The following is a 288,358-nucleotide window of genomic DNA, read 5'->3' as shown; positions in this document are numbered from 1 at the left end:
CATTTGTTTCATGCGCGCATTAAAAATAACAAATCGAATGTGCTCAATTAAGCAAACGAGCTCACCAGCGCTATATGACTGTTGTTCCACGTGTTATTATCGACGAGCGTCGTCCTGTTGGCCATCCCGGCAATTTGATAACCGTAGTCCCACCATGACATGACGCGAGCGTGCTCATCTGTATTCTGCCTCAGCCAGTAGTAGGCCTCCCTGAAGTCATCCAGGATGTTACGTGACCTGACAAGACAAAGACAACGAGAGAAGAAGAAGAAAAAAAAAAAAAAAAAAAAGGGTTACAGGAAAGGAGTCAAATAAATGCAGGGCCACTTCACCATATTTCCGCATACCGGGAGAAATTTAATTAGTCAAGTGCAGATGGGACAAGGCCTCCATCAAGGGGAAGGATATTGCAGAGGGCAGGAAGTAAAGTCTCGCCATAGTTTCCCTAAGAGGCAAGCGCAATTTCACCTGGCTCAGACATACCATAGAAAACAATTTATTATATATTAATAGCGCATTTAAAATATTTAAAGGGAAAGTCGACATAAAAAAAAAAATTCTAAAAAAACACGTTTAATGCATTTTGATTAATATTGTGTTTGCGGAATGTGAGTTAATATTTTTTAGTCATCTTAGGCGGCGGCCATTTTGTCACTACCGTCGACTGAAAAGTTGCTCGAGGATTAGGTAACAACCAATCGTGGCTCAACTGTTTTCTGAAGCCAAGTCATGATTAGATGTTATCTGAGCCCTGTGCAACTGTGATGTCATTTTCAGCAGACAGAAAGTGTCAAAAAATGGCAGCCGCCTGAGATGGCTAAAAAACAGGTGGATTTTATTGCTTAACTTATATTCCACAAACGCGATATTAATCACAATGTCATGTTTGGACGAGCGAATGCATATAGAACATTTTGTTGCAAAGAATTATTTGGGGTTGACCGCCCCTTTAAAACGATAAGTAACTGCTGCCAAGTTTGTCCAACCAATGCGTCAATTGTTCCAAGAACCTTTTTAAGTCAAACGCAGTACCTGTGCATCCCTCTACAAACAAAGAGCAACAATCTATCAACGAATCCATCCCATCTCCACACAGTACAAAGCAGCAGCTTTCCTCGCATCTCCAACAAACTCCGCCATGTCAGCCATCACGTCGGCCCCGCAGATGGTGCGCGTTTGCGTTAATGACATGGAGCGACACTTTGCGCGGATCAGATGTCATGGTGGGAATTGCAGCCACCTTGTGGCACCACCTGTCATTCTTTTGTCCTGTGGAGTGGGTGAGGGGTAGTGAGGGGGGGTCTATTTGAGATGCACTGCGTGACACTCTTGTATTCAAGAGAGCAACGCAGCTATTTGAGTCTGTACAGTGTGTCGTCTGAAGGAGAGCCGCATCAGTTTATCAGTAAGAGGACTGGGAAAATAAAAATAAATATATACACCTAAAAATAATACAAGGGCACGACAACTTCATTACATCTCGCCGTGTGCATTTTTTTCGAAACGTCGGTACGAGTGCGACGCTACCGTGAAGATAACAGCAGCATACGCTTAACACAAAACACATTTACGTGACCTAGAAACTCTAGAATAAGTCGCCATATCAAAGCTCGGGCTGCCATGCACACACACATCAATATTTCAACAAATGTTGGGATGAAATATGCATGTACTTCCTGTCTTGCTGCTCCATCCAACTACGAGTGATTTCAGCCGCCCCCTCTTCCTTGTGGTAATTTCACGGCCATGATCAAATTACAGCAGGAGGTGCAGGTGTGCGAGTGCGTGGAGCTCCTACCCGTCATGGTTGTATGAGGCGAGCACCACGCTGGGGCTGGAGTAGGCATTGCTGGTGACCCACGTGCAGTGGACGGCAAACATCATCAGGAGCATTAACATGAGCATGGTGACGATGGACTTGATGTTGGGGCCCAAGCCTTCTTCTGCTTTCTCCTGCTCGGACACGTGTTTTCGCACCTTGCCGGCCTGACGGGGGGTGGGAGAAACGGAGAGTTTGGATTGAATACATTCAATAAAGAGCACTTTAAATTGTGGCCTTTGAGGATAATGGGAGTAAAATATAGGACAGAAATATTTTTTTATAAATATATATTTTTTTAGGTGTTTTTAGTAAACTCGGAGGCGGGGAGCTGTCGAATGATGAAATGATATCTTACATGAGCCACTTTGATTCCATGCAGCCTGACAATAGCAACGTGGCGCTAACTATTATGCGGAGGCGTCCAATTTGTGAGAAAAAGGGTGTTCACACGTTCAGGCTTATGATTGTCTGAAAGGGATCAGAGTGAACGTGCTCGATTAAAATGCCAATGGGTCTGAATGTAAAAGGGAGGATATTCAAAAGAAAAAAAAATGTAGACGTGGCATTCAGCTTCATCACTGAATGTTTTGTCTGACAATGGTAAACAAAAAGGATGAATGGTATCGAACCGCTCATTCATCGAGCTCGGAAAGGATCACATAGCTGTGGATGAATCACAGGTTAGCGGAAACGGCTCCAAATATTGGCGGGGATGTGTGGCTGGATGAAAGCTCAACGTCTGCTCGTCTTCCTTTTTTGAGCCCAAAAGCACCACAAAGGGTGTCGAGCCAAGCGAGAACAACAGAAGCGATCATAGTCAATTCATGACTCAAGGGCTGTTCAGGTGACAATTTCGATTTTTGGCTATCAAAGTAGCACAATTCGAATATGCATAAATTATTATTTTTTTCCCTCATAATAGTACAAGCATGAAATTGTAATTGAGCACTGGGAGCTGCAATGTAAAACCAGCCCAAGGTGGTATCATGCATCTCAACATGTGAAGATAACTTCATCGTGCCAAAAAAAAAACAAAAAAAAATCCAAGGTTACAGCTCAACTTGACAATAATTGCACCCTACCTTATCATAGAGATTGCCGGAATTCCTCTTGTCGTCCTCATCACTGCTGTCCTCAGCGGGAGGTTTCTCTCGCTTGGTGTCATCTCCCATGTAATGTTCAAAGACACTGGAGAAAGCCACGGCTGACAGCATGCACACCACCGGAGTAAGCGTCAGCATGAGACGCACCATGACGCCGGCGAAGTACACCGCGCTGATGGCGTACAGGGCCACTGCAAGGCAGGGGAAAAAAAACAAAAAAAAAAACGTCTCATTGAATAAGCATACGATGGATGTCAAAAAATATATAAAAAAAGAAAATGGTGATAAGAGGAAAAGGTATACCGTGAATAAAGACTAGAAAAAGTCGCCTCAGGCTCAGTTAATCAGTCGTTTCTAGTTGTCGACATTACACACTCTGAATAGAAAGTGCCCTGGTAGCTGTTCGTCCTTGAAAAGCGGCGACCTGGCTCAACAAGTGAGTGCCTAATCAATAGCAATAATTGCCTGAGTAAGTTGGAGGAGAAACAGACCGCTGAAGGACTTTTCTATTGCTTAGATGTTCTCCGCCCTTGATATAGACAGGACCGTCCTATTCCTTTACCTTAACTCATTCACTGCCATTGACGGGTATAGAAGCCCAAAAGAACCGTTGCTGCCAGTGAATGAGTTTAACGCTTGGAATATTTTTCCAAGTTTAGTCGTGTGGTGTCCTTCAGGGTGGATTGGGAGGAAAAAAGAACCGCCATTTTTTTTTTTTTTAGGATCAAGTAAAACGATATCTGACTTGCACTCCTGTTAATCCTGAATGTTGCCTTTTCACAAATAATGTATTAGCTTTTCACAGAATTCAATCAACGAAAGAGACAGTTAACTACGCCATCAGGGAAAAAAATACAATAAAAATCACCATACAACACATTTCTGAACTGAAATTATGGTCGAAAAAATAATCGGTTACGTTATTTGCAGATTTACGTATGCATTACAGATCACGCACATTGCCTGCTCGCCATAATGGACAATTCTCACTGTATTATACATATTAGTCAATTATTCTCATGACGCATGGATTTGATCGGAGCAAAATATTTTAATTACTTTTTGGTTCAATTGGCTACAAATTAGTCAACAACAGAGCTGAAGGTGAATCCTCCATTCAGCAAATTGTCAAGTTCCCACTAGATTGTTCACAGCTATTTGCAAATATTTTCTTCCACCCACATTCTACATTCTTCTTTCCTCTAAAAGTCAGAGAATTGAGCGTTTTCTCATCTGAATGAAGGTGACCTGACAATTCATGACAACTGAATAATATGGAACTGCCAGCATTCACTCTCGACAGCAGCACAATCGGCTCCAAAAGTACTTTCGTGCTCCATTTAATTCAGCCTTCCGTACACATAATTCAACTTCACACGTCTTGTTAAAAAGTCTGCTCATGTCATTAAACTGACATGGACTACATTTTCTTGGAAACAAGATGGCAACTTACAGGGAGATAGGTCCACCAATTTAAACATGGCGTCCCTCAAGGCTTGGCGTTTGGTCCCCTTCTGTTCATAATCACGTTTCCCGCATTAAAAGCTACGATGAATCACATTCACAGCTAATGATGAATAACAAACAAAACGTTGTTGTCCTGCCTTTCGATTCAATGAAACCGGCCCAATGATATCACATGTTTAATGAATTGATATCACACGTTAATTTAAAGACTCCACTGGGTGGAAAAGCAGGCCAAAACGCTGACATTAGCATCGAGTTGCGGCATGACACTAGAACGCGCCTCCTGAAACATACCGGCATGACCTTGAATTGTACCCCCCCCAATTAACGTGACTTACCAAATACTCGTTCATCATTTATGTTCTTGATGCAGAACCAGAGACCTGCCGGGAACGTGCACACTAGAATGTGAAGGTCGAAGAAGAAGGAGACCCATGTTGTCGGCTGGTGCTCAGACACCGATGCGATGATGGGGATGTGGATCTTGGCATAGCTAAGGGGAAAAGTTGTAAGGACAGACATGAGCATTTTGACAAATTGTGTAATAAATTATCCGGAATAATAAGGTGGAAAGATCCATTACATTGACAGGATCTTTGCAATGAAACATTTGGATATATCACCATTCGCCACAGATGAGTTATGATCTTTCTTTGCTCTTTCTTTGTGTTTTATGCTTTGTTCATTTATTATAGCCTTTTATCATACAACTTGAAATATTTCCCTCTGAAGTTTTTCGTCATTACGATGGGGGGGGGGGGGGAAATAAAAATAACAGATAGAGCCACAAAAAGAATTTGTATCATCCTCCGAAGGAAAAAAGTCATACACAGAATTCAGTCACAAAGCAAATAGGGGGATGAAGTGATTGTCACACGCGTGCCGTTATGTGGGGTAAGAAAGATTTCTGTCGTAGAGTTTGACAGGGGTCTCAAAGACTAGAGATAAAATGTCTGGGCTGCATCAAGCATTGCACAAAAACACAGGATCCAAATATTTTGAAGAAATAAATATAATGTACCGGTACAACTAATCCAATTTTTGACATTTTTATTAACTCACAGTCGAAATAAAAGTAAATAAATTAAAAAAAAAAAAAAGGGGGATCTTTGACGTCTTTAGCCGTCAATGGTAGTGAATGAGTTAATGACAGATCAGAACATTTATTCTTCAGAACGTCCCGGTTAAATAATGACATATGTTGTCTTGAACTTGGCAACTTCATTCAGGACACAAACAATGCAACGGGCCGCAAATGCCCCCCAGGCAGACAGTTTGAGAACCCTGCTCTATTACATGGTATCGTGAAGTTTTCTCCTAAAGAACATGAGCATAATTAAGTTCCCCACAACTTCTTACCCAGTATCCCAGAGTGAGTAGAAACGCCCGCTCCACGGAGCAATGTATCCTAAAGATAGGAGAAAAAAAAAATTCAATTTAAAAACAAAAACTACACAAAAATCTTTTTGATCTTCAGGTGGTCAAATAAGTCAATCCAAGTACAACACAATTTTATTCATATAGTACATTTCACAACAGAGATGACTAATTAGGACTGCTTGATATAATGGCTAATTCAATATGGATATCGCAAATTTATGGATTTGTATGCTTTTATCTGAATTTTACCAGTCAGACGCAAACTTAAATATGCATCACCATCCAATAGTTGGTTACAAATCAACAATGCAAGTCTCCCTCTATGCCATAAAACATTTGGACTGTCATTCAATACTTCTCATCTTTTGTAAAGCGGAAATATTTAACGACCTCTACTGGATATCATTATAACGTACAAGTGGCCAAGTTGTTGCCGCTGGTCATGTTAGCACATCGCAGCTGACGCAAGGCGAGAGGCAGCATACACGCTGAGCAGATCAGTGACTCGCAGGGCTGACACCAGAGATTACGCTAGCCTTTTATTTGGAGTGCCAATTTGGCTGGCGGCTTCCTTGTCGTCCCTCTGGCCAAATATGACTTCTACCGGCTATAGTTTGTACTTTGGCTCAATCGTAACATTTACGCTGTGAGGCCAAAAGTCCGTCCGCTCTCCAGGAGCCGAAAACACAATGCCTACCATTTTTAGGTAGGATTATTGGTCTGCATGTAGGCATGATAAGATTTATGCGGGCAGACGAAAAATGCACTTTTTAATTATGTGTACCAAAATAAACACTCTGATTTGCCAGCCCAAACGTCAACAAAAACCAAATGTCCTGATTGCAAGAATGCGTCAATAGTAATATTCTGACAACTTCATTACTGGAATTCTCTTATTTATAAACGTAAAAGGAACCGTTTAAGCTGCAAATTAGACACAAGGCATTTCGTATGTGCATACATATTTGAAGCTTTGATCTGGAATACATTACTGCGCTGAATAGTTGCTTGGGGGGGCTCTCATAGTCGTCCGCGTGCACAGACAACACCCATACAAGACAACACAAACGAGCTCAGCCGCATATTTTAAAATGCAATGATTCCCATTTTTTTTTAACTGTGACTCATTTGCTTCCATCTAGAACTCTGGTGGTTGCGTTATCGCTTTGAAACAGATGGAAATGTTTTATACTACAACCATTTAAAACAACCCAAAGACTACACTTTTTTTTTTTTTTTAAATCACGTCAAAGATAGTTTGGAGTCCAAAAAATTCACAACATGCCTCGGAACACGCAGGAAAAAGTTTCAATGGAATAAAATGGTGTTGAAAAGCCACACACAATCTAGATAGAAAAAAATACACACCCTCCCTATAACTGGCCCTAGTACAACAATTGATTTTCAGCCCACTGACATAAACTCCCCTTTAATGATGATCTACAAAAGGATCCAATGTGTTTTATGGCTACTCTTTGAGTGGTTGTAAATCGATTGGGGACTGTGATTTGAGGTGAAGTGATCCGCAAAGAGAAATCAACTAATTCGTCCAAATGGAATGACATGTAATTTCACACTAAACAAAACAAAAAAAAAAAAAAAACACCATCAGCAGCCAAAATTACAGCTTTGAAATACTCATGAAAACCTAAATGAAATCAATAAACAGCAAAGGAAGCACGAAATGTTGGTGGATCAGCTCGCCATAAAACCACAGCAGAGCTGAATATCAATAATCATGACTATTAATAAAATATGAACCAGGAAGAGAATCTCACAACTACTGGTTGAAGACAAAAAATACAAAAGCACTGAACGCGGGCCGAGCTTCCATGTCTCGAGTTAAAAAGTAATCTCTTAGTTCACCTATAGTGCAGATTTTTTTTTGCTATTGCTTTTTTGCATGAATAGTATCACTCGATCAAGTCATTTCTAACATTTCATACTAAAAAAATAAAATTCAATCCGGACTTGATTCCAAGGTGTACTATCCAATATTTACATTTCATATTGTCTGAAGGGAGTGGCATCCTGTGCAAACCATCGTGCCATCATTCCAGCCTCGCACTGTAAATTGTGCTAAGCAAACAAAGCATGACCCATATTGAGAGCAATCAGCAAGACTTCTATATCCACAGACGTCAGCTTCGTGAATTGGAATTTTTTTTTTTTCCCCCTCCATCCTTTTGTCATGCCACCACAAAAGGATACCGCTGATACAAAGTGGAAAAATATGATGACAACAAAATAAAAAAAAAAAGCAAAAAAGGAATTTATTGTGACATACAGGTAGCTAAAAATATCTTAAAATATGTCAACAATAACAATGCCAGGACAGCATAGCCTAGAAAATGTGCTGAATACTACTTACGTGAAGCAACAACTTGAAAACGGTTCACTTTGGTCTACACACACGACAGCAAAGTCACTTGCCTGCTCGGTAAGTTAAGACTTTAGTATTGCAGTTAAAAATGTATCATATACACGACTGCATAAAGCACTTTAGTGTGGCATGAAGCACAAAACATATTAGAGGCAAAATCTATCTGATGAACGTATCCCAGATCACTTTATTGACCTATTTGGGAAGACGCTTATTAATCTAATCTGCCATGGTGCTCATCCACAAACGAGCCTTTGCATCTAAACAGAGGAAATTAAGGGACGTATCGTGAAAATCTAATTAACAGATTAATTTGATTAGAAATTAGACTAATTCATAAGGACTAATATTATAAGATTGGTCGCACAATTCTTTGTCTTTACAGTACAATTTAATACTGACAGATTAAATGTTTTGAGTGCATAGGGATCACGGAAGATAGCAAAAATTAAAATAGGGCTATTGAGTGCATAGTGATCACGGAAGATAGCAAAAATAAAAATAGGGCTATTGAGTGCATAGTGATCACGGAAGATAGCAAAAATAAAAATAGAGCTATTGAGTGCATAGGGATCACGGAAGATAGCAAAAATTAAAATAGGGCTATTGAGTGCATAGTGATCACGGAAGATAGCAAAAATAAAAATAGGGCTAATAGCCTGACAAGTAAAAGTGAGAGCACGACATATCAAGCGGTACACGTTCACCCCGTGAGAGGACATTACAAACATACCTGTGTATGTGAGATAAATCACAGTGAGGAAGACCACGCCAGCGGCGAGAGAAACACCGAGGAAGAAGAGTGTCTGGAATTCTTGTCTGGTCAGTCTGTCTCTCAAGTACTGCAGGAAGGCATACGCTTGGAGTAGTGCAAATACACCTGAAAGCAAAAAAATATATAAATAACTAAAGGCAACCAGACAGCTTTCAAATGTTTTTTGTTTGAAAATCTGTTTGCCATTCATGGTCCCTTCAGTTGCTGTGAATATCTTCCTCATAATCTTCTTTTAGTTATTCACTGTGCTGAGCACTTCAATCTGCCCATTTGTGACATCTGGTGAATTTGATGTGAAAGAAATTAAGCAGCTCTTTCCAGCATACTTGACAAACCGCATCACCCGTTCTTCTGTGTGCCTTGCACCACACGCTACAGGACCCCCCCCCCCCCCCCTTTTCCCCAGTGAAGCCTCTGAATGTTTCTTGGAGAGCAGCCATGATGCTAAAATTCTATCCCACCTTCCCGCATGCCTCGGGGGGCGCACCATCCCAACAAATCCATGGCTCTGTCACTCGGCTATCGTCTCCCATGGTGCTTCCTAAATGCTACCACCAGATGTTCTGAGCAGCTGTTACCCAGGCAATATAAAATATACTTGCTCTCTGAGAGCAAGCAGGAAGAGGAAGCCAAAAACACAGTAGCAGATATTTCTGGCATTTCATCTTTTTTTTTTTTTTTAAAACACCTTTTAGGACACCGTTTGTGTGCCAAGTAAGAAATCATTTTTTCCCCTTGAGCCTTAACATGCATTGATTTACACAACAAATGTCCCTTTTGTCAAAAGCTACATGATTCTTACTTTATTAACTTTTTTAAATGCGCAAAAAACAAAACAAAGAGAAAAGATAAAATCAAACTGATTCAGTAGCATTACGCCTCTTTCAAATCAACACCATCGTTAAATCTTCTAGGTAGGCCATTAAAGGAGAGGAGGTAGAAGATTAGATCAGGACCATTAATCGGATATTTATAATGCTATGGCGTACACAAATATGCTCCCAGTGTAAAAGTCGCTGAGAGGACTTAACACCGAGAAGACTATCATTTTTTTAGTTATATACATTTGACATGAGAGATGATTGACAATTTGAGAACCTTTCGCGACTTTAGTTATACATTTTAAAAAGAGCATTTTCGGCAAAGAGGGTATTTATCTTGAACTCATTTTATATCAAAAGACAAAATGTAATAGTAACTCTGCCCTGATGTTTTATTAAAATTCCGTAATATTCCTTTGCTGGAGAGATACAAAAAACTGCAACGTTTCTTAAAATATTGCTCGTCGCTTGCCAACATTTTATATGTCGACAAGTCCGCCATCTTACATGCTGTAGTTTATTTGATTTTTATTGTGATATGCGATCATCTCATTGGTCGGACTAATACCCCTAGTGAACCATTTTTTTTTTAAATACACATACAAACTAAAAGACAGAATTTTCTGCCAGCAAATGAGAGTGTCAAATCAGTCGCATCAGACTTACCAGCAGCAGCCATATGCTCACTGGTCCTGATTGGCTGGAAGCCGACAAACGGAATCTGCATTGATAGGACAAGCCCAACAATGTAGAATGTGCTGTAAGCTGTAGAGAGATAAGACGAGAAAAAAAATTGAGACCACAAGCTCGAACTCTCAAAGGGGACAACACCTGCATAATTATTTGCTTTTTTTTCCCAGCAATGGTTTAACTACAAGTTGAAGGATTGGGCTGAGTCAAGGGATCAGTTCCTCAAGTTGTATACCTCCAACGGTAAACCTGAAGGTTTCACGATCACAAAAAATATCCGTCAATAAAACAAATTGGAACAGGTGGTTGAATTTATATGAGCTGCATTAAATTTGAATCTTGAGCATCTGTTGGAAGGTTCTATAGGAGGAGCAGATTTCTTTTTGCATTCATTTCGATTCAGATTTCAATCTAATTGCAAACAAGTCAGTCCCCTCCAATCCTATTACGCCAAACGTGTGCACCATACCGATGTAGACTCTTCGGCTGTAACGTTGCATCAGCAGCAGCACGAACACATGGAGGGGAATCAGGTTGATTATAAACACGTAGCCTCCCCATGCCGATACCTGGAAGAGACAATTACTCATCCGTGAGATTTAAGAGGGCAATTTTTTATTTTTTACTCCTTTAAAAAGGCTCGATAGAAATAAGATTAATAATCTAGGGTATAATCGAGAAACTCACATCCACCTCTCAGTAAAGTAAGAAGGGACGACCGGTGAAACATTGGCGAGGTAGCATCAACAATGTCTGGCAATTCTAAGCCTGCTTTTTGGCCTCATTTCGAGTCGGCCCAAAACTTGTCAGGGCTTTGTTCGATATGCTGCGTACGGTCGGGAACAAAAAACATTTGGCATTTCCCCTGAGTCCCAGGCCCCTCCAAAAAAAAGAAAAAAAGAAAAAACCCTCCCTCATGCCACCAATTCCCTGCGACTGCTCTAAGAAGCATAAATATTTTTTTTTAACACGTCTACTATAAGCACCGACAAATAATTTCTTGTCAGCATTAGCATTCCGGTAAGCTATAACTACTTTATTTAATTTTTTCCCATTATTATTATTTTTTAAATATTGTTTATGTATTAATTTTTTTATTTTTTAGCTGTTGGCAACAGCCGGAAAGTCATATTGCATCTATAGAATAGAAATGACAAAAGCGTACAGTGCAAGTTGGAGCTAATTTTGCCAACATGATTATGGGGAGAGGTTCCAATATATGATAGCAATAAAATGCATAACTTAGTGTTTTGGTAATGCGTGCAGAATGTCACTTTTGATAGTCTGTGCCAATATAAACCAAAAAAGAAAGAGGGCATAAGCCATGTATTTGAGTATACGGAGTAAATAATTCACATTCATTAATTTGGGGTTAGTAAACACTACTTTCTGCAACGATCTTATATCAGTTTTCTAATCAAATCAGCCCTTTAAAATCGTTATTAAATCCAATTGTGAGTTATCTGGCGAGTCGCACCCGAGTGTCCACTCAAAACACTCTTCGCCCGAAAAAGATGGTTGTAAAAGCCAACAGTGTGGCCTAGAGCCAATTGTCAAAGGGCAACAGCACAGGGCAAGAATCAGAGCGCGGCTGCAACAAAGTCTTTTAGCTCAATTCGTGCTCGGAATATCACACTGTGCTCATCTGCTGACCGCAGGGCTATGCGGAAGACGATACAGCCAAGATGACATGTAGTGGAAAAAGTGGTTTGCAGTTTGTTATTTTTTGGTAGCCTTCAAATTTTTTTTCCCCAATGCATGCTTTTTCTTCATTGTACAATGTCTGCACGCTTATGTGTTCAGTCTGCGCGGACTTAAGAGTGGGTGATAATGGTTTTGGAATTTTCTCTATAGTTAATTTTTTAGTTAATTTGAATTCATTTTCAGTGCAATTTTCTAAGTTTATTAGGTTTAATTGAAAAAAAAAAATGCTTAGTTTTAGTATTAGTTTTTATTTTATTTTATGTATTTCTTGTGCGTTAAACTTGCATAAAGAATTTGTAAGGTAGATTTTCAGCTTGAATTCATGTTGACAAATATTAAACCCGATTGTACTCTGCTAGTTTTTATATAGTTATTTTTACATACGTGGAAAAAAAGAGAGTTGCAACCTAGTGTTGCGTTTTGGGCTGAGTTTAGAGACAAAAGCCATTTAGCCGCAAGCATGGCTGTTGCCTATGAATGACGTCATCTGGTGGTGCTTTTTTTTTTTTTTTTTTTTTTTTTTTTTTTAATCGGCTAATGCTAGATGACGTCATTTCTACATGAAGGACGGTCGAGGCTTCTTCCGGCTAAAATCCGTGCTGTAATACCAAATATATAATTTAAAATTAAGACCAAATAACCCATTAATTAAATTGCCAGTCTTATTTTGCATTAAATATTTGGTGTTTTATTTAGTTAAAAATATTTTTAGTTTATTACCTAAAATAACCTTGGTCGAGACATGAGTGTGAAATCGTCTATGCCCACGCGATTGTGAAATGACATCCTGATTGGAGGACGCCTTATGGTATTGAGACCTTTGCTCATTTTCGGCAAATGAAAGCCATTGAAATTAAGGGGCTATGTTGTCCGCAGAGAAACTTCATTTTACGAAGAATGATCAAAACGGCAAGAAAAGCAGAGAAGCTGATCATTTTGCAGTGGTCTCTAATTGTTTCCAGCGCTGGATAAATGAATGAGAACAACACAGCGGCTGATGCGAACAGTTGAAACACTCAATTGGGCAAAGTGCTATGTTGCTCCCCGATGATAGTGCGTAGTGACTGTTTAGACAGAGGGATAATGAAAATACATTGCTTGAGGAATGAGCAGTAGCGATTCATGCAGAATGCCTCTCCTCCTCCCTCGCACAACCGACTGGAAAAAGTACAATGTTGCACAGCAACTAGCGGGGCTCGCGTAGCTCCCGTCCATCAGGGATGCCTGCTGCTTTGATCTTTTTCCTCATCTTGCCCTTTTCATCGCCTTTTCTCAGATGAGGCTGAGGATCTCTTTCCATCTTTATGCATTTCTCTCTCACTTGTCACGTTCAATTACACAACATGTTAAACGCAAACCATTGGCCACGTGTCAAACATGGGTTGGCGGGATTGTTAAAAAAAAAAAAAAAAAAAAAAAAAAAAAAGACATTGCAATGTTTGATGCTGTGCTTTTGCCTCATGACCAAAAGCTGTTGTTGCCATGGCGACTGCATCAACAACAGTAGGAGGGCTGCAGATAAAGTACACAGACTTATTACCAAATCACAGACAGCATGATTGAGACACACAAATCATAAAAATTTCACACACGGTTGTCTTGCATTTATATTGTCTCATGAATACGCCGGCTATGTCCAAAGTTGAAGAACAGTTTCAATTGATTCTGTCACATTCATCTTTCAATCAGTCCATCTATCAAAACAGCCCCTCTTGGATGCTGTGATCCAATATGATTGATGAAGCTGTAATTTGTTTCGTCGAAGGCCTATCTTGCCGCGAGCCAGAAAAATGCTGCCAGAGACTCTTTCTACCGGGAAGTAGCAAAAATGCGCACAAGCCCCCTCTCTTAGAAATACGCATACAATTTGTAACGGCGGGAAAAGGGCATGGAATAATCCCTTTATCGCTTCCCTTGCCAGACCTTTGGCGAGTTAAGTAGCATTTGTTCATTAACGGAGGAAATTTCTCTTCTCCTCTCCACATTGAGCTTCTCAATACCTTATTCAATTCCGCAAACAAATTATTAAGTGGTATCTCAAGTCGTACAATTTATATAAAAAAAAATAAAAAGAAAATTGCATATTAAATTTGCAATAGTGAGGGAAAAATAAAACTGCAATTAGATTTTATTTATTTAATTTTTTTTTTACATCTTCCAGGCCAACTGTAAACCTCATGCTAGCATACACTTTTACAACAGAATACCGACATTACCTGCAAAGTTTTAGTGACAGTTTGACGAATAAACAAATTATTTCAATTTACGTAAAAATGCACAAAACCTTGAAATAACACTATGAGACAAACATAAAAAAAATGTCTTTAACCTTACAGGTTAAATTCTATGATTTTAAACGTTTTTATTAGAGTTGTCCTGATCCAATCGTGATAAAAAGACATTTATTTTTTTTTAATCAAAACACAATTAGGATGCCTTTTTTTTTCTCTACATAATTGCCAAGGTATCAAGACCAAGAGACTGTATCAGCAAAAATAAATGACAGACTTGATTGCAGAAAAATGTGAATGGGTTTTGATGGATGTCTTGAAAGTTTCCCTTGAATGTGTATTCATGAAAACGGAAAAAGAAAACCTGGACAACAGTTTGTTGATGAATGCCAAAGACACTGACACTGTGGCATCGTGCTGCACATTACAATCAAGAGAATCCTAAATCTTTGTTTGGGTGAAGAACTTAAAAAAAAGAAAAGAAATGATAGGGACAACCTGTCTGATCTACCTCAAATTCACTGAACTTAAAATCATCTTTTATTTAACCGTTCACTAGACTCTCTGCAAATACTAAACCCGACGCACAGTTTGTGACCGTGTTCGGTTGCACAAACCGCAGCAGTAGCCATCGGATAAAACAAATACCAGAAGTAGCCATGGGGTGAAACTTATCAAAATGTCAGCAGGGTAATATTTGTGTGGAGCAATACTTACCATATAAAAATAACAGAGACAACAGCCAATAGTCCAAAACACAGAGCCCGTCTTCACAGATTTCACCTGGGAAAGACGTTGAAATAGATTAGAAGTGAGTGTGCCACGTACGGCGCACTGAATGGATTTTAAATATGAAAAAAAAAAAAGGTACACTTCTATTGCCTGCCGATTCATATTCTACAGCTCATTCAGGTCGCGGATGAGCTAGAGCGTCATGGAACCAAATTCGGGCGACAGGTAGGGTACGACTGTGACGACAATTATGTTGTCAAGTACGGCGAAAAAAAGTTGGTCTCATCCAGAAAAATGAAACTTAATCACAATGAATTAGTGTCTCATGCTGTACGAGTGATGTTATCAAAGGTGAACCTATTTAATTGCCGTCAATTGCCGTCAAGAAATTTGACAAACGCGCTTCTGCTTTCATGGTGGCAAGAAAAAGAGGAACATCTTGCTGACTGATGAAGCTTTGCAGAGAAAACATAGTAAAAGCGATACATAACTGTTCACAATAGCCAACAGCAACAGAATTTGTAGGGGAATTGCAAAGACTTATTCTAATATTGGAAGAAAGGGGCATAATTGCATGAAAACGACACAGATACTACACTCATTCCTTTATCACACATAATACATAAAAATCCCAGAAACTCCTTGAGGCAAAAGCAGGCGTACGATTAGGAGAATCTGCTTCAGCAAAAGCTCGCCTTTGGTATTGTATGCTCTTCCAAAAGGTCATGTTATTGTCAGGCTCTGCATTACCTGGCGGCCACGTGGTCAGCGGAAGAAAGCCTCCATGCCTTTTAAGATATCTGATCTATAATTCATCATCTGAGGCCGAACAACATAAAACGGGGCCCCCTTTCGGGCTACGTTTTCAGAAACTCAACAAAAGGACTGCGAAAATCCTCTTCGGGGATTGCACGTTGCTATAAGGGCACATTATTAAGTCAAGACAAGACAATACGCACATGTGGCTGGGAGGCAATTGGGTAAGATTAACAGATGGATTGAATGCCTTTTTTTTTTTTTTGTAACTGGCCTAAAGTGGTTTATTTTCATTTAATTTTTTTCATATAATGGCGATAGAAACACACATTTGAAATGAACCAATTAGTCATACATACCCAGAGATAGTATGTGAACTGCAGGGCAAAGATGGCAATGCCCTCATTGTCGAAGGAGCCGGCGACCGAGCGGGAGATGTAGCCGGGGACGATGGCAATGAAGCAGGCCGCCAGCAGCCCGGCACCCTGGTTCCACAGCTCCCGCGTCAGCAAAAACGTGGAGATAGCCGTGAGCCCGCTGAACACCGGCGCCAGAAAGACGCACACGTCTCGAATGTGCACCGTGATGTGGAGCAAGTTGAGCACATAGTGGATGAGGCCTGCGGTCACCATTAATCCGGGATAGACCTGCGTAGATGGACACAAATGATAAAATAAACATTTCAACGATGGTAGATTACATGATGAAATTAAAAAAACTAAAACTAATTGCAACCACTCCAATAAAGCGAAAATAATGAGAGCAATGTGATGGGGATTTGGGTGACCTTGTGCAGGAAATAGAATACACACATATATATTGTTGGAGAACATAATAAGCATGTCCGGTTTCCATGTAAATAAAAGTCCGAATTTTCAGCCTTTGAAAATGTGAAGTGCTTTGACAGAGTCCCATTTTGCACCGCATGGTCGCGGCTCACCTTGACGCCAATTCACTCACCGTTGCCGCCTTTCACGGCTACTAAAAGGTATTATTAGTTCAACTACTTAGTCAGCCGCACCAATGCATCTTTTAAGGACACATGGCTGGAAAGGACAAAAAATAAAAATAAACATCTGCCAATGCTGATGTTCCCCGATAGTGTGTCAATTCTGGACACTGCAGAATTAGCCGTTTTGCTGCAGCCATTCGTTTTCTTGATGAACTTAGCCCAAGCGTGAATCGGAAGTATCCTTAGCCCAGCCAACAATCAGAAATTAAAGCCTTGTTCTCTCAGGTTCGTTACTTGCACTGTTCCGGATGACGCATTCAATGCAGCATGTATTTTTGCCTTTCTCATAGTATTTATTTTAAGTAGGATGCTTTTATATTGATTCTGTGGTTAAATAAAATAAACATAAAAAACGGGGATTTTATTCAGGGGGGGGGGACATCCAGTATATAGCAGCCGAGTTCATTTTAACTCAAGCATGAGTAGCTACAGTACTGTGCAATCAAGTAATTATATATAGCCTGTCTAACAAAATATCAGACAAAAGCTGTATTGAATTGAGACAGAAATTCACAAAGAGACGAGAAAGAAAGTAATTAGCGTCCATCTGTATGGAAAGGGTTACAAAACCATTCCTGAAGCTATTAGACTCTAGCAAACCACATTGAGACTGTGGCCTACTGAAATTCCCACAAGAGTTGACGACTCATAGGGCGGTCACAAAGCAACCATAGAGCTATATTTAAAAAAAGAAATAAAAAAAAAAACAAGAAATAAAAAAAAACCTGGTGAGCATAGATGGCCCAAATGTACGTATGATCTTACCCGTACGGGATATCAATAAGCAACGATAAATGTCTAAACAATGACAATTTATTTCTCCAAAACCTAAAAACAAATATTGGGCAACAAGAAAAACTGTTTGCGACCAATAAAACTCTCGGCGAACATCTTTGCAAACTCGAACAAACCCCCATTTGCTACATATGCCGTTCAGTGAGATACAAGCTTTACTTTTTTACTTTTACTTTTCATTATTCGCCAATGCTTTAATCACTAATTGAAGTGGTTCTGTATTGCAGGGAAATTCGCAACGCTTGTGCAAAGAATGCAAATACATTATTTATCAACATGTCTAAGTTAGCATTAAGCAGCTTTCTCATTTCAAAAACAAAATGGACCAAACAGAAGCTTTTACCGAAGATGTTCTTGTGTCACTGTCCTGAGGGTAACATGGTTTGGTTTAGAGCGTCTATTGTGCTCTTTTGGGACCGCCGCATTAAAAGGAACACTTCTTTCTTATCTGTAGTATGAGGAGAAAGCATATCTGGCAGGTCACCTGAGCGGAATGCATTCTGGGTGGCGGGGAAATGGAAATAAGCTGGACTGGTCTCGAAAGAAAGTCCAATTGTGGCGTTACCTGATAAAGGCCCATCTATTTGCTAAATGGCCGAACCACCTGAGTGCGTGGAGGCTTAATGTTATCATACAAAATTCATGAGAACAGGCTGACTCTAAATAATAAGTCAAATTAAATTTAAAAAAAAAAAGCTTGCAACAAGGCTGGGACTAGGTCAGGGATGGCAGCATTGTCAGGATGTGAAAGGAATGGGAAAATGCTGTGGCAACACTGCGGGAATGCCGATGAAAGATTAAAATGCTACCAGTTAGAAAGAGATGGACAAAAAAAATTATTATACATGAGAAAGTAATGGGTTGAAGGTGAAAATATCAGGGCTTAATGGTGCCTGAATGCACTTTCACGTTTAATATACAAAAGTGGTCTGATTAGTAGACAAAAAAAATTCTGCCATGTGATGGATTTTAAATGCTCCATTTAGCTTTTAACAAAGGTGTTTCTTCATTTATTGTTGCATACATGTCTTTGCAGATTTAAAAAAATAAATAAATAAAAAAAATCTCAATTATTTTAGTAATAATCACGATTAATCCAAATGATTTTTTTTTATACAAAACGAAAAAAAAAATGTACAAATGGAAACAATATTCAAACTAATTTATTTCCTCATCAAAAAAAAAATCTAAATTCAAGTACAGCTTCGTTGTACTCAAATAAAAAAAAAAAAAACTAAGAAAAAAACACCGGTGCATTGGAGTTCACTTGCAAATTGCAAATACACAATTTTAATAGACTTAATAGACACACTATAGTATTAGGCACAGTAAAATGTGAACAAGGTTATATAAAATTAAATATACTGTTTATAATCATTTTTTACTTTTCAGCCAATTTTGCAATCATTGAGTGTAATAATCATAATTGAATTTCCATTAATAGCATAGCCCTTGACCAAATCCTTTACAAAAATGATAACACTTGGTCAATAGAAATATTTTTAATCAGAGATGGCTTTGTGTGTCATTCAATATACTTTTGAAAAAATTTAAACTTATTTTCCTAGGGCATCAGCTTTTGAGATATTTTTATTTTTCAAATCGCTTTTCCGCTGCATAGTGCCAAGGCAGCTGCACTCACCTCAGCTTGGGGCATTGTTGGGAGTAAAATTGGCATTTGGAAACCAGCACTGTTTGCATACACGTCATGTCAAAAAGGTAATAATATAGCATGGAGAAAAAAAAAAAAAAAAAAAAAGAGTCCGTCCGTCTAACAGACGCAGTTTCATAGTGATGGAGCGACGCAGAAAGCGAGAACGCAAAAAATGAATCAAAGTGAGCGCACGCGTAACCAAATTGTTCCAGTAATTTCCAACCCTATGTCATTATATGATTCATGTTCATCCTGTGACTGAATCACAGATCACGCAATTGAATTGATATTATAATCTATGCACTGGAAGACAACCTGCACATGCACGATGACAAGCTCGGCTTGTCATCTATCACTTAACAGCCTCTGACGATAATTCCATGTGACAGATGAAGGCTGAACACAAGCTTTAGTATTCCTTGCCGCGCTTTGCGTTTTCCGGAACACAATATTCAAACATTACCCGTCACTTTTAAAGCATCTGCCCTTTACCATCAGCGCCAGTAGGCGTTTGCGACCATAATGGCAAATGCAAGCCATTCGCAGCAAATCAAAACGCTTTTCTGCCGCAACGGTGCAGGGGGATTTTGTAATGAGCTCAGAATTCACTGTTCACATGACAAAGAGACAGAAGGAAGATGAGCAAAATGAAAACCAGCTAGGCACGAGTGGGCCAAATTTAAAAGCCAAAGCATTGCTCGTGTTTTTTTTGTGCAGACTAATGGGGAGGTCGAAGGCGACGCCGGCAGGCAGGACAAGGCGTGTTGCACCTTGCACAGATCATCACCCACCAAATTAGGTTATTTGTGAAGCACTTCTACTATGAGATCGCGTTGAAATGATTCAGTATGTTCAGCAGGATGTAAATATGTCACGGCTAATGTCATTTTTGCGACACAAACTCTGGAGGACTATTGACAAAACTGGTCAGACAAAAACACAGGGGTGGAAACAACAAAGATTTCAATTTTGTGGCGACGCTCAAATATTACTTTGATGCCGTACGCGACTTTGACTGGCAGGCAAGGCTGGGCAATTAACGAGCCAAAAAAAAAACCAACAACAAAAAAAAAAAAACACAACGGTCCCTGCAATGCATGTTCAAAGGCCGCTGCTTCAAAGGGACCGATGCCACCAATTTACCAATGTTGAAAACAAAAGACGCGCATTAGATTAGAGAAACGTTGCCATGGTGCATGACTTGGGAAAAACTCAGAACTCCTTCCATTAGGAAACAAATCAGTATGGCAAAAAAGGAGCCTCATGGAAGACAAATGGAGTCAAATTCATCACTCAAGACATTTGTACAAACTCATTCATTGCCATTGACGGATATAGAAGTCATTCGTTATATATTTACAATTTTTACAACTTGCTGATTGATGCATTTCAATGCACGTGAAATAAACGTGTTCTTTACCAACACCCCGATTGTGCCAAGGAGGAACTTACTGTGCCACCAACAATCCGGCCCAGCGGGTACCACGCTCTTTCATCAAACCAGTTAAGAAACTCATAGAAACCATTGGTTGTGAGATGATGTGTTGATCTGTAGTTGAACCTAAAAGAGAAACACACACACACAAAAAAAGAGAAAGCTTGAGTGCGAGCCTATAATAAAACAACATTTTCTATCTTTGTCACAGCTGGCCAATTTGCTATAGTCAGGTGACAGAGCAAAAACACTTCTGGGGGGGGTCTCATGTCAAGGGAATAAAAAGAAGGTGATTACAATCGTTACAAATGTATACCAAGCAGGAGGACATAATATGCAGATTTTCAATCCAAATTCAACAGATTCCTTAAAGGGGACGTCAACCCAAAAATTTTCTTAACCAGATTTTGTTCTATGCAGGTCAACTTGTCGAGGCACGACATTCTGATTAATGTCGCGTTCGCGGATTATGAGTTAAGCAGCAAAATCCACGTTTTTAACTAGCTCGGGGAAGGTGGTCATTTTGTCACTTCTGTTGGCTTCAGGTCCAATAATGGCTCAGCATCAGAAAACAGGTGAGCCGTGATTGGTCGTTAGCTAAGCCTTAGGCAACAGTGATGACATTTTAAGCCGACAGAAGTGACCAAAATGGCCGCCTGAGATGTACAAAAAACGGCTGGATTTTGTTGATGAGCTCATATTTCACAAACACGATACTAATCAGAATGCCATGTTTACACTAGTGAAGGTGCATAAAACATTTTATTGCAAAGAATATTTTGGGGTCGACTTCCCCTTTAAAGTGGACATGCGAGTCACTGTGTGATTAAAATTCTAATTTTTAAGATTAAAAGTCACAAAATATTCCAAAATGTTTTTATTAATAATTTATTTATTTTTTACTTTTTTTTTTAAACAGCTTATAATTTCTAACTAGACCCAAGTATGTTCCATCATTCTTAGTAGTCTTCTGTGTTCTGGTGGTTTTATCGAAGATAAAGATTTTGCAGTTATCCTCGATGAAAACAGAAAAGCAAAGCGTAGCGATCAATCAAACGAGGGACTCCACGGAAACAAATGATCTTACTCAACCACCATTTCATTGATTACTTGTTTACTGTTGAGACAAAGCACAACTAAGATCAATTGTCCACTGATCAAATACTAGATAAATCCCTTTTCAGTAGACTTGGCTCAAAAAGCAAATACGATTTTTCGACCATTTATAATTTCCCATGATATTGTTGTCAAGGTTACAAAAGATGAGTATTGTGGCTGCGTCTTGCACTGTTATGTACCTGCTTTTGCTTTGTTTTTTGGAGCACATATGTGATGTGGTTGCCATGCAGTGGGAAGAAGCGAGGTTGAATAAATTAAAATAAGACCGTGTCCAACTTTTTAACAAAACACCACCATTATTTCTGCGTACATGTGCCTCAAAGCTTCTTAGATTGCTCATTGCCTCACCATCTGATGCAAAGGCATTCAAAAAGTAGCAAAACACATGACGGCTATCTATTTATGTCATCCGCCTACATTAGCAAGAAGCAGGATTCAAATAGTTTCTCTTTTGAGATGCAATCAGCGTTCCCACATTGCATAAGTCTCGAAACTAAATAGAATGTAAACCAAACGGCAGTTCCGGTTCACGCAGAAAGTGGCTCCCTTAATTCACGCAAAGCCTCACGGGGCCAGGGAATAAGATGGCTATGTATCTAAATGCAATAAAAGAATTAAAAAAAAAAAAAAACACTAAATGGGTGCAGCAGGAGGTTATAAATATCGGATAAATACAGCAGAGTAAAATCTTATCTCTAAGGAATTTTTTAAATTAAAAAAAATAAATGAAAAAATTATATATTTTTTTTTAAAATGAAAAAATAAAATTAAAATAAAAAATAATTTGGAAAATTGCTGGGAAATAAAGAAGCCCGATTTCTGAGCACTGTGAATGTGAAGTGAACCCTATTAAAATTCCGTACGCCGTCGACTATTTGAGGGGCACATCCTTAATCCTATTACACGACGCATAGGCATCCATAATCACACAGGACAACTCCAAAGAGGCCGTCGGCTAAAATCCGCCTTGTGAATATGCCTGATCGACAGAATTCATTTGCTACAGCCGTTTAAGCGACAGCCACTAAACTACACAAACAACAGATGGATTAAGAATATATACTAAATCGTGTCAATAACTGCTGGTTGGCACAAACCCGCAATTTGGGTCTACACAATATTCGCAGGAGATAAGGGCAGAGGCCTGCTGGTAATCGTTAAAATCGTCATTTGCAACCCCCACATGTTTTTGGACTACCTGTATTCATCAATCCATAAATATTCCACAAACTATCCCAAAACATTTTAATCTCAGTTCAAATCAATTATTATTACCCTAAGAAATATTTGATTTTAAAAGGGCATATTTTGCCCTAGAGAAATGCAAACACGACGATTAAATTCTAAATGTGTTTCAAGTCACATTGTGACTTTCTTTGAAGGGAAAATTTGTGGCCAACTCCCATCAAAAGTAGGGAATTAAATGCGAAGACCTAAATAGAACAAATGAGAATTTCAAACCGGTGGCGTATGAATCAAAGGAAATGGATTTTGGAGGAGTTGCTTTTATCCTCCCGAAAAAATAAACAATTGTTACCATCATGAAAAAAATAGAATAAAGGCACAAGGGGGGGAACCGAGCACAAGACAACGGCACTAAATCACACAGAATCTGACAAAACAATTTTGGTGGGTGGCGATTTTTTTTTTCATATTGCAAATACAAACACCAAGGGCAAACAGAAGCAGATAAACGCCTCGTCAAAACATTCGCACAATAACTTATCACCATGTGTCAGTCTTCATGACCGTGCTTGCAAAGAACCAAACATTTATTCACCTGCCGCAGGAAAGCAAAAAAAAAAACTTTTTTCCCCCCGACATAAATCGTAAATACAAAACATCTCCCAGAAATGATTAGGCTATTAAAGGAGGATGATAAAGAAAAATTCAGCAGTGGACACTAAAAGCTGTCGGACAGATAATTGATGTGTAAAAAAGTGGTTATTGTTCTTGCGTTGCTCATAACGGCTGACGCTGACATCGTCGCAACCACTCAGCGAACTCAATCATTAAGACGATATAGCTACATCGAGAGACTCGCCGTTTAGTATCGGTAATCTTCAGGGAGCGATAATTAACTGGACCACAGTGGCTACTTCCATTATCGTTATCGCCTTAAGATATGCTGCCCCTGGTGTTTCATCTACGCCAATATAATAAACTAATTCAATTGAGGGTCTGTCCGATTAATCGGTCTTCAAAACATAAGCCAAAAAATGTTTAACGATTGTTTTTACCTTTATGCACTATTTACAGCAATTACACTTTGCATTGAACGCGATACCATAGCCTTGTCTCCTTACCTTAAAAAAAAATAAAAAATATATTGAAATTGGTTGATCATTAAAAACATTTTGTTTATGAGCAATGCTTAAGTGAGCAATGTTATTTTATGCATTACATATTTTTTAAATTAATCAGACAATCGGTATTTTCTTTCTGCCAAAAATCATTAGCCTAATTTTTATTTATTTATTTTTTTAAATGACACAGTGGAAAGACCAGTTGCGTTAACACCAGTATATCGCAAAACACTTTAGTCCAAAAAAAAAGAGGCCAAGAATGTGATTGCTTCAATACAATAATTCAGTTAAAAGACCAGTTTTATTTCACTGTACTACCATGAATTGATATATGCATGCAAATTTATTCCAAAAAAAAAAAAAGTACACCATCACCCAATTTAGCTATGATTTAATGTAAGGAATTTCCAAGACCCCCCCCCCCTTCCAAAAAAAATTACATCATATTACGGTAAACGCAAAACATGCTCAGTCAGTTGTTTTTAATTTATTTTAATTTTTTTTGTAAAAGTTAGAAAGGAACAGAGACAAGAAATGCGGTCCCACTGCACGAAACCCCCAAGCAGAGCTCGTTTGATGTCGCAGCCATTATCCACGTAATTTAATGAGCAACCAAGCAGAATACAGATAATTCCAAAGGGGGGTTTCCTGTCTTTGTAAAACACAAAGTTACACTATTATAACTGTGACTCTGCATGCATAATTTAGTGGAGGGAAAAAGGACACTGAAGTGTCTAGTAGGTGGTAGGGGCCAAATTCCTGGGCTAAATCAAGCATTGGATTTTCTTCCAATTATATCATCCCGGTTATGGGGGGGGGGGTTCACACTTAAGGGCTGCGGTGGCAAGGATGAAGGAACGCTCGTGGCTAAACGGATGATACTAAATTGGATGCTCCGCTCCTCATCAGGCAGAGGAAACCCGAATTAATCTTAGCGCCCAGAGAATTTAGTGTTGCTGTGACAGAAAGCGTACAGTCTAGATTTTTTTTTAAAGCTCCTGAGTCACAGTGGTTCAATTTAATATAAATTCTCCACGCATCTTAAAAACTAGCAGAGTTATGGTGACTTGACCCAATTTGTAAACATAATGCAAAAAAACTAAACAAAAAAGACACTCCCCTCCAAAAATGTTGGAACAATTAGACAATACCTATACTTGCTTTACTGTACTTTTTGATTGGTGGGCCACAATGGGTTCTAAAATTTGACAGAGCAGGAGCTGACGGAGTCTTTTGGTAACCTCACCGCATCATAGGAAAAAAAAAAAAATCATTTAATTTGAAATGAAAATGAACAAAAGCATAACAAAATATCTGTCTTTGACACAGCACAATATTTAGAAAATAAAACACTAACCATGTTTATTCATTTAATTTTTTTCAAATTCGGCGGGCCGGATCATAACGTTTAGTGGGCCGCATGTGGCCCCCGGGCCGTTGTTTGCCCACACCTGCTTTAGATTTAATGTCAAAATAAAAACTAAACTATAGTACTTAAACCAAAGTTTTGAAACTTTGATTTAAGTTATGTATTTATTAGGGACCGATTATGGCCCTTCAAACATCTACACCATAACCTTAAATGTAATGAATTTTGTTCGGCAGGGCATTCGATGGATCTGTCATTAAAAAAAAAAAAAGGAATTCTTAATTTTTACACGCAATGTTTATGACAGCAGTACAAGTTGTGCATAGGAAAAATGTTTATGCCTCACAGTATTTTAATAAATCCTCCGATTAACTCATTTACTGCCATTGACTGCTAAAGACGTCAAAGATCCTTTTTTTTTTTTTTAACTTTGCTGTCAGTGAAGGAGTTAATCGTAATCTGTATTTGTTTTATTTGCCCCAAATCAACATATTTCATCTTGGGGTGAGGGCTCACTTCATTCGTTATAAGTGGAAAGGGCGCTTAGCGCTCCTCGAGCCGGCCGTCCGGGTTCGATCCCAAAATTGAGTAACATCGCACAGCCAATGCGACTTGTGAATGAAATCCCACTTCCGTTCGAAAATGAATGTTTATACGAAAAGCAGACTGGTTTAGCTTTTGTGTTTAATCAAAATACAGCATCAATTTCTACTCACAAGCTTAAGATAAAAATCCAAATAAATTCAAACTCAATCAGCTGTAAAACCAAAATTTCCGATGATGAAAAATGCAAATCATGCACTTCCAGATAATGATGGCGTGAAATGCACTGCGATAACATCTTCATAGAAATTGGGCTTAGGGCAAAATGAACACAAAAGGCAATGATGACCTCATACGGCTCACTCTCCACCATACTTGATGGATTAGAGAGTTTGAATGACTAACCCTCCGCTTGGCGCTTAAATCTACAAATCTCAGAGTGGGAAGCACATCCAACGGCTTATTGCAGGGAGTCAAGAGATGTGTGAGAGTGCTTCATTCGTAGCCAAATTCAGCTTTTGTCTCGCCGCCCCAATCTTGGCTTGCGTTTGCCGTTAGTGCATGACATTGAACTGAAAAGAAATACTGTCCATTTTTCGGGGGCTCGACCAATGCATGTCGTAGCTGATTTTTCAAAATCAATGACCAGAGTTTTGGTCAAAATTGTCAACAAAAAGAATTTGTCATGAAATCATGATACGTTACTATATTAACGTTACATTGCTAAGGTTGCTCTAAAATGAAGTTATGCTAACCTAGCATAGCGTTAGCAAATAGCTGACAAGCTCAATAATGGCAGGTCTCACAGTAGTGTACAAAATGTTTGAGTTCAAAGAACGACCTTTCATAACGCCGTCAGCTGCGTGTCAAGGCACCTTTAAAGAAGAGCGACATGAATCAGCAATACTAAAAACGGACAATACTGTCTTCAACCGTTGTGACGTCATTGCATTTTTTTTTTTTCTTGGTCAGAAAACAATATGGCATAACAGTGTCGCAACTGTGCGTACATCGTAAAGTATAAAATGCAACTGTCAAGAGTGACATTTTGACATTTGAACGTTTTAGAATGACTGGACCTGACAGGCGACTGTGGTTTTTAATTTTGGTAATAATGTGGAGGGACATTAGAGTAACAGTCCCTGTTATTTAATTATTTTCAACCTTAATAGTCAATATATGCCTTTTTTTTTTCTTTAAACACAGCTTTGGGCTGCTGAGCAGCTGGGCACTAGCCCAGCCAACTTGCGGTAAGAAACACACAACACCCTGGACTGATTGCCAGTCAATCACAAGGTGATTATGGTTGCAGCATCCACTGAGAATTGAGGCAGTGCCAGCTGCATGGAGCCCAGCTGAGTGAACCGCTACACTACCATCTTGTAAATGCCTTGTCAGTTTCATTTTCACTCTAGCGCACTTCGACTTCTGAACGCTTCTTCATCCTGCCCCGCTCATGCAGGTCAAAGTTTCGGAGGGCCGGGATGGGATGATTGCAAGGGAGAAAGCGACAGATGACTCCACACTTTGGGGCGTCTGATTGAACTGCAGCCCAGAGTGACAATCGTCGGGGGATCGCCCCGACGATTTCTCTCGCAAGTCACTGAAGCAAACACACACGGCGTGAATGAAGTTACAAGATGTTAAGGCGATACTTTTTAAAAAGAGAAATGCTTTGTGAAGTGAAATAAGGGATTTGTTTCTAAATACATTATGAATGTAAAGGGCTGCAAACAACGGTTTAAATAATCGATTAATCCGGGGCTTCTCAATTATTTCATGTTATGCCCCCGCTAGCAAGAAGAAAAAAATTCGCACACCCAACCCACCACCCACTCTCCGCCGAAACTTTAAATAGCATTTTCGTTGCAAAAGAAACCTACACCGTAGAGTTAATACTCGCTGCGCACAATAGGCAATGAGAGCGCCACTGCCAACTACTGGAGTGGATGTGCAATTACACTTGTCGTACGTCGGAAAATAGCATGTTCCCCAGGGTCACATGCACCCCTCAAGGGGGGGCCCGCCCCACTATTTGAGAAGCACTGGATTAATCTAGCAATTACTTTGTCAATTAATACATTAATCGGATTACTAAAGTTGTATTGTATTGTATCTGTAAAGAAATCGTGTTTCAATTTCCATGCCTTTTTAAAAAATAGGGCATTTTAAATTGACAAAGAAATTGCACAATTTTAGTTGAGTAACATAAATGTAGTTTTGTTATTAATTGCACTGGACTCTAGGCACTTACACTGACTAATTAATAATGGGTTCTTCAAGAGGAATATTCCCACCAAGTTAACGATCCATTAAAAGATTTGAGCTATCATGACGAGCCAGCCAAGTTTACACTAATAGCATTTGAAGAATCTGGCCCAATTTTTATATTGTGGTAGATGACCTCCGTGAATACTAATAACACATATTGTTGGTTTCACGCTGAGGTTTCAAGTAGTGATGAATCCACTCAGCTCAAGTACACAAGAGAGCAATTAAAACGGACGACGCCAACCGCTGAAATAATACCGCGTTTTAATGAGCTTCTGCATGTCAGTCACCATTGACACGCAGTTCATTTTAATAACACATACCATATAACAATATAGCTGTATTTTCCAATGAACATTTTGGGAAAAACCCACGAAGCACAGAAGCCGCAAAACGCAAAGTGGGAAGTGGCGGGGGAACGCCGTAGTGAATTGCGGCAATTTCCCAAAGCAGCAATTTGCCGTCTCGTACACGTAATACAAAAGTAATCATGGACACTCGATGAAAAACAAAATTCAACGGCAAAAGAAGATATAGAAACTAAAATGTGTTTGTAATTCTGTAAATTAATTTGTTCAAAGGCAGAAGCAGCATCCTTAACAAAAAGAATGAAAATCAATCCAGTCTTCAGTAGTTTCGATTTTACAAGCACTTTTGAAAGAAGTCTATCTGCCACAGACCTCTTTACACATTTAGGACCGAGGCAGATAAAAATGTGCCCAGCGTCATAACAAAGCAAAGACCTTACAAAAAAAATAAATAAAGAAATTCATGAAACAATGAAATCTCTATGGCTCCATCTACAGAAACTCCCTCAGATTGGATGCCTGACAGGTATTAAATCCTTCTCTCTCTTTTCACTTGCTATCATCCGTTCGCAATTTCTCCCCCTCCTTCTCTCTTTGCTCCAAACGTTGCCGTAGTCTCCCACGGAGCTGCATGCTGACACCTGTCAGTTTGCCCAAATCCAAGCCTTTTATTCTTCCGCACGTCCTCCCCCGAAGCCCTGCGCATAGCATGCCGGGGATTTATTTTAAGAATACATGACGCTGCGTTAAGAATGAGATATTTAAAAGTCTCTAAACAATAAGGGAACAAGTATATACAAAGTGAGAGACCAAGATGGCAATCATTGCAAATTTAAAAAAAAAAATGATCAAGAATGTCACAAAACATGAACATGGACAGCCAACTCTCAAAAAAAAAAAAGACACCAATTGCTACCTGCCGTTTCAGAGTTGTGCCAGATAATTTAATTGACAGACTACTTTTCCATCCTCACTCCACTTGTCAGACTATCCATCACTCCGAAAAAATGTAGCTAACAGTGGCGCCGAGAGATACAGGTCACCCATTTGATAAGTTTTAAGATACAAGATGTTCTTCGGCCAATTTAATGCCGACCTTCTTCAGCAGGTACCTCCGTGCCGAGAGGATTTCCAGCACCTTTGAAAGAGAGATACCCCGCCCGGCCTTTTCCTCGCCGGACGTCACTTCCGATTCCTCTTGGAGAGTCGTCTGTTTACCGTCTATGAGGACCACGAGCCGTTGATACTTTCTATGGCCAAGAACTCGGAAACATTGTCTTGTCTGCAGCAACGTCAACATCCAGCATGTGGCAGGCAAAGACAGCAACGTTGCCGCCAGCGTCTTCTAGTTTGCATCATGGGCCGTTCACTCGGGGCATGATTATGCTGCCACGTACTTCTCCAGTCCATTGAGCCCTCTGACCTGCCGTTAGCCAAGTAAGTCTTTGTCCACTACAACGGCCATCGGACCCAACTGGAGCACCCCTAAGAGGAGATCTAAGAGGAGGTCAAAGTTTAGGAGGCCGGGATGGGATGATTGCAAGAGAGAAAGCGACAGATGACTCCACACTTTGGGGCGTCTGATTGAACTGCAGCCCAGAGTGACAATCGTCGGTGGAATCGCCCCTCTGATTTCTCTTGCAAGTCACTAAAGCAGACAGACGGCGTGAATGAAGTTACAAGACGTTAAGGCGATACTTTAAAAAGGGAAATGCTTTGAGAAGTTAAATAAGAAATTTCTTTCAATATTCATTACGAATGATAAGGGCTGCAAACAATTTTATTCATCGATAAATCCATCAATTATTTTACCGATTAACTCACTCACTGCCATTGACGGATAAATACGTCAAAGATCCATTTTTTTCCCGCTCGGCTGATAGTGAATGAGTTAATAGATTAATCAGATTTTTTTTTTTTAAATCATGTTTTAATTTCCATCTTTTGTTCAAAAAAATAAGATTTCAAATTGACAATAAATAAAATGCACAATTATTGTTCAATTACTGGTTTGAGCCTTAACATGCCAAAAAAAAGGCAAAACTGTTGATGTATTTTTTTTAATTGCACTGGACTCTAGGGACTTATACTGACTTTAATTAATAATAGGTTCTTCAAGAGGATCACTACCACCATATTAACAGTCCATTAAAAGATTTGAGCTATCATGACGAGCCAGCCAAGTTTACACTAATAGCATTTGAAGAATCTGGCCCATTTTTATATTGTGGTAGATGACCGCCGTGAATACTAATAATTACACATATTGTTGGTTTCACACTGAGGTTTCAAGTAGTGATGAATCCACTCAGCTGAAGCACACTAAAGCGCAATTAAAGTGGACGACGACAACCGCTGTAATAATACCGTGTTTTAATGAGCTTTTGCATGTCAGTCACCATTGACACGCAGTTCATTTTAATAACGCACACCATGTAACAAATAGTAATTGGTAGCTGTGAGCGTCCCAATAAATAGAGCTGAAAGAAACTGTGTGAAAGTCTTAATAGTACCATTTCCCTTTGCAAATTAGCATCATACATCTGCACATCTTCCCGAAAGTTTATTCTGAATTGTACACAGACAGGACAGGCTCTTTTCTATTTTTGATAAAGACTGTAAAAACAAATTTGGACACAACAGAGTGACTTCCCTCTGAGTTTTCCAGACAAACCCCTGGACCCTGACACAAGCGCAACCATTTTGGTCACTTATGCTGCTCTCCACTGCCTGAGAAACACCCCCACAGCATCATGCTTCCACTAAAATGCTTGACAGGAGAGATGGTGATGGAGCTCAGTGGGGACTTGTTCAGTTCAATCTTTGTCTCGTCAGACCACAGAATTTTGGCTCCCATGAGTCTCATTTGGGTGCATTTGGGAAAATGTCATGCTTTTTTTAAATAGTACTGATCAGTGGACAGTCGCAGAGTAGATTGTAATTTTAGGTTACTCCTGTTTCCAAAGAGGAATTCTGGAGGCCTGGCAGAGTGACCATTGGGTTCTTGGTCACATCGCCAACTAAGGCCCTTCTCCTGCGATCTCCATTTCAACGGGCATCAAGCTCTAAGCAGAGTCCTGGTGGTTGGGCACTTTGTCCGTACACAGACAATGGAGGACAATGTCCTGATTGGGACATTCACAGCAGCAAATATTTTCTTGTTGTGACATTCAACATGAAGTCAATTTGACTTCATGCTTGGTTTGTGGTCCAACATGTGCTGTCGATAATAGATCTTATGAAGGTCGAACGCATGTCCAATCACTTATTTGTATGAAAAAAAAAATAATAATTGAAGAAAAAAAAGTTTGCATAGACTTTTAGGGGTAAATTAAAAATTGCTATATGGCTATAACAAATTGAACCAGATGCACCGTAAGTATAGAATTCAGCATGTGACATATTGTGCTACTACCATAAACCCTGTGAAACTCCCAAACGTGTCACACAAATCGTAAGAAAAGTGGGTCTGTGCTTCTCGAATGAACAGCAATTGGATTTTCAATCCACTTACTTAATTGACCTGACAAAAATCTGAAACCACCATTTTTCACCATTACATTTGCAATTTCTTTGTTCTAGCGTCCAGGGAACACACATTACTCCTAGTCCGTGTTGGCTGCTTAACAGCAAGTCTCAAAACAACATTTTTAAATGGGGATTTCTTTTTATTTAATGCTGCAATATTATCATCCTACAAGTTCACGTGGGATGTTTTTTAAATTCATATTACCATCCCTACCTGATATACAACTGTCATGTTTGCAGGACTTTCAAACACTCATACATAAAGTAAAGAGCTTATTATTGACAGATTTCTAACGGGGCAAAAAAGTCGCAGCAAAATACTTGTGTGGCCACTCAGGTGCTCCGTGGGTAGGCGCTAATGAGAGAAAGCAGCCCCTGGTCAGTATTTAACACTCAGAAACAATCTTAAGGTCATTGCTCAGGGCACATTCCAAGCTCCAAGTAAAACCGGTCAGACTCTTTTCAAGTTAACAACATTCTTTGTCTGTCCGCTGTTAAGCTTTCACAAGGGTACCATACCAGTGAGGTCCAACAGGAAGTTTGTGATGATGACCACAGAACCGGAACTAAAACTTGCTGAGGGGTAGTGGTACAACTCAGGAAGCTCAGAACAAAATGGTTCTGAGCTCAAGAAATTATCTCATAAGTATTAAGTACAAAGCAACATTACCTGTAATATGTTTTAAAATGAATAGACTCACAATTGAGGTACGACATGCAAATTTCTCTCTGGGATTTTTTTTTAATTAGTTTCGAAAGAATACACCATATACACGCTTAATTTTAAGTGTTACACACAATTCCAGGTTGCACAAGTAATATAAATGGTTAAAACATTGCCAATAGTTAAACATTTCCTAGTAGGATGTTTCAAAAGTTACAAATCAAGAGGTGGATTACAGTCCACTGCATTGACTTCTTGGGCACAAACAAAACAAACAAGTAGGTACATGCAAATGTCACACAGACTAAAGGGCCATGTTCGTGACGTCACGAACTAAGCGCCGCCCCGCAAGAGACAACGTAATGAGCTGCTTTTGACAGCTCATCCCAATGTACAGTTACTACATTTCATGAAGACAGATTTTTTTTTTTTTTACTGTTGTGTATTGTTTTATTGTTATGCAATAAAGTGGTTAGAGGAGCAACAATTATTCGGCAATAAATCAAATACCAAATTATACATAATTATGTTGAGAATCGAATCGTTTAGGGGGCTTAATTGATGCTTAAAAACATGCTTTTTTTCATTAGGCTGTGCTTTTAATGTTAGTCTTTAGTCTTAGGACAATTTGTGTACGCAGAGAGGAAGTCTGATCTGTGCAGGACCCACGTGACAAAAGTGGACTGAATACTGCTTTGTGATGACAGGTCACGGCGATCCCATCTGCTTCCGGGTTACGAACCGTCCGCAGTGGTGACGAGCACCAGCTGAAACGTCAACGAAAGCCTTCGCTTTCACGATTCTTTCATCGTTGCACGGTGTAATTACTAACCAATTATATGCTACGATAAGAGTGCACCCCGGTGTCACAACAGCTATTATCAATCACAGCGGTCAAGGCAGGAGCGATTTCGCTGCACTTTGTGCAACGTCATACTCCCTCCTTTGTAATCAAACTCTCGAACGGTGCAAAGCAAACACTCCTTCATTTCTCAAGGTTATTTATAACTCCCGTTTGAGTAAAGTGCAGTCCTCGTGGCGCTTAACGAGTGGAGAAGACGACTGCCGAATAGACACGAGACAAGAAGTCAAACTAGCTCGGCTAGTCACATAGCATCTTGTGTAAATGTCAACGTTACTTTGACAAACCAAACGTCCGGTGTTCATTAAACGCCCCACACCCTGCCGAATTATACATAAGGAAATGCTTCCTATGGACATTTATAACGACCAAACAGTCTCTGCCATTCAAACGGGACACGAATGCAACAACGAATAGCGTTTTAAAATTATTAAAATAATAGTCAATACAATGTGGTGACGAGCGTGACTTACCACGGGTCGAACTCGTGGATGATGCTCTCGAACCGAATCACGGCGAAAAGTCTGGAGCTGAATCCGGCCAGGCAGGCCAAAAAGAGAATGCTAAACGAAAGTAACGATTGCCACCCCGCCGGCTGTGTGAGTCCGCCCGACAGGCCTCCTTTGCCGGCCGCTGCACCCGCGGCGCCGGCTCGGCTGTTCCCGTGCACCGAACTGCCGGCATTAGCGGACGCTTTGTGCTTGCCGTCGCCGACTGCGTGGTGCTCCGCCATTTCTGCGCGCGGTGTCAGTAGGTTTGCTCGAGTCCCCCCTCCAGCCAAAACTACCGTATCTCCCTCCGCTCCGTGTTGGTGTAGGTTTCCTCGCTAACCGCTGCCTATTTAAGAATTTCGAGACGTTTTCGAATGAGATTTGGACGGCTAGCCGTTACATGGCGTGATGCACACGCCTGCGATGCATTGAAACCGCTACAGTCAATCCACACGACGCTCCACAGCACCGGTGGAAAGAGGAAGACAAGATGCGATGGGCGGGGTTACCGGAAGCTGTCGCGGCCTGTCACAAATCGACAGGTATTAGAAGGCGGGGCTCGGCGCCGTTCGACCAACTGGAGAAGAGTATTGAGTAGATTGACGGAATTAATACGCCAATTGGAATGGAGTCGAATTTAGCGTTGACAGCGAACTTTCAGGATTTTGAATGTGTGTCAATCTGGCGCTGTCTGCTGTGGAAGGGATTGCTATTCAATTAAGGACATTCATGGAAAGTAAGTTTTTTTTTTTTGCACGAGTTGTGCACTTGCAAGATTAAAAAAGGTAATAATAATAATAGCAGCAAAGCCTTAAATCAGCCATATGAAGATTAAAAGCTCTTGCCTACAATAAAAAAAATATGGTGCCATTGCTCGAAATCAAGAGTGTCAAACTCATTTTATCTCAGGGCCCACATTAAGGAAAAGAAAAATCATCATGTATCACAAAAAAAAAAAACAATTGCCGTCAATATTACGCAGATTCGCTATTTGCATTTGCTATTTTTTTCAGAAAATACACATTTTGTATAGAACAAATAATAACATCAACTCAATATGAATCAATAAATGAAGACATTTTCCCCAATCAAACCATGACTTAAGGTTATATGTTAAATAGTGACATACAGGCCAATTCTTCAATCAACTTTTAGTGCTTGTCTGAGCGCCACATTAAACCTGGTTTTGGGCCTGATCTGACCCGCGGGCCGTAAGTTTGACATCCCACATGTCATGTCAGCACATAAAATAACACATCCGCATTAATACATTCGCAACTTCACTAAAGGTTTTAAATGTATTTTTTTAATTGAACACTAAAATAAATGCTGACTTTGGGAATGGATAAGACGCCTTATGTGTTATTTTAAAGTGGAGTTGAAAGAAGAATGGTGCAATTGTCTGCTTCAGTGCGGTTTAATAGAAAGACCCACCTCTGTCACCTCTGCTTGACTCCAGACAAGTGTTATACTTTAATAAAAGATATGGGATTGTGAGGTTTGTGTCACTTCTTTCTTTTTTATGTTTTATGTGAAAAGGAAAATTGTCATGACTTTTTAGGGCCCCCTAGCGGCCAGCCAGCCCCATGCAGCCGCTTAGTTTGCTTATGCCTCCGGGCTGCTCTTTCTGCGCATGTAACGCTTTCTTTCCCCGCTGGTTGGTTTCAAAATTGCGCACAGTTACAGCAATGTGTAGTTTACATTCTTTGTTATGCGGCAAAAGCGGCATTAATCTTTCAAAAAGATCACCCGTCTTCCTTTGCAGCAATAATATTTACAGCCAACTCCCCCCCCCCAAAACGAAATGATTTAACATTAAAATAAAATATTCATGTTGAGAAAATTGCACTGAAGTTAGAGTCGTCTTAACGGAGCTGTGGATTGGGGCTATAGTCTGGAGAGAGAAAGTGGATGGAGATAAGACGATGATCACACAGTTTTTGCCGAGATGGGTAGATGAATGCGGATAAGGGTGATTATGAAAATTGATGGAGGTCATCTTGGAGAGTGGGTTGGCAGAAGTGGATACAAGTTTGGATTTCAAAAGGGGATCACTAGACACAATTTAGCCTATCCTCACATGGACACAGATAACATCCTGAACATACATAGTATAAATATAAAATGTGAAAAAAAAAAACACGACTTGTACAGATGAAGATTATAATATGCATGACAACTGATTCAAGCGCCTTTTGTCAAAATGCCAAACACAGATGAAAGTCTGCCAAAATTAATGGGTAAGGCGGCTGGGCTCTTTCGTCTTTCCTGGCCGTCTCGAAGGTAAAGACTTGAATATTTGCATTGGTTTTTGCCTTTTGTGCTTGGGCCCCAATAACATTACACACCAGCCAATTTTCAACTTGGCATTCTAAGGTGTTTATACTGCTCTACTCTGCTAAAGACCAGTCCATCAAAAAAAAAAAAAAAAAAAAAAGAAAACAACTCAAGATACTTGGCAAGAAATGCTCATTTGCACTGTAACTTTTTCTCATAGACACATCGGAGCCATAGTCGGTCAAAAGGATTTAAGCCATCATACCCGTCTTTAGCCTACACACTCTGATGTAATTCACCAAGGTTTTTCGGCAGTTTATTTGGAAACGTGTGATAATGTGTTGGAATGTAAACCTCTCAACCCAGTCAGGGCTTTTTAAATTTAATCGAATATCCTCAAGAAACCATTTTGGTGGAGTATGCGATTAGAAATATACAAATGGTTTGTGAATCATACAATAATAATCTGATCTACATTTTTTTTTTTTGGTAGCGACTGTACATTGAAGGCGTCTATGTCTGCCATTCAATTGTAGTGCTTACGCTGTACATTTCCATGACCTTCTATCAGTCAGGTGTCCTGTCACAAAATAATTGTGGTTCTAAATTTTAATAGGTCTCTGTGCCGTGAGTTGATTCAAAGGATTAAACACATGTAATGAGTAATGAGCGACTATTCGATGAGGTTGTTGTTCCCAGGGTTACCTGTGCGCTCCCATCAGTGACACTTCATTTCACTCGGAGCATGTCTCATTTCAACAGTCAATGGGCCTCGGGGAAGCGGTTTATTTCTGATGTGAACATGACACAGTCAGGCTGACGCTTTGTGTTATGTCAAAACAAGCTAGAATGAATTTGCTGGAAAGTAGACCAGCAAAGGGACGATTATGGCTTTCAATTTACATGCTAAGGCCGATCATCGTGTTGAGAACGGGAATGAACTGCGATATTTTTTTCATGTTGCCTGATTGAATTTAAAATAATGGGGTACATCACCATTGCGTTAAAATCTACCATGGTGTGATTTATTTTATTATTCATCTTTGCAAAGCACATGATGAATATAAACTACAACAAGGGTGTCTTTGAAAAGCCACAGTATTTAGAAAATAAAACATTAACAAGATTTATTATTTACATTTTTTTCAAGTCCGGCGGGCCGGATTAAAACGTCTAACGGGCTGGGCCGCGTGTGGCCCCCGGGCCGTAGTTTGCCCACACCTGAACTACAAGAACGCAGACAATGACTGTTTTCCCTTATTGAATCTGCCTTTTTGATTTCTTATTTTGGTACCAAATACATTAATCACCAGGAAGGGGGTGAATCCAATTATCATCTCTATTCTTGCCAGTCTGAATATTAACCGTAAATGTATCCCTGTTGTTAATAAAACCCAGACCAGTGATTTATTTTTAGCCATGTTTTTATCACAGGTATTAACATTAATTTAAAAAAAAGAAAAATATATTAAACGGCATTAAAGTATTAACCAACTCGTTTTTATTGCAAGTGGTGGATATATATATATATATATATATATATATATATTAGGTGTCAGTGTCGGTGATTGACTTCTATACCCGTCAATGGCAGCGAATGAGTTAAGATTTCGCTGGAGTAGCATTCGTGTTAAGGAATAATGCGAGCTGATGTTTAAGTGTGATGGAATATGGTGATGTAGGCTTCAGGTTCACCGACTGCTGTGAAAAAGATCAAATAAACAACAAAGATGCGGCTGGCCTCTTGCATCGCGCCGTGCATATGAAGGTTGCATCCACAACCATTTCGCTTATAAATACTGTCGCTGGAACCTCACCGAGAGCCGCAGGGATGCGTCACGTCTTATTGATGATGCTCTAGCGAAAAGCAAAGAGAAGTGAGGCACCGACTCGCACTGGAGATATTAAACCGTCTTTGAGCAAAATGCCACCCATCAAAATTTGATTCAAAGCCCCCCCCCCGTAGCCTGATCAACATGTCACTTGGTTCAAGAAAGGGAGGTGAAGTTCAAATTTAAGAACTGCAGAGGTGACAAAACCTACATTGAAAAATCGCCACCGGTGTTGCTTAAGGTTCACTTCGCACGTTTGCGCCTCCGCTTGACAAAATACACACCTTGTTACTTCCCTGAGAGGCTTATTCGGCCTTGCATCAATACCCACAACAACAGATGAATGTTCAATGGCGGCCCTGGGACTGCACGCTATTCCGCAGTGATCACAAAACAATCAGGCTGTGTGCAAAGAAAGGAGTGATGGGTCGATGGAAAGCTATGAAATGACTGATTGATGAAAATCAACGGAGGGAGAGGCCGACAGACGAGATAGACGGGTGGATGGGAAGACAGGCAGGTGAATAGAGAGCTCGATAGTCAGCCAGACAGACAGACAGCCAGATAAATACATCAATCGATTGAGTTCTATCTTTCAGAAAAGAGCATCTATTATTAACCAACAGCCCAACATGAGTGAAAGAAGCTTCCCTCATTTTCGCTTTCATTCTAAAATCAATGTTTATGTCAACCCTTTTCATACTGCCCCCCCCCCCGCCCCCCAAAAAAACAAAACAACTGGAGGCACTTCATTAAAGAGTGACCACTTAGTCACTGCGCTTGGCTCGCGTCTAATCGATCCGCCGCACGGTTGCCCTCAATCGCTCATGTGACAGAGCACCTTTCACGCCTCCTAAATAAAGTTACGCTGGCCTCCTGGTGAATATGGGATGACGTCGTCAGGGGGTGCAGAGAAAGAACACAAAGTGCACAGAATGCCAAAGGAAAAGCACGGCAGCATTTGCCGCAGTTGTCATGGAGAAATTACAAAAAAAAAAAAAAAGGCAGTAGTCCTTTTTATTTCTCTTTATATTGGACATGTTAAAAAATATTTACCAAAGGCATGGAAGACAGTTTTTTTTATATGGCACGTTTCATCCACAATGATTCCGAAAAGTCCAGTCAGTTTTTTCTGACATGGTAATTGAATTATTCCTGGGTGGTTTAGTTAGTTCTAAATCAATGTGTCACCGCTATGGGGTTGACTGATGGCAGCAATTATGTGGAGTGGCATCTTGTAGACTTGAATGGTCATATTGTTCTTGGTTAAAATGGTGCTCTGATAGGATCTTGTGATCAACAAGACAAACAATGAGAAATCCAAAAATATTTTCACTTGTGGCAAAAAAACCCGGTCAGAATCCACAAACTCGGGAAATAAATTGCAGAATATACCTCCTTAAAAAGAATATAGAACTAACAGGGCCATTGATGAAAATGGGTTGAGACTTTTAACGCACCTGGTGAGGAGGTCTTCATTGAAGCATGACATATTTTTTATTGCTTATGCCAGGCAATGCATACCGGCTTCTTTAATTGATGTACGCTGCATCCCCATGGCAACCTGCAACAGGAATGAACGATGACTGCCAATATAGCATTTCCCGCTGATTACTAGAAAACCACCTCGGGGTTGTGCGAGCATATGCTCACTATTGAAGCTTACATTAAATTCACTTTCATACTCTAATAATATACAATAAAAATATAAATATATACATATATAGAGGGTGTTGCATATGTCTGTCACTTACATAAACCAGTATATGGGGAAATGGCAAGGGGGGAGCAATGGAAAACTGGTTTTGCTTGAAAGTTGAAGTCAAGATTTCTGCTGCAGTGGTCTTGCCATGCTACTGAAGTGGTTTGGGCCAAATCCTCCACCTGCTGTTGGCTCACCCAACAGAATGAAATTTCACAGTTTAATAAGCCAAGGAAGCTGTTTCAATGCACTTTTTTTTTTTTGCTGAGTGGTGTGTGGCACAATGACAAAAAACACCTCCAAGTACCTTATGTTTGTCCAGTGACTGCACAACTTCCAACAGGCACATTGGATCCAACGCTTCAATGAATGGACACAAATATCTGCATCGGCTGCATCTAGTAGGCTAACATCGCCCCCATCTGGTGAGAAGACAAAACGCATGCAGCGTTAATGAGGCATTGTTAGAGGATTAAAATACAACTACTACTTGTAGTTAGTGAAGAGTCTAAAATATCCTAAATTTTACAAAATTAAGAAGTAAAAGTATTTTTTTGAAGTCAACGAAACACAAATATCCGCATACAAAATAATTTTATTATTGTACAAAGGACGCAGAACATTCAATAGTGGTTAGCACATCTGCCTCACAGTCTTGAGTTTCTGGTTTGAATCTCATTCCCAACCTCCCTGAGTGGAAGCTGAAACAGGCTCCTGCTCACCCATGACCGTCCATTAAGGGGAATAGAAAAATTGATGGATGAATAAATAAAAGCATGAACTGTACATAATTTGCATGAGATTTTTGCATTATTAACAATCAAGGCAACTGCTACCTGGCTGTGACACAACTGCGGAAATCCATTTATAATGGAAAGCTGGATTTAAATTATTTATTATTTATGTGCATTTTTTTCCCATGAGGAAGAGATTGGTTGACAATCGTCGACTTAAAATTGATGCCAGACAAAATTTGGAGTTGTGCCCGGTCAAAGATATATCCCCAAAATGCATTTTATTTATTTATTATTTACTTTATATTGATTAAAAAAATGCCTCAGCTGACAGGCTTTCAGCGTGGGCACAGTTGACATTCTCCCACGAGCTCGTTTGCTACTGTGGCTTGTGTTGAGCACGTTATTTTATTCATTAAAAAAATTAATTTTGAAAAAAAAAAAAAAAGGCATTTTAAAAGTCTGCCTTGGATTTGTTTCCATGTGGTTCGATCGGTTTTTGCCACCCGGAAGTATGTGTGACATCATGGTGCAAAGGTGTTTGACAGAAACTAGTGCCTGAAAGAAACAAAAGTTGTCAGCCCAAAAGTCTTAGAGACAGAGGCTGGCGTCATTTATTTTACCCTGGAGTGATCTTAGGAGGAGGGAAGATCTGTCAGGGAATCAAACACATGCAACAATGTTGTATAGGAACTATTCACTCAGAGCTTTGGAAGCTACAGTAATTTGATACTGAAATAACAGCACGCCTTGTAACGAAGAATACGTATCATTATTGTTGCCATGGTTTCTGCCCCCTGCCATGTTTGCTCAGAACATTTCATTTCTAAAATGTGACAAAAATACCACAGTGGGCTAAAAGTAAGCCACTGCAATAATTTAATTATATTCCCATTTAAGGGGTTGTGTGCTATTGCCATTATCGCAATTTCCTTTCCAAATTTACTTGATGTCATGAATAAGAGTACAATCCAAACGCAGAACATTCGTCTTCTTTAATTGGCAAAACAGAATGTAGCACGCAGAGGGTGGCGGGTTAGAGGCGGGCTTAGTCGACAATGGGAGTTCAGCATGCCGGAGAGTGTTGCATGAGACCCCCCCCAAAAAAAAAATAAATTAAAAAAAATAAATAAAAACTCAACCTGGCAAAGAGTGAGGGACCATCAGATGCTTAAATCATGGCTGATTGCTGATATGATGTACCTGTGCACACAGGTGAGCAGACTGGCTAAAGAAACCTTTACCCTGATAAATAAATCAAGAATCTTGTTCATAAAGAAAAATATTGAATTTGACTATTATGGCAGACAAAATCTTTAAAAAAAAGTGTACCCTAATAATACAATGAGGACATTTTATAATCCAAAGCATACCACATCATGTGTGAAACAGTGAAGGCAGTGTGACTTTACTGGTGTTTATTGATCATGTGACATAAGTAACGAATTGTGAGGTCTATACGGCTAAGATTTGCAAGGACAGTGCTTCAGAAGTAGCTTTTCAAGCAGCAGATTACCAGAAAGGACGCAACAGGTATGGATAGATTAAAAAGTTTAATCCGGAATATGATGACAATACAGAGATGAAAATGACCAACTGTGAAGCGAAAATCCTTGTCTTAGTTTGTGGCCCAGATCCTGCCAATGTCTAACGGGGGCAGAACGTCGAGACCTGCTGATGGTGGAGATAAACCAGCATTAAAGCTGCTGCATAAAAAGTTTGCAATTCAAAATGTAAACAGAAAGAACTCTTGGTAAAGTTGACAAGAGATGGAAAAAAATGAAAGAACGCAGGATGCGCATTTTCCAACTTTAAGCTTATAGGTTCAGAGTTAGTGTCCGTACTGATAGAAAATTATCTCATTTACTGCCATTGACGGCTAAAGACGTCAAATATCTTTTTTTTTTTTGCTTGTATAATATATAGAGAATATAGACAAGCTTTTCACTGGCTTGCTCAAACCAGCTGACAAACCCATGAAAACCTCAATAACAATTTTAATATCTCATATGGCAACACTAAAATATATCCTAACAATTTTTATACTATACAGAACAAATAACTTTGGCGTAAATTCATTTCTAATCATAGGATGTGTATCCCAAAACAAAACAAGAGGTCATATTTTACAGGAAGCAAATATTTAGGTTCGATTTTTTGTTTTTTAACAGACTGTACATACGTTATTCTCCTTTAATCTGGCAATGATTGAGCAGACTTCCTCATTCACTGTAGATCATACTGCTTAGCAACACGCGCACGCACTGACACTTTTGGCTGCCAGGATGGCCGAGTGGTCTAAGGCGCCGCGTTCAGGACCCAGTCTCCCCAGGAGGCCTGGGTTCGAATCTCGAATTTCCCCATTGTGGGACTAATAAAGGCAATATTAAAATATTATTTTTCTTTGAGGCCGATTTCTTTGGTTTCAAAGCAGCTTTTAACTAAATGATCGCCATGGATTCTTTACATGCGTCACTGCTATGTCTCAATAAGTTAAAGTTGCACCAGTAAACATACAAAGGGGCATTAGTGTCATTAGCAGATGTACTATATTGAAATGTCTCCAACTTAAACCTCTTATTTCAAATACACATTCCTTTTAAATTTGTATGCATGATTATTTTTTTTTCCTGACATAAAAGGCACTGAATATGCCATTTAGTGTGCATAGATAACGATAAAGTGCAAAAGTATTTGGTTAAAAGCTTTATATTTGTGACATCCCTGTTGCTTTGTGATCCAGTCTGTGAGGCGTGAACATGTATATGAGATGAGAAATATCCAAAATATCCATCTGTCTTTTGGAGTTAACCTCAGATTTTTCCAGTTTCTTTTTATGTCACCCAAGAGGGTGCGTGTTTTGAGCTCTACTTCTCGTCCACCACAATGATTTCTTCGGGGATCTTCTCCTCCGAGTCGGAACAGTCGGAGAGCTTATCCAAGTACTCCATGTCTTCGAAACGTTCGGCCACACACTGGGCTGTTAGGCGGGCTTCCGGGTCGTGGTCCCAGCAGTCGTCTATGGAGGAACAAACAAGCTGGATGCCCTGCAGGGGGAGGAATGGAGAACACATGCGGTCAGGCCCAATGGCTAATCGATTTGCGTGCAGTGGCACACAATCTTTTCCAGGACTTCTCCAGATGAAAAAATAAATTAAAAAAGAGAAAAGCAAATAGTGCGAGGCTGTAACCAAATCACGCAAAAATCAAAACTTTGCTAATGTACAGCCATTTTTTTTTTCGTATTGTAACAGTCATTCAAGTGGAAAAATAAGTTAACAAGAAAACCACTAAACAGTCTAATAACTGTAATGGTGAGAGTGCAATAAAAGAATAAATGCAATTATTTATTTTATTTTTTTTAAGTGACAGACTGTGGCTATTTGGGAGGCTGCTGGCAATAATAGCCACATTCATTGACCGCTCGGGAATCTGTTTCGGCGGCAAAAAGCTTCGGTTTTCAGCCACATATGAAATATAAATATAGTTAAGGATATCTTTAAACAACACAACATAGGTACTTATATACAGGATCCCCTTGTATTCGCGGGTACTGTGCCATTCTGTGTCTAGCACAGGGGTGGGCAAACTTTTTGATTGGCGGGCCACAATGGGTTCTAAAATTTGACAGAGGGGTGGATGGATGGAGTGTTTTGGTAACCTCACCTCATCGGAGAAAAAAATAAATAAAATAAAATAAAAAAGCATTACAATAACATATGTTTTTGAAAAACCACAGTATTTAGAAAATAAAACATTAACAAGGTATATTCATTTAAATTTTCTTCAAGTTCGGCGCGCCGGATTAAAACGTTTAACGGGCCGCATGTGGCCCCCGGGCCGTAGTTTGCCCATGCCTGGACAAGCTTGTATATAATGGCCTCTATTAATAGTTTAAAGTGTACTGCAACTATACCACAAACAATAATACCCGAAAAATGTCATATTTCAATCTCATCATACATTAACCTTAAAATAAATAGCTTCAATAGATAATTTCATTTTGGGCAACCACTCTCACAACTTATGCCTCCTCCGCTAAGTTCGCTGTCTTCAAACAAGATGCGTTTCACCTCAACCTAGTTCAGTGCCATCAAGATGCCGCAAGAAGACCTGTCCTACGGAAAAGTAGGACTACTTTGGTCAGTTCTAACACTGCATGTAACATTATAGCTCTGCAATGACCTCAAAAATTGCATTTGCGCTGTGGAAGATCATGTGATGTGAAATAGCATTTTGATTGACAGTTGTGAGTATGACAAAGGAGTCAATATGGCACCAGGTTTTGATTATTAGAAAGCAGATGAGCTAAATATATTTATACACAGCATCTTTTACAGACGATGAATTAGATTAGTGGCATCAAAAGCGACCCAAGAAAGGTTTAGTAGGTGGTTGTGATCCTGAAGGAAAGCTAAGAGAATGCATTTGAGGAGCGGTTGATAGTGTATTTTGGGAAGGCAGTGTCAGTATCAGCACAGTTGATTGCATCAGTAGCCTGTGACACATTAGCCATGGGAGGAATGTAAACAATCATAATAGGCAGGGAAACCACCGTGGACAAGTAATATGGGTACAGACTTAACTGCTAACAGTTTAATATCCGGCCAGAACACACAATCCTTCACTGAAATGTCCTGGGTTGCACCATCTGTTGCTCCCTCACATACCAACTTTCCCCTCCTTCCTCTTGTCTGGCGACTCTCAATGCAATTCCGATCCACCCGCACCAACTGGAAGGCGGCTAAACTTACAGTAGTAGCACTGTGGTATGCTGACATGCAGCCATGTCTGAATTAAGCGTCTGGAAAAGCCCCTTCGATTGAAATCCGGATTTGTCAGGGATACTTCTTGTCCGTGATAATATCAGATCTCAGACTGCGACTCAAGCACGGGAAAAGCAAATAATTGAGAATTTTCAGGAGCTTTTATTAGGACCAAACAGATCAAACATTACGTGTGATTACGGTTGCCAGTTGTATGTCCTAAAAATCCACTTTTGACGTAATGTCTTTCTCGCCTGGTTACTCATCCTGAGTGTTTGAAATCAAAAGGACACCACCCAAAAACTATATTTAATAACAGCGACAGCTGAGATTCACACGCAACCTCAAAAATCTTTTCCAGTTTAGCCTTATTGCAAGGCAACCATTTTGTCAAACTGTAGTGTACTCAAACTAAAAACGATGGGCAATGCACCTGTTTTTTTGGGGGACTTGGCCTCACCGTCGTATGAATGACTTGTCTATTCGATGAGGTGGTGGCCAAAAAGTCTGAAACCTGGAAATTCCCAAATCCATATAGTATGTGTGTGTGAGCGTGCGTGCGTGTGTGTCGTGGGTAAGTGTTGCCTCTTACCGTGTGGTTGATCCAGCTGTTGGGAATCTCAGGTCTTCCTCTGTCTCGGAGCACGCTGTCCTTCATGCTCTCCACACATGGGTGCTCCCTTAAATTTCCAAAAGGAGGCTCATACTCTTTCACCTCTGTTTTAAAAAAAAAAAAAATACATATATTATCATCATATTTATTATCATTGGACAATAATAAAGACAATGACAATGAGCCGACAAGGACTGAAAGGAAACATGGAACTGTTGAGACAACGAGGAACGCCTGGACAAGACACAAAAAGGATCGGAGGGTGCTGATTGGCTAACACAAGGAACTGGGATCACGGAAACAAGTAATACGTAATACATAGACTAACAAGACACAAAGGAGCACCTGAACTTAAATACTACACCAAAATCAACCAAATTAGATCATGACAGACTGAAAAAGCTGTAATAACTGGATAACTCTTTGTCATGACGCTAAATGCATTAGCATTTTACTTTTACAATTAAACAAGGATAATTTATCATTTCGGTAGCAGATGTGTTTTACGTTCATATAGACTATATCAGGGGTGGGCAAACTTTTTGATTGGTGGGTTCTAAAATTTCACAGAGGGGCCGGACTATGAGCAGATGGATGGAGTGAGAGACAAAATACATTTAATTTTAAAAAGCATTACAACAAAATCTGTGTTTGGCACACCAGAGTATTTAGAAAATAAAACATTTTATTTAGTTTATCCATTTAATTTCTTTCGAGTTTGGCGGGCCGGATTAAAACGTTTAACGGGCCGCATGTGGCCCCCGGGCCCTAGTTTGCCCAAGCCTGGTCTATATGATCCCTGCCATCTTTTTACATGGTTGTGATTATTGGCTGACCAGATGTAGAGAACAGCCTCATTTGCAGTGGCAAGCCAGAACAAAGACGTACAGTAATGTGAAATCTTTACCGCATTGTTCACATCTTGTTGATTTTCTATATAAGAAAAAGCGTTGAGTGGTGACTGATATGGTACAAGGCGGACCTCGTAATAGGATCACAATAACATTGCCTGTTTCCCCAAAGTCTGTGTGAGTCATCCACTAATCCACTCCCGTCCTCCTTTGCTGGCTTTTATTAAACTCTAGTGGCTGAGACACTTGTTTTGCATTCTTCACTGGTTGTAAAAGCCTTTTAAACACCGACACACGCTGCATATATGTAAATATATATATAATCTTTTTTGTCACGTGGAGCCTCGCTGTTACCTTCAACCCATACGTGCAGTAAACCTACGACACGAGATCCCGATCTGCACACATGATTCATCACCAGTCACATGTTGAAAGTTCAAACATGTGACCTCAAAAAAAGAAAAAAGAAAAGAAAAAAACGCCCCTCTCACACACATACACACCATGCAGCCCGGCCCTCTAGCCTTGACAGCGTTGACGATCTGACATCTGGAAAGCAGCTGCCCAAACCTCTCCTCCTCATCTCAAGTCTGGCCCAATCGCTCCCTGCTGGGACTCGAGGCATTTCGTCTCCTGTCTCATGCTCACCTCGCACTCCGCCATTATCCCCCCGCAGGCCCCACCCGTCGCAGGAACGCCTTCATAGGCTTTCCAAGCACTAAATCCGTAGCGGCTAAATTATATAGGAGACTTTTTGTAGGAAATAAAAAGGCCTCCACGCCAGCATTTCTGTCTCCCGTAGGAGTGTTCATCATGCTGGATCCCTCGAACGCTTCGTCTGCCTTTGTTCAAAGGCGGATATTTCATTTCACTGTTGGGAGGACCAATATATACAAAAATGTCTCACAAGATATGAGATAAGTTAACAGTGGCACATTATATTGTTTCAGCTGACTGGAGACAAAAAAAAAAAAAGCCACACCTTTGCTAGTAACAGGTAAAGTACCTAACCCGCACACCTGATAAGAAATCATAAATGGTCCCTCCATGTTTTATATTGAGAGAGTTGAATTATGCAATTCGTAAGTAGATTAAAAAAAAAAAAAGATGAAACGCTATCTCAACATAATCACATGCAATGAATGGTATGAACAGGAGATTTTTAAAAAGCTGTAATTTCCTGCTGTCATTTTCAAGCACAGTGTCAGTGAAACCTTCATTATGTAATTATTTTGGGAAGACTACGCCCATAAAACACACGCAAAAAAAATAAAATAAAATAAATAAAACAATCACTCATCTATGATATCACAAATGATGTCATGCAAGACCTCATATAGTGAGCGAGGCATTAATTCTGGGTGTGCGAGTTTTGCTGTTCGGTGACATTAAATAAAAAATAAAGGTCCAGGCTCAAAAAGGGCGGTCAAGACAAGAAGAATGGCAAAACTCTTTCAATTCGGTTGTTTATTTTCATATGTACGATTAATTGAATTATGCCTTTCAATAGTTTTAGTATTAATGGTTAACTTCTTTTTACACTTGATTGTTAAGAATGCTGAAAAACCTTTAATTTAAAAAAAAAAGTGCCTGTACACAGGTTTTTATTTATTATTTAATTCATGGGTTTTGTTATGTCTACTTGGTGCCTGTTTTAAAATAAAAAATAATAAATAAATAAATAAAAAAAAAAAAAAACTGACTGGTGGTGCTTACAGACGACTGCGTCCTTCGCGCCTGGCAGATCTCAGATCACACCAAAGGCGCACGAGCTGGGACAGAATGACCATGTGGCCGCCTGCCACCGAGACTCAGAGAGCTGATCCGACATCTGTCGCCCGCAAACGCACAACACGGGCAGGTGGCATCGGACACAGGCGGTGTGCGGAACTTCTGTCATTAAAATGAGGAGCTTGGACGCGTTGCTCAACTTATGCACAGAATGCGCACGCCTGCGCGCCGACACATGTTCATACTTTGACGAGTGGAGCAAATGCGAGTGCTCGCGGGTGACTCACTTATTTCTTCTATTTAATTTTGGATCTTTGGGAAATAAAGTCTGTAAAAATCCCCTCTTTTGAGACAGATTCTTAAACGAATACCAAACGCCTGACATTTTCCAACCGAGGCAAAGCCAAAATTGTTTTTAACTGAAATGTTTGGGACATGACAGTGAACAAAAACATGGCTGGACAAGTTTGATCGTGATCTCAACCCCCGTCAAACATCTTGCAATGAGTCAGCTCGAAACACACTGGCAGATTTTTTCTAACAGCAGGATGGAGCGTAACTTCAAATTTCTTTCCAAGGTGTTGACTCGTTCACTAACAGCCGAGATAAAATTGATGTACTTTTTGGCTTCTATATCCGTCAATGGCAGTGAATAAGTTTTAATGGCCAATTGTCCCAATACACGTGGATAAAGAAAGATGCATAAACAAGCAAGCTGCCTGAACCTGCCCTCAATTCTTATTCTGGTTCTGCTTTCCATCTCCATCTACTCCTCCTTGTCAGCCAATGTTGGCATGAGTAAAGCTCTCGAGAGTGTTTCCATGCAGTGGGGGAGTCATTAACTGCAGCATCACCTGCCTCGGGGCAGGAAGTATTTGAGGGACAGAGTGCAAAGATACACGAGGAAATATAGAGACGGTGTCAAGTTTAGCAGCACGGAATGATGGCGATATTCCAAGCAATGACGTGTGTACAGAAATAATGCCGCTTCCCTATAACTGCACGTTCGAAGCGATAGATAGGAAATCAGAAATAAAAAGATACAGACGGGAATAGGACGTGTCAAGTGAGTGATTGTCGAGTCAAACTCATGCTCTCGGGGCGATTTTTTTTGTTGTTGTTGTTTTTTAATATAGCCACGAGCATCTGGTCAGTCACGACAAGCAAGAATTCTGTCTGGACTTCTGCAGAGCGACATGGCATCCGCAAATAAAGACACGGTAGTTAAGTTGACACAAAAACAGTCAGTCTTGGGCCTGTGTTATGCAAAACAGGAAATGGCCCATTTTATTTTCAAAGTATACCCACAGAGCGTACGTATTCTTGTACTTTGGAAGGGAAAAACAAGTGGGATCGTGGGCTGCTTTGGCCAATGTGTGTGTGTGGGGGTGGGGCAAAACAGGAGACACGTTCATGCCGAAACCAGCTTTCAATAACGGCTTTGGCACAATGGAGACGAGAGCGGTCACAGCAAAAAACAGCCCCACAGAGACACTGAAGGGGAAGTGAAAACAAATGACTGAGGGCCGACGTGAAATAGTATGTCTCGCCGTCAAATAATCGGCCATTTCTATTATTTGCACGTATCCTGACCTTGTTTTTGCAACTCGATGACAAACGGATGGAACGGGCACATGAGCTGCATGAAGATTAATCCTCGAGACTCCCACAAGATTAATTGCGGCTTTCACACTCTGGTTTTGTTCTCACGTAATGCAGCACCAACGATACGGTCCCGTTATACCATATGACCATCAACTGGATGAAAGACGTAAAAAGAGGTCTCATCAGTGTCCGCTAATATCTTACCTCCGATAGCGCTGCACCTGGAAATGATCTCCCACAGGACAAGTGCCATGGAGTACACGTCAGCCTGTTTAAAGGACTCGATATTTTCCAGGTTGATCCTGGATTCCAAGACCTCCGGTGCCATGTACCTGGCTGTTCCCACCTTAGAATGAAAGACAATAATAAAAATATTAGACTCATATTAAACTAATAATAAAAGTGCTATTCTTGTGGAAATGCAGCAAGAGAGAAAATACTAATAAGACCAAGCTTTGTGAAAATCTATTATTTTTCTGCCACCCTTTGGTCCATTTATTTATTTATTTATGTGTGTTTATTTATCCATGTTAAAATAATCTTTAAAGACATGTAAAACGTATTTTGTAAGAGTGATCTCACCAAGCACAATAATATAACGTAAAACCATTCAGGTCAGATGAAAAACTTGGCCAACACCGCTTTGTTCTAATTAAACCAACATCTATTTAAAAATGTTTGCAGAGATGGAAGTTCCGAAGAGTTGCAACTGAAGTATGCAAATCAAGTATCAACAAGTATGTGGTGATTGACTGTGGTGAGAAAGATATACGACCGTAACTGACAAATAAACCAAATCCGGTTTAACATCAGCTAGTGTGCGAACACACGACATTGTGTTCCTCTAGCACATCTTCTGTCTTCCAAGTATGGGATTAGCAGAGCTGAGCAGGTGGGGGGCTGACAAATTTTCAGGGGTCCAACAATTTTTATGAATAAGGCCGGAGTGTCGAGGCCAGATCGCGGTCGGAGGGCGGGGGACTGACTGGCAAAAAAGGGTCAAGTGCCCAGCTCTGGTGATTAGCAGACGACAAATTTTCAGGTGTCCAACAATTTTTATGAATAAGGCCGGAGCGTCGAGGCCAGATCGCGGTCGGAGGGCGGGGGACTGACTGGCAAAAAAGGGTCAAGTGCCCAGCTCTGGTGATTAGCAGACGACAAATTTTCAGGGGTCCAACAATTTTTATGAATAAGGCCGGAGTGTCGAGGCCAGATCGCGGTCGGAGGGCGGGGGACTGACTGGCAAAAAAGGGTCAAGTGCCCAGCTCTGGTGATTAGCAGACGACAAATTTTCAGGTGTCCAACAATTTTTATGAATAAGGCCGGAGCGTCGAGGCCAGATCGCGGTCGGAGGGCGGGGGACTGACTGGCAAAAAAGGGTCAAGTGCCCAGCTCTGGTGATTAGCAGACGACAAATTTTCAGGTGTCCAACAATTTTTATGAATAAGGCCGGAGCGTCGAGGCCAGATCGCGGTCGGAGGGCGGGGGACTGACTGGCAAAAAAGGGTCAAGTGCCCAGCTCTGGTGATTAGCAGACGACAAATTTTCAGGTGTCCAACAATTTTTATGAATAAGGCCGGAGCGTCGAGGCCAGATCGCGGTCGGAGGGCGGGGGACTGACTGGCAAAAAAGGGTCAAGTGCCCAGCTCTGGTGATTAGCAGACGACAAATTTTCAGGTGTCCAACAATTTTTATGAATAAGGCCGGAGCGTCGAGGCCAGATCGCGGTCGGAGGGCGGGGGACTGACTGGCAAAAAAGGGTCAAGTGCCCAGCTCTGGTGATTAGCAGACAGCATGTCACCAGACAGCTAATTTCTTAGAGTTCTTCACAAAGTGTACTCAGCAGTTTGGTGGCGTACTTTACTGAAGCGTGATCAAAAAACACCTAAATTTGGCTTTATGTTGTGTGGTGTTATACTGACAACTCAATGTACGAAAACAGAACTAAACTAGATCAATAATGAAATTATAAATGAGCTAATTATACAAATGAGAGCTCTGATTGAAAAAGTAAAGGTTACCTGTCCGCTGTTTGCTAGCTCATCCACAGACAGCGAGTTGTCCAGACGGAGCGCAAGGCCAAAGTCACACAGGCAGCAGGTCAGGTCACTCTTCACGAGTATGTTGGAGCTCTTTATGTCCCTGTGTGCAATCGGCACCTTGTAGCGGCCGCAAGACGTGTGGTCACTGTGAAGATGAGCCAGTCCACTGGCGAGCGATCCTCCCAGTAACCACAAGTCGTGCCAGCTGATAATATGGTGGGTCAGGAAATCTTGGAGGTTGCCTCTTGGCTGGTACGCAGTGATCAGCCAATACTGTCTCTGTACTTTCCTCTCCTCCGCCGTCAGGAAGTGGAGCACGTTTTCATGCCTCAAGTCGGCATCCGAGAAAATGTCCTTCTCGTTCTTCCAGGACGCATACTCCTCGTACGAGAAAATCTTGACCGCCACGGTCTCGAATCCCTGCTCGTCACTGACGGAGGATCCCTGCTTAAGTTTGGCTTTGTAAACTTCAGCAAAGCGACCTTTGCCCACCTGGATATCCAGCTCGATGGGCAACAACTCAGTATTGTGATTGAGGTTGTTGGCGTGCGTTGAGCTGCTGTCGGAACCTTCGTCGTCCCCCATGATGGCGTGAGCGTCACTGAAGTCCAGAGGGGTACCTTTCTTTCGTTTTGCGTTAGCTCTGCGCTGGCGGTACACTCGATAGCAGTAGAAAGAGGTAATGACCACAATCGCCATGACCAGAAGAGGAACCAGGCTTACGAGGATGACAGCAACCTGGGAGTCCATGTCTGAGAAACAAAAATAAGACATGAGACGGAAGCTACAAATTACACTCAATTATACTTGCTTTAATTTTGCTACGCTTTCTTTTTTTGTGTTGAGGCGGAACGGGGTGAATAATAAATATATTAAAAAAAATAAATATATTAAAAAAAATAAATGAATAAGGCCGGAGGGTCGAGGTTGGAACGGTACAGAGATCGCGGGCGGAGGGCGGGGGGACTGACCAGCAAAAAAGGGTCAAGTGCCCAGCTCTGTTAATAAATCCTCCCCAATAGAATACTTCCATTAAATGTTTAAAAAATTATGTAAAACATTTCCTGTCCAATTTTGAGGCTCATCAGAGCAACACCTTTGTGAAGATTTTTTTTTTTAATTTCATTTCCATTGTTCCTTTTGAGTACTATTTTAAATTCACCAGTTTTGTAGACGTGAGTGTTTCTTTATTTTATTATTTATTTTCTCCGCTCCGTCGTAGCTTCTCCTGATAGACGGGATCCAAAGGAGCATTATTGTTGCCAATAACAAGAGGAGGAACGTAACCCTTCCCTGAGGAATGTCTGATGTCTCAGGAAGTTAAAGTTAGTGTTGACACCGCAGAGGCAAAGTGCCCCAAACCATGACCCAGTCAACCACATATTGTATCTCTTCATAGTTTATGTCTGAGGCTTAACATTTGGAAAGTCTTGTGTCTGGAAAAAAAAAAATGGAACCTTTATAATTGCGCCGTTTTTATAGTGCCGTTACTAAATAAGCAACTTTCAAATTTTTATCTCCAGACATACACACAGAAATGTTCTTTTCAACTTCCAATTTTGTTCAAACCCAAACCAGGGAGTCTGAGTTTAGAAGCAAGTGGTGCTGCGCGGCGGAGAAGCTGTGTAAATAAGAGAGGAGGAAGTATTGGGGAGGGCATCTTGTTGCTTGCCTAGGCAAGCTCCCTGCTTCGCTCTTTTTTTTTTTTTTCTAAACAGGAAACCACATGTCTGAAATCCTCAACGTGGCCCCCAGACGGTTTGTTTGCATTTTCACAGAGTGAGAAGACATTCCTCACAACAAACCTGTTACTGTACCTGACTATGCTTAGAACCAAGGTTTCATCACGTAAAAGACTTGAGAGGGGAAAAAAAAAAAAACAATTCAAAATATGAGCGCTGCAGCTATTGAATTATTTTCATATTCAGATGAAATTTCAAATCGGGTATTCGGACCATTTTTTCTCAATAATAAACGGCAACAGGTTTTCATTATTAGAAAATCAACACTTTATGCTTAAATTTAAATACATTATTTTCCTCTTCAGAAGCAATTAGTTGAAATTTCGATAAATCTCTTCCCATAAATGTGGTCTTTGAGACCAAGTGGCATCAGGAGACTTGACAAGAATTTTCAAAAATGAATGAATGAATGAATGCATGTGAATTCCTTGTAATGAAATGTTCTATGCGCCTTCACGAGTCTAAACATGGCATTCTGATTAAAATCATATATGTGGAATATGAGATAAGCCGCAACATTTTTAGCCTTCTTGGGCGGCCATTTTTTCACTTTTGTTGATCGAAAACAACATCAGAGGGCCACGGTAACGACCAATCACGGCTCATCTATTTTCTGAAGCTGAGCCATGATTGGTTGTTATCTGACCCCTGAGCAACTGTGATGTCATTTTCAGTCGACAGAAGTGACAAAATGGCCGCCCCCTTTGATGGCTAAAAACAGTAGATTTTACTAATTAATTGATATTTCACAAACGCAATATTAATCAGATTGCCATGTTTCCACGAGTGGCCCTGCATAGAACATATTCTCTTAAATATTTTTTGGGGGTTGACTTCCCCTTTAAGATTACTCCAGCTGAGTTACACATACTTAAAATGCTTTAAAAAAATACTAAAATATAAACAGTAGAATAGACAAGTCATGAAATTTAGCTATCCATGCTGAGACTGAAGAGCCCGCCTCTTGCAAGGCTGTTGAAAGTTACTGAGACGCATGAAGAAGAACAGACATTTCCCACAGCGCGCAAATTTACGTGATGTGGCTGCCGCTGACCAGGTGCTTTCAATTCGGCATCTTGCGGTAAGTCAAGTTCTGGAACTATACCGCTCGCTGCTATTATCGCCTTGGAGGCTGTAGTCAAAATAGAGTATATCTGATTCCGGCCCAAGAGTGACGTGACTGTACAAGCTAGTTGTTGGGAAAAAAAAAAAAGAAGAAATATGTTTGTAATCATGTAGTTGGATGCAAAACTGTGAGCACACATGACTGACAAGTAAAATAAAAAAATACTGGGTCAACAATGACTATGATGTAAGCAGACCAAGTTGTAAAAGATAAGAAAAAGCAAAGTCCTACTTCTTATGGGGGTTCTGCAGTGTTTTTTTTTTTACTGTGTACTATATGGACAACTGCATTGGAAAAGGTTTTCCATGACATGTGCAGGAACTGGAAAGGAAGAGAAGATATTCTCTCTGTTGCAGTAATAATGGTTCACTCTTCTGGTAAACGCTAACTTCAAATTTCTGGAGCGTGACTGGTTACTGTTCACCCAAAAATGCATTTTGGGGCCAGTCAAGTTCTTCCACCCAATTGTTTACGAGTTAAAATAACCCCCCAATGTTGCATTTCAGTCCCCCGACTTACAAGTGTTAAAGATGACACGTTCGTTGCACTCGTCCTCAGAGCAGGAGCACATGAAGAACGACGAGCCCATGCCCTTCCTCTCTTTCATCTCACACTTGCTGTTGTTGTAGTCCTCCAGGACCAGGCCGTACAGCTTGTGAGCTGGGTTGTGGCAGACGGTGTCAAATGTGACATTGTCGTCTTTCTTCCTCCTTTGCGTGCAGACAAACAATGACGTCAAAAATAGTCATCCGCCAAAATGCCTCACAAGAGTACGTACGTCACACATCTCAGATTTAGTCACAGTGACGGCTGACAGCTCGTTACTGTCGGTATATTCATATTCTTGGTTCAAAGGTCAACTGAATAAGGAAATGACTCCATCCTCAAACAAAATCACTTTGGCTGTCATGACATCAGCTCTATCAGGGAGTCTCGAAGGAAGAAGCATGGGTGGATCCTTACCAAATAGCGACACACACGTCGTCGTCATGGGTGCAGATGGAGGTGATGTCACACTCCACCTTGCAGCTTCCTCGACCCGTGCAGCTGGTTGGTTGAACGTCGCAGAACTTGCACAGTCTTCGTACCTTGATTATGTAGGAATCTGGGGAGAAGAAGAAAACGTTGGTACGAAGCGCTATGCGATGGCACCCCCCCCGTCCGTCTTTGCTCTTGTTCCGACTTGACTTTGCCAACAGACAGACACGATTGCGGGTGAGCGCCCGAGGGTTCGATCATTATCGTGGAGACAAATCCCAGACAGCCCCAGAACAAAGCAGACATGGATGTATCTCCTCACTCGTCGGGACGTTGCTCATTTGTCATGCATACCAGTCAGAAAGTAAAAGCAATCAGTCAGCCGAGTGAAAAATGTGTTAGGCCATAACAGACTATGAATATACCGGTTAAATCTGGCTTGGGCAAACTACGGCCCTTAAACGTTTTAATCCGGCCCGCCAAACTTGAAAAAAATTAAATGAATAAGCTTTGTTTTCTAAATACTCTGGTGTGTCAAACACACAGATATTTTGTTTTAATGATTTTGTTCATTTTCATTTAAAATTAAATGTTTTTTTTTTTTTCTCCGATGAGGTGAGGTTACCAAAACACCCTATCCATCTGCGCCTGTTCCGCCCCCCCTGTCAAATTTTAGAACCCATTGTGGCCCGCCAAACAAAATGGTTGCCCACCCTTGGGTTAAATGAAACTAAATATTTGAATGTCTCTTAAAGCATCGCCTGAACGGTGGAAGTTTGACTCTGCAAAAGATCAATTCCGGGAATGGGTTTTGTTATACTTCTGCCTGTATTTTGACGACATATTGACAACAAATGTGACTGCGGCGTGCAACTTGTCATGTACTCTTGTTGAAAGAAGCAAACATTCTTCTGTTCAACAAAAAAAGATTTATTAAAAGTTTTTTGACTTTTTTTTTTTTAAAACAAGCACAGCAAGTCACCATTGCGGAATTAAGTTGGACATGGTTCTAAAAGGAGGCTTTCAATAAGTTGCCGACATCAATTGAAAATGGAAGGTTGATGCATCCTCTGGGAAGGAATCCGAGCAAATGGCTTCACTTCAGATTTAACCTTGAAGTTAGGAATATGGAATAAAAGACTGCTCTAAAGTAACTCAATCTCTCAGGCAGAATATGAAGAAAAATGTGACAGTTATTGCTACAGCAAAATCACAAGGCACATAACCACAGGAAATTGAACCTGCTCAGTGCATTAGTCTGAAGCGTAACCAAATTATGAGATTGTGAACTCAGGTCTACTGACATTTCTTTTCATTTCTGAATAAAGAATGTGTGCACACTTCAACACCGGCAGGCAGACTTGCATCTCTTTCTCAACCAACTACAGCATTGAAGTAACATATCTTCCACAATATTCTTAATATGTCAGATGTGGTTTAATAACAATCATAAATCAGTATAAATTTTCCAACATAAAAGGACTCATGACCGAATATTAGTGAACCACCAAAATAACGCTAATATTTAAGAGATCATTTTGTATTTTACAACATACAGGCATGGATATATTTAGAATAGTGCGTCTGCATCATTAAGAGCAAGAAGAAGACAGAACGACCCCAACTAAATGTCTGTTACAGGAGCTGTTGCTTTATAATAATGACATCATTCCATTCTCTATTTTTATTTTTATTTTTTATTACGGCCTTATGTTAGTTGAGATGAAATGGTTTTGGTTGGTGTTAAAATTTTTGGACAAAAAACAGTGGCATTTTTTTCTTTGCCTCAAAGTGATGTTATGATTATATGATGAGTCTCATTTCTCGACAGAGTGAGAACAAGTTGTAAGGCGGGGAATCAAACATGATTTTTCTTTAAGCTTATCGATAGATGTACATCAAGCGCTTGTTGGTCTGAAAAGTAGCTCCACAATAAATGGGGGTAATGCACTAGAATAAAAAAAAAAAAACATGCACCTCATATTCATCCACAGAATGTCAGTGCACTATTATTGTTGGATCATCTTGAAACGTTATGCATCTCCAGCTAAGAAGGTAAAAGAAGCCTCCCTTGCTGTGAAGAAGCTCAACGTCTGTTTGGACATGCCTGACTTCACACTGACAGGAGGAATAGGTGGAAAGGTGGTGTGTGTGTGAAAGTGTGTGTGTTTACTGTATATGTGTGCGCTGTGCCACAAAAGCCCTCTTTGTCAGTATTCAGGGTGGAGCATAGCCTTGCGGTTTGCTGCTGCAGAAATACTGTGCAACCTGCAGCGAGAAAGGAACGGTGCATCCTCTTCTCGAATGCATGCACAAAAACAGCCGGTTTGAATCCTTTCACGATGACAACTTGACCCTCTTGAACAAACTTTTTGACAGCAATTCCGGTGAAGGATCGTGTGGTGTTTTCAAGTGAGGTTTAAGGGGGTGTCCATGCCCGAGTAGTCGCGTTCGATAATTATATAATTAGTGCAGGGGGGAAAAAAAGCGCGTGTCATTTAAACCCAGCAGGGTGGCTTTACAGAGGCCGAATGGTTTTAATTGTCACTCGGGGTTACGTTTAATTGCAGAGAGAGGAGGTTGAGAGTGAGACAGATGAATGCACAAGACTGTCGTCTTCCTCGGGGAGGGCTTGCAGGCAATGTGGCCAGCGCACCAAAGATGGACATATCAACGCATGAAACCGCCCCGTGGAACTTGTATGTATATAAATTAACTTGGTTATTTTAAAAGTCATAGGAAAAAAATCTAAAATAAACAAAAGAGTTCTTAAACACCACTTTGTAAAAACAACGAGAAGACAGCGCTTGCCCAACACCTGAAGGGAAAAAAAAGTCGGCGTTTGAATAAAAAAAAAAAATAAAATAAAAATCAACGGCGTTTAAGTAGCACCGAATTAACTTTGGCAGCTTTAAAAACTTTTTTTTTTGGACAGCAAAAGTTCAACTCACCCGCCTCCTCGAGCACAATACTACCACAGAGTATCGCTCCACACCAGAAAGCGGAAAAGCGAAGTAGCTCCATTAAGAAACGGACAAAGCGCCCCTCTCTTTCTCATTAATTAGCCGAAGCCTTGACGGGGATTTAATATCCAAACTTTAGCGAACTTTCTTCGGTCCGCTTGTTGCTCCCCTCAACTGCTGCGAGAGAGTAAACACAACAGGGCAGGACGTGTCCAATATGACTCACTGTACGAGTACTTTCATGAAACAGGAAATCTTCTGAGGGGTTGGACATTTTTTTTCTCTCTTCCTCCTCCTTTAGTCATGGCTCATGTGGCTCCCAAAAAGTCTTGAAGTATATCATTAGGAGGCGAAGACCCGGCAGGGCAAAAACTTGAAATGACATGTTCATAAATAGCTGACTGAACAGTATATGGAGCTTCTAAAGTTTTCGCACCTTTTCCAAAATTACTTACAAAACAATTTTATGTGAGATTCACATAAACTGTTTTTTTATAATCTCTTTCCTCAGTTTAAATGATGGAGGGGCTACAATTTTTCACAAGGGGCTAGATATGCATGCACTTCCTAACCAGGTGTATAACAAAAATGTCATTTTAAGTATGGACAAAACGTTTAAAATACATGCTCTGGCAATATTTAATTTTTCATAATAAATCTCTCACTGCATGATTAAAAGAGCATCGATTCAACTTGAAGCAAACAAGTAAACTGCTACACGATGCAGTGCAAAGGGTTCTCTAGCATAAAAACTAGCATTCAAGGATGGCACAAACCTGCTGAACAGAAGCGCAACATTAAGCGCTATTGTTATTTTTTTCCCATAAAATTGAACTCAATCAAAATGTAATATTATCGAGGTACTGTTTGTCTTGTAAATGCAATGTAAAATGTAATGTAAAATGTCACGCCAGATAAAAAGTCTTTTCCTTTTTTGTTTCCTACCTGAAAAAAATGAGTATATTTAATTAGGGTGCATACGTTTATGCATCTAACTTTAGCACTCTGGAGACCAGGGGGTCTGCAAACTTTTTGATTGGCAGGCCACAATGGGTTCTAAAATTTGACAGATGGGCCGGACCAGGAGGAGATGGATGGAGTGTTTTGGCAACCTCACCTCATTGGAGAAAAAAAAATCATTTAATTTTAAATGAAAGTGAACAAAAGCATAACAACAAAATATATATCTTTGACACACCACAGTATTTAGAAAATAAAACATTAACAAGGTTTATTCATTGAATTTTTTTCAAGTTCGGCGGGCCGGATTAAAACGGCTAACGGGCCGCATGTGGCCCCCGGCCATAGTTTGCCCACCCACATGCTGTAGACAGTTAAACTGTACCTTGTATGATCAAAATGTTTTAAAAATAATCTTTTTGGGGAATTTTTACAATACTTAGCACGTTTCTTTTCTAATCTTGCACTCAGGTAAAACACCAGTTTCATAAAAACAAAAACTAATACTAAAACTAAGTGCAAACTAATAAAAACTAACAAAGCTCCAGTAAAAACTAATTACAACAAAAACAAAACAAAATAAAAACCCTGTTCTCAATACAATTTTTTTTACTTTACACTGCCTAAGTAGCAGCCTTTTTTCAATTGGTAAATAAAAATCCTGCTTGACAAACCGGCAACCTTCAACTAGAGTCAAACTGTCCTTCATTATTTTTTGATTTGATGAGACAGAGGTTCAATTCCTATCCTGTTTTTTCGTTCACCCCCTTATGGGCAACAACATCTTATAAGTCACAAAAACAGCGTTGCTCATACTTGACCAACATCTTTTTATTCTGAATATGCCTCGAAAACGTTGGAATTTTAATCACTGCCTTACAGCACATGAGACGAGCACATCACGCCTGAACTCAGCATACCTTGCAAGCCCTCACTTCAGTGAGCGGCAAAGGATTAACACTCTTGCAAATAGTGTGGCTTGAATCACCTACGCGATACCTCCCCCAAAAAAAAGTCCTTACAGGGCGGGAAACTGCTGCCCGCAATAGATAGTAGATAAGCGTCTAAAATTAAAAGTTGGGAGTCATCCCTTTTGTTTTCCTTGTCTTGTTTTTTTGCCCTCTGTTGACTCACTGGTGGGGGCCGCACTGGTGTGACGCAAGCGTATTTACGTAGCTGAGGCAGATATCGCACACACCGCTGGGGAAATACGAGCTAGATTGGGATTTACTATTCCCGAGCCGAGTGTGGCAAACATGGCGGAAACGTTGTATAAATGACATTCATCTTGAGAGTTTCCAGACTTTATCAATTTGCGACAGTAAGTGGCGAATGTCTCGTCTTATCTCATAGATTTTTAATAAAGACACACAGAGGTTAAGTCTAGGATGACCCTCATATTTTTCCGTCATTATTGCGTTGATGTTTCAACGGGTTTCCTTTGTGCCGCATACTTGAGCAGTGATGTCACGTTACAGTCATGACCTTGCGACCCTCGAGCTTATAACTCTCCACACAGGACGTCCTCTTCCCTTTTTTTTTTTTTTTCACTCGGAGCTGGCTCACTCAGCTTTTTTTGAACGGCTCTTCTATTGATTTTGGTGAGCTTGTGCACATGAAAATGACCTTTTTCACCGTTTCCACATTACTTGCGAGGGAATCTGTGTGTGGGCCGGAGGGTGTGTGCGTGTCGCGCTCGCTCGAGCGTGTTTGCCAGGCGGGAGTTTGAGCACTGCAAGATGGGGTCCAAGCCACAAGGTGGAGATCCGGCTGCACTCTGAGCCCTAAACAACCATTCCTCATTGACCTTAGCACAATTAGAGCAGTGGTGGGCAAACTACGGCCCGGGGGCCACATGCGGCCCGTTAAACGTTTCAATCCGGCCTGCCGAACTTGAAAAAAATTAAATGAATAAACCTTGTTTATGTTTTATTTTCTAAATACTGTGTTTTTTTCCAATACATATATATTGTTGTAATGTTTTCATTTATTTTTTTTTTCTCCGAGTCTCACTAACTAGCACTAACACACAACACTTACCCGTTTTTAAAACGTCAATTTATGTGGCTTGCTCACAAATGCCTTTCGCTTTCCCTTGACGTTATGCATTTTTTTCACCTCAGTGCACAAACACAGATAAACAAAAGCAAGACAAACATCCTGAGTGGTGTCATGTTCAATAGCAGGTGCTTGGCATTCGCGGTAAGCTCCTTTGGTTGAGTGGAAAAACAAACAGAGAAACTTCATGACAAATCTCTGAAACGTGCTTTGAGATAATTCAGATGGCAAACAAGTCTTGTGGGCAATACACAAAAATAAAACAAGCTGAAACATCACAGTGGTGTCCTATCAGAGTTTTGTTGCCTAAACACGGAATATTTGTATTTATCATTTGGCTTTTGAATTCTCTCTCGGAATGACTAAAAGGGGAAGTCAACCCCAAAAATAAAATGTCATTCTGATTGATATTACATTTGTGGAACATGAGTTAAGCAGCACCCATTTTTAGTCATCTCAGTAGGCGGCCATTTTGTCACTTTTGACGGAAACTGACATCACAATTGCTGAGGGCTCAGGTAACGACCAAATATGGCTCAAATTTTTTTTTCCTGAAGCTGAAATATATTTTTAATATATTATATTTCATATTTTTTTTCTTGAAGTCAAATCTCTGCTCTGGCCTTGCTGCATGTTTCCACATTGTCACAGTGCTTGCGTGGTTTTCTTTAAGGATAATTGGCATCGTCCATGTCACTAAAAATGGTTGTTTGAGAATATAGAAAGTGCCCTGCAATTGTTTAGCGACCAGCCTGGAGTAGACGCGACCTCGTACCCAATGTCAGTTACTTGCCAATGGACAAACTAGGAAACTGGGAATCAAACCGTGGACCTTTTGTACATCATATGCTAATTGATGGGACCTCTTCTTGAATAATTATTATTAAAAATGATTGAAAAATTCAAACCAAGTTATCATACTGGCTTTTTAGCAACACTTGTAAAGTCTTGTTGATGCGGCGTATTTAAATAACAAGACAAGACGAGATGCTTTGAAAATAACTGAAAGTTAGTTGTCGCTGACCAGCTAGTTTGACATCTGACTTGCAAGTCCAACTTTTAGAATGCAGCAATTTGCCAAATTGTCTTTTTGACCCAAGGGCAACTTTGCACGCCTCTCATTTTTGGCAATGTAGAAGTGAAGCAAACAAAACTGAACAAATTCCTGTTTGAGAGGCACCTTAAGATCCTGGATGGACTCCAATATGTCCAGAAGTCAGTTACAAGGAGTTCTATTAAAGCCCCGGAAGGGCATCTCCTTAACACTCACTTGCTCCCTATTTGTTTCTGCAAAGTGTTAGTCAAGTTTTCAAATTTTCTCCACATCCATCCCCATCCCAAGTCATGATTGTGATTATTTCGTTTTGTTCATGTTTATTAGCTCATTAAAAAAAAATAATTTTATTCCTGATGAGGCACTAGCAGATAAAATTAGGTAATTAAAAGTCAAGGCGATTTTTTTTTCCAATTAAAATGCGCAGATGTCTCTTTCAGAGTGAGAAAGTCCTTCATTCAAGTGAATGTCAAGTCATTTAGCCACTTCTCCTACATCATCCACATCAGGCGTAGCCAAACTACGGCCCGGGGGCCACATGCGGCCCGTTTAAACGTTTTAATCCGGCCCGCCAAACTAGAAAAACAAATTAAATGAATAAACCTTGTTCATGTTTTATTTTCTAAATACGCTGGAGTGTCAACCTTTGATTTCTGTTAGAGTGGAGATAAGAAAAAAAAAACATTTAAAAACAGTGAAAGAAATATTTGCATTTTATCTGCAGAAACGCGCTTGGCTATCTGTTTAAGATAGAACTAAGAAACAAAGTGATGATTTGCCGCATGTAAATGTCTTTGTATCTATTAACAACAATCATGTATCTACAGCATGGCACAAACTATTTTGGATTTTCCGTGGCTGTCTGCACGCACTTTCACAACACACAGTACATTCTTCGAAGGGCAGATAGCGAGTCTTACACAATATCACCCACACGGTGAATGAGTTTTCTTGATGCACAATGGCTTATTCTGACAGCAACAACCTCTCTCTGTCTTCCTACACTTTCTCTCTACAATATGACGAGGCTTTTCACACAAAGGAAGGGAAAGTTAACATTAAAAGCTCCAAAGGTTACAACCTACAAGATCACAACAGTTTCGGAGCTATTGTTTGGTGACAACGGAACATGATTAATGTCCAAAACTTTGCCAAAATCTGTTCTGGAAACCAGTCCAATGGGAGAAAATATTCCCAGCACCATCTGAGCGTATTAGGAAAGCATCCTGTTGGTCACTCGAGTTCGTGTGAACATGCAGTTCATATTTCCTTCTCAAGATTGATTGTTTAAATTAAAATCAATCTCAAAACTATTCAGTGCTGTTTTTTTGGTCATCATTTTGGCTAAAGCAACTGTAAAGCTGAAATATTTGAAGTAGGTCAACCCAAACGTCACCTACCAAATTTTCCAGTTGTTTAAATGCAGCAGCATTAGCAATGAATTTCAATGCTGGCAATGCACCGATAGCACAAAAGGGAAACTCACACTGCAATGGCACCAAACACCGAACAGCCACAGGGACCAGCAAGAATGAGCGAGAGGCGGGGCGCACACACATCAAACTGTCACCAACCAATCACAAGGCACGTATAGTCAAAATCAGCCATGGGCAAACTACGGCCCGGGGGCCACATGCGGCCCCAATCCGGCCGGCCGAACTTGAAAAAAAATTAAATGAATAAACCTTGTTAATGTTTTATTTTCTAAATACTGTGGTGTGTCAGAGACAGATATTTTGTTTGAGAGATTTTGTTCATTTTTATTTAAAATTAAATGTATTTTTTTTTCTCCGTTGAGGTGAGGTTACCAAAACACTCCATCCATCTGCTCCTGGTCTGGCCCCAAATTTTAGAACGCATTGTGGCCCACCAATTAAAAAGTTTGCCCACCCCTGGTCAAAATGATTGTAAATACTCACATTCACATTCACAGCATTTTGAATTAAACGAAGCTAACATAACATTTTTTCAGTGGCATCTCACAATGCATGGGAAATTCTGGTCCGATTCTGAGTTGCACTGTACATATAGAATATTCTTATAATATCTTCCCAGATTAAGAGAAAACATTTTCTTACTGTGCACCATTTAGAAACATCAAATGTGGCATCTGTTCAACGGTCAAAACTAGCATGCACTAACAGGCATGTTCTGTCATTGGCCCCTAGTCTGTAACTTGTGCGGTAAGACGACGATCATACCATTCACAAAACCTCAATTACAGAGAGCAGAATATTTGAGCAGAAAGAAAATGTAATTATTTCTCGCCCTCAATAAAATGCTCCAATAGGAGTCAGCAATGAGGCCAAAGACAGCGTTGAACCGCATTCCCAGAGTGTTGAGTTCAACTAATTACAGGCCCAACTTTGCAGTCTATAATTGCCAGAAATAGTAAACAGTATTAATCTCAGAAATCGTGCTGTTCTGAAAATAAATAAATAAATAGAAAAATCTGAGTATTGTACCATCCAAAATGCCTTCCATAAACAAAACAAATGTTGCAAAACAATCCAACAAACACTAAACAGTCAAACGGTGATTTCTTTTCTCCAAATCATATAACATCAAAATATTTGCATTAAATATTTCACTAAACATCCAATATTAATTACACTTTGCTAATTATTGTCATTACCCTTGAATTTAATCGAAATAGGCTAGCTATGTTTGATAAAGACAAATGAATGATGTAATAAAAAAAAATCCCCTGAAAATCATTCATATGTTTCGGAGTATTTTTATTTAATAAAAAAATAAATAAAATTCAAAGCAACATTATATTCCAATCACTTGCTTTAAATGAGTATTTATACTTTAGGCAGTGGCACCTTAAATGTGTGACTGCAAATGTTGACTTCTTATTTCCACTTGACTCATTATGGGATGTACTAGCTGAACATGGTGAAGATGAGTGGATTGAAAAACAGGTCATTTTGCAAAAACACACACATGGCAGCCATGGTCCAAATACATTCGCTGAGCGAACCCAGTGATCATGGTTCCCCGAGGAAGCCACTTCTAATAAATACGCAGCATTGGAGTGTGTGATGGGTGAGCCGAACCCTTCCCTGGTGGCAACATCTGCTTGTATTCATCTGTACCACATCGGCACATTCTCTATGATGAGATCGACTGGTTCTCTGTTTAATACCTTGGGGCATGTTGGCCAAGATTGGGATGAATCATTCATTTTGAAAAATAAAAGCGTAAAGAGAATATACAATGTCACATCAGCCCCACCCAGTTTGCCTGGGGGGGTCACAAGGACTTCACTATAAGAGCACGAACTGAGGTGGGAAGACTGACACAATATAACATCGCCATCATTTTCACTAAGCGTAAAGAGTTAGGATGGCAAAATCAGAAATCTATCATTGATGTATGCTAAAGCTTGAGTGAAGTTATAATTACAGTAAATGGTTGTAACGACTTAGGACAAATGCCATGAATATAAAATAAATGCTTAACGTGCTTATACGATCAGTAAGAGCATAGCTGATAAAGTGGTCATCCCGGGAATCGTCAAATAACAGCGGATATTTGGCAGATATCATAATTGAAAAATGAAAAAATAACCCCATTAAACCTTTGGGAAAATGCTTAAACAATGAAGAAATTTTCCACTAAATATTAAATAAAGTTGCCTCCACCTATAAATAAATACATAAATAAATAAATAAATAAAATCTAGTTTAAGGTCATAGGGGAGATACCACATTTCCGAATTTTGTTTATGGAAACAAAACATAAAATGATATTCAGTACACTAAATTACAACCCGATCAAAAAAATGTTAATTCGAACGTCATATGCTAACACTAAAGCATATGGAGAATTTAGCTTTGAGTCTTAGCAACTGTATATATATATATATATATATATATATATATATATATATATATATTAAAATTATACAGAGAGAGAATACATGACCGTGTTTGACAGTACTGCCCACATTTCCTTTCAGCTAAGCACTAGCCCTCATCATGCAATATTTGACCTTATAGCAATTAAATAAAACTATATGAGATTTTCTAGGGCAAGCTGTCACCATCCACTCCCCCCCCCCCCCCCCGCTGCAGAGGCAAATTGATGCATCCAGTGGGTACATGTTGGGTGTGCCAGCAAAGGAAGTAGCTCTCATCCTGTGCCACCTTCTGCTCTTGTTAGAGACAGGAAATACCACCATGACCCAACACTGATAAGAACAAGAAATTGAAACCTATCCATGCAGTGTTCATGCATTGGAGCATGTCAACATTAGCATCATTAAAAAGTAACAACATTGGTTGATGCTATTTAGGTTTTGTAAGTTTTAACGAGTGCCCTTGTCACTCGACTGATCATGTCTGAAATATGATTAAGTACAATCGTGCCGAGTCAGCAAAACAGTAAGCAAGCAACACATTTTAGAATCTGGCCATTTATAATTTATACACCTAAACCAAGTGATTGGCCGCTTAATTGAAATTCAGTTGAAATAAATTCTGACCTAGTAATGACGGATTCATATTTCAATACATCTCTCAGAGCGAATGTGCATTTGAAGTGCTTCTGATATCTTTAATATTGACATCATGTTTAACCAAGTGAGAAACATGGAAGCCATTTTAAGGGATCCATATCTGTGGTCCGCAAGGACTTCATTTCTTGGCTCATGCCAAGCAATCCTTTACACGTATTGATCAAATCCAGTGAATCCCGCGTAAACTCGGCACTATCTCTCGCTGCCAGATCGGAGTGTGTTTGTCCAAACAAAGTCACTGCCAGATCTCTTGCAGAGAAAAGTCCTTAAGGAGAGCACTCTCATCAAAATCCTAATAACATATTTGAGGGGGAGAAAAAAAACACCTTTAGATTTTCCTCTTTCTTTTCATCACTGAGTCTCAGTTCATTAGAAATGTTGATACTGGAAAGAAATGGAAATACTGATCATATTTTGACGAGCCATTTGTTTACCAGCGGCAAAAAGAACTCAGCTGCTTCTAAAAGGCAATTTGTATATAAAATTAGCATGCCGATTATTAGAAAGAGGTTGATGAATTTCACACGTCTGAAAATCCGTCTTTGGATGAGCTGCTTTGAATTTCTTTTAATTAATTTAGCTAATTTAGATGATCATTGAGACATATTTGGGCTTACATTTGAGATCTTACAACACGGCACATGGCTAAGTCATAAATCTTACGTCCGAACAAAAACAAGACATTTGCTGCGTGCTGGATCGTTCCTAAAAATCTTCAGAGGAAATGAACCTTCCTTCGGTTCTATTTTTCTTCAAGCAGCCAGTGTGATCCAGCTTCATTAAAATGCAATGCCATCCTCGCTCAACTTACTGTACACCTCAAGTTGCTGTCTAAGCTCTTTTGTTTCAAGTGCAGCTGCGAAGCGAGGTGAAGTTTCCCTTCCCGCAAGCCTTGGCGTACTGAGACCTTGCCAGTGGCAGTGAGGTGAAAAGGCTCAACGTTTCCAATCTGATAAGAAAAAGAAGGTGCACGCCGTGAATATGTGCTGGTCTGGTCCAGCTGCCGTTATCGAGATGAGATTTCCCGATTGACCCCACTCTGTTTGCTTTATCAGACCGCTGGCCTTAGGGCAAGAACAATGATGGTGGCAGCTGGTTGTTGTTATATTGTATGCACAGGAAAACTGCTGCTGGCCACAGTTTGGTCACCTGAGATCAACCAGAAAATTACAGGCTAGGATTTTTTTAAGCGGGCCTATTGTGCTGGAGACAATTTATGGAGCACTGGAAGTGGAAAGCGGAATGCTCAACTATGTAAAGTATTTGCAAAAAAGACTTTAGACTATAAATGTCCATGCTGCCAGTTACACCCTGGAAAACAAAATAAAAGTGTTGCACTCACGTTCACTAAAGCTAACACGAAAACAAAAAACACTAAACAAAAAAATGAAGCCTTTTTGATTCATTAAAAATGAACATATTTGCAGTAAACATCTAATTAGAAGTAACAGAATTTAAAGGGGAAGTCAACCCAAAAATGGGGTTTATAAGAATTTATTCTATGCCCGCCTACGAGTCGAAACATTGCATTCTGATTAATAGTGAATAATTTGCGAAATATGAATTAAGCCGTAAAATCCACCAGTTTTTGTCCATCTCATGGAGCGGCCATTTTGACACTTGCTGTCAACTAAAAATGACATCACAGTTTCTCAGGGCTCAGACAACATCCATGCAGAAAATTCAGTTCAAAGTTCAGCTTCAGAAAACAGGTGAGCCGTGATTAGTCGTTATGAGCCCTGAGCAACTGTGATGTCATTTTTAATTGACAGAACTGACAAAATGGCCTCCCCGGAGACGGCTAAAAACGGGTGCATTTTGCTGCTTAACTTATTTTCCACAAATAAAACACTAATCAGAATGCCATGTTTAGACTAGTGAAGGCGCACAGAACATTTTTATTGAAAATATTTTTAGGGTGTTGACGTCCCCTTTAAAGAACAAACTAGTCAATGCTCTCAAGTTGACTAGTCTGAATGCCTAATACATCTTAACTTATTTTTAAATGAGAGTAATCCCAAATGATGAGGGAATTTTTTTTTCGAGTTTGGTACACTGAGATGAGAAATGTAAATATAAGTCCCACGGAACATAATCGGCATTTCTACAGGGTAAAAACCAAAAGATGTGGATTTGAGAAGACACATGACCTAGAATGGTAATTAAACTGCCATAAACGACATTTCACCCCAAATTTCAGTTGCTAAAAAATATTGAAATAAACTGCGCAGTAATAATATTATGCGCTATACGGTCATCAATTTATCCCGGACTGCCTTGGTTGCCAGATTGTCTTCTTATCACCACACTTCAGGGGAGTGATTGTATTTCTATAAACTTTACCGGACACTCAAGGTCTATCTCATTTTTTGCTACCTAATGAGGTCTCCAGATGTTTTGACCGGAGCAGCTGCCAACTGTGTCCAGACATACACTATATCACCACTACACTTTCCGTGCCTCTCCCTTCTCTGCCTTTCTTCTTGTTTATTTCAATCCCTCTTGAAGTTTTCTGTACTTTCCTGGAAACGAAACGAGGAATGTTCTGGAACGGTAACATCATACACTGTTCGCCAGCTCCAGCTTGCACATCTTAATCTTCCCCACTGTGTACCCCTGTTGTCCGGCAGATACCATGGTAACTGAACTGAGTTTGGTCTTTACTAAGACGACACACACACACACACATTCGCACTTTCCATGCCTTCAGGATATTATGCAGACATGACCCAAGCCAGCACACTAAAAACGAACCCTTTACCTAAGTGAAATCTTAACAAGTCTGTTTTCGTCAGGGAGACCGATATTTCTGTTCCCAACCGGAAAGTGCATACATCTGTACCGTGTAAACAGGTTTATAGCTCACAACTGAAACAGTTTGGCCTCAACCGGGAAAGTGACCTTGCCTGCCAGCTTGGGTTTTTTTCCTCTCTTCCTGTCGTCAGTTTACTTGTGATGAACAGAGGTGGGAGTAAGTCACATCTGTGCACGCTCGTCCCAACGTCCTGTTGCACAAATCAAGCAAGTCAGAGTCCAGAAAGTCAAGCCACTACTTGGTTTAAGTTAGTCAGACAATCACGACATAGCATATTTGCGCTCCTGCGTTTGTACTTCTATCAGTGGGAGTAACATTTCACTTTATGGCTCCAAACCAGCGTCTCTATTATCTTCCAGCCAACGCATAACTGACACAAAGCACGTAGTTAATATTTGGCTAGCTAGCTGTTAGCAGATTTTATAGTGAGGGAAGAAGTCTACTGTCGCTTATCTTTGAATTGAAACTATTGCATGCTGCCGTTCTCTGATTTCTGCTTCAATCGAATGTTTAATTCTTGAATCAAAATTGTACAATTGTACAGGCACTGCACTTTGCCTCATACTATAGCATGATGGTGAAAAATGTTTTATCCTGAAAAAGCCGAGGAGCGTCTTATGAAGTCAAGTGGTTCAAGAATCCACCTGTTGGATTCTTATGAATACCAAGACAAAGTCAAGTTGAGTGTTTCACAAGTTTCGAACAAGAAAGTGTCAAGTTTTAGAACAGGTGAATTAAATCCGACTCGGCCTCTTCTGGTATCGTTGTTTTTTTATTTAATTTATTCCATGGTTATTTCATTATGAACATCAATATAATTTTACATTTCCACTGATGCAAATCTAAGCGCCCGTAATTGTTTTTTTTTTTAACCATCTTCCTTGCACACCTGTGGGATGGTCAAATGTGATGAAACATCGACGTCAGTGGCAAAAATGACACAAAAGCGTCATCCATCTCAATGGTCATAAGGTAGCCTTGTAAATCCGCCCTGGGTGATGTCGGGAAACAAGTGCCGACAGCTGCAGGTAGCAAGTATAATCTGAGGCCAATCGTGTGAGCTGCATATAAAAAAAATGCATCTGATGCAAGTCCAACACGTCGGTGGGAGATCAAGTTGAACAATCGCCCGGTAAGTGCACTCATGGAGAGATTCTGGCATGCATCCATACGAGCATGCGGCGTTTATACATGACGTGGGAAAACTTAAGAAAGTTCAAGCCCCTTTTTTGATTCTGGCCTCACCTTTGTGACGTTTCTTTGCAGTTGAGCATGAGTTTGGTCTTCCGCAGACATAACACGTGTAATGCAGCATAACTCTGGAGCGATTCCAAAACATTCGGCCTGGAGAAGGAAACACAGCTTGAGAGGGTATCCATTTCAGCTGTGTGTATAGTATGAGACTATTTATGGATGTAATTATGTGTGTGCTGCGCATGTGCCACAGATCATTTATTCCCATTGCTTACAGTTGACACGGGTTTCAGAGAGTCTCAAATCCAGGACCGCCAGTCACCACCGACCGCTTCCAGACTCAGACACAGCACTTGTAATGTATTTATAGCAAGGTATTTCCCCCCCCGCTTGTTGGCCGTAACCAAGTCCACCATCCATTGTTATTCCTGCAAAGGAGGGCATGACATTGGCGTTATATGTGACATTCTTCTACTATGCTGTCAAAACATGAAAACTGATATGGAGAGCAGAATTTTTTTTTTTTTTATGTCAAAGATCAAAGACAGTCAGACAAATCATAGCTTGAAAGCAAATTTTTAAAATAGTTCAACTTTAATGTATATGCTATTAGCGAAACAGTAAAAACGTACATTCAATTGGCAGTTAATTGATTTAATTAATATTTATCTAATATGACAAAAATAAATAATTAAATAAAATAAACATACTCACCAGAGATGCGGATTATTAAATGTATTAATCCTTGCAGATCACGATGGCCAAGTTGTAACAAGTTTTGCTCTGACCAACCAATCAGAGGGCGGTCACTAGACTTGGAAAAGTTGCTAAGTTGGCAACACTTAGCAGTTGCTAGCGTTGTCGCATACACGAGCAGTATTGCTGCATGCATCAGAACTGCGACGAACCAGAGTATGACAAGTGAATTTTCGGTGTGCTGTAATTCTTTCGACTTTATATATTTTGATGGAATAAAGCCAGAGACCAATAATGAAAAAAAATGGGAATTGTTTTAAATAGATCTTATAATGTCAGAGAAGCAGGTTCACTTGGTGAAGTTGTCGCTGGCGGGACTGGGATTTTTTTTTCTTTGTGGGTGGAACATGGGCGGTGCCAGAGATTTATCAGGGGGTCCGCAAAACAATAACCAAAAAAATTACAAAAGTAAAACATTCTTCAGAAAACACTACTAAAGAATTTATTATATGTTCCTGACGGGAGATAAGGGGATGTGGGGAGGAAGGAAAAAAAAAACACAGAAAAAAAAAAAAGAAAATTGCAAAATACCCAAATATTGGCACCTGGAGGGGTTCGGGGGTCCAAGCATATTTGAGGGTGGCAGTGCCCCTTCGACCCATCTCTCGCGCCGCCAGTGGAAGTTGTGACAAAAGTGTAGCACCCAAAAGCAGGGAAGCAGGTTGGATGAATCTGAATTTTTTTTAAAAACAATACACATGGAAGACGCATAATCAAATCCCGCCACCTGACACAGACTGAAAGAAAGCTAAGCGGTAAATACAATCAAACTGGCGAGACAATTAGCCACACCTTTGACGATTTACGAGAGGCTGGAGAAAGCTGATTTGTAGACACAAGGTACACCGACAATCAGATTCATAAATCTAATCTAACCAAAGTCAACAAAACATACATCATGACATTTTTCAATATTAATCAGTTCGTTAGCTTTTCCTGACCCAAGATCTTGAACCAACTTTTGATGGGCAGTTAAGAAGTACAGATGTGTCCTGATTTTTCCTTCCCTCATTGTTTATCTGATCGCACATGAGGCTCACAATTGTAGGCTCTTAGATTCCTGGAGGCTAGAGCTTTTTTTATTTGATGGCGTTACAAATATATAGCAGTCTTCCCTTCACAGTCCCACAAATCTGCAGGACCGGTTGCGCTTGGTCAGCCCCTGGAGCATGTTGAGTCTCCCATGTGTTATTTGGGAAGTATTTACTGGCTGCTCATTGTTGCTCTTGCTCACATCACTTACCCTGGAGGTGGCAGTGAACAATTTGAAACTCACTCCTCACTCCTATCTGATGGACTACATCCAAGCTCTTGTTTGCTCATTATGCTCTCCATATATCCTCGCTTTAATCACCACAGTGATTTGAAGAAAATCTTTGAATATCTAAAGAAGCGCTACAATATATTCATCAATTCATTCATGGTAGTAGTGACAACTTTTTTCAACACCCGCCATTCTCACAATGACCATTTCCATTTCTTATTTTATAAGCAGCCATTCAGGCCTTGTCAAATGTAAATTGTAGTAAATGCTGGTTGCGAGTGAAAAATTGATGGTGGGCCGCAAAAGGCCCCGGAGCTGCAGGTTGGACACCATTGCCTTAGAGTGTCAGCTTATATAGGGGCTGTGTCCAAAATCTGGCGGTTTGAGAGCGTTTTGGGGTTCCCCAGAGATTGAAATTTTTTGACTGATTTATGCCACTCGAAACTCTGAGGCATTTTTGGAAGCGGGGGTCAAAGGTCAAATAATGTCATTTTTGAAAAATATCTTAATCATGCCAATATGCACATAAAAGTGAGCGTCTTGTCTAAAGGAATCCAAAAAATGTATAAACGTATCAAATGAGGAGACAATGACCCAAAATATGAAAAGGTCAACAACCTTTCAATCACATTAAATTCATATGAACAGCTGACATTGACCAAGGCAAAAATTCTAATCAAAATCAAAATATTCAAATCCGTGAATGCCGAACTGCAAATACAGAGGGCTTCTTAATTTATGATCGGGTCCACAGTGCTGCTTTGGCCTCTTCTCTATTTCACATTGAGAAACAATGTTAAAGCTATTATTATAATTTCCTGTTACGAATTCAGCTTCATGGGAAGAAGACGAAAGGTCAGCGCATGTGCAACTGCCATCTCATCATGTTTACACATGTTTCTATTGTTCTATTTAGTTCAACGAACACTCTGACAGCTTGGGCAAGAATATCTCCCATAACGATTTTCTCAGATTCAGAAGATATTTTGGACAATTGTGGAGTGCATACACAAGAATTTAGTTCCAGCATCAATTTAAAGATCCTCTATATAGATGCAATCAGGTGCCACAACTCTTGAATCGATAATTCATTGTATACACTATAATAATAAGACACTAAATTGGTTGCATGTCGCACCCTCTGCATGGTGACATTTCAAACAATACATTTTGACCAACTCCAATTGGTTACATAGAATTCAATGACAGAAAGTGGGACATTAATGAGTTGAAGCTTACCTCACGTCTTCCATAAACACGCTGGCCACTTGGCACGTTGGCACCTGGGGAAAAACAATGCCTCCCGTGCAGGTCTCCTGGGAAACGATTGTTCCATTAACGTCGTCATAATATTCAACACGCACTTGCCTGTGAGCTTGATTGCTACAGCGAAACGTTGATAATTCATCATAAGAAAATCGTGAATGGAGCCGAGATTTGACTGAGTGTATATAGCCACAGGCAATGCATTGTTAATGTGGGCCAAGAGGCGTGTTGATAATTTGTCGTTTGAAGTGTAGATAGAAAGACAGAAATACATACAGACAAGCAGAAAAAAATATGACAGATGATTAGTAATTTTGTCTTTGACTTACGGTAAACAACATCGTCGGATAACGTCGCTTGCCAAACGTTGCGATCGCTTGTACAGTAGATGGCGATATGCATCGATTAGACGACACTCACTTTTACTACTTGTCCATTTAATTGGAGAACGTAAGGTGTAATGTGGTTATTGGGATTGGGCCTAAATGTCTTTGAAATAAACCACAGGCATGGTAGCCATTATTTTAGCTAGCTTTTCATCTAAACAACATGCCAAAATTGTGCGTATCATCTCAGCCAATCAGAAGAGACTTCCGGGGCGCGGTCCATGACGAAGAAATATTAGGGGGCGCTCTCCGTGGTTCTGAAGTCGCAATCCTTTTTTTTTCAAAATAAGACAAAATTAAAAAGAATTTTAAAAAATCCAGTGACCAACTGCCATTTTTTTATGAACATCTTAATACATTAATCGAATCAACATGTATCTAATAACGTGACAAAAATAAAATTAAATCGACTATTTCTCTTAATTAATATTGGTGCTGCTTTTTAAATATGCTAAACCTATTCGTGTGTAGATGTCGAACCTGATTTGCTCTGTTCAACCAATCAGAGGAGGGAAGGAAAGCTATTTTCCAAGGCATATCACCATCCGAAAGATATCTGTAACAGTTTGTTTAAATCATACAGTGCCTTGGATGAATATCAATTGTGCATGCATCGTCCTTGTTATGGCGATGCTCTTTGAGGGTAATAAAGAAGATTCAACCCCTGCAACGTTTGCAAAGCAAATACCAACTATTGTTTCCTACTGAAACTCGACTTATTCACCACATTTGTCCTACTTGACGTCAAAGGGAAAACATTTTGTTTTTGGCTCGCTACAAAAAAGGACTGCATTCATTTGGCCAAGCATCTGACATGATTTGCAAAAACGAGAGTTGAAATGAATCTGCGCTGCACATCAGTGACTAAATGAGTAAGAGATTGTGAACTCATCAGCTATAAAAGTAATGAACTGGTTAGATAACCGGACCACATTTTCATGGCTAATTTCTGCAAAAGTCAAAGTAATTCCACAGGATTCACATACTTTCTTGTCCCTCTGTATACTTTCAAATGTAATGTGATGAAGTGGCTCATAAAATACGCCTGAAAACACACAAATCACCTTGTGTATTGCATTTAGACTGCAGCTCAGCAATGCAGACTCCCACTTTGGTTAATTATGACTCTTTGAGTGCTGTATAAGCTAATAAGGGAGCACCAGGTGGCCATTTGCTTCCTGACTATCACAAATTGTTGATTGAATCCCAAAAAGTGCTTGGAGTGCACCTGGGAGCGCGGGATCATTACAGATTGCTGCTAAGGTTGTCGCGCAACATCGGATCAAAATAGAGAATTATTGAATTTCTGTATTCTTTATTGCAATTCGTTTTCAATGTTGAGGGTTTAAAGCACGATTAATAATGCTGCATTCAAGGAAGGTCAGAAAAAAGGACATAAGAGCTTCACACGTGAGTATACAGTGTGTGTGTGTGTGTGTGCGTGTATGAATAATATATACACAAACTAACAAGCCCAAACAAGTCTAGGATGTATTTGTCTTCACACACCAGTAAAAGCTTCAGCCAAGATTTGCCATGAACTCAGTTTTCAACACAAGGGACTCCAGTATCGGTTTATTTATCCGACTCGCGTACACTTCCACTGACGTGTTTGTACAGCAAGTAGGGCACACGTACTTTAATACACGCTTGGGCTTTTCCTTCCCAATCTATGGATCCATTCAGCAGATGGCATGTGCTTGATGTCGAAGTGTTGTGTCGTTTCCCTGGTGGAGACGTTCTTGATCTGTATCCAGCTGTGGTGGTGGTGGTGATGTGAGTGTTGTGTCTAACTCGACACAAACACAGATAACATCAGTGTTGGTATGCTGCACCCTTGTGGTGCTCTGCTCTGCTACATCTCTATAACTTGATAAAACAGCTATTTGGCTCCAAAGTGGTGAGATAGAATTTGGGGCTTTTTCACAGATTATAAAACCATGTAGTTGAGCGGACGATGACAAGAGAGGGTTCTTTAAAGTGTTTTGCAAAAGCATGGAGTGCTGGCCCGAACATTTTTGCAGTCCTATACAGATTCTCCAATGTATTGCGTTTGATCTGTATTTAAAAAAATGACAACCAAAAAAAAAGACTTGCTTGGAGTCCTGAGTGGACACTATATGCAAATGTCTTGGGCTGTCTTTTTCGAGAGCCAGTTCTTAGGCTACCAAGTGGCACCTCAAATATTTGCAGTTGCTTCAATTAGCTTATAACCAAATTGTGTTTGAAATGAAATCATGTGTTTATCGTGTGGCTTAACTGATTCACATTAGGGGTGTGCACATCTGCAATAAAAGACGATTGGATAAGTATCTCAATATACGGGGTGCGATACGAGTCATGGACCGTTCATTTTAAAGTGGGACGATTCGGTGCGGCTCAGTTCGAGAGGGTTGTGATGCAATTACTTTTTTAAAATTATATATATATATATATATATACATATATATATATATTCCAAAACAAATATATCCCAATACTATGAAGTAAATTTTCTGACTCAATTTTACACCCCTTGTTGCTCCAAAAAAAAACAAAAAACAAAGGTGTACTATTCTTTGTGAACGGCTGAGTGTCAACAATTGCAGTCGGCACACACGCGCGTTCATTAGCAGCTGGTTCCCCTTGCTTCGCTTTTCTCCTCTAAAGTAATGAGTAAACAGTTCTCATCTGCCTAAAGTAGGTTGTTTCACTTCAAAGAGCTCTCAGAAACCGATCGTTCGTGACCAACACATCACTATTGGGCCGGCTCGAGGTATGCGTGTCTTCCATCAGTGCTGACACGTTTGAGAGCATACACACTTTCATCCGATCCATTCCAAAGAGTCAATTGTTCCCTATTAAGATGTCCTTCGTCTGAAAGCGGCCGCCTCATTACCTTGATCTTGCTGGGGGAGCTCTCAGGCACCCGGCGACTTGCATCCGTCCGTATCGACTGTACAGTCGTCTCCGGGTGGTGACAAGGACGGCGATTGATTGGGCTTAAATAAGAGTGAAGAGGAAGATTGATTGCCATCGATCCGGTCCCCCCGCCCACCCCACCTGGGTGCTCCTCCATCTTTGATTATGACCACTTTACGCCCAATCAAGTGCGCTTGAGCTGTGATGGGGAGGAAATCCCATCAAGGGGCCGGAGCTCCATTTGCGAAGGCTGTAATTACCAGCCGGATGTTGCGATACAAGGTCAACGCGTAGCAGGTGCCATCAAGCACGCCGTTAATAACAGCATCTCCCGACTGTGTGGTCCTCGGAGATGAGAAAGACTCGGGATGGAGATGTTGTTTGCATAATGAATACCTCCATAAATGCTTATATCATTTGTGATGCAAATTGAATGATAACAGCAGTCTTGGTGCCTTTTGACAGTTTTTTTTTTAATTGAAAGCTTCATCAGAGAGAGAGAGAGAGAGAGAGAGAGAGAGAGAAAGAAAAGACTCATTAAATCCAAGTTCACATCCACAGATGTACAGATAGCTTCTCAAAGATCACACACACTGTGCAGCATGTGCGAGGCGTGACCACGTCCTGCCTGGTGCTGAAGTGGGGTAAAAAAATAGATAGAACGCAACGTAAATGAAAGAAACCAAAAGCCGCTCTGCTGTCCCAAGTAACAGTTTCCTCTTTTGATCCCTACCGATCGCTCTTCATAACAATCTGGTCAGCCTTTTTTCCTAGTGATTGATGCACGGCGGATTTCTCAGGGAGCTGAGTTAACTCATGACTGCGCTCCCAGGCCTGTGTGGCCAATCAATAGCTTTCATCAAAAGTCAACCGAAGCATCAATTAAAAAGCGGGAGGTCCCCGTTCTTGTTGGGTTGTGTTTTTGTGTGAGTGTGTGTTTGTGTAAAAGAACTGGTGCTGGGGCACTCGGAGCAATTTTCCCACTGCGTTATGTGCCTACGGGTGTGTGTTCGCGTGGCATGTGATGAGTTATTGAACCGCCATCTCTCGCTTCCACCCGATGGTGAAAGTAAGCGAAGGAACAGGAGCAGCCTCGTGTGCATCGAGTGTGATGCGCTTAACGCACTTTAAGGATGGCTGAAGAGATTCTGAGAGAGGAGTGAAGATTGACAGACTGAAAAAGAAATAAAATGGCACATCGGCTTAAAAGTGAGGAAAGACGGGATGCAGATAGAAAAGCAATGTTTCCTCTCCTGGTAAAATACTAAACGGCTTGACGCGACTTTGAAGGAGAAACAAATGAGGGTCATTTACTGCAAGTTGCACATTGTCGAAAAATTGCCGAAATTCACAGTTACACATTATACCAAAAAAAATACAATATCACAACAGACAGTCAAATATTACATATTTAGTTTTGCTTTCCCCTGTGAGAAATTTTGAGAAAAAAAAATAAATGGAATCTCAAAATCAAATGCCCTTAGAAGCCTAATTTTTAATTAATTAATTTTTTCTTCATTTATTTACTTGCCGCCACGTTAAAGTACGAGCAATGGCAAAAAGGCAAAATGTGACGAACATTTCACTGAAAAAAAAAATAAAATACATTACTGTGATTCAGTCAAGGAGTACATGTTTTGTTGTCCTGGCTGCTCAGTAAAATATTGTTCAAGCATCATTAAGTCAACAATTTTGGTTTTACATATGGTATTTAAAACAAATAGCACTTGCTAATTTTTTCAGAATTCTTATTTTAGTGTAAGCCTAAACCATAAGACTAAAGGATTTAGTTTTAATGAATTGCATTTATCGCCTTTATTAATTAAAAAGCACATGGTAACCATGACAAAATAATCACCTATTAAATTGCAATTGCAATATTTGGCATAAAAAATATGAAATTGGACCGTCACTTTTGACAGCCTCTTTATGTCTAAAATTCCCCACAGAATTATTTTCCAACTATTCCAAAATGGACGCATACACACTTGATTGAATGCATAATTCAATATCAAATTCAAAGTTCCCACCTGCAGAGGGCAGTCACTGTACAGATTTAAAAGACAATACACAGATTCTTGTGTAAATTGCCTACATGTGAACAGGGTTCAAATTATGCGTGAATGATGATGATGACGCCTCGAGGAAGAGGACACAAACCCATGTAAACGAGACACTATTTGCAGCAAGCACACACACACACGCGTGCGGATGCCGCAGTCTTGCTAGCGTGCCATTAAGAAAACCCCACTTCTGTTTGTTTAGCGCGGTCATATTTCAGATCTATGGGGAACTATAATAAATGTGCACCAGGAGCGAACTCATGCCTCTTTCTCTGCATTGATTCTCCATTAGCAAAAAAAAAAAAAAAAAATGATGCATGTCTTCCTATTTGTGGTGTTTTTCTCCCCTCTCTCATAATTCCATTACTATTGAATCTTCTCAGGCCATTTCTGGGAATTGCAATACTCGCCAATGTGCACATTCTGTTTTATGAGTCCTATTTGGATAATTAATGTCTGGAGAACTTTACAGCTGCGCCATGGCCGTACCCACGTTGAGAAACAGAATTGCCCGGTAAAACAACTCGGCGCGCACGCAGGAGATGAAGAAATGACAGGGAAGGTATAAAAGCGGGACCGGGGAGTTGTAATGTGGCAGAATTTCATAGGATGTAAACCTCAAGTTTGGATGATGAGTGGCAGGTCAAACGAGAGTTAAAAAAAAAAATATATATATCGCAGGTTGATGTGATTGAACGCTACGAGGGTGACCATCATGAATGGGCACTGAGAGACCATTTATTTTTTACCTCTGGAACTCTTAAAAGTCAGCACAGGGGAAAACTTGACAGACTGTTTAATATATGGGGGCTGCATAAATTAAACAACGCTGAAGGCGCAATCCAGTGACGGCCTTAGCACCATCACCGAAGCTTTAATGTTATCTACTCATGCTTTTTAACAAATCCCCTTAATGTGCTTTACTTCTAGGCCACATAGAATGACACAAAAACTTTGTTAAAAGGTGAACAAGACCATCACAGTCCAAGTCCACCACACTTCCTGGATCAATTCATTGCCAATTACGTTCTCCTGGTGTTGTGCAACGGAGAGGCAAGTAGCACCCTTCCGCTTGTGGGTCAACCAGATGTGCTGGGGTCAGAAGGTTGGCAGGATAGAGCACCATGCAGCCTTTCTCAGAGAGCACCAGGTTGGCACAGGACAGCTGAATCTGGAATTTCTTTGTAGGTTTTGGAGGGATGGCATGCATATGCTAGGAAGCAATGCACCAACTGGTGTTAGGTTCCATGATGAGATCCTAAGACCATGCGCTGGTGGAGTGCCACATATGGATGGTCTGTCCACTAGATCTCAACCCAATCGAGTACCTCAAGGTCATCATCTTATTATCGCTCTGTGGACTGACCCGGAACTGACTGATGCTCACATCCAAATTTGACTGCAGTCCAAAATGTGTCATTTTGTACAAAATTAATTCTATGGAAATATCAATTCAGATTTCCAGAATATTCCAGAATTTGGAATCTGGAAAATTCGTCGTGCAACGAGGGCTTAATTACTATCATCACCAAACTCAAAAGCTCCCCCTTTTTTCTGGAAGAAATTATCTTGAGGGAGACCGGAGTGGATCCTATTGTCCCAGAGGGAGACAAATTGGACCCGTCAAGCCTCATTGAGAGGGTGACTGAAATTGGTTTGTGGTTCCGCTTCTGCACTACCAAATAAAGGGGGGAAAAAAACTCATAGAGGGCATGAGAGGGGGCACAAGGGAGGGAATGACAGTGAAGGGAAAATCAGAGCAAAAGAACCTGCCTGGGCCTTTGCACATTAGCGATGCCAGTGAAGCAGAGACAAGAAAGTCGTAGCACCATTGTGAATGTCTGGGTGGTAGGTTGCTTTAGTCATTGAAACCAAATGCAGCTTGTGGATAGAAACGTCCAATCAGATGAGCTACGGATTGTTTGTGCAACCCAAAAAGGAGTGTGACTGACAGTTGGGTCAACCTTTTGAGGCTGTACATTTGGTTGTTCCTCCTCTCACGTTAGCCTGATCGTACTGAGCAGCCAGACTACAATGCTTATTCTGTGTTTATAAAATATGCCAAAGGTGTGTTTCCAACCGACTATTTTTTTAAATATTCTCTCTGTGTTTGTCTGCACAGCATGACTGTTGTTGGAAGTGACCACTCCCACACCAGCACAGCCCTCCCTCCTGCGGATCCGCCAGCCGGCCTGCATTGTCATTTTTTTTATAAATGTGTTACCGCTAAAGAATGCAGTAAATAACCCTCGTTTGTTTTATTTGGGTCAAAAATTACTACATTATACAATTTCGTATACAAAGGGGGGTGAATTCGATTAAAAAAAAAAAGAAAACACGCACAAAAAAAAAAGAGAACGCACTCAAGTTGTTTGATCAACAATGTGACATTGAAATAAAAAAATAGAAAATAAGAAAACTGCCACTGGTGCCACATCATGCATCAAAATACGATTTGACATGTATGTGAGAAAGTGTGTGTGAGTGTGTGTTGGCGTGTTATGAAGGATCCTTTAGGACTGGTCCGGCCGTCGAGGTCAAATAAAAAACAACAACAAGAGCAACAACAACAACATCAACAACAACAGCAATATCAACATCAACATCATCATTAACATCAACAACAACCAACAGAAAATAAAAATGAGACGTAGTGAGAAAAAAAAAACAAAAAAAACAACAACCTCTGGTTCAGAGTGTATCTTCATCTTTGGTATAAAAATGGCCATCCATGGGCTGCATTTGATCCACAACTAGGAAAGACTACAGAAATTGTCAACAATTTCCTCTATTGCTTTTGCACTGATTGATCTCAACCATAAGCTCCTATACTCTACCTACCGTTTTTGTTTCACTGCCATTTTTCTTTTTGTATTTTTATACATTTTATACATTTTTTTTCTCCTGGTTTTCATTAAGATTTGCAGTGTGACAAGCAAAGCGGGCTAAAAACATCTTAAAGCTCATAAAAAAAAAAATGCAAAAATGTGGCAGATAAAAAGCTGTAATGTCATTGACAGCGACATTGCTTCGGAAATAATAACGATGACCATAAAAAAAAAAATAAAATCAAATAAGCGAGTTCGGCATTTCGCTGACAGACTGCATCCGTGACGCAGCACGTTTCCTTCTATTTTTTCTTTTTTTTTTTCCTCATTGTGAAAAATCTCTTCAGAGCTCAAGTCTTTCCGCAACAGGCATTTAGTTCTTTTAACACATTACATCGGACATAATCATTATCAAAGCATTCTTCTTGTGAAGAAAAGAAAGAAAAAAAAAGCTCTTCTCTATTAAATCTGTACAGCTAAATGTGATAGATTCTGCTTCCTCTTTAAATGACTCATCCAGTTTCTTGAACCTTCCAAGTGGTCCAAAATACTGATTCGCTTTTGTTTCTGTTGTGTCCCCCACCCGCCCCCACCCCTCTGCTTTCCTCCAACCCAGACGTCAGACTTGAACTTGCAAAAAGTCTCTGGCGCCCTTGAAATTAAGGCCATGAAGATTCAAGAAAGGAAAAAAAACAAAAACAAACGAAAAAAAAACAAACACTTTTTTCAAATATATCTAGAAAAGTAAAATTTAACACTAGAACATAAAAAATATTGAAAACAACTTTTAGCTTAGTATCTGAGGAAGACAATCTCTGTGTGTATCTCAAACATGACTCCCCCTTTCCTAATTACAAAATAAACTTCACCTTCACATTCAAACTTTTTTTTTTTTGTATTTTCTCCTGTCTTCTTTTTTTTTTTTTTTTTGCATTTTTTCTTTTGTTAAATTGGTTGAGAATTTTCTTTGAGAAAATTTTTCTAGCTTCAGCCCAGCCCTTGGGGCAGGTTTTCACACTTAACAATTTCACTTCTTTGCACTGTGCCCCACAATATCCCGAACGGCTTTCTCAGCATCCATTGCTTCCTTGTTTTTTTTTTTTGTTGTTTTTTTCCCCCCTAGTTGACCAGGTAGAAAATGAAAAAAAGTGTCTCTTTTTTGGTGCCTGGGCAATCTGGAAGCAATCTCCTCTTTTTTTTTTTCTTCCCCTACATTCCCCCCTCACATTCACAGTGCAGCCACCTTATGTCTCAAGGCAACGCTGTCACAGGAACATTCTCTCAGGCCGTTGCTATCTGATGGGAAAGGAGAACACATGGAGAGAAGAGATACAGTTGCAATCAAAATATTCCACACACACGCGCACACACAAATAAAGATGACATTCTAAGCTGAAGACTGAAACTAAAAGCGACACTCTGAACAGCATCAGTAAAAATCAAGCTGTTACTACCAGAGGTGGGAGTAAGTCACAGACGTGCAAGTCGCAAGTCAGTAAGGGGTGGGGTCGATAAAGCAAATCAAGTCGCCACCAAATTTTACGCCAAGTCAAGTCAAAACATTCCAATGCTGTCAAAGTCAAAGTGTTAACTCTGGAGATTAATCTAAATAATTTTAACACAGTCATTTTTTTTAACTCAGTTAACTCTATTTTATTTACGTCAACAATAATTTGCATATTCTGTAAAGCCAAATTCAAATACTGTACGATGTAAGTTTTGAGAATTGTTTCTTAGAAAACTGCCTGTAAAGATGACAAAAAATGATTTTTTTACAACGCCAAAAACTTTTAAAAAATGCTGATAAAAATTCATTTCATGTTCCCTATTAGAGATGGGTTGAGATTGGTCGCCCTGTGACTCCCCCCTAGTTCCGCCAGTGGTTATTTTGGTTGCGTAGCAGTCCAAATCAGTACACAAAAGATACGAGGAACATACATATCGATTGACATTCACGACTGTCCAACAGTGACTGCAAAGTCGAGGACCACTCATTGATCTTTAACTTGCTTTGTTGTTCGACTTACTTGGACTGGTACGAGTACGCAGAAACGTGGTCGGTGGCACCGTCGACTTGAATCTGTTGCTGCTGGCCAGTCACCTCCTGTGATGAGGGAGCCACCGTCTGGGGTGAGGCATCCGTCACCACTCCCTGAGAACACACAAAGTGAGGTTAAGCGTGAGCTTCCAATACATCAAAAATACTTAATCAATTTGCTGTCTGTCAAACTGTACTTGATTTTTCTTTTTTTCCTTTTTTTTTTACAAGGAACATCATTTGATTGGGTTGCCATCGGCAGATATTGCTATCTTGAATTTTAACTTTCACTTTCTGACGTCGATATCCGTCAATGGCAGTGAATGAGTTAATTTCAGCACTGCACATATCCATTTCCGAGCGTCCTTTATCTAATGAAGCTAATAGGGACATTTAGATGACAAACACGGCTAATTAAAAATATACAATGCAGATGCGCCATCACTTTACTGAGGACTGAGTGTGCATATATTTATTTAGAAGGCAAATCTCAATAACATAATTGACAATTCCCATGATACCAGGTAAGCTGTTGCCTTTGCCAGCTTACTTTTGAGGAGAGGTAGGGTACACCCTGGACACGTAGAGGACAAATATACTAAAAAGGCCAAATTTTGTCATTAGTCACAAAAGCCTGTTTTATATGAAGACTACAATTCCCCGCATGGTGTCAATCACCGTTAACAAGCTCTCAAGGATACCGCAACCCATCCATATATCAGCCCTCCAGACACTACATGATGCATTGCTAGCCACCCGGCCGCTAATGCCGGCACTGAGTGGACACTGGTGAGGAAGATGGAAACGGTAAACAGGGGCCCTGGGCGACACTACAACTACATCTCTCTGCCGCCATCGCGCTCCTGCATGCGCCTTTCAGAGAAGAGAAGAGAAACTAATGTGTCTGTCAAGGGGAAACTGTCATTGTCTGCGCTTGCGGGGCGAGCCAGAGCGATGCGGCTGATAGATGTGTGTGTTTCGACTACCTACAATCCCCAAGCCTGGGTGCGTGTGTATGTATGTGTGAGAGGAGGGAGGGAGACGGCGGCGGCTGCACTGCATCTCACTTGAGCTCCTGTCATCTGACACACGACTGATAGTCCATCTAAATATGACCACATTGTCACTTGCCAGACGGCTATCCCACTCTTCCGCCTTCATGATTTGTCATAAGCTCCAGACGCGACTTAAATGTAATACAAAAATACGATGAAGTAGGGGGACGGTATTTGGGTTTTCAAAACAAGGACACTGGCAAATGTCAAATTTCAGGCAAAAGAGGAGAGATTTTTTTTTTTTTTTACCTGAGTCAACATGCAATAACATCCTGGACAATTTTAACGTTATAGCAAAAGAAGGTTTCTTGTAAAACCACGGACTCAGCTTTTTTTTAGCTAATAATTATTTGTATTCATTGGTAGGGGGTAGCAGCACAATTGTTTGTAAAAGAAGAGAAATTAAAAGTATGCTTTAAAAACATGCCCATTAACTCATTCACGACATGATGAGTAAAAAAAAAAAAAAAATGGATATTTGACGTCTTAAGCCGTCAATGGGAGTGAATGAGTTAAGGTAAAAAAATATATATATTTTTATATTTTTTAGAGGGCTAAATTATACCTCAATGTCGATTTGGGTACTACACCGTACTCAAAGTTTTACATTTGACTGTTTTTTAACTCATTCACGACCAGCCAAGAAAAAAAAAACTTTGACGTCTTTAGCCGCCAATGGCAGTGAATGAGTTAAGGGTCTACAGGATTTCTGTTGAACAAGGAGGTTCCGAAATAGTTAATGTTATTGGCGTGTAAGTGATGGGGCTGTCAGGAGTAATGAAGTCTTCTTTTGGTAAATTGTCTGCTGATTATTGATTGTAAGCGCAAGGTGCCTGCAAGTCTTACTTCGACAGGGACGGCTGTTGGAGGCACAGGAGTGTACTGGGGAATGTAGGTCCCTTGCATAGGCGCTGCTGCGGCGGCGGCAGTCATGTACTGAAAGACACAGAAAGGACGTGCATTAACATCCCTGCAAAGAATCATCACTCAGGAGTCAAGAGTGCCTAATGAAGTAAAATCCCCAAAAGCAGATCCGAAAATGCGTCCCTCTAATAAAAGACAATTCAATTAGTACCTCGATACATGGGGTGTGATACGATACAAGGACAGTTCATGTCACATAGGAGCAATGATTTGGTTCGATTCAATAGGTTGGCGATACTGCAGAGGATCTGAAATTTTTTAAGTAGTCATCTGAACATCAAGTTGCTTGGAAATGCTCTAATAATGTTTACTTTTAAGTTCCTTGTCCGTAATTATCTTTCTCATTTCCTGAGATAAATCGCTTCTTCAGTTCTTGGCTCCGATGGTTCCTCATCAGCCCTTAAATGATCCAAAATCTCCAAAATTGTTAAAAAGATGATATAGAGATGTTTCTTGTTTCTGGCATTTAAAAAAATATATATTAACGTGAAAGGATATGATCGAGGAGTCCTGCGGTCTGAATAAAAAAAAATAAAAAATCAGCCTTCAGTCTCAGTTTGATCAATCAAGTATGAGCAATCAAGTTTGCGCCTGTTTTTCTTGAGCAAATCAGGCACAAGTGTGTTAAGCGTACCGCCTGTGGTACACAGGCTCCCTCTAGAGGTGCCTGATAGAATCACTGGCTAAGTACAGATGAGTTAAATTTCCATTTAATATTTCATAATTGTCTAAAAACTGAAAAAAAAAAACTTTGATGAGCAATTATATTTGAATGTAATCATTATTGAAATCAATTTTAGATTTTTTTTTTTTTTTAAACAATGTTACTGTTCATACTGTGCATGATAAGTAATATATATTTGTGCGGTAGTTGTCAAGTCTGATTCAAAAAGTCATTGTTAAAAAATGTTTTCTGTGCACCTAATGTCCTTTGGAGGGCGCCAAAAGAATATCAGTGCACTCTCACATGAGAGCCAAACAGAAGAGCATGTGAGGTAAACTAGCAACAAAAAAAAAAAAAAAGGAGGCGGAGGAAATGTCCCGCTGTATCATCAAGACTTCACAAGCAGGCAAATGTGCAAGGCCACAACTGAGAAGAAGATGGAAAATGGGGGTTGCCTCTAAAGGGAACGAAAGGAAAAGCGAAAAGAGAAGAAAGAGAAGGCCCCTTTGCCTTTGGCATTTATTCCTTTAGTCATGCTTCCCCATGCCCCTTTTAACTGGCTCTTAGCTCGCACCGTGATGGACGTTTTACAGATGGGACACAGGTTGGGTTACATGACAGCCACGAGGCTTTCTCATGCAATATGAATGAGGACTCAACCAATTTTTTCACTGCATTATATGACTGCGTGTGTGAGCCTCTTTTTAATTTGCACATGCTCACACATTATTTAAAATTACTTAACTGGAGTGTGGGCTTAAGGTACCATATTATAGTATTGGGATGGGACCCTCGCCCTCCAATATATTTATTGTTTTACTGCGGGCTGGACAGACTATTTTAAACGAAGAAACAGCGGAGTGAAATTGGTGACTAGTGGATTTCAATAGCAAATGGATGAAAGTCAAAATTGGACAAAAAAAATACAATACAACTATTTATATAGCGCATTTCTCAACAGACGGAGCTGTAAGAAAACAATTTGCATATGGTGTAATATGCCATATAATAAGTTATGATTTGATGAAAATAGTGACCCCCCCCAAAAAAAAATAATTCCACTTCATGACAGAGTGCCACTTGGTGTGTTCCCCCCCCAAAAAAATAATCAAATTTCATATCGTTAAGTCTGAAGCCTGAAATGTGTAGTTTCACAAGCCGCTGAGTATAACTATATAAAAAAAACTAAAACTAAACCTAAAAAAAATTTCAAGAAAATAAAAATTCAACAACCCCCTTTAAAAACTAAAACTAACTAAAAAGTCATAATGTAATAAAAGAATAAAATAGAATAAAACATTTACAACTAGTGACTAATATTCCCCATCACTTATCTAATATGTTCCACGTGGTAACTTGACACACTTGAACTCTAAAAGAGAAAAAAAAAATGTATTTTTTTTTTTTTTACTTGCGAACACTTTTAGATATGCAACCCTCCAAATAAGAATCACTGCTCTAGAATAGAAGTTGTTAGCTCTACACATTGACGTTACATTCGTGACATTGGAAACAAACGTTCGTCTTGATGACTGGACAAAATTCCCAACGGATAAAGGGAAGGAAGCCCTTATAGCTTCGCAGTGGAACCAATTCCGTATTTTCCATTTCCTGTCTGTTTAATAGGCATGTGTCCCATCACTTGACTAAAAAGTGCACACTTGAGTCAATATGTGTGTCCGACAGCCAAAAAATCTTGAATGATAATTCTGCAGTACAATACAAATTCCAGATTCCAGCCCCCCTAAAAAGGAAGAGTAATCCCCACCCCCAACTCCTACTGGTGTTAAAAATTTGTGACAGCAGTCCACTGTAGGATGTCGTAATAGCATTATTTGGCTGCAGGCCCGATGGTGCCGGTGAAGTGTCATTACGAGCAGTGTTGCTAATGGATCGGGTATGGCTCCACCGCTCGCTGCTAATGAGAGCAGCTAAAGGCCATGGACATGGGTGATTAACTCCCCCTACTCTTGCTGGTACACACGGCCAGGAGGATGCCCCGAGATGGGAAGTTGTTATGCGAGAGTGACTCCTGGTGACTTTAAGGTTATCTCACCTCGCCGACTGTCACGCTCACAAAAGGGCTGAGGTGAAATATCCAGACCCGGTGACACATTACCACGTCGCTCACCTTCCTGTCACTTGGCTTCCTCTCATCCTGCTATCTGTTGAAAGGGCCTATGAGATTGCTCAAGTGACCTTCTCCGTGGCAAATCAGAATCATGCATACCAATTTCTCTCTGATTTTTTTTTTTTGTCTTCTCCTTCCCTTTTACCCATTCAGCCAACCCACATGTGAGGGCTGCATGAAAGCAAATGACGGGAAAGAGATAATTAGCTAAATCAAAATGTACCTGTCAAATTTGAAATGTTCTTTTTGGCAGCAGGGAATTTAATTGCGCATTAACGAGAATCAGATTTTCTTCTTATCCATTAATTAACCATTTAAGCACCGTCCAGCCGTGATAGCCCAATTTTCACTAACAATCTGAGTATATATATTTTTTAATCAGGAAACTGAAAATTAGTCATCTTTTTTTTATCCATTTAATTTGGAGAAATTAGGAAATAAGTGACACCTGCTTTTAATGAGGAATGTGGCCACGCCCCCCTGTGTTCTCTTCATGTTTCACTCCGAGTCATTGAAGGGACCCATAACAAACTCTCCATTGGAAATAATTGTACTATCATTGCTTCTAACGTCCCAAAATGGTGATTATTTGGCACCAGAATTCAAGTGGACATCCCTACTCATGACGACTTTTGACATATCAAAATGTTATTAGCCGGGGGGGGGGGGTAAAGATCCTTGCCCACCTGCTGCCGTCTGCCTCCTTAGAATTGACACGACTATAGCGTAGCTAAATGTCCGAAATACAACCAGTCGGGGTTCGTGTGCGCATTCTTGCTCTTGTCCGCATCAGCCTGTGTAAGTGGAGAATCGATTGGCATGGTATTTTTGATTTTGTGGATTTGATGTCAATAAATCCAAACTATTGTGCAAAATACTTTCACAGGTTCAAGGTTCAGAGTAGTAATGTGCATTTTCATCGGTCGTTGAACGGATAAAGCAAGCAATATTACAGCGTTTGTCTCCCTGCTGTGACGGAGACAGTTGAGACCGGAGAAAATAACAGGCCGAGCTCCAAAATGCGGCGTGCCAATTTGCCGTAAATCTCATCACAAAAAAGGCTTAAATTCCCGCAGAGTCTATTAGGAGGGGAACATTTTAGTACTGATGTCATTTTTACAAGCAAACCTATTATAAAAGTGCCAATGTTAAGCTCATCCGAGTGTCCCTTAAAGTTAGGATAAAACATAAATACACATAAAGTCAGACTCGATTCATTCATCATTCCGGTTCGTCACGATTAACAAACGAGGATGACGAAACAAAGAAGTCAATTCTGCAAAAAGCTCTGAGTAAACAAACGTAGAATCTGATACCTTAGTCCTTCGCATCAATAAAGGAATGGATCATAGAGGAAGGTACTTCACACAAATCTGTCTACTCGGGACAGTGAAGCTGTCCATTACCGCCGTCACCATGACAACATAAACCTAGCTTGTATATACGATGACAGGGAAAAAAAAAAAAAAAAAAGGACAGACTGTGGAGGGAAGGTCACCTCTTGTCATGTCCAACACTGCCGCCTCCACTCAAACCCAAACAAAAGACAAAAAAAGCTAATAAGCGCATCCACTCTGTAATCGTAACGCATGACTGATGGACTCTTGGTAAGTGTTGAGACCTTTCCGGTGGTAAATAAATGAGCAACAAAACAGTATACACAATAAATCACCCTGGAGTGTGGATGACACGTTTATGTCATCCATAACTAGGCAACCTACGGTGCTTTTGTATTCCATAATCATTGTTGCAGTAGACGACAAATGAGCAAAAAAAAAAAAAAAAAGAAAAAAACAATCCAGTTGTTGTTTAAGGCTATAGAGTGAACTCGTTAATAACTAACCGACACCAAAGTGTTTTAAACACAACTCATGCGAGTTGTGTTTTGACAAGTATTTGATTCAGCGCTACCTGACACAGGGGAGCTGCGTTTTGCATCTATATGAGATTTAGTGAGCGGTGAAACAATAACAGACACTCGAGCAAGAATGTTCTTTTATTGTGTAGAAGCAATAAAGCCACAAGCGGACACATTGAAATGACATCGGGATATTTTTCCGGTGATACCAATAGAGTACTGGCATTAATAAAGACAATACATCGCAATTTGGATGTAATTGAAAAACAGGATTGTCTTTATTAAAACAATAATCTTGCAGAGCAAACATTAAGACTTCTGATCTTACATTTATAGTTTTGTTTTTTAAAACTGGTCTGGAATATGTAAGATTCACTAACAAAAATGTATTTCGCAATTCTCTCTCTCTCTCTCTCTACATCTCTCTCTCTCTCTCTCTCTCTACTTCTCTCTCTCTACATCTCTCTCTCTCTCTACCTCTCTCTCTCTCTCTCTCTACGTCTCTCTCTCTCTCTCTCTACCTCTCTCTCTACTTCTCTCTCTCTCTACCTCTCTCTCTCTCTCTCTCTCTCTCTCTACCTCTCTCTCTACTTCTCTCTCTCTCTCTACCTCTTTCTCTACTTCTCTCTCTCTCTCTCTCTCTCTACTTCTCTCTCTCTCTCTCTCTCTACATCTCTCTCTCTCTACCTCTCTCTCTACTTCTCTCTCTCTCTCTGTCTCTCTATCTCTCTCTCTACCTCTCTCTCTACTTCTCTCTCTCTCTACTTCTCTCTCTCTCTACCTCTCTCTCTCTACCTCTTTCTCTACTACTCTCTCTCTCTCTACTTCTCTCTCTCTCTCTACTTCTCTCTCTACCTCTCTCTACTTCTCTCTCTCTACCTCTCTCTCTCTCTACATCTCTCTCTCTCTCTCTCTCTACTTCTCTCTCTCTCTCTACCTCTCTCTCTACTTCTCTCTCTCTCTCTCTCTACTTCTCTCTCTCTCTCTCTCTACCTCTCTCTCTACTTCTCTCTCTCTCTCTCTACATCTCTCTCTCTCTCTACCTCTCTCTCTACTTCGCTCTCTCTCTCTCTCTACTTCTCTCTCTCTCTACCTCTCTCTCTCTACCTCTTTCTCTACTACTCTCTCTCTCTCTCTACTTCTCTCTCTCTCTCTACTTCTCTCTCTACCTCTCTCTACTTCTCTCTCTCTACCTCTCTCTCTCTCTACATCTCTCTCTCTCTCTCTACTTCTCTCTCTCTCTCTACCTCTCTCTCTTCTTCTCTCTCTCTCTCTCTCTACTTCTCTCTCTCTCTACCTCTCTCTCTACTTCTCTCTCTCTCTCTACCTCTCTCTCTACTTCGCTCTCTCTCTCTCTCTCTCTCTCACTCACTCACTCACTCCCCTCATATTTTATTTTTTGCATCATCACCTTGAAATCTTTTTTGCCACTAATAATAATAATAACGCTTCATTTTGATTCAAAATAGAATTTTAAGAATATATATAATATTTATACAATGTAGTTCTACACCTGTACAGCAGTCTCTACACCAGTGTACATCTTCACTCCTCTGCTCACCTCGCAAACCCACACTCTTTGTTCCCAACTATAGCCCATTTAATTTTTTTTCCCATATGCATTTTTATTTGGTTTAAATTTGCTTTGTTTTATTCTGCTGTGTATAGCCAGGTCAGTATTACAAATGAGAATAAGTTCTCAATAATGTTAAATATATATAGCATAATAAATATATGAATACAAAAAAATATTTGGAGTCAGATGCAAAACACGGTATACTCTATGTGTAATTATTAATATCGTATTATATGTAATTATGTAATCAAGTGCATAATAGTGATATTTGACACACACGTTTAAATGCTGCATCAGATGCAAAATTACGCAGAAAGCATGACAATTAAATGAGTAGAGTTATAAATTTCCTCCATCGTGACAAACCATCAGCAATCCATTTGATATATTCAATTTTCACAGCCTATTCAAACCATCTTGTGGTTGAAAAAAGCTACATTCCAAAGCAGTGACCAACAGACAAGCACTGAGTCACACTTCCTCAGTACAAGGTGAAGTTTTCCTTGCCTCTCCGTCACAACAAGACAAACGTCCAAGCTGATTGTCAACAGAACAGATTTCTCGGAAAGCAACGCTCACCAAACCGGGAACATTGGGTTCTTTTCTTGGTGGGAGGAGGAAAGCCGCAACCAGGCAGAGTGTGGGGCAGCCAAAAGGATTCTGAGGTGTGGCGCCTCTGTTAGAGTTCACTGGTCCTCACAGTAAAGCCACATTTTAACCGAGATTCAACGGCAAACCCTGATTTGCTTTCCACCACTTCAGGCAGTTCGTGCCTTATATGGGAACTTTTACAATCTAACCAAGATGCTCTTTGACCCCCACATCTGACTTCTAGCGTGAGCACCGGTGCCACATCTGCCTGAGGCCAAGTCATGTGACCAGGAGAAGGGTGTTCAAAACAACTCCGCCACATGTGCGTGCACTTGAGGAATCCGCTCTGAGGATCCGCCATGTCAAATCCACTTTACTTTAAGGAGTCGGTCTTTTAACAGGCTTTCTCAACCGGTCACTGTGAAAAGTCGTCCACATGTGGCATGTGCAGAAGTGACTATCAAATGTTGCGTGGAGCGTGTGCGCCGTCTTTACGCTACTTTCTTGTTCTACAAACAAAAATCATCTGACATCAAAAGCAATCATCATAGATTAGCCTACGGTATGTTTTAGCACATCTGGGGCAAATTATGCAGTGGTTGGTCATTCATGACAGGACCAACATGGCATCACGGTCACTGACAGCTCACCGGGAAACACATCGCTAACTATACAGCACTGTTTCAATCACACATACACCCACATTGTGATTAAACGTTAAGGCAGCGCAAAGCTGTGCCCCGGGCGTGAGGGTTAAAGCAGGAAGACTGGTGACAACTTTAAGCCGCCAAGATCCGGGAATGGAGGTGGATCTTGATTTAAAGGCAGCGATTGCGTGCATGCGGATGAGAAAACGGATGGAGTGAAATAATAACACAGTGATAAATTAAAAGCAACGAACGGGAAAGCCTTAATTGGTGTAGCAGATTCATTCAAAATGTAAATTTCAGTTTAAAAGGGCGGAATTGCGTCTTCCTTATACTGCTCGGCAACTTGTACAGACACATAGTGGACCTCCTGCATGCTATTAAAACTACACAACACATCAATGGACAAGCTTCTGTCTGGCAGATGTTACAGGAACATCAAAGGCAGAAAAATAAGACCAAAAAAAAAAACAGGTTCTACTCACACGCCATCAGACGACTGCGCGATATTTTTCTTTTGTGAGCCTGAATGCTTGAATGTTCACTCTGTGCAATATTTATAGCAAGTTTAATAGTGAAATGCCATCTTTGCACTTTATAAATATTTTTTGCACTAAATTAATAAAACCGCCAAATTCAAATATAATGTCCTTTAAAAACCAAAAATCATGAAATTCTTATATTGCAACTTATTTATATTACATAGCTCCTCTTTTTTTTCCTCTTCAATATTTATTGTCAATTCTTTAAAATTGCTGTAAAAACATTTTATATTCTGCAGTGCATAAAATAAATAAGCAACCCAAATCTAAAAAATGTTAACGCATCTAGAGCTCACTGTGATTCTAATAGCGCACATTAAAACAAGTATCACTCCTCTTTGTCAATTACATAATGCATCCCAGTTTATAATCCAAATACAGGCTGTCACAAAAGTTTTTCCAGATATTATTCAGACAGACATGATGCAATCCACAATTGACAAGTTTGCTCGCAGTTTTGTAAGCACATCAGCCCTTGACATTGAAACAGAGCAGCAAACTTGCCACCAGACAAGATTTTTTTTTTTTTTGTCCCAGTCTGCAGTTGAGTGCCAGTTTGAAAAGCTTTATGGCCTCCCACCACAGATGAAAATATTGAACTCTTGGTGCAAAAGGGGGAAGTTTATCTGGAAGGCCGCACTGGAACTCAGCACCAATAAAAGCTCCATTTAGCGGATGCTTCCGAGTGATAAAGTTTGTTCCCGTAGCGATTTCAGCTTGTTGAGTGCATAATATCCTGCTTTGGTTTGTACCATGTGCACTTCTAGACAGTTCATTTCTGCTAATGTCATGAAATCCAATATATAGGTTTTATCAATGCACTCAGTGCTGGGTTTGGAACGCATTTCAAATTATTAGGAACACCTTGGGTACTCACACTTCCTGTGGTGCCCAGGGACAGATGGTTCATCTGCTGGGTGAGGGGACCCATCATGCTGGCAGGCTGCATGGACATTGTGTGGTCCATGGCTGGCGTGATCACTGCACCCTGGATGAAGGCACAAAAAGAGCAAAATGTTCAGCCGAAATGCACGGACGCATTCAATTGGTTAACGAGGGCTCGGCGAAAACAAGAGATTACATTCCCGCAAATAGCGGTCAGCAGAGATGATTTACGCAACTATTGCTTTAATTGTAAAAAAAATAAAAAATAATAATTGTAAAAAATAAATATATATATATATATATATATATATATATATATATTCATAAATAATATCACATATATTACAATTACAATGACAAAAATTACAAAAAAATAATAAGAATTGTAAAAAAATTAGTAAAAAAATATATTATATTATATAATATTATATATATATATATATATATATATATATATATATATATATATATATATATATATTCAAAAATAATATCACAGATATATTACAATTACAATATATATTACAATATATTTCAGATGCAATACATTACAATAACTGAAACTTTGGAACCAAATATAAATAAATGACAAATGACAAATTTTGCAACTACAAATGGGTAATAACTAGCTACTAGCTCCAGAAACAAGAAACAAAGCCGAGATATTGAATCTTTAATGAGCGCCACTAGCAAGGTATTTTTTTTTTTTGCGCACTTTTACAGTTTTATAGTTGACTGTATTTTGTCCCAATCTCGTCTTCAATTTGTTCGTTTGTCTCTGATGATACCAACAATTTCAGTTAATTTGCAGCGAGCTAAGAGAGTAACGACGTACAAAATTATGTTGTTGTGAAATGTGAGAAACTGAATGGAAGTAAAAAGGTGAGGAACAGGCATAAAAAAGTTAGGGGACTTAAGCAGGATCCTTGGTCCATCAAAAGTGTCCCTATGTGCTGCCGGTACATAAATAATACAAGCTGGGTGCTGCTCATCGATTGCTAACAAGCTTTTTTTTTCTCTCTCTCCTCGGTTCTATTCCAATGGCGTAATGCTCGGCAGGTTTTCCCTAATGGGTGGATGAGAATGCTGCAAGCTTTCGCGGTACCGAGGAGCGCAAGGGAAACGTGTTGCTCTTTCTTTCCCTGTCACGAGAGTACCTCATCCCAAATGTTGATGCTCCGCGAGGACCATAAACCCTTTGAGCCATTTTCCACAGCTCAGCATGTGTTTCGCTCCCTTTGTATTAGCGTGCGACATACTCACATATGTAACATTAAAAAATAAATAAATAACAATGTTCCTGTTTACTTGTTCCGATTTGTACACCAATGATTGCGGGGTGGGTGGCTGGATGTCAGGAAGCGCAAGAAAGTAGAGAAAGGTAGAGAGAGGTGAGAGAAGGTGAGGGAGAGAAAGGAAGGCAGAGGCGAGAGGGAGGACGGAAGGAAGTAGCACCTGTAACCGATTCAGCTGCTGACAATGCTTTCATAATGGGAATGGGAGAGCAACGGAAGGGCTTAATTCGCAGACGTGTCAGGGAGAGTTAAGCCGATTTGTGATTTCGATTTTCCGTGTTTGTGAGAGGGAGTGTCTGAGCGAGAGAGTGAGCGAGAGGCGGGGGGGGGGTGTTAGTCTGTGTGTGTGAAATGTGCATGTATGGTTTTATGTCCCTCAACAGATAGACCATAAAAGAAAATTAAAGACTGACATGAATGCCAAGGCATATTTTGATGTCTCTCCTTTGCGCGGGAGCATATGTGACTTTGCGGGAGCGCTTGAGGTAAACCTGTCATGATTAAGACGATATAAATTACGATCCCGACAGTCACGGATGATACCAGGGTCTCGGCTTTTCCCTCTGATATCCACACACCCATCGGAGACATTGTACAGCAAATAAGAAACGTTACAACCTGCAGTGTTTTTTTTTTTTTTTAAATGGCCGCCAATTACAAGTGAAAAGCGTCTTTAAGGACTGATGGATCGCTGATCAGTATCAGATGGTTGGCACACTCAGTCACCACACGCTCAATAGAGCAGATAAATGTCACATACACAGCAGGTGTTTTGCCTGACTGATTTATTTACGAGCACACTATCTACACTTTGTGCTAGCCAGTATGTTATGGTGACAGGTATATATTTTTTTAGTACTCTGGTCAAGTTGCACGCAGATGACATTTAAGACCAATTAAAATCATGTAAGCACACACGTTCCAAATGTTAACACGGTTAAGGAAATAACTGGAAATACAACTCTTGATAAAATGTAAGAAAGCAAAATATGTTCCCCATAGCTATCCGATCACTATCTAAAATGCTGGCGGTGGGCATTCCGACATTCAATAATTTTGATCTTTCGGCTCCTTTGCTGCAGGGGAACACATCCGACATGATGCCTTGGGCGGACCTGCTCTATCATCGCTTCAAATGTTCACCGGCATCTTGTTGCCTGCTAGAGGTGATCATTTCCTCACCCGGAGTTCAATCGCCGGAGGCAACAGAGTATCTCACACTGGACACTAGCATTCGGACAGAAAAAACAATATCAAAAACTGACCTACAGAAAGGCGTCTGCACTCTCAGAAAACACATAAACAGTCAATTTATATATAGATATAATATCTCACTCTAAAAAAAAGGGACTTCTTTAATTTTGTAAAAATGTAATTATTTTAGGTAAATGTTAAATATCAATATGGTCAACATCCATTTCGTATATTTTTCCAATATCATGCAGCTGTAATATATATATATATATATATTTATATGCTGATTTTTTTTTACTAATTGTTAAAAAAAATCTTAATTTGGAAAAATCACATTCAAGTACAATTTTTTTGTGAAGCTTGTAATTGATATTTACTTGAATAATACCTTGAAATTAATGTAAAAATCACCAAATATGAAGAATATTTTAATCCAAAAATGAATGTGTTTTATTCTGAGACGATGTATGCACATGATTATTTTTTATAATCACAAAAATTTTACTGCGTTAAAAATGTTCCAATTAATCTCCAGAGTTAATATATATATATATATATATATATATATATATATATATATATATATATATATATATATATATATATATATATATATATGCACACACACACACAGTGGTTTACTTTTTATTTTTAGTGTTGAAAAAGATAACTCTCTTCAACCATAAGGAAGGAATGAGGTGGTGCAGTCAAATTCTCACAAACGTCAAACATGACCACAGTGAGTCTTAGTCAAACAATGTGTCACTTGTAGTCTGCATAAAAGTGAGGCACAGATTTCACTCAAAACATTCCTCTGTAAATTACTTTTTCAGTGTGAGGTTTTTGCGGTTTTGGAGCCTGACGTTGGCATGTGCACGTCAGCGTGTACTGTGTTAAGCATATGAGACGTACTCCAAACACTTCATTATTTCCCAACATTTCACTTTTTTTTGTGTTTTTTTTTGGGTGTGTCTGGCAAGTCAGGTATTGATGATCTGCAATTATTTTGCCTACCTGAATGGTTCGTGTTCCCCAACTCACCCATGCCACATAATAAAAGAGTTAGCTGCACTGAGTCATCAGTGACCAAAGTGCTGTTGTGTTTTTTTTTCTTTGTACATGATCTAACCATGTGCAGTGAGGACATTCACATCCTTCTTTGTGCGTTTTATTCATGCGTTGTCAAAAAAAAAATAAAAATAAAATAAATCACTCATAACCACTTTGTCTGCTGACTGTGGACAGAGAAGCCACCCTCAGGCGCATTTCTATTCATGTAAGTCCCGAAAAAAAGGAGCCAGCATGAGGGGCTTTTCACTCTAATCCGCAGCATGAATCCCCCTCGGAGCAAATAGAGCACTATGACTGTTCTTCGACTACCAACGTTGTAGGAGACACACTGAACTTATTTCCAAATACCTAGACTGACAGAGTTGATATCAAATAGCGAATAACTGCTATGTAGGTGGTGTGCAATATACGTATATTGATCAAGATGAGCTTTTTGGTGGAAAAAAAAGACAATAATCCAAGGTCAGTAACGATTAAGCGAGACCTTCCCCTATTTCAGGAGAATTCGGCTCATCTCAGTTTTCCAAAATGCTGGAAATCCAGCATGATTTAACCAGACCTATACATTTTTACAATTGCTAATTTACTCATATAATAATCATAAAAAAACAAAAACAAAACAGCACTGGCTCAGTCTGAACAAAAGGCAATACAATCTAGAAAAAAAAAACAAAACGAAAAATTCTTAATGTGTCTTTCATCATGTTTTGGAAAATAGCTCTCAGCTCTTCTCTATAAATGATTACTAACTTCACATGAGTGTTGAGCATTTCTTTTGACTTGCATGGGACAAAAAGGCAGTGCCGAGTACAACACACTTTTTTGAGAATAAATAATTGGACGAAATACAATGACGACGACACTCTATATCAGGTGTGGGCAAACTACGGCCCGGGGGCCACATGCGGCCTGTTAAACGTTTTAATCCGGCCCGACGCTCTTGAATAAAAATAAATGAATAAACCTAGTTAATGTTTTATTTTCTAAATTCTGTTGTTTTCAAAGACATTTATATTGTTGTAATACCTTTGTTCACTTTTATTAAAATTAAATGTAATTTTTTTTTTCTCCGATGAGGTGACGTTACCAAAACACTCCATCCATCTGTTCCTGGTCCGCGTCCTCTGTCAAATTTTAGAACCCATTGTGGCCCGCCAATCAAAAAGCTTGCCCACCCCTGCTCTATATCATATTGCCTAAAAGATTTTTTTTTAGTGTTGAAGCTTTTTTTCGTAAGTGGCAGCTAATTGCAGTTTTCAAGATAACGCGTGACAAATGAACCAATTAAAAAATGTCTGTTCGAAAAATGATGTATTTTAGAGACCTTTGTAAACTGTTTTGGATTTTGAATGTGACCGACAAGGGTGTGTGTGAGACAAATTAACAGTGATTAGATGTATGCATCATATTCAAAAACATTTTAGAATAGCGCACACGTAAATCAAAATGTATCAATGAGAGAAGCCCGCCGCCTCGCAAGCGCAATCGATCCAGAGTTGAAGGATTTTAAGCCCAAGTGTCAACATCAGAGCAGTCACCGGGTGAAAAAAAACGGAATAAAAGTTGTCGCTCGGCTTGTGACGACCGCGCCATGAAGGATTTAACTCGTCCGCCAAAGATGTTTGACGACTTTGTCCGTATTTGTCCTCAACGGATGAAACGAAAACCAACGAGATGATGGATCAACCGCCACCCGTTGATTCGTTTGTTCGCCCCATCGTGGGCAATATCTCAGGGGATGCGCGTTGAATTTAAATTTGGCATTTTTTTTATCTCTAGCTCAACATTGTCAATTGTAATGTAATGTACTGCTGGCTACGAGTCTAATTATGGTGACATATTATAGTTGTAAGCAATAGCTTAACGGTGATGGTTTGTGTTCTAATACATTCCATTAATCTAAGCAAAGTACTCGCGGTAATGAGGTAATTATCCGAGCCCTCTTACGGAGGCGAACATGCTATTTGGATGGATGCGTCGTGGTGTGTGCGTTTGTGAGGATCAAGGTGCTAGATGAAGCATGTAACACTATTTGTCAGGTCCTTGCAGGATTCCATTCCTCGGCATGCTCAGACTGCCTTATGCGAGTCCCCTAACTTCCACACACCGTTACGATTTTTGATTGTGGGAGGGCTGCGCTTGCGACAGTGACGGGAAATAAGGTAGGCAGAGAGGGAAGAGGGAGGAGAGAAATTGCAACGAAAGCAACTCGAGGGCAACTGTCTCAAATTCTGCCTCAATAGTCAAATCCATGAGAGCGACTCCTATATCCGCAGTGCGTTTTTAATGTCAAGCACCGAGATGGGGATCTCACAGGGCACGGATTCCGCCCCGTCTGATGAGGGTAGATAGTTACGGTCCAATTCTAAGAGGCCCCAGCAAGCTTCTAACTGGCACTGAGAACTGGCTGGGGCGCAACAGAAAAGAATTCAATACTTCACCGACGGGGGCAGATGCACTCCAGCAAATACACATTCTTAGCACAAATGCTTTAAAGTGAAGCGGGGGAGGGGAGGGAAAAAAAATGGGGTCTGGCTAAGTCATGGGGAAAGACAGCAATGCTGCGCTTGGTTGGCGTTGCGGCTACGCCTGGCTCTTTGGAAGCGTGAGAATTTGAGTGTGTGTGACTGTTGATCTGTATTTAAGTGAGATTTAGCCCTATGGATGTGTTTCAAGCAATATGTGAGGTTTGTGCACCCTATTTGTCGCTTTTGGCCACTGTTCTCTTTGCCTGAAAGCTCCCCCGACTTGGCTGACTTGATCTGACAAAGGAGAAAGAACAAAGGCACTAAAGGCGAGCAGTCATGTTATGATGACATCACTAAGTTACAAAATAGAAACGTTACAAGAAGGGAGACAAGTGGAGCGTTGCAAAACGCGTACAATTCAGAGTTTAACCTGTTTTCCGGATAAATAGATGCTCATGCAATTTTCAGACTTCATCTTGATGAGCATCGAAAGATTAACTTCATTTTTCGCCGGCTTTATTATTGCAATTGGGATGAGCCTCAACTCGTTAGCCTTTAGCTAACTTTGGTTTCGTTTGCTAGCGTCCCTGTTTGTTTCTCGTCGCTGATACGAGACTATGAAATCTAGCGGCGATCGAAGCTGAATCAAGTTATTAGCTTTTCGCTAGCTTTGGAAATATCTGCTAGCATCTGCAGGGCTGGATTGTGTCACTGGAGCCTCTGTCAGAAGCGACGTTCTAAAAAATTGATCGCAATTATCTACCGAGTATTTTTCTAATTTTCAGCCGTTAGCTTTCAGGGACTTTGGACTCGTCTGCTAGAGTCCATGTTTGTTTATCGCTGCTGAATATGAATTTATGAAAACTAGCAGCTAACAAGGCTAAGTCGAGTTAGCTATCTTTGGAGTTGTCCGCTAGCTTCTTTGGCAACGCATTACGTCACCGGAGTCACTATCAGAAGCAACATGTTGTCAAAGATAGATCACACTTATTTACCATTCTTATCATTTTCCTTTATTTTTTTCTTTTTTAATATCCAAAACACTACATATCCCAGGCATAATGAGGTTGCGTTCGTGTAATACATTTCGGACAATCCGGAACGTTTTGCAACTCTGTAACCGTATGAAGATAAGCAAAAGATCATCTGACTGCAAAATAGGAACGTATCTGGCTGACGAGGAGACGCTGCAAATCAGTCACATTTGATTGGGTTGTCTGTGAGTAATTGAGCAAAACATAATGGCGAGCCTGATAGCATCTCGACAGCATGCTATCAATTCAGTATCAAAAGGACACAACCCTGCCATTAATCCAGGCAACAGAAAATCATTTCATGAGCCAGTCCCTCAATGATCATGCTAATTAAGTCAGAATTTCCACCAAGTCTATTTCTGAGTCAACTTAACTTGTTGAAATATAACTTACAGCCAGCTAAGTTTTATGACGTTGGCTGTTTGACTCTGGATTGAATTTTATATTATTTGTTATGAGAGCAATTGTTTTGAAATTTGAATTTGCACCAAGGAATGGATTGTGCTCAACTTGAGAGGTTTGACTGTACAAACAGAGATGACAAACAATGGCTAGAAGAGCTAACTTGCAGTTTTAATTATTCTTTTCCACACAAAGTGCACATATGAAAGTAATCGACGATTCATTTCATAACCTGAGTCACTCTGTTGTATTGCTCCACGATTACCGGCAATAAGGACCTCAATTTTAATTTGGATAGATTTTCCAAAATAGATCTGTCAATTTAAAACAAACATCTTTGTTAAAGAGACAATATATAAAATTTAACTAAATACAATACAACCCCAACAGCTGCTAAATAGCAAGGTTTTTAATTAAATTATTTTCCCTCCTTTGGGTAAACAACCAACCTGCTAAGCTTCATTTAAAAGACATGGTTAATGAATGTAAATGAACCTAATTAAGGATGCAATATTTATTTACTCATTAGGATTAAATGAAAACAAACACCTTTATTTGAAAATTCAATTTATGCATTTAGGGTTTTTGAGTTGAATAATGATTCGCAGGTCTGGCTCATAGTCAGGAGGAAATTCTTTTTGAGTAGCCCTGTGAGCTCTTGAAGCTAGAACGCTTGGCTAATTTGCTGTGATTCAACGAGATGCTGGCAAGCTCTCCGTGCAAGGGGGCCTTTCACAGTTCAGGAGGCTGGGAGCAGACATACTGTAAGCCTGGGCCATAAAGCGAGACAGCTTGGTAGCTATCATGTATTGATGGTTTGTGATAGCCAGGGTTCGTGCCGAGCAGCCGTTTGGTGTCGGCTAAGTCATAGAAACACAATGGGGGAGTGGCCACGGGGACAGGCTGTTTTCCTGCTGGCTCGAAACCGGGAAGATGCACCATGTAATGCGCCAACAGTTTCGAGAGGTCTCGTGACATATTGTTGGAAGATGGACAACAGACAGTCAAACAGGCTGGATGGGAATAACTGGCATGCTATGAATCACGCATATGGTAATGTATCAACACGGCAATCAAAACAACTCCATCGTCGATATTTTTTTTCATGTATGATATATTGCTAATTGGCCAAGAAACAGCATTGTATTGCATTTGCGTTTAGCAATGCGCATATAAATAGAAGGGAGTACCAAGAACCGTGATTCTCAACTGAAGTGGGTTGCTGACAGCTTCTAAACAATTTTGTTATATCTAATCAGATTTCTTTTTTCAGAACAGCACCGAGGTATACCAAGTTCCGACATAAAACATAGAATATTGGGTAAGCTTCAGGAATAGCTCCTCAAAACAAATACAGTGCAGCTACGCCTTTGGCTGAACGACGTAATCGTTTGCAATATGCTTTTAATGGGATTTCAAATTAATTTGAAACTGCGTTTAAAAAAGTAACATACTGTACCTTTATTTTTAGAGACTATTTCCAAACAAGTTATTCTTCTTAATGTCTATAATATCAGTCACTACTCAGGAACAATAGGAATATGGATGTCCTACGGTGAAAACAGCTTAGGACCACTGACCTAGAATTTACCTTGGTTATATTTTTGCCTGTTTTACATCTTTTTGAGGGTCATGCACATGAATGTGAGCAATTGGAAAAAGCAATGATGTTCAAAATTTGGTACAGGTACCACTAGCGGTACGCGGTCTATCAACCACACACACACGCATATATACATATACACACACACACATATATATATATATATATATATATATATATATAATATCAAAAATGATTATTTCATTAATTGATTAATATGATGATTAATTTGTCGATTAATCAATGAATTGGATAAAAAAAACAATAGGACATTATTTCAAATTTACAGTGCTGCAAATGCACAAACAAATTAATTTGTGTTCAGTTTCTGGTTTGCTCTCTTATATGTCAGAAAATTGTTGATTTTTTTTTACCCCAAAAGTAAAAGCGGATGTTTGCAAATGATTTGTTTTCAATAATCAGGCTGCTTTCATGAAGGACTCCAGAAATCAGCGAATATTATATGCTGGGTGAAGGGTGAAATTCCACGGAATTAGACCATTTTAAAATATAACAAGGTGTTTACATGATAATTGATTATCAAAAATAATAATGGATTAATTAGATAATCAATTAGTTGTCAATAAATCATTTAATCTCGAACAAATATATACATACCCTCCTCTGGTAATCGTGATATATCAATTTGCTATATACGCAATGCAGTCATAAAATGGTAACCTGCTTATTTTGCTGTTTGATGGTATATTACCTGCGTGAACACAAATATTGGGAGGGATAAAAAAGGAGCTTGACCAATATGTATTTAATAATAATAATAATAATATTATTATTAAAAAAGGAGCTTGACCAATATGTATTTCTAACAGCATCTTAAGGCAAATAATATGAAGTTCAATGAAAAGCCTCTGATTTTTGGGGTTTGAAATGGGAAAGTCTCAAAGGCACCTTAAACTGATTTTGACCCGCCTAAAGTTTGTCCTTGACGCAAGTTGGGTCATGTAAGTGTTCAAAACAAGCACATTTTGCAACAACAGCTTTCTGCTGACCATAATAATTGCCACAAAAGCGGAGTATGATGCAAGCAGCCTCAGACACTGAGACGCAGCGGAGGCAGAGTGAGTCAAGACAAAGAAGTCAGGAGTTCATGTGCATTGAAGGCAGGGAGAGAGTGGATTGGAGGGGCAGCGGCTGCTGAGAGTGTGTCGGCCTGTTTGGTGACCTGCTGTGTCCAGATTACACGTTCACGTCCCACAGCAGGAACGGGAGTGAGAAGGATAGGTCTGAGTGGTAAATGACCACAGCAGGCAGCATCATGTGACTGCTTAAAAGCACTCATGGAGTTAGTGCTGGACCAGCAACCCATTTTCTCTGACCAACACTACTTTCGATTGACACATTTAATAATTATCCGGGTTGCAAAAGCAAGTTTGTACATCATTGAAGTAAAAATAAATAAATAAAAAACTAAAAATGATGCATACAATTTAGCAGACCATGATACACCATGGTGGACGTTCTGGCAGACCAAGTGTGTTTTTTTTTTTTTATCACACGCCCCCACCGCAAGTGACAAAAAGTAGTCAAGACAAACTAAAAGCAGGTCTAAGTTGTGGCGCAGGTGATGTAACGTGATTTTGGTGGATTTGAAAATATTGTATTTCATTCATATATATATAAGAAGAGCATGCATCAAACTCGCTGAATGGTTGTGGAAATCAATTTATTCAATGCATTAATATAATCATTTAATATATTTTTGAAAGCATCTCCTGACTGCGGCACAACTGGTGCATATGTTTGTATGTGTAGGAGGTGGAAAGCAGTCCCCAATTGCTTACTTTTACAGCCACCAACTTAACATCATCAGCAAGTGGAGATCCATTATTCTTTCACCATGTAGACCGCACGCTAGTGATGGGTAAATGAAGCTTCAAATCTGCTTCATGAACCAGTTGCAGTATTTTTGGACTCCAGTCGATGGCACTCTGTTCAACATTGGGCTGAAAGCACACTGACTTGACATTTTTTAAACCCTTTATTGAAACCAACAGTGCCATCTACAGGACTCAAAAATACAACAACTGGTTCATGAAGCAAATTCGAAGCTTCACTTTCCCATCATTACCGCACGCCTCATGCACTGAATTTAATGGCAATGAGGGGAGCCACTTCGATCGGCCCGGAATCAATTCGGCTGTGTTCACTCCCACAACGGCGCAAACGTCAATTTTTAAAAGTGTCTACAAAAATACCAAAAGGATGAGTAAATATGCGACTTGAAAGTTTACCTATGAATATACTCCTGGAGCATAATTGTTCATCACCGTAGGTAACCACGCTAACCTGAGCAGCTACAGACAAACAAATTGACTGCCAAATCCAAACGATCCTGCGCCACTGCTTTGAGAAAAGACCGCAGTGGATAAGGGAGGTCCTCCAATATGAGCCACATGGCATTCACGCTCACACTGCTAAAAGTTTATCACCACATTGGGCCCCCCTGAAGTGTGATTGTTTGCATCTGTACTTAAAAGCAAGCAAGGGGTGTCTCAGGTAGAAGTTGAGTACAGGACAGCCCCTCAGAGGAGCATTTCCTTCATTGCTCCCCCACACAGCGCTGGAGCGGCCTTTAACTAAGGCATCTATTATGGTAATCATTTTCTCTGATAGAGTTAAGAGGATATTAAGGAATCAAACGTGCCGCTATTACTGATTCCCTCTCTCATTCAATGAATGAACTGAGAGAAGAGGAGAACAAAGTGCACTCGATGTGCTTTAGGGGACACAAAAAGCCCCAAGCAAAGCCTCTGGCAGAAGGATTTAAAACCTTTATGGAGCTAAACAAGAACACTTATGCCGCTAGGATCAATTAAATGGCTCAACCTAGGAATATTTTTTTTTTCACCATTACCAGACTATTCTAGGACATCTTTTCAGTTTTAGAGAGCAAATCCCACATGGTGATTTTTTTAAAACTAAAACTACTGAAAGAAAATTGAATACTTACTGTAGGTTGCATAACATATTGTTGATGAGGCATCCATGATGTACTCTGGACCTAAGAGGAAAGAAAAAACAGTTTTTAATGACACCATGTAAGCATGTCGTTTCTTTGTGACATCCCACCTCGACTGATATTCACAAATTCTTAGCGGAGTGGAACCTAACGATTAAATAACCTCAGGTGTTGTCAAAATGTACCCCATTATTTTGAACAGTACGACTTGTGCGTCGTCTCTGTTAATTAGAACCATTATCTATTATGATAATGGCATTAATTCCAAATTAAGTCATAGTACAAGTCGTCTCAGGATTTTCAAAAGGATGCCAAGCAACGCAACAAGGACTCTCGCCAATGTTATATATGAACACCGACAGTTACGAGGACTAGACGGGCAAAGCAAATTTTTAGATGTGCTGGGGAGAATTAGACAGCTTGGAGCAGACAAACACACAGGCTGGCCACTGATCCTGCTAAAATGATTTGATTAAACAAAGACAAACAGAGAATAATCTGCTCTAAGAGCAATAAATCCTCTGAGTCAACCCAAACTCGTGATTTGGACTCGCATCTAAACAAGCATGATGCTCAACAAAATTAAGCCAAATCTATTTGTTTAGACAGGCAGTGTTTGCTCTTCCCAGCTCCACGGAAGACGGACAGAGTTCATCCCCCAGTGAAAATGTTGGCATATTTTTGACAATAATATGTCACGAAAACAGCGAGACAAAGACATGAAAATGGTTCAAATGTAACCAAAATATTTGCGCGCTGCCTTATAGCGACCACGAGTCCGGCATTAAATAAGAAACATGTGAAAACAAGTAAACAGTGTCGACCCCGCAGTTCAACATCAAGACATTTGCAAACATTTGTTTTTACTTCGGAAAACAAAGATCAACATTTTCAATGCCAAATTTCTGGCATGTTACAGACCTAACCAGGAACTAAATCACAATGAATTTATGTTTGCATATTTTCTGCAGTCGATTTGAAATAATGATTCGAGTCATGCATCCGCTTTGTACATGTCCACATTGAACCATTTAAAAGCAACAAAAAAGCAGCTTATGAATGGAAATACTTATCACTGAACCTGTTGCGTAATAGCTCCTGATGAGGATTGTGTCAAGTCGAAAAAAAAAAATAGCATGAAACAAAATTTTGTGTCAGAAATTGAGGTGCTTAAGGATGAAGAGATTATAAAGTATTGTTGGGTGTTCAAATGATTGATGTATAAGAATAAAATAACAATGCCAGTGGCAACATGTCGTTGATAAAATGCTTGGTTTTAAAGCTGGAAGGAAAAATAAACCCTTGTATCACTTAGATGAAAGCTTATGTGTCACAGGTGGGCGCAATGACACTTAATAATCTTTTGCACGCAGCACTTTTGGAAGGGAAAACACAATGCATGGTCTATAAATGGCATCCCAGACATCAGCGATACGACCACAAAAATTATGCCCCGAATGACTGCATTTTCACATTTTACAACAGTCATTAATTCCCCAAACGTCGGGATATATCTTGAAAATAAATTAGGATGTAATATTGACCAGAATGTTTTTATTCAAGGCTAATTTCCAGAATCAATGATGATGACAGTGATGAGAATTTCATAGTCTGCGGTGGCCGGGGTCTGAGTGCATTGATTCAATATTGAGCCAACTGATCTATTTAAGACGTGAGATGCCTCATGTCTTTTGAAATTGAATGAGAATGGAATGGTTGTAGCTCCTTAAAGCCATCCACCTGGTATGATGTGCAAATGTGGATTGATTATATGCAAGCACGAATAACATGTCTGGTTTTGGATGGGGATCAATTATTTATATTGGATAGGATTAAATTGGCAGTATGTGAGTGATATGGCTTCATTTGATCACATCAGGTTGTTTGTTTTATTAATCACATAACTGGTGTGATGGATGGATTGAAGGGTAGAGAGAGAGAGAGAGAGAGAGAGAGAGAGAGAGAGAGAGAGAGAGGAGAGAGAGAGAGAGAAGAGAGAGAGAGAGTTAGAGAGAGAGATGGAAAGAGATAGAGAGAGAGAAAGAGAGAGAGAGAAGAGAGAGAGAGAGAGAGAAGAGAGAGAGAGAGAGAGTTAGAGAGAGAGATGGAAAGAGATAGAGAGATGGAAAGAGATAGAGAGATGGAAAGCGTGAGAGAGAGAAAGAGAGAGAGATGGAAAGAGATAGAGAGATGGAAAGAGTTACAGAGAGAGAGAGTGAGATGGAAAGAGATAGAGAGATGGAAAGAGTTATAGAGAGAGAGAGAGAGAGAGTGAGATGGAAAGAGATAGAGAGATGGAAAGAGTTATAGAGAGAGAGAGTTTGTGAGAGAGATGGAAAGAGTGATATATATATATATATATATATATATATATATATAGAGAGAGAGAGAGAGAGAGAGTGGGAGAGAGTTAGAGAGAGAGAGAGACAGACACAGAGATAGAGAGAGATGAAAATAGATAGAGCGATGGAAAGAGTGATAGAGAGAGAGAGTTAGAGAGAGAGACAGACAGAGAGATAGAGAGAGAGATGGAAAGAGATAGAGAGATGGAAAGAGTGATAGATAGACAGAGAGAGAGAAAGAGAGAGAGAGAGAAAGAGAGATGGCGAGATAGAGAGATAAGACAGACAGACTGACTGACAGATATATAAATAGAGTTAAAGAGAGATAGAGAGATGACAGAAGACAGACAGACATACAGACTTGTGCACTCCTTAAAATAATCACGACAAAGCCAAGAATCCTTCATTTGCTTTTTGCATACAGTGTCTTGAAACGTCTTTGCCTTTTCTTTCTGTCTCGTTTTTCCGAAGATGAAGGACTCACCTTCCTTCCGTGACTGGCTGAAGGGCAAAATTACTGGCTAGGTGGCGGAGCTGCCGCAAGGATTAATATTCCTCAAAAGCCCGGCCATTGTTTTTGATAAATCAATTTGGGAAGCCTTCCGATGGCGGATTACAGACGCTCCCTGGCCCACTTTTATCCCCTCCCTCCTCCCCACTCTTCTACCGCAGACCCTTGACGGGTTTTAATCAACTGAGCCGCACAGACGGACGGGCGCAGCAACCTTCAGCACCGCCATCCCATCGACGTCGACCACTTGAGCCGACGCCATTGCCGCCGCCGCCGCTACCCCGACTTTCCTTTCTCTCCATCTGTCTCTCCCGTTGTTCCACCCATCCTTCATCCTCTCCGCTCTTTTTGCTCTATTCTTGTCCGTCTGTGCATAGCAAGCAGCACTAATGTTAAGCGATAGTGTCTTGAGCAGGAGGACATAGTGGCAATGCCGCTTGATGTTTAGATTTTGCTAACGCTCTCGCGTGAAATGCGGGCTGACAGAAAACTGTTAACACTCCTGACATGTTACGCGGGCAATTTTCGCAATCCTGTTCTGTTCTGTTTCATTACCTCTGCAGATCACAGCTATGAGGGATATGGAGCTTCACCATACAAGTGGCAGCAATTTTACTGCATTGCAAAATGAATAATTCCATCACTGAATCAACTTAGAGACTGCAGAAGAGGTCACGCAACTAGATGGGAGGAGAGTTTGTTTTTCCACGGTACTTGATTTTCTCCCTTTCCCGTCCCTTTTTTTTTTTTTTGTTTCCTCTTCAGATGCCTGTTGTGCTTTCCGCCTATGAAACAGATGTCATCGTGCACAGCTGGAGCAGGCAAGGAAATGATCAGTGAACGCACGCTGTTTTGCAACCTGTCCCCTTTCTCTTTCCATCGCCGTGGACAAATAAAAGTCCAACCATTTCACATACGCTATGCAACCAATTCCCATCATGCAGTTTATTACGGCCCACCTGATATGTGGAGACGGGTGAAGCAGCGATGAAGGGCGTGATGGAGGTCTGTGCGATCATGCGGTTGGTGGCGATGCTGTAAGGCGAGGAGTAGAACCTGTGAAGGGTCAAAAAGGGATGTTAAGAAGAGTGCACCGCAGAGATGGGAACCGGGGAAACACCAACGCAAGTCTTTCTAGGTTGTTTCTTGCAAGACAGAGCTAGCACCTTGCGATCACTAACATTGTTTACAGTTACTTGGAACAGGACGCACAGGACATCAATGTTCTTCATTGAACGTAGTACAAAGGAAGCATGTTGATCACCTCTGAGGGCCTTAAATTTAGAAGCTGCGCAAAATGTCAGATTTCGAATCAATGTTAGAGCGGACGTCAGGCAATTTATCAGCAAAAACACAAACTAGCTCATCCGTCAAAAAGCCTCAGTTCAGTGCAGAGAAAGCAGAACTCAGGACCAATCCTCAAGACAATACCACTGTTAATAAAATTTTTAGGATGGTGAACAATTAAACCAGGGGTGGGCAAACCGTTTGATTGGCGGGCCACAATGGGTTCTAATATTTGACAGACGGGCTGGACCAGGTGCACACGGATGGAGTGTTTTTGTAACCTCACCTTATCGGAGAAAAAAAAGATACATTTAATTTGAAATGAAAGTGAACAAAAGCATTACAACATTATATATGTATTTGAAAACCCGCAGTAATGAGAAAATAAAACACGAACAAGGTTTATTCATTTAATTTTTTTCAAGTTCGGCGGGCCGCATTAAAACGTTTAATGGGCCGCATGTGGCCCCCGGGCCGTAGTTTGCCCACACCTGAATTAAACCAAGCGTCAAATTGCTCTCTTTTATTTTTTAATAGCGATTGTAATTGTTTTGTACAAGTTGGATTGTTATTCTACCATAAAGATTTCATGATGTGGGTTACTTTGTCACATTGCTTTGATTCGCAATATTTCTGTAGCAGGCACAGCGAACACAATTTTATCCGGCAATGGAAACGCAATCCAGATAAGGATTTACTGTACCATGACAAGATGAACTGAACACAGGTTTTTAGAAAAAGGGAGCCGAAAGGCGCTTAGGTCGGTAAGTGATGCATTTGTGGCGGTATCTGATGCTCGCATGTCAATTATTTGAATCGAAATGGCAGATTTTCTGAGTAGAAATGGCAATTTTAGTTGATACAACTTTAACGGAATTGTAAACCCGATTACAACCCGGTTGTTTTGTGGAAATGGAGACATACACACAGGAAACACATTTTAGTCTTTTATGCCACCGAAAAACTGGATCCTCCCCCCCCCCCACATCAAATGGCACTTTGTCATTGTGTAAAGATTTTTTTATTTATTTATTTTTTAACGCCCAGGCCTACATTGCACCATGCTGTGGCTGCCTGGATTAAGGAGCGAGCTTGTGTGCTGAGCTTGGAGAAAAGTCCATGCATTTAAAGGAGGCAAGGTTTGACTTTCGCTTCGGAGGAGGGAGGTGGTCTGATCTGCTACTTTATCTCATTCCCAAGAGTCTGAAGCTTTGTGATTCTAGTCCAACAGTCTGCCGGCACCTCACCTGAAGACTATATAAAAAAAAAAAAAAAAAATAGAAATGCTTTGGCTTGTATGTATGGTTTGTGTAGTTGCCATTCACTATGCTCGCTATAATCCCAAATAAATAAAAAATTCAAGAAAAGACACTCTTTATTACAACATTATTACACACTTTTGCTATTAAAAAAAACACGCACAAAAAAACCCAAAACAATTTTATACTTCTAGGACAGAAATCACAAGGACGTACAAGCAAAAAAAAAATGCCCTTGATAGATCCTTTGCAATGAAGAGACTCAAACTTCGAAATGTGATTTTGTCTTGTAGTCCACGAGATATTCCATTCACACAAATGTAAACAAAGCATCCAAATGTGTTACAAATTAAATTTGAATAAATGGGACACAATCTCGATCTGAATGAAAATCATTTTTTTAGAAGCCAGTGTTATATTGCGGCGATTAATTTTGCCTGTTGCACATATGAGGCTGGATAGTGCCGAGAAAAGTCCTACCTGGCTCCGTCCTAAGTGTCCCGTCTTTTCCTAATTGTCTCCGGGCTATGGTAAACTTGGTCTCTCCAATATAGAAGTCACTGCACTCCTTATACCACACCGCATAAACAGCATTGTTGACTTTGCGCCAAGAGATTTTGTAGTTGCGCTTGTGAGTGTGATGGGGAACATTTAAGATGTCATTTCTCCAGAACCATTTTATGTTGGCAGGGCGACAAGGGGAGAACACACCCACGAGATGCAAACCGATTTAAACGCATTCTCCTTTACTGCCCCTGTGCCGTTCTTCACCTGACCCTTTCAAAGAAAAACTTATATTACAGGTTTGTATTGATTACCTTAATCAAACGAGGAGTTGGAGGCACTACATTAATCTTTATGTATGGCAGCCGTATTGATTTGGTTCCCATTTGGCAAGAGTTGAGTGTATTAAAAGATGCCAAGGTCAGACTCTTACCCATTCTGCATTGCAGCAGGATCATATGTTAATGCCATGCCAGTCTGGAAGAGAACAAAGCATCAACACAAAAGGATTAGCGACAAATTACAGGAGCTGGATCAGAAATAGATGACAACAAGGCCCATTGACGAAGAGTGGCGCACTGGATGATTTCATCATGATGGTCAATTACGCTTTTGTCTTTTCAACAAGGAGTTGTTTCACACCACATTATGACCATTTGTATTCTCTATGCTCAAGATATGTGGCTCAAAAACAAGCAGACCGTAGTTGCATCACGACAATTCATTGGTCCATTGCGGCAGCAGGAAAGACGGTTGTGCGGGCATCAAAGCAACTTATCAGCGACTGCTAAAATTTGCATGATTTGCTGCAACTGCAGATTCAGCTGTAGAAACCATTTCACCCAAATATTTTCCAGACCTGACTGGGAGGGACAAAACGGGGACATAGGATATATATATATATATATATATGTATATCTATATATATATATATATATATATATATGAGTGCTGTCAAGTGATAAATTTTTGTAACTAATTAATCGCCAAAAAAGACGGAATTAATTGCGATTAATCATATTTTTTCTACTACTATTTTTTGCGAGGCTTTTACCGGGTATTTACTTGAATAATATATCGTAATTAATGCAAAATCACCCAATATGAAGTGTGAAATCCTTCAATGCGATCTAAACTGAGTCATTTTTACAGGATTTGTTTTTTTTTTTTTTTTAGAAACAATTGTCAAAATTTATACAGTACATTGAGTTGTAAGCACCACACTCCAGCAGTGTTGGTTTGCAAGGCCCAGTGGTAACTTAAGCAAGGTGTTTTGTTCTGAGATCATGTGCTAAAGATGTAGGGCTAATTTGGAATTTGGCTTTCCAAGTTATGCAAATTAATGTTTGAAAAAAATCAAACTGAGTTAACAGAATTAAAATATTTAATCGCGTTAATTTAAAAAAAAAAATAATCTTGAGTTAACGCTTTAATTTTGACAGCCCTAATATATATATATATATATATATATATATATATATATATATATATATATATATATATATGATAGATAGATCCCTATTTATGAGCAAAAAAAAAATGAGAGAGAGAATTTGCGTGTGTGTGTGTTTCCGTATGTAAGGCGCTCTGTGAGGCCAGTAGAGAAACCTGTGCAGTGCAATCCGTCATCTGCATTCCTGAAGGTTCTCTCCCAGCGGAAAGCTAATCCGATTTCTTTTTAAACAGAGGTTGCTGAGGACGGCAGATTTCATCAACATAAACACACACATGCACACACCCGCACCATTTTCTTTTTACATCGACTTGGATTGTCTTCCTTTCCTCTCGCTTGATCTTTCAATCCATCTTTTTTTTTGTTGACATCTTTCTGTACAAATCTTTTGGCCTTGTTCCCTCAGAGGTTCGCCTGCATAGAGCTATGGGGTTGAGGGAATAATGGCTGAGGGGAGCAAGGGGGCGGGACTGGCCAACCAGGACCAATTCTACAAGTGAGGGGATCTTGACTGAATGATCAAACCTAACACAGGAATGTGTGTGTATTGAGTGTGAACACATATTTGCCCCATGACAGTAGAGAACATAGCGTCCCACCTTCAGCTGCTTTCACGGAATTCATTCTATCACCACCCTTGTTATCGTGCATATCTTTCTGCTTCTTGTGTGTTCACTTGCTCACTAATAGCGGTGGGAGACATGAGCAGCTGTCTGGTGCACACGAAAGCCTCCCCTAAGTGCTGCCCTTGGTTTGATGTGCTGATGAATTCCACAGCAAAGCATCTCCTGACCAGGGACTCAGCATGGCCAATGAAGGATTACTGATGCAGTCAGCTTCTGGCTCTGCTGCTGCAATGAGGATAAAGGGAGGAACCATGACAGGCTGCGTATGCTGCTGTTTGACCCCCAAAAACTTTCAAACAGAGAGAGAAGCGGTGATGACCTGTCTTCAAAAAGAGAAGTGAACTGTTGGAATATGTTTGCAAGTTGTTTTAGTACTCTTGACACTCAATTCCTGTGCCTCAGGTTGTACAATTTGGGTGCAGTAAAAATCGTGGAATTTGAGGAAGATGCTAATCAAACAAGTGTGTTGTTTTTAATGGTTTTGATGTAACTTTCCCAAAATATGGACTTACAAGGAACATATTAAAAAAAAAAGATATACAGTGAACTTTTTTTCAGTAGAAGAATAATGTGTAATAGCACATCCACTACAATAGGTGGCAGTGGCGCTCTCATTTATTCTTTTCATTATTTTATTATTTCAGGTAAATTGATGTGCTTCTTTTACTGTGACGGACTATGAAAACAGGTTAATAAAATTATTCTCTGTTCTAAGTTGTTGTTCTTTTTCTGTTTTCTTTTCGTTAATGCAAGTAAAGCAGAGGTGTCCTGATAAGAATTTTACAGACAAATTATTCCATCTATAGTCATGGCAGAGCGTTACGTGGGCGCAAAATAAATGAGTAGCACTACAGTACAGTACATAAATGTTCAACAACCGCTTACCAAGACACCGGTTAGTACAGTATTATCCTTTCAAAATGTAATCTTTAATACCATATTTAGTTAAATGGCCGAATTAAAGCAAAAAAAAAAAATGATGGATGCTTTGAGAAAATCACAGCTAGTCTGTGTCCACTCTTTTCTGCGGTGAAGGGAAAACAGGGAATTAGACCTGAAGAACAGCCACTATCCCCGACTTCAGCCCTTGAGAAGCCGACACAGATTGGTCTGGAGCCTCAAGCGGGAATAACTGAGAACTGGATAAAAAAAACGAGCTTGAGTTGAAAAAGCACTTTGAAAGTTTGAATAAATTTGAATTTAGGAGTTGGAGACTTGCGAATACTGACAGCTCAAAATGCAGCATGAGAGCATTCCTGTACTGAATCTTGCTCAAATTAGCACTAATCTGTACAGTATTTCAAGTAGTAGCCTGACAGGTAAATTTAGATACATTACTTGAAGTAGTTTTGAGATAATACCATCGATCCTGATCATTTTGGTCATAATTTATTTGGAGTGTAGACTTTGCTTGTTTCCTCCCCATGCTTCTCCTAAAAACATCCTCTAAGATTTATTTTAGACTCTAAATTGTTCACACTGCCGACCAGTCCAGGTTGCAACTGGACGAGAGGTTTGGATTTGGGCGGGTTGAAGAAATTAGCTCCACGTTTCACCCTGTTGGCATGAAGCTGAAGCTCCTTCCTTCCCTCAATATTGACCCTCTGTTGCCAGTTCTGAGTCCTGCTCAGTCAGGGACTGTGAGGGCAGTTTAGACTCCAGAATTAGGACCAGTGGTCACCTCGGGTGGATATGGTCCTCAGGAGATTTGGTGGGTCTAACTGTGTCCATCCCTCTAAACCAAGCAGTATGCAAAGTGTGTGTTGGTGGGAGGAGTCCTTCACTGCACCTGCTTCCAATTATCATCCATTGAACATTTAGGATCAGTTGAAGCTTCAGCAGGGCACCGGATCGATACTTGTCTCAAATTCTTTTGCCCCAAGTGTCCCTGATCAATTCCTGGTTTACCTCTCCATTGTAAGCAGCATTTTTGTCTATCATCGGTTCTTCAGTGTTTCACGCCTTGTGCACTTTATTTGCCAGGTAAAAACAAACAAGGAATTTTGTCTCCGGCAGTGGAGCTAAACTACTATTGCCACAACAAGCAAATACGACAAAGACATGACGACAAAGCATAGAAAGTCTTTTCGAGGACGAGGACCATTCATGCTGCACTACTAAGAAATGACAGCAAATGATGCCGAGTCATCAAGCAAAGCTGGAAGAGGTTGTGACCAGGATATGGAGGGTGTGAGAGGATTTCGTCTGGTCATAGTTCTTGCAGTGTGCAAGTCCCCAAGAGTGGATAATATTTTTTTTTCAGCAGTCCTAACTGTCCGGTGCAGTTGGATTTTGTCCTATTGCGGTGGCTTTTGCCCCTCATTTGATATTTATCTTCTTAAGCTTTGATTGTGCTGTTGCGCGCATCCATCGTTAAAATAAGTTGTTAAAATAAGCGCTATGCCTTTCGGGTCCATTTTTTGTCACGATTCAGCTAAACGTAACAAAAAGTGTATTAATGTTGTTTCTCAGACCACAATGTGACCAGCGACACTTTCTGCAATCAGCAGCTTGTGCTATGAAAGGAGATATAGGATTATACGAAAATCAACTTCTGTTAACTGTATAATTATTCGATTGTGGTAAAAAGATATAAAATCAATTGATAATTTTTTTTAATTAGATTTGCATTAAACTGTGCTTGATATAATGCGCTTTTATGGATATTAGTTCTATAGGGGCCGTATGGTGATGCAGTGGTACAGATTTAAATGAAATCTAACACAAATACAGAATGCGCATCTATTGAGCTGTGTACAAGCCCAAATTGATCACATATACCTTTTTGTGAGGTGTAAGCACTTTACAAAAAATTGACATCCACTGCCAGGCTTGGTTTTTGCAAATTATAAGTCACAGAGCAAATCTGTAGCAAATAAACTGAGGTCAGACAGTAAGAAGCTGTTTTCAGCTCACGGATGACAGAAAGGGTGGGGGGGGGTGGGGGGTTAACTCCAGAAAAATGACAGCGGGGTTATTTTTCTTCCTATTTTGTCACTGCTGGGTGTCTGATTGCACACTGCATGGGGAGGTCCACACACACTCTTTGCCTGTGAACGACGGGGCTGACCCTGTCAATGTACGGGCCTGTAAGGTGGCGAGGGGTTGGGGTGGAGCAATGTGATTTCGGTTCAACACGCATCACTGGTTTATAGGTGTTAAGAGGCCCTGCTGAACATGTGATGGATAGACGCGTGCGCACATGCAGACCAAGAGGCGGTATGTTTTTTTTTCAAGGTGAGACATTTCATCTCCAAGTCCCATCACAACCGTCAAGCACACTCGAACGTGCGTGCATGCGCGCGTGTGCGTGGCAGGAGAAATCAATGTTGAATGCTTTGTTGACAGCATGTGCTTGCGCGACACTCACCTCGCCTTCTCTGTGCCATGGCCTCCCGTTCTGAGGGTACTTGCTCTGACTCTGCCGCTTCTTTTGGCCACCGTCGGCAAATTTACACAGCAACGGCTCCGTGGGAGCTGCAGAAGCAGAAAGCGAGGACAAAGCCGCGTTACAGAGGACGACATCCCGTGACCCCGCTGTGGCCCTTTGAACTGCGCTCCAAATCTCTTCCTTCACTCCGTCCCACGCCCCTCCCTCGCCTCTCCTCTCTGGACTTCTATAGAGCTCTCAGGCAAAATTCCCAGATGGCTGATGTTGGCAGGCCCAACCGAGCCCATCCCAAGCTGGCAGAGCATGAAAGAGCATTGGAGGGTATTGTTGAAATAATAATCACAGTAATCGCTCTTGTAAATACCTCTGAGATGGTTATGTGGGACCGATCTGTCAGCCGAAGCTTATTTCTACAAGGCGTTCCTGTTTGCTATAATCCCTTTGTGTTTTACTTAAACAGCCACGGCCTCTTTTATTTGAAATGTTATGCCCCCCCCCCCCACACACACACACTATGAAGCCATCACAGCCATCATTTGACTGGGTTGTGACATTTGAGTTAAGCAGTCATTAATGCGAAATGAGAATGTTACACGATAAAAAAACAAAAAAACAACGTTTCCACCTACCCTGTACAATTACATGGCATTAAAGAAAACATAAAGGATTTGTACAGCGATTAGAGATGGTCATGATTCATCGCAACTGCTCTGTTCTCATCACCATGATTGCATATAGCATGCGGCCTAAATGGGTTGCCATCGCTGTGCAAGTAAAGACAAAGTAGAGGTTTGGGTACGATCATTTTAAACGTCAAAGGGCGATAGTTCTTTTTAATAATGTTAGAGCTGCCATGCACATTAAAAAGAGGCTCACATAAATGTGTTGTTTCCTAAACAAGGCATGCATATTATATATAATTTTGTTGGTTATAGCTTAAAACTAAAAGAAATTGGTAGGAATTGGCCTTCCGAAAAGTATTTGAGTAAATTGTCAAATGAATCTGGATAATGGACGACTTTCACTTTGAGAATCAGAAACTCTTTACTGTCCTTGTAAGAGAAATTAATGTTGCAGCAGGGGCACAAAGAGGACAAGGCACACTATGAGAAAATAATAAAAAAAAAAAGCAAAAACCCAGACACAATAAAAAAAAAAAAAAATGAAAGGAAACATCAAACTTGAACAAATGATTGCTAACAAATGTTCATTCAGACCTAACAGACAATTATTAGATACTGCAAAGAGTGCAACGCAGATGTCCAATTAAGCAATGGTAACTAATAACATGAGCAACCTAATAGTGAGTTGCCGTTACGTAAATGAATTGCACTTGGGTTAATGAAACCCGGAGCCTTTTTTTTTGTCCTCATCTAAGGAAACATAAACCAATAGCCTGAGGATAAGAGCTCAAACTTTTTGAATTGAACCAATAAAATAAATTGACTTCAGGCAACTGGTGGGCCACACCACACTGCCACCACAACCCCCCCCCCCCCCAAAAAAAAACAAACAAACAAAAAAAAAAGAATGAAACAGAAAAATTCACTACACCAGTTTTGATTTTTTTTTTTCTAAACGAACGGGGTGACTGAAATATATATTTAGATATTTATTATATTATATCCCGATAAAAATAGGTAAAATCCCATATGGAAAAAAATATATTGAAAAATAAATAAAAATAATCCATGGACATGTGAATCCATGGGTAGCAAAGGGATCCACTGTTTTAGATTGTAATATCACCAACCACCACTAGATGGCAGACATACCTGTTTGTCATTGTTGCTTGTTACGACAATACCAGTGTTTCTCAATCAGACTCTGGTTCTGATACTGATTGTGCTTACACTGTGTGTTATTACAATGTAATACAAAATGATATGCTATAATACTCAAATTTTTAGGGAGTTAAATTTTGTGAAACATTGGACAAAATGAGTTCTTGTATTTCATGTTTGTTTCTTGTTCTGCGGTTTTGTGCCATCCTTGAATTGTCGTTTTTATGTAAGACAGCCTTTTGCACTTTACTATTGGGTTAAGATACTGGATATTTTACAAATGCATTGAGAATTGTATGATGAAAACTCAAATCTATTAAGAGCAGGTATTTTGCCCGTATTTAAAATGGTCGACTTGTCATACAGCTGGTGAGGAAGTGTATGGTCCAATGTGTGTTACCAGTATTTGATGCGGCTCTTTTATTGGATGATGTGCCCACTACATGGGAGCACCTGAGCTCCAGCACAGTGAGCTTATCCAAACAGTTTTGCAGTGCACCTGTTGGCCTATAACGGACCTGACAGCTCTCCTGTCATCACATTCGCATTACGAGCCTGGCGACTCGTGACAACACGGGCAGGGGACGAGGCAGTCTGCAGGAGGTTGGGGTGTGAACAACGGGACAATTTATTGTGGTGGTGCCAGAGATGACACCAACAAAAAACTGCTGATGCGTTAATCTCCACACACATAGATGTTAAAAGGCGTTGATAGTGATAATGTATCACCATTTATGGAGGAAAAAAAATGCTGTCGAAATTGACTACAGTAAATCACTGATAAAAGTGATGGCTAGGGACTTGTGCAGATTTAATGAAATTATTTGGGCATTAATGAGCTAACATGATTTGTGGATTATATTATTTTTTCCGACATCACTTCAGATAGAGTAGCCGCAATGAGAGACTGTATTAAACTGCTACAGAGAGATGTAGAGTGGTCTCTTGGTTTAGCGGGTGAGAAACAAATGAGCACTATTTTTTTTTAAGTAAGATTTGTTTGTTTTTGGTGACATTCCTAAAGCATTTTTTTTTTTGCTCTTTTCAATTTGCTGCAGTTCAGTTTAGAATGTTAAAACCAGATGAATTTTAAATTTCCTCAGTGGGGTGTGTAGAAAGGATGCCGATTGCCACATATGCGTCGTAGTGTGACATCATGCAAAGCGAAAGCATGTAACTCACCAAATAATTAAACAAACTAGAGCAACGCTACATGGTACGCTGCTGAGCCAGCAACATAAACATCGATTCTCTGTCGACCTCCGTGTGTCTTGCGTCCCGCTCTGCAAGTGACTCACATTTTCAACTGGTACACCAATAAAAATGGCTATTGAAATGATTAGTATTATAATTATCACTCAAGGCTGAAATTAATCAGTTGCAAAGAGGGAATTAGCAAACTTAACTTTCCCGTCAAAAAAAGTGGCACCAACCTCACTGACACACTGGAAGAAACTTATTTTTTAATATAGCCATCATTAAGGCAAATGCATGTCTATTGTATTCTTTAATCGTAAGTTTAGATATCAATGCTAATTCTGTTGAGGGGGATTACAGTGACAGGTGATTTTTGTGCAGGGGCAAGTTCTGGCAGAAGACTAAATTTTATACCGCCTAAAATAAGGACTAAATGGCGGCGCACGGCCAAAGCGGTCTCCAATTGCCCACATCTCATGCTCAACTACATCATCCGCAAAGGGAGATCTTGCAGTTTACCTGCACGGAGCCCAGCGAGTCTATTTCTGGGTCCGCAATGTCACATGCAGCATGTTCTTCGACCACTCTGATTTTAATGGAAATGAGAGAAGTGCTTCGATTGGGCAGGAGCAGGTGATTTTCCATCCCACAATGGCGCAGATCGCCATTTTAGCTAAATTCTACCTGCGCAACTTCGAGGAAAATTCCGACACAAAGAAAACACCATCCATGCGCACAATTGATTTCGCTTGTGCGAGACTCGCACTGGTGGGCACAAAAATTAGTTTTTAGCATCGCAAGCCCAACAACTAACACAAATAAAATGAACATTTTAACAAGCAACATGCCGACAGGAACTGACAACTACTTCCACTTTTTTCAGACTTGAGACTCTTAAATTGGCTATTTTGGGGTTGAGGTCAGAGCTCTGGACAGACTAATTGTGCAAACTATTATCCGAGTGTGATTCCCTCTGGGTACCAGTATAAACATCACTTTAGTGCACTAGGTCACAGTAATGCTGGAACAAAAAAGAATTAACCCAAACAACAAGTTGAACATAATCATCCTGAATGTCTTGTTAGAATAAATAATTAGGATTCCCAAACATCTGAGGTGGTTTGCCTGAACTTTGATTAATTAAAGAATTGATTAAGAGGCATGTCTCATGATCTTTGGACACGCAGTGGTTTTCATTCATGCTTCGTCGCTATTTGAAAGGTTGAGCTCAGCATCAATATGTAAAAATGTCAACAACAGCCACTGACTGATCTCGGGTTGTTAATTGTGAAACTGGTTAAAAAATTTTACCAAAGTTACCAAATGTTATGTGGTAACCACACGCAACGAGGTTTGATTCTGAAGAGACAAGCGATGGCCTTTGCAAGTTTCACTTATTAGCGCTATGCGTGTAAGTAATTCGTGTTGTCACTGCTGTTTTCTGGATGGGCAAGAAGATAAAAAAAGACAGACTGCATGATCAATGAGGTCTCACAACGTCCGCAAACACTTTTGATCATTGCATGCCAGCACATAATTGGTATCATAATACAATGGCAGAACACTGTAATTTTCATCTGCCATTGCAAAACAGCTGTAGGTACTCAATGGTTGGCGTGTCCCAGTGATCATAGAAAGGCTTTAGAGTGAGAGGCCAGACAAAGGATGCGCTTAGGTGGCGTTGATGGTTTTCACGATGGAACATTTGAAGTGTTAGTTGAACAAATATTTTACTGAGTTACAGAAAATAAACTGATCGCTCCGATAATTTTGGGGAAGCCATTGTCAAGGCAAACAATGCGAATCCTTTAGTAGACAAGAGACAGGCCAAAAACGAATAATTCAAAAGCCGTAACTCTTGGCTATCGTTTAACGGGAGGATCTCCCAAAGGGAGGTACTGGCAACTGAAGCGGATCCCCTCTTAGGCTCCACTTCATCCTGCAGTAGCGTCTGGTCCACTGGGAAGGTATATAGAGGTGTATAAGCTAGAGAAGTAAGGTGGGGCGAGACAATTTAAAGAGACATAGAATTACTTCAAATGAATTTAAAAATGTACACGGGGCCAGTGAAAGGCTACCCCAATTGGAGTTATGTGCTCGCTCCTACAAGCTCTTGTTAGGAGGTGAGCAGCAGCATTTTGGAGCAACTGGAGATCCTTGAGGGAGGACTGGTTCATTGCAACTGCATTAATCCACCTCAGTGTAACAAAGGCATGGATTACTGTTTCGCTGCTTTACTTTAGTCACCTGCCTAGATAAAAAAAAAAATGGATTTAACAACAGCACCAATTTGTTGGTCCAATTTAAAATCACTGTCCAATGGTCAACGGGGGCCCAAGTCAACAGGGTGAGATGTACAAGGGCCACTGGGACCAAACACCATTGCTTTAAATTTTAATGCCACCCAGGCTTTGATTTCCTCCAGTCAGGACAACACTTGGATTTTATTCAAAAGCGTCCGGCAACAATACAACCAAGATGGCTGCTGCTAAGAAGTGTCTCGCTATTACCCCTGCAGCAAGGTCATGTACAGTATACGCACAAACAGGCAGTTATGATCTGCTTTATTCACTTAAATTATTCAGAAGGCTAAAAATTGCAATGCTTAATCAAGGACAGGCCACAAAACAAACTTCTGGGATTTAAAAAATATTCATGTAAGAGGAAAATCTCTCATTTTGTCTCAACACTTTGTGAGTTGGTTTGAAACTGCCTTTCAGATGTTTAATAAATCACATTGCACGAGCTAAATTCATCTACCGTATTTTCCGGACCATAGGGCGCACTTTAAAGCCCCAAATCTTGATGTCACTATGGTGTTTGGGTGATGGTGTTGGGGAAAGCTGGACAAAAGGGCAGCTGTCCACAATGTTGTAGTCTGTCTTATCATTTATGTTATTGCAAGCAAGAAACGTCCCAGGTTTAGACAACAGACTGCAAAAAGCCCAAAGCACAACATGCACATCTCTCTAAACAGCCATGTGATTGGCTGAGTCTGAGTGGCTCCCAAGAAGCCATTGCTGTAATTGGCTAAGGCTGAGTGGCTCCCAAGAAGCCATTGCTATAATCTTTTTGTGTTATTTTTTATTTCTTTTGGGTATATAGATGGCATGAGAGATACATGTTTTGTGTTAATCTTATTTCTTTGTTTCATTGTTTGCTTGTATGCTGAGTTTTTTTGGTTTTGATTTGAAACCGTGACTCTAAGGAGTGTGGTGACCAGTGAAGTCCCTCCCCTGACGTTGTCTAGTAGACGTACTGCCATGACACCTCTTATTGGTTAGAGTCAGTGTTATTGGCAGTGAATCCTTATAGTTTAAGGATATCTGTCATTGACTTGGGGTGATACCTCTGGCAGTGATCCCTTAAGGGATTGAATCCTGGTGAGATGGCTACAGCTAGCGCGAGCTCACGCCTTGTAGTGCGGCGTGCCTAGTCTATGCATTAAATACGGAAATATCACCCTCAACTGGTGTTGCGCCCTTTGATGCAGCGCGTCTTATGGCCGTAAAAATACGGTAATTGCATAGACTCCTCCAAGAATTTGGCATAAGCAACCCTGGATGCAGCCGGTTAGTAGATCAGCTTCCACATCTGTTTGCGTGCGCAATCAACTGTTAGGAAAGCAGGCCCAATGTCTCTTGACTGGCATGAATAATTTTCAAAGAGGAGGACCCCATAAGAGTTCGGTATCACTTTATTTCTTGAATTTGCAAAGGCTTGAGAACATAACTTCTATTAGGCGCTTAAGTAAAAATCTGAAGTAAAACGAAACTTAATTTAGCTCAGTGACAAATTCGGTTCTTGTTGCTCAGAGTTCAGCATCTCTGAGAAGCCATTTGGACATCTTGATCCATTTTTATTGCAAGGACGTGTCGGAGAGCACAGGGATAAGGAAGAAAGAAGAAGACATTGTTTTATTGGAATTCAGATGTTCTCTGACGCTGCTCGAGGGTATCTCTAATTGGATCAACAGCTGTCTGATTCCCATCAGCCGGCTTGACCTGTCTGCCCACGTTGGGAAGGCAGTATTTATGGGAAAGCGATGGCAAGGAGAGGGAGGGGAGACACAGACAGAGACAGGAAGACAATAGGAGAAAGTCGAAACAACTGATTCCTAGAAATAGCTTTTGATTCAGCACGGACCTTACACAAGATTTTAAATGAACATTAACGTGGCACCAACCACTAAGGTAGGCAATAAACTGGAAAACGACAGCAAACCCGCTAAGTGTCTTATATGCTCTTATTACTTACAAAATCGATGTACTAAACCACTCGGACGACAAATAGTCAACATGATTCATTCAAATGAAAACGTCACAACCAAATTGAAATGGCTTGAAATCGCAGATGCAGCATTTCCTGCCTGGCAGAGTTCGGGGAGCACAATCGTTAGTGCCCTGAAGCCAGATTAATAAATTGCACATACCAACCATGCCAACTACACCGTTTGAACGGCAAATTACTGCGCAGACAGTATTGTTGCCCGAGAGAGAACAAGATGAAACAAGCAGCGTTGCAATTAAGAATTACGAGTTGCTTATTCAGACAGCCGCTGTTGTGGCAAAATTTTCTATATTTCTAGATTGTTGCAATCAACAATAGGAACGCCGAGACTTTCTAGTTTAGTCCTTTCAAGACGGAGACGAGATACAGCACAGAAAGCACAGCGCACCGTATACTCAGTCTTGACTCACACAGCAGCTGTTGTCCTACTTATACCAAACATGGAGCAGCCTCATAAAAGACAAACATGAAATTGTTTCCCGTTACTTGGAGCCCAACAGGGTGCCATACTGCAGAAACTGAACGCATCGGATACACGACTACCAAATTCACATAATTTGTCATCGGACAGGTTTTCCTCTTCAGGTATGTCAAGTACGATAACACAATTTTATTTATTAAAATGCCATCAACTATCTAACAACGCTGAGTTAAATACACCAAAAGAAATCATCTGAAAAAAATAAAATAAAACTGTACCACCCATCTGTGGCAATGTAACAATGTCATTTAGAGCCGGAGCCCTAAAGGTGCACGTCTGACAGATCCGTCGATACTGCTCACAAAGGCCATACATGGAAATTAAAAGAGTCCGCAAGAGGTTTTGCTGACAGGGATGACACACGTGACTGAAGACAACATGGCCGAAGGTGCAACCAAAAGGAGTGGGAGAAAACAGATATTGAGTAAATGTTGTCTGAAGAGGCAGCTAGCGAAGTGGAGAGTTCTTGGTTTGAATCATATGGAGGGTTTGTGAGGCTTTAAAATGTTGGTTTTACTGACCTCTAAATTGTCCAAAATGTATGAATGAGGAAGTATCAATACTTGTTTGTCCATACTCTCCCCGTGACTGGCAGCCAAACGATCAAATGTGTACTCTCACCCAGAGTCGCCGGGCTAGGCTCGAGCTCACCCTAATGAGGACAAGACGATGGGTAGACGTACCAACTTAGTGAGTCGAGTCCTCACGCTGCTGTACTGCTATTGATCTGCCATTACTCCACATTTCCCATAGAGGGCCCCTACAGCACAGCAGCCACTTCAAGCCTGAGATGATATTATGGATTACAGGAAGGGAAGAGCCATGAACGTGGGTGGCAGAGGCCTGATCGATGAGCTGTTGCAACACTTGAAGACTGATGTGATGTAGGTTACCGCTGACATGCTGATCCATCTCCTGTAGTCTCTTTACGTCTTCCACAATTGCATCTATCTATCTATCCATCTATCTATCTCGTAAGATGAATAGCTAGCCAACTGGCTAGATAGGCTAGCTAGCTGTCTATCATCCATCCATCCAAAAAAACTATCTCACTAGCTGTATCTATCCATCCATCTATCTATCGGCTAGTTGGCTAAAAAGCTATATATCTTGCTAGATAGATAGATGGATAAAGTTAGCTAGCCTATCTAGAGCAGGCATGGGCAAACTACGGCCTGGGGGCCACATGCGGCCCGTTAAACGTTTTAATCCAGCCCGCCGAACTTGAAAAAAATTAAATGAATAAACCTTGTTAATATTTTATTTTCAAAATACTGTGGTTTTTCCAAAGATAGATATATTGTTGTAATGCTTTTGTTCCTATGAGGTGACATTACCAAAACACTCCATCCATTTGCTACTGGTCCTGCCCGTCTGTCAAATTTTAAAACCCATTGTGGCCCGCCAATCAAAAATTTTGCCCAACCCTGATCTAGAAGCTAGCTAGTTAGCCAGCAACTAAGCTAAAGCTAAATCTCTCTCTCTCTCTTGATTTTATCTCATTCAACATGTCACATACTTCCATGTTGGTCATGCACAAACAAGAGGTATGTGAAGATTCACGGCCATTCATCCAGAAAATCGGACTAACAAATGAGCATTGAAGCAGAATGCGCCAACGTCGTTTAATTAAACGTAGCAGTAAAGTGTAGTTTTATGGTTTTTGGTTGTCAGTTCCTCTGTTTAAAAGGGGGCATGACTTATGAGCCACACACACACACTGGGCCATAACGGCAACATCTTGCTTCCAGTAAATTTGGCCACTTTACACAGCTGCCCAGTGTGGCAATTATATGTAACCACATTGTACTTGGCTCAACATTAGAATAGTATGAGAGTGAAAACAATATTTGCGTAGCGGAGTCAAAATATCAGCCCAGCTAAGAAAACAACACAATTAACATTCAGCGATGCATTTTGTACATGAATCAAGACTTGAGCCAAGTCAACTCATTTGGTTTGGTGGATCTTTTCCAGTAAATCATGGATTACCACGTGGGAGGCAAATTCTTTTATGAATATTTTCATACTTATTGTAGACATCCATATCCTATTGAGCATCCAGGCAACACGTTCCCATGTCGCAATAAATTATCATCACAAGATTCTCACCGTGGTCGCATCACAAAACACAAAAATGCAATTTTTGATTGTAATCCAAAATGTACAACCAGGAACACTTGACTCTAGAAATTAAGTGTTGGCTGATTTGAGTGTCTAATTCTTACAGAAAGCCAGTGTTCTTCCAAACTAAATATTCTATACCACATTGAATCAAATTACTCTGAGATATTCATTCTCTAACCTCATGATGGGACTCATATTACATCTATATTTTCTCACTGCTTATCAATGATTGCCTCACTGATATGACCGCACACAGCTGTTAACAGTAAATGGATGATATTAGCTTGGAATGTAACAGTCCCGAGGCTATGTTGATATACGTTTATTTGAATTGGGTGCAATGATTTAAAATCACACTCACTGCTGTCCAGAGAAAGAAAAATGTACAGACGGTGACGAATTAAGTGGCATAATTTTTTAAGCTAAAGCATTGTGCAAACTTGACATTTAATCATTCTAATAGGATACAAGAGATGTGCCAGAACTGAATGCCTTTATGAGGCATTGTGCACACTTGACATTTGATCAGTCTAATAAGATATATATGAGATTTATCAAATAGTATGCCTTTAGAAAGTTAATAATGTTCAATTTTACTACATTTCAAAAAAGTTGGCTGCATTAGTGAGCAAAATATCCTGGCTTCCCTTAAGCAACGAGCGATGCGGATCCTCTCCTCCGTGGTGACCAATAAACTACCCTACTAACAAGTAGCGTTTCAACCGAGGAGACGAACGAAGCGTTGCTAAACGTGCTAATCGCTGAAGATAAAGATGAAGATGTCCTTTATTAGTCCCACAATGGGGAAATTTGAGGTGTTACAGCAGCAAAGATATAGATCACACAGAGTCGGCGGCGTAATGTAGCCGTTAATGTATAACATTAGCAGCAGACATTCATAAAAAACATGCAAATATACACAGTATAAATGTATCTAGTGTAAGGAAACACTCCTAATGCCTGTCCATTATACAGAGGGGGGAACGATGTAATGATAAAAACTACTGAATGATTGAAAATACTGCAATGATAAAAATATTGCAATGATAAAAGTACTGTAATGGTAAGAGTACTGAAATGATAGAAAAGTACTGCAATGATAGAAAATACTGCAATGATAAAAGTACTGTAATAGTAAAAGTACTGCAACGATAGAAAAATACTGCAGTGATAGAAGTACTGTAATAAGAATACTGTAATGGTAAACAAAATACATCATTGGTCAATATTTAAGTACACCATTGGCTGAAAGTACAGTAGTAGTGTATATTGCATCCTAGGACTGCACAATTGCACTAATGCCCTCCCGTTTGTAGGCCTGACCCAATGTTCTTGTTAAAAAGTCTGACAGCAGTCGGCAGGAAGGAGCGGTGAAATCTCTCTTTGGTACAGCGAGGGTGTAACAGTCTATCACTGAAGGAGCTGTGGAGTGTTCTCAGAGTGTCATTGAGTGGGTGGGCTGGGTTGTCCAGCATTGATGACAGTTTTGCCGTCATCCTCCTGCCCCCCACTGAGTCCACAGAGTCCAGGGAGCATCCCAGGACAGAGCTGGCACTCCTCACTAGTTTCAGTAGTAAAGTGAAATACAGAGTCAGGAAGACCCAAAATAAGTGTTTAGCTGTACAGTCGACTTTCAACAGAAATTTGACTAGATCCACATTAAGCGGAGAGCCAGCAGCTAAAAACAAAAATGTTGTTTTACAATCAATACATATCTAGACCAAAAATAAGATGACGCCTGCATTAGCAATTTAGCAGACGCTCTAAGACTGGAACACGTGACGGCTGATGACATCATGACAAAGAAGTTAAAATTATTAATTAATTAATTAAATATTTCTAATCTCATCAATCATATTTGCACTATTTTGCACTATAATTGACTTCGCTTTGCTAAGGGACAATGATTTTATTGACATAAAATCTGACATTTATGCACAAACATGTACATTTCGTACAAAAAGTAAAAAAAAAATGCATTTTCAAATAAACAATTACACATAAATACAAAGTTATACTTTACGGCAAGTAGTTTTGAAAAACTTGAGAAAGTATTGCCCTCTGACAAAACCATCTTTAGAGTCCCAGTAATAGCTTTTATTGTTTTTAATGGTATAGTATAACGGAATTTTCTGTGCATTGTGCGGAAATCGAAATAGCTGTCATAAAATTCGCAATACAATTGTTTTCTAAATTTGTTGAGCCTTGGCCAAAACTAAAAAAAATAAATAAATAAAAAATTACAGTTCTTTGTTTTAACATTTTTTGTTCTCAGACAGTTTTAGCTGTGGTGCACAGACTGCGCCTGTGGGCTTCGCTTGTGTTGCTCCTGTCTGTGTCACTGCCTGTGTGGGCTGATGCTGAAACTAACCCTGTCCCTGTTAGCCCGAGTATTATAACACTGCCGACGCCTCCGGTGACCTGTGAAACCTCCCATCTACAGAGATGAATCATACGGATTGTAATTCAGTCTAACTGCCCATCCACCTGACCTACTGCAAAAATTTATCAGAATCTTGATGGCATTGTTGCAGAATCAGAATAAATCAGCTTTGCAAGTAAACGGAAAAAAGTAAAGAACTACTTTTCCTTATTTGGAATGGCGCATATAAGAGGAAATGTAAATACAGCTGAGGTTGGAGTTTTTTTCTTCATGCACTGCATATATTTGCTGTATGCAGAGAGAGTGAAAGCAGCGCGCAATTGCTCACGCGTGCATTTTAGAGGGAACATTGCTGGCAACCAGTCCAGGGTACACTCTTTTTTTTAGTTCAAAATCAGCTAGGAAAGCTCACCTGTGACCCGAATAAGGAGAAGCAGTCTAAGAACTGGATGAATGGATTAGGACTAAGGTTGTGGTGACCCGAGTGCAAGGAAGCAAGACAACGAGGCACACAAAAACCGCAGTGTGAAGGGAGCTGATTGATTGGCACAAAGAACAGAGCTGATGACGAAATGAGATGAATGTGCGACACAGGAAAATGTAACAAAACTAAATGAAATCTAAACAAAGTCAACACAAACACAGATCACTTAAAAAATTAAAACCAAAATTTTAGATGAACTGTACCTGGAGGGATAGATGGCAGGCTGTCATTCATGCTATTTTTAGCACATCCCCCGCTTGACATTTAAAGAGTTACGCAAATTCACACCCAAGGTGCATTTCAAACAGCCCACTATTGTTGGCCGAAGAGGTAATCAAACGAAAAATTGGATTTTAGGGGCCCCATCTAAATGGTGGCGTGCTTCCCTTTTATTATCAGCGCTGGTCCAGGGATTCCAAACGACTTTTCACTTAACCTTAACCTTTAGGCTACCACTGCCTGTAAATTGATTATGACAGCTCAACAGGAAGGAAATATGCTTGACAATGAACCAGCAGCATGGTGTATTTATAAAAAATAAATAAATAAAAAGTCAGTGGGCCCTGTGAGCTAACGAGGTTTCCTTCCAGCGTCCACTCAGAACGATATGGACGGTAAAGAAAATGAAATTACACCCTGATAAATGAATTACCAATAAAGCTCCCTCAATATTGTATCCAGAGGTGATCAATACGCCATAGCCTGGTCGCCGCACAACCAGTCCGATCAATTATGTCACTGGTGATCGACGATCAATGCTAGCCGTGTTGTTGATTTACGGTCACGGAAGGAAGGCGACTGAATATTAAAACGGGAGCATACTGTACGTGCGCATACAGGTCACCCCTTTACTACAGCGATCGGGGATCAATAGAGTTGCGGCATGGCTGATTGGGGATCAGGTGACTTTGAGCCAGAGGAGAGCGGCTACAGTACGTGTGAGAAGATTTGCTCGGCTGCAATGACGGTGTCGCAGCCGTCAGCGGAGAGTTGCAGCCTGTAATTAAGATTGCGCTGAAAGGAAGGATCCAGCACTTGACAGAAGCTGCAGGTAACCGCTATCTTTGTTTTTCCGTTCTCTTTCAAATGAACAGCTACACAAACACGCAGCGAGGTGGAGGGAAACCTTGAGAGATTGTGTATTCTATTCTATTCTATTTAGACGACATTCTTGCGAGACTTTACACAGATCTCTTTAATTTGCCGATGACTATTGACGTCATTGATCGGTCCCGTGAAACAAAAAAATTACAGCTGACGATGACTCAAGTACCAACCGTATGGATGTTTAAAGTTTACAGTATCGATCCCCCGGTTCTCGCTAGTCTCGTCATTTTCGCAGCACGCTCTGGCCTCCTTTTGTTGCCTGCTTAGTGTTTGTTTTGATTCGGAAACACCACTTCATTTTAAAATGTGCAAACATCACAATAAAATATTTATATCTAAATAAAAAAAAAAAAAAATTAAGAACAGTACAGTTCCAAACACATTTACATCCCGAATTATTTCATTGCCCCCAGAAATCCTGATTATATAAAGCTTAATCAGCTCTTACCTCAACCCTCTATGACGATGAGATGGTCTCACAATCAGAATTTGAAAATACATGCTACATAATGTGCAATTCAATTTCCCTCATCTCCTGAATCTATTTATATTCCCATTCATGTGCTTAACCTCACCGGGCTTCACCCGGACCTGGAAACGAGCTGCCTCTTTGTCCTGTCGTCTGACCACAACCAAGCACTGACTTCAGACTCATGTGATTAAGGAAACAAGATATCCAATTAGAAGTAACACAATCTTAACAACCCTAACAATGCACTAGAAATAAAAGCAAAACAAAAATGCATCCTGGTTAATCCTCAGACATAAGGACATTTTCACCAATCAACTGGAATACTTCCACTCTCTACAGTCCGGTTGATAATAGTAGTTTACCAATCCAACTCTTTTGCGAAACATGCAAAAGAGCCTGTTCGTAAAAAAATAAAATGAAATAAAAACAAAAAAAAATGAATTAAAAAAAAAAAAAAAAAAATCGGTAAACTCATTGTACGCTGTTACCAAATTTTAATAAGACATTATGGAAATCTGATTTCCCATCACAATACTTATTATTTCTATTTTAACTTATTTCTTGTGAAAAAAAAGTTCAAAAATCTAAAACTTGTAGGTTCCACTATAGTGCATTAAATGTCAAACGTTGCTAACAATGATTTCATGACAATGTGTCAGACCAGTTAGTAAGCATCCGATAATTTTGTCCTCCTTTCGTCAGACAGATCCTGCGTTTCTCAACTTCAAACGGTGCTTTAGAAATCCTCAAGCGCAATAATTTATTCATTTTGAGGTATTCTCTTTGTTCTCAAAGACACTTGACACCAACCTCACTTTCCAAAATCCACGTGGACGTTATGCTCTGCGAGCTCTCGTCTCAGACATTCATCAGCAGATGGCAACATTCTCATGTCAGACTAAACAAACACGTTGGAAGGTATCAAGTCGGCCATCTTGATTTCACAGCATCACCGTGGCAAACAAAAACGGAAATACGCTTGCACACCATGAAATGAGGTACACTCAAATTATTGTAAAGCTGAACAATATTACCACAAATGTTTAATCCTAGGGATGAAACTACGCATCATTTAGGGAGCCAAAATATTAGAAACAGTTCCCAACAACCTCAATTAGTGGAGCTCAAAGCACACATGGTGAAGCAGCATTTAGCTGTTATGCTGCAGGCAAATGGAATAAGCTGCCAACAGAAATGAGGTCATCCCCGACTTTAAAGTCTTTTTAATCTAGGTTAATAACTTTGCTTCCACCCCACCATACCTTTAATTAAGGTCTTTTAAATATTTTGAAAATTAGTTTAAGAAGATTGAGTTACCTTGTGTATGAAGTGTGCCTTGCCTGCAAGAGATTGGGGCAAAGACTCACATAGTCTCCTTTTATAGTCTTTGGTTTTGTTTGCCGACAGGGCTGCGTATTCCCAATTTATTCATTCATCAGCTTTAGCGGCTGTGCATCCCAATAAAAATACAAATCAGGGCAACATTCAGAGATAGAAAAGCTTATTTTGAGTCTGCTTGAATTTCTCAGCTGTAATGAAAGGCTTTGTTTTTCTCAGTCGGCATTAATGGATCGTAATCAATATGGGAGAGACATGTTCTCCACATGTCCTGACCCTTGGGGAAACACTGAGCGGTAATGTGGGAGGGCAACATCGATATCTCGTAGCTTCCCAAGCCCCGGCGAGCTAAAGCGTAGCCGCTGCTTCTTCCTGCAAGCCGTCCGTCAAGGAACCATCATTGCGAGATCAAGGTCGTTGAAATCGGGCTGCAGTCTTAAGAATGAACATCCCGAGACCAGAATAATCCAATCCTACGACGCCAAAATGAACGTGGCCGAGCCCAGCCGAGCACGCCGTCCAATCAGTTCTCATCTGTCACCAACGGCAACCGACCCACCATCCGCTGCGATGAGCGGCCTAATTGGGAGAAGCTGATGAGGTCTGATGAGGCCGGTACTTATTGAATTCCCCGGCCTGTTATTTAGATAATGCTGAGGAGAAACGGCCTCCACTCATTTTTCCCATTCGCTGTCTCAGCAGGGGTCTCCTGAATAATCCACTCTTGTTTGTAATGGCTGCGAGAACAGTGAGGATTTGGACACGCTTTCTCCTTTTGAGCAAATATCTAACACTCCCCATGGTTGATTTTACCCAATTATACGCCAATTTCCGGTTACTAGATTCCCAACCCTCACTGGAATCCCTTTCATCCCGTGTTTGGTTCCCAATTTTGCGTGGGGGATTGTTGATTATTAAAAAAACTGAGCGAAACAAACAACGGAAAGTAGCTAGACAAGAATTACCTTGGTTTATTTCCCCCTACTTGAATCTTAACTGACGAATTGGTTGTCCTCCAACACACTCGCAATTCCATTCCCACATATGGACAATTTCGAGTTAAAGAAAATAAAAACTCCACGCAAGAAGGCCTTGAGAAGGGAGCATCAGACGTTGAAGAACAGATGGCTGAATAGCAGGACTAGACAAACTTTTAATTCACTGCCTACAGACTGGGGAGGGAGCGGGAGTGTGTATGAAAGCACAGAGGGGTGCCAACAATTTTACTCGGCTATGGGACAGCACATCAAAAAGTGAACTAATATCAGCTCTACGGATGAATGCCATTAATTGTACGTAGGATTTATATGTAACTCACTTCAAAGTTGCTGTTCGGGAGAATACTGAGAGGGCATTGGGTTAAGTGCATCTCTTATTCTAATACTTCATGTTCATACCATAATAAAGTAATTGAATTCAGAAAGTTTAACTCAAGCGATTTAATCACCCTCCCAAAAAAATTCACTCAGTCTGTAATGAATCGATAAACATTTTGTTTCACTTGAATTCAATTACCGAAATAAATTGAGTTTTCACGATCACGTCATTTATCGATCAATTATTTACCTCTAAATAGAATCTTCCCGTCACTCAGATTTAGGTTATAAATAAAAGCTAATGGTCCTTTCGGTCATAGCAAATAAATAAAATTATCACAAGAGAATGTTGACCAACTTACCCCCACATTGACGGTTGTCAATGTCTCATTATGTCATATTTTCAAGCAGCAGCTGATAATAGCACCCAATTTATTTTTCATTGATGACACAATCGTGTACTGCTGCATTTGTCCATGAAAGGGGAAGTCAACCCCCCAAAAAATCATTTGAATGATCAATTATCAATTTGCCTTCACTAGTCTAAACATGGCATTCTGATTAATCACATTTGTGGATTATGAGTTAAGCAGCAAACTCCACCTGTATATAGTCAATTCAGGTGGCGGCCATTTTGTCACTTCTGTCCACTGAAAATGACATGCGCTCATAAAAAACAATCACGGCTCTTGTTTTTTTTTTTTAAAAGCTGAGCCATGATTGGTCGATAGCTGAGACCTGAGCAACTGTGATGTCATTTTCAGTCGACAGCAAGTGGCAAAATGGCCGCCCACTGAGAACGGGTGGATTTTTAGTTTGAATTTGTGTTCTAATTTTCTGCTAATTTATATAACACCATATGGGAAGCGATTTTTTTTTAAATCTTCAGCTGTTGCGAAATGCGCTGTATAAATAAAGTTGTATTGTATTGTATTCCAACTTTAAACCGTTCACCTGCACTTTAGCATTAGCATGCAAGTGGTTGGAAAAATGGACGAATGGATGAAACGTGTGAACTGTTGAGCTCAATGAAATGGTTTGAATTATTAAGATAAAAGAGAACAAAAGATCATTTTTCGGAGGTCGTTTACCACGCCGATCGAGCGGGGTGCGTGGATACTTACGAGGCAGCGGCATTTAAAAGCTTACATGAAGAAGCTACAATGAGGAGTTCACCAGGGGCGCCGTGAATCAATAGCAGCTCGACTTGGAAATCTGCTGTATAATCCTTGATCTCCAAGGCCATTTGCTTTGCAGCATGAAATTGGATACGCCCTGACTACATGGCTTCTCAGCCCCCTCCTCCACAGAGCAGCTCACTCAACAAATAAGACATCCTGAAAAATTGATCTGGATGAATCTGTGGCTAGATTATGTCTGGGCCTAAAAAGATATGACTGGCTCGATGTTCGTCTTAAATCTGTTTGTGTATGCGTAACAGGATCAGGAAAGGCTCTATTATCAAAAGTGCATGTTTGGGGGGTAGAAAAGAGTCAAAAGTATTTAGGGAACCAGGAAGTGTCAATTATCACTGGCTAGACGGTTCAATTTAACGACAATTCACATTTTCTCAATAATACACCAAATTTCTCTTTGACCATTCATGATGTTTTATACTGGCGATAAGTTTGACCTTGAACCAGATTAGTTAGATTCCCATTGTTTTAAAATGAAATGAGAGGTTGACCATGTGTGACAGAAGAGATTTCATTCACGGAACAACGAGTATTGTCATGCCTACATTTAATCTCTCTCAAGTGATATTAAACACTGCAACTGAAGAAAGAAGGGAGGGGGGGGGGGGGCGTCAAGCAAATTCAGTTCAGTTCCGTCCGTAGTATTACTTCTACCACGACCAGTATTTTTGATTCGCATTATAAATGTTTTTTGGATGTAACGATTAATGGAAAATCGAATAAAAATCTATTTAAACTGCTCAAAATATGCATTGATTTAAAAAAAAATAAAAAAATCGATACGGAAATTTTGATCATAAAAAGGATTTGTAATGATTATAGTCAAATTGATTGTACATTTATTAGTTTTTTATTTCATGATATATATTTTGATTTAGTTTTCGCACGAAAAAAACACCAATGCAGGACAAAATTTAGTTAAAAAGTCAATATTATTCGTTCATTTTCAAGTTTTTTGTAACGTTACAAAAAGTTACTCTTGAAATGGTTTTGTTACCAGACCTTTAACAGTGCTTACTCTTGTGTCGCAAAAATGTTCTTTGAGCTGCGTCGCTGCTTTTATTGTCGTTATTCCAATAGCCGTGTATCGTCAGAGCAGTTTATTTTTTGTTCTTTTTACTGTCTAAGGCCTTTGAGCTCTGTATCCCTCCCTTGAATTGTGCCTGACTGGGGACACACAGTTGTCGTCAGATGCAGCGCAGCACAGCAGGGGTGCTCTCTTGATAGCACAGATTCATACTTTGCACCTGGCGCACAGGAAAGCGAGAACAGAGTACTGGCAATTACCAGACTTCTCTCGCTATATACTGCAAACTTGGCCAGCTCTGCTCTGCTGTACTTCACTCTGAAGGCTGTCTTAGGGCCAAACCGGAGGTAATGAAAGCAACACACTTCTAATGGACTATTGATGTGTGTGTGGGAGACTGTGTGTGAAAGCGGTACAAAGGAAGTAGCAAGGGACAAATATTTTTTTCCTGCTGGTGGGATTTGTATGTTTTCTGTGCTTTTTGCAATGCCATCTACATCAGGGATAGGCGGCTTTGATGATAACGAGAGCCACATATGTTTTTGTCCAATACCGGCCCCCATGAGCAGAGCAGAAGCAGGGAAAATAATACCTGAATATCCGTGATGTCTTGTACTCCTAGTCAAAAACATATTGAATCATTATCATCCAAAACCAGTGGAGTGCTCTGATATGACTCCAGTCAAACTCAAAACAACGGTTATAAGGTGCACCTGCATCATCGATTCCTTCCAAAGTTGCATATCAAAAACTGGATAAAAATGTACGCCTTTAGATACGATTAAGCTCCATTTAGATCGGGGTTAGAATCGTTTTTGATTTTTCATTATGTTTAATTCTTTTTTTAACTTTGACTGTCACTTTTGAAATTGTTAGTTTTAGTTTGTTAGTTTTACGACATCCTATTTTTTTAAATGCGTCATTTTGGTTTAGCTTTTATTAGTTCAAGTATTATTTTTAGTTCTTTTAATGCAGGGGATTTTTTTGTTGAGCACATTAAGTCTTGTAGAATTAAAAACGCAGCAAGATATATTTTAAAAATAAGCACATGAACAATCATCCACCAATCAAATACAAGCATTGTCGTCAGCTCATTTTATACTTTTTATTCTCACTCACATTTTCTGTTGCCAGAGCAGTGGCAATGCTCCACTCATGCACGGTTCTCTGCGATTATGCATCATCCTCAAATTTACAAAGAATGGTGACATATCCCCATGCGAGACTGAAGATGAGAGGAGCTGCTTTGATTAGCGGTGAGAGAAGTCAGCGGTAAAAACTCCCACAGTGGCGCAGTCCGCCCACTGTCAGATCCGCCAGCCTGCGTTCATCGGCATAATTACTAATACTGGTCTAACCCCCATCTGGCAGTCTGTGGACTCGTTAACAACATAATGATGCTGAGTCCTATCCGAGTTGTATTAAGACTTTTTTCCTTGACAGTTTTGCTCACCTTTCTATGTTTCCTATAGTGGTCGTCGATTGCACATTGTAGCCTAGTAAAAGTGCACGACATAGCGTTTTCAGAAACATACATTATTTAAGCATGCTAGTGGAAGCAGACCTACAGCTGTGCCGTGTGAGAGCACAGAGAAAAAGACAAAAATAGCCTAAGGTGATAAGAAAACAAAACATTGACAAAGCAGGTGTCATTTCCGTCCTCATACCCTCACTTTTTTGGCTCATACACACTTTTTTTTTTTTTTTTTTGCCTGCGTGTGTGTCCGCTTCCCTGCTGGCAGAGCGCTGGATGAATGAATGGCTGTCCATTCCTGGAGGTCTGGTGATGTGACGGAAATAACTTGGCTGACTACTGTGACCTCTGCTTGTTCCCACACCGCCTGTGTCCCATTCTAATGGAGGTTTGCACGCTATTTTTGGGAGGAAGCAGCTTGATTTATCTCACTGCCCTCTGCATCCTAGCACAGTGACATTGACATGGGCAAGTGTAACTGATACCTGCCTTAAAAAAAAAAAAAAAGAAAAGTTACTTCCCTGATACACACACAGGACACACGTTGTCATGAGGTCATTATTTCTCCTGACTTTCCAAAATAACTTTACAGCTTTAAAGTAATAACTGTATATCAAATTGTATCTGTGTTTATGAGTGGTTATAAAACAAACAAATCTCATTATGGATACTTGATAAATGGCACATGATAAAATTGAAAATATCTCAATAATTTTGACCAATAATGAAAGACAATATACGACATAATCGCTTCCATTGACTCCCATGTAGCGTCAACCCTGCTCGCATACCGTCAAGGACCATCTCCTCTCGACTCCCGTTCACTTAACAAGCCTTATACACGGCTACATTTGCAAAAATGTATTATTAATAAGATTTATTAGGAATTCATGGACATTTTACATTCCGTGGCCTTGTTGCACTACAGCTGACCTTATAACTGCATCACTTGAAAGTATAACAGCTTGGAAAACTGAGCAAAAGTAAGAGAAAAGAAAATGTGAGGTTTTCCGCAATAAGAGCAGCCTCGGGTGTTTATGTTGCTTGCGCTGAAATTGAGGACAGTCAACTACTCTATACAGAGAAAAGCTTCAGGCCACGGCGGTTTTTTCATTGAGTTGCAGCGGTGCTGTTATTGCATGACACTTTTGGATCGAGTCGTTTGCGAACGTTTTGCCCTCCTTCCACCATGAAAGGAGTTTTATTATTACAAACTTTCGGGAACTCGAGCAAGTTAGCAACGATCACAGCGCCATATGCCAGATGGGGTGGCGTTGACGCATGCCGATGGTTGAACCGGTTTCTGATCACGTAGCCACAAAAGTACATGGAGGCCTTCCACGGGGACTCAAAGCGCTTCACAAATCACGCGTAATGACATCATTTATATCTCCTGTACTTAAATCCAATTCTAAGGTGTTTTTTCCAAAATACACAAAAAAGTCTGAAATGTATTTTTTTACATAAGCCGTCGCAATGATTTTTTTTTATAGACAGGATATTTGAACACCAGTTTTATTAATATCAAACCGGGCAAAAATGTTATGTCTCTGAAGATCCACAGAATTTTGACCAAACATGAATAAGCTAATAAAAACTAAAGTAGCGTAAGATGAAGCATATCCCCCCAAAAAAACTACTGTAACTGAATCTCTCTCTCTCAGTCATTACGCCATCGTTACACCACCGACGCCACTAATGACTTCTGCACAAGACTGTGCATGAGCATTCGTGGGAGGACGAACGGAGTTGTGATGCGGGCATGCCGAGAAAGAGCGGGGGATGAAAGACAACGGCAGCGGGGAAGATAAGAGTGGGAGCGACAGATGAGAGGGGAAAGCTAGGACAACAAAAGGTGCTAAGAGAAATGCTACAGCGGGGTGAGCGTCAGAGAGATAAAGCGGATCAACACCGGACAGCTGGGCCAGCGGCGCACGGGTCAAGCTCAGGAAGCAGCTGAAAAGTCAATGTCACGCTTTCATCTCGGCCTAAACTTTCCTCAAACGTAACCTTGCAGAGGCAAGGCTTGATCCAACTTTCTCCTCTGTTTCGCAACACCACCCATCACTTTTTCCCCCTCGCTGCCCTTTCCCATCTGTTCTCTCTGGCCTTCCTCTCGAGTCCTGTCACGTTTATTCATCTTAGTCCACGCCTACGCACCATATTTCGCAGTTACTCTCCTTTATGCATCTTTCACTCATGCAACCTTTTCATCCTGCATTTTTCTTCATTAGATGTGGATGAGTGGCGAGCAAAGTCCATTATATCAGCCAAAACCTACCAAAGCATCTCTCCACTCAGAGGTTTATATTTCATTTTGTGGAATGACACTAGTGCAAACTTTTTTAATATTTGAGTGACATACCCTCACAACGCAGCTCACTTACCCCCCAACTCCCCCTCCTCTCTCTTCTCGGCTAATTCATGACTGAGATACTTCCGTGGCGAAACAAACAAAGCGTGACAAATCCAGATTATTGTCTGCGGCCGAGATAAGGTTATAATGAGAAAGTGCATCAAGGGAAATTGATCGTTTTTTTTTTTTTTGTTTTTTTTTTCCAGGAAGCTGTCTGACTTACTGGGGTTGCCAATAATAACGCCCCATGTCCCCTGACTCTAATGGAAGTGCAGAAAAATCTGGCAAGTGGTTGAGTCTGAAAGGACCGGCTTCATTACAATATCTTATATCTTACCAGTGAGAAAAACCCACAAGGAAATTAATAAGGAATGAATTCAAAAAGACAGTAAAAAAATTCTTAATCATGCTAGCAAATTGCTAAGTCGTCCAAAAAAATGCCTCAAGTGAAATAACAGTACCTGCAACTGACTTCTTTATGCTCACCTTCACCTTCTAAAGCAAGAAACTACCGGCAGTACTTTGTGCAGTCTTTCTAAGGGACAAGCAGACATACAAACGGCATAAAAGACATAAACTCGATTCACAACGGTGTTTAGAATTCGCAGAGTAGACCAGATATCATCATGGGAAATATCTGGCTCCAACTATATGCCTCTGGGAGGCATGTAAGGACATACTAAACACAGGAGGAGGTAACGATAGGCCTTGTCGACGAGGCGGTTATTAGCTAGGGGAAAGTGGGCAGGACTACAGAAATGAACATGGATTACTCAAGTATGACTGGCAGCTTCTGAAGAGCATTTTGTGACTTACTGAGTAATTTGGGACTTGCTTTAATTCAGCAGAGGATGTTTTAACATCGTGGGCTGTCTCCGTCATTTTGGCATTATTGCCACGCTGAGCATAACTACACGGAGGATATCTTTCCATGTACAAACCCAAATTACAATGGAGCCATATTAGAACAGTAGAATATAATCATTTGCAAATCATTCTCAACCCATGTTCAACTCTTGGACAATAGAGACAAATATTATTGTTCAAACTGTTTAGATGAATTATTCTCGCATTTAAATTTTATATACATATATATATATATATATATATATATATATATATATATACACACACATATATATGCATACATATCAAATTGAATTGGAATCTCACTCAAACCAGATTGAATAGTCTTTTCTGGAGATATATAGAAGTAATGAGCAGCTCTCATCCTCACCACCTGTATTTTGTGTGTCTTGTATTTGCGCACCTATCTTAGCTGTTATTTGACTGCTGACAGCACCATCTATACAGTGCATCAAATGTTTTCAATTTCCTCTCTGTCAACTTCCTACAATACTAAAAGATGTACAGCAGATTACTCACCTGCCAAAACACGGCAATGGCTAATGTATCTCCGGTTTGAATTACATTAACCATAAGGTGTCGTCTCTAAGCTGTTTAATGCATTGTGGGATGACAGGCTTTAATCAGGCTCAGCGGAGCCAGCGGATTAAATCACTTTTATCTGCACTTCCTTTGACTTTCCCATTGCTCAGGGTTGCAATGTAAATCATAATGTGTCCCTGTTGGTCTCACTTCAGTGTGGTTTATTGCCCTAGTCACATTTCATAGATTTCATTTATTTTGTCTATTGAGTAAATCCACATGCTCCGAAAAACAAGAATAACTCTTTGTGCTCACCTTAAAAATAACAAATGGATCATTTTTCTAAACAGAGATTGTTCTGTCTGCATGAAACCATCAATCTCTAAGCGCAGAGCTTACAATACAACAAAGTGTTTGCGGCATACATGCTCCAGAGATTGGATCTGTGTGCGAGTATATGCACGATCATGGTCCGACAACAGCGACAGCGGCTGCCGCATTGCACAGAATTGCTAAACAGCTGTAGCGCTCCATCACGGCTATCGATCATGTCCCTCTCGCTGAATCCAAATCAGACGTGGGCAGAGCAGAGCGGCTCGAGAGGGCCCCGGTTCCGGCTGTGCTGGACAGCTACGCAGCGCTCATATCAACCAGGCATCAGTGAACAAACCTGACCTGGATAGCTGATTACATGCGTCTACACGTGAGCGCCATCCAACTTGAATGCATAAACAAGAATTCAGAGGAGACATATTTTTCTCGTGGTATTATTTAAATATAAATGTGTCCCATGGCTATTGCACTTAAGGTGTAAATGCAAACACCAATACGATTGTATGTCTTCGTTTCTACTTCTTCTTATTCTGTTATTTTATGAGTCCATTAATTCAATAAATTGAGAGATGATCATGCTTGGAAATTGTTGCATTTGAAAGATAGTTTCTAAGTGGCCATGTGGAGTTTTAAACTGCGTTTAAAATAAGGTCGGAAGATTAAAATCGTTTAGGTCTGCAAATAATTATTTTAAAAATCGATTAATCCGTCAATTATTTTGTCGCCGAATTCCATTGAAAGAGTGTTAATTTCCACTCCTTTATTCCAAATAGGACATAATTTCCAATTGACTGTTTAGAAAATGCACAAGCAAATTAATTAGGATCCCTGATTAAGTGTGTATCATGCCAGAAAATTGGCCAAAATGTTGATCGTTCATTTTTTTAAAAGGAAGTGTTTTGCTTTGAAAAAAAAAAGTCTGTCAGTCAGTGTTTGTCAAGGCTTCTAGCCGATTTATTAAGTATCAAAATATTTGATTATTTTGATAATCAATTAGTTGTCGATAAATCGATTTATCATTGCATCTCTAGTGTCATTTCAACTGAACACAGACAAAAAATTATAATTAATTGCACTTTTCTATTGTTTTGTTCTAAGCGACAGAACTGTTCTCCATACCCTCAGGGTCCATTTAATTTGTATATACTGCACATTTGCCCCCATGATGACCAGACCGTTAAGAAAGCAGTGCAATTAAAATAAGATGGCCAAAAATGCTATCTGCAAACATTTAAAAATATTCACGCAAAGTGACAATTACTAATCGCTGATACTGCTATTATGATTGACGCTCAGACCACCCAATTGCAACCAATGACGCTACAGCCGGACAAAAAACAGATGTCTGGTCACGCTTGCCAAGCACTGACTTCCCATCAGTATCTTACTGACTGGTTATCCCTGCACACAATTTCAGTGGTGAACTAATATTTGCCTCGGGGCAAACATGGATGCAGTGGTTCAAGCACTAAGTAGTCCTGGTGGAAATGCAGATGCTTGTCAAGATATTGTCTAGACTGGAGCTGGGTGGTGAATATGCACGAGATGAGAGAAGCAATCTGTATTTATGTGCAATCATGCAAGGTTAAAGTGCGATTTTATGTGGAGGCAAAAGTGTGTGCAGCGGCACTGCAGCTGCATTGTGTTGCGATTGCAAATGCTAAATGGCGGGAAGAAAATATTCACAATACAGTATATGGCGCATTGACATTCCACTGGGGTCAACGTTAGTGGAGCATGACTGCATTTATGCTCATGCGGTTTGTGTGCTAGTCGAGAGCAGTGGTCATGGCTGTCACACAAGTTTAGACATGCGCATGCACACGTGTTCGAGCTGTGCTTTGTGTGGTACGGCCTTCCCGGGAGTTGCGTTGGACCTGTCAAAAGAGGATGGATGAAGAAGCTGCCCTGTGCGGCAAGGGACTCTGGGGAAATACCACCGCTACCAAAGCGCACGCTGACATTCTCTACACATAAATGAAGTATACAGTAGGTGTTCCAAATAGGAACAAGCTGAAAGAGCAAATTAAGAGACCGTGCGCAAACTCGTGGCAAGAACATGGACATTAACATTGAGTAGAATATTTCACAGTGGAATGTCCACACAGCAAGAGACATGCCTGATATGACTTCAATGGACAATTAGGAAGCAGAAACTGAAATTATATCTTAACATGAAAATAGTGACCATGTAAAAGACATCATCTTCTGTGGATTGAGTAAAGGTGGCGACTAAGTCTACCCTCTGCAGAAGAAGAAACCACTTAGCGTGCGGCCGCTAGCTAGCTGGCCTCGTTTAAATAAACCAATCGACACCAAGAACCCAAACCGACTTGTCGCGTCCTACAATAAAACACGGAGTTATTTCTTCATAATAAAGTGTTTTATTGACTATTATTAAATTGTGCAGAATTTATTTTTAACTACACAAGGTAAACATAACTTTGTAATGGGCCTGGAAAAGAATGAGAAGAACATGCAGACTTCACACAGGAATCGCAGCCCTCCAACTTGTCCCCTGTGCTACCTCGTACCATAACCACACCCACATTTTCAATCTTGAAGCGTAAGGCAACTAAACCAAGGATTTTATGTGTCAGTCACGCATTTTACTGAGGGACGGGAGGCACTTTCTATAAAGCATGGACAACATGAAGCCTTTAAAGTGCTATCTGTAACGTCTCTCTATACTTGACAGGATTGACGTGTTGCCTGCAAAAACAATTTGGCTGCCGTTATGGTAGCGTGTGCTGAAGGATGTTATATGCTTGCATTTATGCATATGGGAAAAGGAGGGTACTATAATGGAACCTCTAAGGTCAAGCAGCATCCTTGATGGAACTCTGGTCAAACAGTTAAAATTAGTTTGCTTTATGGAAATAAAAGTGGCCTTAAACTTGCGCTGTTACCCAACAACATGTGCACAGCGTTTGCATAATGTGTCCAGCACGTCATTCACCGCTAGAAGAATTGGCAACCAGACATTAGGTATTAGATAAAATAACTGTCCAGTGCCCATGACAGATCAGTCTTTGTACTAAACCAACCATCGGGTCTGGGTCGGAGATACACGATTGTCCATGGAGAAATTGTTGCTGAATGTGATTTGTTCTTTGCCAAGTGTGGAGTCTTCCACTTTTTCAATATAAGTTAAAATGGCACGGTTTAAAACTATGGCAGGGTTACCTATGGGTAACAAGTTCTCGTGATAGACCACACAAAGCACTCTGCAATATCGTTGAAACTCGTTGTCCCTAGCCCAACGAGGGTCACCGACGGACCTCAAACCCTTGTAGCCAAGCCATGAGGTGCAGCTCCATAGTTGGGGAGGAGATGCTTCCCAAAGAGGAGGTGGAGGTTTCCTCTGCAGGGTGTTCGGGTTCTCTCTTAGACATAAGGTCATCCGGGAAGAGCTCGGAGTCGAGCCGGTACTCCTCATTAAGGGGAGCCAGATAAGGTGGCTGAGGTGAGGTGTTCCGGGTACGCCCCACCGGGAGGAGGCATCAGGGACGACCTAGGACACACTGGAGAGACTAAAGTACGTCTCCCGACTGGCATGGGAATGCCTTTGAATTCTCCCCAGAAGAGCCGGACGAAATGGCTGGGGTGAGGGATATATGGGCTTCTCGGCAAAAGATCCTGACCCCAAATTCTGATCTCATAACAGTGTTTGAAACGCTGATGTTGTGGCAATATTTACCCCCCAAATCATTCCAAATTGTATGACATTAGATGTTGTTCATAGCTTACTAAACCAAAACCTATGGAACATTGTAGCACCAAATAAAAACAAACAATTGTCATTGAGACTAATTCTGATTCCATTAAATGGATTCCTTACATCAAGGCAGTCAATCCGTCTGCTTATCACACATCTGAATGATCCATTAACAATCATAAAGGCGGAGCTGCTGTCAGATAGACCCTTAAAGGCCAAGGTCAGTCTGATATTACAGCTTTAAAGGTTTCCTATTATGGCTCAACTTCAATGTAACTACTCACCTTGCCTTTAATAGCTGCTGGCTATGCAGTGGCTGAGCATATATGGAGATTTTAAATCCAGACTCTCTGAGATATTCCTGGGAAGTGGAAGGCAATTTATGGGTGTGTTTCTGTGATACTGGTTGGAGGTGTGAGTATTGTTAATGAAATTGCCCCAGAGGTGAAGGAGAGCTCCTTGGTGAGGCCTTGTCTGGCTGCCACTTCCTGCTGGGACGCACAAGAGACTTCGAGCACAGCAGTACCTGGCACCAAAACTGCTTAACCAGCACTTTATGTCCCTTCATTGAGGCCTTGCCCTCTGATACTTTCTTTTCTCACTTGACTCTGCCTTTCCGTTCCTCCCTTACTTGTCAATCCTCTCCACTGCGCTCTCATTTTGTGTTTCTAGCATATTGAGTAGTAATGATGACTTTGAACAGAGAAGACAACTTGCTGCACACATACAAAAAAACAAAAAAAACAATAGGTGTATTTGAGCTTTCAACCTATTTTCCCCTGACTGCGCTCCCCTTGCTCAGCTTGAGAGAGGACATGGCAATGGTGAGCAGGAGAGCAAAGAGAAGCGAGAGCAAGCTCTTAGGAAGATTGCAAAGAACATCACAAAGGCATGAGGGTGAATATTAAGTGGTCTCTCTCTCTCTCTCTCTCTCTCTCTCTCTCTCTGTTTCTTTCTCTTGCGAGTTTGAGACGTTCCAGTCTGCAGAAGTAGCAAAACCAAAGATGGAGAGATGGTGACAGAGAGAATATGACAGAGGATTGACAGATATGTAAATAGCCACACAGCACATGACACCAGCCATCTCGAACATCATCCAGCAGATCTGACATGAGGAGTCATCTTAAGTGAATCAGAAAGACTGTTGCTTCTGACCACGACGTGGGTTTTGTGGCAAAGGGGCAAATAGTTCAGGTAAAAAAAAAAAAGAAAAAAAAAAAAAAGACTCACTTGGAATTCCAGGTGGGGTCTTCAGGTATTTTCCATTGAAATGTTGGATAACTACTTCACATTTCTCTGTAGACTCCATCCTGTAAAAAAAAAATGACAAAGTAAGTGTTTTGGAATCACCGATCTCATAATTTTTTCAAAATAAAAAAATTTAACAATCATATTTAAATGGAGCCAGGAAAATTTTCTGTAACATAAATTGAAGGCAACATGGTGATGCAAAGTGGGTTCTTGCACCTCAAATTGAAACATGGTCAATCCGGCCTTGCTGTGTTTGGCAGAGTGATATCAGAGTGCTAACAGCAAAAGATTTTTACTTGACTTATGCCGTTAACGACATGAGGAAAATGATCTTCGGGACATAATTAAGACCAAAACAGGTCTAATTCACGCCCAAACCAGCAGGAAAAGCCTCCAGGTTACTTCCTGGTAGGCTGCTTAGCAACCAAATGTAAGTGCTAAACTGTGCATATACAAGTGCATGATAATAATAATAATAATAATAATAATATATTGGATAAAAAAATATGGCATATCATTAATTTAGCATACGACATTTATAATATTTCTATGCATCACAGTGGGTTAATTGAGTTAAACTTTACAGTTGTCAAGGGAGTGACTGAGCAAAACAATAAAACCAATTACTTCTTACTGCTACTCCAGTTTTCCCTTCAGAAAAAGTTACATCTAAGTGTTTCATCTAAAATGATCTGAGAGATTAGCAGAGATTAGAACCAATCGCGTTTGATTCACCAAGTGAGAAGTTCATAGAGAAACTCAGGGTTTAATCAGGGAATCCGCTCGTTTTTTTTTTTTTTTTTTAAGCTTCACCCGCCAAACAGAAAATGAGCGTCTCCAAATGCAAGCAGGAGTGAGACATTCATGGTAATATACTTTTGCAAAATTCATTGCTTTGTAGATTCTCGTGCGTTATTCGCTCTCACCGCCGAGAATACTCTTATCATTCTGTCAGCCGCCCACTTCTCCGTCCTCTTTCTCTCATATCTCTACCGTCATCCCTCTTTTTTCTTTTTAACAGAGCTTCTTTATCGCGCTCCCTGTCCCATCCATCTTACTCTCAGCCCGTCTGAACCTCTTCCTTTTGACGGCTCTCTCATTCCTCCCCGTCTTTCAACCTTGCTTATTTCCTCCATCTTTTACCGTTACACCACACTTTCCTTGCCCTCCTTTCATCGGCTCACCGCTCATCCTTTTCTTTCTCAGCTCTAGTGTTTCTACATCATACACCTTTTTTCCGTCCTTCGAGAGCTCTCTCTCTACTTTTAGAATATGTCATCTTTCACACTTCCTACCATCATCTATCATTATCTTATCAGCTTCCACTTAAACAGTTAGGGTAAGCACAAGTGATGTTCAAAAGGCTCTCATTGTCCTTAAATGCGCTTTTGCCAGCATTGAGTCAAATTCAGGTAGCCTATTAAAATAATGTATATCGGTTCATAAGATTCTGAATTAGCTTTGTGGAGTCGGAAATTACATTTGGGGATCACAAAGTAAGAAAAACGAAATACAGCATGATCACAATATCAAAAGGGGAGTCATCAGTATCTATATCAAATCCGACTTGTTGATTCATGAAGACCTGGATAACAAGCTTAGAACAGGGGTCCTCAATCCTCTTCCTTGAGAGCCGGTGGCCTGCCTGGCGCAAAACGGCTGATTCAAATAATCAGATAATCGGCAAGGGCTGTAGAAGCTAGATAAGGGTCCTGATCATCAGGTGTTTGCAGCAGGGACTGATTGAAAACAGACAGGACATCGGCCCTCAAGGATCAGGATTGACGACCACTGGCAAAGAATGTGGTTAGAATTAGCCAAGTCTCTGTGGCCCATCACAGAGGACCGATTTTGACATCAAGACAATTATCCAGTTCAGGGTGTACCCCGCCTGCTTCCCCGGGATAGGCTCGAACGTGACCCTGACCCTCGTGAGGATAAGCGATTCAGAAAATGGACGCACTGACAGACTTTGCATAGTGCAGACAATGGAGTGACGCACAAAGATCTGACTGCCAAGCCTGCAGGTTTTGATCTAACCCAGAAAGATGCAAGAACAATGGGTCATACTAAATTGCACATTAACACTCCACGCTTTATAGATCAGCAAACCATTCCCACAAGATCAGTAAGTGATTATCCACTCTTGTCGTTTTCCCGTTGGGCTGACTGAAGTCCCCGTGACTACGGGACATACTAGCTTGGCTTGCCAACGTTAACATACAACAATTTCCGATAGAAGAAGACGGAGAGTTTAACATTGACAACAATAGGTAGTGAAGTGATTTTGTGTTTGTTGGTACTCGGTTTACTTTGTTACAAAGTTCAGGTGGGTTATTTAAATTCAAAGAACGGTGAAAGAATAAAACACACTTTTCTATTTTTGAGCTGGACCGTGTCGAGACTACTTATAATGACGAGATATAAATTTGAGTCAAATGAATCCATCCATCCATTTTCTATACGGCTTATCCTTATCAGTGTGGCAGGTGAGCTGGAGTTTATTCCAGCCGGCTTTGGACGAGGCGCTGGCTCCACCCTGAATTGGTCTCCAGTTAATGACAGGCCATTAAACCCATGTCATGTGCCGTAATCTGAATGTATTGTACTATGTCTGGTGTAAATGTGGCAGGATACGAAGCACAATAGCAGTGTTAGAGTTATGATTGAGTCATGAATGTGGTTTATGTACTCTCGTTCGTATCCATTTTTTCTGCCTGGAGTTGAAATCTTAACATTGAACGGCCTTCTCTGTGTGTTGCTCGTGTCTGGCGAGAGACGTGCTTATAAAGCAATGATTTATGTGGTTGAGTTTTCCCATTTTATAAAAATAAATTCTCTTTCGCATATCGCTGGGTGGGATGTGTTCACTGCCCATGAAAATCTGTCTGAATCCATTACTTTTCACTACAATTTTCAGTGATTTTCTCCGCGGTGAGTTGTAGACTATTCCCTTTCCCGTGCATTATTTTATTCATGGTCTTCAAGGCCCCTCTGGCCATTCATTTTCTGCTTCCTCTTGTGTCGCCGCTTCTCGTTTTCCAGCAACAGAGCAGGCAGGTAGACAGAAAACAGGTGGGTAGATGTGGAGTCAATAAGGCCGACAGGTGGTTTAGTTTCATGGGAAAACTAACTGCTCAGCCAGACTGTCTGGCGGCCGCTAAGGATGTTGAGCTAGCCGGTCGCTGGCTGAGCGAGCCAGGTTGGCTGTGAGGCAGGCAGCCGCTTCTCTGTGTGCTGCTGGTTAATGGCATCAAGTGCTGCTGTCTGCAATGATTAGTGCTCAGGCTGGAGTAATGGGCTCTGATAACAGTAATGGATCAGCCCACAAACACTTAGCTCAGTTTACTCTCTAATGCCCCTCGTGGTCCAACCTCCAGCAGCTGTCTGTTGAAACAGGTAACACCGACTCACAAATGTATGTATAGTAAAACCTCTAAAGCGGAATGCTCCTAAGGTTGTGCAATTTGGCGCAAGCATTTTCGGGAAAAAATATGCCTCACTCTGGGAGGTCAGCATATCATGCAAGACTGGGTGAGTTCGGCAAGTATCGAAGGGATGTTAAGCGAAGAACGTGAGAAGAATGGTTTGACGTATTGCAGTGATTCTCCAAATGTGGCGTGAGTACCATGAGTGGCATTTAGGCTCACTCTAGTGGTACTTGAATGCTAATGTTCAAACTCTGCATAATGTTCATGATTTGCAATGGTCTTATTTTCTTTGAGCACTCCGTATTTTTTAGGTGGTACTTGTAAAAGGTGTGAGAACAACTGGTGGATCGTTAACACAGTTTTTCGTGTATCGTAATTTTAGCCAACAAATGCACCTCAGCAACAACACGATTTCAATTGTGCGTATTGAAATTATTGCCCAATAACATCACAACAGTGTCAGCAATCAAGATTATCGTTGGCTCTATCGCAGATGTGTCTACTTACACTGCAGACACAACGACAGATTCAGATCGGATTTTTTATCCACATATAATAGAGGCCTGATTCACCATAATCTGCATATATAGTATGTATTATAGTGTCTATACGGTATGTATTATTCATGTACAGTTGCCACATATGGTGCTACTCTGATTCTGCTGTAAATATGCACATAAATCTTTTAGATTTTTGATTCTTTAATATTATTTTTTTTTGTACAACTGTCCACTTTGCTGCTGCAAAACTCAGATTTATATTCTATTCTATCCTGAGGACAACCCAGACCCTAAACCTAACCCCGTAACCCTATTCTTAACCCATAATCTTGTATTCAAATTTAATTGCCTGTTTATCTGTGTTTCTGTCTACTGTGGTGAAACACTGATTGGAATGGCAGGGATGTTTAAAAAAACACAAACAAATAATAAACATCTCCGCATGTTCGCCTGTGACTGGGCTCCCCTGGTGGCTGCCATTGATGACAATGGCAGAGTGATTACTGTAAATTCACAAGTTAAAACAGGAGGAAAGGTAATAAAATACAACCCGAGTACATTAAAGTTGCAACATTGTGTAAAATCTAAAAAAAAAACAGAATAGGATAATTTAAAATCATGCTCAACATATAGTTGATTGCATACAAAAGGGTCAGAAAATCTGGAGAAATCATAGCATGGGCTCAAAGGCTGAAAACCAACACTGAATGCCTGTGACCTTTGATCGTTCAGGCGGCACTGCATCAAAAATCAACATCAATATGTAAAGAGTATCACCGCCAAAAACCAATGAAATAGGAAATACAGCTTGGCGCTAGGTCCGGAAGTGCAACTTAAAACCACTAAGCAAAGCAAAAGCCATTTATCAAAAACATCCAGAAATGTTAAGATGGACTAATGCAATGTGAAAAAGTTCTGTGGTCTGACGAGTCCACATTACAAATAGTGGATGTTGTGTTCTCCGAGCCAAAGAGGAAGAGAACCATTTGGACTGTTATAGACATTAAGTTCCAAAGCCAGCATCTGCGACGGTAAACGGCAGTGTTACTTAAACATCTGTGAAGACAGCATTAATGGTGAAGGTTACTTATGAAATATATGCTGTCATCCATCTTTTTCTTGGACGCCCTTTGCTTATTTCAGCGATACAATGCCAAACCACATTCTCCACGTTACAACTTTGTAGTAAAAGACTGCAGGTACTAGACTGGCTTACCTGCAGTCCAGACCTGTCTCCCACTGAAAATGTGTGGCGCATTATGAAGCATAAAATATGAAAATGGATACCGCCGACTGTTGAACGACTGAAGCTATACATCAAGGAAGAACGGGAAAGCATTTCACCTCCAAACTTCAAGGATTAGTGACCTCAGTTCCCACCTTTTTTGGAACCAGCCTTAAAATTCAATAACATTAAATATCTTGTCTTTGTATTGTATTCAATTAAATATAGGTCGAAGATGATTTTCAAATCATTGTATTCTGCTTTTATTTACATTTTTACACAACGTCCCAACGTCAATGGAATTGTAGTTGAACTTAAGGGACGGCCATTTTCAATGATACAATATGAGGTTTTATCATCTGGAGTCCATTGTTGTGCTCTCTCTTTTTGAGTGGATAATGAGTCCAGGCCTAATGTTATTTTGTTTGACAATGCATGAGAGCCAGTTACGGGATGTAACACATGCTTCCAAAACAGGCATAATTGGGGTCCAGAATGTTCACATTTGAATACTTATCAGTCAAATGAGTCATTGTGTACCTGGCAAATCCAACTCCCCTGCTGACTCCATTGGCATCCCTCAATATCCTGGTAGAGATGACATGACCTAGAGGTTTCAACATGTTCTCCAGCTCCTGCTCGTCCATCGAGATGGGCAGATTGGAGATGTACAGGTTGGTGGGGTCCTGCTCTTGTTGCTGCGGGGCCAGAGTGTAGAAGATCGGGCACAAAAGAGAGAAGAGAGAGGAAAAGGTATGAGAACTAATGCATCACAATCAAGTGTAGAAACCACGAAATACGCATTGGCTCGGTGTCACGAGCCACCCGGAGAGTACCGTAAAGCTGTCAACCGTGCAACCAAATGCTTGTTGAACTCACAAATTTGGCAAGAGGAACACATTCATCTACAAGGTATGTGCAACATTGCCGAGGCAGGCTTCACAAAGACGTGAAAGAGTATTACGCGGGATGGGGTAAGGGATAATTGAGGATTTTAGCACCCTGCTATTATGAAGTCAAATATGATTTGATGAGCAGCAAACAAAAAATGTTTGCTCGCATGGGATGACCAGAGCTCTTCATGTCCAGACCAACTCTGTGTCCTCACCGCACTGTGAGTCGGAAACCTATTATTAGCACTTTCCTGTCTGATTGTACTGTCAAGGGATGGCTTATTAGGCACTGTTAATGCAATCATTGGTTGGTCTCAAATGTCAATCATTATGGTAGTTTGCAGAGTGTGAGCGTGTTAATCAATACTGCCGTGGACTGATCCAAAGCGCTCCCTGATCCACATTTAGATTAGCTAACTTTTTGACCTCTGGATGTCCGAATCCAGGACAGGAAAATGGCACATTTGGGTTAAATAAGTTGAAAGCTGTTATTAGTCACTATTACAGATTAATTGTAAGGTTTAAAGCTCGAGACGAAGATTTGTCGGGTCGATAATGTAAATGTGTTTTTAATTGCAGTGCCCCGAGGTTGCTGCTAGCTAGGTAAAACCGCACAGCTGGTTGAGGCTTGAGCCCGAGGTAACAAAGGGCCCAGTGAGTCCAACTGTTGAACAGCTGGGCCCCGCAGTGCAGCCAGACAAGTCAATCAGTTACCAAGCCCACGAGACAAAAAGTACCACCAGCTCAAGTCAGTCAATTCAACGACAAACTTAAAAGTAAGTCCAAGTGAACTTTCGATGTACACGGTTAGCGACAACTTTTTCAGATTATTAAAAGTCAAATAGAGTCTAATGCAAGGTCGGTTTGGAAAGATCACGTGATCGTGAGGTGTGCTTCATGCATCCGAAAGTGGCAATTAACAGACATTTAAAAAAAAAAATGAGACTATAAAATGCCCATAAGGAGAGGAGAGCAAGTAGGAACCCCGAAAAAATGTACTTTATAAAACTACTACAATGTAGTCTGTTATATGGATAGCTGAGCCCTATTTTGAAATAAATTCTAAAATCAGAATACAAAAAAACCACAGTTGTTCACTACATGTGTAAAATCAATTTTTTTTTTCTTTACAGCTCAGCAGATGATATCATTCATTTAAAAAGAAGTTAGTTGGTACCGATCCGGAAAAATGTAAAAGTAACAAAACGACCTTTTGTTAAGTGTTAAACAAGAGACATATGAAGTGACAAATGTGCTATGGGACAGGGCATGTTGCCCAGCCTTCATATTTTTCATGTCCTTTATTATCACATTTGACATTAATGTTGACTCAGCCTTATTGTCTTGAACAACTAGAAGAGAAACACTTTTATTGCATCCATTTCAATTTATATGATTGTCGTTGCTTGTCAGTTTGCCATTCCGGGTAATCGTTTATGGTTTCGTCAATACTCACAAAAATATATTTTATAGCTCACGTCAATCAATGTATTTAAAGTGTATGTATGTTTCCAAGGCTTAAAATGTTTTTTTTTTCTTTGCGGAGCAATTTTGCACATCAATGACTTCATTTGAGGAGCAACGTTCGAATTTTAGGGAGCTTTTTTTTTTTTGCAGGGAAATCCCATGAATTCCATAGAAGCAAAGAGTTATATTAATCAATAAAAATACAAAATACAATGAATGAACAGTTGATTTATTTTTTTATGGACTTAAATCATTTTTTTTTTTTTAATTCACACTGTGTATAGCTAGGAAAGTGAATTTTCTTGTCGAGAAACGTTTCCAGTGGGGCAATTTCAAGCACCGATTTCAGTTTAAACAGTATTTGTGAATGGGCTGTAATGCTAAATTGATTTGAAAAAAATAAGGTAAGGTTTTTAAGCTTGTAGGCCACTCCTCCTCGCTGATGTACGCCATTAGAAAATTTAAATAATTCCCAATTGTGTTTAGCGACTGATTTTCTTTCCAGAGTCGAGACGCTTCGTAATTTTCCTGCTATTTTTCCCTTCGAAGTTGGATGCTGGTTGGATGTTGAAAGCGGTTCCAGCTAGACTTCTGTGAAACGTGTACTCAATCACTCAAGCACTCAATTTACCTCACTTATGTTAATGAATAGCTCCACCAAAAAAAAAAAAAACAGCCATAACACACAAAGACATAAAAACACATTATGAAGAAATAACACAATCTGTTTGTTAGCAAATCACCGAGACGCATCTTAACTAGTGACTCCTCCCTTCAATGAGGCAATTCCTTCATTTAAGCATCTCTGAATGTTGAGCACAAAGCATTTGATTTAATATTATGATTATTACAATAACACAGATGCTTGAGTTCCCCAAACAAACTGCACAGTGAGATCACAAACATAAAAACTACTCTCATTTAAACATCACCTAAAATTGTTAAAGATTGCTTTCAGTGCATAATAACTAGCGTATATGCCAGGCGTGGGCAAACTACGGCCCAGGGGCCACATGCGGCCCGTTTACATTTTAATCTGGCCCGCCGAACTTGGAAAAAAAATTCAATGAATAAACCTTGTTAAATTTTTATTTTCTAAATGCTGTGGTTTTTCAAAGACATGTACATTGTTGTAAGGCTTTTGTTCACTTTCATTTCAAATTAAATTGATTTATTTTCTCAGATGAGGTGAGGTTAACAAAACACTCCATACATCTGCTCCTGGTCCCCTCTGTCAAATTTTAGAACCCATTGTGGCCCGCCAATTAAAAAGTTGGCCCACCCCTGGTATATGCTGAAGTCCAGCATGACTAGATGCAAATACCGGTTCCAACTTGATGTCAGAATAGACACATCAAACTTTTGACAGAACAAGACGAGGTTAAAAAAAAAAAGAGAAGAGTGGCCCCGCCCCTGATTAATGAGCCATTTTATGTGATGGGACACTTTTGATCTGATTAAAGTCCTGGTGACAGTGTTGGTGCCTGTTGTGAAAATGGGGGTTGCTCCTTCGTCTTTCGCAGATTTATCATATTTATGCAGAAGCTCAAGTTTGTGTAACACCGACTTGGGCGTTGAATGAGGTTTAATTAAATCTGCCCAGAAACCCCCTCCGTGCCCCCCCCGCCACTCCTCGACTATATTTGATGCGTGTAGCCTTGCAGCTGTGGATTCCTTTCAGTTTTCTTGGGAATGTTGGGCTGTGGATGATTCCTTTGGATTATGTCAATCCAATGTTGGTTTGATTTAACTAGTTTTGTGACAGATTTACTCACTTAGCTATGAGAATTTATGCGCGTGTGTTTGAATGAAGCGCCGTCTACTCCATATGCGGGGAAAAAAGGACGCGACAAAAGTGCGTTAATAGCGGTGCTCGGCTTGCGGGTGGATTATCACGAGCGAGCTTCATGTAAGCACGGCCGCCTCGCTAAATTCTCCCTTTGATGACGTTCCGCGCTACAAAGCCCTTAACACCCAGATGAGTAGATTATGGGTGGCGGTGGTGGAAATGGGAGCGTCTTAACCGGAGGTGAGATGGGCTGGCACATTCCACAAGGAGATTTAATTTCCTTTAATGTCAGCCTTGGCGTACACTTTGCTGTCAGGCTATGAATGAAACAGTAATTGAGGTGTGTGTGCTAGGGAGTCTGTAGCCAATCTGAAAGTAATTACGCATTATGTATTATGCCCATTCTATCCAATGTATATAAAGATGCATTTGAGTCAATTCCTTCCGCCCAGAGGTACGAGCTCAGAGCTCAGAGCTCGGTGGAATGGCAGTTGTCTGGCCCATTGCCATTGACCACTATTGTGGAAGGTTAATGGAAAGGCTCGAGGCTGGACTGGGCCTTTGATGAGCATAATTCCTTCACCTTGCCACCAGGAGGAACAGGCGGAATCCAACTGTGTATGTGACAGGAAGAACGGGCGGTCGTAGGGATGTGTCATTTACCGCTGACGAATGCCGCCCCATGCAAGAGCTGACAGCCTCGCAGCTGTTTTTTTTTTCCATTTCAACACCCTTGCTCTGTTTACACCTGACTGTAATTTCAGAGAACATTACCATGCTACAGGGGTGGGGGTAGCCAAGAAGGTAAAGGAGGGGAAAAAACAACAACATATAGATGAGAAGCATTCAAAGACTCCTGGGAAGCAGAAAATACTTGCGGTGTCCGACCTAAAAGGATTATTGGCAAACATACAGTAAGCAAAGTAACATGGCGAATAACGTCTCACATTAAAACCACTCTCACATTTTCTCAGACTAAATGGCATCAACTTCTATGTCTGGTTCTTTTGTAATCATCACCTTTTTACCGATGAGTTTCCGACTAAAGATACCATGTTGTGGGGGAAGATGTATCAAATAACATTGAACGTAATAAAGCCAAAACATCAATGGTTGGGGGCAACAAAGTCTTGACAATTTGTTTTAACTTGCCATGTGTTTAAATATGGCTCGTGACAATAATAAGTTAAATAATAGATTTTTAAATGTTTCTAAAAGATTTTTCGGTCCCATTGTGTAAAGAGATCATTTTCCTAACCCAACCCGCTCGGAAAATGGTCGTGGTTGACAATGTACTATGAGGTGACCTGAAACAGTCAGCGTGTCGTTGTTGTTTTTTTTTAAATTAGCAGAATTGTAAGACAATTCTCAAAATGAAGAATGGCATGTTCGCGGACCCATTTTCAGACATCAACAACGGATTTAATTGGTAATTTCACACTTGACGAGTGGGCACTGGACAGACACTCCTGAGACCAAACTATTTGTTTACAAGCAATTAAAAAGTCCACCCATCCATTTTCTATATAGCTTATCTTGTTCAGGGTCATGCAGAGCTGGATCCTATCCAAGCTGACTTTAGGCAAAAGGCAGACTGAAGCAGAAACTGGTCACCTGTCTATTACAGGAAATGACATCCACACTTTCACAGAGTGGGAACTGCACCAAAAACGATCTCCAGTCTGCATAGATTAGTATTTTATTTTATTTTAAATCAACTCCTCCAACATGCAGGAAATGAGAACGTTGCTTTTTAGGCCAAATTAGTCATTTTGTTTCCATGGTGATGTGACTGCATAACGACAGTCGAGGATATGACTATCTGATTAACACCCTGAAACTGAGATGCAGCAGGTGTCCACAACCAGACAGCGGTTTAACAGAACAGGCCTTGCCAGGGTTGATAAAATAAGCACTTGCTTAGAGTCATATCGAGAGCTTATCATATGAGTGCCGCCAACATCGCTAGAGAGGTTGAAGGGGTGGCGGCACTCTGCTTGGACTCAAATCTAACATTGCACACAGCATCAAATTGGTCTGCATGGCCGTCATCACAGACGTAAGCGTCTTTAAAATATGGTCCACAAGAAAGGCCACAAACAGTTTTACGATAGGAAGGCTATTGACATGGATTATTGCACCAATTCCTGTGGTCTGATGAGACCCAGAAAAATGGTGTCAGGACCACAAAGACTAGTTTGTCTTGCCTACATTCAATCATGGTGGTATGAGTGTCATGATCTGGGGTTGAATGAGTCTGCAGAGTTAAAGTTCATTGAGGGAACCACAAATGCTGTGAGATACTGAAGCAGTTTTTATCCGGCCTCTTCGGAAACTAGGCAGTATTCCAACATGATAACAACCCCAAACGCGCCTCCAAGATGACCACAGCCTTGCTAAAGAAGCAGAGAGTAAATGTGAAGGACTGGCCAAGCATGGCTTCAGACCTTAAGCCTACTGAGCATCTGGGGGGGATCCTTTTATGGAAAGTGGGAGAATAACAAGGCCTCGAACATCCACCAGCTGCGGGATGTTGTCATAGGGGAGTGGAAGAGAATTCCAATGGCAACCTGTGACGCTCTGGTGAACTTCATGCCCAAAAAGGGTTAAGACAAAAGTGAACTATAATGGTGGCCATGGAGAATATTGACACTTTGGGCACAATTTAGACATTTCACTTAAGGGTGTACTCACTCACTTTTGTAGCTAGAGGTTGAGACATTAACGGCTTTGTTGTTATTTTGAGGATACTGTAACACAAAACAAGCTCAACACGAACAAGTGTACATTGTTGCAAAGTGTCATACCGCTAATAAAATATTAACAAATACGTGAGCGCTGCACTCACTTTTGCGAGACAATAAAATACAAAACAATACAGTTTATATTGCATTTTAAAGCTTCAAAAGTTAGTGCACATGGACTGGTGAGAAAAGAATGACAAGGAAAGGCAAGCAGCTAAAACGACAGGCAGACATAACACATTAAAGGAATCCATTGTTACTTTTGCTTTGCTTGAGGGAGTCGACTCGAGTCGTAAGAAGTCTCCCGTACTGCCAACGGGGATGTCGAGGCGGTATCCATTTAAGTGATAAAAGTGAGATAGAAATATGTCTTGATTGGAGGGTGGGGTGGGTGTGCATTGAATGCTGTGTTCAAACTAGATGTGGCCTAGCTCGCATTTCTCAGTTCCATCTTCATACCACTGACTACTTTGTTTTTAACTTTCCTTGCTGTCAACAATTTTACTATCCACTTCTCCCCTGATCAATCCATGACCTTCAGTCACTCCACTGTGGGCATCGTTTTTGCACTTTTCTCTTCTGTTCTCCCACTTCCATCAATACAGCCTACTCAGGAGATTAGCTGGATGCATAATTGGCTCTACAGGGCTTCATGGTTACCCGTACACACGCTGGATGTTCAACCTATGTAGTCACCTCCTAGAACTCCCTCAAGCACTGCTGTCAAGTCTGTTAAAGGAATAAGAAGAACAACCTTTCGTCATTCCATGAAGTGCAAATTAGTTTTGGTCGATTTTTTACATGCATGCACGCACGTACAAGAATACAGAAAAAGTCATATGATTCTATGGGCAGTAAGAATTGGCGTTTGACAAAATGTCCTTGACCGACCATGGGCAGAGTTAACTGTTAAATAAATTACGGGGTGGGAGGATCTCTCGGAATGTTTCAAGCTCCTTTTGAATGCCTGTGTTATACTGGGCATGAATGCTGGATTTGGAATAATGTGCCCAAAGAGCACTCATTTTTTTTTTAAAGACGACAGACTTGATAATTAACAACAGCTGGCCCTTAAAGACACAAAAGATAGTGTCACCCAATCTACATAATTCATGTGCTGCCTGCAAATACATGAGCCTGCCATTGGTGCCTTGCTCAAGGACACCCCAAAGTGGATGGACAGAAAAGTTATATTGCTCTCGACTCCCAATCCATCCAATCCCAAGGCAAGATTGATACAGACAATAATCGCTAGCTAGTCTGGTTTAACAGCATAGCTAAATCAAATGTGAAATGGTATGCCCCTCAGATCTTGCCGTGGGACATAGGTAGATTGCTTGATAGATACTTTATCAATCCTGAGGGAAATTCCAAAGCCCTCGTCTGCAAAAATGCATTTGATAGACAACGGGGCATCTGAGTGCTAACCAGAAATTGAGGAAAAACTGAAGAAACTAGAATGGACTTTAAAAAAGAAACGTGTGTGACAAGCCAGAGAAGACATAAATATTAGGGAACTATCACTCTGTTGGTCAGTGAACTGGTCAGAATAGAAGGCAGGTAGCGTCAATCCGCTTTAAATGAGTCTTCTCAACACGTTTTGTTCCACTCAGAAGTGAATGGCAAGGTGCCTGTAGATTCAGCCGTCTAGATCTAATTAATTCATGTGATGAGACCACGGTCTGTTTATTTCGGCAGCAACACTGCTAACACAATCAAGTGAACAAGGTTTCATTACTTTTCGTATTTTTCATTTCATTCCTCGACGACGCTCTATTAACCTGACATTATTATTCAAACCATTAATATACGCTACCTTGTAGGTAAAAGGAGCATTTTTAAACAATAACAGAATGCTTCATTTAAAGTGTTTTAAAGCAAACGTGATAATTCAGTATGCGAAAAACATACGGAGGTGTATAATTTGGGCATTCTAATCGAGCATTCACATTGCCTTAAAGACTTGATGATACAATTTCACTCACCACAGCGTAAGGAAATTGTAGATGGGAGAGAGTATGGCTCTTTAGCTGCTCCCATGGCGGTTGAAGACATTAACATTCGTGATAGCAATCTTCGGCAGTGAGATGAAGGTATAGTCTATCACTTTTAATACACTCTTCTTATTTTATTTGAAGTAATAGCCCAAATGACCTGTCATTTTTACATGGCTTGCACAGTAAATTAATCAATGGATACGAGCAGCAATTTAAGATAAATAATACAAACATCGACTCAAGGCTATATTTCTGCAATAAATTCTGAAAACAACAAAATGGGTGAGGTTTCTTTTTAAAATAATTTTTGTCCGCAAAGGAGCCCATAAATTGTATTACAACGTATGACAACTTGCATAACTGGAATAAACAGGGGGACTGAATAAGCCGCCGCGCAAAAAAATTCAGCCATAGTTAAATGTAAATATTTACGATAGGAGACTTAAAAGCATATCTGATAGGTTGTTGTCAAAATGTCCCAGATAATAAGAATTATACATGCTTAACGCTCCTTTTTCTTGTCCCACTGAAATAGAGCGAAAGAAGACAGGCATGGTGTCCCGCATGGATCTATGCTTGAACCCGCACAGTTCCGTTTCTTAAGTGTTTTCCTTAGGCAGTAATATTAAAAAAATACTTATTTCCCTGAATTGCACAGAAGAACCACAACTTTTTCCCCTCATAAACCTACCTTAAAGATACCAAGAATTGAATGAAAAGCAATTTCTTCTAACTGAATTCAGATCAAACTGAAATGATAGTCCATGGCTCCCAGGACTTGAGAGGTACGATTCCAATGACACATCTGCCCGAGATTGCTTTGCGCTCACCTCCAGCAGCGCAATGAGGAACATTGAGGTGACCTTTTTGTCAGGATTTATCATTCAACGCCCACGTATGACAAATGTCAAGCACATGTTTTTTTTCCACTTGTTCAACCCTCTCCTCCTAGAAAAAATAAATCATACATTACTTACCTCTCTCTGTTACTGACAAACATGTTTTTTTTTTTTACCTGCAGGCTAGATTATTGTAACTCACTCTTAACAGACTGCTACAGCAAGTTTCCAGCTAGTGCAAAATGCTGTGACCTGAGTGCTGACTCGAAGGATAAAGAAGAGATCTTATTTCTTCAGCTGTTGCTTCACTGCATTGACTGCTTGTAAAAATGTGGGTTCAAGTTGTTTTTATTTACTGGGCGAGGAGTGTCGTTATAAACCTTTGGTGCTTCAGCATAACACAGTGCTTCTCAAATAGTGGGACGGGCCCCTGTGGGAGGGCGCGGTGCGATGCTGAGGGGGGCGCGTGTGACCCTGGGGAACATGCTTTTTTTTTCCTTGCTGTACTACAATAAAGTGTAATTGCACATCCACTCCAGTAGTTGGCAGTGGCGCTCTCATTGCCCGTTGTGCGCAGGGAGTATAAATGCTTTTATTTATAGTTGCGGCGGAGAGTGGGTGGTGGGGTGGGGGTGTGAATTGTTTTCTTCTTGCTGGGGGGGCATGACATAAAATAATTGAGAACCACTGGCATAACACTAGATGTAATTGTCCCACCTGCCAGTTATAATGATGACCGCCATCTTGCTTAATAAAAAAATTGAAAACACAAGCTAGAAATTCAGTCATGTTCAGAGTAGTTTCATTACGAACAAGGCACATTAACCAACTAGGATCTTTGGTCACAACGCGGCGCAGGATTCTAGTTGAGGCAAGTCAATTTAAACTAAAAAGACAAACTTAACGTAGTTAGAAGCTGAAGTTTCCAATCCGACCGGAACTTGTTTGCTGCCGTCAACACGATTAGACAACAGTGGATTGTGGGTGCGAATCCAAGCTCCATTCTACTTCGTCTATTGTGAAATAAATGTCCCTATAGTAGTTCTTCGGGACATGAAGCTCTACTTCTGGCAAGGAGTACTCTGTTTTCACTTACAATAATGTAAACTCTGGTGCAGAATCCGCGCATCCATCCATCTTCTATACCGCTCGTCTTTATTACAATTAAAGGCAAGCTGGAGCCTATCCCATTTGACTTTGGGCAAGAAGAAGAATTCAACGTGGACTGGGCACGAGCCAATCACAGGGCATATAGCGACAATCATCCACTCTCACACAACTACTTTACCTAACATTTCTCCGAGCATTGTTACAAATTTGAACGTTTCACTGTAGACAAATATGGGTATGTTTTTTGGCATCCCATCAGTTATGATACAATGGACTCAGCGCGAAGAAACCTTTTGTCAAGCTTTTCATGTTGAGAAATTCTGATCTCCTTTTTCCACTTTTTTCCATCCAGCAACTTACTGATGATACCCCAGAGGTCATATTTGTCGAAATGATTTGTCGTCGCTTAATTGAAAGCCGCAACACAGTTCAAGGATGATGAATCTTTGACGCTGCAACAAGGTCAGAAACTCATCGCTTTATGAATAGTTCTTGGCGCAGATGGTGGCCACTTTGTCACATTTTTCATAATTTTAAAAAGCTCAAAATATGAGAGATTCACCTATCTCTCCAAGTGTCGCGCTTGCCTCTGATACAATGATTAAATAAAAATGGTACAAATGACCAGTTGTTGCTGCAGTGAGATAAACATTCTACATTACTTTACCCCGCAACAGCATTCACCCCATGAGTGCAATATATGCTAATGGCAACTAATATAAGTGTATCTTTACAGTACAGAGGCACTGAGGCGGTTGGGTACCAACATTCACACTCATTCACTTGCATAATGACACTGCACCTCATATAAGCTCACTCGTATAAACACACAGTTGTTTTTTTTTTTTTATACACGCATATGCACAATCACTCACCAAGTGTCATATTACGGCTTAAGGAAAAATACTTTCTAGCAGCTCTGCATTATACTGTGATGATAAATGCAACATAAGGGACAATTACAGGTGATGCATTATTGAGCCTGCGGCTTTCCTAACATGCTTATACTGCAGTTTGCTTTTCCCTGAGATTTGAATCTGCAGTCTGCTGACGTATCTTGTAAAATTTTGAATTATGAGTTTAATATGCAGATGCTATTCCCCTCGTCATTTGTTTGCGAACGGGATGGGGTGATTTGATACCGTGGTGTTAGTTCTCAATGGAGTAGAACTGCACTGCCTCATACAGCGCGGTGTTTACCAAAGCGATGGGACTAAAGGGCTGCAAAATACACCCAAAATAAATGTATTGTTAAACTGACTCAATTCTGCTAAGGTGCATTTTTAACTACTTGTTAAAATTAAAATATTTAACATTGAGTAGATTACACAAGTACCATTTGTGGATTTAAATACATGATGTTCTGTAATGAATACATATTTATTGCATTTACACTATGTGAAATTTGTTATCGAGACAATTGCGCTGGATTTAATGGTACGTTAAACTTTGCTATGTGAAGTTTAGGGGTTAATTGTATTTATTGTTCTTATTCGTGGTTAGTATACAAGTGTATGCTTTTTTCGTTTAAACAATGGAAAAACCTCTTCTGACATTTACAATAGAGTTACGGTAATGTGTCTGTTCAGGATGGCAGACGTGTGGAAACAAATCCCGTCATTACTTAGTAAAACAGACACAAGACCAATAAATTAGGGCGCCATCAATGTCATGGCTCATACATTTTGATGCAGGGTTAATGTGAATTTAAATGGGTTGATATGCGCTTCACCCGATTAATCACGACCCCCCCCCCTGATTTGATTTTGTATCTTCCTTGGTGAGCTAATATTCCAATGATTAAAGTTTCATGTGGCGCTATAATAAAAAATGTATTATTAACATGTAAAATGGGAATGCTGGCCTTACCTCTGTTCTCTAGCAAGCTCATGCTTTTAGCGTTCAAGGGGTCATACATACATAAATACATATATGTGAAGCTTTAGAGAGAGTTTCCATCAAAATTGTGGTTGTGTTCATGGTGCTGCCTCAGTGAAGACAACATTCACAAATGTCTCCCCACTTTCATAATACATTTTCATCTCCATAACCTTTGTATTTTTCCATTAGGCTGTTTGCATCAACTGCTCATTGTATTGTTGCTGGGGTAAATGCATTTTTCTGTCTTATAAATCATTCATGATATAATTTCTGAGATTGAATTTTTCCTGACTGAGATCATGCCATGGCAAAGAGTGTGGCTGATCGTTCTGAGGAGGAAGGAAGGGCGGCATTAAAAAGAAATGGTGATGAGCAATTTGAATTCCACTTTTAACCTATGCGGAAACTTTTATAGGTTGGAATCAATCTAAACTCAAATGTATCACCAACAAATTGTTTATGTACTGTGTTTGCCAATGGGAACACTCAAAAGGCAAAGAAATCCCAACAGATCGCCAAAGGGAATCTGATGGTAATCTTGACATATTAATTCCAGTTTCACTTGAATGTGTGCGTTTGACAATGCATTTTGACTTTTCGACAACACTGCACTGAAAAGAGACTTTCGACTCAAGGCAAATGAGCTGCGGATCTGGCAGCCACCGGTTGTACTTCACAGAAAGGGCAACCGGTGTGGACGCAGAGCGCGGAGAAATCACAGGGGCTTGGCTGGGCTCGGGCCAGCTGAGTACCACAGTATCCAAATGAGCCCCCCATCAGCTTAGTAGAGGCTTTAACACTTTGGTCTTTGAAGCCATGGAAAATGTGAAAAAAACTGGTGCCTCAAGCTAGCAGCGTGAGCCGTGGTTGGCCCGTGGAGATATTATGCAATCATGTACCATCGGCAGCGTCAAGCACCAGATCTTTTAGCAAGAGTGCAGTGGAGGCTGTCCGGTTGGCCTGAATGGTGGTGCCCATAACTTTGTCCACTGCCACAGCGGCATAGCCCTGGCCCAAGTAAATGGATCTATAGCTACCAGTAGGGTACAGCTGGCATATAAAGTGGATTGTCTGGCGCAGGGAACAAAGCTCCTCATGACCAGGAATACCTTCAAGGTAAGGTGTGCACGCATGGTAAACTGGAGATGGGCTCCACCTTGGATGAGAGCGTTACAGCCCCTTGTGGGGTAATCCAATGGGCGATGAAGGTGATCTGATCAAACAAACACTTGGCATTAATTATGTAGCCAAACGGGTGCCATTGTTACGTTTCACTTGGTCTAAGGACGCACCAGGGAGAAAGATGTCATCCCAGTAGATGAAAAGAACCGCATGTCATATCATTGTCCATCAGACCCCAAAATGTCTGCACTGCACCCTTGAGGCCAAATCGCATGCGTCGGAATATGAAAATTCCAAAGGACATTATGATCATAAGGTTGTAGCCGACTGGTGTGGCCGGGTACCAGGTCTACACTGGAGAGGATTCTGGCGGCCAACAGGTGAGCAGAGACATCCTGTATGAGTGGCACAGAGTAACAGTCGGGGGTTGAGTCATTTTTCACCAGAAATCACTGCAAAGCGGTAAGTTCCATCAAGTCTTGATCATCATATGAAGCAAGCATGAAGTCTCAATACTCTCCAAGGTAGCGTACTACTCCCTTGTGATTGTGAATTTAGCAGAAACAATTCTAATGTGTAGTATGGGGAGGGTAATAGTGATGGACCCTGGGAACTTGGCCTCTGGTCCAAGTGTCTTTCCAGTGCAATGTGCTCCCTCCCCTCCTGATTTGCAGGCTAAAGAATCAAAAGAAAGGGCATCAATCAGAAGATAGTCGTTAATGAGCACTGGCCCTGTTTTTTTCCAGGACTGCCAAACCGCATGGTTTGTGTCATTGGATCACCTTGGCTCCTTACCTAGCAGGATAGTGATGTGACCCATTTTGACAGTCAGTACTGCCGCTGCGGTGACATTTTCGCAACCTCAGAGGTTGGCGGTCAAGGGCCCTGGTGGGAAAGCGGTTCATGGATACTCTGCTGTCGCTTGGCAAGAACAATCCTGCTGATCTCAATAGCTAAAGCAAGGTAATGTTTGGTTGAGGAGAGAAGGGAAATGGCTAGCGTGTTGTGTTCTGGTGCGGGAAGCTGACGCAGGAAGATGTAAATAAACAGGAATGGGTAAACAGCAGAGCCCAGCACAGCCAGCATTCTGTCCATCAACTCAGAAGGTTCATCTCTGGGGCCATTTCAGTCTGCATTCTCTATTTCTGACAGTTAGAACAGCATCGCACTGCCAGTATTCGGAGGAACCTTCAAAAGTCTAATTATTCTGACCATTAGTTAACCATTCAGGGCGCCAACTCTCAGAAAATACTCGGCTAGAAGTGAGCTTTGATGTGCTGAAGAAAACTTGGGCAACTTCTCCATTGTGGCAACGACTGAACTAGCAGTGAGCACTGCTGGGTTATTGTTACATCACAACACATCAAGTTGGATTACTCTGCTGAAAAATGCATGTAAGATCTTAAAAATCTAACTTCAGGGAGGAGGTCATTATTTTTCTGGCATTTGTAAAAGTGCAGATATCTTTAGGAATGGTTTGTATTCATTTTAAAGCTTCATTAAGGCATGGCAAAAAGAATATCACAAAGATCATCTTATTAAGTCCACAGTTGTCTTCAAAAATGCGCTAAATATGTGTGCTTCTCAAAAGTCACTCACCATCGCCCTTCCACTGAGTTCATCAAATCAACATGCATGCTCAGTCCATGGTTCACGGGTCAAATGAGCCTCAGCGGTGTAGGTTTTGTGACTTCACCCGTATACTTTTGCCCCCGTCTGTCTCGCCAGAACATTATCTGTGTGAGGAATTTGCTCAGCCAAGCATTTAGGTCAAACCATCAAAGTTTACAGTAAGGGAGGAAGGGAAAGTCACATGCATGCGCTTCAACATGCATCAGTGATTTGTAAACAACTGTAACATGTAGCCTTTCATCTGCATTCAACTGCACGGAATGCTTTCGAGTATTTAGCCAATTTGTTGTCCATGTTAAGGCCACATTGCATTCTCTGAAAACAGGGAAAGTCGCACTCTTGTTTCCCTCTATAACACTCGCTCTCCAAATGGAAGCACGATGCAATTTTCACTTATGAATGTAGTGCAAAGTAAATAGCATAGGCTGTCTGCGTGCTCCACAAACACACTACGAATAACTACCCGGGGCCACAGACTCATTTATTATTCCTTAATGTGCCACTGCTCACCAGGGAACAGTAACCCTGCTGCGTGAAACTACACCACAATGTGAGCATTGCATGTGTAACTGCAGCAGGAATACTCGGCCCTGGTTCCGTCACATCAGCGGCGAGAAATAACACACCGAAAGGCGAGCGCTGCGGAAATTTTGAAATACATATTAAAGAATTATTTCTCAATGGGAAACGGCAACAACAAAAGTAATAAAAAAGCAATATTGGAAGCGTTGCGCAGGGAAAGCAACTCGGAACAAATCAACATTTATGTGGCATCAGTCAAGTTCAGCGGCGGAAGCGGGGAAATGATTTTCAATTACCAAATGTTGAGATGGAGTATTAGAACTCAATTGAATAACACAAACTACAAACATACAAATGCAATCACATTGCGTATGCATATACTAATCTTACACACCGGCCAGATGCAACATTCGCACTGTGATCATATCCAATACAAGAGCTGTATCATTTAGCGTATTCTGCCTTTAAAATAAGGAAAAAAAATTATCACTATGAATTCAGTTGGAACGAATGTACTTTTTGACTTCTATATCCGTCAATGGCAGTAAATGAGTCAATACTTAGCGGACAGAGACATCAAAACTCAGTACGATATTATCTTTCTAAAGACAGAATATTTGATAAAGCAAAGTGGTCATAAAGTTGTCTGGCGACTGTATGTGCTGTACAGCCTTGATGATAATGAATAAGAGGGAAATTACTCGGCACGTCTGGCACCTTGCCAACCAGAGCGACCTGCGAGAGAACGGTATAGAAGGGACTGCCTTGGTCGTTATATTAGCATATAATCAGGGGAGCAGGATGCGGAAGGCTCCACAGGGTATCCCCGATTTTCATCAATCCTCTTTGTGATTTTCATTAATACAATCTGGCAGCACAGTGGTTTCGTCTACATGTTCTCCCGGTGATTGTTCTATGCGGGGCTCGAGTTACGTGGGAGACAATGAGAGCCCAGCCCCAACCGAGCAGACCTGAGCTCCAATGAAGTCAGTGAATTTGATATGTAGGGTCTTTTATTCACGGCCAAAATTAATTCTTTGAGTGAAAACGCGTCATTTTGTCATTCTGCGGGAAAAGCCTTCGTTGCTACCTTTTTACAGTTATTTATTTATAGCCGTTCTGTGCTGCTTTTGTATATGGCAGCAACCCGCCTACTATACGTACAGGACACCTATGCCATTACCATAGCAACCCCTTCAGAGAATTCAGTACAGAGCACTGATAAGAAAGTTTATATTATACACGGGAGTGGTTTTTCACTCCCGTCTCATCCCACTCGCATAGAAAAAAACCCGTACCATCCCATCCCGGACCATAGTAAAACCACAACAACAAAAAATCCTGTCCTGTCCTGTACCGGTGAATATGAATCCCATCAAGTCTTGGTCCCGCTCAGAAGGAATCTCACTCCTGTGCCACTAGCTTACGTTATTTAGGCTTGCCAAGAAGAACCGAACCGAATCTTGATTAATTAACATGAATAACATTTTTGGGTTTTACTGCAACTAAGAAATGTATCTTGAGATACTGACTTGACGTACAAATAGATTCACAGTAATCTCCCATAGATGTCTAAGCGTAACAAACCTTTAAATCCATGTGGGTAGCCTGTCTTCTTAAAAGGCATTTATGTCAGCAAATTTAAAGACGACTCTAACATTTGCAAAAAAGCGAAAGAGGATCCATGTCTTCAAGTGCACAGCTCAAATTAAACAAGGAATGAAATGAGGTCTCACCATGTGTTAACAGTTATGGAAACATTTCATGGGCATTAAGCAACGGTAATGAAACATGACAGAAAACCTGACAATTGAGTCAAATCACTCCATAATAACCGTATGAACCGCACATCATTTTGTTTTCACTCTTTTGACAGCTTCCCTTTGGCATTAAACCATATGTATTCAATCTGGAAATTAATAGGCGTGCTTGCTGTCTCAATGAGACGCCGGTATCGGGTTTAAAGGAGGTTATTTGAATAATAATAAATGTGGGATACTTTTGTAGGATTGTACTTTCTTCCAATGCTCGTCATCCATTCAAAATATTAATAGACAGACCGTATATATATATATATATATATATATATATATATATATATATACTATATACACATTTAATTGTTAGAATCTGTGGAAGGAAATTACTTACCGATATTTACACTGAACCAATTTTCTAAAGGCTGACAAATTGCATACATTTGTGGACCCAAACTCCTCCGAGAGTATTTTAGTGAAAGCATGCTGAACAGTAGATGACCTACATAGCCGCTTGTTACACTCCAATTATCACCCTAAATGGCCTGGAAGAAGGAAGGTCCAGCAGGACACGTGTTTGTTATGGACACTAATGATACTGTGGGACGAAGTAACGACTCACACAGAGTGTCCCACTAAGTTCAACGGCCTCATCACTCCCACTCCATAAAAATAATTGAAAAACTCTCTTTGAACAGCAGCCGCTATTATGAAATAAGAGGAACACAACAAATAAACGAAGCACGAGTAATAATGGGGAATTCCGCGTTATGTCAGGAAAAGATGGAAAATGTCAATTTATCATGACCATCTGTTGGGTTTTATTGATCATGATCGTTTGTGTCAACGTTACGCTACGTAGTGGTTATGTCTTGAAGTCAGAAAAGACATGAATTTCAGCGCTTTGAGCAAACCAGCAGAGGGGACGATAAATTGCTTGTTTGGAACAGAAAGATGGAGGAAGACAATTGAAGCAACATCACAAAAAAAAAAAAAGATACCCTGCAAATATTGCAATACCATATGCAGACCAGCTATAAAAGCTTTTGTGTCCTTCATTATCGTGAATGACATTCTACATTCAGATAGATTTTGTGTCCATTGTAGATAGACAGAGAAAACCCAAATTGTTTGCTAGTTAGGTGACTACTTCATATTTCATGGATGAAGACAAATCCAGCATCACAACATCATGGAATGAGATGGTCCTCTATAGGGCTTACCATTAAAACGTTCTGTTCGAATTAGTACCGTATGCTTTGCCTAATGTTGCAAAATGAAAAAGCGTGTGATTGTCCAAATTACGATTTAATGCGACTGAAGTCCTGCATGAAAATAAAATGTAGTATAGTCCCATCAGCTAAGAAAACTCAAAAGAACATTTCTGATCATACTACAATGCAATTCACCTGAGAGGATATCTTCATTAAATATCTGTGGAGGGCTAGATGGCAGAAAATGAGAGAAGAGACGTTTGTACGCCATTAGCCGAGACTTCTTTTAGACAGTTGTCTTGACATAAATGACCACATCTCAAGAAAACAAAGACAACCGCAGAGAATTATGAAATAATAATAGTGAGGACTGGTGACGCAGACTGCAAGCTGACGATGAAGAGGGTCACCTTATCCAGAGGTCATCGTGACTTGAGGAGTAAGCGTCAGAGGAGAATCATGCTGACTGACTTTCAACAAACATCGTCCTTTGACGTCAACACCTGCTGTAAAACTCCAGATAATTAACTGTCATACGTGTCTCAGCAGGGCTGATCATTTCCATAATCACTTCATTTATCACTGCCACACAAAACACAAAAATCACTCGAAAAAGTTTCACTGTTGTTTGAATGCCAAAGCGAATAGAGATTGGATTAGAAAGCAAGTTAATGATGACGTATGCTAAAGCCGAGCGGTGCAACGGATCATCTTTGATCAGTCAGTTGTATGGATCGCGGTTCATGCTGCGCATGGTCCGCGGATTAGTTGGTGAAAAAAAAAAATTGTGCACTTTCACTAGAATAGCATAACATGATCATGTAAGCCAGAATCATTTTTGAAAACTTGGGGTGAAACTAGTGCTTTAGCAATCTGGGTACCTCAAATAAAAAAATGATGTGTGCGCAATCATTTTTAGAAATGTCAAGGAAGCTGCTAACGCAAATGCTAACTTCGAAATAAAAGCATCACAATTTATACATTGACGCCACTGCAATAGCCTTACTATGCTTTTATTTTTAAGTTGCCCCGCATGGTTGCCGACATCAAGATAACCCCACCCCAGAATAATATTCAATATCTAATTGAGGATGCTAAGAGATTGTATATGACACAATTCTCCTGCGTTAGCCGCTAGCTGCAAGCAACGCGTGCCTGGCTGACAACAAGAAGTCGTCAGATAGCTGTTGCTTTGCCTTCTTGATTTTTTCTTTTTCAAAGGCTGGTTGGTAATTCACTATCCGTGTTTAAAAGGAAAAGGATGTGCATTAATTTACATTTTGAGGTATTTTTCATTAATGGTCGATGTCTAAATAAGAAGGTATCCAGCCTTCTAAAATGTAAGCGGTCATATTTGGCATTTTGAGTTAATTATTTTTTTGGGGGTAATTTTTTCTAAAATAAATGAAGAAAATTCAGCTGTTTTTTTTCCGTGATGATCCGAAAAACAATCGAATCTGTGACTCAAATCCAATCCGGTCTGAACTGTGAGCTTTTTGATCCACTGCACTATTACAAGGCACATTGAAGAGAACTGTACAATAAACAGAAAACTAGGCAATTTTACAAACCATCCAACAAACTATCTGATGTGTGTGTGTGTGTGTGTGTTATCTGCACAGAAACTAATGAGCACTTTAATTTAAGGGTCTGGATCATTAAAAGAGCTCGCCGTTTGATGCCAAAATTTACTTTCATCTTGGTGTGGCGACAGCTGATTATCTCACACAGGTTTACATGCGCGTCTGTGCAAAATGATGTCATGTTGGAAGATCATTAGAAGTAATGAGTGGACATAACGACTGACGATGCTGAAAATGGAAAGGAATATTTAGAAAGGGAGCACAAAAGGCATTATTTGGGTAGACTGACGTCGGTGAGCTCGGCATAAAAAATGTCCTGGTGCAAGTCTAGTCGACCGTGTTTGTGATTATGATGCGCTTCACTGGGCCTCCTGTCTGGAATTTTGGTAACAGTAACTAGACTGTGCTCAGTGTAAAAACGGGTAATCGTCATTTTCGTACCAGAGCAATGGTCTAGTTCAGCGTATTTGTGGATCTGGTTGATGTGCAACGCCTCACTGTGAATTTTCAAATTTGGTTAGAAAAAGTAGACTAGATTTTAGACCCCCAAAAAGCAGGTCTAACCTGAGGCGCAGGTTATGTAACACGCTTTTGGTGTATTTGAAAAATAAAGTCATTGTATTTCTAAATGTTAAAAATAGTCCACATTCTTCACACCTTACGGCTTGATTTTTGGATGCTGATGGAAAACAAAAAATTTGAAATATTTGGCTTTTTGTTGGTCCAGAAATGCCCACCCCTCGTCTTCCTCTTCTGTTAATTCAACATGTATTTCAAAACTAATCAACTAAATGTAATTGCTTTTTTGTGGAGTGCATATATAAATGTATTTACTACTGTCCATAAAAATTATATGGGCGGTTGTCAAAACATGAAGAGGGAGGGAGGAGGTTGGTTGTCCTTTTACAAGACAAACCAAGGGGATTAGGGTTCATCACGTCATAGTGTGATTAACAACACCTACGTCCCGCCATTAGGCTGACCTTGTTAAGTGTGTGAGGTGATTACATGGTGTGTCACCATCAAGCGCTCCCACCATTACCCACAACAGCAGACACACCATTTACAATTGTTGCTGTGATGTTGCACGCAATTCTTTTGGTTGTTGATGTTTTCAATCTGGTGCTGACCTTAAGGGCACAACCACATCCTTGCACTCGTTTAAAGTTTAGCCGCGTGCAGTATTTTAGTCTATACTAATTTCTGTTACTGCTCACATCCCTGGCTGCTATAGTTAGAGTAATTAGAATCAGATGATGCTGGCTTAATTGGAAAGGAATGCATAAGGGGGGCTACAGGGCGTTTCTGCATGAGGAAATCAGCTAGGCAGAGATCACAAGAGACAGTAGGTAAACATGGCGGAGGACGGACAGTGAATTACCTCATGTGGCTGCTCTGACTTTAATAAACATTGGGTGGAATTTGTTATAAACAAATTACAAGGCTTGGTCGAGTCTGGTTTTGGCTTAAAAAAAAAAAACATGCGAATAGGATGCAATAAAGCCCAAGACGAAATTCATTCCACTTTTCAGACAGTAACTTTATGCGCTTTCAGCTCAGCAATGACTTCATAGTGAGGATTACAGGGGCATAGACTGAAAGCAATACATATTGCATGATGAAAGTTTGATATACACTTGACAACAAAGGGACAGAATATTAAAGGTTAGAATCCATTGGTAAGAGGGCAAGTTTCATTTAAACTGTGCCAGAAGCCAATTCCAAGTTGAAAGCAACTGCAAGAGAGCAAGGGAAAGCGAATGAGAGGAGCGCAAAGTGAGGAGAGGTAGCGGCTCTGCCGAGCTGGTTTCATTCTTCTGAAAGTCACAGCTGAAAGTCAGGCCTGATTGTTTGCTGTTTGTATGCTGCTTTCACTGATGCGTGGGAAGAGTGGAAGATTCCCTGGAGGCGCTGGAGGCTTAATGAAGGAAAGAGACACACACCCACTCAAGAGCAGGGACTTCCTCATTTACTCGCCACCCGCGGGGGGTCCAATGCTGCATTTGACCTCCTTAACAAGAGGGGGCACTGTTTCCAATAATTGCAGTGTTTATATAAGTATGCTTCTTTTCTTTGCCCTGCGATTGGCTGGCAACCAGTTCAGGGTGTCCCCTGCCTACTGCCCAAAGACAGCTGGGATAGGCTCCAGCGTCCTACGACCCTTGTGAGGAGAAGCGGTACAGAAAATGGATGGACGTTTGCTTTGCTTGGCCGGACCAAAGCATTCAAAAGTACGATTTCCACTCCCCTGTTCCAGTTTACTGCTATACTATACCATATAGTTTTAGGACCTCTGTAGAGACCACACACAAAATTTGTAATCTTTAATATTGAACACGTTTAACATTTAAAGTCCGATCGGGATAGTGTAGGATCGGTCAGGTTGACTTTCAGAGACATTTAAAAATTAGCTGTTTGCTGACTTTTAAATTCATAAGTGAGGAACGCTTATATAGGACGACAGCTTTTCTGGGAGGCAGCTCTGGGAAAGTTACGGCAACATTTTTTAATGTATTGTGGATGCTTGTGCTAACGTGTACTGTTGTTGGAGATTTCGCAAAAGCCAGGATCATTTCTCAGAGGCCGCACAGCAACGAGACTGATTGACAACAACAAGAGGAAACCTGGTCGGTTAAATATGTCAATACTTAAATTAGGTAAAACCAAACTCAGTTTTGCTCCCGCTGCCTTTTAAAAAACAATGCTAGGGTATGTTGTAGTATTCATGCATGCTACTGTATGTTTTAAGCTAACGCCGGTTTCACCATGCCCACACCCAATAATACGGAGCACCGTATGTATTCGTTCAATCCAGAAATAGGATCCGTAACTGAGACTGCAGCTTTTAATACGGTGCACCTTATGGCCGTGAAAATATGGTGTATATACATATATATTATAATGTAGCAATCTATTAACATGTATTTATTCTGAGTGTGCCCCACCCAGTGAAAACTCCACCGGCCGCAAGTGGCTAGAAGACAACTGAATCCGTTCCTTCCACTGCTCTCAAAGCTTTCAGTTTGTCGATTGTTGGTTGAAGCTCCTTTGTTTTCGCCTGCTGCTGGACCACTTGCAATGCTCCCTAAATCTGTGCGTTACCGTGTGTAATTAGTGTGGTGCGACCAGGTTCCCCAGCAGACTCACAAAACTCATTAAATTCTACCAGCCTGCTTTTTCACCGGCATGCTCTCCTTGCCCCATATTAATCTTTCTTCCAACCTGTGCTTTAATTCTGGGCAAGATTTTTTTTTTGTTTTTTTTAATGAGAATAATGGATTCCACCATAACATAACATCAAGCATGTATATTCAGTTTTTTTCTTCATTCAAAGCGTTTAATATGGTGATCCAAGGTCAGGTCTAATGAGCATCTGAATAATAAGATGCCACGTGTTACAGTTCCCCGATGAGTGCAGCAGGTTGGGGATGAGATGAGTGCATTTTCTGCTTGCTCCTCCTTCTGTCTTTGTCACTTCTCTCTGTACTTGCCTTCATTTCTAGACAATGGCCTGGCTCATTTCCGGACTCCCTCCCGCAGTCTTCCTCGCGACTAACAGGGCCACACAAACAAGGTCATTGAGACTGCTGTGAGAGGAAGATGTATCATTTACTGGGAGATGGATGACATGATGTCTCCGCGAAAAGCTTTTATTTTGACCAGAAGTATTACTGCAACCCTCCGGCTCTCTCCCCACCCTCTTCCCTAATTGAACAAGGAGGAAAAAGACAACTACCACTTGCGCCGCAAAGGAAATTGCCTCTTCAGTGCTGTGAAAAATACACAATTCATTGGCGAAACATTGCTGCGTTCTTTCAACAGGCCAGCCTAAGAGGGCTAAGAGTAGAACGTGCAAATTGACAAGGGACAACCTTGATGGCCTGCAAACCTCCCACAATTGACTTGTATTGGTTTGTAGTTGACATATACGTTGGTTAAGATTGGTGTGGAATGGAGTTCATTTTTCTCTCTGCCGTCTTAATAGTAAATGTTGACAAAATACCTGATAAAACTGGTACTAGTTTGGTTGTAGTACTAGTAAGGCTAGTAAAAAGATTAATTAATTCTCAAATATTTCCAAAGAAAGTTTAGCTGTAAAATTTTGCAAACAAAAGTTGGAGACTTTATCAACAATTATTTTGCTTTAATTCTAAACACGAACAGAACAAACATTTCATATCTGCTTCTTCAATAAACTTGTCGAATTAGAATTCAGTGGGCGAAAATATAATTGCAATAAAATTCCAAGTTCCCCGTTATAGTCTAGTGTTTAATATTGAACTATTGAGAAAATCAAATCTTAATTTTGCAGCCCTAGTGCAGCATGCACTGATAGTCTAAGAAGCCATAGTATGCCAGAGACTGCATCCATCAGGGAGGAGTCACTTCTGTGAAATTACGGTAATGGAACGGGAAGAACATATATGACAGTTATACGAAGAAATAAAATGGCATTATAGACAAAAAAAGACTTGTTCACTCTTCTTCATTGACTTAATTGGTAGATTATATGTTTCACTGGTTAGCAGCTACCGACAGTTCCGTACCCTTCTTACACAGATCGGTCCCCACACTGCACATGAATTATTTTTTTTCTTCTTTGTGCAAAGGTGACTGAATACATGAGATTTTTTGAATGACAGCAGTAGATAGCAAAGTGAACTAATGTTGCTCTCTCCATTTTCAAGTCACTAAGTCAACATCTATCACCCGTCTGAACTCGTCATCAGCTACAGCATGTATTTGTAGAATATGCTAACCTTTGTAGTATAATACTTGACTGGTAGTTGTTGAGTGTAAAGTTATTCCTGAGTGACAGCGTCGTGGAATACAGTTAAGTGCTGTTTGCGTGTGACGTGGGTGACTTCAAGATCGACACTGGCGGTGTCGAAGAAAGAGCAGTAATGTAGCCACATCACGGCTCAAGTGACAGCTCCTGCAGGGCTCTTCGACCAGACAAGCGCAGCCGTTGATCCCGTGGGCCCCGCAGCTGCCAGAAATGGCGGGATGTGAGTATGTGACAGCAGGATATCGAAACCGCCATCCCTTCTGCAGCCATCCCAGGAAGAGAAAGCTCACAAGGGTTCGGCAGAGGAGCAGCTACCACTGCAGCATTTCTGCCCATAGCATTTATTTAACCTCTCAGACGGGTGAGTGGTTGCATTAGATTGACATTTGCCTCTGGCCAGCTAGTGCTGTCAAATTAACAGCACTAGTCGTGGTTTTATAGAAGTTCTGATTTAATTTAGAACTGTTCTGTATGATATTCCAATGGGAACGGCCTTTGCTGTCCCACTTTTTAGTACTCGCTTATTTAGTTTGATATATAGTAAGCTAGTGTAGGGTGAAGCAAAAAACATTGCTGGCCATTGGAATATAATGAAATTGAAAGAAAACAAAATGAAAACAAAACAAAAATATTCAAAACCGGTTCAGAAAAAATTAAAATCCAATGTTTCTACTCTGTGGTTCCGACCGGCTTCCGTCTTAATTACATTTTGCCATTCCACTTGTAGGTTCTGGAGCTATTCTGACACATACTGTACATTTATATTAAATATTCACTGATGTTCCATAAAATTACTCACTCAGTTGCGGATGAAACTTTCACCACCCTGTGGTGAAACTGCAGTCCAGATTATTCATCATATTATTTTTTTTCCCCCATTATTATACTGCAGCAACCCAAATTGAACTGTATAGCTTGGCGGAAATGTGTTTTGTCAGCCTTTTAATTTATAGCTGATCTGTCCATGGTCTATATGGAAAAAAAAAAAAGAATTCTCCATTAGAAACCTAATTAAGTTCATTAGCAGCTGTGACTATGAAAGGACATAGTGTAAAAAAAAAAGCCCACAGTTGAAAAAGGAGAGAAGAAAGTAAATGTTTGAAAAATCTTTAAGCACAGCCTATTAAAAAAAGCCCAAAATGATCTACAGCTGGGAGACCAAAGCACATATTGAACCAAGAGAAGTTCAAACTCCAGGATATGCACTTTTCCAGCTCCCATGGCTCTTGTTCTTGTGTTAAGTCCATTCAGGTCATTAGTAATTGTGTTTTGCTAATGTCTAAAGCTATCCAGGCAGGTAGCCATCCCCGGTTATAGTAATGGTACACCCATCTCTTTCAGGTCTCACTGACTGTGATGGTGACTCGAGAGAGGGATTGCAGGGTAAGGCCCTCCAGGGACTCATTAGTGAGGAGAGGAGCTATTTGAGGGCAGCGTATGGAAGAGTACAGAGCAGAGTGAGTTTTTTTTTTTTTTTTTCAAAGCCTTTTTTCCCCCCTCTTTTCCAAGAGAAAACAATACCCAGAAGTGTGAAGTTACACCGGCGAAGAGTAATATGTTGCTTGTGCTTGTTATGGGCAGGTCACACTGATTACGTTACGAGCAATATGATGAAAGCCTTGAAATAGGGAAAGTGTAGAGACAAACAATACACGCTTTTTTTTCCATGAGCAAAATTTTGAGAAGAGCGGCATGCAGTGTCAGTGTGATTAAATGTTAGTATTCATTACTCAGTAAGAGAAATACGCATCTAGTAGAGGGAAACCAATTTTTTTTTTTTAACTCCAACGTACGTACACTTAAAATTTACAGATGTCATGTCTGTGATGCCGGTGATATGCATTCTCATGCCCCGTGAGACACATGGTGGTATCCCCCTAAAAAAAACGAGGCGTTTATTCGATGTGACATTTATCCATTTTCCGTACATTCCGGACTATATGGCGCTACTTTTCTCCCCGTCTTTCTTCTTTCAAAGTGATGCGGTTTATTTATGAATTCATACTGACCAGCTTCAAGCCGCCATTGGATTGTCCCATAGTAATGTCACATCTGACCAATGAAATTATCGAACACGTCGGAGTGGACCAATAAAACTGCCAGAATTCGCCCTCACACTGAATATTCATTTAGCCATTTGGGGTTTGCACTGCGCAAAGAAATAAAGTAGAGCAAAAGTAATCATCTTAAATTTGAAACACACTCTTTGATACGAATGGGGCTTTAATGAGCAAAGGGAATGAGCGCCATAAATACAGACATCTCTGCAGTGCGACTCCCCATCTCGGTTGTTTATTTGGCGACTGGCTCCCACCATCGCTGGCAACTGGGACAGGAAGTCTGGCCATGGAGGGACATCCCCTCACGTGCATCCCTTTATTCTCCCTATCACATAATGAATGCGTTTCCAAAGTCTACAGCATCGTTTGACGAAAAATACATGTCTACTGGTGTTTAAGGTAAATAAAAGATCCCTTTCTTTGCAAATATCCTATGTTATAAAGTGAATACCCGCGGCTGTTAGTCCAAACCGACCAGCGTATGTAAAAATTTGTTTTGATGGTTAAATTTAGCTATTTGGTTTTTAATCCAGTTTATTTTGTAGTCTGGAAATTAGGGTCGGCATGGTGGACGACTGGTTAGCACAATGTCCTCACAGTGCTGAGGTCGTGGGTTGGATTACGGCTCTGGCCTTCCTGTGTGGAGTTTGCATGTTCTCCCCTTGCCTGCGTGGGTTTTCTCCGGGTACTCCGGTTTCCTCCCACATTCCAAAAACACTCTAAATTGCCCCTAGGTATGAGTGCGAACATGGATGGTTGTTTGTCTATGCGTACCCTGCGATTGGCTGGCAGAAGCGGTACAGATAATGGATGGATGGATGGAAATTACGGAAAGTTTATTTTATATATATATATATATATATATATATATATATATATATATATATATATATATATATATATATATATATATATATATATATATATATTATACGTACACAATCCCGGTGTATAAAATATGGATTCTCCATGAATTTGTGTTCTTTGTTATTGAATACAAATAAATCTAACACCTCACAAATGCTTTGAAAGATGGATGGAAAAAGTTCCCGGACCCAGATCCACTTTAAAATCTAATGAGGTCTTGCTTGGCCTTACACGCCAAAAAATGATTTCATCTCACTGACAAACAACAACAAAAAAAAGAGTAAACAAGCAAGATTTGTTTTGTCATGCAGGCTCCCAGTTGGTCATAAGTACGACTTTGCAATCTGATTGAAACACAGCCAGTCTAGATCAGACGCAGTCCTCCTGCAGCACGTCACCTCGCTTCTTGGGATTCTCGACTAAATGAAAAGGACAGCGCATACTGATTACGTTTAAGATATAAACTCCTAAGAATATGTTCAAATTTTGCGCTTGTTTTTGCCTCACCTGTATCCCAAGGTAATCCAATTGACAAATCAACTTCCCATCCATATTATGTCAGATGAAGAAACCAAAAATCAACAAGGCAGAAAGTGGGGAAGCATGAGTTGTTCGTTAACTGGTAGAGCTAGTCCTTTATAAAAAAAAAAAAGACCCCCAGCATTTACATTCCTCCAAACCCATGCCTTTCATGCCAAGTCTGCTTTCAATATCAAAGCTCTATGGAGAGCCTCTGGTGAGACGATAACAGAGGGAAGGGGACTTTAGTGAAAACGTAAGATCTTTAAAAGGAGGAAGAAGATGACGAGAAGAACGAGCGATGGGGAGGGAGGACGCTGGGACGGGAGCATATCAAGAATTCCCCGTCACTGGCAACTATTCTGAAGTGGGTTTATTTATTTATTTAATTTTTTAACCACATGACACAAATTCTGTTAAAACATCATTTGACAATCCAGAAAGAGGCCGTTTCGGGTGACGGGCTGCTTCATTCTCTCGTGTCTGGTAAATTGAGAATTACAAAGGGCATGCGAGTGAGGTTTGCTTTTTTTTTTTAATTTTTATTCCGGTCATGATGTGATTTTGCGCATGATGTCTATGTGCTGTATTCGTCCAAGTGAGAACACCTGGATGCAGTTTGAGACGTTCTGTTGCTGGGAAGTACAAAAATGTACCATGCATGCTGATCTGGATGCTCATAAGCGCATTCATCTGTAACCTGCAAACTATTTGTACAAACCTAAGGTATATGAAAATACAAGGCTGGTCGTGTTTTTACATTTTCTGCATCTGATTCTGTCTTTGTTAAACATCCAGCAGACCAGCCTCGAAGTACTTTGTGTGCAATTTCGTGAGAAGAATGCTACAACCTCCACAAGTGATAATTAACTAAGAATTGCAGCTGATAAAAAGTGCATTTTAACAACGGTTTCAATGGGGCCACTTGTTACGGACTTCCCCCGTTTGGCCGCGGCATCATTCGCTGCATTAAGTCCCTGTGTCATCTAAGGAAAATGCAAAACAGGCAGCTGTTCTCACACAAAAGCAACAACAACGCCATGTGGTTCTGTTCTTGGTTCGGTTTTGATCGGATCTAATTTGCTCTCCGTCTCATGCACATTAAAGCTATTGTGACTTATCTTGCTCAACATATGGTATCCAATGCTAAACCCTCTTTAGGATAAAGGAAGCTTCACACACACACACACACGCCAAAACATTTAGTAGAACTAATCAAACACAACAACATTCAAGAGGAACATCAGATGAAGGACAACCCTTCAGGGACGCACCATCACAGATTGAAGTGGAAGGCCACTGACTGTGATTCCGTCTTTGACAATTTCAAGAGAGGAACGACATGTTTTCCTCTCGCTTGCATTTTAAGCATACAGGGGCCATGTGGGAGGCATTGACCTGCCTTCCATCCTCTCATTATCACTCACTCCTATGCCGTAAACAACACCCTCCAGGCAGCGACACTGAGGGGAGTCCCCAACCAGCCAATGGAAAAGCTGTGCTCATAATTGGTATTTAATGCATCTGTGCGTATTATAAAAGAAAAAAAAACTGAGAGAAAATTTGAGGAATTGCATGAAACTGTTCAAGAGTCACACAGAGACCATTACTAAACCTTTATGAACTGGGAGGTCTCTTCACATTAAGAATACATTAAAGATTTGTAATATTCTACTTTGTTCTTAAAGTATGCGTCTCCGTTGTTTATGAACGCATCACAGGTGAGCGGTTATCAAGGTCATTATACCCAACGGCAGCCCTGTTTTCTGCTATTGTTGTTTTGAATGCATCCATTTTGACGTGAGCGCATTATTTAACTTCCAAGATTATCTCAGTTTGGATTTTGCCTCCATAAGTGAGTTATTAAATAATTAAAATAATTCTCTGGAGCTCAAGTAAGCAGCCGTCACTTTATACGTTCCTGGTTTGAATGGCGCCATATGCGAGAGCCCCCTTAGACCATTTAAGGCAGCAGAACCACCCTCTTGGGTCGGGCAATATAGTACTGAGTAATAGTACAGAGTTCTGGTTCTTTGGCCATCAATCGTTTTCCATCTTTGGTACCTTTTGTGGTAATATAATTAAAACACAGAAAAAGAAAATTATTACTGTCATCAGTGTTATTATTCTTTCCGTAGTTCACACATTCTGATCACTCACACGTTATATGGAATTATCCAGAATTTATACGGACTCATCCTGCTTTGTCTCCTTGACACTACGGGAAAAATGAGACAACTACCAGTAGCACGGAAGAGGGCCTAATGCCAATCAATCAGAGCAGAAATCCAACATGCCATAAGATCGACCTACATTTAGAATTGGTGTTTGAACGAACAACGCAAAAGTCATGAATTTATTCCAACATTTGTTTTTCCAGCCAAGAAAATGCATCTGCCTGACAATTGAATAGCTTACATAATTAAACCCTGAAAATGGACAAGCGCAACCTTGGGAAAGATACAGTATCCATAGCCACACAAATTAACACCCACGCTATATGTATAAACACTCAGGCGTCAAAATGCAAAAACAGCACGAAGTCTGTCAGCTTCCCGTAGAAGAACAAAAGCTCCCGAGGCTACACAATGGCAGTTTACTTCTTTTGTGTTTCTGACTGGCAGTATATACAAGAGGGAAAATCGGAGTTTTCCCTCTGGGAGGGAGTTCACGGCATATTGAGTGCTTTTCAAACAGAGGAGGAGGCTTGGCATATGCTACTGTAAGCAAGATGAGATGCAGGGAAGTTGGGTGAGTGAGCGTGTAAAGCCGCTCCAACATACAGCATTACTTTACTATTGATGTGCAGGCCAAATCTGTATTCTGCACTACTACAGTTACACGGTGAGATGCACTCACACACCCACCCACTGTGGAGCAAATGCAAAAACTGAAGGTGAAATGCACACCATTAAGTTGTGGAGTGCAATGGTCTTTTTTGTTTTGGCTATGTTGACTACATTTTGTCAACATTTCCATCTTTAAGTTGGTACGGACTACGGCGGGTACCGATAAAACTGTCAGAAAAAGTTGCAAATGTTACCTGGAGATTATCTGTGCATGTCAGAGTTAGAATAGTGTTGGATTTTCTTAATAATTATCTAGTTTTTTTTTTTTTAATTTAGTTTTGATTAGTTTCAGTATTAGTTTTAGTTTTTTTGTTTTTTTATGAGAAGAACCGCATAATAAAGCAAACTACAATTCTCACATGACCTTCCATGTTCTGTATGACTATAGAGTAACAACTGAAAGTTCATCAATGAAGTTAATTGACAAAAAACTGATATGACATTTCAGCTCTAAATATACTTAGTTTAATTTGATTTTGATTATGAAATTATATTTCGTGATTTAGTTACGCAACCTTGGTGTACGTCCGAAAACCGAAACTAATGAAGACCTGCTGTTTAACCTTCAAAGATCAGTATAGTATAGAGTTGAAAGGTGACCCGGTACAAAAGGCTGCAACTGATCATGCAAATTGGAGAAAAATCATTGCCCAATGTGCCCGAGGGCATCGGAGAACCTACAGTAAGCTTAGTTAAATAAGCCGGTGCCGTTATAGCAGGTTGGCTGGTTCTGAAATCTTTGTCAAAAAATATATCAGCATTTGGATTTCAACTTGATGGTAGCAGAATAAAAATTATTTTATGCAATAATTATTTACTATACTTATGTGTTATACCGTACTGTGTTATATTACGGAATTCCGTAGTGATGGATAAAAAAATGTCATACATATACATATACACACATACTCACATATATATATATATATATATATATATATATATATTCCAAATCAACGCTGGGAAATCCAAAGAGCTGGTGGTGGATTTCCGCAAGCGTCGGCACTCTCCACCTGCACCAGTGAATATCCAGGGAACAGATGTTGAGAGGGTCTCAACTTACAAGTACCTGGGTGTTCATCTGAAGAATAAACTGGACTGGAGCGACAACACAGACGCTCTCTATAGGAAGGGTCAGAGCAGACTCTTCCTACTCAGGAGGCTGAGGTCCTTTGGCGTTCGGGGAACACTCCTCAGGAACTTCTATGACTCTGTGGTTTCATCAGTCATCTTCTATGGAGTGGTCTCCTGGGCAGGAGGCATCTCGGGCCGGGACAAAAAGAGACTGGGCAAACTAGTGAGGAGGGCCAGCTCTGTCCTGGGCTGCTCCCTGGACTCTGTGGACTCAGTGGGGGGCAGGAGGATGACGGCAAAACTGTCATCAATGCTGGACAACCCAGCCCACCCACTCAATGACACTCTGAGAACACTCCACAGCTCCTTCAGTGATAGACTGTTACACCCTCACTGTACCAAAGAGAGATTTCGCCGCTCCTTCCTGCCGACTGCTGTCAGACTTTTTAACAAGAACATTGGGTCAGGCCTACAAACGGGAGGGCATTAGTGCAATTGTGCAGTCCTAGGATGCAATATACACTACTACTGTACTTTCAGCCAATGGTGTACTTAAATATTGACCAATGATGTATTTTGTTTACCATTACAGTATTCTTATTACAGTACTTCTATCACTGCAGTATTTCTACCATTGCAGGACGTTCACTATTACAGTACTTTTATCATTGCAGTATTTTTCTATCGTTGCAGTACTTTTACTATTACAGTATTTTCTATCATTGCAGTACTTTTCTATCATTTCAGTACTCTTACCATTACACTACTTTTATCATTGCAATATTTTTATCATTGCAGTATTTTCAATCATTCAGTAGTTTTTATCATTACAGCGTTTCCCCCTCTGTATAATGGACAGGCATTAGGAGTGTTTCCTTACACTAGATACATTTATACTGTGTATATTTGCATGTTTTTTTTTATGAATGTCTGCTGCTAATGTTATACATTAACGGCTACATTACGCCGCCGACTCTGTGTGATCTATATCTTTGCTGCTGTAACACCTCAAATTTTCCCATTGTGGGACTAATAAAGGACATCTTTATCTTTATCTTTATATACATATATGTACATAGATAAATTTACATATACGTACATATATACTTATACACATTACATATACACGTATACACAAAACACGGGGAGCCTACAAACAACTTCATCTAGTGTCTTGTGCAGAATGAATCTAAGCTTTAATTATTCTGCACTTTTCCTCCCACATAGCTCCGGTATGCTTAAAATGCATTCTCTAATCAATTTGTTAAAGACAAGGCCTCCGAGTATAGCTTCCTTCAAACGGCCATTTGAGCCGAGCTGTGCGACTGTTGCATCTCGGTGGTCTTTTTGAACAGCACAAAAGACGGGAAGATGTCAGTGAATGTTACACCCTTTAGGTACGCCTGAGGTAGTAAGTCTGCCTTAGATGTCAGTATAAATGGAACAACTGGCAGCACATTCTCAGTGACAACACTGTTGACTCACCTTTTAGAACCTATACAAATCCAGCCATTTTTTTCAGCATTAACACTACGATGTTGTGTGGGGTTGGGGAAAAAAAACAAGGCAACACTGCGAGGGGATGCCGACGGAAAACACTATTTTGAAATGAATCCTACAATAAGGCAAGAATGTTGACCCATCATTGTTTAAGCAACACTATAATTACTATGTGTGATTATTTCTCTCGCTTTATTACATGATAATAACAAATATAACAATACCTGTTCAAGTGTTTAGAGTTTTACTGTGAAAATGCCAATTATGGAAAGACTATACATTAAGAATTTGAATCTTCTAAAATGAATGAAGCACATTTGAGTTTAAATATGGAGTGTTTTCCTTTCACACAATTTGTAATTAAATACAAGGAACTTTATAATTCAACAGAAAAAGCAATGCAACCGCTTCAGCACCAGCTACAAAAGACTATTTGGCAGCACATGCTTATGCTCGCAGAATATCAACATGGACCAGTTTTAACTGGATCTCGCCACCCATTACTAAAATAAACATGTCTAACAAAAGTGAAAATGCAATTTAAAAAAAAAATGTTTTATGGTCATACTGGCATCGTCGAGAGCAATGACCATCTGGTTTCGCTATGTTTACTTCTCTCCGGGTTCAGTAGTAAAGAAGTAGATCCAGACTTTCACATGTAGACGCCACAAACAGGCCTGCGTTCAATCATCACCTTGCAGCTTGGCTGTCTGTGTGTGTTTAAATGAAATATCAGGTTAATATGTAGTGCTTTTATTCACCCCCCACCCACGTTTGTGTTCTATTACCAAGTGTGACAACACCAATTGCGTATAGCGGCAGTGTGAAATCAGAGCTAGGCTGTGCGGAACAAGAAGAGTAGGCCTCAAATTATTCAGAAAAAAAAAAGAGATATAATATCACTACCACCCCCGCTGAATCCCCAACCCGGCCTATCCAATGCGGTAAGTGGTTTAGTGCGCACACACACACACACACACACACAAAATAATACTATAATTACTGCTTTCCTTGGATTAAAACATCGTATTTTTGGTAATGAAAATAGCAGCTGTTTCTATGAACAATCCCACCAGCTGGATTAGCCAAGCGACAGGGTTGATCCCGGGTCAATTTGCTAACGCCACAATGTGATGTGATGCTGCCACATGACAGAAACAAAGCAAACAGTCGCCTACTACGGGGCTGGAAAGAGGCAAACTGAGAATTAGAGGATGAAAGGGCACAAAAAAAACATCGTGGAAATTAGGACTAAAATATATTAGCTTTACATCACAGTGTTAAATGTGTTGAAACTCAAGTCAAAATGAGTGATAAATATGTCCCCATATTTGCTGGATCTATTGCTTTCAATACCTCCCCCAAGGAGTTGATCATTTCATTGCAGTTTATTTTTCATTTGCGGTAAGAAACTTGGCGCAATTTTGCACACGTTCTCAGTGAATAATGCATAAATCCCAATGACAAAATAAGTGGCGAGATGCCGTCCATTTGGCCGCTATAAACTTGAAGATTGAACGCAGTCTGTTTAGGGATGCTAGCTCACCTCTGGTTTGCTAGTATTTGGGGAAAATTAAATCTTCATAGGAAATAATGCGAGAACCAGTTTTAAGGTCGAACACTCATTAAGTTTTCAGGTAGTATTAAAAATTGGGATCAGTTCTAGCTTACCCCTGACCCATGATGGGGTCAGACTTTCTTAGCGATAAGTTCTAAAGGCTAGAAAAAAAATCTTGGAAATCCTGTGATGTGGCGCCAAGCTGAAGGTGGTGATGAACGACAAAATTACGAGAGTGACAACAACAACATTTATAGATTTCGCAATGAGTGCCGTACCAGAGGACCTGGTCAGATGACCATGGCCACACAGACTTAATAAGTGGTTGTGCATGACTGAAGGTTGAGACCATGCCAGTCCGCTAGCGATGAGGTCATGGCATTGGGGAGCTTGTGGGCGGCCAGTTAGTCATGAACTTGGCCCATCCATCAAGTTGTTTGGAGGATAAATCTAAACGGAGTACCATCAGGACATGCCATTCATAAGTCGTAAAGGGTGTAGTCCAATATTTGATCGGGGCAAGAGAGCGTCTTAGTAGGGATGGTAAGTATTTTACCCAGGGCAGTAAATCCACCTAACGACTGCCATTACAGTTGTGTTTATTTACTGGGAAAAATTAAGATAAGATTAAAAGACTGCAGTATGCTCTTTTTATAGGTTATTACCATCTGCCACCTTCTATATCAGTCTCACTCTTATTTCCCTCCCATTCTTCTCATTTCCTCTTTCTCTAATTTCTTTAAGCCTGAAGGCTGCTTTCTTTCTCCACATCACTCCAAGATACAATCGCTTTCAAACTCAAACGCGTCCCGTGGTGAGAGTTCATCCGCTTCTATCATTTACGCATCTTGCTTAGAAGTATTCAAGCCTCCCAAGGCTGTTCAAGTCCAAACAAAGAAAATGAGGTGCCAGAATCTCAAAGGGCCATCATTTTTGTTTTCTTTTTTTTTTTTAGAACCGCATGTCATCCAAGTCCAAAATGTTGTCAAAACCAGTTGAAGGGAAAAAAAAATCAGCAGAAGTAGCCTCCTGGGAATTGAACTCCAAACCTCTCTGGTAATATTCTGAAGTGTATCGCATGATTACTGCAGCACGTAGCCGACCAAAAATGTCACCCTGCCCTTTCCTCTTGTCACAAAGATCCCGTCAGAGTCCTGGGGGCACTAACTAATTACTCTTCACTGTGCCATATAGGAGGACGTGGCCACATGTGTGTATGTCACTGTGTGTGTGATCTCTCTTGAGTGAGTGCGTGTACTTGGGAACAACAAAAACTTCTGTAAGGTCAGACGCAACTCTGTATGAGCTCCTGGGAGACACGACAAGTGGATGTGCAATAAACAAGCGAGGACTTTACTTGTCGTGAAAGCAGAAATTGGATGTATTTGTAGAACAATGGAGGTAAACAAAGATGTTTAAGGGGCTTACTTTTACAGAATGACAAGAGATTTAAACTTAACACAACAGAAAGCCAGATAATGAAAGCGGGGAGTTTGTGGTTGTGGAAAAAGATGTTTGAGATTCCATTTTAACAGTCAAACAAATAGCACCCTTCCCTTTGGTGACTGGGTGGAATGATGCATAATGCATTCTGAGGCAGTGAGACCGTTTCATTTCTATTTATAAAGTCAAAGCTTTGTATGAACTTTTTGTTTTTTTAGCATACATGGCCAGCATTGGAGCAGAAGCAGTGACCTCACCATGGTCGCACGATAGTGAAACATTTTGAGACAAGAAGCATTTACGCAATCTGAAAGGACTAAATTAATCTTTTTGCTAGCCGAGCTAAATTTTATCGACCACATTTAACTATATGGTGTCTGGGGCTGGGTTAAAAAAATAAAAAAAATTTTAAAAAAAATCGATAAATCGATTGTAATCGATTTTCCTTTTCATAGCCCGATATGAATTCATAAAACCATATAACAATACTTTTAATAACGTCTTTTCCCGCCAGAAATTGCATCACTGCGCGAAAGCAGCATATCAAAACAAAATGGCGGAAGCAGTGAAGCCAGCGCCAAAAATTATGAAGGCAAATATAGATATTGTTCTGATTAGGTCATGTTAAATAAAACATACATGATTCATGTAACTGGCTTCAAATCTTCATATAAATAATATTTTTACTAATGCAAGCATTTTGTTCTATTTGCAGCATTGGTGCTTCGGAGAATGCCTTCCATATGAAAGTCAAATTAGTACTACATAAAATCCTTGAGTGAATCGAAATTCAAAGTGCATCGAATCGAACCATTGAGAGGAATCGAATCGATTTTGAAAATTTGGATCAATACCCGGCCCGAATGGTGCCTTGTGTCAGGAACTGAATATAGAGTAAAAATATTCATTAACAGAAACTCAGTTAGAATTTCCACTCAAAAGTGTTTGATAGTTTTGAGGTCGGGGTTCTTGAATTCATCCACACCAAACCTATCCAAGCATGCGTTTATGACCCCGCTGTGTGCACTCATGCTGAAACATCCCCCTAAAAATGTTCCCATGAAGCAAATATTGACGGCTGAACTAAAAACAAAACATTACATTGTGTATCAAATCACCACACGAGGGGAACAAAACCACATTATTTCCAGAAATGTTTCAGCCTTACTCGAGATGACAACCCACCGTGTCAGCCTGCCTCCAACGGCGCAGCAGGCAACATAGATTCAATATTCAATAAACACAATGTTTTTCCAAGCAGGGGAAGACGACGCAAAGGCTAGTTTAGGATCAACTGATACACAGAGAGTGGAAAAGGACGGATCAGCTAATTAAACAGGCCAAACGCAGGCTTACACCTGCTTCAATATTCAAATTATGTATCAGACCTTTGTGCTAGAAGAATCCAGTCATCAGCAAGTTGTGGACAGGGAGCTTCATTAGCACAAACATTGCTTGCCAGCTAACTCGGCATAATTTTACTCCCCCACTCGACCCCTGTGTGTGTGTGTGTGTGTGTGTGTGTGCGTGTTGTCCTGTGAGTGTCATAGTGCAGTTTGTCTGCAAAGATCTGCGTATACAGTATATCAGTCCCTCCCCCCCAAGCTGTTTTCCATTTTGTTGCGAACCAAAATATCCTTAATTTATGGCAGCTATTCAAACAATGATTTTTTTTTTTTTTTGGTTTCCATAGTTAATGACCATAACACCACAAGAAAGACTCTGCATTGCCCCAGAAAAATCCGATTGAACTCAATAAAAAAAATTCTGTTGTACAGAAAACAAATCATAAGAAGGCTGGGTAAAAGCCTCAGCTTTCTTCCATCACCTCTCTGGCAAATATATGCAGAGAGCAAACTAGATTTATCTACCTAGTATGTGTGTAACAGTCGGAATATCAGAGTTGATTTTGAACAAAAATGTCCAGAAATCTGCTTCTCCGTGAGAGAATTCGGCGGTGTGATCACGGTTGATAGTCCTGCGATACTGTCCTTTTTAACCACATATAATGGATGAGCGTGCTCGATATGAAGCTTGCTGCCGTTTAAACATAAAACAAGCAGTGCAAATCTCCATATAGTCTACCTTGGAAAAACAGTTAGGTCAAGTTTACCGTACCATGACATGCAGCTGACGTGAGAGACTCCTTCCCCCAGTCAAGAGTTGCCAAAAAGCCGTCTGCGCATCAATCCAAAGCGTTTTCACCACAGTCACAGTTTCAATGTGTCTGTTTTATGCCGAAGCACTGTGAGGTACTCCAATGAAAATATTGTTTATTATTACGATCACGATTTCTACTATGAAAGTATGTGGTACATCGATCTATGTAATGATGTGCTGTTATTTCTTTGTATTATAATCATTCTACTCACAGGTACAATGTGCTTTATATTTTGTGTTGCACACCGCACCAGACGAGATTCAGAGTAAAGCGGCGTACAAATAGGGTAGCGCCGGGAGGAGGTGTGGGGGACGCTGCCTTTCTCAAGGGCACCTGGACAGTAGCCAGCAAACAGACTAGCATCGCTCTAACAACCAGTTGCATTTTGGACATTTTCGATTTGTCCACAGCAGGACATCAAACCGTAGAGAAGAGCGACCGCCGCTTCTTTCCCCTTCCATATGTCATGTGCTCAAAGCGAAACAAGCAATATTGTTAGGATTTACAGGATGATCGGCATCTACTGCATACGGATGGGTGGCTGCAAGTATATCGAGTACTGCGGGAGAGGAATTCTTGTCAGCAAAACAAGCAGTTTGTTACTTATGTTTAATATAAGTCCTGCTAGGCGAATGCTACTGTCAGCTAAGCGCTTCTACCGATGCACCTTGCAATAAGATTAACCACATTAGCATCCCCTCTGGTGAGGGTAGATGAAGAAAAACTTATTTGTCAACAGGAGAATCACACAAACTCTTTTAAGTTTGATAGAAGATTTAATTTCATCATAACCAACGCGGTGGTCTTTCTGATCACAGCTAATAGACCCATTATCGACTTTTTCCAGGCGCTTTTTGAAAATGCTGCTCTGGTGAGTCGCCTGCAGGGTTGTCCTCATAAGTGCTAATGTCTTCTGCGAATGAATGGGCTGGTATTCTATCCAAGTAGGAGTTGGCAGAACTAGCATGACCTTCATTAGTGGCCTGTTTTCCGTCAATGGCTTTTTTTTTTGCTCCACGACTCCCATTAACTTATCTTCTTGGTGAACTACTTTTTTTTTTTCTTAGCTGACATTTTCAGATTATATCCAGTTGGCTTGAATTAAAGCTTGAAGTGAGCTAAAGCACTTCAGTCAGAGAATTTTGGATGAACTTGGATGTTTGATGTGAACAATGGAATCAGCAAAGATCATGGTATGTTTGTGTTGATGCTGAAGGATAAGCTTTTCATTTGCATTCTGACATTTAACGGAGATGGTAAGCTTCTACTTTTCACAATCTGCCAAGTATTTGAACAAAACTTTTTGATAAATTAAGGTCGTTATGAAGAGGAAACTTTCCTAATAGTGTTTCTGTATTACTGACGCATGAATGAGTCTTGTACAGAGTGGGTGCGCCCAAGAACTGGACAGGGAAGGGTTAAGAGTCCCCCGAGCACGGTACTACATACATGCAAGCTGATTACCAACTTTTTCATCAGGTGCACAAACGCATGACATCTGGTTGCTATAGACTTAAAATTCATATACGTCTTTGTGTTTGATCATCCACCGCATTGACTTCAGGGCAACTTCAATTGGAGTATTTTAATCCCATTTTCTGTCAACCTTTTAAATCCGTCAAAATTATGATGGATCATGAGGACAAAGAGATATTTTTGAGATGTGTCCTTATGGCGGATGTTGAAGTAAAACCAACTGCAAAAGCCAGACAGAGCAGCAGCTGGGAGAGCAATTAAGTATTAAACGTACCTTTGTAGAGATCATTGAGATGCAAGAGAAGAGGAAGAAGAGGAAATGAAAGTGGGGTGAATAGTAGCCAAAGGAGCTTCTGAATCATACACTTGGTCTTCCTCTCTTACTTCCTTCCCTGCCAGCAAAAACAGGCAATGCTATTCGCTTCTGCTGCAGTAAAACCGATTGAATGGTTTTAAAGTGATTAAAAGTCTGACAGAGGACACTTGGGTACATCTGCACAACATGTACTCAACACAGCTAAACTGCTACTGCATTGGCTCCCTCTCTTACTCTTTCCAACAGAACCCAAGGCCTGTCGAGAAAAGACACTTGGCTCACATGACGGGCGAGTGCAGCTCCACTCCACCCTCTGGAAGACAAATCGACCCTTCACTTGAGCCTAATTGATGTTGTATTGGTGAGCACTGGCTCTTGGATTATTCAGGCAGACATTTAACCAGTTCCCAGGCTGTCTGCAAAACATCTAGGCCTGAGATATTAGTGATACACAGCTGCATAAACCTCATTTCAAATTGATTTTGCATTCATAGACCATGATATTATCGACTAAACAGAGGAATTTCGGAGACAAAATCCAGTCCCAATTCGTTCATGTTTTAAAAACAATAATGTGCATTTGGAAATGATGGGTTAAATCGAAAACATGTGGAACTCTATTAGTCATTATGAAAGCTGTCCAAAGACCGCAGTCTTGTGCAACGAACATGATTCATTCATATTTTGGAAAAATTTTACTTCAGATGTTGCACTTAATAACATACATATGCACTTATTGTATAACACATGCCGACCGAAAATGACAGCACAGTACTTCAGGTAAAGCCTCGGGATGGTACGATTCACTCAAGCCCTGTTTCGATTTCATTCTCGATTTTCCGTTCCGGATTTCGATTCAATTAGATTTTTTTTTTTTTGACAAAATGAATGATTCACAAAATCATTTTCATTTAAATATCTGACAATAGCTTTTGGTAATTTTACACACAAAAAAAAAAGAAAATTAACGCAGAATTATGATTATCAGTGATTGTTAGTGCCTGGACTAAACATGAAAATAAATAAATACACAAAGAATTTGACTATCATTGCAAATTCTTTTGTGATCAAAATTTTGATATTGATTCTTTTATTTTTTTTTTCATTGACGCAGATTTTAAGCAGTTTAAATCGATTTTCAATTAATCGTTACATTGTTAGTAATGACCAATCACAGCTCACTTGTTTTCTGAGTTTGGTCATGTCACGTTCGCAAGCTGAACTGTGATTGGCCCTGACCTGAACCAAGCAACTGTGATATCATTTTCAGTTGACAGCAAGTGGCAAAATGGCCGCCCTCTGAGATGGATAAAAACAAATGGATTTTACTGTTTAACTCATGTTCCACAAACAAAATTAATCAGAACGCCATGTTACGACTAGTTTGGTCTAGCACAAACATGCAGAAATGCTTCCCAGAAGACAAAGTTTTTGAGAGTAGATATAACTCAAAAACAACCAATTACCTCGTATTTTTAGTCGACATTGTGTCGATTAATAGACAGAAGTCTAGCTATGATCACAATCCCCTTTGATTGGCAGCTTAGCTCACATGCGCTGCATTGTTTGTAGCACACCTGATTGAAGGACCATATGTCTGATGTGACGAGGTTATTCATGGATTGTAGTGTTAACCGAGAACATAGCGCTCACCTTGTCACTACTTGTCAGTTCCTCCTGAACTGACAGGCCTTATTAGCAACAGGGAGGGACACCTTCTATCATCTGTACATGGCAAGTGTCAAACCCCATCCAACGCTCACACGCGTGTTTGGTTTGTGCAAGTGCTTCTATATTGGCACAACGGATTAACTCAGCCTGCAGTGATGGGAGTCGGGATGGTTGCTAAGAATATATATGAGGCAGAACATGGACACATATTGTGGAAGGCTGATTACCAGCACTGTGAAAAGACGGGTGATTGCTCATTTACGGTGCCACAACAATAAGCCTGACTGTCACCCAGTCATAAGCATATGGCTTTAAACAAGAAAAGCACATTCTCAGAGGACACACAGACGCACTTTATCACACTATTCAGTTTGGCTTTTGTTCCTGGTCATTTACAGCCTCAACCTCCAATGACTAAATTTACTACAGGGATCAGGGTGGGTGAGTCAAAGTTCAAGGGTCCAGAGCAAAAATAAATAAAATAACCTCTGGCGGGAACGGAGATGACTTTGACTGCCTTGCCTCTTCCGTAGTGCAGCATTTTTCTTTGCTACAGCTCTCTCTCTCATGCAAGCTGTTCCCTTGGCAGCCATTCCCCCCCAATGCAGAGCTCCATATACGCTAGTGTCTCAACGAGTGTGTGCGCACGTGCGCAGTGACGGAGGGGGTTGTAGCGACAGGGTGGATACAGAGTCAGGAACCCTCCACATGCAAATCAGCGCTAAAGCATGCCAAGCTTTCTCTCTCAAGATGCGGAATCGGAGCGTGATTTGGACTGAGTCAAACGGCAGAAAATCCAACCTCTCTCTTTGCCTTGCTTTTCATGCCGTTTTTGTCAAAAGTGGCCTCCATCGTTTGTCTTTTTCATACATACTGCATCCATCTCATTTTATATTCGGCATATCAGAGCTGGGGGGTCGAGTCACATTGCGTGGATTCAACTCGACGTACAGTGAGTGGCTAATTTTATGAAGACTTTCAAGAAAGTATGAGACTCGACTCAACACCTTTGTTTTTGTTGCTGGTCTCACGCCATCGCAGCGGCATACGAAGGGAATTTGGCCAATTTAAGCCAGAGAATACACAAAAATATACAGGTTAGCTAAGCGCTAGCTAGCAGCTTGACCAACAAGTGGATGGATTTAATAATATTCATTTCAAACTCTTAAGTTTATTTTTTACAGATGTAAAGGTTTAATTTCTAGGCATAATAAACTTTTAGACATAGATCAAGATTTTATGATTAATATTCGGTGGCGACTAAACTTAACTAGCTTGGCGCTTGACTTATTTTTTTTTTCTTTATCTTAGCAACTTCGGACTTGCTTGAGATTTGAAGGTTTACAGACTTCCTTGCGACTTGCACATATGTGACTTACTCCCACATTTACTGCAGATATATAGCTACGAGGTTACGAGGAGGATGACGCCTATCCCAGCAAACAAACAGCAATGGGGAAAAAAAAATTCTAGTTCATTAAAATTGTACTGGGTTAAAACAAGGCAGCATGGTGGAATATGGTGTTTACAAAACATCAAGGATGTATTCCGGATGGATGGTTTAAAATTAATTTGGAGGCAGCAATTGTAATGGGACTCTAACTGGGTGGTCATGGCAAGATTTATTAGACGCCAAACCAAAAGCATGAGTCAAATCTGTCCCAGGGGTCTTTAAGGGAGGAACAAACACATCAGAACCTGACTCAGTAATTGAGCAAATGAGATGTGTTGCCATTGGGTAATTCAGCGGAGGCAGATGGCAACAAAGAGGCAGCCTCCCGCCATCGCAAACCCGGATTTAACACACACTCATCATTTTGTCCGACGCTCAAAAACAAATTCATTTCAACAAATGGGAATTTCTCCTTTCCCACACAAAAGCACCTTCCCACCCCAGGATTCCCCAGTGAGAACGCTCATGAAGAGCCACCTTTTGAGCCTTTAATGCCCAAGCAATCAGATTAAGGATGTCGGTGTAAGCCTTGAATTACTCATCTTATGACTTGATTGGCCAATAATTTGATTGCAGCCACATCTCGACTTCCCCCTGGTTCTTCAGATCTCATCTTTCCCTTTCCCGCCTTCTGTATGTCGGCAACACACACATGGCCCTGCCTCTCCCTCCTATCTCTCTCTAATGCTTGAGGCTACAACATGTGTGGCTGTCAGCTTTGGAGGGTGTGTGCAGTCATGGGGATTGTTGAAGTGGATTATCAAGAGAAAATATGCTTCCTTGCTTGTAAATCAGATACACCATCTTAAAGCATCAAACACAACCCTAAATTCTCCGGAGAAAGCCCCACGCCCTTTCATGTCCGTGTTACGAGACAATGAAGATCTCTATGAATGCAGTACAAATAAATTATACTACGCACAACCTCCTAAAAAAATGAAAAAAAAAAAAAAAAACCCAGGAGACCATAATGGGTACAAAGGCACCAAAGAGGACACGGGAGGATGGAATGCATGTTCCCTTTACTACATTACCATGGGGAATTTTATTTTTCTTACAAACAAAACTTTGTCAGTGAAATAACACACTTAAATGTGCGCCGATGCAGCTCAGGAGAAGAACATAATTCAATATATCAAATATCGTGACATTACGACCAATCAGTTGCAATGATTGATGCCGACCAATGAACGATTGCTAAATCCCCTTAATCATCCTAAAGTTTCACTTGTTTCTCCAAAGTTTGATGAATAATAAAAAAAAAAAAAAAAAAAAAAGCTACTTGAGGTGGTTAAATGGGACATTTTCAAATCCAGGCCACATGCTTTTTTTTTTTTTTTTTGCAGGAACTTCCCCTAAAGTCTCAAGACACAAAAAGACATGACAAACTGAGTTTTCAACGTTTCATGATAGTGAACAAAATGCTTTGATCCAGACTTAAAAATGTGCCGGCTGTGCTTTCATCCATGCTTTAAACACCATCAGAGCCAGTCGCTGACGCAACAATACCCCACTGGACTGCAACTTAGGTTACATGACTTACAACCTGACATCAATCTCTTTTGTGCGCATTGAAGTTTCACCAGGGTGAAGAGATTAGAAGTGATTTGGTGTAATGAACAAACGCACCACAGAGATACTGTTTATTATTTTACATGGCAGCGACTCCCGACTAGTCAGCTTGCTCAGGATGAACGTTTGTGTTTTCTCAAATCTGTGTTAAGAAGTTTAATAAGAGCATGTGATCACTGTGGTTATGCCATGGGTGGAGGTCAATTTGTTCAAAAGACAGCAAAACTCAAATTATTCAAGTGGGACGAATGTTTACTCAATTTATAGAGTGAGCCCCTAAAATTTCAGGTTTTGGGCCACAGTGCTCAATGCTCATCGAAAAAAAAAAGTTTGTCCCCATCTAGTGGCCGTATAATAATTACATTTCGAGACGTTATGACAAGCCCGCAAATCGTTTAATATAAATTCCACTCCCTCCCACAGGAACGTTGCAAGAAGCAAACATTTATAGAACGTTTAGGTGATTACACACTATGCAAATCGCCAAAACAAATGCCCTTATGTACGCAGAAGTGTCGCAAAGGGCTTGTGGCTAATGCTAGCAGGCTAATGGGGCTAAGTGACGTGCGACCATACGGACTAAATGCATGACACGTGCACAAAATGTACTTGGGCTTTGTCATGAAACCGGTGTTGACTAAGTATGCATTTTTTCCCGCCCGACAACCTCTACATCAGGGGTGGGCAAGTGTTGACAGAGGGGCCGGACCAGGAGCAGATGGATGGAGTGTTTTGGTAACCTCACCTCATCGGAAAAAATAAAAAAACATTTCATTTGAAATCAAAGTAAAAAAAAAGCATTACAACAAAATATATGTTTGACACACTAGAGTATTTAGAAATTAATACATTAACAAGGTTTATTCATTGAATTTTCTTCAAGTTCGGCAGGCTGGATTATAACGTCTAATGGACCGCATGTGGCCCCCGGGCCCTAGTTTGACCACACCTGCTCTAGGTACTGGTAAACGTCTATTTTTGTAATTCTTATTGACCCTTACATACAAAAGGGGGATATTTTGGATCTTTTTTGTGCCAAACTAGCATATTAATCACAGGAAATTTCAGTATGTGATTCTGTTTAACTGGTGAGTAACGCTTGTTCAGACTAGCACATGCTCAAACAGCCTGGCATCCATATTTTTACGTCTCGTTTTGCTCCGCGGGGGTTTTTCCTCTATGATTGCTAACTTCAAAATGATTCTTTGAGAGTGTATGACTAAACAAATGAACCTTGGAGACATTTGCCATCTAGCAGTAATTCAGAGCTCGAAGGGACACAGATGCATGTGGAAGCGCCCTCAAACTGAGTTGATGGTTTTGATGGTAATCATGCCTAGTATTTCCTCCCTTTTCTCCCCCGTCTACCGTTTTCAGTATTAACTGTCTTCAGCTGTCATTCTCCAGTGGAATAAGACAGCCATCTGCTACGAATCATGCAATGAGCAGAATCCAGCCGGCGCAGGCTTTGCGAGAAACGAAAACGCAGGCATATGCAATAATGGCAGCAGACAAATCACAGTTGCTTGGCAGAAACAAACTAGCTAAACATGTTTGACACATAATAGTGCAACTTGGTGAGAAGGTTCCAAAGAACAAACATTACAAAACAACTGCAAAACCTCCCGGTAATGCCCAACAGCAGTCGGAATGACTTAAAAGCAGTTGACGGAACATACCGCGAGAGCATTTTCAGGTGGTGATTGAGCGAAAGGTCATGACCGCGTGATTGTGGCACGCGATAACATGGGGGGGTGGACAACCACGCACGGATAAACCAAGAGATAACGCAATGATTAAAGCCGCGATGGCAGCATGATAACCCATCACATAAACAACACTAACATGGCATGACGAATAGAGCGACTCGAATGCAATGTCATTGTAAAAACAAGCACTGCAGCTACAACGCAAACAAAATCCGCGATGAAACACAATATAGGATTTTAAGGACGTGGATATACTTGGAGGCTCCAGAAACACACGAAACAGCTGTGGAGGTTTTTGTTACCACAATTTCATGGTCGCACCTCATTCATTCAGCCCATTCCGATCAAGATTTTATTCCGAACGACAGTGGTGGTTTTCGTCGATTGACCATCCTATTGGCGCGGATGAAAACACTTATTCCGAAATATCGAAACAAACCGTCTTTACCGTATGTCTGTGATGTCAGTATCCGGGCATCTTGTTATTCCCGGAAGCTAGTCGAAGCAGAGCGAGCGAAAGACATGGCATTGCAGCTACGTCAGGAAGCGTTAACTCGACGTAATAACGGGAAAAATGCGCAAATTAACGCTAATAAAGTACAAATGGACGGAACAATTTGTTAACACGAAAGGTGACACGGCGTCTTCTTCTACTACTAGTTTGTGTTGAATTTGTTTTTGTATTTATTTTTAAATATTAAAATTTCCCGCCAGATATGACAGATTATAGCCAACAGAATTACGCATGTCAAAATAATTTGTTCCGATCTGATATGAACACGCAAGTCCGAATCGGACAAACTGTTTTAGTGTCTATGAACATCCGATCAGAAATTTAATCCGATTTCTGTTATGATGGGATTAACAAAAAAATTCCACGTAAATTTAGCCAGTGTGTCAGAATATGTATTCTTGCTTAATTCAGTTGTAACTAAGTCAGTATTTTTTTTAAATTTTTTTTTACGATCAACAGCGTGAGAGTCTGACCTGATCTCACCTAACAGGACATTGTAGGCTTACAACTTACATCACGTGTGCTAGATACTGGACATCAGGCTGTCTCTCTCACTTTCTCCCTGAGAACTGCTGAGGTTGCTTCAATTAATTCTGCCGCCTCTGCTGCTTCCCTGCAAGGCAACAGTTACACTGTGCGCATGTGTGTGTGTGTGTTTACGCCATGGGGGCCTGAGGTCTTGGAGGTTGTGACCGTTGTGAGCTTCAGCAAACTCCGACTGACCTTGACGTTTCACGCCTCAGAGACAAAATAAAAAATGATGGCTCATCGTATGCTGTGCTGTGCATTAAAGGTCAGAGAAGACTTTTGAGCTATTAGCGCAAAATTATTAGTGTTTCATCAATCAGGAAACATTTTAGAGTGGATATTTCCATGCTGGCATAAAATATGACAATTAGTGCTAATAGTGGCTTTGGGGTGAAAATAAAACTATGTTTAAAATGAAAATGATCGCAGTTTATAAAAGGACCTAGACCCTCCTGACATTCACCAACTGATTTTTTTTTTAGTTATACCGCACCTACTTTACGTGTGTTGCATCTGCTTGTCTGTTTGTTGTTAACAAGAATGAGGGAATGTGTTGTTGGACTGGGTTGGTTCATTAACCCTCAGCTGGTGACCAGGGCAGCGCCTCAGCCAAAGCCGGGACTCCACCGTCCTGCTGCACACCACTCACATATGATTGAAACCAGAGTACATGGAAAGAATCATAATAATTCAACATGACAACCCTTGTATATCGGGAGAATGGTAATGGAAGCGAAGGCAATGGAAAAGAAGGTGCAAGTGTGTGGACACACGTGCAACAACAGGCACTACATTTTTTTTTTCTTCCAGATCCAATACAAAATGGAACAAACCATCTCACTTCAACACTGGTCAGTGTTAACTGATCCCGACTCAATCCAACTGAATTGAACAGTAAAAAAAAAATGGACAATCCCATATGTCATAACAGCATGAAGAGTAATCAGTCAACCCAAGCAACCCAAAAAGAATGTTTAATATTTGGATTGTTCCTAAATTGCTTACTTCCATTTTGTCACTGCTAGGTGATGACAGGTGTCATTATTTACGTGCATTTAGGGCGTCTGCTCAAGCGGGTTGTTTTCATAGTGTGACAAAAAATGCACATGCATGCACATTAATTTCAAGCTGGGGACTTTGACCTGCAGAGTAAAGCTGGCTTAATTGAATCATTTTAAAAGATGTGGCTAACTATTTTTTCTCCCTTTAGATATTACGGTTGCAGTAGGCTACATATATTAAGTACATGAGTGTCCAGACACCATTTTTTCCTGAAGCTGGTCCTTCATTGAGTGTTTTCATGATGCACTTGGAGTGTTTTATGTAGCGGGTTCAATAGCAGTTCAATTGGGCTGTGCTCCGGTGACCACAGAGTTCATAAAAAAGTGATTCACACATGCTGTATTGATGTATTGAGTGATGAATTGTGTACTATTAAGCTGCGACCACGGAGCAGCTTCGCCTATGAAACACATCGATCTGCATGTCGAAGCTTATAGGAATTGTTAATTAAATCATACAGCTTTTGCTCGTGAATGTGAATTTATAGTTACAGTGCAACGTGGAATGGTTGCAGTGTGTGTGATTTCTGTACGGCTGGCAGTTTCATATGCGCCATGCAGAAAAGTGCTGATCACAACATTGTTGTCACTGGAGGTCTTTTCACAGGAGCTCCTACTTAATGAAGAGTTACGCAGATTCAGTTCAGCCTAATTGCCACAAATGTAACCGTAATAAATTCCATCATCTCGCCATTGGAAACTGTGACCAATGATGCTGCACGTTTTCTTGGTTTTATAACACCCAGACACAAACTGCGATCATATTTCTAACCAAAGTCATGCAGCATAATGAAATGGATAAAACGATACTAGACTAGATAAAAATACAGCCCTCTTGAGGAAAGAAATAAACATAAAATTCAATGAAAGGAACATATTCCGTGAATACTCAAACAGTGCTTGCGCATCAGACAGGTAAGGGAAGGATAGATAATGGGATGCATGGAGGAGTAAGGTAGGGTAGCTGGCACGGCGAAATCTAATCGACAACTTAATTGGCATGACTGATGAAGACAAATCGAAATGGGTCAGCGGTTCAAAAAGAAAGGAGACGGTTGTGTGCACATGTCGTTCAATACGTAAAGACACAAAGCAGATAAGAGTAAACGCGGGGAAATGCTTCACAGCACTGTCAAAAAATAGGCCAAAAACTTCAGGAAGACAACTAGCAGGTGTTTAAGGATTTACCAGACTTTCCCTTAGCACTGAAACTGCTTCAATGATCGTTCCAACACTCGAGTCGTGCCACAGTTTGTCGTCTCAGCCAAAGTAAATGAATTGAAAGCGCTTCACCTGGCGGATGTGCGGCACGGTTGAGCGTGGAGGCCCGATCCTTTGAACGTGGTCTCTGTGGGCCGGCTAATTGAGCCGGATCAATTCGCAGAGAGCGCGAGCAGGTTGGCACAGTTGTCACATCAAAGAGATTCTAATAACTTGCACACTGTGGCCATTATCGAGACTGGAAATGCCATATTTGTGTTTGCTTCAAAGCAAGCGTAGCTGTGCTGGAAAAATGGTGACAATACAGGCCATTGGCATTTTTATTTCATGCTTGGAATGCTGTTTGAGTGATTTGGGAAGCTTGGCATACAGGCATGCACAGTATATGAACACACAAACTGTAGTTCAAGGGCTTCTGTTCAGTCAAACTCTGTTATTTGGAATGCACAGAGAGGTATGTCATCTCTATATACATATATAGCTACCCTAAACCTTTTCTCAGTTGGATCAGAACTGCCAGGAGTGTCAGGATAGTCTCAAAGTCTAGAAATAAGGAACGTTAGCCGAAAAAAATCGGTATTAAGTGATATTTTTTTTCCCCATTAGCTTGCAGCACACAATGTCTGACGAAGACATTTTGTCTTTGTGTTGAGATTGTGCCTTCCCTGGGCCCCATTTATCTCGCAACCCTTTCTACCTTTATCTGCCATTCGCTTCAGTCCACAATGATTTCTAGTTCGTCTCTGGGATTCCCGTCTCGGGCTCACAGCTCGGCACGGTTTTTCGCTCTGCTCGGTGAAATCATTTACCGCAAGCAGCGCTCCTGCAAATGATTGAAGTCTAATTAGATGGCATAGACAGTGGAAACCAGCGGAGGTGTTTGGGAGCCAGAGTCTGTCAGATGGTCCGTCTCACTCTCGCTGGCTTTGTCCTTCAAAACTAAGAGTTCTGCAGTATGAGTGGGGAGGGCAGTGCGTTAATGCCCACTGAAGCATATTATCCTGCTAAAAAAATGACAGCCCAATGGATGATTATACATTTTTTATATTAATGCAATTAATGCAGAAGCGATTGAGTCGTGGATATGCATCCTAAGGGGCTTTTTAGTATTGCACCCCCGCATTTCTTAGTGAAATATTAGTTCGTCTAACAGCTCTTGCATAGGATCTTATTAAATCACGACTATTTCGGTAAATTTCCTCCACTAAGTCGGAGTGGAATCTCTGACCAGCTACTGTCAAAATTTGGTGAATTACCTCTAGACAAACCGAAAAGTCAGCATTGGGAAAGATCTGCAAGGAACGTAACCTGTTTTATTAATGTTGTTTAGTAGATGAGTATAAATTCAGCCCAGCGTTGCCACTAAATGGTATTCAGGCACATGAGGTTTGCTCAGAACTATTTCTTACTCAATTAATGATGACAGTTTTATCTACATGTTTGTTTTTAACTGCTTCTGTTTTGGTGCCCCTCAGCATGGCCTACATTTTGATACAAAGTGTATTTGAGTCAAAGGCATTTTTTTTGTAAGACTTTTTTTGTGTGGATGGCAAGGACATGCCTGGTTTTGACGCTTGTTTTTCATCAGCTTATTTCTGATTTAAAAACTGCAATGCACCACAGATATTGATGTTGTTTCGCTTAAATTTTTTTTAAATTGCTTTGATGTCGCCATGACACTATTGCGTAGCATTGCATTACAGCAAGGACGGAAATGAGTCAAGGGGATGGCAAAGGGTAACCAAGTGCGGCGTACATAAACACCGCAATAGCAGGCTGGGGGAATATGGCAAGAAATAAGACATGAGGGATAGTGCTGAGTGAGCACTTGGATTCCCAAAAATCTGTCCAATTACCGTGTCGTACTTACGATTTACGATTTCCTGAATTATCCACATAATTAGGCGGTGCCCTGAGGGTGGTTAGCGAGCTTCTGCGCTACTGTTGTTGTCAGCAACCATCTGTAACAGCACTTTCAAGCATCCCTTTGAGCCAGAGGTCACCTGATGTTGAGTCAAACTGTGGGGTCTACTCTCCTAATGCCGCCAAAACATCACAGAAGTCACCTTTAAAGGAAGGATAAAGTGAAGACTGCTGACTGGAGCCCACCCGCAGGGAGATTCTTATGCCGCGAATATAAATGTGATATTGACAGCAAAGAATCCCCTTGAGACAAAAAGGGACAGGCAAGAAGTGGAAGGACGTGAGACTAAACAACGACGGGACGAGCAAAGACAGAGTTAAAGCCTGTGAAGCATGTGACTAGTAGTTGATGGGCCGGCGCAAGCACTGTGTTACCATAAACATTTGCAGTTCCGTTTATTGAGGCACTTTAATGATGCTTTTTGCATAATTTCCCCACAGTAATGTGAAATGAAGGGCAGGCCAAGCCTTTATGTTGTTTCCTGTAGCTTCAGCAGTCCTGTTATATATTGGCGATTTTAATGAGGGTAGTGACAACACCAGACATCCTTCCTCCGAAAATTTGCAAAACCTGCTTCTCTGCAGAATGCAGTTAAGCCCAAATGGCATCACAACATGGCCAAACTGATTTTTATATAGTCAATGCGTAATTCTGCACTGGAAAAAAAGAAAAAAAAAACTTGTATAAAATGTGTTTTTGTGCAGTGTTTCAACGTGATTATGGAGGTTCTGGTTTTGGTTGCTCTGGCGTACTTTTACTGCCTGAGAATTGTAAATGATTGAAGTCATCGAGATAAATAGAAAAAGATCGAAGTGAACAGGCGTTTACTTAAGGACACAGACACTCAGAAGGTTAAATGCTCAATAAATAAACACTGAGTAATGTTAGGACTGATCGTTGCTACATGTTATCCGGTAAATGTCTTTGTTTTTAGTCTTGGTGAAGCAGCATGTGGCTCTTTGACCAAGGTTGACGTGCAGTATGAGTCAGAGCATTCATTCTTCTTGCGGGAAATAAACTAGAAAGTTTTTCAGCGTTTATTATATTAAACGGCAATATAGAAAATATTGCCACAATAATTACCAAGGTTGTGTTGCCATTGACAAAGATATAAAGATATAAAGCTATATAATTTATTTATTTATTTATTTTTCATTTAAGTCAATAAAACTCTCCATTGTAGTTATTAAATACTTCATGCTAGAAACATTTCCCAAATTCAAATAGATTCCCCAACGACGATGAACATGCCACAGTATGAGATATTTTTTGTTAATTGCAGCTACACGAAAGATAATTCAAAAAATAAAACGCACATGATAGAAGCATTGGTCTAAATTTCAAATTCTATCAGCAGAAGGCAACTTCAGCCACAATTGGGATGATTTCCATAAAGGCTGGCTGTTGTCTGAAAGCAAGCAGCTGTCAGACGGAATTACCTCGGTGACACAGACACCACAATTGAGGGTGCCCTTCCCGTAATTCAGTCTGATTGGCTCAAGGGGAAAATGGCAGCCTGTGGAGAGCGAGGTGAGTGGCGGGTTGACAGGTTTGCATCTGCAAAAGCTAGACACTGCATTTACCCGTTATCATTGACTCTGTTCATCATTTCTTTCTTTCCCCCTTCTCGGGATGGAAAGCTACAGTGTATGGACTAATTGAAACACAGAATGACCATTTTAAACCTTTAGCATGGTGTGTGGGTATAATATATGTGAAAAATGTGAAAAACTTTCAATTTTCACTGGATACTCACCCTGCCTTTTGAATTATTCACTGGAAATTATGCTAATTATTCACGCCCAAAAGCTTGATTTAAATGTGGAAAACAATGATTTGAAATTAGCGGGTTAACTCAATTAATTTAAATCTTTTAATCTTAATCCCTTGAAATTAGAATTGGAACCTTTTCAGATGATTGCAATGGCACACAGCGATGGAAAATAAAATAAAATAAAATAAAATAAATGTATATTAAATGAATAACAATAAATACATCCTGGATGAGCACATTATCCACATGACAACATCTACTCACGCTATAATTTGATTCCGGTTTGAATGTACCAGCTCCAGAAACTCCCCAGCAATGCTAAGTGCTCTTATCTGTGACTTGTGTGAGGTGAGTGACAGGAGAGGGGGGCACAGGGGGAAGTGTCCTTTAGGTGTCTTAATTATGGCTCTTCTCCTCCCTCTCGCTGTCACCATCCCCGGGGGAGAGCAAGACAAAAGCGGGGCAATGTTTCATCTGGGGTGCATTGGTATTTCAAATTCCGAGGAGAGTGCGGCGAGAGTGACATCCGGATGTTCCGCTGAATATCAAGGGACACTCCGCTTTCCTCTTGTATCTCTCGTGCCTTCCGAGCTGTGTTTAAAATAAGGCTTTGTCATAGTACATGCAGTTTAACAACATTAGGACAGCGGAAAAAGGGGGCACAAATTGATTACAGTGATGGTTTCACTTAATGAGCTCAAAGCCCGTAGCTCTGATTTGTTCTTTATCTATTACTTTGCAGAGGAGAGATATAGGTGACAAAATGGACAAGGAGTGTGTTCAGGAGCAATTGGAAACTAATGATGAGGCACCATGCAGGTAGGTAGTTTACAGACGAGGAAAACTATATTTTTTTTTGATGATTGATTACTGAACAAAGAGGATATATACATATAGAAACATATATGTAAAATGCTGTAATTAACCAGATATTTTTGACCGTGTTAGATTCACACAGGCACGTGTATAGATAGACCCCTGATGGTGCTCCGGCACCAGCTCTTTTCTCCTGGATGAAAAATTTGTACTTTGCCTGGAGCCCTTTTAATTTCATTTTATGCATAAATATCTCCATATATAACAAATAGAATATATGATCAATTCCCCCAATTTGATATCAGACGGCTCTCCTTAATTGCAACTCATCAACTTCTTCACAGGTGGCACTGCCTTCCCAGTCCACATATACAAATTCAATTCAACTCATCTATGTTATTTTCTTCTTCCTTTTGCACTGTTCTCTATTTTGTCTCAGACTTCCAAACCTTGTGGCGTCTTGATTTCCAATAAATCTCAAAACAAATTATATCATAGGGAGTACATCTGAATTTCCTGTTTGCATATTGTATCAAAATTCCAGTGACACTATCTTTCTTGTTTCATTTGGCGCACATGCAGCTGAGGTGGAAAATTGTCCATACGATGTACAACAAGGGGTTAAACTGTAGGATTAATAACCTGTGAGCTAAAGTCAGCGACATGATTTGTGCATGAGGTTCAGCCGCCTTGCACAGTTGCAATGAGCGGAGTAAATGCAGTGAGTTGGGGAAATTTAATCATAGCTGCTTTAGCAGAAAGAGAAAACCAATTGTTCTATGCCTGGTACCAGAAATGCAAATCACTCCTTCTTCCCCTGTACACTGCAAGACTAAAACCACCCGTGGACTCTTGAAATCAACTCAGATTCAAGACATCTGAAATCAGGGAAGAAACAGGCTTGATGCTGAACTTCAATCAGACTAAGGATTGTTTAGAAACTACTTTTCCTGAGTGGCTGACTGGAATATCATATTCATATTTGTGAATATGAGCTCAATTGAGACATTTCTCAAAACTGCCGGCAAGCACCACTCCAGCAGTGTCGGTTTGCAAGGCCCAGTAGGAACTTGATCGCAGTGTTTTCTTCTGTAATGATATGCTAAAAAGATGAACAGCTAATATGGTACAATATTTGCAAAGTATGTGAATTCTTTTTTAAGTAAATCAAAATGAGTTAACTGAGTTAAAAAAAATAAATCTTTAGATTAATCTCCATTTTACGCTTTAATTTTGACAGCACTAATATACATATACGTATATCGGATCATGATCACTGATTGGTTTATTTAAACTAGCTAAACAGTATTCAGTCCAAAAAATATTGATCACGCCGACTATCCTGAATATTTTCTTTCAACATGTTAGAACAAATAGAGGCTAGGCCAGCTCAAAGGTGGCCGACTGATATTTGTCGAAATAAATATATTGTACTCAGCTCATCTATGCGAGCAGAATGAATGATGGATGAGAATACAAATTAGCGTTTGCTTGATAAAAAACAGAAAGGTGGGTCAGTGTCGAAGAGGAAGCGGGATTGAGGGGCTGACGAATGATGGCAGAGATATGTGGTAGCGGCATTAGAGAGATGCAGAGGGAGTCTATAAAAGCAAACTACGCCTTAATGCCTCTCGCAAGTGTGATAAAAGCAGAGTGCTGTGGCACAAAACTCTCGTCCAATCGTTTGTATGAACACAACATGCAAACGTTCTTAAAATGGTCGCCACTGTTGCGTTGGAACAAAGAACCTTTCACTTGAAAATATTGACGGCTCAACCAGGAGCCATGCAAAGTACGGTCTTAAAATGAGAGACATCTGATCAGTATTCTAGGAGGATGACCTCTTATAAATATTGGAAGAAGGACACTGGTGTGGAGAGGGAAGAGCCAAATGGTGCATTTGAGAAATGGCACACCTGAGCACCACCAGAGAATATCATCTCCTGCTGTCAGATCTCATCAAAATAATTGCCACCCTCATCGTTATCATCAAGTCTGTCATCTGCAGCGGCGCCGTCGCTATTCTCCATCTCATCAGCGCTTCTTTGGCTTCCGTAAGGAGGTGGCTGAGGATTTCAGGATCAGATAAAATACACAGCATCCCGAGTAAGAAAAATCACTCACAGCCATCACCATATTCATTGCTTTGGTGCGACACAAAAATAGCTTGATTTAGCTTGCGCAGGCTCCTCAAAGATGAGAGACGGCCCTGCTGAGCCGAGCGTTTGCCTACGTTGATTTTTCCTCCCGTCTTAAAAGGCAAAATACATGAACTTTTTGACGACACAAATTTTGAAACATTTTGACGACTTATGAGGATTGTCAGAGGTTTGTCATGAAACAAACCCAAATATTTAAAACACAGTTGTTGTGATTTTGGAGAAAGAAAATGACCAATCCATTTAAAATAAATAAATAAATAAATAAATAACCAAACCGTAGCCATCTAATGCCAAGCTAATATTGATTGTGGTCTGACGAGTGCCAGTTTGCCATAATCTGCGAACCCCACCCCCCCAAAAAAGCAAAACACGGACTAGCTGATAGCTAAACAGAGGTCGTGTGAGGGCACGCTGCAGTCTTTGTTATGCATTCAGGTGATTTCAGAAGCATATTTTTCACGGCATTTCTAATTGCATCCCCAATCGGACGACTTCAGGTGCATTAGAATGCACAGTAAAGAGTCATGGTTCAAAATTACACGCCCACTCATTATAAACAATGCAACTCAAGTGAAAACAGCATTAACTCTCCGCCACTGTTTTTCTTCCATGTAAAAGCATCACCAAATAGCTTGTATCACCTGTGCAACCCAAGCTCCTTCAATGTAATAATACGGCAGACAATATAATTAGCCACTTGTCAAACCCACATTTAACGAGACAAGCACATAAATATGCGAGCGCCGGCGTTCACACTGTCAAAGACAGTGTCTGCTAATGAAGGCTGTAGCACATTTGCCTCTTAAATAAACAGAAAAAACAAATCCCATTGTGTGGAAATGCAAGCCAAAAGAAGTGTGTGAAAAATCTTTTCCCATCATAAAAATGTTCCTCGGTGGTATGTCACTAGCAATATGTCTTAAGGACATGGTTTTAAACAAGGCGTGTATACAGTACGTGTGACAAAGGGCCATTGATAAAACAAGGAAGCGAAAAGAGAGCCTACCTTGGCCATTTGCGCCTGCACCCCGGTGGCTTTGAGAGACGACACGGCTTTCTGTGCTGCAGCTGGGCTGTCAAAATCAACAAAGCCATAGCCTGGAGAGAGGGGAAAAAAAGAAGAAATGCAAAGGAGGGAGTAAATAAAGACAGGCGTTAGTAAATGAAAAAATAAAAAACATGGCTAACAAGGAGAATGACAGACGCTTGGTAATTGTAGCAGTAATAGGTTAGTAACATGACTACAGAGGCTGCCAGTTCTTATATCTGGTGAGCACTACATTGTTTGATAATTAGCGGCACTGACGTTCTGGGGGATGCTATGCATCTTAATTAGAGGCACGGATGAGTGGTTTTCTAATAACAAACTGAGGAACTCTGCTCACCTCAACCTCCACGCAAAACACACACATCAGTCTCGCTCATAACACACACACAGCTGTGGAGTAAACGGAAAAATAGGCGGAAAATGTTTTTTGTTGAATCAATAAATAAGAACATCAAATTCAATGGGAAGCAATATATATATATATATATATATTAGGGCTGTCAAAATTAAATATCTTAACTCAGATAACACAGTTTGATTTATTTCAAAAAGAATTTGCATACTTTGCAAATATTGGGCCATATTCCTGCTTGTGGGCAGTTTTGAGAAATGTTTAGAAGAAAATTGCTTGTAAAGATGTCTCCATTTAGATCGTATTTAAGAATCAAAGACAACTATGAGAACGGTGTTTGAATTAAATATTCTTTATATTTGATGGTTTTGCATCCATTCCAAGATATTATTCAAGGAAATACCTGTTACAAGATTCGCAGAAAATAGTTGAAAAAAGAGATTAATCACAATTAATCATGGATTTTTTTGTGATTAATTAATTTAAAAAAAAATAATCACTTGACAGCACTATTTATATATATATATATATATATATATATATATACATATATATATATATATATATATATATATATACATATATATATATCTATACATATATATATATATATATATATATAGAGAGAGAGAGAGAGAGATAAATAGAGATATATATATAGAGATATATATATAAATAGATATATATATATAGATATCTATATCTATATATATAGATATCTATATCTCTATCTCTATATCTCTATATCTCTATATATATGTGTGCGTGTGTCACTTTAAATGTGAAAAGGTTTTTGTGGCTTTCAGAGTAGTTTACGTTGCCCACCCCTTTTCTAGCCCTACACCTCACAATTCATGTTATTTCTGGCGGCAATCACACCATCAATAAAACCCAGCAATCCTGTTTAATTAGCGGACAAATACGCCCATGTCATAACACTGCCTCAACCGTGCTTGACACGATGTGGTATGCTTTGGATCAGTCGTCCTCCCTTGCTCTTAAAGCGTTGGAATTTGTTCCGTGTATCCAAAGAATGATATCCCAAAAGGTTCCAGAATACTTTTTAGATGTTTTCTGTCAATTTCTAACTCTAAACTCATTTGTACAAGTCCAAATAAATAGACCCCTTTCAAGAAAACTTGATGGGGTTGTAAGGCAGAGTAGTTGTATACAAGCATTGACGTTTAAAAACATGGGAGTGGGAATCAACTGCCCACACCTTGTGAGACTGTAAATAAGACATTAACTATTAAAAGAACCATACACAGGCCAGTGCGCGGTGAGAAACCCAAAATGTGTGTGCATATATGCATGGCCGTGTGATCATTTGCAACACCGGGGTAACCGTGGCGGCAAACCGCCCACCCCACCGCACACCCATTATCCTTTTGTAATTACACTTTCTTTCTGAAAATGTGGATCAGAGGGCACCATTGACTGCTTTTAATCCGCCACCAAATTTTAATTAACACGAACGTGACCCCCCCCCCCCCCTTCTCCGATACATCCCGGAGAACGTCAAGATCGCAATAACTCATAAATCACAGCCGTGGGTTTCATTCCCTCAGCTTTCCTCTGTGTGATGAATTTCCAGATGGGCTGTGGCTGTTAAAGTCGGGGAAAATATGAGTGAGAGAAGAATGAGAAAGAAGGGGGCTTGGGGCAGGGGGGGGGGGTGTGGATGGACAGAATTGCTATATTTGCGAGAAATATAAATGTGAGTTTATGTGTGTGTGTTTGAAAAATAGAGTTGGGAGAGAGGAAAAATGGCAGCAGCTCTAGTATGCTGTCAACCTTTGAGAGATTTGTTACTGTGGAGAGGATTATGGAGGCTGTGAAATGGGGTTGTGTTAATATGCTGTGTGTTGAGCGGCGTGATGTGGACCCGCCAGATTCACGGTTTCTGAAAAATCAAAAGCCCAAATGACTGAAAACTGAAAATGATTTAGTGATGCTCTGGAAAACGCACTGTCAAGTCATGGCATGTACAAGTTGGGTGCTTGAATGTGGCACTTTCTTACAATCATGCACTTGTCAGAAATTAACATTTAATTTATTTTCTTTTTTTAATCGAACGAATATTAGTTGTCATTCTAACGTCAAACCTCATGAGGTCCTACAAATTAGAATGGACTAAAAATCGAGGGACACTCACTTCTAAAATTGCAATGTATGCTGGCAGATGTCAGCAGCACACTTTCAAAATCTTGCAGACTGCCAAAACAAATCAAGAAGGACACGTCTCATTTCTTGAGAACTAATTGGCAAAACTCACTGACAATGTCTCCGTTGTAATCAAAGTTAAGTCTCAATCGGAATCATACACACCACTTCTGCAAAACATATATGCCGGCTTGAAACGCTGAAAAAGTCTACCCATCTCACTAATGGGTTGAATAGCCACGGTTAAAATGAAAAAACAAACAAACTTGGATTACTTATCTGATCGCTGTGATCCGATTCAAACCATGTACAAATGTTTTTAAACTTGGCAAATTTCTATTCCAAGTAAACAAAATCAGTCTATCCGCCCTTCAGAGGAATAAACTCAAAGATGATGATGGGATGCACCCAACTTCAGACATCATCATTTATCAAGACAATACCTCACCAAATGGATACAACCCAATGAAGCTGCATCAGTCCTGGCTCGGATTAGAACAGACCTCACATTTATCAGCCCAAGTCGAAATGCCACAACTATTTCATCAACTCGATAATCGCATCCATTTTGCTTGCCTGGAAATTCCGCAGAATCTAAGTTACAACATTGTTTGTTCTATTCTGATCTTGAAACGTTGATGGGATTCTAAAACTATAACGTAAAAGATGCTGTGATGGTGGAAAATCAGGAGAGCAAGATAAAAATATAAATACACAAACAGAAATATTTTGGAAATAGCAATGCAACACAACCAAAAACATCCCACCTAGAATGCTAAAATGGCCTTGTTTATCACACCATCCACAGTCAGGGTTTCATAAATTAAATCAATTAAATTAGGGATGTTCCAATCGGATCACATGAATTGACAGAATGCATTGGGAAAAAAAGTGTTTCAAAATATATATACAATTAATGGTGAGCAGGTGTGACACGGGAGACTCCGCCCACCACCATATACCTGGAGGAAAAGAGAAAAGCAACTAACCAGAACATGGCAAGCACTATGCAACTAACCTATTTTGTTAATAGTATAGTGTGGCTTCTTCCCCAAAAAGGAAAAAAATAAATAAAATTGCTAATTGAAAAATGCAGGGTACAACTACTTCTATTTTGTTTTCTGCCTCCTCTTCCCCAGCTTGGGAATTTGGTGATGGTGACAGAATTGGAAGTCTCTGTTTCGATTTTGCAGCAACTGAACGGTCCAAGATCTGAGGGTGACCACATCCTCTGAGGCGTTGCTATGGAGATTACAGGAGTGATCGAATGGGTGAGGGAGTCCCCGCTTCACCCAAGTCGACTTCCTCCAGTGCTTCATTTTGGTTGACTTTCACGTTATTTGGATTCCCCCCTCTGTGGTCCCTTCTCAAGGTTTCTCAGTTCCCCCGGATTGTTATTGTTTTTTGTTGTTGTTTTTTCGTTTCTTTTAGTTTTTCGTGGCCCACCCGGGAGTTAAGATCAGGATCTGTCCTAAATATTTGTCAATTGTTGGCATGTGAAGTCCTTTGAAACTCTCTTGTGATTGCTATCTGATATATTGATAAATTTGACTTGACACAAATACCTGACCCAGCCTCATGACGACAAAAACAAACAGACATTAAAAAAAATAAAATAAATCTCACATGCAAAATGTTTTATTCTAAGATGCTGAATTCCAATATTTTAGAATTTATCACAGCAGATCCAGACAGAATATCAAGCCGCCTTTGGCCTGTGAGTATTTTCAACTGGAAACCTCAAATTACCCATTTCATATTCACCCCAACTACCAAGAGTGCACTTATCAAACTTTCACGAGTGTTTTAGAGAACACTGACCTAAATTTCGGCAAACCTGAATGGAGGGAAGACGGCTGTGAGGAAGCGTGCAAATGAAAGGCAGCCGAAGAGGAGGTTTTCTTGGGGTCAGCTGAATCAACTGCAAAAGACCGAATTAACAGTAAACTGCCTCTCGGAATAAAAAAAAAATGTCTCCTCCAATATGTATCTAATATGCATACAAACTCTGTCTACTCTCTATTTATGCTTTTAATAGAGAAGTTGGGAAGATAATGAAGATTGAAATCATTGCTCTTTACAATTAATTTCAATATTATTAAATTATTTTAGAGGATAGTGGGACTGCAAGTCTTAAGTGAATTATTCACAGCGATCAGGCAATTAGTCCTGGGATTTGCTGACCTTTTTAAGTGAAATAGAAAGTTACGTTGAGAAGTGCAAACACAAAGATAACCATTTAAGTTTTAATAGATTTGATATTTAGATTTCATATTTAATATAACCGCATGTCTTTATTGCGACAGGTAAGCATGACCATTTTTTTTGTTTTTTTTCTGTCTTTCTACAGTCCATTACAACAGATTGTCAAAAATCAACAGAGACAAAATTCTTCGATAAAATAAATCTTTATATTGCAATATTTTTTAAAAAATTAACATTGTTAAAGGCCATAAGAATGCAAAAAAAAAAATTCTAAAGGCAGGCGTCAACTGACTTTTGTGATCTGTGATTAAGGGCAACTTTTGACTTTCCACCACTGACAAAAGTCGAAATTCCACATCCGCGTCATCTTTAAGTGCAAGATGACTAATTTTTCCTGAAAAAAAAAAATTATTAAATCAACCACTTATTTGAACACTAAATAATAGGATAGACGAGAATATATCTTCGAAAGCCGTAAACCCCTGCCTACAGGCTGATGTCATGTTGCTTACTTACTTCAGTTGTTATAAGACACCGTTAACGAACAATTAATTCCACACAATTGCTCTGCCATTGGCTGGTGGCCAGCACTCTGCCTCCTGCCCAAAAGTCAACTTGGATACTTTCTAATGAGGATAATAAGCGCTATAGAAATGAATGGATGGATAATTCCACACGTTTATTAGCCTTAATGTAAAAGTACCCTAAGATGACCCCATATTAGTTATTTAAGACATGCTGTTAGAGCTTTGCGAGTCATATTTTGCAGATGATATTCCAATGAAAGCATAACATCATTTTACACCCATACAAAAAGGCATAGGCACAGAATCCCCTTGAAGAATAATAAAAGCGGGAGAGGGAAAAAAAAAAAAAAGCAAAGCCAGGCACAATCTGTTCTGTGACTGTGTTCATTGCAGGTCTTCTAAAGTTACGAGCGCAAGGGGAATGCAGACGGAAATGTGTTGCTGTGAACTCACTTCTGTAGTAACACAAGCATCAACTTTGTACCTGTCACTTAAAAGCTGACTGACTGTATGCTTGTTTTCTGCTAAAAACGAGCACGCAAAGGAAACGAATAAAGCTCCTAAAATGTATTGACACAAGCACACAGGCAGCATGACACACACGCACGCACGCACACACACACGCATCGGCGTTCTTCCTGAAGGAGTAAGGGGAACATGAGCTGTCATATCATATTTCCTGGTCTGGCTCCAAGACGGAGCATGTCAAGATAAAAGGACTATCGTCAATCAGTTACTGGCGGACGGCGCTCGGCTTCCTCTGTTACTTAAAGCGGTGCCGTTCCGCCGTGGCCGTGTTGCGTTTGCGCGTCGATGACACGACACGGGCCGCTTTTTGACATCACCTCCTGCAGGGGGTCTGCAGTGATAGAAAACGTCACCTCGGGCTGCATATTGCACAAACGTCCTCCTCGGAGAGCTGAGATAAGGGCGTCATTAGAACGCATGTATCGATGAATCAATCATCCATGCATCATTCATGCAGTCACTATCAAATTATGCAAATCCTAATTACCCCCGGGGAAAATTACCATTCTTTATCTGCTAATAGTCTGGATTGTTTGGAGTTCCTACATTCCATATTCAACACCGTTTTTTTTTGTTTTTTTTCCTCCCACCAATATTTCCATTTTTCACATTCTCATATTCAGCACTAACGACCCCATTTTGCACCGCATACAATAGAATAATAACACCCAAAGTATGAATAATGAAGCAAGTAAAAGGCATATAGCGTTACAATGGTATGCAGCATGAACACGGCAATTGTTTGTCCTTCAGGAAGAGTTGGACAACGAACACTTGAGTGATTCATCATCTATGTTAATAATTAATTTGGCATCTTTTAATACCCATTTGATTTAATAAAGACGATAAATGGGGTAATCAACAGGCAAATATGCATGACAATAGCGAAATATGAGTCCTTCATTCGTGGTGACCATTGTGTAATTTTTAAAATAACCGATCAAGCCAAAGTCTGAACATTTATTTATTTATTTGTTTATTCTTTACATTCAAAGACTAATAAAAATGTCACTAAACACTGCAGAAATTCCACTGGAAATTTTAAGAAAAAATATTAAATGAAGAAAAAATATTATTTAAAATAAGCAAAATTATCTGACAACAGAACAAGAAAATTTTATTTGACCAAGATTTTGAAAAATAAGAAAATAACACCTGACCTATATTAACCTTAGCGGTCTTAACATTTGTATTTTTGTACTAAACACGAGTAATATTGTCATTTTTCTAGCTGCAATATTTAGAACTAATTTCTTAAAAAATGCTTAATCCCATTAAACAAATCCTCCTTAAAAAAAAAAAATAAAAAAATAAAAAATAAGTCACACACAGTGTTCTGTAACAGTCCAGGAATGCAAACCAAATTCTGACTTTAGCGTATCAGTGTTTCAAAATGGATCAACTGGTTATCTTAATTAGCTTAGCAGTGTAAAATAAGCAATTTTGGGTTACATTTAATTAATTATATCCTACTTGAGATTTTCATTTCAAAGAGCAAAAAAAAAAAGCATGGCGAAGAAATATTCAAATCGCTCATATTTTTTGCCGTGTTATTATTATAATACCTAACTATTATTAAGATAACTCGAGGCTAACATCCCTCGCGTACTTGTTTGGAGTCACCATCAGATCCATCTTTGTGAATGGAGTCAATAACGATTAGCAGCAAAATAAGTCTCACAGACAGTTCCTTTGTATATGACAATGGAATAGTGATTTGAGCAATTAACTCATCAACCGTGCAACATGGCTTCGTGATGAAGGCATTCATCTCTCAGGCAGCAAGCCCATTGGCCGTAATGTATTTCTTGTCATCATTTCTGCCAGGTGTAGAAGTGTCCTTGTGCAAGATTTGCACTCGACATCTGCAGAGAGCAAAGTGCCCGTGGATAGGGGACAAGTGATCAAGGGGCAATTTGTCTTTGTATTTATGATTACTCCATCTACAGCACTTTGTATGCAGCTGTGCTTATTTTTAAAGTGCTCTATAAATAAAGTTGAGTTGTGTTCTATGTAAACAATGAGCACAATTGTATGCTCAAGTGAAGGCGTTTGATTGTCAATTAACCCTTAAAGGCTGTTCAATATGGTACCTGATGATGTGGAACAGCTGCAGCAAATCTTACACCCATGAAGAAGTGTGATTCTTTCACTTCACCAACTGAGTGGAAATTCTAATTCTATGAAGGAGTTTTGTGCGGAATATCTAAACCGCTCCTTTGAGACGAACATCAGTGACCCACAGACACACTCAAAAATCGTGAAGAAAAATCTTCCCCGGAAGAGTGGACGCGCTCCATCGCGTGTACGCCTACAAATAACATTAAAATTCATTCTGCCATTTTCCGTGTCACCACATTATACACACTAGGTTTGTAATAAGCAATGTAATCACATCAGGTTCCAGACCTGAAAGCTTCACGGCAAGGTTGAGGGAGCAAGCTAAATATTTGAACAAAGACCGGATCAATGGAATTCAAGGGCCCTGGGAACATGGAAAAAATCTCGAGACAGAGCAAACATTTAAATGTGTGGAAATAAAAAAGGGCCCCCCATTCATCTGAATAGCTTTACCACCTGTCGCTTGGTAAGTGTCTGTTTGTAATCCCCAAGCAGAAGACTTGGCCAACGTCAGCTTATGAGGCCAGATTTATGGTTTCCTCAGCTAATCAAGAAAATGATCATTAGTTGGGTGCGCCAGCCACAGTTAAAGACCAGATTAAGAAAACAAAATGAAAAGAGAAAGCGAGAAATAACACAGAGAGGAGGCGCAATACTAATAAGTTGCTTTCGTAATATGACACGGTATTAATTCGCCCGAATCGTAACGGAGCTGTTTGAGAAAAAAAAAAAAAAAAAACACCTTGGGAAACCGTGTTCTATTTTGAGCCGAGATTCAGTGACGGATGTATGTCGCCTCACCGTGACCTTCATCCACACACGATCACGTACGGGGAACATCCCACGTAGCATGCAAAATAGAACAGGAAGCGGAAGGTTAGAGCGAAAAGGCCCGATGGCCTGATTTGCTTCTATTTACGACAAACTTGGACAATCAGGCGCCTACTTGGTGAGGGGCCAACTTACTGGAGTGGAGAAGTGAGGAGGGGGAAGGGGGTGAGGAAGGAAGTAGTGAGAGGTGGGTGGAAGGGGGGGGGTTAGAGCTGAGAAAAAGGGATTGTGTGTTTGTGCGATTAGAGGGTGCTAACAAAGGCTGCGGGTGTTATCCACTGAGGTTTTGCATACAGAATCTGTCCAAATCAATGTGATTATCCCTGAGCAATTGCTAATTACAATCGTTAATACGCAACGTAAGCAGGAGGGCAAGCATTCACTGCCCCTCTCTCTTCTCCTGACAATCCTGCCACTTTCTGCCATGTGGAAAACAAACAGTGAAGAACACTATTTTTTTTTTTTTTTTTTTTTAAATCAAGGTGAAGTGTCAGTGAAGACCTCACAGTATTACACATTCCTGATACATCAGGTTGAGTCTTCAATTAACCTGCCGCGCATGTGGGAGGAATCTGGAATACCTCAACTCCGAAGCAGATGTGCTAAGCACTAAATATAACCATTACTGTATTTGTAAATTAAAATAAAAATCATTGCCAATGCCGTTCCCAGTCATATTTAACACATATTGACGATCTATATTCATGCCCTGTGGTATTTTCGCAGATGCATTTAGCCTGTCAGAGTTAGAAACGGTTTGCGCCGTTGTGGGCGTGAACATAGCCAACTTGCTTTACGGCCAATCAAAACAGCTGAGTTACAGGATTCCTCGCAGGAGGTTGAAGCATGAAAAGTATGTTTATAAGGAACTGTGAGTAGACCTCCATGGGTGGATATTGTCAAGTGGGGATGATTTTAACTAAATAACTCGAATAAAGATGACAATGTTGCATTCAATGGATTAATTTGTATAATGATGAAAAGGGTTTAATGCACATTGAAATGAGAAGAATCTGTTTGCCTGCACCTTGATCACATACGCCGAAATCGCGTGACACTCCCTGCGCCAATACAAAGAAATGGTCGCACCAGGTGTAAAGTTTAGTCTATTTTCAGCCGCTACATGTCAGGTGCACCAGGATGGTGTCAAAGGAAACTCCTGGGGTATGCCGAAACGTCCAGCATGGCACAGTTGTGCCTTTGCTTCTAACACAAAACTGAAGCAACAGATAATAAACCAAAGGCTAAAAATATGAAAGTACTGTAATAAACTAATAATTAAATAAAATAAACTAATTTTCCAGCTGTGTGTCATCTCCCGACTGCAGACTGAAAATTCAAAGTCCCCCCTCCCGCCGCGTTACCCTCAGTGGGATTATTCTTTAATTATTGTCTATTACTTGATGATTTGGGGGAAAAGGTCAGTTTTATTCCTAACTTCAAACAAGATTCTTACATGCGCATAATTCACTTTCAAAGGGCAGCGGGGTGAGCAAAGCGAGTCCGTAATTGCACCTGCACGGTGTACAACATAGACAAATGTTTATATCTCAGCCCTCTAATGAGAAACCAATAACGCATGCAGAAAGCTTTTTTTTGCCCTCGGCCCCCCACAACTCCCTCCCAAAAAGCCCACACCAAACAGGCCCTTCGAGAGAGCCCCACCTCATTTATCAATAGTCCTATGCTCAGTCTCCACTCGACCACTGAATCATTTTTTTTTTTTTTAAACACAATGTCCATTGCCTATATTTTTCCATTAGATGAGTCTGCGGTAAGGGGAAGCGATGTTTTGGATATAGTGGTCAAGCAACTGACAGGCCTTTAAATTGCATCATAAAAATGCTCCATGCACTGCTCAGGACAGCAACAAAAAGACAGATCTACAATAAATTCATCACCGCGACACGCATCAGCAACAAAATGACGGCTGGTGGATATTTGAGCAGATTTGTAAGCTAAGTTTTAGTTTTATAGAAATGTGTGTTGTGTGTCAGAGAAGGAATGGCAAGTTAAGGAGCAAAAAAAAAAAAAATGAAACGGACTACTGTCAAAAAAGTCTCGAGAGACTCCACATCTCATCCGTTTCCCACAATTCAGTGCAGCGGACCAATGTCGTGGTGCATCAGTCAGACCGTTGAATTTTCTCAGAGCTTTATCTCCCAGTGGCCGAAAGGGAAGCGGAGGTCCTTTAAAGGGTTGAGGTCATTTCCTCCGTCTCCAGGCCCTGGCGAGGAAAATAAAATGTCTCCATTTGGTCTGCCCTGTTTTATTTCAAACACTGCCGCCTTTTCAAGAGCCGCTTATGGCTACAGATGGCAAATGAGCGGTTCGGGGTTCATACAATGGGTTCCTTTTTCCTCTCGCTATCCTGCAACCCCAAATCTCGTTTTTTTTATTTCTTCCAGAATGTGAGGATGCCACAGCAGACACAATATATGGGAAAAAAACATGATGCCAACAGGATATGAAATCTATTTTTTTTTTTTTTTTTAATAATATTTTCAATATTTGATGGTTTGACACAAGACTTTGTGTCAAGGTTGAGGAAGGTGAGGACCCAAACGCAAGGAAGCAAGGCAGGGGTAACTTAAAGGGCATTTAATTAACAGAAAACTAAGGCAAACAGGGAACTTGGAAAAACTAGACAACGACAGGAAACTAATGATCGGGACAGGCGACAGGAACAGGCAACAGGAACAGGCAACAGGGATAGGCAACAGGGACAGGCGACAGGGACAAGCGACAGGGACAAGCGACAGTGAAAATGCCAATGAACCAACAAGAACTGAAAGCAACCAGGGAACTAAATACACACAAATTGACGAGACAACGAGGAGCACCTGGACAAGACATGGAGGGTTGGAAGGACCGGATTGGTTGACACTAGGGATTGGGTAAACGAGCACAGGTGGACACAATAGACAAGACGAGACAAGACACATGAACAAGGCCAAAACATGAAACCAACTACTAAACCAAAAATAACAAATACAAATCATGACACTTTGGAGTGTCACCGATGATGCACCAGAAAAATTCTCCAACCATGCCCTGAGCGACACCGTAATCCCACAAAGATGTAAACCCAGATTTGTCCAAAATGAGATGGATAATAAAAATTCAGGTGAAACCCAACCCCCAATTCATTAAATAAATTACAAGGAGGTGTGTCCGAAGGCCTCTTTCTAAATAGAGTATATAATAAAATTGGAGGGGGAGAGAAAAACAGAAGAAATCATTGAGAGAGTGTGGTGAAGCACAATTTAAGATTAAATCCATTTGCACAATTACTTCCCGTTACCGATGAAACTGCATGCAGAGAGTGTGCAAATGAGTTTATATGCCAGTAGGTGATTATCTAGTGACTGATTAGCAAATGTGGCGTCATTAAACAAATTTGTTACCTTAAGTTCTTATTGGAGAATTGACACCAAGGAATGCGTCCATCGTCTCTTGTTTTCATTTTTTTCTTTTTTTGCTTTTACCTAGCAGCAAACAAACACATATCCTCGTAACGCCTCCATCAACATGATTGACAGCAGCTTGTCCCGCCTCTCCGATGGCTACAACAGTCCAAGACAAAAAAAACGATATCTTGTGGCCTTACAGCGCGACCGTCGTGAACGAGGAAAAAAGTTCAGTCATCTGAAGGCCATAGGATGATTTTGAAGATTTTTTTTTTTTTTATGTTGCTGTTTTCAGTTTATTACTGTACTATAAAAATGTACTGTAATTATGACTACAGAGACTCCACCTACAGGAGTGATGCTTAGAACAAAAATCAATCCATCCTCTAAACAGCTTATCTGCGCTCGTGTCGCAGCGTAACAGAAATAAAAAATCCAAATTTCCAAAGTTGAAGATTAAAATATCTCACGCTAGAAAAACTTCTATTCTCACTGCAAGCTACCATGCTGTTGTTTCTTTTGAAATTTCGCTCCCAGGATGAACATCCACCTCGCCTGAACTCCCCCCCCCCCCACACACGCTAAATAACTTCTGAAATGTACCCTTGAAAGAGTACAAATGAATCCCTTGTTTTGCGTGCTTGTGTGTGCGCGTGTGTGAGGGCAAAGGTAGGGCGAGCGGTAGTGGGTGAGCGCTGTCAAAAGAAAAGGAGAGGTTCATGGAAACATGGGGTAATGGAGGAGGAGAGAGGCCAGAAGAAGTAGACAAGCTGTGATGTGATGTTAGCAGGAGGATTGATAGATCTGTTGCATGGCCACCACTCCTGCCAGAGCACAGTACACCTCAGGCAGTGCGGGGGTATGATTAGTCTCTCTCAATGTGTGTGCGTGCGTGTGTGTGTGTGTGTGCGCTCTTTGTGTTTGAGTGCGTGGGAGTGTATTACATGGTCTTGATGTGCAGTTTTTGTGATGTGGTACTTCAAACTGGGCTTTCTATCTTAAAACTCTAGTGCACTGTCAGGAAACATGCTGATAAAAAAATGACAGATAATAAAAAAACCTGTGTTCATGTATGTGAGTAGAGCAGCTAACTTTCGATGATTTCTGTTCGTAGGTGCACTTTGGGGTGGGGGGTTGACATCCAAATGCTAATCGCTAGTCTGACAGACAGACGATTTTAGTCAAATGCGAACTGGCCCACGTTCTAATAGGGGTTATATATGTTCACACACCAGACAGACTGATGTCACATTTATAACATGGTGTGAACGGTTACTTTTTTTTTTTCTTTTTTTTAATTTTCAGTTCATCCAAAAATCCGAGCGCATTAAGACCCACGGTGTGAACCAAGCAATTGCCTCCAGTTCCATCGGGAGAGTTTGTGCTCCACAATTTTCTTGGTAACTTTTGCATTTTTCACATCAGTAACTTATTTTTTATATTAATTTATTTTACTTTATTAATATGAAGTATAACGTATATTAGGACATTTATTTAGACATATGATATAGGATATGAAAGGGTTAACTGCGATTTACGCGGAAATTCGGGATCAGTCGCCAGTGTAGGATCGGAACTCGTTCGGAACCTGAGGACCTTCTGTTCTTTACTTTGAGTGGGATGCATGCATATAAAGTTCTGCAAGGTGAAAGATGATAATAAATAAATAAAGAATGAATAATCGAATTAACACGGGCAGTTGGGTCCCTGTACCACCGATGTCAGAGTTTGGTCCGCGTTGCCGGCAGTAAATCGGATTTGGATATATATATATATATATATATATATATATAGAGAGAGAGAGAGATAGATATATATATATAGAGAGAGAGAGAGAGATATTTATTATTATTTTTTTAAATTATTTTTTTATTTTTTTCTCCCAAAAAGGAGCTGCTGCGGGTTATATAAAGGTGTGCTTTATAGTCCGGAAATTATGGTAATATATGCAACTGTGATATGCTGTTTGAATGGATGTATACTATTTTAAGTAGTAGTTATAATAATATCAATAATTGTGGGACACGGGATGATCATATATATGTGTACATATATTTGTTAGATAGGCGAGGAACTGTAGGAGGAAATCACGCATGGCAGAATCAGTCCGTGTGGTCGTTACAAATCGTCATTTTACAGTGCGCGACTCACTAGTCACATTCAGTAACATCCTTCTCCCGCCCATGTGCATCAGTTATTCCCCCAAGACTCATGGGTGAGTGACAGCACGTGACAGTTCCACGCCGGCGCATCCGCGGCTGAGTGAGCTCAACTGAACTGAAAAAAAAAAAAAGAATCAGTCCATGAAGCAATTCCGTTTGAAGGAATCGTTGGCGGAGGACGCGACACTAACATGCAACAATGTGATTCATAAAGTGATTTGAGCACACTGTTCATCCCCTTTTGCTCGATGAGGGAAAACAGCTGAGCAGGGATGAAATGGAGTTGTAACTGCTTCAGCCGTTCAGGATGACTGTCAAGGGCCATGAAATTTCGGACACGTCATAAATTCATCCGACGGTCTAAGCACCAGTCAGGAAGGCCAATTGCTCCACATTCCCACTGTACCCTAGACAGACACTAACAACTCCCGACCAGACTTGCAACAGCCCTAACAAGTGAACCAGACAACTCCGAAATAGACTCCTCATTGAAAGTGAATTTTCTATGATTTGACCCAAATCTGTCTCCAAGGTATGGACCTGAAACGTAGACCTGATATTAACAAGGATATGTGTTTAGGTGTGTGTGTATGTGTGACTTGACAGAAAGCTGCATGAACAAAAAACAATGATGTTCAAGTGACGTGCACATATTGGTCCACAAAACAAGATTTATTACAACTTGTATCGGTGGCCTGACACCAGTCCGTGGTGTCTTTTAGGCTCATTCTGACAAGAATTACAGGGAAACTGAGTCAACTATACTGCAATTTGGTTCCGAGTAAACAGATATTTTTATTGATTTTTTTTTGTTGGCAGTGATCTCGCTGAGCTGAATGCCTCAGGGTCAACTTTACATGTTATTGATGTCAACAGAAATCAAAATATGCAGAATTATTAGCATTAGCATTAGTATTAGCATTAGCATTAGCAGGTACTCCTGTTAAGATGCAGAAGATCACAATTAGCCGTGTGGTTGACTGAACAGAAGTGTTGGTCCCGTCACTGGCAGTCAGTACACGGCTCCGGACTAAGCTTTTTTTTTTTTTCTTGACTGACTATGGAAGCATGGAACTGCTAATGTGGAGTAAAAATTTTTGACTGGAAAATACGTTCAAACATGCAAGTACGCTTGATCGTATTTGCAAGTATACTCGAACTCAATTGGAAATATATTCAAATGTACTAGTAGGATAAATGCTAAAAACTTTGCATTATTTCTATAATGCGACGGGGTAGTGACTTGTGCATGCACAAATGAAAAAAAAATTAGAATTTTCAGCATTTGGCCTAAATTACACCAATACTTCAGAAAACTAAATAAGTAAAGTGTTTATTCGTAAGCTTTATGATTTATTATTCTGGCGGCAGTGCATGATTATGGGAAAAAAATGCCAAACGGAAATCATGCATTGCAGACATAATAAAACGGTGAAAATTACGTATAAACAATGTTTACTGTGTTAAATTTCCAACATATTGGTTTGATGTCGACTAAATGCCGTGACATTATTGGAATAAATGAATGACAAACGTTCAAAGTACCGACCAGTCAAAAATGTTTACTCCACATTGGTGGTGCTGCACTTCTGTACCTGGCTGATAAATGACAAATTTTTGTCTTCTATGATTATGGTGTCACGATATAGACTGGCTGATGCACCTTCATAAAGATCAATCAGCAAACAGCATTTCATACTACTGTAACATACAACTGGATTAAAATCTTGAAAGTTGACGAGGTAAAAGTTATACCATAAAATGTGTCTTTGTTTGGTTTGTTATTGCACACTGCAAAGTTGTGTTTTACTGTTCGATACAATATATGTTAGAGATACAAAAGAGAAACAAAAATATATTTGTGCATATATTTCCCCTGGCTATACTCAAACACTGAAAACGGACTTTTAAAAAGTCTTTACCCTGGTCAGAGTTGAACAAAAGTTTTCTTCTCAGTCGCCCGAAAGTGTTTATGTGTGGATAAAAGGTCAAAATGCAGACAATGTATTTTTTGTATAGCCCTGCGTTGGGCAATATTTGTATAATATTTGCAGATTGCTGTTCAGTGTCTAATCCAAAAATCATTAAATTTATTCCAAATTATTCAAACGCAATTTCTAAGTGTGACTGCAATTTTGTTATTTTTCTTTTCAGGTCCTTTTACTTAATCTCGTCTTTCACATGCAAAACGGCAATCTTTTCCTTTCCAAGGTTACTCAGCCTTCTCACTGTCTCCGCTAACATATCTCACCTCTGTCCACCACCCCGCTCTCAGTAGATGCAATCCATCCCTTCCACTCATAAAATATGCACGCTTATATTTTTGCTTCCTGTCATCCCAGCAGCACTGCATTCTGGGAGGGTGACTCATGGGAAAGCGCACAGTGCGAAGTGGAGAGGAGTAAAACTTGGGTCAGCTTGAAATGGAGAAGGATAACCTGTGATCAAACCCAAGCTATTACCTCATCCCAGAAATAAGGCGACTTCACCTCTCCTCTTACCTCTACTATGTTGAGACCAGTAAAATTCCACATCACACTACTTGAATCGTTCTCCTATAGATACTCTCCACTTTGTCACCACACCCAATGCTCTAATATATATATATATATATATATATATATATATATATATATAGTGCTGTCAAGTGATTATTTTTTTAACTAATTAAAAAATTCCATGATTCATTGGATTAATCATATTTTTCAACTACTATTTTTTGCAGATGTTTACTTGAATAATATTTTGGAATTGATGCAAAATCACCAAATATGATGTCTATTTAATTCAAAGACTGCTCTAATAGCTTTCTTTTAATTCTTGAATACGATCTAAATGGAGATATCTTTACAGGCATTTTTCTTCAAATCATTTCTCAAAACTGCCCACGAGCGCCACACTACAGCAGTGTTGGTTTGCAAGGCGCAGTGGTAACTTGAACGTGGAGTTTTGTTCTGAGATGATATGCTAAAGATGTACAGCTAATATGGTACAATATTTGCAAAGTATGCACATTATTTCTTAAGTCAATCAAACTGAGTTAACTGAGTTAAAATATTTAACTGACTTAGACATTTTTGGATTAATCACCTTAGTTAACACTTTAATTTATATATATAAATATATATATATTAGGTCTGTCAAAGTGAAAGTGTTTACTCTGGACATTAATCTAAATTTTATTTACCTAACGATTTTATCGCATCACCCACCCCCACACCCTAATAGTTCCTTCTAAAAGGCAATGGTTCTTTTCAAATACATTTTGACCCCAAGCAGACATGGCAAGATAAACTCAAGTGTGGGTTAAGAAGCCAAGTTCACTTTGGAAGGCCACCGCTTTTTGAGACACGCATAAAGCAATTATAGAATGATTGAACGTCAGTCGCTTTTAAACAGCGCTGCTTGCTACCTCAGGGCAAGTGGCAAAGCCGCACACTCACCCCAATCATTCTAGTCGCCGTGTCACTCACACCCCAACCCTTAAGACCGACCATATTTGCTAGCAGCTAAACACAAAAGGACAAAAAGCAGATGTATAAACATACACGCTAATTGCACACAAAGGCACACCTGTGCAGCACTATCACAACCCACACACAGACTCACACTGTCATACGTACATATTTTGATCCCCAAAAAATTATAAGTAAATTGAAAATAGAAAAAAGAAATGGAAAAAAAAGGGCATCTGAAGAAGCATACCGAGAACATGAATGCGACAATAATAGTAATTAAATCTGATCCACGACTGGTTGGTTTGTTCGCTCATTAATTAGTCTTGTCCTCGGGTACGTTTAAGCACGTCTGTGTGTACAATGTCTGCTCTCGGAACAATTAGCATTGAGCCAATAATATCAGGACGGTATGTGCACACCATTAAATGTGCAAACGCAAACGGAGCATTCGCATAAAGACTGTCAGCCAAATCATATGTCAAAATAAGATGTTACGAAGGATCTGAAAGTTGATATTTTGCGGGTTAAATGTATAAGGCAAACAATGACCCACCTTTGCACTGGTTGGTGTTCTTATCCAGAATGGCCTTTGTTGACACGATCTTTCCATATCTGCAAAGACAGAAAAAAAAAATAGATAAACAGTTTTGAGAGTTGTTTTGATTGAAGAACCCGATGCTTGCTACAATGTGGTTGGGCAAAAAAACGTTTCTCTACGGTCAACCGTTCTGTTTGGAGTCATTTATTCAGTACTAGGAACTGTAAAGTAGCATTACTGTTAAAGGCCACTGAGAGAAGCCACTTGAGGTTAATAAGCTCAAGTATGGATGATTGCTCAATGACATTTCTGAGAGTCACTGAACATTTTACAAAAAGGTCTAATACAGGTCCTGTAGAAGTTAAGTGGTTATATTAGTACATGGCATTCTGATCAAAACATGTTTTTAATACTGGATCTGACAGGAGTAAAAAAACGTTTTTGTGTCAACTCGACATTGACCATCTCTCTTTTCCAATAAATCAGAATATGACTCAATAGAATTCGTTTTCTCCAAAACGGCAATGTTTGGGATCCAATCCAAACCAGGTGCGAGGCTTTGAGCCTGTGCTTCTGCTACGTTGGCCATCCCTCTCTTTGTGAAAAGGAGTGCGTAGCATGGTAAACGCTGACTTTGAGCTGTCACAAAGTCATTGTTCCAGACACGCTTGCTTAGTTTGCAAAACTTTTCGAAGCTTTGCCAATGCGCGCATTTTAGTTCTTCTTCCAAGCAGTTGGGAGTAGTTTATTGCGGATCCAAGGTAAGTGAACTTGTCAACTCTTGCTAAGGTATTGATATTTATGCTGATGTGGGGGAATATAAATGTTGGTCAGACAACCAAAACACCTGTCTTTGTTACGCTCATAGACAAGCCGGGATTATATGACTGCTGAGCAAAGGGGCCTGTAGTTCAGCTTCTCGGTAAGAGACAAAAACAATATGTCGACATTAACTTGTTCGAAATGAAGAATCGATTGCACTTAAAGTTTTGTATGAATTAACACAAGATGAAATAAATTTTCCATGCTGGAAATCGAAGACGAGAAGCAGAAAGGCGAAAGACGCTTTGTGATTCTTTGGATTTAATCAGCCGTCCTCGGGCAAGACGGAAATGATCCTTTATTTTTCCTGCTATATTCAGCAATGAGATTGTTTCTTCATCTTGGCATTAAGTCATTGAACGTATCAGAGGTTACAAATTGTAACTGTCCAACTAAGCCCAAGTATTTGGTGTGCACTGCAAAACCCATACAAGTCTTGGGCATCTCTCCCTCAGGTTGACCAATCCCAAATCTGTTCCAGTGATTGCTGCTATAATGATTTTTAGACGGCCAAGCGCTGCATCGATTGCGGCAGACTTCGGCAATATTTCGGAGTCAGGTTCAGATTCTATAGCGGGAGCAAACATTTCAACAAACAAGGGTGGGTTTGTGCTAGATTGCATAAGGTTTGGAGGCGGCCGCATGAAGCTGTACCTCGCTATAGTTAATGACCTTGCTGGGACAAATACCTTGAACATCTACAGGTGGTGCTCCTGATTTGACTCTGGGGCTCTGTGGTAGACAATCATGTAGAAAATGTGGCTAAACATGCCAAGCGCCGACTGCATGCCCAGTGAAAACTGACACCAGATTACTATTGACTGACAATCTTTAAACCATCTGTGATTGGGATTGGATTCTTGGCACAACACCAACATTGTCTAGGCATCAACTCTGTGTATGTATACAGTGACTCAACTCGGGTCTTTTCAAGCAATGTGGGGACTGATCCAAGTTTAATCCCACAACTGTTCACATGTTGCCACAAGATCTTCCATGTAAAAAAAAAAATGCCTTGACAGGAGTGCTTGACGCAAACAGATGAGATTCTGTATGAGGGCGAATTTGGACAGTTTCAATGGTCCGCTGAGACGTGTTTGGTAATTTCATTGGTCAAATGTGATGAGCCTATGGGTTTTGGCGGCTTGAAGCATGTCAGTAAAAATTTATAAATAAAACGCATCGCATTAAAATTCGCAGGTTTCCAAGTAGTAGTTTATAGTATGGAAAATTTTGAGATATCCTTGCAAAAGGCTTGGAGCATTACAAGCAATAATGTCAGGTGTTATAAATTTTTTTGTGGTTCTGTTTCAGTCTGTATTAGCAAATACACGGTTCATCCTAAAATGTGCTTGAATCATCCAAAGTGCACCGACGATTAATAACATATTCAAAATGGCCCAGGTGTTGCCTAATCAACCAGATTTGGAGAAACCGTGCTTGTAATGTTTCAAACTTCACAGGCATGTTCAGAATAGTTGCAAAAATAATTCAAAATAGTTCCCCATTTTTTGGTCCCCATGAGGAGGCTATGGAAACAGATCTGTAATATGTCCCCATAATGCAATGAATACACAAACACACTCGCACACACGCACACATGTTCTGTGTGGAAAAAGCAGTGAAGCATCCCGGCCCATATTTCACCAGTGGGGGATAATTGTGCCATTTCTCAACGAGTGGCGGGGACTCTATTTACTGCATGCTGCGGTGGGGTGGGTGGTGTCTCTGAACTGATGAGCTCTGAGAGAGAAAACTACCACTTCCTACAAATTCAGACACTGCATAAGTACACACACACATGCACACACACAATCAGCGGATTGTCACTCTTCAGTAGATAAACAGGCCATATTGGTAATGGGCATCTGTATTCTCTACCACAACACAACAGGAAATACAAAGCGGTACATTTTCCCTTGGTCAGACACCTGTGAAGCTAATATGAAGCAGCTGTTATTAGCGTCGCTTGGTCTCTGCGAGCTTGCGAGGGAGTTTCTCAGAGTCCAACGATTTCCTCCCACATTTCGAAAAGATGACATGTTAAGTTAATTGCAGAATAAACAATCCTTGGGCGTGAATGTGAGTAGGAGTGGGTTTTTTTTGGTCTACATGAGATTGACTGGAATCCAGTTCAGGATGTAACCGCCTCTCAACTCTGATAGATACCAGCTCACCCTTGACCCTAGTGGGGACAGATGCTATAAAAACTCCAACTACACTATTCACTCTTTAATGAAATGCAGGCACATCCAATGTTCAACTCTTTTTGTTGATTAAAATGCCTCGATTGTCCTGGAGTTTGATGGCAGCCTCGAAGAGTGCATAATATTTAATTTCCTGAACGATCAAACATTTTTCAAAATGCTGAATATTTTTCATTAATATTTATAAACACCACTTCTTTGTGTCATTTCCATCTGAATATAGCCATCGAACAAATGTCATTTTAAATTCAACTTTGGCCATGGTCTGAATAATTCCGGGCACAACTATACGTTTCAGTATGGTGATACGGTTGTCATACATTTGGGGGAAGTATTACACAGTATTCCAAATGCCAACTCATTCCTCCTTGCCTCACTGAATTTTAAGAGATGGCCCATCAATTTGGTCCAAATAGGCCCGACAAGAGTACGGCTACGAGATGAAAAGGCAAGTGGAAGTAGGCAGCAGCCTCCTGCCCATAATGGAGACATACAGGTAAGAGGGTGATATGCATGGATGTGGTGGTGTGCAGCGGCGGACGACCCTGCTGGCGACTCCGTGGCCTCAATGGCAGGCAGGCCTGGGGGAAGCTTTGATGTGACAGAGGCAGTCCCTGTGAAGCGCAGGTTTAACACTGTGATGCTGTGGCCGGGATGCAGGGCCTGTCTGGGCTAATCCTATTTCAATCACTCTCACAGCCTCTTATCTCTGACTCTGCTGGCCCTCAGCCCTCCCCCTCTTCATCCATCTTCTCCTATCTCCTGCTTCTACTCCTCTCTGTCTCTTTCTTATTATCTCTGTAAAATCGAGCATTGCTCCTTCCTGTTCCGATGCCTTCATTTTTCTCCTTTTGTCCAGAGGCAATCCCATGCTGATCATTGTGATGCAATCGTGGATCAAACCCTTGGTGGGTGTGAAACATAATGTTGGGTTGACCGCTGACTGAATGTATGAAAATAGAACCTGAGTTTAGCGTTCGCAAATGTAGAGGGGAGCTGGGATGCCACACGACATTACTGAATGGAGAAGAAATGGTCCAGGCTTATTCCGTTTCCATCATCAGGGTAAAAGGAGTGGCTTTTTGCTTTCCGTGGGCAGCCAGAGAGTTGGCTCAAGTCCCAACTTGTTCCTAAGGCGTCACTACATGCAGAAAAGTCCAAATTTGGACAGCTGGAAGTAGCAGAGTACTTAGACCTTATCTATTTGGAAGGGCCACTGAAACTTAAGAACTCTGACCTTATCCTTCTATCACCAATTCACAGCTGTCACAATTGAATATTTTTAGAACCGATTATTTAATCAATTAATTCACCGATATATTAATAAATTAGTTGTTGATTAATTTGATAATCAATTAGTTGCCGGTCAATAGATTAATATGCATATTGTATTTGAACTAATCCATAGTAAAACTATACTGAGCAAACATCCTTTATGAACTGGAGTATTTGCACGTACAAACATCAGCCTATGTATGGGAAAGAGAGGACAAGAGGAGTGATGAAAGTAAAGTTTCAAGTACAAAAAGAGAGGCAGCTGGACACAATGGCACAAAGACAAATAAGGCGAGATGTTGGACACCTGGCAGAAGGCAGAGCAGCTGTTCGCTCCACCACCACAGAGTTGACGTCATGAGTACACCACTGAGTACTTCACATGGCCTTGGAGCTGTTATTCATCCTCCATCATAATCCACTGTGATCTTATTTATGTCACTGAAAGAAATTAGCCATCGCGCCACTCCTGTTACCTTTAAACACAAAATGTAGTAATCTCTTGTTTCTTGATGTAAAATATTATTCGAGTAAAATGGAACACTAGCAGCACGTTTTCATATTTAAATTTTCCAACAGAAATTCATGGCAAAATATTTACCTAATCACCGACATTTTTGACCTACCCCCATTGTAGGCTCATCCCAGCAGTGGATTGCGCTAGGTGGGGAATTTGCGATTAAGTCATCTTATCCTACTGGAGCCTGGCTTTTTTCTTTGTCCCTAGTTCTCCCAAAAGTGGCGCATTCAGAAGCAGAAAACAATTTCAATCAATTAAGGTGAAGGAGACATTTCACTAATGCGAGCGCATGTGTGTGATTAATGACCAGTCAATGTCAAGCTCTAACCGTCATTGAGTGAAGTAGTAATGGTGACGAGTCGACTAATTTGTACAACCACTACTACATGCATCATTTTATAGACTCATGAACAATAACTTAATTAACTGCGCATGGCCAGAACTGTAATCCACAGCTCATTGGGTAATGTGCATTATTCTGTGTGCAGTGTAATTGTATGTGCCTTTTTTTAAGCAAATGAGTGTACAGTAAAGCATACTTAATACAGATGACTAACAACAAAAAAAAAAATATTCTGATACGTTTTGCGTGACATTGTTTGCAGGGTTGACAACCCTTTTGAAGCTGTAATCTACTTATTGGGTGCTGATTAATGCCAAGGGCTACCAGTTTGTTACATACTTCTGAAATCCTGAGGCGGTCCCAGGCTACGTAGGAGACTTAGTCTCACTAGTGTGTCCCGGGTAATGCCCAGGGAATGAGCTGGGAGACATCAATATCTTAACAAGATACCAGAGCTACCTGATCTAGATCATCGGAAGATATGACCAAGCTTGCCACCCTATCTGAAGCAGAGAGCCTGGACACCCGAAGCAAACTGATTTCAGCCACTTTGTTTTTGTGATGTTGTATTTTCGGTCAAACCTTGTAGCTAGTGGCCATATGTCATATTGGGAAAGTAACTCAACCAGTAAATAAAGACAGACGAATGCAGGATACGCATCACTGTAGACATTGCACCAATCTGTTTGTCAATCTCCTATTTTACCTCAAATTTGGAGAAGCTGAATGTTATTCTAACCTCTTCACAGTCTGCTGAGAACCGCTCCATTGAGAGTTGAAGATTGCAGTTTGATGAAACCAAGACCAACCACATCATGTGAGGAAAAAGTCAGGGATGTATAATGTTAAGCATTGGTATCTTCAATAAAAACTAAAACAACATGACAGAACCCCAAAGTACAATCGGGCCTACCAGGTAGGACAGACATGTCCCTCACCATCAGAGCAAAGAGTCAGGATCTCCTCCCTGACGGCGGACAGTGGCCACTTCTCTCATCCACTGGGATTAACCCCAACATAGCAGTCAAGTATGCCCATACCTCCTCAACGCCTATCAACATTAGCAAATCCAGAGTCTAATAAGAGACAACAACTCTCTAGAGTCCTGATGCCAGAAGAACCCAAACTCTGCTTTGAGGCAAGCTCAACAATCTCTATTTGGAACTGCCAGTGAGATACCATTCCACATGCCAAGAGCTACAAGAGCTAGCAAGCACCTCCACCTTCGCCTGCCACCCAGCTCACACGTGGTGAGCTCATGGGGAGAGTGGAGCCATGTTACCTTTCAAGGCTGTGTGTTCATCATAAGCGGAGTATTTATAGTGAATTAAGACATATGCAGGTGTGCACCAGGTGAGAGGACGTAAACTCATGCACTATTCAGGTGCATAACAATTGTGAGGATGCAGTTGGTCAAGTTTTTGGGTTTGGAAGAGAACTAGAGCTGTGTGTCACCTTCATAGTAAATGGCAAATGACATTTCATCAAAGCGCCTGAACAAGTGACCCAGAGGGAGCAGGTACAATGAAAACAGAAGTGGCCCGAGGATGGAAGCCTGAGGGACTCCGTATGAACTTTGTTTGAAGAGACATGATTTTTAACACAGGTACTAAAAGATGTATTTGTTCAGTAGAAGTGAAACCAGTTTACCCTGTACTAGGGGTGTGAAGATAATTCGATATCAATATGTATCACGATAGTTGGTTGATTGATATCAATAGGAAATGGAATCGATAAATTATCGATCAAAAATAAATAACGGAGCAGGTTCGACCTATCACAGCTCAACTCGTCACAAACTCCCTCCCATTTCGGAAATAAGAAAATAAAATAAAATAAAATTCCATAAATATCGATATGGACCAATTTGACATACTTGCGTCACAATATAGTTTATCAGCCATATCACCCAGCCCGACCCCGTACCCTAAATGCCCATCCAGTTATGCAATCAAACAAGTGGGATGGAATGGTTGATGGTTTCAAATGTATCAGTTAGCTCGATTAAAGAAAGGCTGGAATGGTCAACTTTGACAGCGTGCAGGAGATTTGTTACTTTTAATAAAAGGCGGATTGAAATAGTCCAAAAATCAAAGACGACCATTCGCTCTCACATTCATACCAAGACTGAGTGGGAACTCAAACCACACTGCCTGCACAAATGAAGTGAATGTGCCACTAGACGATCAATGACTCATTTAGGGAAGTTGCATTCTTTCATACTTTTTCACAAAACACAATGCCACAGAAACAGATGCAAAGGTTGCTAATGGCAATTTGTATGGCTTAATGGAAGCCATCAAAGAGTATTTTAGTTCTGCACCAATATCAGCCTGAAGTCAAATCCATTCTTCCGCTCACCAACAGTCTACAATCGACTGTTGGGAAAAGACGGCTCAGCATTTCGGCTGAGTCTGTCCAATAAAATGTTGGTACAGATAAATGGAGAGATAAACATCATAAAGAAGAGGAAATAGATGATGGAAGGCGAGAGATAAGGTGGGAAGGAGAGTTAAGTGAGGATGCAAGTGACAAAGGAAGAGTGCCATGTGTGAGAGAGTGAACTGAGAAAAGGGAGGATGTGAGAAAAAAACACTTTACACATCAAAATTGTTCAGTTTCCAAGGAGAGCAGATGCTTCTGCTCAGCATGTCGTAATCTGCACATTCCTGTAGCGATCTGTTGTTTGTTTACACAACAATAACAACCCAGTAAACCAAGTTTACCAGTCAACCAAGAGAAATACACAGGAACCGTCCCTGTGGTAATTCCTTTTAAGCAAATCTCAGTTTTGTGTGCATGAGAAAACTCAAGAGTTCACTTATGAGTACCTCGTTCCTTTCTCATGAGAGTAAAAATTAAATACAATTTTCATGGTCATGACTGAACTTTTAGAGTGTGATTCAGTCTTTATCCAAACGTGCATGTGTGTGGTCCAGTCTTAGTCGTTGAATCTGGCCCAGAACACCTTTGCACACAAATCTCGCCTCTGTCAGTTTGTTTTTAAACAGAACCCACATGGGGCATCTCTGATTACCAGGCAGCAAGTGTCAACAGTGGACCTTGGAGAGTCATTCGGAATAATCTGACGCCGTTGAGTATGCAGGCTCCAGCTCTGTAAAACAGGTGGTCCCAGGGTCACCCCTTACTTTCCTACTTAGCATACCTCATACATTTGTTGTCTAAGCCTCATTATGCCAACACACACACCGGAGAGGCTATCTGGGCAATTGATGGTGATTAGCCCTTGCTTTGGCTCGCCTCGTTCTTTTGATCAGGCACTGCCAGGTTGTGGAAAGTCATTGTGATTGAAAGTACTGGCTCCAGATCGGAAATTGGGTGAGGAGAAGCAGACTGGTGCAAGGGTGGAGCCAAATGAGAAGTAATGAGCATGTTTGGGGGGGAAAGAGAATGTCAAATGTGTGGTCTGTGTTAATCCAGAGGGGGAACAAAATCCCTCACTTTCTAACTTTCAACCTTTTGTCCAACAATCTGATTAAAACCATGTTTAGATTCCACAACCGGGACTGCAAACAAGAAAAAACGAGTCTCTTTAATCATTGGAGGGTTTAATGGCTTGTAAAGTCTGTTTTACCCCGCGGAGTTTTTGGGTTCTGCAGGCTGAGTTGTACATTTTGGCATATAAAATCATTGGTTTGGATGGGACTAATGTTGAGCTTTGGTTTGGCCTTGTGCCTCAACGAGAATTTTTTCTCACAGAAGCGGTTGTTCTGTACCTCCTCGTTCAATCATAGCCAGGCAACTAAGAGGGCCTCTTGCTATTTGGCTGGACACCCAACAAAGCTGCTTTCCATTCCTTCGGTTTGCCTGTACACCAATATATCAGCCTGATGGCTGTGAAGAATCTAAAACCCATCCAGTTGAATAAAACTAAGAATAAGCATGCACCCAATCCGTTTAATTACTCGTTCAACCGCTTTGGGGAAGCCATTCCAAACAACGTGAGAAAGCCCTGGTTTTAGTTTACTCCAAACTCAGAGAAAATAACCTTCACTCAATCTTAAAGAACATTTAAACCACAATGGATCACAATGGTGTAGTGGTACACACGCCTGACTTGTGTGCGGGCAGCGTGGTGTTCCCACTCAGTGACGTCTGTGTGTGCCTGGCGACCAGTTCCGGTGTCGTCACCTTTTACCCAAGGTCAGCTGCGAAAGGCTCCAGCAGGCGATCCTTTACAGGATAAGTGGTGTGGATGATGACGATGACGGATATCGTCGATCTTACCAAAATAGCAGTTTCAAGCTATTGTGACACCATTTCAGTGTATAGTGAGACTACAAGAGCACTCAGTAGTGGAGAGTAGACCCGGGTCAACGTAGAATTCGTGTTCTGGGGTAGGAGGATTTATTCCATCATGACTTTCTTTAACATGATGGCTCAGGGGAAACTGTGAAATTATTACACGATGCTTGTGGTAAGTAAACAACACATACTTTAATTATGTGTGGTGGTTTTAATACATAATTCAGAAATTGAAAGGTCTTTTCTTCCAAGAAGGAAGTGTGAACTTTAGGAGGTTAATGAAAATGTGCCAAGATTGTGGCAGTGAAAAATTACAGTTCATAACAGGGGAGGGGGGAGTCCTACCACAGCTTAAATGCTTTTCTTGGCATCTTTCAAAGCCTTTGGGAGCAACAACATGGTCGGCTGTCAAAAATGCATCACTTCAGCAGTGGTATGCCTGCTATTGAGATAGTGGCAAAAAAAAAAAAAAGCATGGCAGTCTTCTTTGTGTGCGACGCAACAGTTTGGCTCTACTCGCTCCCTCACACACACACACACACGCGCTCATGCACAGTGCACATGCACACTTTTTTCGAAATGGCAGACAAGCCCATGATACTGATAAGAAAAAAAACAGCTTAGCCAGCTAATGTAATAGAAAGTTTTTAATATCTAAAAACCCCAGTGCCATTTTTAGTCAGCATTAATGTTTAACATGGTTGAGCTGACAAGTCTGGATATGTAGGCTGTTAGAGGGGGGCATGAAAGGGGGGTACTCCTGACTCCAGATTCTGACCTTTAGTCGAATGCTACAATCCGCCTGCCACTGGAACACTGCATGGCTAATTAGTTTCAGAGGCATTGAATTTTTCCTGGCACAGCACACCTCAGGCAACCTTGGGGGCACTTTGATAGAAAACACACATAGACAGAAAATGATGGGGTTGGGAAAAGGGGTCCATTGGAGGGCAGCAGGACAGATCCATGTCAGGCACGGAGTGTGAATTAGCATGCAAAGTGCCACAAACTGAAGCATTTCTGATGGAATTTGCATTTTGTACAGCAAAATCATTTCTCGTCAGGCGAGAGTACAACTCAGTGAGTATTTCGCAGATTAAATGTGATTTGCTTTTCTCTGGCTTTTGTGTGTGTGTTTGTATTTACAGTATTTATTGTTGTTTTTTTTCAAACCTTTTTGGGCCTCTGAGGCTAAAGGAATTTGTATGGGTTAAAAAAAAAACATCACTGGACTTCTAACATAGTTACTGGGACAATGAATGGACAACACATTCCCATCTCAAAATAATTGTTGAATCACTGGCCACATGAACCGGGACTTCAGTGAAAAGAAATCCAAGAAAGGATTATGCAACCACAGTCGTTTTTTTTCTTCATATTTTCTATGTGAACAGGCCTGTGTATCTGTGTTCACTTTTATGTGTCGGTATGTGAACGAGAGAATTTCATAGAGAGCCAATAACTGTGTGTTTGAGCTTGATGAGGTCTTGGTCTGCGATTCCTCAGGGAGGTGGTCCAATCTAGGATTTATTAGGCTTTATTGAGCTTTGTACAGGCAGGCCTGTGTGGTTTCTCTATCGAGAACATTTTGCAGAACTGTAAGAGTACCTTTGTGGCGCTCTACAATTCAGGACAAATAGTTGATCGCAGTGTAATTGGCTGCACACAGGATTGAACGTGACCTTTTGTGCGTAGTTCTGTATTGTGCGCGACCTTTTGCAATTGTGTTGCTTGGTAATTGCATTTTAGTTTTATCAAATTGGCATTTTGAGAGCTTAATTACATCCTGTGATGGAAACGGCAACTATGAAGACAACTGAAGGAGGGGAAGAGAAAAATGTGATTGTCAGGGTTTTAATAGATTTGAGTTTTTCATTCTACTTTGATTATATTTCAGTTTGATTTTTGTTTTCTGAAATTCAGTTAAGAGAACGTTTGTTCATTTTTATTTTTTCAAAAATGTGTCATTCTAGTGTTTTTTTAATTAGATTTACTATTTTTTGTAATATAGTTTTAATTAGATTTAGTATTAGTTTTTGTAATACGCAGTTTTAATTAGATGTCGTATTCATTTTTTTGTAATATGCAGAATGTTTGGCGAGTGTTATATGATTTGAAAAAAATTTGCATAATAAAGTCAAATAAAATTACAATTGACAATTAAATTCAAAATGAAACCTGAAAGTTAATTAATTGACAAGGACAAAAGCAAAGGACATTTTCTTTATAATTTTAGTAAAGAGTTGTCTTACTTAGTTTTATAACCCTAAGATGTATTTTCAGTTGGTTTTTGCCCATGAAAAACAATTTTTATTTTTATTTTATTTAATGAAAATTATTTTTAATTTCAGTCTTAGTTATTTGGCAAATTTTCGTGAACATTGCTGATCATGTGATCTAATGCTAAATATCATGTAGCTTCTATTTAGTCGACAGTACCAGTGCCACAATTTCTTTAATTTGTGGAGGGTGGAAAAAAAGCATATTTCCAAGACTACGCTTAGGTTTGAATTTTCTCCATAACTGTGTGAAGAATTCCAGTTTGATTCCCATCCAAACAGCACAGTACAGTGAAGTGGACTTATGCAATAGGGATTCATCCCCACGCTCCTGTGGCGAGGAAATGGGAATAGAAGTACTGTAGCACAACAATTGATCGACGCCGGTTGTTCCGACTTAAATGATGTTCTTACAGACAGTAGCTCTTACATGGCAATCAAAAGCACTTTGTGCGATGGTTTATCAAATGAAAAGAAATTGGGTCGCAGGTATTGCTTAGTGCATTTTGATCTAAAGTCAGTTATCATCCAACTGTGCCGCTGCTCTTTGCTTCACAAAACCTTGTAGTGCATTTTATTTTCACTTTGTTACCCAGCCTGAAATCTATTTAGGTCACACAGCGTGCTTTTAATTTTTTGTAATATACACGACCTGAGCACAAAAAAGCAAATACACTTGACAAGGCCAACACCAAAGATTAGGCCGCTAAAGGAGATTAATTCCACAGGAGAGACCAAAACACAATATAAATCCAACAACCGTCCAATTCATGGTGTCGCATCGAAAATGTGAGAGGTGAACTTAAATTATACATGTCATAATTGCGCCAGTCTCCGACCAAGTAATCCAAATTGTAATTAATAATTATTTCCATTAACACGCTCACACATTTGCACAATGCAATGCGAGTTAATTTAAGCGCTCTATCTCCTGCAGCTGACTAAAATATGCCAAATTATGGAATCAGCTCTGAGTATTATGCAGTGCAGTACTAAATAGCTGCAAATGCTAAAGGCATTGATAAACAGAACGTCTCCAAGTATTCTCAAACAAAAGGTAAGCATTAATATGATTGCATTATCTGATTAAAATGTGCAAGTGTGCTGTATTTCATTTCCTGGCTCAGACACTTCTTATTTCATTTAAAAACATGAACGGCATGGACTTCATTCATTTGATTTGACGTGTACATTATTCACTGCAAAACACAGCAGCAAGAAAAACGATACTGGCGTTTTTATATGGAAATGCAAATGTTCCCAGTACTTACGGTTGACAGAGCTTGATGAGGTCCTGGTCGGTGGTCCCGGGTGGCAGGCCTCGGATGTACAGGTTGGTCTTACTCAGCTGCTCTGCCGCTCCCTGGCTGCAGTTGTTGGTGCTGGGGCTGGGAGGAGCCATGGGATGAGGGGGTGGAGCATAGGGCTGCTAGGAAGACAAGGGAAGAAAAGAGCCATTTTGAAGAATGATATTAATTATAAGGATGGGGAATTTTATTTTTTTTAAATGCTTGCATTAAATGGAGAAGAAAGGATGAGTGTCTGACACATTCACGATAAGCTGACTGATTTACCAGCTATACAAAAGTGGCTCTGAAAAAAAATGACAAAGCCTGAGACAAAATTGAGTGTGTGATGTTATAATGACAGTAATGATGGCTTACACGCACGAACCAGCCACAAGATTATTTGCATATTTTTGCGGTTAAACGAACAGAATATTCAAAATGGCCCATAGGTGTGAATGTGGGAATGAAACAATTTGCGTAAATATAATTTGACGCGCTAAAGAATTTCACTGTTAATCGTCCTTGATATTAAGGTGGTTGAAAAGTGACCTGAACTGAAAATCATAAAAATGTGTGTTTAGATTGCGCTGCGAGATATACTGCCCCCAAAATTTTTATTTTCACTCCATGCCGTTCAAAAAATAATATTAATAATAAAATATGATTGAATCCAGCGTAGACTCTGAGTAAGCCATACCAACAATATACGGAAAAACATTTAGTTTCTTCTAAATGTTTTTTTTTCCCCCAGTAAAGACAAAATTCTCTTCCCTTGCTTATAGTTTCTGATGTTACTGCAGCCTTGACAAAAGGACAAGTGCATTTCGTGTCCTCGTCCATTTCCCTTAGTCATTTCTCTAGGCTGGAGTGACTCCGGAAACTGGCAGCAAAATTTTCAGAATACAGGGAGGGGAAAAAAATTGTTGGATAAACTTCAAATCTATAATAATAAAAGGTATTTATTCCCTAAAATATTTTGGTTCTTGTATTTGAATGGAAATTACATTTTACATTTTATCATTTGTAGTCTGACCAAACTCAATAAAATGGACATTTTACTCATTTAAAAAAAATAAATGAATAAAAAAAAATAAACTCATAGTATCCCTTTCTATTTGACTATGCACACTGCACACTTATTTTTACCTGAATTTCAAATCTAGTTTGGAATTACTTTGCCAGACAAAATAAAGATTATGGCTGGAATTTTGTCTCCCTTTGACATAAAATCTTCTTTTCGACTCACACTTCACACAAAGTACGGCAATAGAGAAGAAGGCTAAAATCATCATCCAAGTCATTTCATCCTTCAGAGAACACTCCGGCTGTATGGCGTCACGGTGAAAATGCCCAATAGTATAAAAACAAAACACAAAGCCAAAGAAAAATCAATTGTCATCATTATTGAACTGAGGGTTTCACGTGACACGATCAGGACGCGCAATAAGGGTAGGCAAGTGAGGCAATTGTGGTCATGGTAACATCTTGATGTGGTCATTTTTTTTTTCCACACAATTTAAAATCTGGTATCCTCCATGTACCAACATGTATTGAAGATTTTCTTTTCCTCTATTGATGGGCTTGTTGCGCTGTTCGCGTTGATGTATGGTACGGGAGGGAGGTTTTTCCAGCTCATTGCTATTTATATCTGTGCGGGAACACTGCACATACTCACCTAGGGGGAATTGGGACTTGGTGGGCATAAGCGTAAAAGATCAAAAGAGCGATAAAAATGAAGAACAAGGGGTAAGAAGATACTAAGAAACAAATGCGACTCTACAATGATGGATGGCAAGAGGAGAGAAAAGGGAGGGGAGTGCACATGACTAAATATCACCTCTAGTTAACCAAGTTAACCCATTGCCCTCCCTAGAGAGAACCTTAGCAACCCACTGAGTTCCTTCCACACACACACACACAGTTTAACACGCACATAAACTCACACACCATTAGCTCTCTATTCTTCCCCACATGTTAGCAGCGTTCGCTGGAGCATGGCTGATTTGATGCGCTATTTTAAGCGTGTGCGCCATTGCCAGCATGTCGCCTCCAAGTCCTCAGACAAAGTGCCGGGGTCCACTGAGCGTGAAGAGGGAGCCCCGTCCATCAATGGACGGCCAATTACCGTGCTGAGATAAGTGGAACTAATAGTCAGCTACTCACGGGGTACAAACACACACACACAATGAATACAGAAACACACAAAGTACAAATGAACTTTAAAGCCATTATGGCTAAGGATGAAGTTTAAAGGTTTAACCTTTAACCTCGCATCTGCAATCTAATCATGACCTGCATCCTATCCAAGCATCCAAATGTAAATGAATTTAAATTATTATATTTGCGAAACATAGATGCACAGTCAAGTTGTTCCCGTGAAGAGCATTCAGATTCAATGGTCAGCAACAAAACTGCTAAATCTGCTAAATTGGAATCAATTTCAAATTCCAGCATGCATCGGTTTGGAAATTGTGGATCTTCCTGCAATAAAATGAAGCTGGATTGCGATAGACCAGGGGTGGGCCAAATTTTTGATTGGTGGGCCACGATGGGTTCTAAAATTTGACAGCGGGGCCGGACCAGGAGTAGATGGATGGAGTGTTTTGGTAACCTCGCTTCATCGGAGAAAAAAAAATACATTTAATTTTAAATGAAAATGAACAAAAGAGTTACAACAATATATATGTATTTGACACACCACAGTATTTAGAAAATAAAACATTAACAAGTTTTATTCATTGAATTTTTTTTCCAAGTTCACCGGGCCGGATTAAAACATTCAACGGGCCGCATGTGGCCCCCGGGCTGTAGTTTGCCCACACCTGCTGTAGACAATGCGTCATAAATTGCCCAGTGTTAATGTCTTTCCATACGAGTTTCTTTTGCCTTTTGGCTCGTCCACAGCAATCATCATTGACGCATTCACTGCCATTGACGGGTATAGAAGTAAAAAAGGACATTCATTTTACCTGGGCTGCTAGTGAATTAGTTCAAGGAAAATGTCACTACAGTTGAATAGCATAAATTGGTCGAATGCACTGAAAACAAATACAGTGAATGCAATATCCCAAAAATGTTCCAAATGTGCATTTCTTTCAAAAGAAAAAAAATGCCATCCTGTGTTTGCTATAACGCTCCCTCATTGTTCGCTTTGCTGACTAAGCCGCAAAGGGTCATGTTCATCGCTTTCGTTAGCTTTTTATAATTGTAACGTTTTAATTAATATAAATTCATATTGTAAATATGAGCCTATTAAGTTCTGATCGCATAAATAGTACATGATTGATGTATACATCTATATTTAGCACCACCGGATTCCTCTAATCGATTTCAGATTTAATACAACTGGACCCAAGTGTCTTCTTCGAAACATGAAGTAACTAATAGTCAATATTGTGTTTAACAGGTTGTAATCACTGATGGCTAATTTCAGAAGGCTCGTACATAAATACTTTAAATTGTGTATAAATACGGCATGTTACATTTATTCGCAACACAAAACCCAGCAAAGGGAGATATAGCTTCAACATTGTGAGCGCTTTCACGCAGCAACACGTTTATACCAACTGGCCACCTGGAAAAGAGGTGTAAAAGTGCTGACTTTTACAGGCCGTGTAAAGGGAGCCTAAAGGCGCATGTAATGATGTTAACATGCATCAAGTGTACTTATGCATTGCCTGCCGTTCCCTGTCGCTTTCACCTTGTGTTTCTGAGCGAAGCTTGTCCACTCTAGCTTATATTCGACTCGTAATATTACACAGCATGATGCGTGACAAAAACATAATAGCACACAAACCGCAGAGTCCGCATATAGTTGCTGTGGGTGATGAAGGTTAATTGAAAGCTTTTGCCTGGTTCTCACGCTTTCTTTGTTTTGGCCCCACTAGTCCGCCGGGCCCTCTCCCTCCTCCTCCTTCCTCCCTAGGCTCCAGTTTTGGCTTGCATCCTGGGCTTTGGAATTCATGTGTCCCGCCCTATCGATTTGCTTTCATTTTTTAAGGTCAGAAGCTGAATTCTTACACAATGAGGCAGTGAGGGTCAAGTGCAGCCCATTACTTACATTGCTGGGTGCGAGGCAAAGTGCAAGGTTATCAAAGGTTAAAGGAAAAAAAAAACGTCCCTCGGCATTAGGAATGCATGTAGGTGCAACATGATCTTATGGGACTTGCATACATAAAGAAGAGTCGTTTTCCCCTTTGCTTTACCTTTAGGTGAACATTTTAGCATCGAAAAATTGATTTTGTGAGAAGACCTTGTGTTATTGCAGGTGTGGTATGAAGAGGTTAAGAGGTTGGCAAAAGAAGGGAAAAAAAGGTCCCGACAGGAACTATGTCATTTTTTTTTTCCACCCTTCAAGGCTGCTTAAAGCAAAAATCAAGTAAAATAATGGTTTGGTCTACTGGATAGCTAATAAATAACTTTCTGTCGCATATTTATTTATTTATTTTAGGTTTTGCAATATTATGATTCTAGAAATCTATCATACGAGTATATAATGTATGCACTGGCGACAGAATAATGCTGTCGTACAAACTTTACAGTTGAATGTCCTTAAGGTCGAATAATTCACAATTTGTATCTCACAAGCCTTTCGTTATCAATTGACATTTTTTTGTTTTTATTTATCTTTTTGACCAGCCTCACCAACATGAGCAGTTGCAGAAATGCATTTGTTAATAGATTTAATTTTTCATATGATATTTCTCAATGCATGCAAAAAAGAGCCAGCATTCAACAAGAAAGGGTTTGACCATCCATGGATAGATGGATGGATGGATATTTGTTCCCAGTCCACAGGGACGTATTTTTATATCTTTCACATGGGACAGTAAAAGTTTTTTTTTTTAACTTTTATATTATTCAGGTAACAGTCCTGTATGTCATTCCAAATCAGCAAAAAAATATATATATTAGGTCTACTCGTGGGGCAGGGGCCTATTTTAAACCAAGATCTACTTTTTAAGCAACAAATATGCGCACATGGACGCACACGCGGGTGCGCAACCACACGCACGTGTACACGCGAATGTCATGATGAGCAATAGCCACAACGGACCCTAGAAGAGAAAAATAAACCCGATCCAACGCAGGTCGATAGAGTTTGTAAAATGAAAGTCATTGCCTACCTTAGAGGACGACCGCACACTGGGAGGCAGGGACGCATTTTTTGTAGCGTGTAAAGTGCGCAATCATCACTATCGTAGATGCGCACCGATTTAAAATGCCGTCCCAGATTCCCTTTAGGTGCATTGCAGATAAAACAGGCTTCGAATGAAACATAAGCATAAATAGAGCTCAACGGCTTTGATGGCTAGCTACAAAAAACTGCGGACCGCTAACAACTTCCTGTAATGCAGGTCATGCATCAGGTAGGTTTTTTTTTTGTTTTTTTTTTTTTTCGTGGACGTGGGAATGATAGTTGCTTGGGATGTAGTGTACACTAACTCAAAACATGAATTAATAATAATAAAAAAAAATAATAATAAGACAGACAATAATAACAATAGTAATAACAATAACAATATATATATATATATATTTTTATTTTTTCCCCCATACCCCCTTGCAGTCAACTTTGAACGATTCTACGGTCGACATGTCCACTACGAATTGACTGGTTGGCCACTCATGGTATAGGGTTGATCAGTATAACTACTCATGTCACTGTCATCTAGTGGTGAATGATGATATTACAACTTGATATATATAATGGAAAATCGCTACTTGACTGGGCCGGCCCACGAGTAGCAAAAATTAATGTAATTTAAGACACTGAAATGCATTGAAAACAACAAAAAAGTATTTTGTAAACACCATTTTTTTTTTTAAATAAATCAAGGGACCACTAGTAGTGCTGTCACAGGCCGCATATAATTTTCCCATCACCGTTTTAGAATTCTCTTCTCGATTTTTAAAACACATTTTTTACATGACAGAAACACATGGGATAAAAAACACAATATACAATTGGTCCACGCTTTTAAATCACTTAATGACAAAATATGGTATTAAAAGAAAATGCACTTCCTCAAGTGGCCCTGAGAATATACAACTCAGCCAACACACAGCATACACTAGATTTATCATACTCACTTAACGCACTCATAAATATTTCTGAGTATGTGACACAAGCTCTGAACCTCCCCTGCATTGCTCGCTCACTAAATTAGAGCTGTGTAAAGCATTCCGCTCATCTAAAATACAGTGCGGCAAATTGGATCCCCCAGTAAGCTTCTGTCGCAGCATGTCACAGCTGGGTAGGGAGAAGAGAGAATGGAGAATTTTCTCATTTACCTCCTGGAGAGTTTTGAAGTGTCATAACTAGCAATTCTCTCACACTTGCTAGTTCTCAGTCTCTCTCAAAATATCTTCTTCTTGTATTTCTGGGTCTCTCTCCCCCTCTCCTGTAGTCTCCAAATCCATCTCCTCTCTTGCAGAAATAACCGTGATAAAGTGTTGCATTAATTCGACATCAGTCTTACATGTGAGGTTTTGATATATTCAATCATTCTTACTAGCTTAAGATTGGCAATCATTAAGAGTGGGGTAAAAAAGTACAGTGGACCTGACAATCTTAAATCTTAAACATGTTGATAATCCATCCATCTAGTCTAGCCGTTATCCAAGCCAGTCGTCCTCGCGAGGGTCGCAGGCATGATGGAGCCTATCCCAGCTGTCTTCAGAATGATTGCCAGCCAATCGCAGGGCACACAAAGACAAACAACCATCCGTGCTCAGTAACACCTAGGGACAATTTAGAGTCTTCAATAAACCTCCCCTTCATGTTTTTGGAATGTGGGGGGAAACCGGAGAAACATGCAAGCTCCACAAAATTAATTTTGAGTCATTTGACCCCATGGTCTGTGACGTGAATGTAATGAAGCCATTTAAGAAGAGCCCTGAATGACGAACAAGGAAGTGGCGGTAAAAAAACAGTCCTAACCGGTCCTATTTTCCAAGGCAAGACTTTTCTTGACAACTACCCTGTTTTTGCCTCTTGAGAAACACTCATGAAACATTGGCATACAGCCTTCTGGTCTCCTGTTGGATGTGTGGGTTCAAATACCATTCCTGAAAACTGCTTTTGAATAGATGGGTTTTGACTTTGCTGTCGGATATTTTCTTTGGGACAGGTCAGTTATAAGGTTTGAGCCCCACGATGGACCACAGTCACAATGCCAAAATATATCAAAAGCACGTACATGGCAGTTCACCGTAGGGCATGGTTGAAACCACCGAACAATAGAGATCTTCGCCCACCAAGTGTCAGGATAGACGAGTAGTCTAAGGCGCCGGACTCAAGGAGTTTATCTTTTCAAGCTAAATTGGGTCATCTGGTCTATAGTTGGAGACGTGGATTGAAATCCCGCTCCTGACAAATACTTTAGAATGTATGGTAGTGACTTGGCTGTTGGGCCAGTTGCAGGTTTGAACCCCACTTGGGCCAAAATACATAAAATGCTCGTACTTGGCAGTTTGCTGTAGTGCATTTTTCAAACCACCCAACAGTAAAGACCTTCAACCACAAAGTGTCAGGATGGCCAACTGGTCTAAGGCGCCAGACTTAAGGTGTAAGTCTTTCAATGGTACATTGTGGTTTCTGGTCTCTGGATGGAGGCGTGGGTTCAAGCGCGTTTGTTTGAAGTCATAGGTATTTACTTGGCTGTCGGGATATTTTCTAAGGAGCAGGTTTGGCTCTGGACCACATTCACAATCCCCAAAAATATCAAATCCAAGTATTTCTGGTTTTCTTTCAAATTCAAAAACACATGGTATGTTAGGGTCAATTGATGATTCAAATGTGTCCTTCCCAATCCAAAAATCAGTCCACAACCCTAAAGAAAGAAAAAAAGAAATAAGGACTTAAAATGGATGGATGATTGCTTCCATTTCTCCCTTCCTCTCTGTACAGTTATAGCTGGGGGAGAGTGGACTGAGCATCGGCTTTGTAATTGGCCGTGATTTATAGGTGGCCATAGAAAGCCTGCGAGACCTCGCACAGCACTAGCATTAGGTCAGACAGGTCTATGCAGTCAACATCACAAAACTGACCTGACTCAACATTCCTCTTCTAATCCAGAACTAAAATACATTGCGATATTATTCCACATTTGCTGTCTACTGTAAATGCATGTGTCACTTAGCGCTGCATTTCTACTGTAGATGTGTGCTTGTTCACACACATACAAGACAAATCTGCCATAAAATATGACAGGCAGTACCCTTAAATGGAAGAAAAAATGCCTCTCCGCTCATGCTAAATTAATTCATTCTGGCAAAGTCTGTGCAAAGACTCTTAAAAGACAAGCATATTCCCAGAGGCATCCCTTCCAAACTGCCAGAACTAACAGCTCGCACTGCGCTCCGCTGCATTCACAGCAGCTTCGAAACACAGGAATAACACAAATCCCCCATCCATCTTGGATAGCTGCTTGCAAACCTTTAGCCCTTAAACACGTGTTTTGAAAATCCCAGCTGCATCTCAAAACCGTAAGATGAGGGAGGGGCGGTAAAAGACAGGCAAACTGGCGCTATTGTCTTATCCCTTTGTCTCCGGTTTTTATGCGATTGTTGAGGTAAACCCATTGCCCGAGGCGCGAATGGTAAATCATTCCCGAGTCACTGGGGAACACTATGCTTCTGCTTCTACGGCCAAATGTTCTCTATCAGGAAGAGACACAGAGCTCAAAGCGTGGAAAAATGAGGATCAGACAATGAAGAAAGTAGGAACCACACAGCTGAAGGTGCAAATAAAAACACGGGCCAAAAATGAATAACAGAACGGAAGGAAAGAAAAGAAAAAAAAAAAAGTCATGTACTCTTCTTTAGCAAAAAAACAACACACACACCATAAATGGGTTTGAGGCACCGGTAGACCAACAAAACACTGGACAATAGTTCACGAGGCCAATTATAAAAGTGCTGACACATCCAGATACAAAAACCCACATTTTTCTTTTTTTTGGTGTGTGTTTTACTATTGTTGTTTTTGTCTTTGCTCTCGCCCTAGCTTTTTTGGGGAGATAAGAGCAAGACGTTATGTTCCATGGCAAGACCCATGTATCTGTATACAAAGCCCCAGAGTTGTAATAGAAACCATTTCTCTCCCAACGGGACACAGATAGGATGCCATTCATGTTATCTAACAAGCAAATCCGAGTGTGAATAACAGAGCCTTTGGAGGTGAAGCGAAAAATGCCGGCCAAATGGGTGGTCGCAAGTCTGGAGCATATCAATTCAAAAGATGGGAACAATGGAAGGGCTTGCAATCGGTAGCTGATTTGAAGTCAGAAATGTTGATCAGTGTCGTCTGGATAATAAGAAAGTCTTCGTCACATACAATGGGCACTGCCTAATCAAGTTTACAGCTGTGTGTCGTCGCTGTCTCGTGAAAAACACTTATGTCCATTTTTTAGAATTTTTTTAAAATTATTTTTATGGGGTTTTCGCGTTACAGACATCTTATTATAGTGAAAATTGACAAAGAAATGAGACAAAATTGGACATACGTGTTTTTTGCAGGACAGTTTTCTATTCATAGATTATTATTATTGTCTTTATTTTTGCTAAATGTTGCTGCTGATTATTGATTATTCTTGCTGCTGTTCACATTGTACACATGCTGAAAATGTACATGATTATGAATGTAAAGTTTTCCATGCACACCTGCATATCTCTGACATTGGAGCAAAACCTCATAAGTCACAATTTGCTACATTTTTTAATAAAAAAAGAGAAAAAAATAGATATTGTTGGTCAGGCCATACGTGTGGATGTTACACTTTTTCAAATCATTTTGGGGTCTCCTGAAAAGTGACTATTTTGGAGGTACATGGTTTTGGCTCCAGTGACATACAGTAAATTGCTGATGACGCTTTAAATATGTAATCATGTATATTTATGATTCATTGAAGATATCATTCCTCTGTTTTTCTCCTCTGCCCACTTTGCTACTATGCTCATGAACATTTGGAAATTTGGGGACACTTAATTCCAATTCTTTTTTATTTTATCTGCTTTATGCAGGTCATTATTGCATTTTATCCTCCAAACACAGGGAACATGTGACACAAACCACAAGCTAAGATGGTACCAAATATAATTCCATATAAGCACACTAGCAGTCATGTTTGTACCAGACCTTTGATAGCCATAAACATGGGTTATCTGCAGACATTAACAACCAGTCAGCCAGTGTTTAGGTGACATAAAAGAAGCTGAAGTGTACTTGTGGGGAGTGATCGGAACAGTTTGGCTGCAAAGGCTATGGCAGCCATACGGAATAAAACCTGCGGAGAGCGTGAGCTGCAGGCACAGCCAAATTGAAACTCACCGGACGTAAATATTTGGGTTGATTTGTCATCATTACGGCCAGCTGGTGCAGTTTGCGTGCTAGCCGGTGTGTGAGTGGAGGGTGCGGATAGATGGAGGGAGATAATGGGAGAACCGACAATTTACTTTATAGAGAGTGCATGCTCTAAATGTGCGGATTTTACAGACACCCCAGTCTGAAATCTCAGATTTTTTTCCCCTCAGGAAATATTTTAATCATGAGGTCATTTTGATAATCAGCTATGTGAATTTCATAACTCGCTGATGAAATCACCCGAGTCCTTTGGAAATGAAGTTAAATAAATCAAAAATGTGACAGACTGGGGTCAAATTCCGGCAAACTACGTGATAAATATATTGCAAAAGTATATCTGGACCATCTTAGGAGAGTTAAAATAATAAAAAAAATAATGCACACTTTTCTTAGCCGCTATCTTTTTGCACTATAATTTAATGATGAATGTGTTTATTGTGGTCGTCATTTTCAGTGGCTTGGCATTATCGTCACAGCCAAAACTGATTTTTAAATATAGTTCTCATCTAACCCTGCATGTATTTGAAATAATGTGGCCGTTGGGAGAACTATGCCTTTATTTAAAATGGTGATTTGATGTTATACGAGATGTGCCTGCGTATTCAAAAACGCTGCCCACCTACACACTTCCTCAAGGGTGGGTTGACGCATTGCACTGTTTCCATTGTCTCCTAAACCATTCAGCTTGGAGGGAAGATGACAATGTGAACAATGTGGTTTTCAGCTTCCAAGATATGCGAAACTTAGAGGCTTAAAAATTATTATTTTGTTTCATTTAAAATACACACGTAGCCACCTGTGAATACGAACTGCTCAAATTTTCTTTTGGCACGGCCAGCAGGCCCAACAGTCATGAGTGACTGCTTCAGCTGACCAGGTGAGGAGAGTTATTGTTGGAATGTGATGCCTGTCGGGAAGGGGGCCAAGAGGGACAAGGGACAGATTGATAGAAAGAGCAAGTTGGAGCTGTGGCAGAACGCTATTTGTTACACTGTTTGCCAGACAAACAAATTTATGTCGCCTCTTCCAGAAGGTCAGCGGTGCTCACATTCATAAATAAGGACCTAATTGGGACGCGACAACCTGAGACTACGTGAATTACTGCCTATGCTGAACCTCAGAATGGGTGCTTGTCATCATGTCCATACAATATATATGCTTAAAGGGGAAGTCAACCCAAAAAAACATTTTTGCAATAATATATTCTATGAGCCCTCACCAGTCGAAACATGGCATTCTGATTAATGTGTTTGTGGAAAATGAGTTAGGCAGCAAAATCCACCTGCTTTTAGCCATTTCAAGGGGCGGCCATTTTGTCACTTTTTGTCGACAGAAAATGGCATCAAAGTTGCTCAGGGCGCAGGTAACGACCAATCACGGCTCACATGTTTCTCTGAAGCTGAGATGTCATTTTCAGTCGACAGAGAGTGACAAAGTGAGATATACAAAAACGGGTGGATTTTACAGCGTTACTTATATTTCACAAATGCAATATTAATCAGAATTTTGGGGTTGACTTCCCTCACAGCCAATCAGAGTGATTACGACAGTCGACTCCATTTTGCATACATCAATTAATGGCTCATTCATTCAAATCTAAAAAGTAGAATGCCACAAAAATTTCTCACTGCCTATCATAAGAGCGTGTTTAATATTGGTATATGTGTGCTATTCATTTGATTTTTCAAGATTCTTTCTTTTTCACGCTGTTCAATATATACTAATGTGGCTGACATTTCGTATCCTTGAAGTTAAAAAAAATAAAATAAAATAAAAAAAAATCATCTTAGATGTGCCAGGAAAGCCGCAAATGAGATTGGAATGGATCTTCACATTGCCCACAACCTTACTGGGATGCGTTGAAAATCAACCTCCAAAAGGTAGAACAAAATACGTTGGCCTCAAATACCAAAATATTAAAATCTTTTTTATTTTCCTTTTTTTCCCCTCGCATCAATGCATGTCATTACCCGCAAACACGATGTGCTACACATTTATAAGGTTCGTCTTCTGTATAAGGCGTTGACATTCAAGGAGGTCACCGAAAAGTGACACACACACAGTATACTAGCCAAATTAAAGAGTCACTGCAAGTTGCATGTAATAGCACCCTGGTGTGAACTCCTCTTATTTTAGCACAATCTTAATCACGGGGCACACAAGGCCATTATTATAACCTGCTACATCATTATTCCATTGTGTCGAATAGTGTTCGTACTGTAAATGTGGGTATCATAAAACAGTTTTACTGCTACTATTTTATCTTCACTTGAGGGCAATTGCATGCTGCTAAATGTGTTGCCTTTAATTAGGAATGCCTGAGTGCAACATCGAGAGAATCAGCGGGCAAGGATCTCGCCGATGACCTTGGAAAACAAGAGGCTAGTTATTTTCTTTGTCAAATTTAGGCAATATTGGATGAGATCTAATTAGAGAGAAGTTTATTTGCACATATTTTGAATAAGGCTGACTCTTTACTAAATTTACTAGTTGTCACATTTATTATTATTATTTTTTTCTTTTTACATCAGCATTATTACAAAATATGATCATCTGTCGCATTCACTGCCAGCCCAGGTAAAATGGATGGACTTTTTCGGCTTCTATACCCGTCAATGGCAGTGAACGAGTTAACGAACCACATGATGACACAATTAAAAGAAAATGAGAGCGTTCTACCTTCTGCTACCAGCAGAGGCACTGTTGATTCAGTTAAGTACTTTGCACGTGAAAGAACAAAAACGAGGTACTAGCGATGGAAAGTTACATCTCCGCTTGTAACAACCCCTCCAGGCAGCGATTCAGCGCATGACACTGGCATCAGAAAAAGCTTTTAAAACAAAATCAATTCCCCTGATTACTCAATTAATTTATCGCTTATTTTCCGCACACTCGAAAAAGGAAACAGAGTTATTCCCAGACAACTTTAGCGGCTGAAATTTGTGACGGAACAAAGACGTACCGGATGTGCAAATGTCATAATGACTTTCAGAGACGCACACATACACGCATCTATGAGTGTTCGAAAGCAAAAGTACACACTTGAAAGAAAGTTCTGGAAGCTTGTTAAAACATGGCATTATAAAACACTTTCATTGGTGGATAATATCATTGTGATAAAATTGCGATAGGCTACATTTAATTGTTTTATAAGTTTATCATCGGACAATTGAGCCAAAGCAGCATGACAAAGTAAATCAAAAGTCCCCGATTCTTTAAAAGCCATATTTAATCAGAAAACAAGTGTACTGTGGACACCCCCCCCCTCCCCTACGTTTGCCACAGTCTAACCTTCCATAACTAAATTCATCCTCCGCTAGTCCTCCAACCACCCTCGCTTTACCTTCCCAATCCCTTCAGTCAGCTCTCATCTATCTCTAAATCCACTCCAATCCTCATCTGGCTGCTCGTCCTCCATTTCTCCTTCCTGCACCCCCTGCCTTATTTCTCTTCCGAGTCTCTCTCCACCTTTTTTCCACCCCCTCTCTACAAGCCATCGGGGAGTTTTTGCATAGTGTTGAGCAGAGTTTAGTAGGCCAAGGAAGACGGCGTGCCAGATTCTGCACGCCGTGTTAAGCAACTACCCCCCTTGAAGCAACAGCAGCATTACTCAACAGAAAAATCTTCCAGCCTTGCAGCTGCAAATCTGCTGTCACCAGCAGAAAGAAAGCATGGTTACGCAAAGGACTGCTGAACACGGACAGCCGTGTAGCATCTGCAGTAATAATGATAACAATTAGGATTACACTGTCCATCACTGTGTTCAACCTTTTCCTGCATTAATCTATTTGGATCGTGTACTACAACGATGATTTTGATCTTAAATCTGTCTGAAAGAGAAGTGCAAAGGGGCCAGGGTCGCACAGGTAAAACGAGAGGAGGTGGGAAGAATTTTTAAACATTTTTGAAATGCAACCCCGTTGGACTAATGTTCCAATTCCACCACCTCAAACTTCATTTATGCACGAGGACTTATCCCAAATTGTGAGCCTCCTGAATTACAGAAACCTCTTTTAAATAGGCTGGTCTTCACCATTTTTAAACCCCGTTGCCAATGTGCACAATCAACTCAAGCAGAATTGGGACCCATACTGTGCCGGAGCTTAGAGGACTGTATGTGTTTCACCTGAGGGGTGTTGCGGATGCCTTAACTCAGGGGTCTTCAATCCTGTTCTTCGAGGGCCGGTGTCCTGGCCGTTTTCCACCTCTCCCTGGTGCAACACACCTGAGCGATCGTTATCTAGCTTCTACAGACCTTGCTGATTATCTGATTATCATTTGAATCAGCTATGTTGCAGCAGGGAGAGATGGAAAACCTGCAGGACACCGGCCCTCGAGGAACAGGATTGGGGACCTCTGCCTTAACTACTTACTTGAATCTACCAAATTACTCAAACCGAATTAACTCAATCCAACTGTGGTGTAGAGAGAGCCAGAGGAAACCAGATTCAACACTTAATACAATTTATTACAACCAAATAATTGCTTAATAATCTTCACTTTATATGACCAAATATAGCAACATAAATTTAGTTGGGCGCCCAAATTAATATTACTGAATGTTCTGGCCAACGTTACTGCGGTTATTGGTATTGAGGAGGAGAAACTGCTCTTCCGCTGGCGAGTGAGCAAGTGCACCTGCTTGTTGAACGTCGGGGATGAGTCCAAATGGCAAGGGTGGATGGCTGCTGCGATGACGGTGGATCCCAGTCCAATTGATGCTCACAGTCCACCACTGCTGACTGCGACACACCGCTAATGGCTTCGGGTGTCCTCTCGTCTCCGTCACGTGAGTTAGCCTAGCTTGCCAACCCACGCTCGATGTCTCGGCCGTCTGCCGTGCTGAGAACGCGCATTCACGGTCTCCTGATTACGGTCACACGCTCGCCGTGGTCTCATCGACCAACTCCTCACCTAAACTTATCCGTGGCAACTCACTCAACTGCTCCGTACTCGTAAAAAATGCCGCTCAAAAGTTCAACTCGCCGCGCGCGCAGTAATATTTTTGTGCACTGTACACTCTCGCGTGACATACGCAAAACACAATCACAGTAAACTGCCGCAAAACAAACTAGTGCCAATTTAAACAGGTGAATTAAAGGCAGTAAACGAAATACAGGAAATTAAATTAAACAAACTGCCACATATTAAACAAACATGCCCTCTTAATCCCCCACAAATCACAGACCCTTCAGTACACACACGGTGATAATATCATTGAATATGGTCAATGGTAGCCCTCAAGGACCACATTAGCAGAACGCAAGCATGTTCTAAAATGAGCTAATTTTCTCCGATTTCTGAGGACGGTTAGAAAATGTAAAAACTAAGCGCCTTGTGATTGACTAGCAACAGGTCAAAACTGTAGTCTGTCTTTCTTCTGAAGTGAGGCGGTCAAGGCCCCAGCTCCGCCACAACCTTGAAGAAGATAAGTGGTATAGAAAACATACAGACAAACATGAAGGTAAAACACACTTGACAAAGGGCATCGAACTTATGTGGTGTATTCAAACTAAAGAATAGACGGTAAACAGGCTTGCACTTGTATCGCGCTTTTCTGCTTACGAGCCACTCAACTCGGTTTCACACCGTCTCTTCATTCACCGACTGATGACGCAGCATCAGGAGCAACTCGGTGTTCAGTTTCTCGCTTAAGGACACTTCAACACAGTCACAAGAGCTGAGGATCGAGGTAGAGACGACCACTCTACCACGTGAGCCGTGCTGCACAGATTTTAAAAACATCCCAGCCACACAGATGAAAGAAAAAAGTTGCAGTACTTCTGGTTTATTATTTGATCCGTATGGATCAAGCACCACGGTTCGGGCCGGGCGCAGGCAGCAAAATGTCTGATGATAGTAAAACTGTGCACGATCACATTAAGGCAACATGATTAGTCCGCAATCACTATAATAGCAGCAGATGTATTTTTCAAACCGTGAACTGAAGCCTATCCCAGGTGACTATGGGCGAAAGGCGGGATCCTCCCCGAGCTAGTCGCCAGTTAATAACAGAACACAGACAAGCAAGCATTCTCAGACACTTATACGGACAATTTAGAGTGCTTGATGATAACATCTTGAGATTTGAATTTCGAATCGCTCGTAAACAGCCACAAGACTTTAAGCAACCATTAATCTGACTTTTCAAACGCTTGTATTTTCGGCTTCACAATAGCCTTTTTTTTATCCCATTTTACTCACAAATGCTTTTGCGTAAATGTCCCCTTAATAAAGTGCTCAAGTTTGCATACCGCGTCCAACAAAATTCTCACGAGAACGTCGGTCCACTTCATACTTGAATTTTACAGTATTTCTATTGGTCTGGCGTATTGGCATCAACCTTGCGTTAGTGGCCCTTCAGAGGCGCCTGTGTGAGTGATTTAAAGGAAGAGAGTCAGCCACTCGTTGGCAGACCATCTCAAGTTGTCAATCCGATGACTTACGGGAAAGCAAAGGGGAATGATCTGTGCTTCCAAACGCTCACAAGCAGAGTTCAATCACCGTGGGTGTGGGGCTTTATCCAAAAGTGTCACAATTGCGTGATAAATAAAATGAGCACTGTTGGGCAGCTGAGCATGAGGGGGGAGGAAGGGGAAAGAGTTCTGGGGGAGAAAAAAAGATGGGGGTATGAAGGTAACAGGGAGTGAAAGACAGATAGGAACGTCAACCTCTGCCAAAGGAGAGAACTCGGCATTGAGTATTACAAACCTTGGTAGCCTGATTTATTCATGAGATAAGTCACCATGATTATGGAGCAGGTGAGTGTAATGGTGTAATGTTTCCTTCTTGCCTCAGTAAGTGCAGCCTGATGTGTTCTTGTTTGGAGAACTTCACGGCATGCAACACTTTGATGATAAGGTAAGGCAAAACAGAAACACGGGCATTTTGGAAATTGCTCACTTGCAGGTACTATCACGCCATCAACGGCAATGCTGGGAAAGTTACTACTTAAACGGAATTTATTGTGCTAAAGCCATATGAACTTGAGGAGTATTTTAATATGACAGCAAATAAAAAAATACATATTTGCTAGGTGTTATTTGACTATATAGCAACAGTGAGTGACATCAAGGCCGCAGCGCTATAATAATTAGCATCGACGGGATATTTCATCTCGTAATACATCGAAGGTGACTGACAAGCCGGGGCAGTAAAGTCAGCTGATTCATGAGTATGGACTTGAACATTAAAAAAAAAATGTCAGACACAACAAGCATAAATGTTCATTTTAAAGCCTTATATTACTGTCATGGTCCGTTCCGTCATGTTATGTTTTTTGTTTATGTTTTGCTCAACGGGTGTGGGGGCGTTCCGTTCCAGCGCATGTCGTGTTGGCTGGAGGGACGCGCCCACCAGCCAAGCACCTGAGACTCGTTGACCCCTTGATTACCTCTCTGCTGGAGAGACGCGCCCACCAGCCACGCACCTGTTAATCGTTGACTCCTGGATTACCTCACTATTTAAGCCTCCTTCACATTGCCGTATTTCCGGACATCACTGCCCTATTTTTGGACATCACTGTGCCCTTGCTTTGCCCTGTCCTCATGTCACTTTTGCTCGTTGCTCTCGTTCATGTTCATAGCTCATAGTTATTTGTTACTGTCCCCGTTTCATAGCCAAGTTTAGTTCTCCCCAGCCGCGTTTCGTTCGTCTTCATTGTTTTGCACTTTGTCACGTTTATTTATTCCCAAGTACCTTGTTTGCCTTTCGGTTTGGTTTTGATAATTAAATTCCCTTTACGTTACCCTTGCCTTGGCTTCCCTGCATTTTGGGTCCCCCTCTTCCTCTCCTACCTCCGCCACCCGCGGAGCGTAACAATTACTGTTTTGAGGATAATCGAGCGTCACGGTGATAGCTCAATGGTCATCCAATTTCCACTCAACTGTTTTATATCAATATTCATGTCGCAAGACACTTTATGAATCGGATATTTTGCCATTATGCTTGCTTTACAATAAATGGAGTGCCTGTTAACGGATACCTTCCAGAGACGCGCCGACCTTTCAAACACGGGGAATAGATAAGCTGTTGAAAATCGAGAGCAGCAAAATGAACTAAGCCCTTTTTCACAAGGCTATCCGGACTCTGTATTTTTATATCTTTTCAAGATGTGACCCTCGAGTCTGATATGCGCTGCACAATTGAAGAATAGTGACTGGAACGTAGAATTTATACTCTGGACTGCTCTCTCAGATAATAAATCTGACAATAAAATGGGACTTCGCTTCGGTTTGAAATCTTTTCATGATGAAAATGTTTTTATTCAATACTGGAAAAAAAAAAAAGCTCTTATGGATGGCCCTCGAGGTAAAGTACAATTTATTTAAAAATATTCTTTTCAGGGCAGTCTCAGAGTCGCCGTGGCGCAAGTAACAAGATTGTGTGCGGAGACATTAAAGATGAAAATCAGCGGCGGTCAGGTCCCTCAAAGATTTATTTAGCATTCAACTGAGACTTTTCATGGGATGATAGCAGCTGACTGTTATTGTGATGGTGTGTGTCCTTCCATTCTCGGGCTGAATATGCGAGGCTGGGCTCGGGGAGAAGCATCCCCGTTCCATTGTATTGTCGCACAGATTTCCACATGAACAAGACGCTTCTCAGCTTGGTCGCCCACCAGTCCACTAGCAGACCGCCTCTTGAATAGCCAAGACAGAAGAGTCATTGTGGGGATGAATATGAACCAGTCTACTCACATCCACGGAGACGCCATTATCATTACAATGAACCTCAAGCTGTTTTTTTTTTTTTTTGCGACTATTTTAGACATCCTCAAGTTGACAGGGAGGTGAAGCTATGCACAGGAAGCAGTCATCAGGCGAGTGTGGCATTCCTTCACTGTTTCACGGGTTGGGAGCTGGAAATGCATAATTAATCAGGTACAGGATACTTCACATCCCAAAGGCGCGGCAACCTTGCTTGCTATAATTTCATCAGATGCGCAATCCTGTCAAGCATATTTTAAGACTGCACGACTCCTAATGAGCGATGTTTACGAAGGAACAATAAAGTAATTTGATACAAAATGACCCGTTGAATTAAACTCAAATTGGGACAATGGAGAAAATTAACTTTCCGAAAATAAAGTCTACATGATATTTTTTTGTTTCGTTTTTGTTTTTTACATCGATCTGTCGTGAAGAGTCTTGAATTAGATTTAGATTTATTTCAAAACCAATCGATAGACTGCTGACAAATCTTTTGATCGAAAATCCCGCAAGAAAGTTGGAACATCTCATGCTACGTGCTTGTGCCATTTCCAGATTTTATTTATTGCGGTTCTTGCTCGATTGCTAGAAAAGCAATCCACCGCCACTCAATATTGCGCACACCCCCAAAACAGCCCGAATCTAATCCCCACCAAATATTTTTTTAAACTTGGTTACGTAGCAGAACTGGGCACTTGAACCTTTTTTGCCTGTCAGTCCCCCATCCTCCGACCGCGACCAAGTTACCGGTCCGGCCTCAACCGTCCGGCCTTATTCATAAAAATTGTCATCCCCGACGCCACCCCCCACCCCACCCGATTTTTTTTTTAAGAAAATCGGCTGTGCATGATGCCGCCACGGGAGAGATGCTAACAGCAGAGGTTTATTTAAAGATCAGTGTGCGTTCAAGCGTGCCTCTATTTCATTATTCTGACATCACGTAACCCGCCTCCCACTTGCTACTGGGGTATACCATTACAAGGGGGGGGGCAATACCCATATCTCTATAACAATCATTAGTGCGCTAGTTTACTATTCAAATCCGCTAACGGTATTATGGGCTTATTATGGCGGCACGAGGGCCGGACTAAAATCCACATATCCGGCTTCGATTAATTGAGCACATTTTTAAAATGTGTCACCCCCCTCCACTGTCCCAAAACTGGGCATCCGGCCGGACCCTTCCGCCCCCGGACTTGCCAAGCTCCAATACATGACATAATTTTGATACGAGCACAGCTAACTGTTTGCTAGTCATCATCAGGAAGTGGGTAGTAACAATAAAGGAAACTCTTCTAACGGACTCATTTACTCCAACTTACTCTTGTCCAAACCCTCGACTAGTCAATGTAAAAACAAGTCTTGCACCAGAAATAATCAGTCAGGGCTCATGTTTTCTTTCACACGTTTGAAGACGACATTGGTGGAAAGAGTGCAACTACAGCTCGGTTTCTCAAAGAGAGATGGACCCACCCACAAAGCAGTCGAGGTTGTGTCAATCACCGTTTGACAGGCACAGAGTTTACAGAGTTCCTGTCATTCCTCATGAGTAACGGTCCATATAGGCATTGTAGATTTACAGTGTTTATGATCGGGCTGATGCTCCCATGGAACATTAACTCAGTGGTCTTCAAAAAAAAAAAAATGGCAACATGAGCAGGCCTTGGCCAACAACACTATCATGTTTCAAGCGACGGAGCTGGCTCAAGCTCAGAATAGAGAGTTAACAAGCAGTAGACAACCCCCCCCCCCCCCCCCCCCCCACACACACACACACACGAAGCTCCCCCCTCCCCACGGTACATGGCTGGGAAGACCTTCTATATAGACATGAGCTCAAGGATCACAGCACCTCATTGCCTTAGCTACTACCGAGCAATAAATTTACCAGCAGAAATGAATTGGTTGACCTTGGGGTGAGCCAGTGTTGCAAGTTGCAATCTAATACCATACATTATCCTAAATGCCGCACCGGTTTCCCTTTTTTTTTTTTTTTACCGCCGCCTGTTGTTGTTGAATAAATACTGCGTTTATTCAGTTGGCAGAATGAGGAGAATTAAACACTGTGGGTGCATGAAGCTTATTTGGACTTAAATGAGAGCAGAATTGGTGTTATCACAGGCACTGTATGCTTAAAACTAATAAAAAGGGCTCTCTTCTCTGTCGCCTCCGACATTGCTTCCAGTCGATGGATGACCCTTAATAATTTATGAGTCCTAAGAAACGGTGTGGCCTAATTGGTGGCCGAGCTCATACTGTCAACACCGCGGGGACCAAAAATGGAAAAGGAGCACAATATTTTACTTATTCATTTAGTCTTGAATGACAAACACAAGACTTCTAGCTAGGCCTGGTACACACATAAAAAAAATTAATTTTAAAAGATTGTTTATCTGTTACTGATCGCATGCTTAAAGTGTCGGTAGTTCCCTTGATTGATATACAGATGCAAATTATATCCATTACGGTACATCAATTTATAATCAGAAACACTTCAAGCGGTGGCTTTTGGTCGGCTTTTTTTGTGGGCACCAAGGTTTGAATGATTGATACTGGATCAGACACAATGATACAAATTTGAAAAAAATAAATAATAATCACATCAGCATTTCTTTGAAACGGAACACATCTTTCAATAACTCCATCTGTGCCAACGACTTGGGAGCCAGGACAGACTCATGTTTAAATCCAGGAAACTGACATTTAGTGCCGGGAGGAAATCGGGTACAATAAAATAGTTCAGATACTGTTTTTACAAACCAATTTCTGGGGGTACAAAATCCTTCTACTTTCTTTGTATGGTTAAAATGGAACCCACGACATTGAATGGATGCATAACTACACATTAAGGGCCCATAATGTGTCTGTATATTCTCCTGTTAGTGCCCATTGAGGGAAATTATAGTTTGTAGAAATAAAACGAAGCAGATGGTATAGTAATGTGATATTCCAGGTGTTCCATTCAGTGAGTTAACCTAATGCCTGAGATATTGCCCGTATGATTAGTACACTAAGCTCAGTTGAATTCCCTCTATGCCCGTTGCCTAAAAATATCAACGCTATAGAATTACAAAGAATGGAACCCGCCCCGTGCAAACCTGTTTTACATATGTGCCATTTCCTCTGCAATGTATAAACACAGTAGTCATTTAATTTCCTCCATTAGAGTTGTCATCCACAATAAAATGACTATTCTGTTCTGATTAGGATTAAGGGTTGTTTACGCAAAACAGTTTTCATTGTGCAAAAAAATGGCAACTGGAATAAATGTGTCAAAGTGGAACTCCGGTGTTATCATCCCCATGGAAACACTGAAAAATGCATCAAACGTGGCTCTTGTGTGTGTGGGCCCATTCAGCAAGAGCTTGATAACGCTTCTTCAGAGAAGTGTACGAATACTGTGACCCCCTAGACTTAAACTCTAAACACAGATATATGCCGCTTAGTCTTAAAAGTCCAGCTTTAAATACAATCCAAGAGGACTATAAGTTGCGGTATGATATGCAAATTAATTCAGACTTCTCCAGGCATTTTTTTTTGCTGTTCCATGCGGATGGAGATCAAGCTTTTGGAGGCATATTCCATGAAACGCTCGGTTGAATTACGAATTATACGACCTCAGGGGTGTTGAACTTTAGAGATCCCATTGTTATTCTATCCGTTCACTTATGCTAACCTACAGTGGTCCAGTCTGAATCTGTGGCACATTTAAATTTCTACAACAGTAATTTATCTCATTGTGAGCCGGGGTTGCTGTGTCACTGCCAGTGTGTTCTAGACAATTACCAGCACAGTGGAAGGCAAAATGCCCAACAAGGAAACAAATAGCTGTGGAAAGGCCCTCTTTTGGATGACTCATTAAACAAGCAGGCTATCAGGCCCCATGGGGTTTTAATGGCCCTCAAAATGCCTAAACACTCCCACTTCCCTGTGTCAATCACTTACTCACTCCTGGGATTTTAAAAACATGGAAGTGGAAAGTGTCATTTAAAATCAGAATGTGGGAGCGGTTGTAAGTTGATAACATTTCTGCCCTTTGAAAATACAAAATGGACATGTAATTTTTGATGAGCAATCCATCATTCATCGATTTTTTTTTTTTAGACTCCTTGTCCTCATTGGAGTTGTGAGTGAGATGGAGTCAATCCCAGCTGACTTTAGTGTGAGAGGCTGGGTAAAGCCTGGAGGTCACCGGCCAATCACAGCAAAATCTGTTGATTAATCATTTCATGTGGTGGTTAGCACGTCCGCCTCACAATTCAGAGGTGGCTCTGGCCTTCCTGTGTGGAGTTTGCATGTCCTCCCGGTGCTTGCGTGGGTTTTCTCCGGGTGCGCCGGTTTCCTCCCACATTCCAAAGACATGCATGGTAGGTTAATGGGACACTAAATTGGCCCGAGACGTGATAGTGAGCGCGGATGGTTGTTTGTCTTCTGCAATTGGCTGGAAACCAGTCCAGGGTGTACCCCGCCATCTTTGTCACCTTTGCCTTTAAAAATCACCAATACTGTAAATCACCAATGCAGCTGTGGTTCTTCAACTGAGTCTATCTAAATTTCCCAGATTATTTTATTCTTTTTTTAATCTCAATTTTTGAATTCTTGAATGACATTTTCCCAGTGCCGACGTAAATCTAAAATTCAATAAAAAATTTGGTTCCCAGTCAGCTTTTGAAATCATTCATTCAGAAGACCTCCCGTACTGAACAATCGCTCCTTTCTTGCAAGGAATGCAGTAATTTAAAATAGTTCCACAACAAACAACAACAAAAGAACCATAATAGGGTAAAAAATGTCATCACTCCAAAAATAAAATGCATTCAAGCAATTTAAACAGAGCAGATGAAGTCTACTGTGATTACACAAATATACCCCTGTTGAGTGGGAGCCAGAAGCCCCGCCCATTGCAGGTCATCACAGGAGTAAACACGCCAGCCTTTATTAGACGACTGATAGGCACATCGGAAGAGGCGTGAGGGCAAAGTTATCAAACTGGACTGTTAAAACATGCAGCGTATCCCGGCCAGGAGATTGGATTCCTCACTGCAGGCTCAGGGCAGCAGCACCGAGGTCACTTGACAATCTGCACGGGTCAGAGCCAAGGCGGCGCAACAAGCTGCTTTAAAGCTCTGTCCATTAACTCAATCCTTTTCAGCCACAACACAAACCTTAGCGGCTAAAGAGAATTTAACAGCAAGCGAACAAAATGGAGCTGCAAACAAAAATGCCTGTTGACTTTTGCAAAACATATTTGGTAAATCGAGATGGTGTTGAAAGCAAGAGTAAAATAGACATTTATAGTGAAATACTTTATTCAATGGTACTTGAGAACTGTTCGGATCAAGTATTTGACATGCCTCAAAAGTTGAATACGGAAGTTGTTGAAATGGTTTTATTTTTATATATTATACACAGGAGGTCAATGTAAGCATTCACTTTACATTATAAATGCGACCTCGGTCTGTCTGGTGTGTGAACATATGCGCCCCTAAAGCGCAGACAAAGCGATGATATCACTCACGACAACGTGTTTACGGAAGTAAATGTGGTCCAGCTTGGCAGGCCATTTCTACAGGGGAATGATTGTAAGTGGAAGAAATACAGTATTTGAGGCGGGAATGGTCAGGCTAGTTTTTTTATATCATTTCATGGAGACGTCACAAATGATGAAATCACGTCATTGCCGTGCGTTAAATATGAACCGACGAAGCTACACGGCTGAATTATTACTATCACCATGAATGTCCACTTCATGCTTCAAACTGGATTATATTAAAGTCAGGGACGGCTATATGCGACCTAACCGTTCAGACTTTGGTCGCATTGCAAAAAAACAAACAAAAAAAAAAAAGAATAACGGATACATAGATGTAGGACCATGTAAGAAAGTGTCCCAGGTGAAATTTTAATAAATCTGAATTGAGCCACTCAAAAAAAAAAAAAAAAAAAAAATCAGAAACGGGTGGCATACGGGCAAAAAAAAAAAGAAAGAAAATGTATCTGGGTCTCATTTACCTACAGTGTGAAACTAAAAAATAAATAAATAAAAATTAATAAATAATTTTCTCTCATATATATATATATATATATATATATATATATATATATATATATATATATCTCAGGTGACTGAACCACTACACAATCATTGAACACATTTTTCCCTCCTCTGTAACATTTGGAAGTGAACCAAAATCCCTTTTAAAACTCCAAACGATGACAGCTGCTGTCTAGCCTTTAATTACAAAATCATATGATATGATTGTAATGATATAATTACTCAAAACGACTTGTCAAAAAGCAAACCACTTCATCTCTACAATGAGACCTCACTGGAAAATAAATCGAGCATTGTGACTGTGTTGTGGTTCTGTCTGGTATGTCAGGCAGCCTATTGACAATTGCCAAAGACAACAACAAACCTCGCCAGTGTAATAATGCATGTTCCTTTGAACATAATATGGGGGGAGAACATGAGATGCGTGGGAGCGCTTAGAGTGTGAGTGGGGGCGGGACACTTGGGGATACGTAGGTATATTTGTGTTTGCATGCATATGCATGCATCTGTAAGACTGATTGAACGTGGGCGTCCGTGTTTGCGTATTTGTGCTGCAAGTGAACATGAACAGAGATCTAACACACATATGTTTGGATAGCTTTTGGAAAACAGCGCTGCGCAGTGAGTTTTGTTTTGGTTCGAAGCTCAAAGGGCGACTCGGGGAAACAAGTGATACGTGTCATGATTTCAAATATTTGCACACATCAACTTCGTAAGGTCACAAGAGGATTTTTTTTGGAGTTACTTCTTGTCTGGTTTGTGCATGCGGCGATTTGCCCCCAACCCTAACCCAGAAATTCGTAGTGACGTCATTTATCTACTTGAAATTGTAATTAGTTTTTTCTCTCTGCTGCTTCAGTAAAAGTGTAAAAAGAACCACAACTACGGTGATAAAAATGGATCATTTTCATAAATCAGGAGATGCTTACATCAATCGGTGCGTGTTATACAGCTGTTATGATAAATATAGGGCCAGATGTAAAGAGCAGATCTTGATACATCAAATGTAAACAAGTGACGAGAGATTTTCAAATGAAACGACAAAAAGTCTATATAAAGCCAGCTACTCATTTTCAAACAGGTCGAATATGGTCAGCGCCGCTTACGGAAACTGAATTACCGTGCTTTTATTTTTTTTGCAATGACCACTGCTAAATTGCGTGCCCCCGATTACCACTGGGCTCTTAGCCTGCTCACTAAGCACGTGCTTCCAATAGCTGATTTGATTTTGCTCCCTCCCGCTACTCTCAAACATGCATTTGGTCACCGTACGAAGATGAGTGAAGCCAATGAATGGGTGATCAAAGCACTCATACCAGAGCTCGTTAGCATGCTTCATTTTAGCTAGCAACTCTACGGTAGCGGTGGGCAAACAGTGCACGGGTTTCTTCCATATTTAAGCCAATCAGTCGGACAGCACGACATATGAAACAGAAAAAAAAATACCGTAAGATTCTGCAGTGACCAGATTTCTCTGAGATATAATCTTTAAATGTGACTGCAGTGGGGTGGTGGAAGGAGAGCAAAATCAGTCCCGGTGACCTCATGTGTTTGGCACAGGGAATGCCTATCAGGTTTCCCTGTGCGCAGATTCCAGCTTGTTGACTGCACACCAATCATGGGACTAAACTCCTCAAGGCTTGTGTTGTTTTGTGTGCAGCCATGTATAGGGGAGAAGTGCGTGTGCGTTCATAGATGCCTGCGCACTCATACAGGAGGGTGAATGCTATAGATAAGTGCAGAGATGAATTATGTGATCTAAATTATTCAGTCCGAGCAGGGCTTTATGGAGCGGGGAAGTGTCAGTCCCCTCGAGTGAACTCGACAGGCGTCCCGCCCTTCCTCACTTTCAGCCCCCCTGCCTCTTTCCTCAACTACTCGATCATGTTTCCTCTCAGGCTGTTATGTTAGCTCATGATAATGCATGTTGAACGCGTGGGGAAGGGAATGAACTTTTGCTACCTGTGAGCTCAAAGTTAGCAGCCTATTGCAGTTGTTTTTTACTTGACTTTATGTTATTTCACAATTAACTATATATATATATATATAGGGATGTAACGATTCACTCAAGGACTGATTACATTTTCAGTTCCCGAATTAGATTTAGTTAATTTCTTTTGGTCTTTTTTTTTTTTTAAATAACTCATTTTATAACTAAAAAATGTTTTGATTTTAACATCTACTTTTTGTCTTTGTTACAAACAAAAAAAATGTGAAAATGAATAAGACCTTTTTGTTGTCTTTTGTTGGAGGAAAAGTTGTTTGTGAATTTTTTTTTTTGTTGTTGTGGTTTTTGTTTGTTTCATTGTGTTTTTGATTTTATTTTGTGTTTTTGGAAAATGCAATAAAAACTTGAATTACAAAAATGAAAATGAACAAATCATTTTGACTGTTTACTAAATTTTTTTCTCAGTGTTTTGTTAGTTCCGAAACTAAACAAAAAATAGATAAATGTACAATAGATTTGATTAACATTAAAAATCATTTTATGATACAATTTCTTTATATCAATACATGCATTTTTTTACACACACACACACATATATACATACATATATATACACATATATACATAAATATATATATATATATCACACACACTCTATATTGGACATAGCGCGAGAGGGAGCGAGAGACAGAATATTAGATTTGGGGTTAGAATGTTACTGTCCAATTACAGTTTGGTCCAAATGAAGTATTAGTCATCTGCACAAGGGAGATTGAACTCTGGAACCTTCCAATTACTAGATGGCACAATCAAACTGAAGTCGCGCAGCCCTATAGTCACAAAATATTTCTGTGCTAAAGTTAAAGCGCAAAAGACGCACTGGTCACCTTTACTAGAGTGTCCAAATGATAATCTAAAAATTATATCATTATGACTAAACTAAGTGGCAGCTGAAATCCCACCGTGCAGTGGTTCCCCGACAGCCTTGTGATTGACTCTCAAACGAAGACCTAGCTTGGCAAACGCTACTGGCAACCATCACTATGGTAACAACACAGCACACACTGACAGGCATCCTCCTAATAAAGCCTCAGAGGCTTCCCATTTTACAAATTACTCTTGCATCACATGAGCAGGAAGAAGGACAACACAGCGTACACAACAATAAAAGTTACACAGTCACAGCATCCCGGATTTTGCCATAGATGGAGCCAAAGATGCTAACTGTAGCTCCAGCTAGCATTTTGAATGCAACCTGTAACCGAATAGATGACCAGATCTCACGCTGAACTCTGCGGAAGGGGTCTGTAGCAGTCGAGCAGTGTTTGGAGACCTCTCTCTTAGAGGGGAACAAACGTCAACAGACGTCTTAACGATAACACCAGATTTGTGGCAGCCAACATGGCCTCGACGTTGCCACTGTTTATTCAGTGTTTGCAGGAAGGTAGGCTAATGTCAGCTAGGTGATTAATTACGGCCACAAAGTGCTGCGCACACAGAAGCCGCTCCGAATGAGGCCAACTGCATCTCCTACAGGGGTTTATTGCTTTATCGGCTGAATCCTAATGTGACCCTCTTTGCCTACTGCCCCTCAGACGATTCCACCGGTGCCGGAAAACACAGTCGCCCTGGTTAATTGCCTGATGTAGTTTAACTTGTGACTGTTTCGCGCAGTTTATAATGCAAAGCCAACTCAATCCATTGCAGGTTGATCGATTTCTGATTTGTATCTGAACCGGGAGAACATGGAACTCACACACAAGAAGGTGTGAGCTTCGATTTGACCCTTGGACTTCTCAACTGTGAGGCAAACATGCTAAGCACAACTGCAATGTGCTCTGTCACCATGAATGTTTGCAATAAATATCTCAGGCACACAGCTATAAACGGGTTCCACGTAGAAACACTCAACAGTCTTATAAATCCAGCCGACCATTTTCTTCCGCTTATCTAAGGTCGGGTCACGGGCGTAGCGGCTTTAGCAGGGAAGCTCAGACTTCCCTCTGCAATCTCAAACACTTGATCCAGCTGCTCTGCCGGGGGGATCCCGAGGTGTCCCAGGTCAACAACGTCTTTTCCCGGTAAGACGTGCCTGGAACACCTGACCGGAAAAGCATCTAGGATAGGGGTGTCAAACTCAAATACACAGTGGGTCGAAAAGTAAAACTCGAACAAAGCCGCGGGCCGGCATTTAATTATTTAAAAACAACATAAATGATTTTTTTATTGAAATTTTTTTATTATAAGTGGTTTAATTAAAGCAATACAATGTTTAGTTTTTAAAATTACTATTATCATAAAGAATGTAAAATGGTATAATAGTCATTTTGTATAGCCTCACGGGCCAAATATAATTACACTGCGGGGCATATTTGGCCCGCGGGCCAGAGGTTGACACCTATGACCCAAGAGGTGTTCTCCTAGTCAAAATTAGCATTTTCTTTTCTCAATATGCATGTGTAAAAAAATATTCTCAAGTAGAAAACAAAACAATCAATCAACACACCTTAACTTTTATAACAGCCGCTTTGAATGAGTCTGCTAACTTCAAATAACTTCTGATATCTATTCGTGCTCCAGTATTTTCTGCTCGCTAAAGCTGGTCCCTCATTTGAAATAGGTGCCCAAAAAATGTTAAATATTAACTCAGGCGCTTCCAAATCAATTTTTTATTATTATAAGATAAGATAAGATGTCCTTTATTAGTCCCACAATGGGGAAATTTGAGTTTTTTTTTTTTGTTTTTTTTTTTTTAATTTTTTTTTTTTTATTGTTATTATTATTATTATTATTATTGACGGGAATAGAATTCCAAAAAAAAAAAACATTCATTTTACCTGGGCTAGGAATGAATGAGTTCACAAAAAACGAAACAACTACACTTTAAAGGCATATTTTTTCCCCCAAATTGTGGTTGAATACCAGTTTGTATGACCTCGGGAGCCTTTTTGATTTTCCAAGGATGGAGTGGAAAAATAACATTTAGAGAATAATTTCACATCAGCGTGTCCACAGAGGGCTTGTTATACATCTCCGCGGGCTGATATAAAGTTCCCTATACAGCATGAATCGTCCCAATATGTTGAGAATAACACAACATATGGCAGCTACACAAGCTTGCAGCTGTTGTTTGGGGGGCTACGGATAAATAATGGATACAAGGATTCCACATGGGTACGCAAGACAGCTAATCAGAGGCAGAAAACAGACAAGAAATTAGTGACTAACTGTTTTTCAAAGCCACTTTCTTAACATTTTGCAAAGGGCCCAAGGACAAAACAACACAGGGCAATCAAAACATTTATCAACCGCATAAGTAGTTAGACGCTAGGATTAGCATTTATTCGTTTGATTTTTCAAATTTGAGAGCATCTACATTAATGGCAGAAGAAAAAAGAAAAATCACAATTTCGGAGCAATCCTTGCTTAAAATCACGTTCATGCACTTAACCAAACTTTCTGAGGAGAGAGTAGCAAATTAATTAAATAGTAGTGTTTTTGCATTTGTGTGTGTTTATATTAACGTGTTTTGGGGAGGACGTATTAGTCATACGCAGAGCAAATCTGGGAGTAAAATATGTACTTTTTTATTTCATTAGCAATCATTCAGCTAGTTCTGACGCAATTTGGGATAACGCTGTTTTGCATAGTGAAGAGGTTGCTTAAAAAAAAAAATGCTTTCATTTTTATACATTGCATTTTGACAAAAAGCCCGTGACTAAAATCTGCTTATTAATTGCACATGTATTTTCTAAATATGGGTGTATAAAATGTGCTTAATGTTTATCTTAAAATTGTGGATTCTGCAAGAAGTTGCCAGGATCATTTGAGAAATTTAAAATAAACAAATTGGCCAGAGTATGAATAATTTTAGGCCTTGCTGCAAGGACGCTCCCAAATTGATTCCGATAAGAATCTACACTTTGATACGGTCTTAAAACAGTGATCAAAGGTTCGAAAAACATCTGCGCTTTCTAATGGGTGAAATGAATTTCATGTGGAGCTAAAACAGAATAGACATTTTTTTCAATTATAAATTAACAAAAATTCTATATCAGTTTCTTTTCGATATCTTTTTATTTTTTTAAATGATGTTCATGTCAAAAATCTTTTGAATACAACAAAACAAAATGTAAACATTTTAGGCCTTGGCAAAGAAAGTTTTGTTCAACTTGGGATGACGTCTCCTGCCAAAAACCGACATCTGCAACTGCAAGCAGCCCACATATAAAGCCAAGATTTTTTTCATTACGCTGCCAATAGTCTGCTTATGTGCTACTAATTACTTTTGAGGAATTACCCCCCCCCCCCCCCCCCGGCTCCCTCCAACAAGACTTTATCACGCCTTGGGCTTGCCCCTTCTTGATCCATTACGCCTGCTTTGTGGCTCTGCTTTCTCCCTTCCAAAGTGGCCTTGCAATCTAATTCATGTCGCCTACCTGACACGCTCAGTGTTTTTCCATGCACTGACTAATGCGCACGTGTTAAGGCCTCGAAGGCGGCAGGAGTACGGGAAGAGTCTTGCCAAAGAAACCACTGGGGCAAAATCTAAGAGGGTGGTGTGAGTCAGTTAACTCAAATAAAGCCCGGAGAAAAGCCTGTTTGCTCACGGTAATCCTCCACTTGCTCGACAAGGCGTCACAAGGTTCATCTGCTGCACTAAATTGGTGCACGTATCCTTATTTGTATAGAAGCTCATTGTGACTGAATGAGAGGGGAGGGGGTGGGGGGGGTGCTCTGACACGACTGGCAGCCATTCAAGCGCTCATGCCTATTTGCTTATCCTCATTCATGGCAGAATTGGCTTTTTCCGGAACCATTTTTCAAGCTACGCGTGACGCCGTGTTTTTATTGCGCTTGCCACAACTAATGCAGCAGTGGAGAGTAAATGTTGCAGGCAGTATATGCTATCTGGGAGGCGGTAACCATGGCTGCCTGCAGTATTCACAGTAGTGAGACGGCACCACCATTTGCATGTCTGCGGATTGTGTTACCTCCAAACATCTCACTAGGAAACGGCTTCCCTTTGACTCCAGTTGACTAAATGGATAAATGTGGCTTTAAATTTCAATTTGCCATGTTTGCGGAAATTGCTACACGAAGGGAAGGCAGCTAAAAAATTAACACCCACACATGGCAGGTACAGGAACATATTTAAGTAGTGATGGCAAAATGAAGGTTCATGAAGCACTTGTGATATTTTTTTTAATCCACAAGATGGGGCACTTGATTTAAAGGTAAAGGTTCGTGCAACGGAAATTTATTACATTTCCAGTGCATCTTTAAACCAAGAGTGCCATCCAGATGAGCCAAAAATTGATCACAAGTGCTTCATGAAGCTTCATATGTCCCTCACGACAAAGTACAATACATTAACAATCAGTGGTATGGAGTACCAGGACTCAGCGACTCAGTGCTCATTTCATCTTTCAAATAAACGTTTTCCAAGATAGCTGACAGTTTCAAGTGGGAGTGTTTCCAAATCCTTTTTAGAGCCAAATATGTTTTTACCGAGCTTTATTTTACTTAGAAATTAAGCCTACAATAGGCACGATTGTTCATGTAACGCTTTACCCCCCCGCAACACTGTTTTTCAAAATACTGTAAGCTGAAAGACAATTCTGTGTTCCAGGTGATTTTGTTTCCAGATTTCAAAGCCAGCTGAGAGTGACCCAGTGGATGACAAATAAAGAGTAACGTATTTTGCCAAAGGCAACTCATGACTACAAACAGTGATTAGATGAAACCAGATAAGAATAATTATCTGTGCAGCCAGGCGGGAGAGACACCCTTGCTTATTTAATTCAAATACCAACGTCATAGCATCACCTAAAGCAATGAAGAGATGCTAAAGTATTCAGAGTTCTTCTTAGTCCGGACATGCAAAAAAAAAAAAAAAAAAAAAAAAGTCCGTTCTAATGCAGTCGCAGCCATGCAGGGAACTTCGCGCATGCTGCTCCACAAAGTGCACAACGCAGCCACTCATTAAAAATTCAGGAGCAATTATCCCAGCTGAGTCTGAGTCAGCGAGCACTGCTAAGAGGAGCTTCCAAGTCAACCTACCTTGTTGCCACACAACCTGACCATTTGCCGTGTGCCCAAAGGTAAGGCAACAGACATGCTGAAAGCTTCCGCTTACAAAAGGGGAGCAACAAAAGGCCTTTCAATCAGTGCAGTTAGCTCATTCCGAGCACATGACTCCTCTCCAACTCTGGTGTTTTTTTTTCATTCCATTGCTATTAGAGAGAAAACGGATCAATACTTCTGAATTTCTGCTGTGCAATGAAAACATTTGATCTCTCTCCTCATTTTGGAAACATCCCCATTTTCTATATGGTCCTGGTCAAACAAAACAAGAATAAATCAAGCTATATAGTTATCAAGAACTGATGCTAATAATTCATTCAAAACTGTTCATCACAAATCCTGCCATCAGAACGCTGACAATGTTCCGTTTTGATTGCCACATTGACACAGAACCTGCTTTTATGAGAGCGGTTTGTTTGTTAGTGGTAAGCAGGACAATGGAAAGACTACAAGCCGTGGTCTCTTATTCAAAAGGCTCAAACAACGGCTATGTTCAGCATCGTCGAGCCTTGGCAAGAGTCCACTTAGCGTAATCCACGGTGTCTTTGTAAATTCACAATTTTTTCAAATGGCCTCATGTTGGCCCGTTTCGGTATGTGCTTCAGGGTAGGGATTTTCTGTCTTAACCTACAAGTTATCCAGTTGAACTCTCGCTATACCACCAAGCTCAAAAAATGCACAGTGGAGAAGAAAGCCATCCCTTACACTCTTTCCAAATGTCCAGGTAAGAAGAGTAAGATACTGTCAACGATTCCGCAAGGCAAGCCTCCCACATGATTGTCTATTTCAAACATTTATCCGTGGTACTTTCTTTCCACAGCAACCTGGAATGATTGAACTTGTACTTTGTGTTCAGTGTGCCAAGTGTTCAAGGACACCCAAAGTGGAAAGTGTGGCCTGCTTTTAAGAGGTTCGGTTAATCACTTCCCAGCTAAGAGCATTTTTTTTTCTCACTTACTTATTCACGCGCACACATACAAACAGCATTTCAACTTTTTACACCGCAAATGCGTTCTGATCGAAACATACACACATAGACAGAGGTGTGTGCTCGTAAAATGACACAAACATTACACACAGTCTTGCGCTAATACAGTTTCAGATGCCCTCATGTTCATATATTGTAGTTTATGAAAAACAAAGTGTGCAATTTAAGATCTGTTCATCCCTTCTGTGCTTCTTTATAAAATTGGATATCACTGCTAAGCAAACACTGGTAAAGCATTTGTAATGAGATGAGCCCCACAAACAGACACCTACTTTGAAGCACGCGCGACTTTAACGTCTGGGTGTAAAGACATCGTATCGTAACACAGGCAATAGCGTGTGTTTATGCTCACGGGATATAAATCTCCTGGCGACATGACACATGCAATCCAAAAACCATAGTTCAAGTATGCCTCCCTAAAATATTCTCGAGTCCCTCCTAAATGACATATTTGCATTTTTGATGCAGTTTTTTTTAATTCATTCATTTTTTTAAATCAAAATACCAGCTTTTGTAAAAAGAAATTAACATTCAATATAAAGTTTAAATAAATACACATAATTCATCATTATTTTCTCAATTATGATTATATATCTGTGGGTTTCCCCTTTTCCTTCTTTGTCCAATCCGGTCCATTTAATACAATGGAGAATGTCCCTATTTACTGGGAAATGGTTACTTGCGAATTTATGGCAATGCAAGATGGCCACCGGAAGGTTCAATTGTCCCTACGACGAGTAGGCTGCCTTATCACTGCTTTATCACCGAAGAGGTGATTAAAAGCAGGAAAAAGGTGAGGATGTTGTTTTTCAAGAAAGCAAATTGTTCAATTAGTAGTTATTCATTTGTCATGCAGACTGTCTAGAAACATTTTCGGCATTATATAAGACTTTATAACTATTTAGGAAATGGATTATAAGAAACAAATTTATACTAATTTGTCCTAGTACTAGTTTTGGGATCGAATTAAAACATCACTGACTATTTTTTTCCCCGCAACTATTTAGGCGCATATTTGCCAAAGTGTAACTTCTGCAACTTCCAAAGTATTTCGGAGCAATTAGTTATCGTGCTGTAAGCGAATGTAATCAACCGATTTGCCAACCTTATAAACTGACGGCATTCTTTGATGCTTCCACCCACCAGTAGCTGGAGATTGTCGCTGTTAATTTAATTTTTATGACACTATTAACGCCTACGTAATATATTCTTCTCTCCATTTTTTTGTTAATTGATTAATTGAAATGACGGACTTGGCATATTTTTGCATACATTGTAACAATGTGAACGGATTTTCTTTTTTAAGGGTCGTTATTGCTATCAGCATGTTTCATGTGTTTAAAACAGACTACAAATCTAATCTGTTGACTTTCATCTTAAACTAACACAGCATCAGTCATTGTAAGATGCTTGTTAAATATTGTGCCCGTGCACTTGATACGTTCACACGGGAGAATTTCTGAAGCTCTTCTCAATTGCCTTACCCGGATAAATGAGAGTTATTAAACACTTCAAACCCAATGTGGTCTGAGCGGGAGTAAGGTGTTTGACCGACTCGGCCAGGTGCAGTCGCACAACATGCGCTGGCCCACCCAGCTTGACAGAAACCGGTCTGCCAAATCTTGTATCACTAAAGTACAAAACTCCAAACAATAGAGAGATTTTTATTTATTTCATTTTAAATCCTGAATTATACAACCTCAAGGGTGTTCGTTAAGGGGTTTCGCCGAGTGGCAATCTTTCCACGAGTACTGCTGCAGAATTCAAAATGAATGTTGTCTCTGCAGCACAATGGATTATTCCCCAAGCTCTTTTTTTTAACCTACGGTCTTCCCTCATTATTATATTAACTCTTTTCCCTTGTTATGCACACATAGAAATCCCTTTCCTCCATCACATTGTCATTTGATAAAAATGGAACTTTTTATGGCTTATAGTCACAGAGCCTCTCAAAAGACTCCATTTGTCTGATGTTTGTTTAAGGCCATGGACGAGTTGTTGATAAAGCTCCCTCAATTGTTGGGCTATGTCAGCTTTACAGATTGCGTGACTGCCACATGCTCCTAGGTCACAAAGGCAGGCAGGGTGTGTGCTAAAGCATTATACCGAGGCAGACTACTATTTGCCGGGGTATGATGTCGCTGACATTAGGCCTTTTAATGTAAGAGCAATGATACCGCATAGCACACAGGGACACACGGGAGTCAAGTTCGACAACAATAGCAGAAAACATTCCTCGCTTTGAGTACTGTCATTTCTCATGCGCTTGCCAGAGTGAGATGCTATGCCGCAATCTGATATTTAAAATGCAAATGATTCACCTTTCACCTGAACAGCCAAACTATGAATGTCACTCAGCATCACACCGGATGAATAAAAGCCGCAATGATATGATGGAAGTCACGAGAAACCCATAACTTTATATAAAAGCCACATGGACACACACAGACAGTATTTCGGGAATCAATAATTCCGCTAAAGAGAAGCACATGCTACGCCCCACTGCACCAATCAATACAAAGACAAATGTTATTGTTTTATCTCATTCCCTGACTTTCACATTCTAATGTGGGTTAACAAGCACTCTGTGGCCAGCAACAGGGATTCCCATTAAACGAGAATATTGATGCGGAGTACATCCACAATAACCACAAAATGCAAAGGCCATTAAGACACTTCTTCTCACATTTCTTTAGCATGTACTCATCTGCGCAAAGCAAATGCAGCTGTGGTATAATTTTGCTTAAACATCCAAACTATTTTCCACGAAATGGAATCCAGCCAGTGAAAAAGGCTGCACTGAACAGAGATTTATGCCAACTGTTATACATTTTTATCCATTGTGTATAAGTACGCCCCCCCCCCCCCCCTCCACCCACATCGTGCAACTATGAGGCTATACCTTAGGAATGCGGCACTGAAAGCAAGCATATTCTAAACCGAGTTGAACGACCATGAACGATGAGAAAAAATAAGCTTCTGTCGCACAAAATCACCGGATGAAACACAAGCTTCAGTTGTGCCTCACAAGGCCGCAGTTTAGTGAGCATCAAATGCTGTGCTATCAATTGTTCAGCTTTTTCTTCAGCCCTTTTTTTTTTGCTCCATTTACTCCAACACAAACTAAAACCTCATTTGGGTTGTTACAATAGCAAGTGTGTGAAAAGAATTTAGACTGGAAGTTACGTGAAATATGCAGCCTCACATTCACAGCAGTGTGACTCTGCATTTTCACTTGATATCAAACGTAAGACACAAACCTTTGTTAACTCATTTAATCAGAGCCATTGTCACGAGAGGAAACCCCTCAATCACAGTGTTTTTCTGGATATTGACAGATTTTGCGAGGTTTTAAACACAGTTATGACACAAAAAAAAACTAAAACGGATAAGACGTATAAATACGTCTTCGGGAGGCGGGGCCTATGCTTTTGAAAAGGTATATGTATGTCTTATGGATTGTTAATAGTGATCAACTGCGTTTGATACTTTTGTGAATGTTAAAACTGCAATGACTCGGATGCACCTGTTACCCGAATCAAATTCTATTTTTTTCATTAACAATGATGAACTTCTTTTTACATGGCCATGGTACAATGCTTCTCTAATGATGCCTGAACAAATATGATTGCAAAATACTGCACCATGCAATTTTGATGACTGTTTGCAGTGGATCTGCCAAAATTGAACATTAAAATCGAGCCACCTATGCAACATCGTCCAACACGGTCTGCCAGATTTTCTAATGCCTGTGGCGTTGTCAAACCGACCAACCAACTAAGAAGGAAAATTATTATGGATGTCGGCGTATGGTGATTTATAAATAGAAACATATCCTGTCTTCACCATAGGTTTTGTTTGCATGGCACACGACCCCAGCGGCTCAGTTGAGGATAAATCAATCGCTGACGGTGGCAAGATCAGATCTCCAGTGACCTTGGGAGTGAACTGCAGCATAGGCAGAGGAGGCAGGGGTTGAAGCCCTGTTGCAACCGTGTAGAAAGGCAGAGTGGATGAGGGAGGAGGAAGAGAGTGGCTAAACAAGAGGAAAAGAGGGAGGGAAGGAGATTGAGGGGGCATACCCTGACTGAGAGGCCACCGAGATGAGCAGCTCTGAGATAGGCGAAGTGGGGAGGGAGGCAGAGGCGGATGATGGAAGGAGCAGGGGATGGAGAGGGAAGCCATATGGCAGCGGCGCAAATGTATTAAACTATAAATCAGAACGGAGTGCTGGTGGACTGCCAGGTGGGGCTGCAGCCAGGTCCACCCTGCTGCAAGCACACTGTACACTGATAGTATTCTTCTTACAGAGATGTTCTTACAGCTTCCTTGAGTACGACGTGTTTTCTCTTCTTCATGACACATTTTATTTGCATATTTCTGGAATCAGTCATGGGCATGATTATCTATTCATCAAATGGGTGGAATTAAGTGTTAGGAGAAAGTTATTCTTAGATACACTGCAATGCTCAGGAAAAAAATATTCTGAATCAATTAAAACAATAATTGTCTATTAAACAACGGGAGAAAGTCGAAAGGGCCGAAGTCCAGAATTTGTTTTAGTACATGGGACAAAGAGGTAATGACACTAAACTCATGGTATATAAGTACATACAGTCGGTACATGTGTTTTCACATGAACACTGATGTTCATACCACAAATATTGCTTGCAGAGAGCACAGCAGCCAAAGCTCGGAGCGACTTAATCTATATACCCATTCCCGGACTTCTGAAGATCTTCGAAATAATTTGCAATACCATGCTAAAAAACATGGGGCATCCATGACGGTGCAGAGCTTTACTCGCAAGCAGCTTGGGTTTAGATCAAACTCTTTATCGCATTTTGTCTACGTGGGCCCTGTAGCTGACTGGCGATGAGCTAACTGGTGTAGTTTGAGTTTTGCCTCAAGTCAATTTTCCCACAGGATGTGTGGTATAGAATCCAGAGGTGGGTATTTTCAACCTGGGTACTCGTCATTCGTCAGATGTTGAAATTGTAATCGTCAGTTAGTCAGTCCGTCCGTCAGTGACGGTTAGTGACGATTACTGCGGATGCAAAGCCACTTCTTTTGGTGCTTAGTCCGTCATTTGTTTTTTTTTTAATTCATCAATCGTCAGCAAAACGTGACGGACCAGTGCATCGAACGGACACAACACCCACCGCTGGGGTGTGTCATTATGAAAACGTGCATGACCACTCATGGGAACCAATGTGCCAACAAAACAAGCCATCTTTAGAATAATTCTCTCTTATAACGTCAATCGAGGTCACTGGGCAGCAACTTAAACAAAGAACCCGAGACTTCCTTCTCCCATGCCACGTTGTCCAGTCCTTCTGGCGCTATCCTGAGGTGTTCCCACACCAGCCAGGAGACAAGTCACTGCACCGTGGCCCTAATCTTCCCCAGGGGCATCCAACCCATCTATCCTCATTAGGGTAAATGTGTTCAAATACAAACTGATATGATTGAGACATCTCCCATGTGGTTCATGTGCACATGGATCCTCCTTGTGAGCACAATGAATACACATTTGAGTCCAGTATCATGTTATGAAAAACACCGCGGCTAAACAAGAGACTATGTTGACTTATATACCAAATTTGGTCTGTCTTTTGGCTATGAGGTGACCAGTTCACATCACTTCACGTCACTTTCTGTGACGAGAAACCGGATACACAATAGGTGTCCACTCCCTTTGTTTCTGATATGTTTGGTCTGGATTTGTAGGTCACAACTAGTTTGAGATGAAAGAAGAACAACAAGAGCCATTGTAATACATTCGCACAGTCCTCTGCTATAACTCAGCTGCTTCAGGCAGAATTGTTCCGCGCCAACACAGGCAAGAAAAGGCCAGTTAATTAAACATTAATTTTCCTCATACTCGATCATGGGTATTGTCAAACGTCCAGCCACCATTGTGAGTGACGTTAACATCCAAAGATAGAACACTTTCCATGGCAAAATAAGAACAAGCGAACAAGAAACGTTCCAGTTTTGGACACATTTAGGTCATTCAACAAAGAATATGGATGTTCAAAGCCGCAGTTTCATTATGCACTCATTGATTGATTCTAAAATATCATAACCACAAAATAAAAAAAAGGACTTTCTGTCCTGAAATAGTAAATGACAGCATACTAACAGTACGAAAACACACAACACAACAGCACACATTCCCATTTAGTGCAGGTTCAATCAATAAACTATGAACTAGTATTCATAGTAGTGTCCTAGCATGGTCCTCAATCCTAAGAGGACTGATACACAATACATGTAGAAAGAACTACTATGAGACGAGTCCTTTTTTGTGGCTTTAAGATCATTATGTACGTTTAATTAAAGGCCTTACTCGTAAATAAGCTGGGGGTCTGAACCGATTGAATCCATGTGCAAATGCTCGTTCTATTTCTATTTGGCGTTATCTTAGAGGCTCATTGCTATATAGATGAGCAATGCGTGAAGGTTATTGTGTTGCTCCCAGTAAAAATTTTGAAGGCTGGCCAAACAGATCACGGCGATCGGCCCTGATCCCTGACACACACGCACACACTGATATAGACATCCAAAGTCCAACAAGGTATCTGTCCCATGAAACCATCGTAACCAAGGCCAGCTATCAATCAAGTGCCATCTCCACTCAAGGATGCGAGGGGGATAAATTGGGGGCACTGGAGGGGGGTGGGGGTGGGGGGGGGGCTCTGAGGGTGGGTGGGAGTCAGACAGGGAAGGAGTGTGGGAGTTAGACGAGCATGTTTGAGGAATGCGAGAGGAGTGGCGTACCTTAGTCTGGAGATAATTGGGGTAGTAGTAGGTGTACTGAGGGTACATTGGCTGCTGCTCCAATCGCTTGCCCATGTAGCTGGAATCCTTAGCACTGAGGCAGGGAATGGTGACACAGGGGGAGGGAGCTGCTCAGTAGCAAACACTGATAGTGGAGGAGTGGATAGCTTGTAGGAATCCTTTCTTCCTTGTCCACACTGCTGTCAATCGTGGGTCCACAAGACGGAAGGCAGCAACAACCGGGAAAATGACGGCAAATGTCTCAATGAGGTCGGTCCAGAGCTCCCGTATAAGGTAGACTGTCCCTCAGTTGCTCGTTGTTGGATGAAAGGAAATATTCCCTCAAGTTCTTGATCCAGGAGTAGCGTGTTGGTCCGCCGCGGGTATTTGGATAAGGTGTGATAAGGAAGAGGTAGAGGATGGAGAGGGAAGAGAAGTTGCAAAGAGAAGCAAGCGGTCCGGTGAATGTTTGAAGAATGGGAGAGGAACAGGAGGAAAAAGAGAGGAGGAGGAAAAGGAATGGCAAAGGAACACAGGGAGAGGAGGTATGGGTTCCCTTCTCTATTCAAGCTGTATCACTTTAGCCTTGGCTTTTTAATGGTGCTCCCTCGCATGCACACTGATTCGAACGCTCTCTCTCACTCTGTCGAACACACACACGCTCTCTCTCCTCTCTGTAGTCTGATCCAACGGTGTCTTGTATGACCGAGGGGAGATATCCTCAGCACCGATTGCCGACAGATGCACTTTGTGCACAGAACAGACCACACGAAGATGCAAGCACAGAAACAGACAGTCCTCTCACTTTGCACTACCGGAAAGCACAAAGGAATTGTTCCAGTTTCCTAAGGATGCAGCACAAATGAGTAGTACAAATCCACTAATTGGTTAGTCCAGTCCACTGGGTTTCATCTAGAAGTCAAGTGGATAAAAGTAGTGACTGTGCCCCTTGTGGCTAGGAGAAAGAGTCCCTCGTCTGCGTTCCTCCCTCTTCCTGCTCTGGTAATGTTCGTTCCTTATTTCCTCCTTTCTGCTCTCTCACTTCTCTCAGCAGCCTGCCTCGTTCTCTTTGCCTCTGTCACACGGTTGCTTTCTCATTCTCTCGCATGCGCTCTCTCAGTCTCTCTCTCTCTCTCTCTCTTTCTTCCCTTCTCCTCAACACTGACAGGGCGGTAAAAGGGGGCTCGTCCAAGGTTTGCAAGCACAGTGCCGCCTCTTTTTTCAGCCCAGCTGGTAGGAGGGTCTTAAAGCAGCCAAGCAGACGCAGACCATTGGGCTGCAGCGTTTCCACAACCTGGGAATATGCATGGGAGAGGAGGAGAGGGCTGCAGATTGAGAGGCAGATGGCAACAGAGCGAGCAGTCGATTCCCCCTACTGGATGCAAGTGAACCTACTGCCTGGAACAAAACCGGTCCTTAAATATCCGTTTAAATTCTACGTCTGAGTTATTTATTTTTTGTTAAATTGCATATGCTTATTTTTTATTCTTGGCCGTCCTGCAAATACAAAGTTTCAGGTTTTTCCAACTAAGTCTCACAGGAATTGGCAACATTTAATTGTATATAATGCAAAAAATACAATCCGTGATTTAGAAAAAATTAAACAAGACAAAAATTCAAGGATCCTCTCTCAGGACCAGTGCATGAAGCCAGTAAAGGAATCGCAATGGCCAAAAAAAATAACAAGGGAATTGTAATCCTTTAACGACAAATAAAAGAAATTATAAATAACATTAGACCACTTTTGTTTGTACGGGAAAGATGAGGCGGGTATTGATTCTAGTTTACCAGATTAACAGTGTCTGGATCAGCTAGACACATAAACTCAGCATCTGGAGAAAGGCGGAGAGAGCAGAACAAAGGGTAACAAAGACAAAAGCCATATGACAAAGAACGAAGAACATAAGCTCTATTTAGAGACTGAACTTGAAAAGAAAGGCATCTTTTTCATTGTGCGAGACTGACTCATTCTGTACAAAATGTCGTCTTTCTCTGGTCTGTTCACTTTACAAGTCAATTACATATTTATAAAGAATCTCAGGTAACAGTGGACAAAATGGAATTCATGTGTGGGAATTGGATGCGTAAACGTCACAAGTGGTGATTGCCGTGGATGCCAGGCCTAATTTTTCAACTGTTTCAAACAGTTTTGGGCACGTCAGAACGTTTGAAAGGCAATGGATCCGGCACAATATGCTGCGTCGCTTTCAACTACGGTCTGACGCTGCGCTTGGGCAGCTTCAGACATGAGTCTGACATGCTTCAAAGCTACCGTGACCTTGTTCATGCAAAGAGATTTTCCAAGCAACAAAAAAAAAACATATCAAAGAGATAAATGTAGTACATATTGTCCATTAGTGTGTCTCTCTGAACACAGATTGTACATTTTCAACTTCACAGTTTTTTATCATGAAGAATCAATAGAATATTTATAATGAAATACCATCAGTTTTTTTATGATGATAAAACACCCCCTACAGCATTTTCAGATTTCTCATTCAAATCTGGCAATAAAGAATGGAAATTCATGTGAGTCTCATTATACAGACACAGGGCAGTTCAATCATGAATATTAATAAGATGAAACATTAAGAATTAAGGGCAGGGAATTGAGACGTGACTCTTGAAATTGAAGAACTTGACCTGTGGCCCAAAAAACAAAATTAGAAACTATCTGGAGGACTGGTTGCCTTGAATGGAAACCCTTAGCAATAAGTAAAGATTATGGTTTTGCTAAATGACTTAGGAGTAGCAATACACACCAACCGCCATGAATATACGCATCGGTCATTTTGTTCCGCGAAACCAGAGCAAATCAGAAGAGTTCTAAGTATTTTTGTTGTGGAACTCATCACAGCACTTCGGTTGAAAATCAGTCAACAGCGTGACAGTCTAGTGATGAATTCTAAAGTCACCATGAAATATTTGTCATCGCTTTCATGATCATACACGGAGCGCACAACAACGGCTACTGTGATAATGCCTGAAATTTCCATTGTTTCATTTGGCTAGCTGGACTGTTTTGTCTCTGGTGTTTCCCAGAAAT

The 288,358-nt window shown here is 40.5% G+C and overlaps 3 protein-coding genes and 2 long non-coding RNA genes across 8 annotated transcripts in view; all 5 read right to left on the bottom strand.

The window, feature by feature from the left end:
- Positions 1 to 34,715, bottom strand: part of stt3b (STT3 oligosaccharyltransferase complex catalytic subunit B) — a 39,719-nt gene extending 5,004 nt beyond the window's left edge. Inside the window, exons 1-12 of the mRNA XM_088318596.1 lie at positions 34,204 to 34,715; positions 20,778 to 20,886; positions 16,224 to 16,511; positions 15,094 to 15,159; positions 10,911 to 11,010; positions 10,418 to 10,516; positions 8,889 to 9,035; positions 5,752 to 5,800; positions 4,731 to 4,885; positions 2,905 to 3,116; positions 1,799 to 1,986; positions 66 to 237 (exon numbers count right to left, since the gene is read on the bottom strand). Of these exons, the coding sequence (XP_088174722.1) occupies positions 66 to 237; positions 1,799 to 1,986; positions 2,905 to 3,116; positions 4,731 to 4,885; positions 5,752 to 5,800; positions 8,889 to 9,035; positions 10,418 to 10,516; positions 10,911 to 11,010; positions 15,094 to 15,159; positions 16,224 to 16,511; positions 20,778 to 20,886; positions 34,204 to 34,463 (1,845 nt within the window). The 5' untranslated portion in view covers positions 34,464 to 34,715. The remainder of the gene's footprint in view (positions 1 to 65; positions 238 to 1,798; positions 1,987 to 2,904; positions 3,117 to 4,730; positions 4,886 to 5,751; positions 5,801 to 8,888; positions 9,036 to 10,417; positions 10,517 to 10,910; positions 11,011 to 15,093; positions 15,160 to 16,223; positions 16,512 to 20,777; positions 20,887 to 34,203) is intronic.
- A 4,708-nt stretch (positions 34,716 to 39,423) lies between these two features.
- On the bottom strand, positions 39,424 to 41,757 carry LOC148321245 (uncharacterized). The gene is made up of 4 exons (XR_015847052.1): positions 41,713 to 41,757; positions 40,340 to 40,454; positions 40,085 to 40,217; positions 39,424 to 39,894 (listed from the first exon to the last, which is right to left on the bottom strand). It is a non-coding gene; the product is annotated as an uncharacterized LOC148321245 (long non-coding RNA).
- Positions 41,758 to 43,459: 1,702 nt separating this feature from the next.
- tgfbr2a (transforming growth factor beta receptor 2a) lies at positions 43,460 to 59,460 on the bottom strand. Its single transcript, XM_088278536.1, has 7 exons — positions 59,172 to 59,460; positions 56,206 to 56,347; positions 55,762 to 55,952; positions 52,354 to 53,126; positions 50,537 to 50,678; positions 46,125 to 46,249; positions 43,460 to 43,813 (listed from the first exon to the last, which is right to left on the bottom strand). The coding sequence occupies exons 1-7, from the start codon at positions 59,242 to 59,244 to the stop codon at positions 43,634 to 43,636; spliced, it is 1,626 nt and encodes a 541-aa protein (XP_088134662.1). The 5' UTR covers positions 59,245 to 59,460; the 3' UTR covers positions 43,460 to 43,633.
- A 12,388-nt stretch (positions 59,461 to 71,848) lies between these two features.
- LOC148321243 (uncharacterized) lies at positions 71,849 to 75,615 on the bottom strand. 2 transcript variants are annotated; one of them, XR_015847054.1, is made up of 5 exons: positions 75,405 to 75,615; positions 75,049 to 75,125; positions 72,504 to 73,217; positions 72,065 to 72,217; positions 71,849 to 71,939 (listed from the first exon to the last, which is right to left on the bottom strand). It is a non-coding gene; the product is annotated as an uncharacterized LOC148321243 (long non-coding RNA). The 2 variants fall into 2 exon arrangements; XR_015847053.1 differs by having other exon boundaries at positions 72,065 to 73,217.
- Positions 75,616 to 83,859: 8,244 nt separating this feature from the next.
- On the bottom strand, positions 83,860 to 285,554 carry rbms3 (RNA binding motif, single stranded interacting protein). Of its 3 annotated transcripts, XM_088319532.1 has the most exons (14): positions 285,313 to 285,554; positions 244,357 to 244,514; positions 231,389 to 231,447; positions 213,037 to 213,128; positions 155,004 to 155,161; positions 149,287 to 149,366; positions 119,564 to 119,670; positions 114,548 to 114,591; positions 112,024 to 112,120; positions 108,203 to 108,253; positions 96,157 to 96,267; positions 87,193 to 87,282; positions 85,281 to 85,405; positions 83,860 to 84,549 (listed from the first exon to the last, which is right to left on the bottom strand). In XM_088319532.1, the coding sequence occupies exons 1-14, from the start codon at positions 285,385 to 285,387 to the stop codon at positions 84,546 to 84,548; spliced, it is 1,251 nt and encodes a 416-aa protein (XP_088175658.1). In that variant the 5' UTR covers positions 285,388 to 285,554; the 3' UTR covers positions 83,860 to 84,545. The 3 variants fall into 3 exon arrangements, with proteins under 3 accessions (XP_088175658.1, XP_088175657.1, XP_088175659.1); XM_088319531.1 differs by lacking the exon at positions 83,860 to 84,549 and having other exon boundaries at positions 85,277 to 85,405; XM_088319533.1 differs by lacking the exon at positions 83,860 to 84,549 and having other exon boundaries at positions 85,277 to 85,405; positions 244,357 to 244,511.
- Between the last annotated feature and the right edge of the window lie 2,804 nt (positions 285,555 to 288,358).

Source organism: Idiotropiscis lumnitzeri, chromosome 16 (genome assembly GCF_059441095.1).
Source record: "Idiotropiscis lumnitzeri isolate Australia: NSW breed Sydney's pygmy pipehorse chromosome 16, RoL_Ilum_1.0, whole genome shotgun sequence".
Lineage (NCBI taxonomy): Eukaryota > Metazoa > Chordata > Actinopteri > Syngnathiformes > Syngnathidae > Idiotropiscis > Idiotropiscis lumnitzeri.
This window is presented reverse-complemented; position numbering and strand designations above follow the sequence as displayed.

What these genes read in the sequence shown, in the direction of transcription:
- tgfbr2a (XM_088278536.1), bottom strand. Translation starts at nt 59,244, where the DNA reads ATGGAGCTACTTCGCTTTTCCGCTTTCTGGTGTGGAGCGATACTCTGT. An exon ending in AGCTAGCAAACAGCGGACAG is followed by an intron (nt 50,679 to 52,353) that starts GTAACCTTTACT and finishes TTTCATTCTAAG; the next exon opens with GTGGGAACAGCCAGGTACAT. An exon ending in CAGGTGCAGCGCTATCGGAG is followed by an intron (nt 46,250 to 50,536) that starts GTAAGATATTAG and finishes TTTTTAAAACAG; the next exon opens with AGGTGAAAGAGTATGAGCCT.
- rbms3 (XM_088319532.1), bottom strand. Translation starts at nt 285,387, where the DNA reads ATGGGCAAGCGATTGGAGCAGCAGCCAATGTACCCTCAGTACACCTAC. An exon ending in AGGGGAGTTGGATTTGCCAG is followed by an intron (nt 149,367 to 155,003) that starts GTACACAATGAC and finishes TTTTTTTTACAG; the next exon opens with GATGGAGTCTACAGAGAAAT. An exon ending in CCTGCTGCAATGCAGAATGG is followed by an intron (nt 112,121 to 114,547) that starts GTAAGAGTCTGA and finishes GACCCTTCACAG; the next exon opens with GTTCTACTCCTCGCCTTACA.